Here is a 262,052-nt window from a genome sequence, read left to right as displayed (position 1 = left end):
TTTCTCGCCCTCAGTTTCAGCCCATCTGTTTCTCGCCCTCTGTTTCAGCCCCTCTGTTTCAGCCCCTCTCTTTCTCGCCCTCTGTTTCAGCCCCTCTGTTTCAGTCCCTCTAATTCAGCCCCTCTGTTTCAGCCCCTCTGTTTCTCGCCCTCTGTTTCAGCCCCTCTGTTAATCGCCCTCAGTTTCAGCCCCTCTGTTTCTCGCCCTCTGTTTCAGCCCCTCTGTTTCAGCCCCTCTGTTTCAGCCCCTCTGTTTCTCGCCCTCTGTTTCAGCCCCTCTGTTTCAGCCCCTCTGTTTCAGCCCCTCTGTTTCTCACCCTCTGTTTCAGCCCCTCTGTTTCTCACCCTCTGTTTCAGCCCTTCTGTTTCTCGCCCTCTATTTCAGCCCCTCTGTTTCAGCCCCTCTGTTTCTCGCCCTCTGTTTCTGCCCCTCTGTTTCTCGCCCTCCGTTTCAGCCCCTCGGTTTTTCGTCCTCTGTTTCAGCCCCTCTGTTTCTCGCCCTCTGTATCAGACCCTCTGTTTCCGCCCCTCTGTTTCAGCGCCTCTGTTTCTCGCCCTCTGTTTCTCGCCCTCTGTTTCAGCCCCTCTGTTTCTCGCCCTCTGTTTCAGCTCCTCTGTTTCGCGCTCTCTGTTTCAGCCCCTCTGTTTCAGCCCCTCTGTTTCTCGCCCTCTGTTTCTGCCCCTCTGTTTCTCGCCCTCTGTTTCAACCCCTCTGTTTCTCGCCCTCTGTTTCAGCCCCGCTGATTCAGCCCCTCTGTTTCAGCCCCTCTGATTCAGCCCCTCTGTTTCTCGCCCTCTGTTTCAGCCCCTCTGTTTCTCGCCCTCTGTTTCAGCCCCTCTGATTCAGCCCCTCTGTTTCAGCCCCTCTGTTTCTCCCCCTCTGTTCCAGCCCCTCTGTTTCAGCCCCTCTGTTTCAGCCACTCTGTTTCAGCCCCTCTGTTTCAGCCCCTCTGTTTCTCGCCCTCTGTTTCAGCCCCTCTGTTTCTCGCCCTCCGATTCAGCCCCTCTGTTTCAGCCCGTCTGTTTCAGCCCCTCTGTTTCACGCCCTCTGTTTCAGCCCCTCTGTTTCTCAACCTCTGTTTCAGCCCCTCTGATTCAGCCCCTCTGTTTCTCGCCCTCTATTTCAGCCCCTCTGTTTCTCGCCCTCCGATTCAGCCCCTCTGTTTCAGCCCGTCTGTTTCAGCCACTCTGTTTCTCGCCCTCTGTTTCAGCCCCTCTGTTCCTCGCCCTCTGTTTCAGCCCCTCTGTTTCTCGCCCTCTGTTTCAGCCCCTCTGTTTCAGCCCCTCTGTTTCTCGCCCTCTGTTTCTGATCCTCTGTTTCTCGCCCTCTGTTTCAGCCCCTCTGTTTTTCGCCCTCTGTTTCAGCCCCTCTGTTTCTCGCCCTCTGTATCAGACCCTCTGTTTCAGCCCCTCTGTTTCAGCCCCTCTGTTTCAGCCCCTCTGTTTATCGCCCTCTGTTTCTCGCCCTCTGTTTCAGCCCCTCTGTTTCTCGCCCTCTGTTTCAGCCCCTCTGTTTCGCGCTCTCTGTTTCAGCCCCTCTGTTTCAGCCCCTCTGTTTCTCGCACTCTGTTTCTGCCCCTCTGTTTCTCGCCCTCTGTTTCAACCCCTCTGTTTCTCGCCCTCTGTTTCAGCCCGGCGGATTCAGCCGCTCTGTTTCAGCCCCTCTGATTCAGCCCCTCTGTTTCTCGCCCTCTGTTTCAGCCCCTCTGCTTCTCGCCCTCTGTTGCAGCCCCTCTGTTTCTCGCCCTCTGTTTCAGCCCCTCTGATTCAGCCCCTCTGTTTCAGACCCTCTGTTTCAGCACCTCTGTTTCTCGCCCTCTGTTTCAGCCCCTCTGTTTCTAGCCCTCTGATTCAGCCCCTCTGATTCAGCCCCTCTTTTTCTCGCCCTCTGTTTCAGCCCCTCTGTTTCAGCCCTTCTGTTTCAGCCCCTCTGTTTCAGCCCCTCTGTTTCAGCCCCTCTGTTTCTCGCCCTATGTTTCTGCCCCTCTGTTTCTCGCCCTCTGTTTCAGCCCCGCTGATTCAGCCCCTCTGTTTCAGCCCCTCTGAATCAGCCCCTCTGATTCAGCCCCTCTGTTTCTCGCCCTCTGTTTCAGCCCCTCTGTTTCAGCCCCTCTGTTTCAGCCCCTCTGTTTCTCGCCCTCTGTTTCAGCCCCTCTGTTTCAGCCCCTCTGTTTCAGCCCCTCTGTTTCAGCCCGTCTGTTTCTCACCCTCTTTTTCAGCCCCTCTGTTTCTCGCCCTCTGTTTCAGCCCCTCTGTTTCTCGCCCTCTGTTTCAGCCCCTCTGTTTCAGCCCCTCTGTTTCTCGCCCTCTGTTTCAGCCCTTCTGTTTCAGCCCCTCTGTTTCTCGCCCTCTGTTTCAGCCCCGCTGTTTCTCGCCCTCTGCTTCAGCCCCGCTGATTGAGCCCCTCTGTTTCAGCCCCTCTGAATCAGCCCCTCTGATTCAGCCCCTCTGTTTCAGCCCCTCTGTTTCAGCCCATCTGTTTCAGCCCCTCTGATTCAGCCCCTCTGTTTCTCGCCCTCTCTTTCAGCCGCTCTGTTTCAGCCCCTCTGTTTCACCTCCTCTGTTTCAGCCCCTCTGTTTCTAGCCCTCTGTTTCAGCCCCTCTGTTTCTCGCCCTCTGTTCCAGCCCCTCTGTTTCTCGCCCTCTGTTTCAGCCCCTCTGTTTCAACCCCTCTGTTTCAGCCCCTCTGTTTCTCGCCCTCTGTTTCAGCCCCTCTGTTTCTCGCCCTCAGTTTCAGCCCATCTGTTTCTCGCCCTCTGTTTCAGCCCCTCTGTTTCAGCCCCTCTGTTTCTCGCCCTCTGTTTCAGCCCCTCTGTTTCAGCCCCTCTGTTTCAGCCCCTCTGTTTCAGCCCGTCTGTTTCTCACCCTCTTTTTCAGCCCCTCTGTTTCTCGCCCTCTGTTTCAGCCCCTCTGTTTCTCGCCCTCTGTTTCAGCCCCTCTGTTTCAGCCCCTCTATTTCTCGCCCTCTGTTTCTGCCCCTATGTTTCTCGCCCTCTGTTTCAGCCACTCTGTTTTTCGCCCTCTGTTTCAGCCCCTCTGTTTCTCGCCCTCTGTATCAGACCCTCTGTTTCAGCCCCTCTGTTTCAGCCCCTCTGTTTCAGCCCCTCTGTTTCTCGCCCGCGGTTTCTCGCCCTCTGTTTCAGCACCTCTGTTTCTCGCCCTCTGTTTCAGCCCCTCTGTTTCTCGCCCTCTGTTTCAGCCACTCTGTTTCTCGCCCTCTGTTTCAGCCCCTCTGTTTCAGCCCCGCTGTTTCTCGCCCTCTGTTTCAGCCCCTCCGTTTCAGCCCCTCTGTTTCAGCCTCTCTGTTTCAGCCCCTCTGTTTCTCGCCCTCTGTTTCAGCCCCTCTGTTTCTCGCCCTCTGTTTCAGCCCCTCTGTTTCAGCCCCTCTGTTTCTCGCCCTCTGTTTCTGCCCCTCTGTTTCTCGCCCTCTGTTTCAGCCCCGCTGTTTCTCGCCCTCTGCTTCAGCCCCGCTGATTGAGCCCCTCTGTTTCAGCCCCTCTGAATCAGCCCCTCTGATTCAGCCCCTCTGTTTCAGCCCCTCTGTTTCAGCCCCTCTGTTTCTCGCCCTCTGTTTCAGCCCCTCTGTTTCTCGCCCTCTGTTTCAGCCCCTCTGTTTCTCGCCCTCTGTTCAGCCCCTATGTTTCTCGCCCACTGTTTCAGCCCGTCTGATTCAGCCCCTCTGATTCAGCCCCTCTGATTCAGCCCCTCTGTTTCAGCGCCTCTGATTCAGCCCCTCTGATTCAGCCCCTCTGTTTCTCGCCCTCTCTTTCAGCCGCTCTGTTTCAGCCCCTCTGTTTCACCTCCTCTGTTTCAGCCCCTCTGTTTCTAGCCCTCTGTTTCAGCCCCTCTGTTTCTCGCCCTCTGTTCCAGCCCCTCTGTTTCTCGCCCTCTGTTTCAGCCCCTCTGTTTCAGCCCCTCTGTTTCAGCCCCTCTGTTTCTCGCCCTCTGTTTCAGCCCCTCTGTTTCTCGCCCTCAGTTTCAGCCCATCTGTTTCTCGCCCTCTGTTTCAGCCCCTCTGTTTCAGCCCCTCTGTTTCTCGCCCTCTGTTTCAGCCCCTCTGTTTCAGCCCCTCTGTTTCAGCCCCTCTGTTTCAGCCCGTCTGTTTCTCACCCTCTTTTTCAGCCCCTCTGTTTCTAGCCCTCTGTTTCAGCCCCTCTGTTTCTCGCCCTCTGTTTCAGCCCCTCTATTTCTCGCCCTCTGTTTCTGCCCCTATGTTTCTCGCCCTCTGTTTCAGCCACTCTGTTTTTCGCCCTCTGTTTCAGCCCCTCTGTTTCTCGCCCTCTGTATCAGACCCTCTGTTTCAGCCCCTCTGTTTCAGACCCTCTGTTTCAGCCCCTCTGTTTCTCGCCCGCGGTTTCTCGCCCTCTGTTTCAGCCCCTCTGTTTCTCGCCCTCTGTTTCAGCCCCTCTGTTTCTCGCCCTCTGTTTCAGCCCCTCTGTTTCTCGCCCTCTGTTTCAGCCCCTCTGTTTCAGCCCCGCTGTTTCTCGCCCTCTGTTTCAGCCCCTCCGTTTCAGCCCCTCAGTTTCAGCCTCTCTGTTTCTCGCCCTCTGTTCAGCCCCTATGTTTCTCGCCCTCTGTTTCAGCCCCTCTGTTTCTCGCCCTCTGTTTCAGCGCCTCTGTTTCTCGCCCTCAGTTTCAGCCCATCTGTTTCTCGTTCTCTGTTTCAGCTCCTCTGTTTCAGCCCCTCTGTTTCTCGCCCTCTGTTTCAGCCCCTCTGTTTCAGCCCCTCTGTTTCAGCCCGTCTGTTTCTCACCCTCTTTTTCAGCCCCTCTGTTTCTCGCCCTCTGTTTCAGCCCCTCTGTTTCTCGCCCTCTGTTTCAGCCCCTCTGTTTCAGCCCCTCTGTTTCAGCCCCACTGTTTCTCACCCTCTGTTTCAGCCCCTCTGTTTCTCGCCCTCTGTTTCAGCCCCTCTGTTTCTCGCCCTCTGTTTCAGCCCTTCTGTTTCAGCCCCTCTGTTTCTCGCCCTCTGTTTCTGCCCCTCTGTTTCTCGCCCTCTGTTTCAGCCCCGCTGTTTCTCGCCCTCTGCTTCAGCCCCGCTGATTGAGCCCCTCTGTTTCAGCCCCTCTGAATCAGCCCCTCTGATTCAGCCCCTCTGTTTCAGCCCCTCTGTTTCAGCCCCTCTGTTTCTCGCCCTCTGTTTCAGCCCCTCTGTTTCTCGCCCTCTGTTTCAACCCCTCTGTTTCTCGACCTCTGTTCAGCCCCTATGTTTCTCGCCCACTGTTTCAGCCCATCTGATTCAGCCCCTCTGATTCAGCCCCTCTGATTCAGCCCCTCTGTTTCTCGCCCTCTCTTTCAGCCGCTCTGTTTCAGCCCCTCTGTTTCACCTCCTCTGTTTCAGCCCCTCTGTTTCTAGCCCTCTGTTTCAGCCCCTCTGTTTCTCGCCCTCTGTTCCAGCCCCTCTGTTTCTCGCCCTCTGTTTCAGCCCCTCTGTTTCAGCCCCTCTGTTTCAGCCCCTCTGTTTCTCGCCCTCTGTTTCAGCCCCTCTGTTTCTCGCCCTCAGTTTCAGCCCATCTGTTTCTCGCCCTCTGTTTCAGCCCCTCTGTTTCAGCCCCTCTGTTTCTCGCCCTCTGTTTCAGATCCTCTGTTTCAGCCCCTCTGTTTCAGCCCCTCTGTTTCAGCCCGTCTGTTTCTCACCCTCTTTTTCAGCCCCTCTGTTTCTCGCCCTCTGTTTCAGCCCCTCTGTTTCTCGCCCTCTGTTTCAGCCCCTCTGTTTCTGCCCCTATGTTTCTCGCCCTCTGTTTCAGCCACTCTGTTTTTCGCCCTCTGTTTCAGCCCCTCTGATTCTCGCCCTCTGTATCAGACCCTCTGTTTCAGCCCCTTTGTTTCAGACCCTCTGTTTCAGCCCCTCTGTTTCTCGACCGCGGTTTCTCGCCCTCTGTTTCAGCCCCTCTGTTTCTCGCCCTCTGTTTCAGCCCCTCTGTTTCTCGCCCTCTGTTTCAGCCCCTCTGTTTCTCGCCCTCTGTTTCAGCCCCTCTGTTTCAGCCCCGCTGTTTCTCGCCCTCTGTTTCAGCCCCTCCGTTTCAGCCCCTCTGTTTCAGCCTCTCTGTTTCAGCCCCTCTGTTTCTCGCCCTCTGTTTCAGCCCCTCTGTTTCTCGCCCTCCGATTCAGCCCCTCTGTTTCAGCCCCTCTGTTTCTCGCCCTCTGTTTCTGCCCCTCTGTTTCTCGCCCTCTGTTTCAGCCCCTCTGTTTCTCGCCCTCTGTTTCGGCCCCTCTGTTTCATCCCCTCTGTTTCAGCCCCTCTGTTTCAGCACCTCTGTTTCTCGCCCTCTGTTTCAGCCCCTCTTTTTCTCGCCCTCTGTTTCAGGCCCTCTGTTTCTCGCCCTCTGTTTCAGCCCCTCTGTTTCTCGCCCTCTGTTTCAGCCCCTCTGAATCAGCCCCTCTGATTCAGCCCCTCTGTTTCAGCCCCTCTGTTTCAGCCCCTCTGTTTCTCGCCCTCTGTTTCAGCCCCTCTGTTTCTCGCCCTCTGTTTCAGCCCCTCTGTTTCTCGCCCTCTGTTCAGCCCCTATGGTTCTCGCCCTCTGTTTCAGCCCCTCTGTTTTTCGCCCTCTGTTTCAGCCCCTCTGTTTCAGCCCCTCTGTTTCTCGCCCTCTGTTTCTGCCACTCTGTTTCTCGCCCTCTGTTTCAGCCCCGCTGATTCAGCCCCTCTGTTTCAGCCCCTCTGAATCAGCCCCTCTGATTCAGCCCCTCCGTTTCAGCCCCTCTGTTTCAGCCCCTCTGTTTCTCGCCCTCTGTTTCAGCCCATCTGATTCTCGCCCTCTGTTTCAGCCCCTCTGATTCTCACCCTCTGTTTCAGACCCTCTGGTTGAGCCCCTCTGTTTCAGCCCCTCTGATTCAGCCCCTCTGATTCAGCCATTCTGATTCAGCCCCTCAGTTTCTCGCCCTCTGTTTCAGCCCCTCTGTTTCAGCCCCTCTGTTTCATCCCCTCTGTTTCAGCCCCTCTGTTTCAGCCCCTCTGTTTCTCGCCCTCTGTTTCAGCCCCTCTGTTTCTCGCCCTCTGTTTCAGGCCCTCTGTTTCTCGCCCTCTGTTTCAGCCCCTCTCTTTCAGCCCCTCTGTTTCAGCCCCTCTGATTCTCGCCCTCTGTTTCAGCCCCTCTGTTTCAGCCCCTCTGTTTCAGCCCCTCTGGTTCAGCCCCTCTGTTTCAGCCCCTCTGTTTCTCGCCCTCTGTTTCAGCCCCTCTGTTTCTCGCCCTCTGTTTCAGCCCTTCTGTTTCAGCTCCTCTGTTTCTCGCCCTCTGTTTCTGCCCCTCTGTTTCTCGCCCTCTGTTTCAGCCCCGCTGTTTCTCGCCCTCTGCTTCAGCCCCGCTGATTGAGCCCCTCTGTTTCAGCCCCTCTGAATCAGCCCCTCTGATTCAGCCCCTCTGTTTCAGCCCCTCTGTTTCAGCCCATCTGTTTCTCGCCCTCTGTTTCAGCCCCTCTGTTTCTCGCCCTCTGTTTCAGCCCCTCTGTTTCTCGCCCTCTGTTCAGCCCCTATGTTTCTCGCCCACTGTTTCAGCCCGTCTGATTCAGCCCCTCTGATTCAGCCCCTCTGATTCAGCCCCTCTGTTTCAGCGCCTCTGATTCAGCCCCTCTGATTCAGCCCCTCTGTTTCTCGCCCTCTCTTTCAGCCGCTCTGTTTCAGCCCCTCTGTTTCACCTCCTCTGTTTCAGCCCCTCTGTTTCTAGCCCTCTGTTTCAGCCCCTCTGTTTCTCGCCCTCTGTTCCAGCCCCTCTGTTTCTCGCCCTCTGTATCAGCCCCTCTGTTTCAACCCCTCTGTTTCAGCCCCTCTGTTTCTCGCCCTCTGTTTCAGCCCCTCTGTTTCTCGCCCTCAGTTTCAGCCCATCTGTTTCTCGCCCTCTGTTTCAGCCCCTCTGTTTCAGCCCCTCTCTTTCTCGCCCTCTGTTTCAGCCCCTCTGTTTCAGTCCCTCTAATTCAGCCCCTCTGTTTCAGCCCCTCTGTTTCTCGCCCTCTGTTTCAGCCCCTCTGTTAATCGCCCTCAGTTTCAGCCCCTCTGTTTCTCGCCCTCTGTTTCAGCCCCTCTGTTTCAGCCCGTCTGTTTCAGCCCCTCTGTTTCTCGCCCTCTGTTTCAGCCCCTCTGTTTCAGCCCCTCTGTTTCAGCCCCTCTGTTTCTCACCCTCTGTTTCAGCCCCTCTGTTTCTCGCCCTCTGTTTCAGCCCTTCTGTTTCTCGCCCTCTATTTCAGCCCCTCTGTTTCAGCCCCTCTGTTTCTCGCCCTCTGTTTCTGCCCCTCTGTTTCTCGCCCTCCGTTTCAGCACCTCGGTTTTTCGTCCTCTGTTTCAGCCCCTCTGTTTCTCGCCCTCTGTATCAGACCCTCTGTTTCCGCCCCTCTGTTTCAGCCCCTCTGTTTCTCGCCCTCTGTTTCTCGCCCTCTGTTTCAGCCCCTCTGTTTCTCGCCCTCTGTTTCAGCTCCTCTGTTTCGCGCTCTCTGTTTCAGCCCCTCTGTTTCAGCCCCTCTGTTTCTCGCCCTCTGTTTCTGCCCCTCTGTTTCTCGCCCTCTGTTTCAACCCCTCTGTTTCTCGCCCTCTGTTTCAGCCCCGCTGATTCAGCCCCTCTGTTTCAGCCCCTCTGATTCAGCCCCTCTGTTTCTCGCCCTCTGTTTCAGCCCCTCTGTTTCTCGCCCTCTGTTTCAGCCCCTCTGATTCAGCCCCTCTGTTTCAGCCCCTCTGTTTCTCCCCCTCTGTTCCAGCCCCTCTGTTTCAGCCCCTCTGTTTCAGCCACTCTGTTTCAGCCCCTCTGTTTCAGCCCCTCTGTTTCTCGCCCTCTGTTTCAGCCCCTCTGTTTCTCGCCCTCCGATTCAGCCCCTCTGTTTCAGCCCGTCTGTTTCAGCCCCTCTGTTTCACGCCCTCTGTTTCAGCCCCTCTGTTTCTCAACCTCTGTTTCAGCCCCTCTGATTCAGCCCCTCTGTTTCTCGCCCTCTGTTTCAGCCCCTCTGTTTCTCGCCCTCCGATTCAGCCCCTCTGTTTCAGCCCGTCTGTTTCAGCCACTCTGTTTCTCGCCCTCTGTTTCAGCCCCTCTGTTCCTCGCCCTCTGTTTCAGCCCCTCTGTTTCTCGCCCTCTGTTTCAGCCCCTCTGTTTCAGCCCCTCTGTTTCTCGCCCTCTGTTTCTGCCCCTCTGTTTCTCGCCCTCTGTTTCAGCCCCTCTGTTTTTCGCCCTCTGTTTCAGCCCCTCTGTTTCTCGCCCTCTGTATCAGACACTCTGTTTCAGCCCCTCTGTTTCAGCCCCTCTGTTTCAGCCCCTCTGTTTATCGCCCTCTGTTTCTCGCCCTCTGTTTCAGCCCCTCTGTTTCTCGCCCTCTGTTTCAGCCCCTCTGTTTCGCGCTCTCTGTTTCAGCCCCTCTGTTTCAGCCCCTCTGTTTCTCGCACTCTGTTTCTGCCCCTCTGTTTCTCGCCCTCTGTTTCAACCCCTCTGTTTCTCGCCCTCTGTTTCAGCCCGGCGGATTCAGCCCCTCTGTTTCAGCCCCTCTGATTCAGCCCCTCTGTTTCTCGCCCTCTGTTTCAGCCCCTCTGCTTCTCGCCCTCTGTTGCAGCCCCTCTGTTTCTCGCCCTCTGTTTCAGCCCCTCTGATTCAGCCCCTCTGTTTCAGACCCTCTGTTTCAGCACCTCTGTTTCTCGCCCTCTGTTTCAGCCCCTCTGTTTCTCGCCCTCTGTTTCAGCCCCGCTGATTCAGCCCCTCTGTTTCAGCCCCTCTGAATCAGCCCCTCTGATTCAGCCCCTCTGTTTCTCGCCCTCTGTTTCAGCCCCTCTGTTTCAGCCCCTCTGTTTCAGCCCCTCTGTTTCTCGCCCTCTGTTTCAGCCCCTCTGTTTCAGCCCCTCTGTTTCAGCCCCTCTGTTTCAGCCCGTCTGTTTCTCACCCTCTTTTTCAGCCCCTCTGTTTCTCGCCCTCTGTTTCAGCCCCTCTGTTTCTCGCCTTCTGTTTCAGCCCCTCTGTTTCAGCCCCTCTGTTTCTCGCCCTCTGTTTCAGCCCTTCTGTTTCAGCCCCTCTGTTTCTCGCCCTCTGTTTCAGCCCCGCTGTTTCTCGCCCTCTGCTTCAGCCCCGCTGATTGAGCCCCTCTGTTTCAGCCCCTCTGAATCAGCCCCTCTGATTCAGCCCCTCTGTTTCAGCCCCTCTGTTTCAGCCCATCTGTTTCAGCCCCTCTGATTCAGCCCCTCTGTTTCTCGCCCTCTCTTTCAGCCGCTCTGTTTCAGCCCCTCTGTTTCACCTCCTCTGTTTCAGCCCCTCTGTTTCTAGCCCTCTGTTTCAGCCCCTCTGTTTCTCGCCCTCTGTTCCAGCCCCTCTGTTTCTCGCCCTCTGTTTCAGCCCCTCTGTTTCAACCCCTCTGTTTCAGCCCCTCTGTTTCTCGCCCTCTGTTTCAGCCCCTCTGTTTCTCGCCCTCAGTTTCAGCCCATCTGTTTCTCGCCCTCTGTTTCAGCCCCTCTGTTTCAGCCCCTCTGTTTCTCGCCCTCTGTTTCAGCCCCTCTGTTTCAGCCCCTCTGTTTCAGCCCCTCTGTTTCAGCCCGTCTGTTTCTCACCCTCTTTTTCAGCCCCTCTGTTTCTCGCCCTCTGTTTCAGCCCCTCTGTTTCTCGCCCTCTGTTTCAGCCCCTCTGTTTCAGCCCCTCTATTTCTCGCCCTCTGTTTCTGCCCCTATGTTTCTCGCCCTCTGTTTCAGCCACTCTGTTTTTCGCCCTCTGTTTCAGCCCCTCTGTTTCTCGCCCTCTGTATCAGACCCTCTGTTTCAGCCCCTCTGTTTCAGCCCCTCTGTTTCAGCCCCTCTGTTTCTCGCCCGCGGTTTCTCGCCCTCTGTTTCAGCACCTCTGTTTCTCGCCCTCTGTTTCAGCCCCTCTGTTTCTCGCCCTCTGTTTCAGCCACTCTGTTTCTCGCCCTCTGTTTCAGCCCCTCTGTTTCAGCCCCGCTGTTTCTCGCCCTCTGTTTCAGCCCCTCCGTTTCAGCCCCTCTGTTTCAGCCTCTCTGTTTCAGCCCCTCTGTTTCTCGCCCTCTGTTTCAGCCCCTCTGTTTCTCGCCCTCTGTTTCAGCCCCTCTGTTTCTCGCCCTCTGTTTCAGCCCTTCTGTTTCAGCCCCTCTGTTTCTCGCCCTCTGTTTCTGCCCCTCTGTTTCTCGCCCTCTGTTTCAGCCCCGCTGTTTCTCGCCCTCTGCTTCAGCCCCGCTGATTGAGCCCCTCTGTTTCAGCCCCTCTGAATCAGCCCCTCTGATTCAGCCCCTCTGTTTCAGCCCCTCTGTTTCAGCCCCTCTGTTTCTCGCCCTCTGTTTCAGCCCCTCTGTTTCTCGCCCTCTGTTTCAGCCCCTCTGTTTCTCGCCCTCTGTTCAGCCCCTATGTTTCTCGCCCACTGTTTCAGCCCATCTGATTCAGCCCCTCTGATTCAGCCCCTCTGATTCAGCCCCTCTGTTTCAGCGCCTCTGATTCAGCCCCTCTGATTCAGCCCCTCTGTTTCTCGCCCTCTCTTTCAGCCGCTCTGTTTCAGCCCCTCTGTTTCACCTCCTCTGTTTCAGCCCCTCTGTTTCTAGCCCTCTGTTTCAGCCCCTCTGTTTCTCGCCCTCTGTTCCAGCCCCTCTGTTTCTCGCCCTCTTTTTCAGCCCCTCTGTTTCAGCCCCTCTGTTTCAGCCCCTCTGTTTCTCGCCCTCTGTTTCAGCCCCTCTGTTTCTCGCCCTCAGTTTCAGCCCATCTGTTTCTCGCCCTCTGTTTCAGCCCCTCTGTTTCAGCCCCTCTGTTTCTCGCCCTCTGTTTCAGCCCCTCTGTTTCAGCCCCTCTGTTTCAGCCCCTCTGTTTCAGCCCCTCTGTTTCTCACCCTCTTTTTCAGCCCCTCTGTTTCTCGCCCTCTGTTTCAGCCCCTCTGTTTCTCGCCCTCTGTTTCAGCCCCTCTGTTTCAGCCCCTCTATTTCTCGCCCTCTGTTTCTGCCCCTATGTTTCTCGCCCTCTGTTTCAGCCACTCTGTTTTTCGCCCTCTGTTTCAGCCCCTCTGTTTCTCGCCCTCAGTATCAGACCCTCTGTTTCAGCCCCTCTGTTTCAGACCCTCTGTTTCAGCCCCTCTGTTTCTCGCCCGCGGTTTCTCGCCCTCTGTTTCAGCCCCTCTGTTTCTCGCCCTCTGTTTCAGCCCCTCTGTTTCTCGCCCTCTGTTTCAGCCCCTCTGTTTCTCGCCCTCTGTTTCAGCCCCTCTGTTTCAGCCCCGCTGTTTCTCGCCCTCTGTTTCAGCCCCTCCGTTTCAGCCCCTCTGTTTCAGCCTCTCTGTTTCTCGCCCTCTGTTCAGCCCCTATGTTTCTCGCCCTCTGTTTCAGCCCCTCTGTTTCTCGCCCTCTGTTTCAGCGCCTCTGTTTCTCGCCCTCAGTTTCAGCCCATCTGTTTCTCGTTCTCTGTTTCAGCCCCTCTGTTTCAGCCCCTCTGTTTCTCGCCCTCTGTTTCAGCCCCTCTGTTTCAGCCCCTCTGTTTCAGCCCGTCTGTTTCTCACCCTCTTTTTCAGCCCCTCTGTTTCTCGCCCTCTGTTTCAGCCCCTCTGTTTCTCGCCCTCTGTTTCAGCACCTCTGTTTCAGCCCCTCTGTTTCAGCCCCACTGTTTCTCACCCTCTGTTTCAGCCCCTCTGTTTCTCGCCCTCTGTTTCAGCCCCTCTGTTTCTCGCCCTCTGTTTCAGCCCTTCTGTTTCAGCCCCTCTGTTTCTCGCCCTCTGTTTCTGCCCCTCTGTTTCTCGCCCTCTGTTTCAGCCCCGCTGTTTCTCGCCCTCTGCTTCAGCCCCGCTGATTGAGCCCCTCTGTTTCAGCCCCTCTGAATCAGCCCCTCTGATTCAGCCCCTCTGTTTCAGCCCCTCTGTTTCAGCCCCTCTGTTTCTCGCCCTCTGTTTCAGCCCCTCTGTTTCTCGCCCTCTGTTTCAGCCCCTCTGTTTCTCGCCCTCTGTTCAGCCCCTATGTTTCTCGCCCACTGTTTCAGCCCATCTGATTCAGCCGCTCTGATTCAGCCCCTCTGATTCAGCCCCTCTGTTTCAGCGCCTCTGATTCAGCCCCTCTGATTCAGCCCCTCTGTTTCTCGCCCTCTCTTTCAGCCGCTCTGTTTCAGCCCCTCTGTTTCACCTCCTCTGTTTCAGCCCCTCTGTTTCTAGCCCTCTGTTTCAGCCCCTCTGTTTCTCGCCCTCTGTTCCAGCCCCTCTGTTTCTCGCCCTCTGTTTCAGCCCCTCTGTTTCAGCCCCTCTGTTTCAGCCCCTCTGTTTCTCGCCCTCTGTTTCAGCCCCTCTGTTTCTCGCCCTCAGTTTCAGCCCATCTGTTTCTCGCCCTCTGTTTCAGCCCCTCTGTTTCAGCCCCTCTGTTTCTCGCCCTCTGTTTCAGCCCCTCTGTTTCAGCCCCTCTGTTTCAGCCCCTCTGTTTCAGCCCGTCTGTTTCTCACCCTCTTTTTCAGCCCCTCTGTTTCTCGCCCTCTTTTTCAGCCCCTCTGTTTCTCGCCCTCTGTTTCAGCCCCTCTGTTTCAGCCCCTCTATTTCTCGCCCTCTGTTTCTGCCCCTATGTTTCTCGCCCTCTGTTTCAGCCACTCTGTTTTTCGCCCTCTGTTTCAGCCCCTCTGTTTCTCGCCCTCTGTATCAGACCCTCTGTTTCAGCCCCTCTGTTTCAGACCCTCTGTTTCAGCCCCTCTGTTTCTCGACCGCGGTTTCTCGCCCTCTGTTTCAGCCCCTCTGTTTCTCGCCCTCTGTTTCAGCCCCTCTGTTTCTCGCCCTCTGTTTCAGCCCCTCTGTTTCTCGCCCTCTGTTTCAGCCCCTCTGTTTCAGCCCCGCTGTTTCTCGCCCTCTGTTTCAGCCCCTCCATTTCAGCCCCTCTGTTTCAGCCTCTCTGTTTCAGCCCCTCTGTTTCTCGCCCTCTGTTTCAGCCCCTCTGTTTCTCGCCCTCCGATTCAGCCCCTCTGTTTCAGCCCCTCTGTTTCTCGCCCTCTGTTTCTGCCCCTCTGTTTCTCGCCCTCTGTTTCAGCCCCTCTGTTTCTCGCCCTCTGTTTCGGCCCCTCTGTTTCATCCCCTCTGTTTCAGCCCCTCTGTTTCAGCACCTCTGTTTCTCGCCCTCTGTTTCAGCCCCTCTTTTTCTCGCCCTCTGTTTCAGGCCCTCTGTTTCTCGCCCTCTGTTTCAGCCCCTCTGTTTCTCGCCCTCTGTTTCAGCCCCTCTGAATCAGCCCCTCTGATTCAGCCCCTCTGTTTCAGCCCCTCTGTTTCAGCCCCTCTGTTTCTCGCCCTCTGTTTCAGCCCCTCTGTTTCTCGCCCTCTGTTTCAGCCCCTCTGTTTCTCGCCCTCTGTTCAGCCCCTATGTTTCTCGCCCTCTGTTTCAGCCCCTCTGTTTTTCGCCCTCTGTTTCAGCCCCTCTGTTTCAGCCCCTCTGTTTCTCGCCCTCTGTTTCAGCCACTCTGTTTCTCGCCCTCTGTTTCAGCCCCGCTGATTCAGCCCCTCTGTTTCAGCCCCTCTGAATCAGCCCCTCTGATTCAGCCCCTCCGTTTCAGCCCCTCTGTTTCAGCCCCTCTGTTTCTCGCCCTCTGTTTCAGCCCATCTGATTCTCGCCCTCTGTTTCAGCCCCTCTGATTCTCACCCTCTGTTTCAGCCCCTCTGGTTGAGCCCCTCTGTTTCAGCCCCTCTGATTCAGCCCCTCTGATTCAGCCATTCTGATTCAGCCCCTCAGTTTCTCGCCCTCTGTTTCAGCCCCTCTGTTTCAGCCCCTCTGTTTCATCCCCTCTGTTTCAGCCCCTCTGTTTCAGCCCCTCTGTTTCTCGCCCTTTGTTTCAGCCCCTCTGTTTCTCGCCCTCTGTTTCAGGCCCTCTGTTTCTCGCCCTCTGTTTCAGCCCCTCTCTTTCAGCCCCTCTGTTTCAGCCCCTCTGATTCTCGCCCTCTGTTTCAGCCCCTCTGTTTCAGCCCCTCTGTTTCAGCCCCTCTGGTTCAGCCCCTCTGTTTCAGCCCCTCTGTTTCTCGCCCTCTGTTTCAGCCCCTCTGTTTCACGCCCTCTGTTTCAGCCCTTCTGTTTCAGCTCCTCTGTTTCTCGCCCTCTGTTTCTGCCCCTCTGTTTCTCGCCCTCTGTTTCAGCCCCGCTGTTTCTCGCCCTCTGCTTCAGCCCCGCTGATTCAGCCCCTCTGTTTCAGCCCCTCTGACTCAGCAACTCTGCTTCATCCCCTCTGTTTCAGCCCCTCTGTTTCAGCCCCTCTGTTTCTCGCCCTCTGTTTCAGCCCCACTGTTTCTCGCCCTCTGTTTCAGCCCCTCTGTTTATCGCCCTCTGTTCAGCCCCTATGTTTCTCGCCCTCTGTTTCAGCCCCTCTGTTTCAGCCCCTCTGTTTCAGCCCCTCTGTTTCAGCCCGTCTGTTTCTCACCCTCTTTTTCAGCCCCTCTGTTTCTCGCCCTCTGTTTCAGCCCCTCTGTTTCTCGCCCTCTGTTTCAGCCCCTCTGTTTCAGCCCCTCTGTTTCAGCCCCACTGTTTCTCACCCTCTGTTTCAGCCCCTCTGTTTCTCGCCCTCTGTTTCAGCCCCTCTGTTTCTCGCCCTCTGTTTCAGCCCTTCTGTTTCAGCCCCTCTGTTTCTCGCCCTCTGTTTCTGCCCCTCTGTTTCTCGCCCTCTGTTTCAGCCCCGCTGTTTCTCGCCCTCTGCTTCAGCCCCGCTGATTGAGCCCCTCTGTTTCAGCCCCTCTGAATCAGCCCCTCTGATTCAGCCCCTCTGTTTCAGCCCCTCTGTTTCAGCCCCTCTGTTTCTCGCCCTCTGTTTCAGCCCCTCTGTTTCTCGCCCTCTGTTTCAGCCCCTCTGTTTCTCGCCCTCTGTTCAGCCCCTATGTTTCTCGCCCACTGTTTCAGCCCATCTGATTCAGCCCCTCTGATTCAGCCCCTCTGATTCAGCCCCTCTGTTTCAGCGCCTCGGATTCAGCCCCTCTGATTCAGCCCCTCAGTTTCTCGCCCTCTCTTTCAGCCGCTCTGTTTCAGCCCCTCTGTTTCACCTCCTCTGTTTCAGCCCCTCTGTTTCTAGCCCTCTGTTTCAGCCCCTCTGTTTCTCGCCCTCTGTTCCAGCCCCTCTGTTTCTCGCCCTCTGTTTCAGCCCCTCTGTTTCAGCCCCTCTGTTTCAGCCCCTCTGTTTCTCGCCCTCTGTTTCAGCCCCTCTGTTTCTCGCCCTCAGTTTCAGCCCATCTGTTTCTCGCCCTCTGTTTCAGCCCCTCTGTTTCAGCCCCTCTGTTTCTCGCCCTCTGTTTCAGCCCCTCTGTTTCTCGCCCTCCGATTCAGCCCCTCTGTTTCAGCCCCTCTGTTTCTCGCCCTCTGTTTCTGCCCCTCTGTTTCTCGCCCTCTGTTTCAGCCCCTCTGTTTCTCGCCCTCTGTTTCGGCCCCTCTGTTTCATCCCCTCTGTTTCAGCCCCTCTGTTTCAGCACCTCTGTTTCTCGCCCTCTGTTTCAGCCCCTCTTTTTCTCGCCCTCTGTTTCAGGCCCTCTGTTTCTCGCCCTCTGTTTCAGCCCCTCTCTTTCAGCCCCTCTGTTTCAGCCCCTCTGTTTCTCGCCCTCTGTTTCAGCCCCTCTGAATCAGCCCCTCTGATTCAGCCCCTCTGTTTCAGCCCCTCTGTTTCAGACCCTCTGTTTCTCATCCTCTGTTTCAGCCCCTCTGTTTCTCGCCCTCTGTTTCAGCCCCTCTGTTTCTCGCCCTCTGTTCAGCCCCTATGTTTCTCGCCCTCTGTTTCAGCCCCTCTGTTTTTCGCCCTCTGTTTCAGCCCCTCTGTTTCAGCCCCTCTGTTTCTCGCCCTCTGTTTCTGCCACTCTGTTTCTCGCCCTCTGTTTCAGCCCCGCTGATTCAGCCCCTCTGTTTCAGCCCCTCTGAATCAGCCCCTCTGATTCAGCCCCTCCGTTTCAGCCCCTCTGTTTCAGCCCCTCTGTTTCTCGCCCTCTGTTTCAGCCCATCTGATTCTCGCCCTCTGTTTCAGCCCCTCTGATTCTCACCCTCTGTTTCAGCCCCTCTGATTGAGCCCCTCTGTTTCAGCCCCTCTGATTCAGCCCCTCTGATTCAGCCATTCTGATTCAGCCCCTCAGTTTCTCGCCCTCTGTTTCAGCCCCTCTGTTTCAGCCCCTCTGTTTCATCCCCTCTGTTTCAGCCCCTCTGTTTCAGCCCCTCTGTTTCTCGCCCTCTGTTTCAGCCCCTCTGTTTCTCGCCCTCTGTTTCAGGCCCTCTGTTTCTCGCCCTCTGTTTCAGCCCCTCTCTTTCAGCCCCTCTGTTTCAGCCCCTCTGATTCTCGCCCTCTGTTTCAGCCCCTCTGTTTCAGCCCCTCTGTTTCAGCCCCTCTGGTTCAGCCCCTCTGTTTCAGCCCCTCTGTTTCTCGCCCTCTGTTTCAGCCCCTCTGTTTCTCGCCCTCTGTTTCAGCCCTTCTGTTTCAGCTCCTCTGTTTCTCCCCCTCTGTTTCAGCCCCTCTGTTTCAGCCCCTCTGTTTCAGCCCCTCTGGTTCAGCCCCTCTGTTTCAGCCCCTCTGTTTCTCGCCCTCTGTTTCAGCCCCTCTGTTTCTCGCCCTCTGTTTCAGCCCTTCTGTTTCAGCTCCTCTGTTTCTCGCCCTCTGTTTCTGCCCCTCTGTTTCTCGCCCTCTGTTTCAGCCCCGCTGTTTCTCGCCCTCTGCTTCAGCCCCGTTGATTCAGCCCCTCTGTTTCAGCCCCTCTGACTCAGCACCTCTGCTTCATCCCCTGTGTTTCAGCCCCTCTGTTTCAGCCCCTCTGTTTCTCGCCCTCTGTTTCAGCCCCACTGTTTCTCGCCTCTGTTTCAGCCCCTCTGTTTATCGCCCTCTGTTCAGCCCCTATGTTTCTCGCCCTCTGTTTCAGCCCCTCTGTTTTTCGCCCTCTGTTTCAGCCCCTCTGTTTCAGCCCCTATGTTTCTCGCTCTCTGTTTCTGCCACTCTGTTTCTCGCCCTCTGTTTCAGCCCCGCTGATTCAGCCCCTCTGTTTCAGCCCCTCTGAATCAGCCCCTCTGATTCAGCCCCTCCGTTTCAGCCCCTCTGTTTCAGCCCCTCTGTTTCTCGCCCTCTGTTTCAGCCCATCTGATTCTCGCCCTCTGTTTCCGCCCCTCTGATTCTCACCCTCTGTTTCAGCCCCTCTGATTGAGCCCCTCTGTTTCAGCCCCTCTGATTCAGCCCCTCTGATTCAGCCCCTCTGATTCAGCCCCTCTGTTTCTCCCCCTCTTTTTCAGCCCCTCTGTTTCAGCCCCTCTGTTTCAGCCCCTCTGTTTCTCACCCTCTGTTTCAGCCCCTCTGATACAGCCCCTCTGATTCAGCTCCTCTCTTTCAGCCCCACTTTTTCAGCCCCTTTGTTTCTCGCCCTCTGTTTCAGCCCCTCTGTTTCTCGCCCTCTGTTTCAGCCCCGCTGTTTCTCGCCCTCTGCTTCAGCCCCGCTGATTGAGCCCCTCTGTTTCAGCCCCTCTGAATCAGCCCCTCTGATTCAGCCCCTCTGTTTCAGCCCCTCTGTTTCAGCCCCTCTGTTTCTCGCCCTCTGTTTCAGCCCCTCTGTTTCTCGCCCTCTGTTTCAGCCCCTCTGTTTCTCGCCCTCTGTTCAGCCCCTATGTTTCTCGCCCACTGTTTCAGCCCATCTGATTCAGCCCCTCTGATTCAGCCCCTCTGATTCAGCCCCTCTGTTTCAGCGCCTCGGATTCAGCCCCTCTGATTCAGCCCCTCTGTTTCTCGCCCTCTCTTTCAGCCGCTCTGTTTCAGCCCCTCTGTTTCACCTCCTCTGTTTCAGCCCCTCTGTTTCTAGCCCTCTGTTTCAGCCCCTCTGTTTCTCGCCCTCTGTTCCAGCCCCTCTGTTTCTCGCCCTCTGTTTCAGCCCCTCTGTTTCAGCCCCTCTGTTTCAGCCCCTCTGTTTCTCGCCCTCTGTTTCAGCCCCTCTGTTTCTCGCCCTCAGTTTCAGCCCATCTGTTTCTCGCCCTCTGTTTCAGCCCCTCTGTTTCAGCCCCTCTGTTTCTCGCCCTCTGTTTCAGCCCCTCTGTTTCAGCCCCTCTGTTTCAGCCCCTCTGTTTCAGCCCGTCTGTTTCTCACCTTCTTTTTCAGCCCCTCTGTTTCTCGCCCTCTGTTTCAGCCCCTCTGTTTCTCGCCCTCTGTTTCAGCCCCTCTGTTTCAGCCCCTCTATTTCTCGCCCTCTGTTTCTGCCCCTATGTTTCTCGCCCTCTGTTTCAGCCACTCTGTTTTTCGCCCTCTGTTTCAGCCCCTCTGTTTCTCGCCCTCTGTATCAGACCCTCTGTTTCAGCCCCTCTGTTTCAGACCCTCTGTTTCAGCCCCTCTGTTTCTCGCCCGCGGTTTCTCGCCCTCTGTTTCAGCCCCTCTGTTTCTCGCCCTCTGTTTCAGCCCCTCTGTTTCTCGCCCTCTGTTTCAGCCCCTCTGTTTCAGCCCCGCTGTTTCTCGCCCTCTGTTTCAGCCCCTCCGTTTCAGCCCCTCTGTTTCAGCCTCTCTGTTTCAGCCCCTCAGTTTCTCGCCCTCTGTTTCAGCCCCTCTGTTTCTCGCCCTCCGATTCAGCCCCTCTGTTTCAGCCCCTCTGTTTCTCGCCCTCTGTTTCTGCCCCTCTGTTTCTCGCCCTCTGTTTCAGCCCCTCTGTTTCTCGCCCTCTGTTTCGGCCCCTCTGTTTCATCCCCTCTGTTTCAGCCCCTCTGTTTCAGCACCTCTGTTTCTCGCCCTCTGTTTCAGCCCCTCTTTTTCTCGCCCTCTGTTTCAGGCCCTCTGTTTCTCGCCCTCTGTTTCAGCCCCTCTCTTTCAGCCCCTCTGTTTCAGCTCCTCTGTTTCTCGCCCTCTGTTTCAGCCCCTCTGAATCAGCCCCTCTGATTCAGCCCCTCTGTTTCAGCCCCTCTGTTTCAGCCCCTCTGTTTCTCGCCCTCTGTTTCAGCCCCTCTGATTCAGCCCCTCTGTTTCAGCCCCTCTGTTTCAGCCCCTCTGTTTCTCGCCCTCTGTTTCAGCCCCTCTGTTTCTCGCCCTCTGTTTCAGCCCCTCTGTTTCTCGCCCTCTGTTCAGCCCCTATGTTTCTCGCCCTCTGTTTCAGCCCCTCTGTTTTTCGCCCTCTGTTTCAGCCCCTCTGTTTCAGCCCCTCTGTTTCTCGCCCTCTGTTTCTGCCACTCTGTTTCTCGCCCTCTGTTTCAGCCCCGCTGATTCAGCCCCTCTGTTTCAGCCCCTCTGAATCAGCCCCTCTGATTCAGCCCCTCCGTTTCAGCCCCTCTGTTTCAGCCCCTCTGTTTCTCGCCCTCTGTTTCAGCCCATCTGATTCTCGCCCTCTGTTTCAGCCACTCTGATTCTCACCCTCTGTTTCAGCCCCTCTGATTGAGCCCCTCTGTTTCAGCCCCTCTGATTCAGCCCCTCTGATTCAGCCATTCTGATTCAGCCCCTCAGTTTCTCGCCCTCTGTTTCAGCCCCTCTGTTTCAGCCCCTCTGTTTCATCCCCTCTGTTTCAGCCCCTCTGTTTCAGCCCCTCTGTTTCTCGCCCTCTGTTTCAGCCCCTCTGTTTCTCGCCCTCTGTTTCAGGCCCTCTGTTTCTCGCCCTCTGTTTCAGCCCCTCTCTTTCAGCCCCTCTGTTTCAGCCCCTCTGATTCTCGCCCTCTGTTTCAGCCCCTCTGTTTCAGCCCCTCTGTTTCAGCCCCTCTGGTTCAGCCCCTCTGTTTCAGCCCCTCTGTTTCTCGCCCTCTGTTTCAGCCCCTCTGTTTCTCGCCCTCTGTTTCAGCCCTTCTGTTTCAGCTCCTCTGTTTCTCGCCCTCTGTTTCTGCCCCTCTGTTTCTCGCCCTCTGTTTCAGCCCCGCTGTTTCTCGCCCTCTGCTTCAGCCCCGCTGATTCAGCCCCTCTGTTTCAGCCCCTCTGACTCAGCACCTCTGCTTCATCCCCTCTGTTTCAGCCCCTCTGTTTCAGCCCCTCTGTTTCTCGCCCTCTGTTTCAGCCCCACTGTTTCTCGCCCTCTGTTTCAGCCCCTCTGTTTATCGCCCTCTGTTCAGCCCCTATGTTTCTCGCCCTCTGTTTCAGCCCCTCTGTTTTTCGCCCTCTGTTTCAGCCCCTCTGTTTCAGCCCCTATGTTTCTCGCCCTCTGTTTCTGCCACTCTGTTTCTCGCCCTCTGTTTCAGCCCCGCTGATTCAGCCCCTCTGTTTCAGCCCCTCTGAATCAGCCCCTCTGATTCAGCCCCTCCGTTTCAGCCCCTCTGTTTCAGCCCCTCTGTTTCTCGCCCTCTGTTTCAGCCCATCTGATTCTCGCCCTCTGTTTCCGCCCCTCTGATTCTCACCCTCTGTTTCAGCCCCTCTGATTGAGCCCCTCTGTTTCAGCCCCTCTGATTCAGCCCCTCTGATTCAGCCCCTCTGATTCAGCCCCTCTGTTTCTCCCCCTCTTTTTCAGCCCCTCTGTTTCAGCCCCTCTGTTTCAGCCCCTCTGTTTCTCACCCTCTGTTTCAGCCCCTCTGATACAGCCCCTCTGATTCAGCTCCTCTCTTTCAGCCCCACTTTTTCAGCCCCTCTGTTTCTAGCACTCTGTTTCAGCCCATCTGTTTCTCGCCCTCTGTTTCAGCCCCTCTCTTTCTCGCCCTCTGTTTCAGCCCCTCTGTTTCAGTCCCTCTAATTCAGCCCCTCTGTTTCAGCCCCTCTGTTTCTCGCCCTCTGTTTCAGCCCCTCTGTTTCTCGCCGTCTGTTTCAGCCCCTCTGTTTCTCGCCCTCTGTTTCAGCCCCTCTGTTTCAGCCCCTCTGTTTCAGCCCGTCTGATTCAGCCCCTCTGATTCAGCCCCTCTGATTCAGCCCCTCTGTTTCAGCGCCTCTGATTCAGCCTCTCTGATTCAGCCCCTCTGTTTCTCGCCCTCTCTTTCAGCCGCTCTGTTTCAGCCCCTCTGTTTCACATCCTCTGTTTCAGCCCCTCTGTTTCTAGCCCTCTGTTTCAGCCCCTCTGTTTCTCGCCCTCTGTTCCAGCCCCTCTGTTTCTCGCCCTCTGTTTCAGCCCCTCTGTTTTAGCCCCTCTGTTTCAGCCCCTCTGTTTCAGCCCCTCTGTTTCAGCCCCTCTGTTTCAGCCCCTCAGTTTCTCGCCCTCTGTTTCAGCCCCTCTGTTTCAGCCCCTCTGTTTCAGCCCCTCTGTTTCAGCCCCTCTGTTTCTCGCCATCTGTTTCTGCCCCTCTGTTTCTCGCCCTCTGTTTCAGCCACTCTGTTTTTCGCCCTCTGTTTCAGCCCCTCTGTTTCTCGCCCTCTGTATCAGTCCCTCTGTTTCAGCCCCTCTGTTTCAGACCCTCTGTTTCAGCCTCTCTGTTTCTCGCCCTCGGTTTCTCGCCCTCTGTTTCAGCCCCTCTGTTTCTCGCCCTCTGTTTCAGCCCCTCTGTTTCGCGCCCTCTGTTTCGGCCCGTCTGTTTCAGCCCCTCTGTTTCAGCCCCTCTGTTTCTCGCCCTCTGTTTCAGACCCTCTGTTTCTCACCCTCTGTTTCAGCCCCTCTGTTTCAGCCCCGCTGTTTTTCGCCCTCTGTTTCAGCCCCTCTGTTTCAGCCCCACAGTTTCAGCCTCTCTGTTTCAGCCCCTCTGTTTCTCGCCCTCTGTTTCAGCCCCTCTGTTTCTCGCCCTCTGTTTCAGCCCCTCTGTTTCAGCCCCTCTGTTTCTCGCCCTCTGTTTCTGCCCCTCTGTTTCTCGCCCTCTGTTTCAGCCCATCTGATTCAGCCCCTCTGATTCAGCCCCTCTGATTCAGCCCCTCTGTTTCAGCGCCTCTGATTCAGCCCCTCTGATTCAGCCCCTCTGTTTCTCGCCCTCTCTTTCAGCCGCTCTGTTTCAGCCCCTCTGTTTCACCTCCTCTGTTTCAGCCCCTCTGTTTCTAGCCCTCTGTTTCAGCCCCTCTGTTTCTCGCCCTCTGTTCCAGCCCCTCTGTTTCTCGCCCTCTGTTTCAGCCCCTCTGTTTCAGCCCCTCTGTTTCAGCCCCTCTGTTTCTCGCCCTCTGTTTCAGCCCCTCTGTTTCTCGCCCTCAGTTTCAGCCCATCTGTTTCTCGCCCTCTGTTTCAGCCCCTCTGTTTCAGCCCCTCTGTTTCTCGCCCTCTGTTTCAGCCCCTCTGTTTCAGCCCCTCTGTTTCAGCCCCTCTGTTTCAGCCCCTCTGTTTCTCACCCTCTTTTTCAGCCCCTCTGTTTCTCGCCCTCTGTTTCAGCCCCTCTGTTTCTCGCCCTCTGTTTCAGCCCCTCTGTTTCAGCCCCTCTATTTCTCGCCCTCTGTTTCTGCCCCTATGTTTCTCGCCCTCTGTTTCAGCCACTCTGTTTTTCGCCCTCTGTTTCAGCCCCTCTGTTTCTCGCCCTCAGTATCAGACCCTCTGTTTCAGCCCCTCTGTTTCAGACCCTCTGTTTCAGCCCCTCTGTTTCTCGCCCGCGGTTTCTCGCCCTCTGTTTCAGCCCCTCTGTTTCTCGCCCTCTGTTTCAGCCCCTCTGTTTCTCGCCCTCTGTTTCAGCCCCTCTGTTTCTCGCCCTCTGTTTCAGCCCCTCTGTTTCAGCCCCGCTGTTTCTCGCCCTCTGTTTCAGCCCCTCCGTTTCAGCCCCTCTGTTTCAGCCTCTCTGTTTCTCGCCCTCTGTTCAGCCCCTATGTTTCTCGCCCTCTGTTTCAGCCCCTCTGTTTCTCGCCCTCTGTTTCAGCGCCTCTGTTTCTCGCCCTCAGTTTCAGCCCATCTGTTTCTCGTTCTCTGTTTCAGCCCCTCTGTTTCAGCCCCTCTGTTTCTCGCCCTCTGTTTCAGCCCCTCTGTTTCAGCCCCTCTGTTTCAGCCCGTCTGTTTCTCACCCTCTTTTTCAGCCCCTCTGTTTCTCGCCCTCTGTTTCAGCCCCTCTGTTTCTCGCCCTCTGTTTCAGCACCTCTGTTTCAGCCCCTCTGTTTCAGCCCCACTGTTTCTCACCCTCTGTTTCAGCCCCTCTGTTTCTCGCCCTCTGTTTCAGCCCCTCTGTTTCTCGCCCTCTGTTTCAGCCCTTCTGTTTCAGCCCCTCTGTTTCTCGCCCTCTGTTTCTGCCCCTCTGTTTCTCGCCCTCTGTTTCAGCCCCGCTGTTTCTCGCCCTCTGCTTCAGCCCCGCTGATTGAGCCCCTCTGTTTCAGCCCCTCTGAATCAGCCCCTCTGATTCAGCCCCTCTGTTTCAGCCCCTCTGTTTCAGCCCCTCTGTTTCTCGCCCTCTGTTTCAGCCCCTCTGTTTCTCGCCCTCTGTTTCAGCCCCTCTGTTTCTCGCCCTCTGTTCAGCCCCTATGTTTCTCGCCCACTGTTTCAGCCCATCTGATTCAGCCCCTCTGATTCAGCCCCTCTGATTCAGCCCCTCTGTTTCAGCGCCTCTGATTCAGCCCCTCTGATTCAGCCCCTCTGTTTCTCGCCCTCTCTTTCAGCCGCTCTGTTTCAGCCCCTCTGTTTCACCTCCTCTGTTTCAGCCCCTCTGTTTCTAGCCCTCTGTTTCAGCCCCTCTGTTTCTCGCCCTCTGTTCCAGCCCCTCTGTTTCTCGCCCTCTGTTTCAGCCCCTCTGTTTCAGCCCCTCTGTTTCAGCCCCTCTGTTTCTCGCCCTCTGTTTCAGCCCCTCTGTTTCTCGCCCTCAGTTTCAGCCCATCTGTTTCTCGCCCTCTGTTTCAGCCCCTCTGTTTCAGCCCCTCTGTTTCTCGCCCTCTGTTTCAGCCCCTCTGTTTCAGCCCCTCTGTTTCAGCCCCTCTGTTTCAGCCCGTCTGTTTCTCACCCTCTTTTTCAGCCCCTCTGTTTCTCGCCCTCTTTTTCAGCCCCTCTGTTTCTCGCCCTCTGTTTCAGCCCCTCTGTTTCAGCCCCTCTATTTCTCGCCCTCTGTTTCTGCCCCTATGTTTCTCGCCCTCTGTTTCAGCCACTCTGTTTTTCGCCCTCTGTTTCAGCCCCTCTGTTTCTCGCCCTCTGTATCAGACCCTCTGTTTCAGCCCCTCTGTTTCAGACCCTCTGTTTCAGCCCCTCTGTTTCTCGACCGCGGTTTCTCGCCCTCTGTTTCAGCCCCTCTGTTTCTCGCCCTCTGTTTCAGCCCCTCTGTTTCTCGCCCTCTGTTTCAGCCCCTCTGTTTCTCGCCCTCTGTTTCAGCCCCTCTGTTTCAGCCCCGCTGTTTCTCGCCCTCTGTTTCAGCCCCTCCGTTTCAGCCCCTCTGTTTCAGCCTCTCTGTTTCAGCCCCTCTGTTTCTCGCCCTCTGTTTCAGCCCCTCTGTTTCTCGCCCTCCGATTCAGCCCCTCTGTTTCAGCCCCTCTGTTTCTCGCCCTCTGTTTCTGCCCCTCTGTTTCTCGCCCTCTGTTTCAGCCCCTCTGTTTCTCGCCCTCTGTTTCGGCCCCTCTGTTTCATCCCCTCTGTTTCAGCCCCTCTGTTTCAGCACCTCTGTTTCTCGCCCTCTGTTTCAGCCCCTCTTTTTCTCGCCCTCTGTTTCAGGCCCTCTGTTTCTCGCCCTCTGTTTCAGCCCCTCTGTTTCTCGCCCTCTGTTTCAGCCCCTCTGAATCAGCCCCTCTGATTCAGCCCCTCTGTTTCAGCCCCTCTGTTTCAGCCCCTCTGTTTCTCGCCCTCTGTTTCAGCCCCTCTGTTTCTCGCCCTCTGTTTCAGCCCCTCTGTTTCTCGCCCTCTGTTCAGCCCCTATGTTTCTCGCCCTCTGTTTCAGCCCCTCTGTTTTTCGCCCTCTGTTTCAGCCCCTCTGTTTCAGCCCCTCTGTTTCTCGCCCTCTGTTTCTGCCACTCTGTTTCTCGCCCTCTGTTTCAGCCCCGCTGATTCAGCCCCTCTGTTTCAGCCCCTCTGAATCAGCCCCTCTGATTCAGCCCCTCCGTTTCAGCCCCTCTGTTTCAGCCCCTCTGTTTCTCGCCCTCTGTTTCAGCCCATCTGATTCTCGCCCTCTGTTTCAGCCCCTCTGATTCTCACCCTCTGTTTCAGCCCCTCTGGTTGAGCCCCTCTGTTTCAGCCCCTCTGATTCAGCCCCTCTGATTCAGCCATTCTGATTCAGCCCCTCAGTTTCTCGCCCTCTGTTTCAGCCCCTCTGTTTCAGCCCCTCTGTTTCATCCCCTCTGTTTCAGCCCCTCTGTTTCAGCCCCTCTGTTTCTCGCCCTTTGTTTCAGCCCCTCTGTTTCTCGCCCTCTGTTTCAGGCCCTCTGTTTCTCGCCCTCTGTTTCAGCCCCTCTCTTTCAGCCCCTCTGTTTCAGCCCCTCTGATTCTCGCCCTCTGTTTCAGCCCCTCTGTTTCAGCCCCTCTGTTTCAGCCCCTCTGGTTCAGCCCCTCTGTTTCAGCCCCTCTGTTTCTCGCCCTCTGTTTCAGCCCCTCTGTTTCTCGCCCTCTGTTTCAGCCCTTCTGTTTCAGCTCCTCTGTTTCTCGCCCTCTGTTTCTGCCCCTCTGTTTCTCGCCCTCTGTTTCAGCCCCGCTGTTTCTCGCCCTCTGCTTCAGCCCCGCTGATTCAGCCCCTCTGTTTCAGCCCCTCTGACTCAGCACCTCTGCTTCATCCCCTCTGTTTCAGCCCCTCTGTTTCAGCCCCTCTGTTTCTCGCCCTCTGTTTCAGCCCCACTGTTTCTCGCCCTCTGTTTCAGCCCCTCTGTTTATCGCCCTCTGTTCAGCCCCTATGTTTCTCGCCCTCTGTTTCAGCCCCTCTGTTTCAGCCCCTCTGTTTCAGCCCCTCTGTTTCAGCCCGTCTGTTTCTCACCCTCTTTTTCAGCCCCTCTGTTTCTCGCCCTCTGTTTCAGCCCCTCTGTTTCTCGCCCTCTGTTTCAGCCCCTCTGTTTCAGCCCCTCTGTTTCAGCCCCACTGTTTCTCACCCTCTGTTTCAGCCCCTCTGTTTCTCGCCCTCTGTTTCAGCCCCTCTGTTTCTCGCCCTCTGTTTCAGCCCTTCTGTTTCAGCCCCTCTGTTTCTCGCCCTCTGTTTCTGCCCCTCTGTTTCTCGCCCTCTGTTTCAGCCCCGCTGTTTCTCGCCCTCTGCTTCAGCCCCGCTGATTGAGCCCCTCTGTTTCAGCCCCTCTGAATCAGCCCCTCTGATTCAGCCCCTCTGTTTCAGCCCCTCTGTTTCAGCCCCTCTGTTTCTCGCCCTCTGTTTCAGCCCCTCTGTTTCTCGCCCTCTGTTTCAGCCCCTCTGTTTCTCGCCCTCTGTTCAGCCCCTATGTTTCTCGCCCACTGTTTCAGCCCATCTGATTCAGCCCCTCTGATTCAGCCCCTCTGATTCAGCCCCTCTGTTTCAGCGCCTCGGATTCAGCCCCTCTGATTCAGCCCCTCAGTTTCTCGCCCTCTCTTTCAGCCGCTCTGTTTCAGCCCCTCTGTTTCACCTCCTCTGTTTCAGCCCCTCTGTTTCTAGCCCTCTGTTTCAGCCCCTCTGTTTCTCGCCCTCTGTTCCAGCCCCTCTGTTTCTCGCCCTCTGTTTCAGCCCCTCTGTTTCAGCCCCTCTGTTTCAGCCCCTCTGTTTCTCGCCCTCTGTTTCAGCCCCTCTGTTTCTCGCCCTCAGTTTCAGCCCATCTGTTTCTCACCCTCTGTTTCAGCCCCTCTGTTTCAGCCCCTCTGTTTCTCGCCCTCTGTTTCAGCCCCTCTGTTTCAGCCCCTCTGTTTCAGCCCCTCTGTTTCAGCCCGTCTGTTTCTCACCTTCTTTTTCAGCCCCTCTGTTTCTCGCCCTCTGTTTCAGCCCCTCTGTTTCTCGCCCTCTGTTTCAGCCCCTCTGTTTCAGCCCCTCTATTTCTCGCCCTCTGTTTCTGCCCCTATGTTTCTCGCCCTCTGTTTCAGCCACTCTGTTTTTCGCCCTCTGTTTCAGCCCCTCTGTTTCTCGCCCTCTGTATCAGACCCTCTGTTTCAGCCCCTCTGTTTCAGACCCTCTGTTTCAGCCCCTCTGTTTCTCGCCCGCGGTTTCTCGCCCTCTGTTTCAGCCCCTCTGTTTCTCGCCCTCTGTTTCAGCCCCTCTGTTTCTCGCCCTCTGTTTCAGCCCCTCTGTTTCTCGCCCTCTGTTTCAGCCCCTCAGTTTCAGCCCCCCTGTTTCTCGCCCTCTGTTTCAGCCCCTCCGTTTCAGCCCCTCTGTTTCAGCCTCTCTGTTTCAGCCCCTCAGTTTCTCGCCCTCTGTTTCAGCCCCTCTGTTTCTCGCCCTCCGATTCAGCCCCTCTGTTTCAGCCCCTCTGTTTCTCGCCCTCTGTTTCTGCCCCTCTGTTTCTCGCCCTCTGTTTCAGCCCCTCTGTTTCTCGCCCTCTGTTTCGGCCCCTCTGTTTCATCCCCTCTGTTTCAGCCCCTCTGTTTCAGCACCTCTGTTTCTCGCCCTCTGTTTCAGCCCCTCTTTTTCTCGCCCTCTGTTTCAGGCCCTCTGTTTCTCGCCCTCTGTTTCAGCCCCTCTCTTTCAGCCCCTCTGTTTCAGCCCCTCTGTTTCTCGCCCTCTGTTTCAGCCCCTCTGAATCAGCCCCTCTGATTCAGCTCCTCTGTTTCAGCCCCTCTGTTTCAGCCCCTCTGTTTCTCGCCCTCTGTTTCAGCCCCTCTGTTTCTCGCCCTCTGTTTCAGCCCCTCTGTTTCTCGCCCTCTGTTCAGCCCCTATGTTTCTCGCCCTCTGTTTCAGCCCCTCTGTTTTTCGCCCTCTGTTTCAGCCCCTCTGTTTCAGCCCCTCTGTTTCTCGCCCTCTGTTTCTGCCACTCTGTTTCTCGCCCTCTGTTTCAGCCCCGCTGATTCAGCCCCTCTGTTTCAGCCCCTCTGAATCAGCCCCTCTGATTCAGCCCCTCCGTTTCAGCCCCTCTGTTTCAGCCCCTCTGTTTCTCGCCCTCTGTTTCAGCCCATCTGATTCTCGCCCTCTGTTTCAGCCCCTCTGATTCTCACCCTCTGTTTCAGCCCCTCTGATTGAGCCCCTCTGTTTCAGCTCCTCTGATTCAGCCCCTCTGATTCAGCCATTCTGATTCAGCCCCTCAGTTTCTCGCCCTCTGTTTCAGCCCCTCTGTTTCAGCCCCTCTGTTTCATCCCCTCTGTTTAAGCCCCTCTGTTTCAGCCCCTCTGTTTCTCGCCCTCTGTTTCAGCCCCTCTGTTTCTCGCCCTCTGTTTCAGGCCCTCTGTTTCTCGCCCTCTGTTTCAGCCCCTCTCTTTCAGCCCCTCTGTTTCAGCCCCTCTGATTCTCGCCCTCTGTTTCAGCCCCTCTGTTTCAGCCCCTCTGTTTCAGCCCCTCTGGTTCAGCCCCTCTGTTTCAGCCCCTCTGTTTCTCGCCCTCTGTTTCAGCCCCTCTGTTTCTCGCCCTCTGTTTCAGCCCTTCTGTTTCAGCTCCTCTGTTTCTCCCCCTCTGTTTCAGCCCCTCTGTTTCAGCCCCTCTGTTTCAGCCCCTCTGGTTCAGCCCCTCTGTTTCAGCCCCTCTGTTTCTCGCCCTCTGTTTCAGCCCCTCTGTTTCTCGCCCTCTGTTTCAGCCCTTCTGTTTCAGCTCCTCTGTTTTTCGCCCTCTGTTTCTGCCCCTCTGTTTCTCGCCCTCTGTTTCAGCCCCGCTGTTTCTCGCCCTCTGCTTCAGCCCCGCTGATTCAGCCCCTCTGTTTCAGCCCCTCTGACTCAGCACCTCTGCTTCATCCCCTCTGTTTCAGCCCCTCTGTTTCAGCCCCTCTGTTTCTCGCCCTCTGTTTCAGCCCCACTGTTTCTCGCCCTCTGTTTCAGCCCCTCTGTTTATCGCCCTCTGTTCAGCCCCTATGTTTCTCGCCCTCTGTTTCAGCCCCTCTGTTTTTCGCCCTCTGTTTCAGCCCCTCTGTTTCAGCCCCTATGTTTCTCGCCCTCTGTTTCTGCCACTCTGTTTCTCGCCCTCTGTTTCAGCCCCGCTGATTCAGCCCCTCTGTTTCAGCCCCTCTGAATCAGCCCCTCTGATTCAGCCACTCCGTTTCAGCCCCTCTGTTTCAGCCCCTCTGTTTCTCGCCCTCTGTTTCAGCCCATCTGATTCTCGCCCTCTGTTTCCGCCCCTCTGATTCTCACCCTCTGTTTCAGCCCCTCTGATTGAGCCCCTCTGTTTCAGCCCCTCTGATTCAGCCCCTCTGATTCAGCCCCTCTGATTCAGCCCCTCTGTTTCTCCCCCTCTTTTTCAGCCCCTCTGTTTCAGCCCCTCTGTTTCAGCCCCTCTGTTTCTCACCCTCTGTTTCAGCCCCTCTGATACAGCCCCTCTGATTCAGCTCCTCTCTTTCAGCCCCACTTTTTCAGCCCCTTTGTTTCTCGCCCTCTGTTTCAGCCCCTCTGTTTCTCGCCCTCTGTTTCAGCCCCGCTGTTTCTCGCCCTCTGCTTCAGCCCCGCTGATTGAGCCCCTCTGTTTCAGCCCCTCTGAATCAGCCCCTCTGATTCAGCCCCTCTGTTTCAGCCCCTCTGTTTCAGCCCCTCTGTTTCTCGCCCTCTGTTTCAGCCCCTCTGTTTCTCGCCCTCTGTTTCAGCCCCTCTGTTTCTCGCCCTCTGTTCAGCCCCTATGTTTCTCGCCCACTGTTTCAGCCCATCTGATTCAGCCCCTCTGATTCAGCCCCTCTGATTCAGCCCCTCTGTTTCTGCGCCTCGGATTCAGCCCCTCTGATTCAGCCCCTCTGTTTCTCGCCCTCTCTTTCAGCCGCTCTGTTTCAGCCCCTCTGTTTCACCTCCTCTGTTTCAGCCCCTCTGTTTCTAGCCCTCTGTTTCAGCCCCTCTGTTTCTCGCCCTCTGTTCCAGCCCCTCTGTTTCTCGCCCTCTGTTTCAGCCCCTCTGTTTCAGCCCCTCTGTTTCAGCCCCTCTGTTTCTCGCCCTCTGTTTCAGCCCCTCTGTTTCTCGCCCTCAGTTTCAGCCCATCTGTTTCTCGCCCTCTGTTTCAGCCCCTCTGTTTCAGCCCCTCTGTTTCTCGCCCTCTGTTTCAGCCCCTCTGTTTCAGCCCCTCTGTTTCAGCCCCTCTGTTTCAGCCCGTCTGTTTCTCACCTTCTTTTTCAGCCCCTCTGTTTCTCGCCCTCTGTTTCAGCCCCTCTGTTTCTCGCCCTCTGTTTCAGCCCCTCTGTTTCAGCCCCTCTATTTCTCGCCCTCTGTTTCTGCCCCTATGTTTCTCGCCCTCTGTTTCAGCCACTCTGTTTTTCGCCCTCTGTTTCAGCCCCTCTGTTTCTCGCCCTCTGTATCAGACCCTCTGTTTCAGCCCCTCTGTTTCAGACCCTCTGTTTCAGCCCCTCTGTTTCTCGACCGCGGTTTCTCGCCCTCTGTTTCAGCCCCTCTGTTTCTCGCCCTCTGTTTCAGCCCCTCTGTTTCTCGCCCTCTGTTTCAGCCCCTCTGTTTCTCGCCCTCTGTTTCAGCCCCTCTGTTTCAGCCCCGCTGTTTCTCGCCCTCTGTTTCAGCCCCTCCGTTTCAGCCCCTCTGTTTCAGCCTCTCTGTTTCAGCCCCTCAGTTTCTCGCCCTCTGTTTCAGCCCCTCTGTTTCTCGCCCTCCGATTCAGCCCCTCTGTTTCAGCCCCTCTGTTTCTCGCCCTCTGTTTCTGCCCCTCTGTTTCTCGCCCTTTGTTTCAGCCCCTCTGTTTCTCGCCCTCTGTTTCGGCCCCTCTGTTTCATCCCCTCTGTTTCAGCCCCTCTGTTTCAGCACCTCTGTTTCTCGCCCTCTGTTTCAGCCCCTCTTTTTCTCGCCCTCTGTTTCAGGCCCTCTGTTTCTCGCCCTCTGTTTCAGCCCCTCTCTTTCAGCCCCTCTGTTTCAGCCCCTCTGTTTCTCGCCCTCTGTTTCAGCTCCTCTGAATCAGCCCCTCTGATTCAGCCCCTCTGTTTCAGCCCCTCTGTTTCAGCCCCTCTGTTTCTCGCCCTTTGTTTCAGCCCCTCTGTTTCTCGCCCTCTGTTTCAGCCCCTCTGTTTCTCGCCCTCTGTTCAGCCCCTATGTTTCTAGCCCTCTGTTTCAGCCCCTCTGTTTTTCGCCCTCTGTTTCAGCCCCTCTGTTTCAGCCCCTCTGTTTCTCGCCCTCTGTTTCTGCCACTCTGTTTCTCGCCCTCTGTTTCAGCCCCGCTGATTCAGCCCCTCTGTTTCAGCCCCTCTGAATCAGCCCCTCTGATTCAGCCCCTCCGTTTCAGCCCCTCTGTTTCAGCCCCTCTGTTTCTCGCCCTCTGTTTCAGCCCATCTGATTCTCGCCCTCTGTTTCAGCCACTCTGATTCTCACCCTCTGTTTCAGCCCCTCTGATTGAGCCCCTCTGTTTCAGCCCCTCTGATTCAGCCCCTCTGATTCAGCCATTCTGATTCAGCCCCTCAGTTTCTCGCCCTCTGTTTCAGCCCCTCTGTTTCAGCCCCTCTGTTTCATCCCCTCTGTTTCAGCCCCTCTGTTTCAGCCCCTCTGTTTCTCGCCCTCTGTTTCAGCCCCTCTGTTTCTCGCCCTCTGTTTCAGGCCCTCTGTTTCTCGCCCTCTGTTTCAGCCCCTCTCTTTCAGCCCCTCTGTTTCAGCCCCTCTGATTCTCGCCCTCTGTTTCAGCCCCTCTGTTTCAGCCCCTCTGTTTCAGCCCCTCTGGTTCAGCCCCTCTGTTTCAGCCCCTGTTTCTCGCCCTCTGTTTCAGCCCCTCTGTTTCTCGCCCTCTGTTTCAGCCCTTCTGTATCAGCTCCTCTGTTTCTCGCCCTCTGTTTCTGCCCCTCTGTTTCTCGCCCTCTGTTTCAGCCCCGCTGTTTCTCGCCCTCTGCTTCAGCCCCGCTGATTCAGCCCCTCTGTTTCAGCCCCTCTGACTCAGCACCTCTGCTTCATCCCCTCTGTTTCAGCCCCTCTGTTTCAGCCCCTCTGTTTCTCGCCCTCTGTTTCAGCCCCACTGTTTCTCGCCCTCTGTTTCAGCCCCTCTGTTTATCGCCCTCTGTTCAGCCCCTATGTTTCTCGCCCTCTGTTTCAGCCCCTCTGTTTTTCGCCCTCTGTTTCAGCCCCTCTGTTTCAGCCCCTATGCTTCTCGCCCTCTGTTTCTGCCACTCTGTTTCTCGCCCTCTGTTTCAGCCCCGCTGATTCAGCCCCTCTGTTTCAGCCCCTCTGAATCAGCCCCTCTGATTCAGCCCCTCCGTTTCAGCCCCTCTGTTTCAGCCCCTCTGTTTCTCGCCCTCTGTTTCAGCCCATCTGATTCTCGCCCTCTGTTTCCGCCCCTCTGATTCTCACCCTCTGTTTCAGCCCCTCTGATTGAGCCCCTCTGTTTCAGCCCCTCTGATTCAGCCCCTCTGATTCAGCCCCTCTGATTCAGCCCCTCTGTTTCTCCCCCTCTTTTTCAGCCCCTCTGTTTCAGCCCCTCTGTTTCAGCCCCTCTGTTTCTCACCCTCTGTTTCAGCCCCTCTGATACAGCCCCTCTGATTCAGCTCCTCTCTTTCAGCCCCAAATTTTCAGCCCCTCTGTTTCTAGCACTCTGTTTCAGCCCATCTGTTTCTCGCCCTCTGTTTCAGCCCCTCTCTTTCTCGCCCTCTGTTTCAGCCCCTCTGTTTCAGTCCCTCTAATTCAGCCCCTCTGTTTCAGCCCCTCTGTTTCTCGCCCTCTGTTTCAGCCCCTCTGTTTCTCGCCGTCTGTTTCAGCCCCTCTGTTTCTCGCCCTCTGTTTCAGCCCCTCTGTTTCAGCCCCTCTGTTTCAGCCCGTCTGATTCAGCCCCTCTGATTCAGCCCCTCTGATTCAGCCCCTCTGTTTCAGCGCCTCTGATTCAGCCTCTCTGATTCAGCCCCTCTGTTTCTCGCCCTCTCTTTCAGCCGCTCTGTTTCAGCCCCTCTGTTTCACATCCTCTGTTTCAGCCCCTCTGTTTCTAGCCCTCTGTTTCAGCCCCTCTGTTTCTCGCCCTCTGTTCTAGCCCCTCTGTTTCTCGCCCTCTGTTTCAGCCCCTCTGTTTTAGCCCCTCTGTTTCAGCCCCTCTGTTTCAGCCCCTCTGTTTCAGCCCCTCTGTTTCAGCCCCTCAGTTTCTCGCCCTCTGTTTCAGCCCCTCTGTTTCAGCCCCTCTGTTTCAGCCCCTCTGTTTCAGCCCCTCTGTTTCTCGCCATCTGTTTCTGCCCCTCTGTTTCTCGCCCTCTGTTTCAGCCACTCTGTTTTTCGCCCTCTGTTTCAGCCCCTCTGTTTCTCGCCCTCTGTATCAGTCCCTCTGTTTCAGCCCCTCTGTTTCAGACCCTCTGTTTCAGCCTCTCTGTTTCTCGCCCTCGGTTTCTCGCCCTCTGTTTCAGCCCCTCTGTTTCTCGCCCTCTGTTTCAGCCCCTCTGTTTCGCGCCCTCTGTTTCGGCCCGTCTGTTTCAGCCCCTCTGTTTCAGCCCCTCTGTTTCTCGCCCTCTGTTTCAGACCCTCTGTTTCTCACCCTCTGTTTCAGCCCCTCTGTTTCAGCCCCGCTGTTTTTCGCCCTCTGTTTCAGCCCCTCTGTTTCAGCCCCACAGTTTCAGCCTCTCTGTTTCAGCCCCTCTGTTTCTCGCCCTCTGTTTCAGCCCCTCTGTTTCTCGCCCTCTGTTTCAGCCCCTCTGTTTCAGCCCCTCTGTTTCTCGCCCTCTGTTTCTGCCCCTCTGTTTCTCGCCCTCTGTTTCAGCCCCTGTTTCTCGCCCTCTGTTTCAGCCCCTCTGTTTAATCCCCTCTGTTTCAGCCCCTCTGTTTCAGTCCCTCTGTTTCTCGCCCTCTGTTTCAGCCCCTCTGTTTCTCGCCCTCTGTTTCAGGCCCTCTGTTTCTCGCCCTCTGTTTCAGCCCCTCTGTTTCAGACCCTCTGTTTCAGCCCCTCCGTTTCTCGCCCTCTGTTTCAGCCCCTCTGTTTCAGCCCCTCTGTTTCTCACCCTCTGTTTCAGCCCCTCTGTTTCTCGCCCTCTGTTTCAGCCCCTCTGTTTCTCGCCCTCTGTTTCAGCCCTTCTGTTTCAGCCCCTCTGTTTCTCGCCCTCTGTTTCTGCCCCTCTGTTTCTCGCCCTCTGTTTCAGCCCGCTGTTTCTCGCCCTCTGTTTCAGCCCCGCTGATTCAGCCCCTCTGTTTCAGCCCCTCTGAATCAGCCCCTCTGATTCAGCCCCTCTGTTTCAGCCCCTCTGTTTCAGCCCCACTGTTTCTCGCCCTCAGTTTCAGCCCCTCTGTTTCTCGCCCTCTGTTTCAGCCCCTCTGTTTCTCGCCCTCTGTTCAGCCCCTATGTTTCTCGCCCTCTGTTTCAGCCCCTCCGTTTTTCGCCCTCTGTTTCAGCCCCTCTGTTTCAGCCCCTCTGCTTCTCGCCCTCTGTTTCTGCCACTCTGTTTCTCGCCCTCTGTTTCAGCCCCGCTGATTCAGACCCTCTGTTTCAGCCCCTCTGAATCAGCCCCTCTGATTCAGCCCCTCCGTTTCAGCCCCTCTGTTTCAGCCCCTCTGTTTCTCGCCCTCTGTTTCAGCCCATCTGATTCTCTCCCTCTGTTTCCGCCCCTCTGATTCTCACCCTCTGTTTCAGCCCCACTGATTGAGCCCCTCTGTTTCAGCCCCTCTGATTCATCCCCTCTGATTCAGCCCCTCTGATTCAGCCCCTCTGTTTCTCGCCCTCTGTTTCAGCCCCTCTGTTTCAGCCCCTCTGTTTCAGCCCCTCTGTTTCTCACCCTCTGTTTCAGCCCCTCTGATTCAGCCCCTCTGATTCAGCCCCTCTGATTCAGCCCCTCTGTTTCAACGCCTCTGATTCAGCCCCTCTGATTCAGCCCCTCTGTTTCTCGCCATCTGTTTCAGCCCCGCTGTTTCAGCCCCTCTGTTTCTCCTCCTCTGTTTCAGCCCCTCTGTTTCTAGCACTCTGTTTCAGCCCATCTGTTTCTCGCCCTCTGTTTCAGCCCCTCTCTTTCTCGCCCTCTGTTTCAGCCCCTCTGTTTCAGTCCCTCTAATTCAGCCCCTCTGTTTCAGCCCCTCTGTTTCTCGCCCTCTGTTTCAGCCCCTCTGTTTCTCGCCGTCTGTTTCAGCCCCTCTGCTCTCGCCCTCTGTTTCAGCCCCTCTGTTTCAGCCCCTCTGTTTCAGCCCCTCTGTTTATCGCCCTCTGTTTCAGCCCCTCTGTTTCAGCCCCTCTGTTTCAGCCCCTCTGTTTCTCACCCTCTGTTTCAGCCCCTCTGTTTCTCGCCCTCTGTTTCAGCCCTTCTGTTTCTCGCCCTCTATTTCAGCCCCTCTGTTTCAGCCCCTCTGTTTCTCGCCCTCTGTTTCTGCCCCTCTGTTTCTCGCCCTCCGTTTCAGCCCCTCTGTTTTTCGCCCTCTGTTTCAGCCCCTCTGTTTCTCGCCCTCTGTATCAGACCCTCTGTTTCCGCCCCTCTGTTTCAGCCCCTCTGTTTCAGCCCCTCTGTTTCTCGCCCTCTGTTTCTCGCCCTCTGTTTCAGCCCCTCTGTTTCTCGCCCTCTGTTTCAGCTCCTCTGTTTCGCGCTCTCTGTTTCAGCCCCTCTGTTTCAGCCCCTCTGTTTCTCGCCCTCTGTTTCTGCCCCTCTGTTTCTCGCCCTCTGTTTCAACCCCTCTGTTTCTCGCCCTCTGTTTCAGCCCCGCTGATTCAGCCCCTCTGTTTCAGCCCCTCTGATTCAGCCCCTCTGTTTCTCGCCCTCTGTTTCAGCCCCTCTGTTTCTCGCCCTCTGTTTCTCCCCCTCTGTTCCAGCCCCTCTGTTTCAGCCCCTCTGTTTCAGCCACTCTGTTTCAGCCCCTCTGTTTCAGCCCCTCTGTTTCTCGCCCTCTGTTTCAGCCCCTCTGTTTCTCGCCCTCCGATTCAGCCCCTCTGTTTCAGCCCGTCTGTTTCAGCCCCTCTGTTTCTCGCCCTCTGTTTCAGCCCCTCTGTTTCTCGAACTCTGTTTCAGCCCCTCTGTTTCAGCCACTCTGTTTCTCGCCCTCTGTTTCTGCCCCTCTGTTTCTCGCCCTCTGTTTCAGCCCCGCTGTTTCTCGCCCTCTGTTTCAGCCCCGCTGATTCAGCCCCTCTGTTCCAGCCCCTCTGAATCAGCCCCTCTGATTCAGCCCCTCTGTTTCTGCCCCTCTGTTTCTCGCCCTCTGTTTCAGCCCCGATGTTTCTCGCCCTCTGTTTCAGCCCCTCTGTTTCAGCCCCGCTGTTTCTCGCCCTCTGTTTCAGCCCCTCTGTTTCAGCCCCTCTGTTTCACCCTCTCTGTTTCAGTCCCTCTGTTTCTCGCCCTCTGTTTCAGTCCCTCTGTTTCTCGCCCTCTGTTCAGCACGTTAGTTTCTCGCCCTCTGTTTCAGCCCCGCTGTTTCTCGCCCTCTGTTTCAGCCCCTCTGTTTCAGCCCCTCTGTTTCACCCTCTCTGTTTCAGTCCCTCTGTTTCTCGCCCTCTGTTTCAGCCCCTCTGTTTCTCGCCGTCTGTTTCAGCCCCTCTGCTCTCGCCCTCTGTTTCAGCCCCTCTGTTTCAGCCCCTCTGTTTCAGCCCCTCTGTTTATCGCCCTCTGTTTCAGCCCCTCTGTTTCAGCCCCTCTGTTTCAGCCCCTCTGTTTCTCACCCTCTGTTTCAGCCCCTCTGTTTCTCGCCCTCTGTTTCAGCCCTTCTGTTTCTCGCCCTCTATTTCAGCCCCTCTGTTTCAGCCCCTCTGTTTCTCGCCCTCTGTTTCTGCCCCTCTGTTTCTCGCCCTCCGTTTCAGCCCCTCTGTTTTTCGCCCTCTGTTTCAGCCCCTCTGTTTCTCGCCCTCTGTATCAGACCCTCTGTTTCCGCCCCTCTGTTTCAGCCCCTCTGTTTCAGCCCCTCTGTTTCTCGCCCTCTGTTTCTCGCCCTCTGTTTCAGCCCCTCTGTTTCTCGCCCTCTGTTTCAGCTCCTCTGTTTCGCGCTCTCTGTTTCAGCCCCTCTGTTTCAGCCCCTCTGTTTCTCGCCCTCTGTTTCTGCCCCTCTGTTTCTCGCCCTCTGTTTCAACCCCTCTGTTTCTCGCCCTCTGTTTCAGCCCCGCTGATTCAGCCCCTCTGTTTCAGCCCCTCTGATTCAGCCCCTCTGTTTCTCGCCCTCTGTTTCAGCCCCTCTGTTTCTCGCCCTCTGTTTCTCCCCCTCTGTTCCAGCCCCTCTGTTTCAGCCCCTCTGTTTCAGCCACTCTGTTTCAGCCCCTCTGTTTCAGCCCCTCTGTTTCTCGCCCTCTGTTTCAGCCCCTCTGTTTCTCGCCCTCCGATTCAGCCCCTCTGTTTCAGCCCGTCTGTTTCAGCCCCTCTGTTTCTCGCCCTCTGTTTCAGCCCCTCTGTTTCTCGAACTCTGTTTCAGCCCCTCTGTTTCAGCCACTCTGTTTCTCGCCCTCTGTTTCTGCCCCTCTGTTTCTCGCCCTCTGTTTCAGCCCCGCTGTTTCTCGCCCTCTGTTTCAGCCCCGCTGATTCAGCCCCTCTGTTCCAGCCCCTCTGAATCAGCCCCTCTGATTCAGCCCCTCTGTTTCTGCCCCTCTGTTTCTCGCCCTCTGTTTCAGCCCCGATGTTTCTCGCCCTCTGTTTCAGCCCCTCTGTTTCAGCCCCGCTGTTTCTCGCCCTCTGTTTCAGCCCCTCTGTTTCAGCCCCTCTGTTTCACCCTCTCTGTTTCAGTCCCTCTGTTTCTCGCCCTCTGTTTCAGTCCCTCTGTTTCTCGCCCTCTGTTCAGCACGTTAGTTTCTCGCCCTCTGTTTCAGCCCCGCTGTTTCTCGCCCTCTGTTTCAGCCCCTCTGTTTCAGCCCCTCTGTTTCACCCTCTCTGTTTCAGTCCCTCTGTTTCTCGCCCTCTGTTTCAGTCCCTCTGTTTCTCGCCCTCTGTTCAGCACGTTAGTTTCTCGCCCTCTGTTTCAGCCCCTCTGTTTCTCGCCTTCTGTTTCGGCCCCTCTGTTTCAGCCCCTCTGTTTCTCGCCCTCTGTTTCTGCCTCTCTGTTTCTCGCCCTCTTTTTCATCCCCTCTGTTTCAGCCCCTCTGTTTCAGCCCCTCTGTTTCTCGCCCTCTGTTTCAGCCCCTCTGTTTCTCGCCCTCTGTTTCAGGCCCTCTGCTTCTCGCCCTCTGTTTCAGCCCCTCTGTTTCAGCCGCTCTGTTTCAGCCCCTCTGTTTCTCGCCCTCTGTTTCAGCCCCTCTGTTTCAGCCCCTCTGTTTCAGCCCCTCTGTTTCCCACCCGCTGTTTCAGTCCCTCTGTTTCTCGCCCTCTGTTTCAGCCCCTCTGTTTCTCGAACTCTGTTTCAGCCCCTCTGTTTCAGCCACTCTGTTTCTCGCCCTCTGTTTCTGCCCCTCTGTTTCTCGCCCTCTGTTTCAGCCCCGCTGTTTCTCGCCCTCTGTTTCAGCCCCGCTGATTCAGCCCCTCTGTTCCAGCCCCTCTGAATCAGCCCCTCTGATTCAGCCCCTCTGTTTCTGCCCCTCTGTTTCTCGTCCTCTGTTTCAGCCCCTCTGTTTCTCGCCCTCTGTTTCAGCCCCTCTGTTTCTCGCCCTCTGTTCAGCCCCGATGTTTCTCGCCCTCTGTTTCAGCCCCTCTGTTTTTCGCCCTCTGTTTCAGCCCCTCTGTTTCAGCCCCTCTGTTTCTCGCCCTCTGTTTCTGCCACTCTGTTTCTCGCCCTCTGTTTCAGCCCCGCTGATTCAGCCCCTCTGTTTCAGCCCCTCTGAATCAGCCCCTCTGATTCAGCCCCTCCATTTCAGCCCCTCTGTTTCAGCCCCTCTGTTTCTCGCCCTCTGTTTTTTTGCCCATCTGATTCTCGCCCTCTGTTTCCGCCCCTCTGATTCTCACCCTCTGTTTCAGCCCCTCTGATTGAGCCCCTCTGTTTCAGCCCCTCTGATTCAGCCCCTCTGATTCAGCCCCTCTGAATCAGCCCCTCTGTTTCAGCCCCTCTGTTTCAGCCCTTATCTTTCAGCCCCTCTGTTTCTCACCCTCTTTTTCAGCCCCTCTGATTCAGCCCTTCTGATTCAGCCCCTCTGATTCAGCCCCTCTGTTTCAGCGCCTCTGATTCAGCCCCTCTGATTCAGCCCCTCTGTTTCTCGCCCTCTCTTTCAGCCGCTCTGTTTCAGCCCCTCTGTTTCACCTCCTCTGTTTCAGCCCCTCTGTTTCTAGCACTCTGTTTCAGCACTCTGTTTCTCGCCCTCTGTTTCAGCCCCTCTGTTTCTCGCCCTCTGTTTCAGCCCCTCTGTTTCAGCCCCTCTATTTCAGCCCCTCTGTTTCAGCCCCTCTGTTTCTCGCCCTCTGTTTCAGCCCCTCTGTTTCTAGCCCTCAGTTTCAGCCCCTCTGTTTCTCGCCCTCTGTTTCAGCCCCTCTGTTTCAGCCCCTCTGTTTCTCGCCCTCTGTTTCAGCCCCTCTGTTTCAGCCCCTCTGTTTCAGCCCCTCTGTTTCTCACCCTCTGTTCCAGCCCCTCTGTTTCTCGCCCTCTGTTTCAGCCCCTCTGTTTCTCGCCCTCTATTTCAGACACTCTGTTTCAGCCCCTCTGTTTCGCGCCCTCTGTTTCTGCCCCTCTGTTTCTCGCCCTCTGTTTCAGACCCTCTGTTTCAGCCCCTCTGTTTCAGCCCCTCTGTTTCAGCAAGCCTGGTTCTCGCCCTCTGTTTCTCGCCCTCTGTTTCAGCCCCTCTGTTTCTCGCTCTCTGTTTCAGCTCCTCTGTTTCGCGCTCTCTGTTTCAGCCCCTCTGTTTCAGCCCCTCTGTTTCTCGCCCTCTGTTTCTGCCCCTCTGTTTCTCGCCCTCTGTTTCAACCCCTCTGTTTCTCGCCCTCTGTTTCAGCCCCGCTGATTCAGCCCCTCTGTTTCAGCCCCTCTGATTCAGCCCCTCTGTTTCTCGCCCTCTGTTTCAGCCCCTCTGTTTCTCGCCCTCTGTTTCAGCCCCGCATATTCAGCCCCTCTGTTTCAGCCCCTCTGTTTCTCCCCCTCTGTTCCAGCCCCTCTGTTTCAGCCCCTCTGTTTCAGCCACTCTGTTTCAGCCCCTCTGTTTCAGCCCCTCTGTTTCTCGCCCTCTGTTTCAGCCCCTCTGTTTCTCGCCCACCGATTCAGCCCCTCTGTTTCAGCCCGTCTGTTTCAGCCCCTCTGTTTCTCACCCTCTGTTTCAGCCCCTCTGTTTCTCAACCTCTGTTTCAGCCCCTCTGATTCAGCCCCTCTGTTTCTCGCCCTCTGTTTCTGCCCCTCTGTTTCTCGCCCTCTGTATCAGCCCCGCTGTTTCTCGCCCTCTGTTGCAGCCCCTCTGTTTCTCGCCCTCTGTTTGAGCCCCTCTGATTCTCGCCCTCTATTTCAGACCCTCTGTTTCAGCCCCTCTGTTTCGCGCCCTCTGTTTCTGCCCCTCTGTTTCACGCCCTCTGTTTCAGCCCCTCTGTTTTTCGCCCTCTGTTTCAGGCCCTCTGTTTCTCGCCCTCTGTATCAGACCCTCTGTTTCAGCCCCTCTGTTTCAGCCCCTCTGTTTCAGCCCCTCTGGTTCTCGCCCTCTGTTTCTCGCCCTCTGGTTCATCCCCTCTGTTTCTCGCCCTCTGTTTCAGCCCCGCTGATTCAGCCCCTCTGTTTCAGCCCCTCTGATTCTGCCCCTCTGTTTCTCGCCCTCTGTTTCAGCCCCTCTGTTTCTCGCCCTCTGTTTCAGCCCCTCTGATTCAGCCCCTCTGTTTCAGCCCCTCTGTTTCTCCCCCTCTGTTCCAGCCCCTCTGTTTCAGCCGCTCTGTTTCAGCCACTCTGTTTCAGCACCTCTGTTTCAGCCCCTCTGTTTCTCGCCCTCTGTTTCAGCCCCTCTGTTTCTCGCCCACCGATTCAGCCCCTCTGTTTCAGCCCGTCTGTTTCAGCCCCTCTGTTTCTCACCCTCTGTTTCAGCCCCTCTGTTTCTCAACCTCTGTTTCAGCCCCTCTGATTCAGCCCCTCTGTTTATCGCCCTCTGTTTCTGCCCCTCTGTTTCTCGCCCTCTGTATCAGCCCCGCTGTTTCTCGCCCTCTGTTTCTGCCCTTCTGTTTCTCGCCCTCTGTTTCAGCGCCTCTGTTTCTCGCCCTCTGTTTCTGCCCCTCTGTTTCTCGCCCTCTGTTTCAGCCACTCTGTTTCTCGCCCTCTGTTTCAGCCCCTCTGTTTCTCAACCTCTGTTTCAGCCCCTCTGATTCAGCCCCTCTGTTTCTCGCCCTCTGTTTCAGCCCCTCAGTTTCTCGCCCGCTGTTTCAGCCCCTCTGTTTCAGCCCCTCTGTTTCAGCCCCTCTGTTTCTCGCCCTCTGTTTCAGCCCCTCTGTTTCTCGCCCTCTGTTTCAGGCCCTCTGTTTCTCGCCCTCTGTTTCAGCCCCTCTGATTCAGCCCCTCTCTTTCAGCCCCTGTGATTCAGCCCTCTGTTTCTGCCCCTCTGTTTCAGCCCCTCTGTTTCAGCCCCTCTGTTTCTCGCCCTCTATTTCTCACCCACTGTTTCTCGCCCTCTGTTTCAGCCCCTCTGATTCTCGCCCTCTGTTTCAGCCCCTCTGTTTCTCGCCCTCTGTTTCAGGCTCTCTGTTTCAGCCCGTCTGTTTCAGCCCCTCTGTTTCAGCCCCTCTGTTTCTCGCCCACTGTTTCTCGCCTGCTGTTTCAACCCCTTTGTTTCTCGCCCTCTGTTTCAGCCCCACTGTTTCCGCCCCTCTGATTCAGCCCCTCTGATTCAGCCCCTCTGTTTCTCGCCCTCTGTTTCAGCCCCTCTGTTTCAGCCCCTCTGTTTCAGCCCCTCTGTTTCTCGCCCTCTGTTTCAGCCCCTCTGTTTCAGCCCCTCTGATTCAGCCCCTCTGATTCAACCCCTCTGTTTCTCGCCCTCTGTTTCAGCCCCTCTGTTTCAGCCCCTCTGTTTCAGCCCCTTTGTTTAAGCCCCTCTGTTTCTCGCCCTCTGTTTCAGCCCATCTGATTCTCGCCCTCTGTTTCCGCCCCTCTGATTCTCACCCTCTGTTTCAGCCCCTCTGATTGACCCCCTCTGTTTCAGCCCCTCTGATTCAGCACCTCTGATTCAGCCCGTCTGAATCAGCCCCTCTGTTTCAGCCCCTCTGTTTCAGCCCCTCTGTTTCAGCCCCTCTGTTTCTCACCCTCTTTTTCAGCCCCTCTGATTCAGCCGTTCTGATTCAGCCCCTCTGATTCAGCCCCTCTGTTTCAGCACCTCTGATTCAGCCCCTCTGATTCAGCCCCTCTGTTTCTCGCCCTCTCTTTCAGCCGCTCTGTTTCAGCCCCTCTGTTTCACCTCCTCTGTTTCAGCCCCTCTGTTTCTAGCACTCTGTTTCAGCCCCTCTGTTTCTCGCCCTCTGTTTCAGCCCCTCTGTTTCTCGCCCTCTGTTTCAGCCCCTCTGTTTCAGCCCCTCTATTTCAGCCCCTCTGTTTCAGCCCCTCTGTTTCTCGCCCTCTGTTTCAGCCCCTCTGTTTCAGCCCCTCTGTTTCAGCCCCTTTGTTTAAGCCCCTCTGTTTCTCGCCCTCTGTTTCAGCCCCTCTGTTTCAGCCCCTCTGTTTCAGCCCCTCTGTTTCTCGCCCTCTGTTTCAGCCCCTCTGTTTCAGCCCCTCTGTTTCAGCCCCTCTGTTTCTCACCCTCTGTTCCAGCCCCTCTGTTTCTCGCCCTCTGTTTCAGCCCCTCTGTTTCTCGCCCTCTATTTCAGACACTCTGTTTCAGCCCCTCTGTTTCGCGCCGTCTGTTTCTGCCCCTCTGTTTCTCGCCCTCTGTTTCAGCCCCTCTGTTTTTCGCCCTCTGTTTCAGCCCCTCTGTTTCTCGCCCTCTGTATCAGACCCTCTGTTTCAGCCCCTCTGTTTCAGCCCCTCTGTTTCAGCACTTCGGGTTCTCGCCCTCTGTTTCTCGCCCTCTGTTTCAGCCCCTCTGTTTCTCGCTCTCTGTTTCAGCTCCTCTGTTTCGCGCTCTCTGTTTCAGCCCCTCTGTTTCAGCCCCTCTGTTTCTCGCCCTCTGTTTCTGCCCCTCTGTTTCTCGCCCTCTGTTTCAACCCCTCTGTTTCTCGCCCTCTGTTTCAGCCCCGCTGATTCAGCCCCTCTGTTTCAGCCCCTCTGATTCAGCCCCTCTGTTTCTCGCCCTCTGTTTCAGCCCCTCTGTTTCTCGCCCTCTGTTTCAGCCCCTCAGTATTCAGCCCCTCTGTTTCAGCCCCTCTGTTTCTCCCCCTCTGTTCCAGCCCCTCTGTTTCAGCCCCTCTGTTTCAGCCACTCTGTTTCAGCCCCTCTGTTTCAGCCCCTCTGTTTCTCGCCCTCTGTTTCAGCCCCTCTGTTTCTCGCCCACCGATTCAGCCCCTCTGTTTCAGCCCGTCTGTTTCAGCCCCTCTGTTTCTCACCCTCTGTTTCAGCCCCTCTGTTTCTCAACCTCTGTTTCAGCCCCTCTGATTCAGCCCCTCTGTTTCTCGCCCTCTGTTTCTGCCCCTCTGTTTCTCGCCCTCTCTATCAGCCCCGCTGTTTCTCGCCCTCTGTTGCAGCCCCTCTGTTTCTCGCCCTCTGTTTGAGCCCCTCTGATTCTCGCCCTCTATTTCAGACCCTCTGTTTCAGACCCTCTGTTTCGCGCCCTCTGTTTCTGCCCCTCTGTTTCTCGCCCTCTGTTTCAGCCCCTCTGTTTTTCGCCCTCTGTTTCAGCCCCTCTGTTTCTCGCCCTCTGTATCAGACCCTCTGTTTCAGCCCCTCTGTTTCAGCCCCTCTGTTTCAGCCCCTCTGGTTCTCGCCCTCTGTTTCTCGCCCTCTGTTTCAGTCCCTCTGTTTCTCGCTCTCTGTTTCAGCTCCTCTGTTTCGCGCTCTCTGTTTCAGCCCCTCTGTTTCAGCCCCTCTGTTTCTCGCCCTCTGTTTCAACCCCTCTTTTTCTCGCCCTCTGTTTCAGCCCCGCTGATTCAGCCCCTCTGTTTCAGCCCCTCTGATTCTGCCCCTCTGTTTCTCGCCCTCTGTTTCAGCCCCTCTGTTTCTCGCCCTCTGTTTCAGCCCCTCTGATTCAGCCCCTCTGTTTCAGCCCCTCTGTATCTCCCCCTCTGTTCCAGCCCCTCTGTTTCAGCCCCTCTGTTTCAGCCACTCTGTTTCAGCCCCTCTGTTTCAGCCCCTCTGTTTCTCGCCCTCTGTTTCAGCCCCTCTGTTTCTCGCCCACCGATTCAGCCCCTCTGTTTCAGCCCGTCTGTTTCAGCCCCTCTGTTTCTCACCCTCTGTTTCAGCCCCTCTGTTTCTCAACCTCTGTTTCAGCCCCTCTGATTCAGCCCCTCTGTTTATCGCCCTCTGTTTCTGCCCCTCTGTTTCTCGCCCTCTGTATCAGCCCCGCTGTTTCTCGCCCTCTGTTTCTGCCCCTCTGTTTCTCGCCCTCTGTTTCAGCGCCTCTGTTTCTCGCCCTCTGTTTCTGCCCCTCTGTTTCTCGCCCTCTGTTTCAGCCACTCTGTTTCTCGCCCTCTGTTTCAGCCCCTCTGTTTCTCGCCCTCTGTTTCAGCCCCTCTGTTTCAGCCCCTCTATTTCAGCCCCTCTGTTTCAGCCCCTCTGTTTCTCGCCCTCTGTTTCAGCCCCTCTGTTTCTAGCCCTCAGTTTCAGCCCCTCTGTTTCTCGCCCTCTGTTTCAGCCCCTCTGTTTCAGCCCCTCTGTTTCAGCCCCTCTGTTTCTCGCCCTCTGTTTCAGCCCCTCTGTTTCAGCCCCTCTGTTTCAGCCCCTCTGTTTCTCACCCTCTGTTCCAGCCCCTCTGTTTCTCGCCCTCTGTTTCAGCCCCTCTGTTTCTCGCCCTCTATTTCAGACACTCTGTTTCAGCCCCTCTGTTTCGCGCCCTCTGTTTCTGCCCCTCTGTTTCTCGCCCTCTGTTTCAGCCCCTCTGTTTTTCGCCCTCTGCTTCAGCCCCTCTGTTTCTCGCCCTCTGTATCAGACCCTCTGTTTCAGCCCCTCTGTTTCAGCCCCTCTGTTTCAGCACTTCGGGTTCTCGCCCTCTGTTTCTCGCCCTCTGTTTCAGCCCCTCTGTTTCTCGCTCTCTGTTTCAGCTCCTCTGTTTCGCGCTCTCTGTTTCAGCCCCTCTGTTTCAGCCCCTCTGTTTCTCGCCCTCTGTTTCTGCCCCTCTGTTTCTCGCCCTCTGTTTCAACCCCTCTGTTTCTCGCCCTCTGTTTCAGCCCCGCTGATTCAGCCCCTCTGTTTCAGCCCCTCTGATTCAGCCCCTCTGTTTCTCGCCCTCTGTTTCAGCCCCTCTGTTTCTCGCCCTCTGTTTCAGCCCCTCAGATTCAGCCCCTCTGTTTCAGCCCCTCTGTTACTCCCCCTCTGTTCCAGCCCCTCTGTTTCAGCCCCTCTGTTTCAGCCACTCTGTTTCAGCCCCTCTGTTTCAGCCCCTCTGTTTCTCGCCCTCTGTTTCAGCCCCTCTGTTTCTCGCCCACCGATTCAGCCCCTCTGTTTCAGCCCGTCTGTTTCAGCCCCTCTGTTTCTCACCCTCTGTTTCAGCCCCTCTGTTTCTCAACCTCTGTTTCAGCCCCTCTGATTCAGCCCCTCTGTTTCTCGCCCTCTGTTTCTGCCCCTCTGTTTCTCGCCCTCTGTATCAGCCCCGCTGTTTCTCGCCCTCTGTTGCAGCCCCTCTGTTTCTCGCCCTCTGTTTGAGCCCCTCTGATTCTCGCCCTCTATTTCAGACCCTCTGTTTCAGACCCTCTGTTTCGCGCCCTCTGTTTCTGCCCCTCTGTTTCTCGCCCTCTGTTTCAGCCCCTCTGTTTTTCGCCCTCTGTTTCAGCCCCTCTGTTTCTCGCCCTCTGTATCAGACCCTCTGTTTCAGCCCCTCTGTTTCAGCCCCTCTGTTTCAGCCCCTCTGGTTCTCGCCCTCTGTTTCTCGCCCTCTGTTTCAGCCCCTCTGTTTCTCGCTCTCTGTTTCAGCTCCTCTGTTTCGCGCTCTCTGTTTCAGCCCCTCTGTTTCAGCCCCTCTGTTTCTCGCCCTCTGTTTCAACCCCTCTGTTTTTCGCCCTCTGTTTCAGCCCCTCTGTTTCTCGCCCTCTGTATCACACCCTCTGTTTCAGCCCCTCTGTTTCAGCCCCTCTGTTTCAGCCCCTCTGGTTCTCGCCCTCTGTTTCTCGCCCTCTGTTTCAGCCCCTCTGTTTCTCGCTCTCTGTTTCAGCTCCTCTGTTTCGCGCTCTCTGTTTCAGCCCCTCTGTTTCAGCCCCTCTGTTTCTCGCCCTCTGATTCTGCCCCTCTGTTTCTCGCCCTCTGTTTCAGCCCCTCTGTTTCTCGCCCTCTGTTTCAGCCCCTCTGATTCAGCCCCTCTGTTTCAGCCCCTCTGTTTCTCCCCCTCTGTTCCAGCCCCTCTGTTTCAGCCCCTCTGTTTCAGCCACTCTGTTTCAGCCCCTCTGTTTCAGCCCCTCTGTTTCTCGCCCTCTGTTTCAGCCCCTCTGTTTCTCGCCCACCGATTCAGCCCCTCTGTTTCAGCCCGTCTGTTTCAGCCCCTCTGTTTCTCACCCTCTGTTTCAGCCCCTCTGTTTCTCAACCTCTGTTTCAGCCCCTCTGATTCAGCCCCTCTGTTTATCGACCTCTGTTTCTGCCCCTCTGTTTCTCGCCCTCTGTATCAGCCCCGCTGTTTCTCGCCCTCTGTTTCTGCCCCTCTGTTTCTCGCCCTCTGTTTCAGCGCCTCTGTTTCTCGCCCTCTGTTTCTGCCCCTCTGTTTCTCGCCCTCTGTTTCAGCCACTCTGTTTCTCGCCCTCTGTTTCAGCCACTCTGTTTCTCAACCTCTGTTTCAGCCCCTCTGATTCAGCCCCTCTGTTCCTCGCCCTCTGTTTCAGCCCCTCAGTTTCTCGCCCGCTGTTTCAGCCCCTCTGTTTCAGCCCCTCTGTTTCAGCCCCTCTCTTTCTCGCCCTCTGTTTCAGCCCCTCTGTTTCTCGCCCTCTGTTTCAGGCCATCTGTTTCTCGCCCTCTGTTTCAGCCCCTCTGATTCAGCCCCTCTGTTTCAGTTTCTGTGATTCAGCCCTCTGTTTCTGCCCCTCTGTTTCAGCCCCTCTGTTTCAGCCCCTCTGTTTCTCGCCCTCTATTTCTCACCCACTGTTTCTCGCCCTCTGTTTCAGCCCCTCTGATTCTCGCCCTCTGTTTCAGCCCCTCTGTTTCTCGCCCTCTGTTTCAGGCTCTCTGTTTCAGCCCGTCTGTTTCAGCCCCTCTGTTTCAGCCCCTCTGTTTCTCGCCCACTGTTTCTCGCCTGCTGTTTCAACCCCTTTGTTTCTCGCCCTCTGTTTCAGCCCCACTGTTTCCGCCCCTCTGATTCAGCCCCTCTGATTCAGCCCCTCTGTTTCTCGCCCTCTGTTTCTCGCCCTCTGTTTCAGCCCCTCTGATTCAGCCCCTCTGATTCAGCCCCTCTGTTTCAGCCCCTCTGTTTCTGGCACTCTGTTTCAGCCCCTCTGTTTCTCGCCCTCTGTTTCAGCCCCTCTGTTTCAGCCCCTCTGTTTCACGCCCTCTGTTTCTGCCCCTCGGTTTCTCGCCCTCTGTATCAGCCCCGCTGTTTCTCGCCCTCTGTTTCAGCCCCGCTGATTCAGCCCCTCTGTTTCAGCCCCTCTGAATCAGCCCCTCTGATTCAGCCCCTCTGTTTCAGCCCCTCTGTTTCAGCCCCTCTGTTTCAGCACCTCTGTTTCTCGCCCTCTGTTTCAGCCCCTCTGATTCTCGCCCTCTGTTTCAGCCCCTCTGTTTCTCGCCCTCTGTTTCAGCCCCTCTGATTCAGCCCTTCTGATTCAGCCCCTCTGATTCAGCCCCTCTGTTTCTCGCCCTTTGTTTCAGCCTCTCTGTTTCAGCCCCTCTGTTTCAGCCCCTCTGTTTCTCACCCTCTGATTCAGCCCCTCTGATTCAGCCCCTCTGATTCAGCCCCTCTGATTCAGCCCCTCTATGTCCCGCCCCTCTGTTTCAGCGCCTCTGTTTCTCGCCCTCTGTTTCAGCCCCTCTGTTTCTCGCCCTCTGTTTCAGCCCCTCTGTTTCAGCCCCTCTGTTTCAGCACCTCTGTTTCAGCGCCTCTGTTTCGCCCTCTGTTTCAGCCCCTCTGTTTCTCGCCCTCTGTTTCAGCCCCTCTGATTCAGCCCCTCTGTTTCAGCCCCTCTGTTTATCCCCCTCTGTTCGAGCCCCTCTGTTTCAGCCCCTCTGTTTCTGCCACTCTGTTTCAGCCCCTCTGTTACAGCCCCTCTGTTTCAGCCCCTCTGTTGCTCGCCCTCTGTTTCAGCCCCTCTGTTTCTCGCCCTCTGTTTCAGCCCCTCTGTTTCAGCCCATCTGTTACAGCCACACTGTTTCTCGCCCTCTGTTTCAGCCCCTCTGTTTCTCACCCTCTGTTTCAGCCCCTCTGATTCAGCCCCTCTGTTTCTCGCCCTCTGTTTCAGCCCCTCTGTTTCTCGCCCTCTGTTTCAGCCCCTCTGTTTCTCGCCATCTGTTTCAGCCCCTCTGATTCAGCCCCTCTGTTTCTCGCCCTCTCTTTCAGCCCCTCTGTTTCCCCCCCTCTGTTTCAGCCCCTCTGTTTCTCGCCCTCTGTTTCAGCCCCTCTGTTTCAGCCCGTCTGTTTCAGCCCCTCTGTTTTTCGCCCTCTGGTTCAGCCCCCTGTTTCTCGCCCTCTGTTTCAGGCTCTCTGTTTCCGCCCCTCTGTTTCTCGCCCTCTGTTTCTCGCCCGCTGTTTCAGCCCCTTTGTTTCTCGCCCTCTGTTTCAGCCCCTCTGTTTCAGCCCCTCTGATTCAGCCCCTCTGATTCAGCCCATCTGTTTCTCGCCCTCAGTTTCAGACCCTCTGATTCAGCCCCTCTGTTTCAGCCCCTCTGTTTCAGCCCCTCTGTTTCAGCCCCTCTGGTTCTCGCCCTCTGTTTCTCGCCCTCTGTTTCAGCCCCTCTGTTTCAGCTCCTCTGTTTCGCGCTCTCTGTTTCAGCCCCTCTGTTTCAGCCCCTCTGTTTCTCGCCCTCTGTTTCTGCCCCTCTGTTTCTCGCCCTCCTTTTCAGCCCCTCTGTTTCTCGCTCTCTGGTTCAGCTCCTCTGTTTCGCGCTCTCTGTTTCAGCCCCTCTGTTTCAGCCCCTCAGATTCAGCCCCTCTGTTTCAGCCCCTCTGTTTCTCCCCCTCTGTTCCAGCCCCTCTGTTTCAGCCCCGCTGTTTCAGCCACTCTGTTTCAGCCCCTCTGTTTCAGCCCCTCTGTTTCTCGCCCTCTGTTTCAGCCCCTCTGTTTCTCGCCCACCGATTCAGCCCCTCTGTTTCAGCCCGTCTGTTTCAGCCCCTCTGTTTCTCACCCTCTGTTTCAGCCCCTCTGTTTCTCAACCTCTGTTTCAGCCCCTCTGATTCAGCCCCTCTGTTTCTCGCCCTCTGTTTCTGCCCCTCTGTTTCTCGCCCTCTGTATCAGCCCCGCTGTTTCTCGCCCTCTGTTGCAGCCCCTCTGTTTCTCGCCCTCTGTTTCAGCCCCTCTGATTCAGCCCCTCTGTTTCAGCCCCTCTGTTTCAGCGCCTCTGTTTCTCGCCCTCTGTTTCAGCCCCTCTGTTTCTAGACCTCTGATTCAGCCCCTCTGATTCAGCTCCTCTTTTTCTCGCCCTCTGTTTCAGCCCCTCTGTTTCAGCCCTTCTGTTTCAGCCCCTCTGTTTCAGCCTCACTGTTTCAGCCCCTCTGTTTCTAGTCCTCTGTTTCTGCCCCTCTGTTTCTCGCCCTCTGTTTCAGCCCCGCTGATTCATCCCCTCTGTTTCAGCCCCTCTGAATCAGCCCCTCTGATTGAGCTCCTCTGTTTCAGCTCCACTTTTTCAGCCCCTCTGTTTCTCGCTCTCTGTTTCAGCCCCTCTGATTTTCGCCCTCTGTTTCAGCCCCTCTGTTTCTCGCCGTCTGTTTCAGCACCTCTGATTCAGCCTCTCTGTTTCAGCCATTCTGATTCAGCCCCTCTGATTCAGCCCCTCTGTTTCAGCCCCTCTGTTTCTCACCCTCTGTTTCAGCCCGTCTGATTCAGCCCCTCTGATTCAGACCCTCTGATTCAGCCCCTCTGTTTCAGCGCCTCTGATTCAGCCCCTCTGATTCAGCCCCTTTGTTTCTCGCTCTCTCTTTCAGCCGCTCTGTTTCAGCCCCTCTGTTTCACCTCCTCTGTTTCAGCCCCTCTGTTTCTAGCCCACTGTTTCAGCCCCTCTGTTTCTCGCCCTCTGTTTCAGCCCCTCTGTTTCTCGCCCTCTGTTTCAGCCCCTCTGTTTCTCGCCCTCTGTTTCAGCCCCTCTGTTTCTCGCCCTCTGTTTCAGCCCCTCTGTTTCAGCCCCTCTGTTTCAGCCCCTCTGTTTCTCGCCCTCTGTTTCAGCCCCTCTGTTTCTCGCCCTCTGTTTCAGCCCCTCTGTTTCTCGCCCACCGATTCAGCCCCTCTGTTTCAGCCCGTCTGTTTCAGCCCCTCTGTTTCTCACCCTCTGTTTCAGCCCCTCTGTTTCTCAACCTCTGTTTCAGCCCCTCTGATTCAGCCCCTCTGTTTCTCGCCCTCTGTTTCTGCCCCTCTGTTTCTCGCCCTCTGTATCAGCCCCGCTGTTTCTCGCCCTCTGTTGCAGCCCCTCTGTTTCTCGCCCTGTGTTTCAGCCCCTCTGATTCAGCCCCTCTGTTTCAGCCCCTCTGTTTCAGCGCCTCTGTTTCTCGCCCTCTGTTTCAGCCCCTCTGTTTCTAGACCTCTGATTCAGCCCCTCTGATTCAGCCCCTCTTTTTCTCGCCCTCTGTTTCAGCCCCTCTGTTTCAGCCCTTCTGTTTCAGCCCCTCTGTTTCAGCCTCTCTGTTTCAGCCCCTCTGTTTCTAGTCCTCTGTTTCTGCCCCTCTGTTTCTCGCCCTCTGTTTCAGCCCCGCTGATTCATCCCCTCTGTTTCAGCCCCTCTGAATCAGCCCCTCTGATTGAGCTCCTCTGTTTCAGCTCCACTTTTTCAGTCCCTCTGTTTCTCGCTCTCTGTTTCAGCCCCTCTGATTCTCGCCCTCTGTTTCAGCCCCTCTGTTTCTCGCCGTCTGTTTCAGCACCTCTGATTCAGCCTCTCTGTTTCAGCCATTCTGATTCAGCCCCTCTGATTCAGCCCCTCTGTTTCAGCCCCTCTGTTTCTCACCCTCTGTTTCAGCCCGTCTGATTCAGCCCCTCTGATTCAGACCCTCTGATTCAGCCCCTCTGTTTCAGCGCCTCTGATTCAGCCCCTCTGATTCAGCCCCTTTGTTTCTCGCCCTCTCTTTCAGCCGCTCTGTTTCAGCCCCTCTGTTTCACCTCCTCTGTTTCAGCCCCTCTGTTTCTAGCCCACTGTTTCAGCCCCTCTGTTTCTCGCCCTCTGTTTCAGCCCCTCTGTTTCTCGCCCTCTGTTTCAGCCCCTCTGTTTCAGCCCCTCTGTTTCAGCCCCTCTGTTTCTCGCCCTCTGTTTCAGCCCCTCTGTTTCTCGCCCTCAGTTTCAGCCCCTCTGTTTCTCGCCCTCTGTTTCAGCCCCTCTGTTTCTCGCCCTCTGTTTCAGCCCCTCTGTTTCAGCCCCTCTGTTTCTCGCCCTCTGTTTCTGCCCCTCTGTTTCTCGCCCTCTGTTTCAGCCACTCTGTTTTTCACCCTCTGTTTCAGCCCCTCTGTTTCTCGCCCTCTGTATCAGACCCTCTGTTTCAGCCCCTCTGTTTCAGACCCTCTGTTTCAGCCCCTCTGTTTCTCGCCCTCGGTTTCTCGCCCTCTGTTTCAGCCCCTCTGTTTCTCGCCCTCTGTTTCAGCCCCTCTGTTTCGCGCCCTCTGTTTCAGCCCCTCTGTTTCAGCCCCTCTGTTTCAGCCCCTCTGTTTCTCGCCCTCTGTTTCAGCCCCTCTGTTTCTCGCCCTCTGTTTCAGCCCCTCTGTTTCAGCCCCGCTGTTTCTCGCCCTCTGTTTCAGCCCCTCTGTTTCAACCCCTCTGTTTCACCCTCTCTGTTTCAGTCCCTCTGTTTCTCGCCCTCTGTTTCAGTCCCTCTGTTTCTCGCCCTCTGTTCAGCACGTTAGTTTCTCGCCCTCTGTTTCAGCCCCTCTGTTTCTCGCCTTCTGTTTCGGCCCCTCTGTTTCAGCCCCTCTGTTTCTCGCCCTCTGTTTCTGCCTCTCTGTTTCTCGCCCTCTTTTTCATCCCCTCTGTTTCAGCCCCTCTGTTTCAGCCCCTCTGTTTCTCGCCCTCTGTTTCAGCCCCTCTGTTTCTCGCCCTCTGTTTCAGGCCCTCTGCTTCTCGCCCTCTGTTTCAGCCCCTCTGTTTCAGCCGCTCTGTTTCAGCCCCTCTGTTTCTCGCCGTCTGTTTCAGCCCCTCTGTTTCAGCCCCTCTGTTTCAGCCCCTCTGTTTCCCACCCGCTGTTTCAGTCCCTCTGTTTCTCGCCCTCTGTTTCAGCCCCTCTGTTTCTCGAACTCTGTTTCAGCCCCTCTGTTTCAGCCACTCTGTTTCTCGCCCTCTGTTTCTGCCCCTCTGTTTCTCGCCCTCTGTTTCAGCCCCGCTGTTTCTCGCCCTCTGTTTCAGCCCCGCTGATTCAGCCCCTCTGTTCCAGCCCCTCTGAATCAGCCCCTCTGATTCAGCCCCTCTGTTTCTGCCCCTCTGTTTCTCGCCCTCTGTTTCAGCCCCTCTGTTTCTCGCCCTCTGTTTCAGCCCCTCTGTTTCTCGCCCTCTGTTCAGCCCCGATGTTTCTCGCCCTCTGTTTCAGCCCCTCTGTTTTTCGCCCTCTGTTTCAGCCCGTCTGTTTCTCGCCCTCTGTTTCTGCCACTCTGTTTCTCGCCCTCTGTTTCAGCCCCGCTGATTCAGCCCCTCTGTTTCAGCCCCTCTGAATCAGCCCCTCTGATTCAGCCCCTCCAGTTCAGCCCCTCTGTTTCAGCCCCTCTGTTTCTCGCCCTCTTTTTTTTGCCCATCTGATTCTCGCCCTCTGTTTCCGCCCCTCTGATTCTCACCCTCTGTTTCAGCCCCTCTGATTGAGCCCCTCTGTTTCAGCCCCTCTGATTCAGCCCCTCTGATTCAGCCCCTCTGAATCAGCCCCTCTGTTTCAGCCCCTCTGTTTCAGCCCTTATGTTTCAGCCCCTCTGTTTCTCACCCTCTTTTTCAGCCCCTCTGATTCAGCCCTTCTGATTCAGCCCCTCTGATTCAGCCCCTCTGTTTCAGCGCCTCTGATTCAGCCCCTCTGATTCAGCCCCTCTGTTTCTCGCCCTCTCTTTCAGCCGCTCTGTTTCAGCCCCTCTGTTTCACCTCCTCTGTTTCAGCCCCTCTGTTTCTAGCACTCTGTTTCAGCCCCTCTGTTTCTCGCCCTCTGTTTCAGCCCCTCTGTTTCTCGCCCTCTGTTTCAGCCCCTCTGTTTCAGCCCCTCTATTTCAGCCCCTCTGTTTCAGCCCCTCTGTTTCTCGCCCTCTGTTTCAGCCCCTCTGTTTCTAGCCCTCAGTTTCAGCCCCTCTGTTTCTCGCCCTCTGTTTCAGCCCCTCTGTTTCAGCCCCTCTGTTTCAGCCCCTCTGTTTCTCGCCCTCTGTTTCAGCCCCTCTGTTTCAGCCCCTCTGTTTCAGCCCCTCTGTTTCTCACCCTCTGTTCCAGCCCCTCTGTTTCTCGCCCTCTGTTTCAGCCCCTCTGTTTCTCGCCCTCTATTTCAGACACTCTGTTTCAGCCCCTCTGTTTCGCGCCCTCTGTTTCTGCCCCTCTGTTTCTCGCCCTCTGTTTCAGCCCCTCTGTTTTTCGCCCTCTGTTTCAGCCCCTCTGTTTCTCGCCCTCTGTATCAGACCCTCTGTTTCAGCCCCTCTGTTTCAGCCCCTCTGTTTCAGCACGTCTGGTTCTCGCCCTCTGTTTCTCGCCCTCTGTTTCAGCCCCTCTGTTTCTCGCTCTCTGTTTCAGCTCCTCTGTTTCGCGCTCTCTGTTTCAGCCCCTCTGTTTCAGCCCCTCTGTTTCTCGCCCTCTGTTTCTGCCCCTCTGTTTCTCGCCCTCTGTTTCAACCCCTCTGTTTCTCGCCCTCTGTTTCAGCCCCGCTGATTCAGCCCCTCTGTTTCAGCCCCTCTGATTCAGCCCCTCTCTTTCTCGCCCTCTGTTTCAGCCCCTCTGTTTCTCGCCCTCTGTTTCAGCCCCTCATATTCAGCCCCTCTGTTTCAGCCCCTCTGTTTCTCCCCCTCTGTTCCAGCCCCTCTGTTTCAGCCCCTCTGTTTCAGCCACTCTGTTTCAGCCCCTCTGTTTCAGCCCCTCTGTTTCTCGCCCTCTGTTTCAGCCCCTCTGTTTCTCGCCCACCGATTCAGCCCCTCTGTTTCAGCCCGTCTGTTTCAGCCCCTCTGTTTCTCACCCTCTGTTTCAGCCCCTCTGTTTCTCAACCTCTGTTTCAGCCCCTCTGATTCAGCCCCTCTGTTTCTCGCCCTCTGTTTCTGCCCCTCTGTTTCTCGCCCTCTGTATCAGCCCCGCTGTTTCTCGCCCTCTGTTGCAGCCCCTCTGTTTCTCGCCCTCTGTTTGAGCCCCTCTGATTCTCGCCCTCTATTTCAGACCCTCTGTTTCAGCCCCTCTGTTTCGCGCCCTCTGTTTCTGCCCCTCTGTTTCACGCCCTCTGTTTCAGCCCCTCTGTTTTTCGCCCTCTGTTTCAGGCCCTCTGTTTCTCGCCCTCTGTATCAGACCCTCTGTTTCAGCCCCTCTGTTTCAGCCCCTCTGTTTCAGCCCCTCTGGTTCTCGCCCTCTGTTTCTCGCCCTCTTTTTCAACCCCTCTGTTTCTCGCCCTCTGTTTCAGCCCCGCTGATTCAGCCCCTCTGTTTCAGCCCCTCTGATTCTGCCCCTCTGTTTCTCGCCCTCTGTTTCAGCCCCTCTGTTTCTCGCCCTCTGTTTCAGCCCCTCATATTCAGCCCCTCTGTTTCAGCCCCTCTGTTTCTCCCCCTCTGTTCCAGCCCCTCTGTTTCAGCCGCTCTGTTTCAGCCACTCTGTTTCAGCACCTCTGTTTCAGCCCCTCTGTTTCTCGCCCTCTGTTTCTGCCCCTCTGTTTCTCGCCCACCGATTCAGCCCCTCTGTTTCAGCCCGTCTGTTTCAGCCCCTCTGTTTCTCACCCTCTGTTTCAGCCCCTCTGTTTCTCAACCTCTGTTTCAGCCCCTCTGATTCAGCCCCTCTGTTTATCGCCCTCTGTTTCTGCCCCTCTGTTTCTCGCCCTCTGTATCAGCCCCGCTGTTTCTCGCCCTCTGTTTCTGCCCCTCTGTTTCAGCCCCTCTGTTTCAGCCCCTCTGTTTCTCGCCCTCTGTTTCAGCCCCTCTGTTTCTCGCCCTCTGTTTCAGGCCCTCTGTTTCTCGCCCTCTGTTTCAGCCCCTCTGATTCAGCCCCTCTCTTTCAGCCCCTGTGATTCAGCCCTCTGTTTCTGCCCCTCTGTTTCAGCCCCTCTGTTTCAGCCCCTCTGTTTCTCGCCCTCTATTTCTCACCCACTGTTTCTCGCCCTCTGTTTCAGCCCCTCTGATTCTCGCCCTCTGTTTCAGCCCCTCTGTTTCTCGCCCTCTGTTTCAGGCTCTCTGTTTCAGCACGTCTGTTTCAGCCCCTCTGTTTCAGCCCCTCTGTTTCTCGCCCACTGTTTCTCGCCTGCTGTTTCAACCCCTTTGTTTCTCGCCCTCTGTTTCAGCCCCACTGTTTCCGCCCCTCTGATTCAGCCCCTCTGTTTCAGCCCCTCTGATTCAGCCCCTCTGATTCAACCCCTCTGTTTCTCGCCCTCTGTTTCAGCCCCTCTGTTTCAGCCCCTCTGTTTCAGCCCCTTTGTTTAAGCCCCTCTGTTTCTCGCCCTCTGTTTCAGCCCATCTGATTCTCGCCCTCTGTTTCCGCCCCTCTGATTCTCACCCTCTGTTTCAGCCCCTCTGATTGACCCCCTCTGTTTCAGCCCCTCTGATTCAGCCCCTCTGATTCAGCCCGTCTGAATCAGCCCCTCTGTTTCAGCCCCTCTGTTTCAGCCCCTCTGTTTCAGCCCCTCTGTTTCTCACCCTCTTTTTCAGCCCCTCTGATTCAGCCCTTCTGATTCAGCCCCTCTGATTCAGCCCCTCTGTTTCAGCGCCTCTGATTCAGCCCCTCTGATTCAGCCCCTCTGTTTCTCGCCCTCTCTTTCAGCCGCTCTGTTTCAGCCCCTCTGTTTCACCTCCTCTGTTTCAGCCCCTCTGTTTCTAGCACTCTGTTTCAGCCCCTCTGTTTCTCGCCCTCTGTTTCAGCCCCTCTGTTTCTCGCCCTCTGTTTCAGCCCCTCTGTTTCAGCCCCTCTATTTCAGCCCCTCTGTTTCAGCCCCTCTGTTTCTCGCCCTCTGTTTCAGCCCCTCTGTTTCTAGCCCTCAGTTTCAGCCCCTCTGTTTCTCGCCCTCTGTTTCAGCCCCTCTGTTTCAGCCCCTCTGTTTCAGCCCCTCTGTTTCTCGCCCTCTGTTTCAGCCCCTCTGTTTCAGCCCCTCTGTTTCAGCCCCTCTGTTTCTCACCCTCTGTTCCAGCCCCTCTGTTTCTCGCCCTCTGTTTCAGCCCCTCTGTTTCACGCCCTCTATTTCAGACACTCTGTTTCAGCCCCTCTGTTTCGCGCCCTCTGTTTCTGCCCCTCTGTTTCTCGCCCTCTGTTTCAGCCCCTCTGTTTTTCGCCCTCTGTTTCAGCCCCTCTGTTTCTCGCCCTCTGTATCAGACCCTCTGTTTCAGCCCCTCTGTTTCAGCCCCTCTGTTTCAGCACTTCGGGTTCTCGCCCTCTGTTTCTCGCCCTCTGTTTCAGCCCCTCTGTTTCTCGCTCTCTGTTTCAGCTCCTCTGTTTCGCGCTCTCTGTTTCAGCCCCTCTGTTTCAGCCCCTCTGTTTCTCGCCCTCTGTTTCTGCCCCTCTGTTTCTCGCCCTCTGTTTCAACCCCTCTGTTTCTCGCCCTCTGTTTCAGCCCCGCTGATTCAGCCCCTCTGTTTCAGCCCCTCTGATTCAGCCCCTCTGTTTCTCGCCCTCTGTTTCAGCCCCTCTGTTTCTCGCCCTCTGTTTCAGCCCCTCAGATTCAGCCCCTCTGTTTCAGCCCCTCTGTTTCTCCCCCTCTGTTCCAGCCCCTCTGTTTCAGCCCCTCTGTTTCAGCCACTCTGTTTCAGCCCCTCTGTTTCAGCCCCTCTGTTTCTCGCCCTCTGTTTCAGCCCCTCTGTTTCTCGCCCACCGATTCAGCCCCTCTGTTTCAGCCCGTCTGTTTCAGCCCCTCTGTTTCTCACCCTCTGTTTCAGCCCCTCTGTTTCTCAACCTCTGTTTCAGCCCCTCTGATTCAGCCCCTCTGTTTCTCGCCCTCTGTTTCTGCCCCTCTGTTTCTCGCCCTCTGTATCAGCCCCGCTGTTTCTCGCCCTCTGTTGCAGCCCCTCTGTTTCTCGCCCTCTGTTTGAGCCCCTCTGATTCTCGCCCTCTATTTCAGACCCTCTGTTTCAGACCCTCTGTTCCGCGCCCTCTGTTTCTGCCCCTCTGTTTCTCGCCCTCTGTTTCAGCCCCTCTGTTTTTCGCCCTCTGTTTCAGCCCCTCTGTTTCTCTCCCTCTGTATCAGACCCTCTGTTTCAGCCCCTCTGTTTCAGCCCCTCTGTTTCAGCCCCTCTGGTTCTCGCCCTCTGTTTCTCGCCCTCTGTTTCAGCCCCTCTGTTTCTCGCTCTCTGTTTCAGCTCCTCTGTTTCGCGCTCTCTGTTTCAGCCCCTCTGTTCCAGCCCCTCTGTTTCTCGCCCTCTGTTTCAACCCCTCTGTTTCTCGCCCTCAGTTTCAGCCCCGCTGATTCAGCCCCTCTGTTTCAGCCCCTCTGATTCTGCCCCTCTGTTTCTCGCCCTCTGTTTCAGCCCCTCTGTTTCTCGCCCTCTGTTTCAGCCCCTCTGATTCAGCCCCTCTGTTTCAGCCCCTCTGTATCTCCCCCTCTGTTCCAGCCCCTCTGTTTCAGCCCCTCTGTTTCAGCCACTCTGTTTCAGCCCCTCTGTTTCAGCCCCTCTGTTTCTCGCCCTCTGTTTCAGCCCCTCTGTTTCTCGCCCACCGATTCAGCCCCTCTGTTTCAGCCCGTCTGTTTCAGCCCCTCTGTTTCTCACCCTCTGTTTCAGCCCCTCTGTTTCTCAACCTCTGTTTCAGCCCCTCTGATTCAGCCCCTCTGTTTATCGCCCTCTGTTTCTGCCCCTCTGTTTCTCGCCCTCTGTATCAGCCCCGCTGTTTCTCGCCCTCTGTTTCTGCCCCTCTGTTTCTCGCCCTCTGTTTCAGCGCCTCTGTTTCTCGCCCTCTGTTTCTGCCCCTCTGTTTCTCGCCCTCTGTTTCAGCCACTCTGTTTCTCGCCCTCTGTTTCAGCCCCTCTGTTTCTCGCCCTCTGTTTCAGCCCCTCTGTTTCAGCCCCTCTATTTCAGCCCCTCTGTTTCAGCCCCTCTGTTTCTCGCCCTCTGTTTCAGCCCCTCTGTTTCTAGCCCTCAGTTTCAGCCCCTCTGTTTCTCGCCCTCTGTTTCAGCCCCTCTGTTTCAGCCCCTCTGTTTCAGCCCCTCTGTTTCTCGCCCTCTGTTTCAGCCCCTCTGTTTCAGCCCCTCTGTTTCAGCCCCTCTGTTTCTCACCCTCTGTTCCAGCCCCTCTGTTTCTCGCCCTCTGTTTCAGCCCCTCTGTTTCTCGCCCTCTATTTCAGACACTCTGTTTCAGCCCCTCTGTTTCGCGCCCTCTGTTTCTGCCCCTCTGTTTCTCGCCCTCTGTTTCAGCCCCTCTGTTTTTCGCCCTCTGTTTCAGCCCCTCTGTTTCTCGCCCTCTGTATCAGACCCTCTGTTTCAGCCCCTCTGTTTCAGCCCCTCTGTTTCAGCACTTCGGGTTCTCGCCCTCTGTTTCTCGCCCTCTGTTTCAGCCCCTCTGTTTCTCGCTCTCTGTTTCAGCTCCTCTGTTTCGCGCTCTCTGTTTCAGCCCCTCTGTTTCAGCCCCTCTGTTTCTCGCCCTCTGTTTCTGCCCCTCTGTTTCTCGCCCTCTGTTTCAACCCCTCTGTTTCTCGCCCTCTGTTTCAGCCCCGCTGATTCAGCCCCTCTGTTTCAGCCCCTCTGATTCAGCCCCTCTGTTTCTCGCCCTCTGTTTCAGCCCCTCTGTTTCTCGCCCTCTGTTTCAGCCCCTCAGATTCAGCCCCTCTGTTTCAGCCCCTCTGTTTCTCCACCTCTGTTCCAGCCGCTCTGTTTCAGCCCCTCTGTTTCAGCCACTCTGTTTCAGCCCCTCTGTTTCAGCCCCTCTGTTTCTCGCCCTCTGTTTCAGCCCCTCTGTTTCTCGCCCACCGATTCAGCCCCTCTGTTTCAGCCCGTCTGTTTCAGCCCCTCTGTTTCTCACCCTCTGTTTCAGCCCCTCTGTTTCTCAACCTCTGTTTCAGCCCCTCTGATTCAGCCCCTCTGTTTCTCGCCCTCTGTTTCTGCCCCTCTGTTTCTCGCCCTCTGTATCAGCCCCGCTGTTTCTCGCCCTCTGTTGCAGCCCCTCTGTTTCTCGCCCTCTGTTTGAGCCCCTCTGATTCTCGCCCTCTATTTCAGACCCTCTGTTTCAGACCCTCTGTTTCGCGCCCTCTGTTTCTGCCCCTCTGTTTCTCGCCCTCTGTTTCAGCCCCTCTGTTTTTCGCCCTCTGTTTCAGCCCCTCTGTTTCTCGCCCTCTGTATCAGACCCTCTGTTTCAGCCCCTCTGTTTCAGCCCCTCTGTTTCAGCCCCTCTGGTTCTCGCCCTCTGTTTCTCGCCCTCTGTTTCAGCCCCTCTGTTTCTCGCTCTCTGTTTCAGCTCCTCTGTTTCGCGCTCTCTGTTTCAGCCCCTCTGTTTCAGCCCCTCTGTTTCTCGCCCTCTGTTTCAACCCCTCTGTTTCTCGCCCTCTGTTTCAGCACCGCTGATTCAGCCCCTCTGTTTCAGCCCCTCTGAACCTGCCCCTCTGTTTCTCGCCCTCTGTTTCAGCCCCTCTGTTTCTCGCCCTCTGTTTCAGCCCCTCTGATTCAGCCCCTCTGTTTCAGCCCCTCTGTTTCTCCCCCTCTGTTCCAGCCCCTCTGTTTCAGCCCCTCTGTTTCAGCCACTCTGTTTCAGCCCCTCTGTTTCAGCCCCTCTGTTTCTCGCCCTCTGTTTCAGCCCCTCTGTTTCTCGCCCACCGATTCAGCCCCTCTGTTTCAGCCCGTCTGTTTCAGCCCCTCTGTTTCTCACCCTCTGTTTCAGCCCCTCTGTTTCTCAACCTCTGTTTCAGCCCCTCTGATTCAGCCCCTCTGTTTATCGCCCTCTGTTTCTGCCCCTCTGTTTCTCGCCCTCTGTATCAGCCCCGCTGTTTCTCGCCCTCTGTTTCTGCCCCTCTGTTTCTCGCCCTCTGTTTCAGCGCCTCTGTTTCTCGCCCTCTGTTTCTGCCCCTCTGTTTCTCGCCCTCTGTTTCAGCCACTCTGTTTCTCGCCCTCTGTTTCAGCCACTCTGTTTCTCAACCTCTGTTTCAGCCCCTCTGATTCAGCCCCTCTGTTTCTCGCCCTCTGTTTCAGCCCCTCAGTTTCTCGCCCGCTGTTTCAGCCCCTCTGTTTCAGCCCCTCTGTTTCAGCCCCTCTGTTTCTCGCCCTCTGTTTCAGCCCCTCTGTTTCTCGCCCTCTGTTTCAGGCCATCTGTTTCTCGCCCTCTGTTTCAGCCCCTCTGATTCAGCCCCTCTGTTTCAGTTTCTGTGATTCAGCCCTCTGTTTCTGCCCCTCTGTTTCAGCCCCTCTGTTTCAGCCCCTCTGTTTCTCGCCCTCTATTTCTCACCCACTGTTTCTCGCCCTCTGTTTCAGCCCCTCTGATTCTCGCCCTCTGTTTCAGCCCCTCTGTTTCTCGCCCTCTGTTTCAGGCTCTCTGTTTCAGCCCGTCTGTTTCAGCCCCTCTGTTTCAGCCCCTCTGTTTCTCGCCCACTGTTTCTCGCCTGCTGTTTCAACCCCTTTGTTTCTCGCCCTCTGTTTCAGCCCCACTGTTTCCGCCCCTCTGATTCAGCCCCTCTGATTCAGCCCCTCTGTTTCTCGCCCTCTGTTTCAGACCGCCTTTTTCAGCCCCTCTGTTTCAGCCCCTCTGTTTCTCGCCCTCTGTTTCAGCCCCTCTGTTTCTGGCCCTCTGTTTCAGCCCCTCTGTTTCTCGCCCTCTGTTTCCGCCCCTCTGTTTCAGCCCCTCTGTTTCACGCCCTCTGTTTCTGCCCCTCGGTTTCTCGCCCTCTGTATCAGCCCCGCTGTTTCTCGCCCTCTGTTTCAGCCCCGCTGATTCAGCCCCTCTGTTTCAGCCCCTCTGAATCAGCCCCTCTGATTCAGCCCCTCTGTTTCAGCCCCTCTGTTTCAGCCCCTCTGTTTCAGCCCCTCTGTTTCTCGCCCTCTGTTTCAGCCCCTCTGATTCTCGCCCTCTGTTTCAGCCCCTCTGTTTCTCGCCCTCTGTTTCAGCCCCTCTGATTCAGCCCCTCTGATTCAGCCCCTCTGATTCAGCCCCTCTGTTTCTCGCCCTCTGTTTCAGCCCCTCTGTTTCAGCCCCTCTGTTTCAGCCCCTCTGTTTCTCACCCTCTGATTCAGCCCCTCTGATTCAGCCCCTCTGATTCAGCCCCTCTGATTCAGCCCCTCTATGTCCCGCCCCTCTGTTTCAGCGCCTCTGTTTCTCGCCCTCTGTTTCAGCCCCTCTGTTTCTCGCCCTCTGTTTCAGCCCCTCTGTTTCAGCCCCTCTGTTTCAGCACCTCTGTTTCAGCGCCTCTGTTTCGCCCTCTGTTTCAGCCCCTCTGTTTCTCGCCCTCTGTTTCAGCCCCTCTGATTCAGCCCCTCTGTTTCAGCCCCCCTGTTTATCCCCCTCTGTTCCAGCCCCTCTGTTTCAGCCCCTCTGTTTCTGCCACTCTGTTTCAGCCCCTCTGTTACAGCCCCTCTGTTTCAGACCCTCTGTTGCTCGCCCTCTGTTTCAGCCCCTCTGTTTCTCACCCTCTGTTTCAGCCCCTCTGATTCAGCCCCTCTGTTTCTCGCCCTCTGTTTCAGCCCCTCTGTTTCTCGCCCTCTGTTTCAGCCCCTCTGTTTCTCGCCATCTGTTTCAGCCCCTCTGATTCAGCCCCTCTGTTTCTCGCCCTCTCTTTCAGCCCCTCTGTTTCCCCCCCTCTGTTTCAGCCCCTCTGTTTCTCGCCCTCTGTTTCAGCCCCTCTGTTTCAGCCCGTCTGTTTCAGCCCCTCTGTTTTTCGCCCTCTGGTTCAGCCCCCTGTTTCTCGCCCTCTGTTTCAGGCTCTCTGTTTCCGCCCCTCTGTTTCTCGCCCTCTGTTTCTCGCCCGCTGTTTCAGCCCCTTTGTTTCTCGCCCTCTGTTTCAGCCCCTCTGTTTCAGCCCCTCTGATTCAGCCCCTCTGATTCAGCCCATCTGTTTCTCGCCCTCTGTTTCAGACCCTCTGATTCAGCCCCTCTGTTTCAGCCCCTCTGTTTCAGCACTTCGGGTTCTCGCCCTCTGTTTCTCGCCCTCTGTTTCAGCCCCTCTGTTTCTCGCTCTCTGTTTCAGCTCCTCTGTTTCGCGCTCTCTGTTTCAGCCCCTCTGTTTCAGCCCCTCTGTTTCTCGCCCTCTGTTTCTGCCCCTCTGTTTCTCGCCCTCTGTTTCAACCCCTCTGTTTCTCGCCCTCTGTTTCAGCCCCGCTGATTCAGCCCCTCTGTTTCAGCCCCTCTGATTCAGCCCCTCTGTTTCTCGCCCTCTGTTTCAGCCCCTCTGTTTCTCGCCCTCTGTTTCAGCCCCTCAGTATTCAGCCCCTCTGTTTCAGCCCCTCTGTTTCTCCCCCTCTGTTCCAGCCCCTCTGTTTCAGCCCCTCTGTTTCAGCCACTCTGTTTCAGCCCCTCTGTTTCAGCCCCTCTGTTTCTCGCCCTCTGTTTCAGCCCCTCTGTTTCTCGCCCACCGATTCAGCCCCTCTGTTTCAGCCCGTCTGTTTCAGCCCCTCTGTTTCTCACCCTCTGTTTCAGCCCCTCTGTTTCTCAACCTCTGTTTCAGCCCCTCTGATTCAGCCCCTCTGTTTCTCGCCCTCTGTTTCTGCCCCTCTGTTTCTCGCCCTCTCTATCAGCCCCGCTGTTTCTCGCCCTCTGTTGCAGCCCCTCTGTTTCTCGCCCTCTGTTTGAGCCCCTCTGATTCTCGCCCTCTATTTCAGACCCTCTGTTTCAGACCCTCTGTTTCGCGCCCTCTGTTTCTGCCCCTCTGTTTCTCGCCCTCTGTTTCAGCCCCTCTGTTTTTCGCCCTCTGTTTCAGCCCCTCTGTTTCTCGCCCTCTGTATCAGACCCTCTGTTTCAGCCCCTCTGTTTCAGCCCCTCTGTTTCAGCCCCTCTGGTTCTCGCCCTCTGTTTCTCGCCCTCTGTTTCAGTCCCTCTGTTTCTCGCTCTCTGTTTCAGCTCCTCTGTTTCGCGCTCTCTGTTTCAGCCCCTCTGTTTCAGCCCCTCTGTTTCTCGCCCTCTGTTTCAACCCCTCTTTTTCTCGCCCTCTGTTTCAGCCCCGCTGATTCAGCCCCTCTGTTTCAGCCCCTCTGATTCTGCCCCTCTGTTTCTCGCCCTCTGTTTCAGCCCCTCTGTTTCTCGCCCTCTGTTTCAGCCCCTCTGATTCAGCCCCTCTGTTTCAGCCCCTCTGTATCTCCCCCTCTGTTCCAGCCCCTCTGTTTCAGCCCCTCTGTTTCAGCCACTCTGTTTCAGCCCCTCTGTTTCAGCCCCTCTGTTTCTCGCCCTCTGTTTCAGCCCCTCTGTTTCTCGCCCACCGATTCAGCCCCTCTGTTTCAGCCCGTCTGTTTCAGCCCCTCTGTTTCTCACCCTCTGTTTCAGCCCCTCTGTTTCTCAACCTCTGTTTCAGCCCCTCTGATTCAGCCCCTCTGTTTATCGCCCTCTGTTTCTGCCCCTCTGTTTCTCGCCCTCTGTATCAGCCCCGCTGTTTCTCGCCCTCTGTTTCTGCCCCTCTGTTTCTCGCCCTCTGTTTCAGCGCCTCTGTTTCTCGCCCTCTGTTTCTGCCCCTCTGTTTCTCGCCCTCTGTTTCAGCCACTCTGTTTCTCGCCCTCTGTTTCAGCCCCTCTGTTTCTCGCAATCTGTTTCAGCCCCTCTGTTTCAGCCCCTCTATTTCAGCCCCTCTGTTTCAGCCCCTCTGTTTCTCGCCCTCTGTTTCAGCCCCTCTGTTTCTAGCCCTCAGTTTCAGCCCCTCTGTTTCTCGCCCTCTGTTTCAGCCCCTCTGTTTCAGCCCCTCTGTTTCAGCCCCTCTGTTTCTCGCCCTCTGTTTCAGCCCCTCTGTTTCAGCCCCTCTGTTTCAGCCCCTCTGTTTCTCACCCTCTGTTCCAGCCCCTCTGTTTCTCGCCCTCTGTTTCAGCCCCTCTGTTTCTCGCCCTCTATTTCAGACACTCTGTTTCAGCCCCTCTGTTTCGCGCCCTCTGTTTCTGCCCCTCTGTTTCTCGCCCTCTGTTTCAGCCCCTCTGTTTTTCGCCCTCTGCTTCAGCCCCTCTGTTTCTCGCCCTCTGTATCAGACCCTCTGTTTCAGCCCCTCTGTTTCAGCCCCTCTGTTTCAGCACTTCGGGTTCTCGCCCTCTGTTTCTCGCCCTCTGTTTCAGCCCCTCTGTTTCTCGCTCTCTGTTTCAGCTCCTCTGTTTCGCGCTCTCTGTTTCAGCCCCTCTGTTTCAGCCCCTCTGTTTCTCGCCCTCTGTTTCTGCCCCTCTGTTTCTCGCCCTCTGTTTCAACCCCTCTGTTTCTCGCCCTCTGTTTCAGCCCCGCTGATTCAGCCCCTCTGTTTCAGCCCCTCTGATTCAGCCCCTCTGTTTCTCGCCCTCTGTTTCAGCCCCTCTGTTTCTCGCCCTCTGTTTCAGCCCCTCAGATTCAGCCCCTCTGTTTCAGCCCCTCTGTTACTCCCCCTCTGTTCCAGCCCCTCTGTTTCAGCCCCTCTGTTTCAGCCACTCTGTTTCAGCCCCTCTGTTTCAGCCCCTCTGTTTCTCGCCCTCTGTTTCAGCCCCTCTGTTTCTCGCCCACCGATTCAGCCCCTCTGTTTCAGCCCGTCTGTTTCAGCCCCTCTGTTTCTCACCCTCTGTTTCAGCCCCTCTGTTTCTCAACCTCTGTTTCAGCCCCTCTGATTCAGCCCCTCTGTTTCTCGCCCTCTGTTTCTGCCCCTCTGTTTCTCGCCCTCTGTATCAGCCCCGCTGTTTCTCGCCCTCTGTTGCAGCCCCTCTGTTTCTCGCCCTCTGTTTGAGCCCCTCTGATTCTCGCCCTCTATTTCAGACCCTCTGTTTCAGACCCTCTGTTTCGCGCCCTCTGTTTCTGCCCCTCTGTTTCTCGCCCTCTGTTTCAGCCCCTCTGTTTTTCGCCCTCTGTTTCAGCCCCTCTGTTTCTCGCCCTCTGTATCAGACCCTCTGTTTCAGCCCCTCTGTTTCAGCCCCTCTGTTTCAGCCCCTCTGGTTCTCGCCCTCTGTTTCTCGCCCTCTGTTTCAGCCCCTCTGTTTCTCGCTCTCTGTTTCAGCTCCTCTGTTTCGCGCTCTCTGTTTCAGCCCCTCTGTTTCAGCCCCTCTGTTTCTCGCCCTCTGTTTCAACCCCTCTGTTTTTCGCCCTCTGTTTCAGCCCCTCTGTTTCTCGCCCTCTGTATCAGACCCTCTGTTTCAGCCCCTCTGTTTCAGCCCCTCTGTTTCAGCCCCTCTGGTTCTCGCCCTCTGTTTCTCGCCCTCTGTTTCAGCCCCTCTGTTTCTCGCTCTCTGTTTCAGCTCCTCTGTTTCGCGCTCTCTGTTTCAGCCCCTCTGTTTCAGCCCCTCTGTTTCTCGCCCTCTGATTCTGCCCCTCTGTTTCTCGCCCTCTGTTTCAGCCCCTCTGTTTCTCGCCCTCTGTTTCAGCCCCTCTGATTCAGCCCCTCTGTTTCAGCCCCTCTGTTTCTCCCCCTCTGTTCCAGCCCCTCTGTTTCAGCCCCTCTGTTTCAGCCACTCTGTTTCAGCCCCTCTGTTTCAGCCCCTCTGTTTCTCGCCCTCTGTTTCAGCCCCTCTGTTTCTCGCCCACCGATTCAGCCCCTCTGTTTCAGCCCGTCTGTTTCAGCCCCTCTGTTTCTCACCCTCTGTTTCAGCCCCTCTGTTTCTCAACCTCTGTTTCAGCCCCTCTGATTCAGCCCCTCTGTTTATCGACCTCTGTTTCTGCCCCTCTGTTTCTCGCCCTCTGTATCAGCCCCGCTGTTTCTCGCCCTCTGTTTCTGCCCCTCTGTTTCTCGCCCTCTGTTTCAGCGCCTCTGTTTCTCGCCCTCTGTTTCTGCCCCTCTGTTTCTCGCCCTCTGTTTCAGCCACTCTGTTTCTCGCCCTCTGTTTCAGCCACTCTGTTTCTCAACCTCTGTTTCAGCCCCTCTGATTCAGCCCCTCTGTTCCTCGCCCTCTGTTTCAGCCCCTCAGTTTCTCGCCCGCTGTTTCAGCCCCTCTGTTTCAGCCCCTCTGTTTCAGCCCCTCTCTTTCTCGCCCTCTGTTTCAGCCCCTCTGTTTCTCGCCCTCTGTTTCAGGCCATCTGTTTCTCGCCCTCTGTTTCAGCCCCTCTGATTCAGCCCCTCTGTTTCAGTTTCTGTGATTCAGCCCTCTGTTTCTGCCCCTCTGTTTCAGCCCCTCTGTTTCAGCCCCTCTGTTTCTCGCCCTCTATTTCTCACCCACTGTTTCTCGCCCTCTGTTTCAGCCCCTCTGATTCTCGCCCTCTGTTTCAGCCCCTCTGTTTCTCGCCCTCTGTTTCAGGCTCTCTGTTTCAGCCCGTCTGTTTCAGCCCCTCTGTTTCAGCCCCTCTGTTTCTCGCCCACTGTTTCTCGCCTGCTGTTTCAACCCCTTTGTTTCTCGCCCTCTGTTTCAGCCCCACTGTTTCCGCCCCTCTGATTCAGCCCCTCTGATTCAGCCCCTCTGTTTCTCGCCCTCTGTTTCTCGCCCTCTGTTTCAGCCCCTCTGATTCAGCCCCTCTGATTCAGCCCCTCTGTTTCAGCCCCTCTGTTTCTGGCACTCTGTTTCAGCCCCTCTGTTTCTCGCCCTCTGTTTCAGCCCCTCTGTTTCAGCCCCTCTGTTTCACGCCCTCTGTTTCTGCCCCTCGGTTTCTCGCCCTCTGTATCAGCCCCGCTGTTTCTCGCCCTCTGTTTCAGCCCCGCTGATTCAGCCCCTCTGTTTCAGCCCCTCTGAATCAGCCCCTCTGATTCAGCCCCTCTGTTTCAGCCCCTCTGTTTCAGCCCCTCTGTTTCAGCACCTCTGTTTCTCGCCCTCTGTTTCAGCCCCTCTGATTCTCGCCCTCTGTTTCAGCCCCTCTGTTTCTCGCCCTCTGTTTCAGCCCCTCTGATTCAGCCCTTCTGATTCAGCCCCTCTGATTCAGCCCCTCTGTTTCTCGCCCTTTGTTTCAGCCTCTCTGTTTCAGCCCCTCTGTTTCAGCCCCTCTGTTTCTCACCCTCTGATTCAGCCCCTCTGATTCAGCCCCTCTGATTCAGCCCCTCTGATTCAGCCCCTCTATGTCCCGCCCCTCTGTTTCAGCGCCTCTGTTTCTCGCCCTCTGTTTCAGCCCCTCTGTTTCTCGCCCTCTGTTTCAGCCCCTCTGTTTCAGCCCCTCTGTTTCAGCACCTCTGTTTCAGCGCCTCTGTTTCGCCCTCTGTTTCAGCCCCTCTGTTTCTCGCCCTCTGTTTCAGCCCCTCTGATTCAGCCCCTCTGTTTCAGCCCCTCTGTTTATCCCCCTCTGTTCGAGCCCCTCTGTTTCAGCCCCTCTGTTTCTGCCACTCTGTTTCAGCCCCTCTGTTACAGCCCCTCTGTTTCAGCCCCTCTGTTGCTCGCCCTCTGTTTCAGCCCCTCTGTTTCTCGCCCTCTGTTTCAGCCCCTCTGTTTCAGCCCATCTGTTACAGCCACACTGTTTCTCGCCCTCTGTTTCAGCCCCTCTGTTTCTCACCCTCTGTTTCAGCCCCTCTGATTCAGCCCCTCTGTTTCTCGCCCTCTGTTTCAGCCCCTCTGTTTCTCGCCCTCTGTTTCAGCCCCTCTGTTTCTCGCCATCTGTTTCAGCCCCTCTGATTCAGCCCCTCTGTTTCTCGCCCTCTCTTTCAGCCCCTCTGTTTCCCCCCCTCTGTTTCAGCCCCTCTGTTTCTCGCCCTCTGTTTCAGCCCCTCTGTTTCAGCCCGTCTGTTTCAGCCCCTCTGTTTTTCGCCCTCTGGTTCAGCCCCCTGTTTCTCGCCCTCTGTTTCAGGCTCTCTGTTTCCGCCCCTCTGTTTCTCGCCCTCTGTTTCTCGCCCGCTGTTTCAGCCCCTTTGTTTCTCGCCCTCTGTTTCAGCCCCTCTGTTTCAGCCCCTCTGATTCAGCCCCTCTGATTCAGCCCATCTGTTTCTCGCCCTCAGTTTCAGACCCTCTGATTCAGCCCCTCTGTTTCAGCCCCTCTGTTTCAGCCCCTCTGTTTCAGCCCCTCTGGTTCTCGCCCTCTGTTTCTCGCCCTCTGTTTCAGCCCCTCTGTTTCAGCTCCTCTGTTTCGCGCTCTCTGTTTCAGCCCCTCTGTTTCAGCCCCTCTGTTTCTCGCCCTCTGTTTCTGCCCCTCTGTTTCTCGCCCTCCTTTTCAGCCCCTCTGTTTCTCGCTCTCTGGTTCAGCTCCTCTGTTTCGCGCTCTCTGTTTCAGCCCCTCTGTTTCAGCCCCTCAGATTCAGCCCCTCTGTTTCAGCCCCTCTGTTTCTCCCCCTCTGTTCCAGCCCCTCTGTTTCAGCCCCGCTGTTTCAGCCACTCTGTTTCAGCCCCTCTGTTTCAGCCCCTCTGTTTCTCGCCCTCTGTTTCAGCCCCTCTGTTTCTCGCCCACCGATTCAGCCCCTCTGTTTCAGCCCGTCTGTTTCAGCCCCTCTGTTTCTCACCCTCTGTTTCAGCCCCTCTGTTTCTCAACCTCTGTTTCAGCCCCTCTGATTCAGCCCCTCTGTTTCTCGCCCTCTGTTTCTGCCCCTCTGTTTCTCGCCCTCTGTATCAGCCCCGCTGTTTCTCGCCCTCTGTTGCAGCCCCTCTGTTTCTCGCCCTCTGTTTCAGCCCCTCTGATTCAGCCCCTCTGTTTCAGCCCCTCTGTTTCAGCGCCTCTGTTTCTCGCCCTCTGTTTCAGCCCCTCTGTTTCTAGACCTCTGATTCAGCCCCTCTGATTCAGCTCCTCTTTTTCTCGCCCTCTGTTTCAGCCCCTCTGTTTCAGCCCTTCTGTTTCAGCCCCTCTGTTTCAGCCTCACTGTTTCAGCCCCTCTGTTTCTAGTCCTCTGTTTCTGCCCCTCTGTTTCTCGCCCTCTGTTTCAGCCCCGCTGATTCATCCCCTCTGTTTCAGCCCCTCTGAATCAGCCCCTCTGATTGAGCTCCTCTGTTTCAGCTCCACTTTTTCAGCCCCTCTGTTTCTCGCTCTCTGTTTCAGCCCCTCTGATTTTCGCCCTCTGTTTCAGCCCCTCTGTTTCTCGCCGTCTGTTTCAGCACCTCTGATTCAGCCTCTCTGTTTCAGCCATTCTGATTCAGCCCCTCTGATTCAGCCCCTCTGTTTCAGCCCCTCTGTTTCTCACCCTCTGTTTCAGCCCGTCTGATTCAGCCCCTCTGATTCAGACCCTCTGATTCAGCCCCTCTGTTTCAGCGCCTCTGATTCAGCCCCTCTGATTCAGCCCCTTTGTTTCTCGCTCTCTCTTTCAGCCGCTCTGTTTCAGCCCCTCTGTTTCACCTCCTCTGTTTCAGCCCCTCTGTTTCTAGCCCACTGTTTCAGCCCCTCTGTTTCTCGCCCTCTGTTTCAGCCCCTCTGTTTCTCGCCCTCTGTTTCAGCCCCTCTGTTTCTCGCCCTCTGTTTCAGCCCCTCTGTTTCAGCCCCTCTGTTTCAGCCCCTCTGTTTCTCGCCCTCTGTTTCAGCCCCTCTGTTTCTCGCCCTCTGTTTCAGCCCCTCTGTTTCTCGCCCACCGATTCAGCCCCTCTGTTTCAGCCCGTCTGTTTCAGCCCCTCTGTTTCTCACCCTCTGTTTCAGCCCCTCTGTTTCTCAACCTCTGTTTCAGCCCCTCTGATTCAGCCCCTCTGTTTCTCGCCCTCTGTTTCTGCCCCTCTGTTTCTCGCCCTCTGTATCAGCCCCGCTGTTTCTCGCCCTCTGTTGCAGCCCCTCTGTTTCTCGCCCTGTGTTTCAGCCCCTCTGATTCAGCCCCTCTGTTTCAGCCCCTCTGTTTCAGCGCCTCTGTTTCTCGCCCTCTGTTTCAGCCCCTCTGTTTCTAGACCTCTGATTCAGCCCCTCTGATTCAGCCCCTCTTTTTCTCGCCCTCTGTTTCAGCCCCTCTGTTTCAGCCCTTCTGTTTCAGCCCCTCTGTTTCAGCCTCTCTGTTTCAGCCCCTCTGTTTCTAGTCCTCTGTTTCTGCCCCTCTGTTTCTCGCCCTCTGTTTCAGCCCCGCTGATTCATCCCCTCTGTTTCAGCCCCTCTGAATCAGCCCCTCTGATTGAGCTCCTCTGTTTCAGCTCCACTTTTTCAGTCCCTCTGTTTCTCGCTCTCTGTTTCAGCCCCTCTGATTCTCGCCCTCTGTTTCAGCCCCTCTGTTTCTCGCCGTCTGTTTCAGCACCTCTGATTCAGCCTCTCTGTTTCAGCCATTCTGATTCAGCCCCTCTGATTCAGCCCCTCTGTTTCAGCCCCTCTGTTTCTCACCCTCTGTTTCAGCCCGTCTGATTCAGCCCCTCTGATTCAGACCCTCTGATTCAGCCCCTCTGTTTCAGCGCCTCTGATTCAGCCCCTCTGATTCAGCCCCTTTGTTTCTCGCCCTCTCTTTCAGCCGCTCTGTTTCAGCCCCTCTGTTTCACCTCCTCTGTTTCAGCCCCTCTGTTTCTAGCCCACTGTTTCAGCCCCTCTGTTTCTCGCCCTCTGTTTCAGCCCCTCTGTTTCTCGCCCTCTGTTTCAGCCCCTCTGTTTCAGCCCCTCTGTTTCAGCCCCTCTGTTTCTCGCCCTCTGTTTCAGCCCCTCTGTTTCTCGCCCTCAGTTTCAGCCCCTCTGTTTCTCGCCCTCTGTTTCAGCCCCTCTGTTTCTCGCCCTCTGTTTCAGCCCCTCTGTTTCAGCCCCTCTGTTTCTCGCCCTCTGTTTCTGCCCCTCTGTTTCTCGCCCTCTGTTTCAGCCACTCTGTTTTTCACCCTCTGTTTCAGCCCCTCTGTTTCTCGCCCTCTGTATCAGACCCTCTGTTTCAGCCCCTCTGTTTCAGACCCTCTGTTTCAGCCCCTCTGTTTCTCGCCCTCGGTTTCTCGCCCTCTGTTTCAGCCCCTCTGTTTCTCGCCCTCTGTTTCAGCCCCTCTGTTTCGCGCCCTCTGTTTCAGCCCCTCTGTTTCAGCCCCTCTGTTTCAGCCCCTCTGTTTCTCGCCCTCTGTTTCAGCCCCTCTGTTTCTCGCCCTCTGTTTCAGCCCCTCTGTTTCAGCCCCGCTGTTTCTCGCCCTCTGTTTCAGCCCCTCTGTTTCAACCCCTCTGTTTCACCCTCTCTGTTTCAGTCCCTCTGTTTCTCGCCCTCTGTTTCAGTCCCTCTGTTTCTCGCCCTCTGTTCAGCACGTTAGTTTCTCGCCCTCTGTTTCAGCCCCTCTGTTTCTCGCCTTCTGTTTCGGCCCCTCTGTTTCAGCCCCTCTGTTTCTCGCCCTCTGTTTCTGCCTCTCTGTTTCTCGCCCTCTTTTTCATCCCCTCTGTTTCAGCCCCTCTGTTTCAGCCCCTCTGTTTCTCGCCCTCTGTTTCAGCCCCTCTGTTTCTCGCCCTCTGTTTCAGGCCCTCTGCTTCTCGCCCTCTGTTTCAGCCCCTCTGTTTCAGCCGCTCTGTTTCAGCCCCTCTGTTTCTCGCCGTCTGTTTCAGCCCCTCTGTTTCAGCCCCTCTGTTTCAGCCCCTCTGTTTCCCACCCGCTGTTTCAGTCCCTCTGTTTCTCGCCCTCTGTTTCAGCCCCTCTGTTTCTCGAACTCTGTTTCAGCCCCTCTGTTTCAGCCACTCTGTTTCTCGCCCTCTGTTTCTGCCCCTCTGTTTCTCGCCCTCTGTTTCAGCCCCGCTGTTTCTCGCCCTCTGTTTCAGCCCCGCTGATTCAGCCCCTCTGTTCCAGCCCCTCTGAATCAGCCCCTCTGATTCAGCCCCTCTGTTTCTGCCCCTCTGTTTCTCGCCCTCTGTTTCAGCCCCTCTGTTTCTCGCCCTCTGTTTCAGCCCCTCTGTTTCTCGCCCTCTGTTCAGCCCCGATGTTTCTCGCCCTCTGTTTCAGCCCCTCTGTTTTTCGCCCTCTGTTTCAGCCCGTCTGTTTCTCGCCCTCTGTTTCTGCCACTCTGTTTCTCGCCCTCTGTTTCAGCCCCGCTGATTCAGCCCCTCTGTTTCAGCCCCTCTGAATCAGCCCCTCTGATTCAGCCCCTCCAGTTCAGCCCCTCTGTTTCAGCCCCTCTGTTTCTCGCCCTCTTTTTTTTGCCCATCTGATTCTCGCCCTCTGTTTCCGCCCCTCTGATTCTCACCCTCTGTTTCAGCCCCTCTGATTGAGCCCCTCTGTTTCAGCCCCTCTGATTCAGCCCCTCTGATTCAGCCCCTCTGAATCAGCCCCTCTGTTTCAGCCCCTCTGTTTCAGCCCTTATGTTTCAGCCCCTCTGTTTCTCACCCTCTTTTTCAGCCCCTCTGATTCAGCCCTTCTGATTCAGCCCCTCTGATTCAGCCCCTCTGTTTCAGCGCCTCTGATTCAGCCCCTCTGATTCAGCCCCTCTGTTTCTCGCCCTCTCTTTCAGCCGCTCTGTTTCAGCCCCTCTGTTTCACCTCCTCTGTTTCAGCCCCTCTGTTTCTAGCACTCTGTTTCAGCCCCTCTGTTTCTCGCCCTCTGTTTCAGCCCCTCTGTTTCTCGCCCTCTGTTTCAGCCCCTCTGTTTCAGCCCCTCTATTTCAGCCCCTCTGTTTCAGCCCCTCTGTTTCTCGCCCTCTGTTTCAGCCCCTCTGTTTCTAGCCCTCAGTTTCAGCCCCTCTGTTTCTCGCCCTCTGTTTCAGCCCCTCTGTTTCAGCCCCTCTGTTTCAGCCCCTCTGTTTCTCGCCCTCTGTTTCAGCCCCTCTGTTTCAGCCCCTCTGTTTCAGCCCCTCTGTTTCTCACCCTCTGTTCCAGCCCCTCTGTTTCTCGCCCTCTGTTTCAGCCCCTCTGTTTCTCGCCCTCTATTTCAGACACTCTGTTTCAGCCCCTCTGTTTCGCGCCCTCTGTTTCTGCCCCTCTGTTTCTCGCCCTCTGTTTCAGCCCCTCTGTTTTTCGCCCTCTGTTTCAGCCCCTCTGTTTCTCGCCCTCTGTATCAGACCCTCTGTTTCAGCCCCTCTGTTTCAGCCCCTCTGTTTCAGCACGTCTGGTTCTCGCCCTCTGTTTCTCGCCCTCTGTTTCAGCCCCTCTGTTTCTCGCTCTCTGTTTCAGCTCCTCTGTTTCGCGCTCTCTGTTTCAGCCCCTCTGTTTCAGCCCCTCTGTTTCTCGCCCTCTGTTTCTGCCCCTCTGTTTCTCGCCCTCTGTTTCAACCCCTCTGTTTCTCGCCCTCTGTTTCAGCCCCGCTGATTCAGCCCCTCTGTTTCAGCCCCTCTGATTCAGCCCCTCTCTTTCTCGCCCTCTGTTTCAGCCCCTCTGTTTCTCGCCCTCTGTTTCAGCCCCTCATATTCAGCCCCTCTGTTTCAGCCCCTCTGTTTCTCCCCCTCTGTTCCAGCCCCTCTGTTTCAGCCCCTCTGTTTCAGCCACTCTGTTTCAGCCCCTCTGTTTCAGCCCCTCTGTTTCTCGCCCTCTGTTTCAGCCCCTCTGTTTCTCGCCCACCGATTCAGCCCCTCTGTTTCAGCCCGTCTGTTTCAGCCCCTCTGTTTCTCACCCTCTGTTTCAGCCCCTCTGTTTCTCAACCTCTGTTTCAGCCCCTCTGATTCAGCCCCTCTGTTTCTCGCCCTCTGTTTCTGCCCCTCTGTTTCTCGCCCTCTGTATCAGCCCCGCTGTTTCTCGCCCTCTGTTGCAGCCCCTCTGTTTCTCGCCCTCTGTTTGAGCCCCTCTGATTCTCGCCCTCTATTTCAGACCCTCTGTTTCAGCCCCTCTGTTTCGCGCCCTCTGTTTCTGCCCCTCTGTTTCACGCCCTCTGTTTCAGCCCCTCTGTTTTTCGCCCTCTGTTTCAGGCCCTCTGTTTCTCGCCCTCTGTATCAGACCCTCTGTTTCAGCCCCTCTGTTTCAGCCCCTCTGTTTCAGCCCCTCTGGTTCTCGCCCTCTGTTTCTCGCCCTCTTTTTCAACCCCTCTGTTTCTCGCCCTCTGTTTCAGCCCCGCTGATTCAGCCCCTCTGTTTCAGCCCCTCTGATTCTGCCCCTCTGTTTCTCGCCCTCTGTTTCAGCCCCTCTGTTTCTCGCCCTCTGTTTCAGCCCCTCATATTCAGCCCCTCTGTTTCAGCCCCTCTGTTTCTCCCCCTCTGTTCCAGCCCCTCTGTTTCAGCCGCTCTGTTTCAGCCACTCTGTTTCAGCACCTCTGTTTCAGCCCCTCTGTTTCTCGCCCTCTGTTTCTGCCCCTCTGTTTCTCGCCCACCGATTCAGCCCCTCTGTTTCAGCCCGTCTGTTTCAGCCCCTCTGTTTCTCACCCTCTGTTTCAGCCCCTCTGTTTCTCAACCTCTGTTTCAGCCCCTCTGATTCAGCCCCTCTGTTTATCGCCCTCTGTTTCTGCCCCTCTGTTTCTCGCCCTCTGTATCAGCCCCGCTGTTTCTCGCCCTCTGTTTCTGCCCCTCTGTTTCAGCCCCTCTGTTTCAGCCCCTCTGTTTCTCGCCCTCTGTTTCAGCCCCTCTGTTTCTCGCCCTCTGTTTCAGGCCCTCTGTTTCTCGCCCTCTGTTTCAGCCCCTCTGATTCAGCCCCTCTCTTTCAGCCCCTGTGATTCAGCCCTCTGTTTCTGCCCCTCTGTTTCAGCCCCTCTGTTTCAGCCCCTCTGTTTCTCGCCCTCTATTTCTCACCCACTGTTTCTCGCCCTCTGTTTCAGCCCCTCTGATTCTCGCCCTCTGTTTCAGCCCCTCTGTTTCTCGCCCTCTGTTTCAGGCTCTCTGTTTCAGCACGTCTGTTTCAGCCCCTCTGTTTCAGCCCCTCTGTTTCTCGCCCACTGTTTCTCGCCTGCTGTTTCAACCCCTTTGTTTCTCGCCCTCTGTTTCAGCCCCACTGTTTCCGCCCCTCTGATTCAGCCCCTCTGTTTCAGCCCCTCTGATTCAGCCCCTCTGATTCAACCCCTCTGTTTCTCGCCCTCTGTTTCAGCCCCTCTGTTTCAGCCCCTCTGTTTCAGCCCCTTTGTTTAAGCCCCTCTGTTTCTCGCCCTCTGTTTCAGCCCATCTGATTCTCGCCCTCTGTTTCCGCCCCTCTGATTCTCACCCTCTGTTTCAGCCCCTCTGATTGACCCCCTCTGTTTCAGCCCCTCTGATTCAGCCCCTCTGATTCAGCCCGTCTGAATCAGCCCCTCTGTTTCAGCCCCTCTGTTTCAGCCCCTCTGTTTCAGCCCCTCTGTTTCTCACCCTCTTTTTCAGCCCCTCTGATTCAGCCCTTCTGATTCAGCCCCTCTGATTCAGCCCCTCTGTTTCAGCGCCTCTGATTCAGCCCCTCTGATTCAGCCCCTCTGTTTCTCGCCCTCTCTTTCAGCCGCTCTGTTTCAGCCCCTCTGTTTCACCTCCTCTGTTTCAGCCCCTCTGTTTCTAGCACTCTGTTTCAGCCCCTCTGTTTCTCGCCCTCTGTTTCAGCCCCTCTGTTTCTCGCCCTCTGTTTCAGCCCCTCTGTTTCAGCCCCTCTATTTCAGCCCCTCTGTTTCAGCCCCTCTGTTTCTCGCCCTCTGTTTCAGCCCCTCTGTTTCTAGCCCTCAGTTTCAGCCCCTCTGTTTCTCGCCCTCTGTTTCAGCCCCTCTGTTTCAGCCCCTCTGTTTCAGCCCCTCTGTTTCTCGCCCTCTGTTTCAGCCCCTCTGTTTCAGCCCCTCTGTTTCAGCCCCTCTGTTTCTCACCCTCTGTTCCAGCCCCTCTGTTTCTCGCCCTCTGTTTCAGCCCCTCTGTTTCACGCCCTCTATTTCAGACACTCTGTTTCAGCCCCTCTGTTTCGCGCCCTCTGTTTCTGCCCCTCTGTTTCTCGCCCTCTGTTTCAGCCCCTCTGTTTTTCGCCCTCTGTTTCAGCCCCTCTGTTTCTCGCCCTCTGTATCAGACCCTCTGTTTCAGCCCCTCTGTTTCAGCCCCTCTGTTTCAGCACTTCGGGTTCTCGCCCTCTGTTTCTCGCCCTCTGTTTCAGCCCCTCTGTTTCTCGCTCTCTGTTTCAGCTCCTCTGTTTCGCGCTCTCTGTTTCAGCCCCTCTGTTTCAGCCCCTCTGTTTCTCGCCCTCTGTTTCTGCCCCTCTGTTTCTCGCCCTCTGTTTCAACCCCTCTGTTTCTCGCCCTCTGTTTCAGCCCCGCTGATTCAGCCCCTCTGTTTCAGCCCCTCTGATTCAGCCCCTCTGTTTCTCGCCCTCTGTTTCAGCCCCTCTGTTTCTCGCCCTCTGTTTCAGCCCCTCAGATTCAGCCCCTCTGTTTCAGCCCCTCTGTTTCTCCCCCTCTGTTCCAGCCCCTCTGTTTCAGCCCCTCTGTTTCAGCCACTCTGTTTCAGCCCCTCTGTTTCAGCCCCTCTGTTTCTCGCCCTCTGTTTCAGCCCCTCTGTTTCTCGCCCACCGATTCAGCCCCTCTGTTTCAGCCCGTCTGTTTCAGCCCCTCTGTTTCTCACCCTCTGTTTCAGCCCCTCTGTTTCTCAACCTCTGTTTCAGCCCCTCTGATTCAGCCCCTCTGTTTCTCGCCCTCTGTTTCTGCCCCTCTGTTTCTCGCCCTCTGTATCAGCCCCGCTGTTTCTCGCCCTCTGTTGCAGCCCCTCTGTTTCTCGCCCTCTGTTTGAGCCCCTCTGATTCTCGCCCTCTATTTCAGACCCTCTGTTTCAGACCCTCTGTTCCGCGCCCTCTGTTTCTGCCCCTCTGTTTCTCGCCCTCTGTTTCAGCCCCTCTGTTTTTCGCCCTCTGTTTCAGCCCCTCTGTTTCTCGCCCTCTGTATCAGACCCTCTGTTTCAGCCCCTCTGTTTCAGCCCCTCTGTTTCAGCCCCTCTGGTTCTCGCCCTCTGTTTCTCGCCCTCTGTTTCAGCCCCTCTGTTTCTCGCTCTCTGTTTCAGCTCCTCTGTTTCGCGCTCTCTGTTTCAGCCCCTCTGTTCCAGCCCCTCTGTTTCTCGCCCTCTGTTTCAACCCCTCTGTTTCTCGCCCTCAGTTTCAGCCCCGCTGATTCAGCCCCTCTGTTTCAGCCCCTCTGATTCTGCCCCTCTGTTTCTCGCCCTCTGTTTCAGCCCCTCTGTTTCTCGCCCTCTGTTTCAGCCCCTCTGATTCAGCCCCTCTGTTTCAGCCCCTCTGTATCTCCCCCTCTGTTCCAGCCCCTCTGTTTCAGCCCCTCTGTTTCAGCCACTCTGTTTCAGCCCCTCTGTTTCAGCCCCTCTGTTTCTCGCCCTCTGTTTCAGCCCCTCTGTTTCTCGCCCACCGATTCAGCCCCTCTGTTTCAGCCCGTCTGTTTCAGCCCCTCTGTTTCTCACCCTCTGTTTCAGCCCCTCTGTTTCTCAACCTCTGTTTCAGCCCCTCTGATTCAGCCCCTCTGTTTATCGCCCTCTGTTTCTGCCCCTCTGTTTCTCGCCCTCTGTATCAGCCCCGCTGTTTCTCGCCCTCTGTTTCTGCCCCTCTGTTTCTCGCCCTCTGTTTCAGCGCCTCTGTTTCTCGCCCTCTGTTTCTGCCCCTCTGTTTCTCGCCCTCTGTTTCAGCCACTCTGTTTCTCGCCCTCTGTTTCAGCCCCTCTGTTTCTCGCCCTCTGTTTCAGCCCCTCTGTTTCAGCCCCTCTATTTCAGCCCCTCTGTTTCAGCCCCTCTGTTTCTCGCCCTCTGTTTCAGCCCCTCTGTTTCTAGCCCTCAGTTTCAGCCCCTCTGTTTCTCGCCCTCTGTTTCAGCCCCTCTGTTTCTCACCCTCTGTTCCAGCCCCTCTGTTTCTCGCCCTCTGTTTCAGCCCCTCTGTTTCTCGCCCTCTATTTCAGACACTCTGTTTCAGCCCCTCTGTTTCGCGCCCTCTGTTTCTGCCCCTCTGTTTCTCGCCCTCTGTTTCAGCCCCTCTGTTTTTCGCCCTCTGTTTCAGCCCCTCTGTTTCTCGCCCTCTGTATCAGACCCTCTGTTTCAGCCCCTCTGTTTCAGCCCCTCTGTTTCAGCACTTCGGGTTCTCGCCCTCTGTTTCTCGCCCTCTGTTTCAGCCCCTCTGTTTCTCGCTCTCTGTTTCAGCTCCTCTGTTTCGCGCTCTCTGTTTCAGCCCCTCTGTTTCAGCCCCTCTGTTTCTCGCCCTCTGTTTCTGCCCCTCTGTTTCTCGCCCTCTGTTTCAACCCCTCTGTTTCTCGCCCTCTGTTTCAGCCCCGCTGATTCAGCCCCTCTGTTTCAGCCCCTCTGATTCAGCCCCTCTGTTTCTCGCCCTCTGTTTCAGCCCCTCTGTTTCTCGCCCTCTGTTTCAGCCCCTCAGATTCAGCCCCTCTGTTTCAGCCCCTCTGTTTCTCCACCTCTGTTCCAGCCGCTCTGTTTCAGCCCCTCTGTTTCAGCCACTCTGTTTCAGCCCCTCTGTTTCAGCCCCTCTGTTTCTCGCCCTCTGTTTCAGCCCCTCTGTTTCTCGCCCACCGATTCAGCCCCTCTGTTTCAGCCCGTCTGTTTCAGCCCCTCTGTTTCTCACCCTCTGTTTCAGCCCCTCTGTTTCTCAACCTCTGTTTCAGCCCCTCTGATTCAGCCCCTCTGTTTCTCGCCCTCTGTTTCTGCCCCTCTGTTTCTCGCCCTCTGTATCAGCCCCGCTGTTTCTCGCCCTCTGTTGCAGCCCCTCTGTTTCTCGCCCTCTGTTTGAGCCCCTCTGATTCTCGCCCTCTATTTCAGACCCTCTGTTTCAGACCCTCTGTTTCGCGCCCTCTGTTTCTGCCCCTCTGTTTCTCGCCCTCTGTTTCAGCCCCTCTGTTTTTCGCCCTCTGTTTCAGCCCCTCTGTTTCTCGCCCTCTGTATCAGACCCTCTGTTTCAGCCCCTCTGTTTCAGCCCCTCTGTTTCAGCCCCTCTGGTTCTCGCCCTCTGTTTCTCGCCCTCTGTTTCAGCCCCTCTGTTTCTCGCTCTCTGTTTCAGCTCCTCTGTTTCGCGCTCTCTGTTTCAGCCCCTCTGTTTCAGCCCCTCTGTTTCTCGCCCTCTGTTTCAACCCCTCTGTTTCTCGCCCTCTGTTTCAGCACCGCTGATTCAGCCCCTCTGTTTCAGCCCCTCTGAACCTGCCCCTCTGTTTCTCGCCCTCTGTTTCAGCCCCTCTGTTTCTCGCCCTCTGTTTCAGCCCCTCTGATTCAGCCCCTCTGTTTCAGCCCCTCTGTTTCTCCCCCTCTGTTCCAGCCCCTCTGTTTCAGCCCCTCTGTTTCAGCCACTCTGTTTCAGCCCCTCTGTTTCAGCCCCTCTGTTTCTCGCCCTCTGTTTCAGCCCCTCTGTTTCTCGCCCACCGATTCAGCCCCTCTGTTTCAGCCCGTCTGTTTCAGCCCCTCTGTTTCTCACCCTCTGTTTCAGCCCCTCTGTTTCTCAACCTCTGTTTCAGCCCCTCTGATTCAGCCCCTCTGTTTATCGCCCTCTGTTTCTGCCCCTCTGTTTCTCGCCCTCTGTATCAGCCCCGCTGTTTCTCGCCCTCTGTTTCTGCCCCTCTGTTTCTCGCCCTCTGTTTCAGCGCCTCTGTTTCTCGCCCTCTGTTTCTGCCCCTCTGTTTCTCGCCCTCTGTTTCAGCCACTCTGTTTCTCGCCCTCTGTTTCAGCCACTCTGTTTCTCAACCTCTGTTTCAGCCCCTCTGATTCAGCCCCTCTGTTTCTCGCCCTCTGTTTCAGCCCCTCAGTTTCTCGCCCGCTGTTTCAGCCCCTCTGTTTCAGCCCCTCTGTTTCAGCCCCTCTGTTTCTCGCCCTCTGTTTCAGCCCCTCTGTTTCTCGCCCTCTGTTTCAGGCCATCTGTTTCTCGCCCTCTGTTTCAGCCCCTCTGATTCAGCCCCTCTGTTTCAGTTTCTGTGATTCAGCCCTCTGTTTCTGCCCCTCTGTTTCAGCCCCTCTGTTTCAGCCCCTCTGTTTCTCGCCCTCTATTTCTCACCCACTGTTTCTCGCCCTCTGTTTCAGCCCCTCTGATTCTCGCCCTCTGTTTCAGCCCCTCTGTTTCTCGCCCTCTGTTTCAGGCTCTCTGTTTCAGCCCGTCTGTTTCAGCCCCTCTGTTTCAGCCCCTCTGTTTCTCGCCCACTGTTTCTCGCCTGCTGTTTCAACCCCTTTGTTTCTCGCCCTCTGTTTCAGCCCCACTGTTTCCGCCCCTCTGATTCAGCCCCTCTGATTCAGCCCCTCTGTTTCTCGCCCTCTGTTTCAGCCCCTCTGTTTCAGCCCCTCTGTTTCAGCCCCTCTGTTTCTCGCCCTCTGTTTCAGCCCCTCTGTTTCTGGCCCTCTGTTTCAGCCCCTCTGTTTCTCGCCCTCTGTTTCCGCCCCTCTGTTTCAGCCCCTCTGTTTCACGCCCTCTGTTTCTGCCCCTCGGTTTCTCGCCCTCTGTATCAGCCCCGCTGTTTCTCGCCCTCTGTTTCAGCCCCGCTGATTCAGCCCCTCTGTTTCAGCCCCTCTGAATCAGCCCCTCTGATTCAGCCCCTCTGTTTCAGCCCCTCTGTTTCAGCCCCTCTGTTTCAGCCCCTCTGTTTCTCGCCCTCTGTTTCAGCCCCTCTGATTCTCGCACTCTGTTTCAGCCCCTCTGTTTCTCGCCCTCTGTTTCAGCCCCTCTGATTCAGCCCCTCTGATTCAGCCCCTCTGATTCAGCCCCTCTGTTTCTCGCCCTCTGTTTCAGCCCCTCTGTTTCAGCCCCTCTGTTTCAGCCCCTCTGTTTCTCACCCTCTGATTCAGCCCCTCTGATTCAGCCCCTCTGATTCAGCCCCTCTGATTCAGCCCCTCTATGTCCCGCCCCTCTGTTTCAGCGCCTCTGTTTCTCGCCCTCTGTTTCAGCCCCTCTGTTTCTCGCCCTCTGTTTCAGCCCCTCTGTTTCAGCCCCTCTGTTTCAGCACCTCTGTTTCAGCGCCTCTGTTTCGCCCTCTGTTTCAGCCCCTCTGTTTCTCGCCCTCTGTTTCAGCCCCTCTGATTCAGCCCCTCTGTTTCAGCCCCCCTGTTTATCCCCCTCTGTTCCAGCCCCTCTGTTTCAGCCCCTCTGTTTCTGCCACTCTGTTTCAGCCCCTCTGTTACAGCCCCTCTGTTTCAGACCCTCTGTTGCTCGCCCTCTGTTTCAGCCCCTCTGTTTCTCACCCTCTGTTTCAGCCCCTCTGATTCAGCCCCTCTGTTTCTCGCCCTCTGTTTCAGCCCCTCTGTTTCTCGCCCTCTGTTTCAGCCCCTCTGTTTCTCGCCATCTGTTTCAGCCCCTCTGATTCAGCCCCTCTGTTTCTCGCCCTCTCTTTCAGCCCCTCTGTTTCCCCCCCTCTGTTTCAGCCCCTCTGTTTCTCGCCCTCTGTTTCAGCCCCTCTGTTTCAGCCCGTCTGTTTCAGCCCCTCTGTTTTTCGCCCTCTGGTTCAGCCCCCTGTTTCTCGCCCTCTGTTTCAGGCTCTCTGTTTCCGCCCCTCTGTTTCTCGCCCTCTGTTTCTCGCCCGCTGTTTCAGCCCCTTTGTTTCTCGCCCTCTGTTTCAGCCCCTCTGTTTCAGCCCCTCTGATTCAGCCCCTCTGATTCAGCCCATCTGTTTCTCGCCCTCTGTTTCAGACCCTCTGATTCAGCCCCTCTGTTTCAGCCCCTCTGTTTCAGCCCCTCTGTTTCAGCCCCTCTGGTTCTCGCCCTCTGTTTCTCGCCCTCTGTTTCAGGCCCTCTGTTTCTCGCCCTCTGATTCAGCCCCTCTGTTTCTCGCCCTCTGTTTCTGCCCCTCTGTTTCTCGCCCTCTGTATCAGCCCCGCTGTTTCTCGCCCTCTGTTGCAGCCCCTCTGTTTCTCGCCCTCTGTTTGAGCCCCTCTGATTCTCGCCCTCTATTTCAGACCCTCTGTTTCAGCCCCTCTGTTTCGCGCCCTCTGTTTCTGCCCCTCTGTTTCTCGCCCTCTGTTTCAGCCCCTCTGTTTTTCGCCCTCTGTTTCAGCCCCTCTGTTTCTCGCCCTCTGTATCAGACCCTCTGTTTCAGCCCCTCTGTTTCAGCCCCTCTGTTTCAGCCCCTCTAGTTCTCGCCCTCTGTTTCTCGCCCTCTGTTTCAGCCCCTCTGTTTCTCGCTCTCTGTTTCAGCTCCTCTGTTTCGCGCTCTCTGTTTCAGCCCCTCTGTTTCAGCCCCTCTGTTTCTCGCCCTCTGTTTCAACCCCTCTGTTTCTCGCCCTCTGTTTCAGCCCCGCTGATTCAGCCGCTCTGTTTCAGCCCCTCTGATTCTGCCCCTCTGTTTCTCGCCCTCTGTTTCAGCCCCTCTGTTTCTCGCCCTCTGTTTCAGCCCCTCTGATTCAGCCCCTCTGTTTCAGCCCCTCTGTTTCTCCCCCTCTGTTCCAGCCCCTCTGTTTCAGCCCCTCTGTTTCAGCCACTCTGTTTCAGCCCCTCTGTTTCAGCCCCTCTGTTTCTCGCCCTCTGTTTCAGCCCCTCTGTTTCTCGCCCACCGATTCAGCCCCTCTGTTTCAGCCCGTCTGTTTCAGCCCCTCTGTTTCTCACCCTCTGTTTCAGCCCCTCTGTTTCTCAACCTCTGTTTCAGCCCCTCTGATTCAGCCCCTCTGTTTATCGCCCTCTGTTTCTGCCCCTCTGTTTCTCGCCCTCTGTATCAGCCCCGCTGTTTCTCGCCCTCTGTTTCTGCCCCTTTGTTTCTCGCCCTCTGTTTCAGCGCCTCTGTTTCTCGCCCTCTGTTTCTGCCCCTCTGTTTCTCGCCCTCTGTTTCAGCCACTCTGTTTCTCGCCCTCTGTTTCAGCCCCTCTGTTTCTCAACCTCTGTTTCAGCCCCTCTGATTCAGCCCCTCTGTTTCTCGCCCTCTGTTTCAGCCCCTCAGTTTCTCGCCCGCTGTTTCAGCCCCTCTGTTTCAGCCCCTCTGTTTCAGCCCCTCTGTTTCTCGCCCTCTGTTTCAGCCCCTCTGTTTCTCGCCCTCTGTTTCAGGCCCTCTGTTTCTCGCCCTCTGTTTCAGCCCCTCTGATTCAGCCCCTCTGTTTCAGCCCCTGTGATTCAGCCCTCTGTTTCTGCCCCTCTGTTTCAGCCCCTCTGTTTCAGCCCCTCTGTTTCTCGCCCTCTATTTCTCACCCACTGTTTCTCGCCCTCTGTTTCAGCCCCTCTGATTCTCGCCCTCTGTTTCAGCCCCTCTGTTTCTCGCCCTCTGTTTCAGGCTCTCTGTTTCAGCCCGTCTGTTTCAGCCACTCTGTTTCAGCCGCTCTGTTTCTCGCCCACTGTTTCTCGCCTGCTGTTTCAACCCCTTTGTTTCTCGCCCTCTGTTTCAGCCCCACTGTTTCTGCCCCTCTGATTCAGCCCCTCTGATTCAGCCCCTCTGTTTCTCGCCCTCTGTTTCAGCCCCTCTGTTTCAGCCCCTCTGTTTCAGCCCCTCTGTTTCTCGCCCTCTGTTTCAGCCCCTCTGTTTCTGGCCCTCTGTTTCAGCCCCTCTGTTTCTCGCCCTCTGTTTCAGCCCCTCTGTTTCAGCCCCTCTGTTTCACGCCCTCTGTTTCTGCCCCTCGGTTTCTCGCCCTCTGTATCAGCCCCGCTGTTTCTCGCCCTCTGTTTCAGCCCCGCTGATTCAGCCCCTCTGTTTCAGCCCCTCTGAATCAGCCCCTCTGATTCAGCCCCTCTGTTTCAGCCCCTCTGTTTCAGCCCCTCTGTTTCAGCCCCTCTGTTTCTCGCCCTCTGTTTCAGCCCCTCTGATTCTCGCCCTCTGTTTCAGCCCCTCTGTTTCTCGCCCTCTGTTTCAGCCCCTCTGATTCAGCCCCTCTGTTTCAGCCCCTCTGATTCAGCCCCTCTGATTCAGCCCCTCTGATTCAGCCCCTCTGTTTCTCGCCCTCTGTTTCAGCCCCTCTGTTTCAGCCCCTCTGTTTCAGCCCCTCTGTTTCTCACCCTCTGATTCAGCCCCTCTGATTCAGCCCCTCTGATTCAGCCCCTCTGATTCAGCCCCTCTATGTCCCGCCCCTCTGTTTCAGCGCCTCTGTTTCTCGCCCTCTGTTTCAGCCCCTCTGTTTCTCGCCCTCTGTTTCAGCCCCTCTGTTTCAGCCCCTCTGTTTCAGCACCTCTGTTTCAGCGCCTCTGTTTCGCCCTCTGTTTCAGCCCCTCTGTTTCTCGCCCTCTGTTTCAGCCCCTCTGATTCAGCCCCTCTGTTTCAGCCCCTCTGTTTATCCCCCTCTGTTCCAGCCCCTCTGTTTCAGCCCCTCTGTTTCTGCCACTCTGTTTCAGCCCCTCTGTTACAGCCCCTCTGTTTCAGCCCCTCTGTTGCTCGCCCTCTGTTTCAGCCCCTCTGTTTCTCGCCCTCTGTTTCAGCCCCTCTGTTTCAGCCCATCTGTTACAGCCACTCTGTTTCTCGCCCTCTGTTTCAGCCCCTCTGTTTCTCACCCTCTGTTTCAGCCCCTCTGATTCAGCCCCTCTGTTTCTCGCCCTCTGTTTCAGCCCCTCTGTTTCTCGCCCTCTGTTTCAGCCCCTCTGTTTCTCGCCCTCTGTTTCAGCCCCTCTGATTCAGCCCCTCTGTTTCTCGCCCTCTCTTTCAGCCCCTCTGTTTCCCCCCCTCTGTTTCAGCCCCTCTGTTTCTCGCCCTCTGTTTCAGCCCCTCTGTTTCAGCCCGTCTGTTTCAGCCCCTCTGTTTTTCGCCCTCTGGTTCAGCCCCCTGTTTCTCGCCCTCTGTTTCAGGCTCTCTGTTTCCGCCCCTCTGTTTCTCGCCCTCTGTTTCTCGCCCGCTGTTTCAGCCCCTTTGTTTCTCGCCCTCTGTTTCAGCCCCTCTGTTTCAGCCCCTCTGATTCAGCCCCTCTGATTCAGCCCCTCTGTTTCTCGCCCTCTGTTTCAGACACTCTGATTCAGCCCCTCTGTTTCAGCTCCTCTGTTTCAGCCCCTCTGTTTCTCACCCTCTGTTTCAGCCCCTCTGTTTCTCGCCCTCTGTTTCAGCCCCTCTGTTTCTCGCCCTCTGTTTCAGCCCCTCTGTTTCAGCCCCTCTGTTTCTCGCCCTCTATTTCTGCCCCTCTGTTTCTCGCCCTCTGTTTCAGCCCCGCTTTTTCTCGCACTCTGTTACAGCCCCGCTGATTCAGCCCCTCTGTTTCAGCCCCTCTGTTTCAGCCCCTCTGTTTCTCGCACTCTGTTTCAGCACCTCTGTTTCTCCCCCTCTGTTTCTCGCCCTCTGTTTCAGCCCCTCTGTTTCTCGCCCTCTCTTTCAGCCCCTATGTTTCAGCCCCTCTGTTTCAGCCCCTCTGTTTCTCGCCCTATGTTTCTGCCCCTCTGTTTCTCGCCCTCTGTTTCAGCCCCGCTGATTCAGCCCCTCTGTTTCAGCCCCTCTGAATCAGCCCCTCTGATTCAGCCCCTCTGTTTCTCGCCCTCTGTTTCAGCCCCTCTGTTTCAGCCCCTCTATTTCTGCCCCTCTGTTTCTCGCCCTCTGTTTCAGCCCTGCTGTTTTTCGCCCTCTGTTTCAGCACCGTTGAATCAGCCCCTCAGTTTCAGCCCCACTGTTTCAGCCCCGCTGTTTCTCGCCCTCTGTTTCAGCCCCTCTGTTTCTCCGCCTCTTTTTCTCGCCCTCTGTTTCAGCCCCTCTGTTTCTCGCCCACTGCTTCAGCCCCTCTGTTTCAGCCCCTCTCTTTCTCGCCCTCTGTTTCTGCCCCTCTGTTTCTCGCCCTCTGTTTCAGCCCCGCTGTTTCTCGCCCTCTGTTTCAGCCAAGCTGATTCAGCCCCTCTGTTTCAGCCCCTCTGAATCAGCCCCTCTGATTCAGCCCTTCTGTTTCAGCCCCTCTGTTTCAGCCCCTCTGTTTCAGCCCCTCTGTTTCTCGCCCTCTGTTTCAGCCCCTCTGTTTCAGCCCCTCGGTTTCTCGCCCTCCGTTTCTGCCCCTCTGTTTCTCGCCCTCTCTTTCAGCCCCTCTGTTTCAGCCCCTCTGTTTCAGCTCCTCTGTTTCAGCCCCTGTGTTTCTCGCCCTCTGTTTCAGCCCCTCTGTTCCTCGCCCTCTGTTTCAGCCCCTCTGTTTCTCGCCCTCTGTTTCAGCCCCTCTGTTTCAGCTCCTCTGTTTCTGCCGATGTGTTTCTCGCCCTCTGTTTCAGCACCTCTGTTTCAGCCCCTCTGTTTCAGCCCCTCTGTTTCTCGCCCTCTGTTTCAGCCCCTCTGTTTCTCGCCCTCTGTTTCAGGCCCTCTGTTTCTCGCCCTCTGTTTCAGCCCCTCTGATTCAGCCCCTCTGTTTCAGCCCCTCTGTTTCTCGCCCTCTGTTTCAGCCCCTCTGTTTCAGCTCCACTGTTTGAGCCCCTCTGTTTCAGCCCCTCTGTTTCTCACCCTCTGTTTCAGCCCTTCTGTTTCTCGCCCTCTGTTTCAGCCCCTGTGTTTCTCGCACTCTGTTTCAGCCCCTCTGTTTCTCGCCCTCTGTTTCAGCCCCTCTGTTTCAGCCCCTCTGTTTCTCGCCCTCTGTTTCAGCCCCTCTGTTTCTCGCCCTCTGTTTCAGACCCTCTGTTTCAGCCCCTCTGTTTCACGCCCTCTGTTTCTGCCCCTCTGTTTCTCGCCCTCTGTTTAAGCCCCGCTATTTCTCGCCCTCTGTTTCAGCCCTGCTTATTCAGCCCCTCTGTTTCAGCCCCTCTGAATCAGCCCCTCTGATTCAGCCCCTCTGTTTCAGCCGCTCTGTTTCAGCCCCTCTGTTTCAGCCCCTCTGTTTCTCGCCCTCTGTTTCAGCCCCTCTGATTCTCGCCCTCTGTTTCAGCCCCTCTGTTTCTCGCCCTCTGTTTCAGCCCCTCTGATTCAGCCCGTCTGATTCAGCCCCTCTGATTCAGCCCCTCTGTTTCTCGCCCTCTGTTTCAGCCCCTCTATTTCAGTCCCTCTGTTTCAGCCCCTCTGTTTCTCACCCTCTGTTTCAGCCCCTCTGATTCAGCCCCTCTGATTCAGCCCCTCTGATTTAGCCCCTCTATTTCCCGCCCCTCTGTTTCAGCGCCTCTGTTTCTCGCCCTCTGTTTCAGCCCCTCTGTTTCTCGCCCTCTGTTTCAGCCCCTCTGTTTCAGCCCCTCTGTTTCAGCACCTCTGTTTCAGCGCCTCTGTTTCGCCCTCTGTTTCAGCCCCTCTGTTTCTCGCCCTCTGTTTCAGCCCCTCTGATTCAGCCCCTCTGTTTCAGCCCCTCTGTTTCTCCGCATCTGTTCCAGCCCCTCTGTTTCAGCCCCTCTGTTTCAGCCACTCTGTTTCCGCCCCCCTGTTTCAGCCCCTCTGTTTCAGCCCCTCTGTTGCTCGCCCTCTGTTTCAGCCCCTCTGTTTCTCGCCCTCTGTTTCAGCCCCTCTCTTTCAGCCCATCTGTTACAGCCACTCTGTTTCTCGCCCTCTGTTTCAGCCCCTCTGTTTCTCACCCTCTGTTTCAGCCCCTCTGATTCAGCCCCTCTGATTCTCGCCCTCTGTTTTAGCCCCTCTGTTTCTCGCCCTCTGTTTCTGCCCCTCTGTTTCTCGCCCTCTGTTTCAGCCCCTCTGTTTCAGCCCCTCTGATTCAGCCCCTCTGTTTCTCTCCATCTGTTTCAGCCCCTCTGTTTCCACCCCTCTGTTTCAGCCCCTCTGTTTCTCGCCCTCTGTTTCAGCCCCTCTGTTTCAGCCCGTCTGTTTCAGCCCCTCTGTTTCTCACCCTCTGTTTCTCGCCCTCTGTTTCAGGCTCTCTGTTTCCGCCCCAATGTTTCTCGCCCTCTGTTTCTCGCCCGCTGTTTCAGCCCCTTTGTTTCTCGCCCTCTGTTTCAGCCCCTCTGTTTCAGCCCCTCTGATTCAGCCCCTCTGATTCAGCCCCTCTGTTTCTCGCCCTCTGTTTCAGACCCTCTGATTCAGCCCCTTTGTTTCAACTCCTCTGTTTCAGCCCCTCTGTTTCTCACCCTCTGTTTCAGCCCCTCTGTTTCTCGCCCTCTGTTTCAGCCCCTCTGTTTCTCGCCCTCTGTTTCAGCCCCTCTGTTTCAGCCCCTCTGTTTCTCGCCCACGATTTCTGCCCCTCTGTTTCTCGCCCTCTGTTTCAGCCCCGCTGTTTCTCGCCCTCTGTTTCAGCCCCGCTGATTCAGCCCCTCTGTTTCTCGCCCTCTCTTTCAGCCCCTCTGTTTCAGCCCCTCTGTTTCTCGCCCTCTGTTTCAGCCCCGCTGTTTCTCGCCCTCTGTTTCAGCCCCTCTATTTCTGCCCCTCTGTTTCTCGCCCTCTGTTTCAGCCCCGCTGTTTCTCGCCCTCTGTTTCAGCCCCGCTGAATCAGCCCCTCTGTTTCAGCCCCACTGTTTCAGCCCCTCTGTTTCTCGCCCTCTGTTTCAGCCCCACTGTTTCTCCCCCTCTGTTTCTCGCCCTCTGTTTCAGCTCCTCTGTTTCTCACCCTCTGCTTCAGCCCCTCTGTTTCAGCCCCTCTCTTTCTCGCCCTCTGTTTCTGCCACTCTGTTTCTCGCCCTCTGTTTCAGCCCCGCTGTTTCTCGCCCTCTGTTTCAGCCCCGCTGATTCAGCCCCTCTGTTTCAGCCCCTCTGAATCAGCCCCTATGATTCAGCCACTCTGTTTCAGCCCCTCTGTTTCAGCCCCTCTGTTTCAGCCCCTCTGTTTCTCGCCCTCTGTTTCAGCCCCTCTGTTTCAGCCCCTCTGTTTCTCGCCCTCCGTTTCTGCCCCTCTGTTTCTCGCCCTCTCTTTCAGCCCCTCTGTTTCAGCCTGTCTGTTTCAGCTCCTCTGTTTCAGCCCCTGTGTTTCTCGCCCTCTGTTTCAGGCCCTCTGTTTCTCGCCCTCTGTTTCAGCCCCTCTGTTTCTCGCCCTCTGTTTCAGCCCCTCTGTTACAACTCCTCTGTTTCAGCCCCTGTGTTTCTCGCCCTCTGTTTCAGCCCCTCTGTTTCAGCCCCTCTGTTTCAGCCCCTCTGTTTCTCGCCCTCTGTTTCAGCCCCTCTGTTTCTCGCCCTCTGTTTCAGCCCCTCTGTTTCTCGCCCTCTGTTTCAGCCCCTCTGTTTCAGCTCCACTGTTTCAGCCCCTCTGTTTCAGCCCCTCTGTTTCTCACCCTCTGTTTCAGCCCCTCTGTTTCTCGCCCTCTGTTTCAGCCCCTGTGTTTCTCGCACTCTGTTTCAGCCCCTCTGTTTCTCGCCCTCTGTTTCAGCCCCTCTGTTTCAGCCCCTCTGTTTCTCGCCCTCTGTTTTAGCCCCTCTGTTTCTCGCCCTCTGTTTCAGCCCCTCTGTTTCAGCCCCTCTGTTTCACGCCCCCTGTTTCTGCCCCTCTGATTCAGCCCCTCTGTTTCAGCCCCTCTGTTTATCCCCCTCTGTTCCAGCCCCTCTGTTTCAGCCCCTCTGTTTCTGCCACTCTGTTTCAGCCCCTCTGTTACAGCCCCTCTGTTTCAGCCCCTCTGTTGCTCGCCCTCTGTTTCAGCCCCTCTGTTTCTCGCCCTCTGTTTCAGCCCCTCTGTTTCAGCCCATCTGTTACAGCCACTCTGTTTCTCGCCCTCTGTTTCAGCCCCTCTGTTTCTCACCCTCTGTTTCAGCCCCTCTGATTCAGCCCCTCTGTTTCTCGCCCTCTGTTTCAGCCCCTCTGTTTCTCGTCCTCTGTTTCAGCCCCTCTGTTTCTCGCCCTCTGTTTCAGCCCCTCTGATTCAGCCCCTCTGTTTCTCGCCCTCTCTTTCAGCCCCTCTGTTTCCCCCCCTCTGTTTCAGCCCCTCTGTTTCTCGCCCTCTGTTTCAGCCCCTCTGTTTCAGCCCGTCTGTTTCAGCCCCTCTGTTTTTCGCCCTCTGGTTCAGCCCCCTGTTTCTCGCCCTCTGTTTCAGGCTCTCTGTTTCCGCCCCTCTGTTTCTCGCCCTCTGTTTCTCGCCCGCTGTTTCAGCCCCTTTGTTTCTCGCCCTCTGTTTCAGCCCCTCTGTTTCAGCCCCTCTGATTCAGCCCCTCTGATTCAGCCCCTCTGTTTCAGCTCCTCTGTTTCAGCCCCTCTGTTTCTCACCCTCTGTTTCAGCCCCTCTGTTTCTCGCCCTCTGTTTCAGCCCCTCTGTTTCTCGCCCTCTGTTTCAGCCCCTCTGTTTCAGCCCCTCTGTTTCTCGCCCTCTATTTCTGCCCCTCTGTTTCTCGCCCTCTGTTTCAGCCCCGCTGTTTCTCGCACTCTGTTACAGCCCCGCTGATTCAGCCCCTCTGTTTCAGGCCCTCTGTTTCAGCCCCTCTGTTTCTCGCACTCTGTTTCAGCACCTCTGTTTCTCCCCCTCTGTTTCTCGCCCTCTGTTTCAGCCCCTCTGTTTCTCGCCCTCTCTTTCAGCCCCTATGTTTCAGCCCCTCTGTTTCTCGCCCTCTGTTTCAGCCCCGCTGTTTCTCGCCCTCTGTTTCAGCCCATCTATTTCTGCCCCTCTGTTTCTCGCCCTCTGTTTCAGCCCTGCTGTTTTTCGTCCTCTGTTTCAGCACCGTTGAATCAGCCCCTCAGTTTCAGCCCCACTGTTTCAGCCCCGCTGTTTCTCGCCCTCTGTTTCAGCCCCTCTGTTTCTCCGCCTCTTTTTCTCGCCCTCTGTTTCAGCCCCTCTGTTTCTCGCCCACTGCTTCAGCCCCTCTGTTTCAGCCCCTCTCTTTCTCGCCCTCTGTTTCTGCCCCTCTGTTTCTCGCCCTCTGTTTCAGCCCCGCTGTTTCTCGCCCTCTGTTTCAGCCCCGCTGATTCAGCCCCTCTGTTTCAGCCCCTCTGAATCAGCCCCTCTGATTCAGCCCTTCTGTTTCAGCCCCTCTGTTTCAGCCCCTCTGTTTCAGCCCCTCTGTTTCTCGCCCTCTGTTTCAGCCCCTCTGTTTCAGCCCCTCGTTTTCTCGCCCTCCGTTTCTGCCCCTCTGTTTCTCGCCCTCTCTTTCAGCCCCTCTGTTTCAGCCCCTCTGTTTCAGCTCCTCTGTTTCAGCCCCTGTGTTTCTCGCCCTCTGTTTCAGCCCCTCTGTTTCTCGCCCTCTGTTTCAGCCCCTCTGTTTCTCGCCCTCTGTTTCAGCCCCTCTGTTTCAGCTCCTCTGTTTCTGCCGATGTGTTTCTCGCCCTCTGTTTCAGCACCTCTGTTTCAGCCCCTCTGTTTCAGCCCCTCTGTTTCTCGCCCTCTGTTTCAGCCCCTCTGTTTCTCGCCCTCTGTTTCAGGCCCTCTGTTTCTCGCCCTCTGTTTCAGCCCCTCTGATTCAGCCCCTCTGTTTCAGCCCCTCTGTTTCTCGCCCTCTGTTTCAGCCCCTCTGTTTCAGCTCCACTGTTTCAGCCCCTCTGTTTCAGCCCCTCTGTTTCTCGCCCTCTGTTTCAGCCCCTCTGTTTCTCGCCCTCTGTTTCAGACCCTCTGTTTCAGCCCCTCTGTTTCACGCCCTCTGTTTCAGCCCCGCTGTTTCTCGCCCTCTGTTTCAGCCCCGCTGATTCAGCCCCTCTGTTTCAGCCCCTCTGAATCAGCCCCTCTGATTCAGCCCCTCTGTTTCAGCCGCTCTGTTTCAGCCCCTCTGTTTCAGCCCCTCTGTTTCTCGCCCTCTGTTTCAGCCCCTCTGATTCTCGCCCTCTGTTTCAGCCCCTCTGTTTCTCGCCCTCTGTTTCAGCCCCTCTGATTCAGCCCGTCTGATTCAGCCCCTCTGATTCAGCCCCTCTGTTTCTCGCCCTCTGTTTCAGCCCCTCTATTTCAGTCCCTCTGTTTCAGCCCCTCTGTTTCTCACCCTCTGTTTCAGCCCCTCTGATTCAGCCCCTCTGATTCAGCCCCTCTGATTTAGCCCCTCTATTTCCCGCCCCTCTGTTTCAGCGCCTCTGTTTCTCGCCCTCTGTTTCAGCCCCTCTGTTTCTCGCCCTCTGTTTCAGCCCCTCTGTTTCAGCCCCTCTGTTTCAGCACCTCTATTTCAGCGCCTCTGTTTCGCCCTCTGTTTCAGCCCCTCTGTTTCTCGCCCTCTGTTTCAGCCCCTCTGATTCAGCCCCTCTGTTTCAGCCCCTCTGTTTCTCCGCATCTGTTCCAGCCCCTCTGTTTCAGCCCCTCTGTTTCAGCCACTCTGTTTCCGCCCCCCTGTTTCAGCCCCTCTGTTTCAGCCCCTCTGTTGCTCGCCCTCTGTTTCAGCCCCTCTGTTTCTCGCCCTCTGTTTCAGCCCCTCTCTTTCAGCCCATCTGTTACAGCCACTCTGTTTCTCGCCCTCTGTTTCAGCCCCTCTGTTTCTCACCCTCTGTTTCAGCCCCTCTGATTCAGCCCCTCTGATTCTCGCCCTCTGTTTTAGCCCCTCTGTTTCTCGCCCTCTGTTTCTGCCCCTCTGTTTCTCGCCCTCTGTTTCAGCCCCTCTGTTTCTCGCCCTCTGTTTCAGCCCCTCTGTTTCTCGCCCTCTGTTTCAGCCCCTCTGTTTCTCGCCCTCTGTTTCAGCCCCTCTGATTCAGCCCCTCTGTTTCTCGCCCTCTCTTTCAGCCCCTCTGTTTCCCCCCCTCTGTTTCAGCCCCTCTGTTTCTCGCCCTCTGTTTCAGCCCCTCTGTTTCAGCCTGTCTGTTTCAGCCCCTCTGTTTTTCGCCCTCTGGTTCAGCCCCCTGTTTCTCACCCTCTGTTTCAGGCTCTCTGTTTCCGCCCCTCTGTTTCTCGCCCTCTGTTTCTCGCCCGCTGTTTCAGCCCCTCTGATTCAGCCCCTCTTATTCAGCCCCTCTGTTTCTCGCCCTCTGTTTCAGACCCTCTGATTCAGCCCCTCTGTTTCAGCTCCTCTGTTTCAGCCCCTCTGTTTCTCACCCTCTGTTTCAGCCCCTCTGTTTCTCGCCCTCTGTTTCAGCCCCTCTGTTTCTCGCCCTCTGTTTCAGCCCTTCTGTTTCAGCCCCTCTGTTTCTCGCCCTCTATTTCTGCCCCTCTGTTTCTCGCCCTCTGTTTCAGCCCCGCTGTTTCTCGCACTCTGTTACAGCCCCGCTGATTCAGCCCCTCTGTTTCAGCCCCTCTGTTTCAGCCCCTCTGTTTCTCGCACTCTGTTTCAGCACCTCTGTTTCTCCCCCTCTGTTTCTCGCCCTCTGTTTCAGCCCCTCTGTTTCTCGCCCTCTCTTTCAGCCCCTATGTTTCAGCCCCTCTGTTTCTCGCCCTCTGTTTCAGCCCCGCTGTTTCTCGCCCTCTGTTTCAGCCCCTCTATTTCTGCCCCTCTGTTTCTCGCCCTCTGTTTCAGCCCTGCTGTTTTTCGCCCTCTGTTTCAGCACCGTTGAATCAGCCCCTCAGTTTCAGCCCCACTGTTTCAGCCCCGCTGTTTCTCGCCCTCTGTTTCAGCCCCTCTGTTTCTCCGCCTCTTTTTCTCGCCCTCTGTTTCAGCCCCTCTGTTTCTCGCCCACTGCTTCAGCCCCTCTGTTTCAGCCCCTCTCTTTCTCGCCCTCTGTTTCTGCCCCTCTGTTTCTCGCCCTCTGTTTCAGCCCCGCTGTTTCTCGCCCTCTGTTTCAGCCCCGCTGATTCAGCCCCTCTGTTTCAGCCCCTCTGAATCAGCCCCTCTGATTCAGCCCTTCTGTTTCAGCCCCTCTGTTTCAGCCCCTCTGTTTCAGCCCCTCTGTTTCTCGCCCTCTGTTTCAGCCCCTCTGTTTCAGACCCTCGGTTTCTCGCCCTCCGTTTCTGCCCCTCTGTTTCTCGCCCTCTCTTTCAGCCCCTCTGTTTCAGCCCCTCTGTTTCAGCTCCTCTGTTTCAGCCCCTGTGTTTCTCGCCCTCTGTTTCAGCCCCTCTGTTTCTCGCCCTCTGTTTCAGCCCCTCTGTTTCTCGCCCTCTGTTTCAGCCCCTCTGTTTCAGCTCCTCTGTTTCTGCCGATGTGTTTCTCGCCCTCTGTTTCAGCACCTCTGTTTCAGCCCCTCTGTTTCAGCCCCTCTGTTTCTCGCCCTCTGTTTCAGCCCCTCTGTTTCTCGCCCTCTGTTTCAGGCCCTCTGTTTCTCGCCCTCTGTTTCAGCCCCTCTGATTCAGCCCCTCTGTTTCAGCCCCTCTGTTTCTCGCCCTCTGTTTCAGCCCCTCTGTTTCAGCTCCACTGTTTGAGCCCCTCTGTTTCAGCCCCTCTGTTTCTCACCCTCTGTTTCAGCCCTTCTGTTTCTCGCCCTCTGTTTCAGCCCCTGTGTTTCTCGCACTCTGTTTCAGCCCCTCTGTTTCTCGCCCTCTGTTTCAGCCCCACTGTTTCAGCCCCTCTGTTTCTCGCCCTCTGTTTCAGCCCCTCTGTTTCTCGCCCTCTGTTTCAGACCCTCTGTTTCAGCCCCTCTGTTTCACGCCCTCTGTTTCTGCCCCTCTGTTTCTCGCCCTCTGTTTCAGCCCCGCTATTTCTCGCCCTCTGTTTCAGCCCTGCTTATTCAGCCCCTCTGTTTCAGCCCCTCTGAATCAGCCCCTCTGATTCAGCCCCTCTGTTTCAGCCGCTCTGTTTCAGCCCCTCTGTTTCAGCCCCTCTGTTTCTCGCCCTCTGTTTCAGCCCCTCTGATTCTCGCCCTCTGTTTCAGCCCCTCTGTTTCTCGCCCTCTGTTTCAGCCCCTCTGATTCAGCCCGTCTGATTCAGCCCCTCTGATTCAGCCCCTCTGTTTCTCGCCCTCTGTTTCAGCCCCTCTATTTCAGCCCCTCTGTTTCAGCCCCTCTGTTTCTCACCCTCTGTTTCAGCCCCTCTGATTCAGCCCCTCTGATTCAGCCCCTCTGATTTAGCCCCTCTATTTCCCGCCCCTCTGTTTCAGCGCCTCTGTTTCTCGCCCTCTGTTTCAGCCCCTCTGTTTCTCGCCCTCTGTTTCAGCCCCTCTGTTTCAGCCCCTCTGTTTCAGCACCTCTGTTTCAGCGCCTCTGTTTCGCCCTCTGTTTCAGCCCCTCTGTTTCTCGCCCTCTGTTTCAGCCCCTCTGATTCAGCCCCTCTGTTTCAGCCCCTCTGTTTCTCCGCATCTGTTCCAGCCCCTCTGTTTCAGCGCCTCTGTTTCAGCCACTCTGTTTCCGCCCCCCTGTTTCAGCCCCTCTGTTTCAGCCCCTCTGTTGCTCGCCCTCTGTTTCAGCCCCTCTGTTTCTCGCCCTCTGTTTCAGCCCCTCTCTTTCAGCCCATCTGTTACAGCCACTCTGTTTCTCGCCCTCTGTTTCAGCCCCTCTGTTTCTCACCCTCTGTTTCAGCCCCTCTGATTCAGCCCCTCTGATTCTCGCCCTCTGTTTTAGCCCCTCTGTTTCTCGCCCTCTGTTTCTGCCCCTCTGTTTCTCGCCCTCTGTTTCAGCCCCTCTGTTTCAGCCCCTCTGATTCAGCCCCTCTGTTTCTCTCCATCTGTTTCAGCCCCTCTGTTTCCACCCCTCTGTTTCAGCCCCTCTGTTTCTCGCCCTCTGTTTCAGCCCCTCTGTTTCAGCCCGTCTGTTTCAGCCCCTCTGTTTCTCACCCTCTGTTTCTCGCCCTCTGTTTCAGGCTCTCTGTTTCCGCCCCAATGTTTCTCGCCCTCTGTTTCTCGCCCGCTGTTTCAGCCCCTTTGTTTCTCGCCCTCTGTTTCAGCCCCTCTGTTTCAGCCCCTCTGATTCAGCCCCTCTGATTCAGCCCCTCTGTTTCTCGCCCTCTGTTTCAGACCCTCTGATTCAGCCCCTCTGTTTCAACTCCTCTGTTTCAGCCCCTCTGTTTCTCACCCTCTGTTTCAGCCCCTCTGTTTCTCGCCCTCTGTTTCAGCCCCTCTGTTTCTCGCCCTCTGTTTCAGCCCCTCTGTTTCAGCCCCTCTGTTTCTCGCCCTCGATTTCTGCCCCTCTGTTTCTCGCCCTCTGTTTCAGCCCCGCTGTTTCTCGCCCTCTGTTTCAGCCCCGCTGATTCAGCCCCTCTGTTTCTCGCCCTCTCTTTCAGCCCCTCTGTTTCAGCCCCTCTGTTTCTCGCCCTCTGTTTCAGCCCCGCTGTTTCTCGCCCTCTGTTTCAGCCCCTCTATTTCTGCCCCTCTGTTTCTCGCCCTCTGTTTCAGCCCCGCTGTTTCTCGCCCTCTGTTTCAGCCCCGCTGAATCAGCCCCTCTGTTTCAGCCCCACTGTTTCAGCCCCTCTGTTTCTCGCCCTCTGTTTCAGCCCCACTGTTTCTCCCCCTCTGTTTCTCGCCCTCTGTTTCAGCTCCTCTGTTTCTCGCCCTCTGCTTCAGCCCCTCTGTTTCAGCCCCTCTCTTTCTCGCCCTCTTTTTCTGCCCCTCTGTTTCTCGCCCTCTGTTTCAGCCCCGCTGTTTCTCGCCCTCTGTTTCAGCCCCGCTGATTCAGCCCCTCTGTTTCAGCCCCTCTGAATCAGCCCCTATGATTCAGCCCCTCTGTTTCAGCCCCTCTGTTTCAGCCCCTCTGTTTCAGCCCCTCTGTTTCTCGCCCTCTGTTTCAGCCCCTCTGTTTCAGCCCCTCTGTTTCTCGCCCTCCGTTTCTGCCCCTCTGTTTCTCGCCCTCTCTTTCAGCCCCTCTGTTTCAGCCTGTCTGTTTCAGCTCCTCTGTTTCAGCCCCTGTGTTTCTCGCCCTCTGTTTCAGGCCCTCTGTTTCTCGCCCTCTGTTTCAGCCCCTCTGTTTCTCGCCCTCTGTTTCAGCCCCTCTGTTTCAACTCCTCTGTTTCAGCCCCTGTGTTTCTCGCCCTCTGTTTCAGCCCCTCTGTTTCAGCCCCTCTGTTTCAGCCCCTCTGTTTCTCGCCCTCTGTTTCAGCCCCTCTGTTTCTCGCCCTCTGTTTCAGCCCCTCTGTTTCTCGCCCTCTGTTTCTCGCCCTCTGTTTCAGCCCCTCTGTTTCAGCTCCACTGTTTCAGCCCCTCTGTTTCAGCCCCTCTGTTTCTCACCCTCTGTTTCAGCCCCTCTGTTTCTCGCCCTCTGTTTCAGCCCCTGTGTTTCTCGCACTCTGTTTCAGCCCCTCTGTTTCTCGCCCTCTGTTTCAGCCCCTCTGTTTCAGCCCCTCTGTTTCTCGCCCTCTGTTTTAGCCCCTCTGTTTCTCGCCCTCTGTTTCAGCCCCTCTGTTTCAGCCCCTCTGTTTCACGCCCCCTGTTTCTGCCCCTCTGTTTCTCGCCCTCTGTTTCAGCCCCGCTATTTCTCTCCCTCTGTTTCAGCCCCGCTGATTCAGCCCCTCTGTTTCAGCCCCTCTGAATCAGCCCCTCTGATTCAGCCCCTCTGTTTCAGCCCCTCTGTTTCTCGCCCTCTGTTTCAGCCCCTCTGATTCTCGCCCTCTGTTTCAGCCCCTCTGTTTCTCGCCCTCTGTTTCAGCCCCTCTGATTCAGCCCCTCTGATTCAGCCCCTCTGATTCAGCCCCTCTGATTCAGCCCCTCTGTTTCTCGCCCTCTGTTTCAGCCCCTCTGTTTCAGCCCCTCTGTTTCAGCCCCTCTGTTTCTCACCCTCTGTTTCAGCCCCTCTGATTCAGCCCCTCTGATTCAGCCCCTCTGATTTAGCCCCTCTATTTCCCGCCCCTCTGTTTCAGCGCCTCTGTTTCTCGCCCTCTGTTTCAGCCCCTCTGTTTCTCGCCCTCTGTTTCAGCCCCTCTGTTTCAGCCCCTCTGTTTCAGCACCTCTGTTTCAGCGCCTCTATTTCACCCTCTGTTTCAGCCCCTCTGTTTCTCGCCCTCTGTTTCAGCCCCTCTGATTCAGCCCCTCTGTTTCAGCCCCTTTGTTTCTCCGCATCTGTTCCAGCCCCTCTGTTTCAGCCCCTCTGTTTCAGCCACTCTGTTTCCGCCCCCCTGTTTCAGCCCCTCTGTTTCAGCCCCTCTGTTGCTCGCACTCTGTTTCAGCCCCTCTGTTTCTCGCCCTCTGTTTCAGCCCCTCTGTTTCAGCCCATCTGTTACAGCCACTCTGTTTCTCGCCCTCTGTTTCAGCCCCTCTGTTTCTCACCCTCTGTTTCAGCCCCTCTGATTCAGCCCCTCTGTTTCTCGCCCTCTGTTTTAGCCCCTCTGTTTCTCGCCTTCTGTTTCAGCCCCTCTGTTTCACGCCCTCTGTTTCAGCCCCTCTGTTTCAGCCCCTCTGATTCAGCCCCTCTGTTTCTCTCCCTCTGTTTCAGCCCCTCTGTTTCCCCCCCTCTGTTTCAGCCCCTCTGTTTCTCGCCCTCTGTTTCAGCCCCTCTGTTTCAGCCCGTCTGTTTCAGCCCCTCTGTTTCAGCCCCTCTGTTTCTCACCCTCTGTTTCTCGCCCTCTGTTTCAAGCTCTCTGTTTCCACCCCAATGTTTTTTGCCCTCTGTTTCTCGCCCGCTGTTTCAGCCCCTTTGTTTCTCGCCCTCTGTTTCAGCCCCTCTGTTTCAGCCCCTCTTATACAGCCACTCTGATTCAGCCCCTCTGTTTCTCGCCCTCTGTTTCAGACCCTCTGATTCAGCCCCTCTGTTTCAGCTCCTCTGTTTCAGCCCCTCTGTTTCTCACCCTCTGTTTCAGCCCATCTGTTTCTCACACTCTGTTTCAGCCCCTCTGTTTCTCGCCCTCTGTTTCAGCCCCTCTGTTTCAGCCCCTCTGTTTCTCGCCCTCTATTTCTGCCCCTCTGCTTCTCGCCCTCTGTTTCAGCCCCGCTGTTTCTCGCCCTCTGTTTCAGCCCGGCTGATTCAGCCCCTCTGTTTCAGCCCCTCTGTTTCAGCCCCTCTGTTTCTCGCCCTCTGTTTCAGCCCCTCTGTTTCTCCCCCTCTGTTTCTCGCCCTCTGTTTCAGCCCCTCTGTTTCTCGCCCTCTGTTTCAGCCCCTCTGTTTCAGCCCCTCTGTTTCTCGCCCTCTGTTTCAGCCCCTCTGATTCAGCCCCTCTGATTCAGCCCCTCTGATTCAGCCCCTCTGTTTCTCGCACTCTGTTTCAGCCCCTCTGTTTCAGCTCCACTGTTTCAGCCCCTCTGTTTCAGCCCCGCTGTTTCTCACCCTCTGTTTCAGCCCCTCTGTTTCTCGCCATCTGTTTCAGCCCCTGTGTTTCTCGCACTCTGTTTCAGCCCCTCTGTTTCTCGCCCTCTGTTTCAGCCCCTCTGTTTCAGCCCCTCTGTTTCTCGCCCTCTGTTTCAGCCCCTCTGTTTCTCGCCCTCTGTTTCAGCCCCTCTGTTTCAGCCCCTCTGTTTCACGCCCTCTGTTTCTGCCCCTCTGTTTCTCGCCCTCTATTTCAGCCCCGCTGTTTCTCGCCCTCTGTTTCAGCCCCGCTGATTCAGCCCCTCTGTTTCAGCCCCTCTGAATCAGCCCCTCTGATTCAGCCCCTCTGTTTCAGCCCCTCTGTTTCTCGCCCTCTGTTTCAGCCCCTCTGATTCTCGCCCTCTGTTTCAGCCCCTCTGTTTCTCGCCCTCTGTTTCAGCCCCTCTGATTCAGCCCCTCTGTTTCAACCCCTCTGATTCAGCCCCTCTGATTTAGCCCCTCTGATTCAGCCCCTCTGTTTCTCGCCCTCTGTTTCAGCCCCTCTGTTTCAGCCCCTCTGTTTCAGCCCCTCTGTTTCTCACCCTCTGTTTCAGCCCCTCTGATTCAGCCCCTCTGATTCAGCCCCTCTGATTCAGCCCCTCTATTTCCCGCCCCTCTGTTTCAGCGCCTCTGTTTCTCGCCCTCTGTTTCAGCCCCTCTGTTTCTCGCCCTCTGTTTCAGCCCCTCTGATTCAGCCCCTCTGATTCAGCCCCTCTGATTCAGCCCCTCTGATTCAGCCCCTCTGTTTCTCGCCCTCTGTTTCAGCCCCTCTGTTTCAGCCCCTCTGTTTCAGCCCCTCTGTTTCTCACCCTCTGTTTCAGCCCCTCTGATTCAGCCCCTCTGATTCAGCCCCTCTGATTTAGCCCCTCTATTTCCCGCCCCTCTGTTTCAGCGCCTCTGTTTCTCGCCCTCTGTTTCAGCCCCTCTGTTTCGCGCCCTCTGTTTCAGCCCCTCTGTTTCAGCCCCTCTGTTTCAGCACCTCTGTTTCAGCGCCTCTGTTTCGCCCTCTGTTTCAGCCCCTCTGTTTCTCGCCCTCTGTTTCAGCCCCTCTGATTCAGCCCCTCTGTTTCAGCCCCTTTATTTCTCCGCATCTGTTCCAGCCCCTCTGTTTCAGCCCCTCTGTTTCAGCCACTCTGTTTCCGCCCCCCTGTTTCAGCCCCTCTGTTTCAGCCCCTCTGTTGCTCGCCCTCTGTTTCAGCCCCTCTGTTTCTCGCCCTCTGTTTCAGCCCCTCTGTTTCAGCCCATCTGTTACAGCCACTCTGTTTCTCGCCCTCTGGTTCAGCCCCTCTGTTTCTCACCCTCTGTTTCAGCCCCTCTGATTCAGCCCCTCTGTTTCTCGCCCTCTGTTTTAGCCCCTCTGTTTCTCGCCTTCTGTTTCAGCCCCTCTGTTTCTCGCCCTCTGTTTCAGCCCCTCTGTTTCAGCCCCTCTGATTCAGCCCCTCTGTTTCTCTCCCTCTGTTTCAGCCCCTCTGTTTCCCCCCCTCTGTTTCAGCCCCTCTGTTTCTCGCCCTCTGTTTCAGCCCCTCTGTTTCAGCCCGTCTGTTTCAGCCCCTCTGTTTCAGCCCCTCTGTTTCTCACCCTCTGTTTCTCGCCCTCTGTTTCAAGCTCTCTGTTTCCGCCCCAATGTTTCTCGCCCTCTGTTTCTCGCCCGCTGTTTCAGCCCCTTTGTTTCTCGCCCTCTGTTTCAGCCCCTCTGTTTCAGCCCCTCTGATACAGCCCCTCTGATTCAGCCCCTCTGTTTCTCGCCCTCTGTTTCAGACCCTCTGATTCAGCCCCTCTGTTTCAGCTCCTCTGTTTCAGCCCCTCTGTTTCTCACCCTCTGTTTCAGCCCCTCTGTTTCTCGCCCTCTGTTTCAGCCCCTCTGTTTCTCGCCCTCTGTTTCAGCCCCTCTGTTTCAGCCCCTCTGTTTCAGCACCTCTGTTTCAGCGCCTCTGTTTCGCCCTCTGTTTCAGCCCCTCTGTTTCTCGCCCTCTGTTTCAGCCCCTCTGATTCAGCCCCTCTGTTTCAGCCCCTTTGTTTCTCCGCATCTGTTCCAGCCCCTCTGTTTCAGCCCCTCTGTTTCTCCCCCTCTGTTTCTCGCCCTCTGTTTCAGCCCCTCTGTTTCTCGCCCTCTGTTTCAGCCCCTCTGTTTCAGCCCCTCTGTTTCTCGCCCTCTGTTTCAGCCCCTCTGATTCAGCCCCTCTGATTCAGCCCCTCTGATTCAGCCCCTCTGATTCAGCCCCTCTGTTTCTCGCCCTCTGTTTCAGCCCCTCTGTTTCAGCTCCACTGTTTCAGCCCCTCTGTTTCAGCCCCGCTGTTTCTCACCCTCTGTTTCAGCCCCTCTGTTTCTCGCCCTCTGTTTCAGCCCCTGTGTTTCTCGCACTCTGTTTCAGCCCCTCTGTTTCTCGCCCTCTGTTTCAGCCCCTCTGTTTCTCGCCCTCTGTTTCAGCCCCTCTGTTTCTCGCCCTCTGTTTCAGCCCCTCTGTTTCAGCCCCTCTGTTTCACGCCCTCTGTTTCTGCCCCTCTGTTTCTCGACCTCTATTTCAGCCCCGCTGTTTCTCGCCCTCTGTTTCAGCCCCGCTGATTCAGCCCCTCTGTTTCAGCCCCTCTGAATCAGCCCCTCTGATTCAGCCCCTCTGTTTCAGCCCCTCTGTTTCAGCCCCTCTGTTTCAGCCCCTCTGTTTCTCGCCCTCTGTTTCAGCCCCTCTGATTCTCGCCCTCTGTTTCAGCCCCTCTGTTTCTCGCCCTCTGTTTCAGCCCCTCTGATTCAGCCCCTCTGTTTCAGCCCCTCTGATTCAGCCCCTCTGATTTAGGCCCTCTGATTCAGCCCCTCTGTTTCTCGCCCTCTGTTTCAGCCCCTCTGTTTCAGCCCCTCTGTTTCAGCCCCTCTGTTTCTCACCCTCTGTTTCAGCCCCTCTGATTCAGCCCCTCTGATTCAGCCCCTCTGATTCAGCCCCTCTATTTCCCGCCCCTCTGTTTCAGCGCCTCTGTTTCTCGCCCTCTGTGTCAGCCCCTCTGTTTCTCGCCCTCTGTTTCAGCCCCTCTGATTCAGCCACTCTGTTTCAGCACCTCTGTTTCAGCGCCTCTGTTTCGCCCTCTGTTTCAGCCCCTCTGTTTCTCGCCCTCTGTTTCAGCCCCTCTGATTCAGCCCCTCTGTTTCAGCCCCTCTGTTTCTCCGCATCTGTTCCAGCCCCTCTGTTTCAGGCCCTCTGTACCAGCCACTCTGTTTCCGCCCCTCTGTTTCAGCCCCTCTGTTTCAGCCCCTCTGTTGCTCGCCCTCTGTTTCAGCCCCTCTCTTTCTCGCCCTCTGTTTCAGCCCCTCTGTTTCAGCCCATCTGTTACAGCCACTCTGTTTCTCGCCCTCTGTTTCAGCCCCTCTGTTTCTCACCCTCTGTTTCAGCCCCTCTGATTCAGCCCCTCTGTTTCTCGCCCTCTGTTTTAGCCCCTCTGTTTCTCGCCCTCTGTTTCAGCCCCTCTGTTTCTCGCCCTCTGTTTCAGCCCCTCTGTTTCAGCCCCTCTGATTCAGCCCCTCTGTTTCTCGCCCTCTGTTTCAGCCCCTCTGTTTCCCCCCCTCTGTTTCAGACCCTCTGTTTCTCGCCCTCTGTTTCAGCCCCTCTGTTTCAGCCCGTCTGTTTCAGCCCCTCTGTTTCAGCCCCTCTGTTTCTCACCCTCTGTTTCTCGCCCTCTGTTTCAGCCCCTCTGTTTTTCGCCCTCTGGTTCAGCCCCCTGTTTCTCGCCCTCTGTTTCAGGCTCTCTGTTTCCGCCCCAATGTTTCTCGCCCTCTGTTTCTCACCCGCTGTTTCAGCCCCTTTGTTTCTCGCCCTCTGTTTCAGCCCCTCTGTTTCAGCCCCTCTGATTCAGCCCCTCTGATTCAGCCCCTCTGTTTCTCGCCCTCTGTTTCAGACCCTCTGATTCAGCCCCTCTGTTTCAGCTCCTCTGTTTCAGCCCCTCTGTTTCTCGCCCTCTGTTTCAGCCCCTCTGTTTCTCGCCCTCTGTTTCAGCCCCTCTGTTTCAGCCCCTCTATTTCTGCCCCTTTGTTTCTCGCCATCTGTTTCAGCCCCGCTGTTTCTCGCCCTCTGTTTCAGCCCCTCTGTTTCAGCCCCTCTGTTTCAGCCCCTCTGTTTCAGCGCCTCTGTTCCTCGCCCTCTGTTTCAGCCCCTCTGTTTCTCCCCCTCTGTTTCTCGGCTCTGTTTCAGCCCCTCTGTTTCTCGCCCTCTGTTTCAGCCCCTCTGTTTCAGCCCCTCTGTTTCTCGCCCTCTGTTTCAGCCCCGCTGTTTCTCGCTCCCTGTTTCAGCCGCTCTATTTCTGCCCCTCTGTTTCTCGCCCTCTGTTTCAGCCCCGCTGTTTCTCGCCCTCTGTTTCAGCCCCGCTGAATCAGCCCCTCTGTTTCAGCCCCTCTGTTTCAGCCCCTCTGTTTCTCGCCCTCTGTTTCAGCCCCTCTGTTTCAGCCCCTCTGTTTCTCGCCCTCTGTTTCAGCCCCTCTGTTTCTCGCCCTCTGCTTCTGCCCCTCTGTTTCAGCCCCTCTGTTTCTCGCCCTCTGTTTCTGCCCCTCTGTTTCTCGCCCTCTGTTTCAGCCCCGCTGTTTCTCGCCCTCTGTTTCAGCCCCGCTGATTCAGCCCCTCTGTTTCAGCCCCTCTGAATCAGCCCCTCTGATTCAGCCCCTCTGTTTCAGCCCCTCTGTTTCAGCCCCTCTGTTTCAGCCCCTCTGTTTCTCGCCCTCTTTTTCAGCCCCTCTGTTTCAGCCCCTCTGTTTCTCGCCCTCTGTTTCTGCCCCTCTGTTTCTCGCCGTCTCTTTCAGCCCCTCTGTTTCAGCCCCTCTGTTTCAGCTCCTCTGTTTCAGCCCCTCTGTTTCTCGCCCTCTCTTTCAGCCCCTCTGTTTCAGCCCCTCTTTTCAGCTCCTCTGTTTCAGCCCCTCTATTTCTCGCCCTCTGTTTCAGCCCCTCTGTTTTTCGCCCTCTGTTTCAGCCCCTCTGTTTCTCGCCCTCTGTTTCAGCCCCTCTGTTTCACCCCTCTGTTTCAGCCCCTCTGTTTCAGCCCCTCTGTTTCTCGCCCTCTGTTTCAGCCCGTCTGTTTCTCGCCGTCTGATTCAGCCCCTCTGTTTCTGCCCCTCTGTTTCAGCCCCTCTGTTTCAGCCCCTCTGTTTCTCGCCCTCTATTTCTCACCCACTGTTTCTCGCCCTCTGTTTCAGCCCCTCTTTTTTTCGCCCTCTGTTTCAGCCCCTCTGTTTCTCGCCCTCTGTTTCAGGCTCTCTGTTTCAGCCCGTCTGTTTCAGCCACTCTGTTTCAGCCCCTCTGTTTCTCGCCCTCTGTTTCTCGCCCTCTGTTTCAGCCCCTTTGTTTCTTGCCCTCTGTTTCAGCCCCACTGTTTCCGCCCCTCTGATTCAGCCCCTCGGATTCAGCCCCTCTGTTTCTCGCCCTCTGTTTCAGCCCCTCTGTTTCTCGCCCTCTGTTTCAGCCCCTCTGTTTCTCGCCCTCTGTTTCAGCCCCTCTGTTTCAGCCCCTCTGTTTCACGCCCTCTGTTTCTGCCACTCTTTTTCTCGCCCTCTGTTCCAGCCCCGCTGTTTCTCGCCCTCTGTTTCAGCCCCGCTGATTCAGCCCCTCTGTTTCAGCCCCTCTGAATCAGCCCCTCTGATTCAGCCCCTCTGTTTCAGCCCCTCTGATTCAGCCCCTCTGATTCAGCCCCTCTGTTTCTCGCCCTCTGTTTCAGCCCCTCTGTTTCAGCCCCTCTGTTTCAGCCCCTCTGTTTCTCACCCTCTGTTTCAGCCCCTCTGATTCAGCCCCTCTGATTCAGCCCCTCTGATTCAGCCCCTCTATTTCCCGCCCCTCTGTTTCAGCGCCTCTGTTTCTAGCCCTCTGTTTCAGCCCCTCTGTTTCTCGCCCTCTGTTTCAGCCCCTCTGTTTCAGCCCCTCTGTTTCAGCACCTCTGTTTCAGCGCCTCTGTTTCGCCCTCTGTTTCAGCCGTTCTGTTTCTCGCCCTCTGTTTCAGCCCCTCTGATTCAGCCCCTCTGTTTCAGCCCCTCTGTTTCTCCGCCTCTGTTCCAGCCCCTCTGTTTCAGCCCCTCTGTTTCAGCCACTCTGTTTCAGCCCCTCTGTTTCAGCCCCTCTGTTGCTCGCCCTCTGTTTCAGCCCCTCTGTTTCTCGCCCTCCGTTTCAGCCCCTCTGTTTCAGCCCATCTGTTACAGCCACTCTGTTTCTCGCCCTCTGTTTAAGCCCCTCTGTTTCTCGCCCTCTGATTCAGCCCCTCTGTTTCTCGCTCTCTGTTTCAGCCCCTCTGTTTCTCGCCCTCTGTTTCAGCCCCTCTGTTTCTCGCCCTCTGTTTCAGCCCCTCTGTTTCAGCCCCTCTGATTCAGCCCATCTGTTTCCCCCCCTCTGTTTCAGCCCCTCTGTTTCTCGCCCTCTGTTTCAGCCCCTCTGTTTCAGCCCGTCTGTTTCAGCCCCTCTGTTTCAGCCCCTCTGTTTCTCACCCTCTGTTTCTCGCCCTCTGTTTCAGCCCCTCTGTTTTTCGCCCTCTGGTTCAGCCCCCTGTTTCTCGCCCTCTGTTTCAGGCTCTCTGTTTCTCGCCCTCTGTTTCTGCCCCTCTGTTTCTCGCCCTCTGCTTCAGCCCCACTGTTTCTCGCCCTCTGTTTCAGCCCTGCTGATTCAGCCCCTCTGTTTCAGCCACTCTGAATCAGCCCCTCTGATTCAGCCCCTCTGTTTCAGCCCCTCTGTTTCAGCCCCTCTGTTTCTGCCCCTCTGTTTCTCGCCCTCTGTTTCAGCCCCTCTGTTTCAGCCCCTCTGTTTCTCGCCCTCTGTTTCTGCCCCTCTGTTTCTCGTCCTCTCTTTCAGCCCCTCTGTTTCAGCCCCTCTGTTTCAGCTCCTCTTTTTCAGCCCCTCTGTTTCTCGCCCTCTGTTTCTCGCCCTCTGTTTCAGCCCCTCTGTTTCTCGCCCTCTGTTTCAGCCCCTCTGTTTCAGCCCCTCTGTTTCAGCCCCTCTTTTTCAGCCCCTCTGTTTCTCGCCATCTGTTTCAGCCCCTGTGTTTCTCGCCCTCTGTTTCAGGCCCTCTGTTTCTCGCCCTCTGTTTCAGCCCCTCTGTTTCAGCCCCTCTGTTTCAGCCCCTCTGTTTCTCGCCCTCTGTTTCAGCCCCTCTGTTTCAGCTCCTCTGTTTCAGCCCCTCTGTTTCAGCCCCTCTGTTTCTCTCCCTCTGTTTCAGCCCCTCTGTTTCTCGCCCTCTGTTTCAGCCCCTCTGTTTCTCGCCCTCTGTTTCAGCCCCTCTGTTTTTCGCCCTCTGTTTCAGCCCCTCTGTTTCTCGCCCTCTGTTTCAGGCTCTCTGTTTCAGCCCGTCTGTTTCAGCCCCTCTGTTTCAGCCCCTCTGTTTATCGCCCTCTGTTTCTCGCCCGCTGTTTCAGCCCCTTTGTTTCTTGCCCTCTGTTTCAGCCCCACTGTTTCCGCCCCTCTGATTCAGCCCCTCTGATTCAGCCCCTCTGTTTCTCGCCCTCTGTTTCAGCCCCTCTGTTTCAGCCCCTCTGTTTCAGCACCTCTGTTTCTCGCCCTCTGTTTCAGCCCCTCTGTTTCTCGCCCTCTGTTTCAGCCCCTCTGTTTCAGCCCCTCTGTTTCACGCCCTCTGTTTCTGCCCCTCTGTTTCTCGCCCTCTGTTTCAGCCCCGCTGTTTCTCGCCCTCTGTTTCAGCCCCGCTGATTCAGCCCCTCTGTTTCAGCCCCTCTGAATCAGCCCCTCTGATTCAGCCCCTCTGTTTCAGCCCCTCTGTTTCAGCCCCTCTGTTTCAGCCCCTCTGTTTCTCGCCCTCTGTTTCAGCCCATCTGATTCTCGCCCTCTGTTTCAGCCCCTCTGTTTCTCGCCCTCTGTTTCAGCCCTCTGATTCAGCCCCGCTGTTTCAGCCCCTCTGATTCAGCCCCTCTGATTCAGCCCCTCTGTTTCTCGCCCTCTGTTTCAGCCCCTCTGTTTCAGCCCCTCTGTTTCAGCCCCTCTGTTTCTCACCCTCTGTTTCAGCCCCTCTGATTCAGCCCCTCTGATTCAGCCCCTCTGATTCAGCCCCTCTATTTCCCGCCCCTCTGTTTCAGCGCCTCTGTTTCTAGCCCTCTGTTTCAGCCCCTCTGTTTCTCGCCCTCTGTTTCAGCCCCTCTGTTTCTCGCCCTCTGTTTCAGCCCCTCTGTTTCTCGCTCTCTGTTTCAGCCCCTCTGTTTCTCGCCCTCTGTTTCAGCCCCTCTGTTTCTCGCCCTCTGTTTCAGCCCCTCTGTTTCAGCCCCTCTGATTCAGCCCATCTGTTTCCCCCCCTCTGTTTCAGCCCCTCTGTTTCTCGCCCTCTGTTTCAGCCCCTCTGTTTCAGCCCGTCTGTTTCAGCCCCTCTGTTTCAGCCCCTCTGTTTCTCACCCTCTGTTTCTCGCCCTCTGTTTCAGCCCCTCTGTTTTTCGCCCTCTGGTTCAGCCCCCTGTTTCTCGCCCTCTGTTTCAGGCTCTCTGTTTCTCGCCCTCTGTTTCTGCCCCTCTGTTTCTCGCCCTCTGCTTCAGCCCCACTGTTTCTCGCCCTCTGTTTCAGCCCTGCTGATTCAGCCCCTCTGTTTCAGCCACTCTGAATCAGCCCCTCTGATTCAGCCCCTCTGTTTCAGCCCCTCTGTTTCAGCCCCTCTGTTTCTGCCCCTCTGTTTCTCGCCCTCTGTTTCAGCCCCTCTGTTTCAGCCCCTCTGTTTCTCGCCCTCTGTTTCTGCCCCTCTGTTTCTCGTCCTCTCTTTCAGCCCCTCTGTTTCAGCCCCTCTGTTTCAGCTCCTCTTTTTCAGCCCCTCTGTTTCTCGCCCTCTGTTTCTCGCCCTCTGTTTCAGCCCCTCTGTTTCTCGCCCTCTGTTTCAGCCCCTCTGTTTCAGCCCCTCTGTTTCAGCCCCTCTTTTTCAGCCCCTCTGTTTCTCGCCCTCTGTTTCAGCCCCTGTGTTTCTCGCCCTCTGTTTCAGGCCCTCTGTTTCTCGCCCTCTGTTTCAGCCCCTCTGTTTCAGCCCCTCTGTTTCAGCCCCTCTGTTTCTCGCCCTCTGTTTCAGCCCCTCTGTTTCAGCTCCTCTGTTTCAGCCCCTCTGTTTCAGCCCCTCTGTTTCTCTCCCTCTGTTTCAGCCCCTCTGTTTCTCGCCCTCTGTTTCAGCCCCTCTGTTTCTCGCCCTCTGTTTCAGCCCCTCTGTTTTTCGCCCTCTGTTTCAGCCCCTCTGTTTCTCGCCCTCTGTTTCAGGCTCTCTGTTTCAGCCCGTCTGTTTCAGCCCCTCTGTTTCAGCCCCTCTGTTTATCGCCCTCTGTTTCTTGCCCTCTGTTTCAGCCCCACTGTTTCCGCCCCTCTGATTCAGCCCCTCTGATTCAGCCCCTCTGTTTCTCGCCCTCTGTTTCAGCCCCTCTGTTTCAGCCCCTCTGTTTCAGCACCTCTGTTTCTCGCCCTCTGTTTCAGCCCCTCTGTTTCTCGCCCTCTGTTTCAGCCCCTCTGTTTCAGCCCCTCTGTTTCACGCCCTCTGTTTCTGCCCCTCTGTTTCTCGCCCTCTGTTTCAGCCCCGCTGTTTCTCGCCCTCTGTTTCAGCCCCGCTGATTCAGCCCCTCTGTTTCAGCCCCTCTGAATCAGCCCCTCTGATTCAGCCCCTCTGTTTCAGCCCCTCTGTTTCAGCCCCTCTGTTTCAGCCCCTCTGTTTCTCGCCCTCTGTTTCAGCCCATCTGATTCTCGCCCTCTGTTTCAGCCCCTCTGTTTCTCGCCCTCTGTTTCAGCCCTCTGATTCAGCCCCGCTGTTTCAGCCCCTCTGATTCAGCCCCTCTGATTCAGCCCCTCTGTTTCTCGCCCTCTGTTTCAGCCCCTCTGTTTCAGCCCCTCTGTTTCAGCCCCTCTGTTTCTCACCCTCTGTTTCAGCCCCTCTGATTCAGCCCCTCTGATTCAGCCCCTCTGATTCAGCCCCTCTATTTCCCGCCCCTCTGTTTCAGCGCCTCTGTTTCTAGCCCTCTGTTTCAGCCCCTCTGTTTCTCGCCCTCTGTTTCAGCCCCTCTGTTTCAGCCCCTCTGTTTCAGCACCTCTGTTTCAGCGCCTCTGTTTCGCCCTCTGTTTCAGCCCCTCTGTTTCTCGCCCTCTGTTTCAGCCCCTCTGATTCAGCCCCTCTGTTTCAGCCCCTCTGTTTATCCCCCTCTGTTCCAGCCCCTCTGTTTCAGCCCCTCTGTTTCTGCCACTCTGTTTCAGCCCCTCTGTTTCAGCCCCTCTGTTTCAGCCCCTCTGTTGCTCGCCCTCTGTTTCAGCCCCTCTGTTTCTCGCCCTCTGTTTCAGCCCCTCTGTTTCAGCCCATCTGTTACAGCCACTCTGTTTCTCGCCCTCTGTTTAAGCCCCTCTGTTTCTCACCCTCTGTTTCAGCCCCTCTGATTCAGCCCCTCTGTTTCTCGCCCTCTGTTTCAGCCCCTCTGTTTCTCGCCCTCTGTTTCAGCCCCTCTGTTTCAGCCCCTCTGATTCAGCCCGTCTGTTTCCCCCCCTCTGTTTCAGCCCCTCTGTTTCTCGCCCTCTGTTTCAGCCACCCTGAATCAGCCCCTCTGATTCAGCCCCTCCGTTTCAGCCCCTCTGTTTCAGCCCCTCTGTTTCTCGCCCTCTGTTTCAGCCCATCTGATTCTCGCCCTCTGTTTCCGCCCCTCTGATTCTCACCCTCTGTTTCAGCCCCTCTGATTGAGCCCCTCTTTTTCAGCCCCTCTGATTCAGCCCCTCTGATTCAGCCCCTCTGATTCAGCCCCTCTGTTTCTCGCCCTCTGTTTCAGCCCCTCTGTTTCAGCCCCTCTGTTTCAGCCCCTCTGTTTCTCACCCTCTGTTTCAGCCCCTCTGATTCAGCCCCTCTGATTCAGCCCCTCTGATTCAGCCCCTCTGTTTCAACGCCTCTGATTCAGCCCCTCTGATTCAGCCCCTCTGTTTCTCGCCCTCTGTTTCAGCCCCGCTGTTTCAGCCCCTCTGTTTCTCCTCCTCTGTTTCAGCCCCTCTGTTTCTAGCACTCTGTTTCAGCCCCTCTGTTTCAGCCCCTCTAATTCAGCCCCTCTGTTTCGGCCCCTCAGTTTCTCGCCCTCTGTTTCAGCCCCTCTGTTTCTCGCCCTCAGTTTCAGCCCCTCTGTTTCTCGCCCTCTGTTTCAGCCCCTCTGTTTCAGCCCCTCTGTTTCAGCCCCTCTGTTTCTCGACCTCTGTTTCAGCCCCTCTGTTTCAGCCCCTCTGTTTCAGCCCCTCTGTTTCTCACCCTCTGTTTCAGCCCCTCTGTTTCTCGCCCTCTGTTTCAGCCCCTCTGTATCTCGCCCTCTATTTCAGCCCCTCTGTTTCAGCCCCTCTGTTTCTCGCCCTCTGTTTCTGCCCCTCTGTTTCTCGACCTCCGTTTCAGCCCCTCTGTTTTTCGCCCTCTGTTTCAGCCTCTCTGTTTCTCGCCCTCTGTATCAGACCCTCTGTTTCAGCCCCTCTGTTTCAGCCCCTCTGTTTCAGCCCCTCTGTTTCTCGCCCTCTGTTTCTCGCCCTCTGTTTCAGCCCCTCTGTTTCAGCTCCTCTGTTTCGCGCTCTCTGTTTCAGCCCCTCTGTTTCTGCCCCTCTGTTTCTCGCCCTCTGTTTCAACCCCTCTGTTTCTCGCCCTCTGTTTCAGCCCCGCTGATTCAGCCCCTCTGTTTCAGCCCCTCTGATTCAGCCCCTCTCTTTCTCGCCCTCTGTTTCAGCCCCTCTCTTTCTCGCCCTCTGTTTCAGCCCCTCTGATTCAGCCCCTCTGTTTCAGCCCCTCTGTTTCTCCCCCTCTGTTCCAGCCCCTCTGTTTCAGCCCCTCTGTTTCAGCCTCACTGTTTCAGCCCCTCTGTTTCAGCCCCTCTGTTTCTCGCCCTCTGTTTCAGCCCCTCTGTTTCTCGCCCTCCGATTCAGCCCCTCTGTTTCAGCCCGTCTGTTTCAGCCCCTCTGTTTCACGCCCTCTGTATCAGCCCCTCTGTTTCTCAACCTCTGTTTCAGCCCCTCTGATTCAGCCCCTCTGTTTCTCGCCCTCTGTTTCAGCCCCTCTGTTTCTCGCCCTCCTTTTCAGCCCCTCTGTTTCAGCCCGTCTGTTTCAGCCACTCTGTTTCTCGCCCTCTGTTTCAGCCCCTCTGTTCCTCGCCCTCTGTTTCAGCCCCTCTGTTTCTCGCCCTCTGTTTCAGCCCCTCTGTTTCAGCCCCTCTGTTTCTCGCCCTCTGTTTCTGCCCCTCTGTTTCTCGCCCTCTGTTTCAGCCCCTCTGTTTTTCGCCCTGATTCTCGCCCTCTGTATCAGACCCTCTGTTTCAGCCCCTCTGTTTCAGCCCCTCTGTTTCAGCCCCTCTGTTTATCGCCCTCTGTTTCTCGCCCTCTGTTTCAGCCCCTCTGTTTCTCGCCCTCTGTTTCAGCCCCTCTGTTTCGCGCTCTCTGTTTCAGCCCCTCTGTTTCAGCCCCTCTGTTTCTCGCACTCTGTTTCTGCCCCTCTGTTTCTCGCCCTCTGTTTCAACCCCTCTGTTTCTCGCCCTCTGTTTCAGCCCGGCTGATTCAGCCCCTCTGTTTCAGCCCTGCTGATTCAGCCCCTCTGTTTCTCGCTCTCTGTTTCAGCCCCTCTGCTTCTCGCCCTCTGTTGCAGCCCCTCTGTATCTCGCCCTCTGTTTCAGCCCCTCTGATTCAGCCCCTCTGTTTCAGCCCCTCTGTTTCAGCACCTCTGTTTCTCGCCCTCTGTTTCAGCCCCTCTGTTTCTAGCCCTCTGATTCAGCCCCTCTGATTCAGCCGCTCTTTTTCTCGCCCTCTGTTTCAGCCCCGCTGTTTCAGCCCTCCTGTTTCAGCCCCTCTGTTTCAGCCCCTCTGTTTCAGCCCCTCTGTTTCTCGCCCTCTGTTTCTCCCCCTCTGTTTCTCGCCCTCTGTTTCAGCCCCGCTGATTCAGCCCCTCTGTTTCAGCCCCTCTGAATCAGCCCCTCTGATTCAGCTCCTCTGTTTCAGCCCCACTTTTTCAGCCTCTCTGTTTCTCGCCCTCTGTTTCAGCCCCTCTGATTCTCGCCCTCTGTTTCAGCCCCTCTGTTTCTCGCCGTCTGTTTCAGCCCCTCTGATTCAGCCCCTCTGTTTCAGCCCTTCTGATTCAGCCCCTCTGATTCAGCCCCTCTGATTCAGCCCCTCTGTTTCTCACCCTCTGTTTCAGCCCGTCTGATTCAGCCCCTCTGATTCAGCCCCTCTGATTCAGCCCCTCTGTTTCAGCGCCTCTGATTCAGCCCCTCTGATTCAGCCCCTCTGTTTCTCGCCCTCTGTTTCAGCCCCTCTGTTTCAGCCCCTCTGTTTCAGCCCCACTGTTTCTCGCATTCTGTTTCAGCCCCTCTGTTTCTCGCCCTCAGTTTCAGCCCCTCTGTTTCTCGCCCTCTGTTTCAGCCCCTCTGGTTCAGCCCCTCTGTTTCTCGCCGTCTGTTTCAGCCCCTCTGTTTCAGCCCCTCTGTTTCAGCCCCTCTGTTTCAGCCCCTCTGTTTCTCACCCTCTATTTCAGCCCCTCTGTTTCTCACCCTCTGTTTCAGCCCCTCTGTTTCTCGCCCTCTGTTTCTGCCCCTCTGTTTCTCGCCCACTGTTTCAGCCCCTCTGTTTCAGCCCCTCTGTTTCAGCCCCTCTGTTTCAGCCCCTCTGTTTCTCACCCTCTGTATCAGACCCTCTGTTTCAGCCCTTCTGTTTCAGACCCTCTGTTTCAGCCCCTCTGTTTCTCGCCCTCGGTTTCTCGCCCTCTGTTTCAGCCCCTCTGTTTCGCCCTCTGTTTCAGCCCCTCTGTTTCTCGCCCTCTGTTTCAGCCCCTCTGATTCAGCCCCTCTGTTTCAGCCCCTCTGTTTATCCCCCTCTGTTCCAGCCCCTCTGTTTCAGCCCCTCTGTTTCTGCCACTCTGTTTCAGCCCCTCTGTTTCAGCCCCTCTGTTTCAGCCCCTCTGTTGCTCGCCCTCTGTTTCAGCCCCTCTGTTTCTCGCCCTCTGTTTCAGCCCCTCTGTTTCAGCCCATCTGTTACAGCCACTCTGTTTCTCGCCCTCTGTTTAAGCCCCTCTGTTTCTCACCCTCTGTTTCAGCCCCTCTGATTCAGCCCCTCTGTTTCTCGCCCTCTGTTTCAGCCCCTCTGTTTCTCGCCCTCTGTTTCAGCCCCTCTGTTTCAGCCCCTCTGATTCAGCCCGTCTGTTTCCCCCCCTCTGTTTCAGCCCCTCTGTTTCTCGCCCTCTGTTTCAGCCCCTCTGTTTCAGCCACCCTGAATCAGCCCCTCTGATTCAGCCCCTCCGTTTCAGCCCCTCTGTTTCAGCCCCTCTGTTTCTCGCCCTCTGTTTCAGCCCATCTGATTCTCGCCCTCTGTTTCCGCCCCTCTGATTCTCACCCTCTGTTTCAGCCCCTCTGATTGAGCCCCTCTTTTTCAGCCCCTCTGATTCAGCCCCTCTGATTCAGCCCCTCTGATTCAGCCCCTCTGTTTCTCGCCCTCTGTTTCAGCCCCTCTGTTTCAGCCCCTCTGTTTCAGCCCCTCTGTTTCTCACCCTCTGTTTCAGCCCCTCTGATTCAGCCCCTCTGATTCAGCCCCTCTGATTCAGCCCCTCTGTTTCAACGCCTCTGATTCAGCCCCTCTGATTCAGCCCCTCTGTTTCTCGCCCTCTGTTTCAGCCCCGCTGTTTCAGCCCCTCTGTTTCTCCTCCTCTGTTTCAGCCCCTCTGTTTCTAGCACTCTGTTTCAGCCCCTCTGTTTCAGCCCCTCTAATTCAGCCCCTCTGTTTCGGCCCCTCAGTTTCTCGCCCTCTGTTTCAGCCCCTCTGTTTCTCGCCCTCAGTTTCAGCCCCTCTGTTTCTCGCCCTCTGTTTCAGCCCCTCTGTTTCAGCCCCTCTGTTTCAGCCCCTCTGTTTCTCGCCCTCTGTTTCAGCCCCTCTGTTTCAGCCCCTCTGTTTCAGCCCCTCTGTTTCTCACCCTCTGTTTCAGCCCCTCTGTTTCTCGCCCTCTGTTTCAGCCCCTCTGTATCTCGCCCTCTATTTCAGCCCCTCTGTTTCAGCCCCTCTGTTTCTCGCCCTCTGTTTCTGCCCCTCTGTTTCTCGACCTCCGTTTCAGCCCCTCTGTTTTTCGCCCTCTGTTTCAGCCCCTCTGTTTCTCGCCCTCTGTATCAGACCCTCTGTTTCAGCCCCTCTGTTTCAGCCCCTCTGTTTCAGCCCCTCTGTTTCTCGCCCTCTGTTTCTCGCCCTCTGTTTCAGCCCCTCTGTTTCAGCTCCTCTGTTTCGCGCTCTCTGTTTCAGCCCCTCTGTTTCTGCCCCTCTGTTTCTCGCCCTCTGTTTCAACCCCTCTGTTTCTCGCCCTCTGTTTCAGCCCCGCTGATTCAGCCCCTCTGTTTCAGCCCCTCTGATTCAGCCCCTCTCTTTCTCGCCCTCTGTTTCAGCCCCTCTCTTTCTCGCCCTCTGTTTCAGCCCCTCTGATTCAGCCCCTCTGTTTCAGCCCCTCTGTTTCTCCCCCTCTGTTCCAGCCCCTCTGTTTCAGCCCCTCTGTTTCAGCCTCACTGTTTCAGCCCCTCTGTTTCAGCACCTCTGTCTCTCGCCCTCTGTTTCAGCCCCTCTGTTTCTCGCCCTCCGATTCAGCCCCTCTGTTTCAGCCCGTCTGTTTCAGCCCCTCTGTTTCACGCCCTCTGTATCAGCCCCTCTGTTTCTCAACCTCTGTTTCAGCCCCTCTGATTCAGCCCCTCTGTTTCTCGCCCTCTGTTTCAGCCCCTCTGTTTCTCGCCCTCCGATTCAGCCCCTCTGTTTCAGCCCGTCTGTTTCAGCCACTCTGTTTCTCGCCCTCTGTTTCAGCCCCTCTGTTCCTCGCCCTCTGTTTCAGCCCCTCTGTTTCTCGCCCTCTGTTTCAGCCCCTCTGTTTCAGCCCCTCTGTTTCTCGCCCTCTGTTTCTGCCCCTCTGTTTCTCGCTCTCTGTTTCAGCCCCTCTGTTTTTCGCCCTCTGTTTCTCGCCCTCTGTATCAGACCCTTTGTTTCAGCCCCTCTGTTTCAGCCCCTCTGTTTCAGCCCCTCTGTTTATCGCCCTCTGTTTCTCGCCCTCTGTTTCAGCCCCTCTGTTTCTCGCCCTCTGTTTCAGCCCCTCTGTTTCGCGCTCTCTGTTTCAGCCCCTCTGTTTCAGCCCCTCTGTTTCTCGCACTCTGTTTCTGCCCCTCTGTTTCTCGCCCTCTGTTTCAACCCCACTGTTTCTCGCCCTCTGTTTCAGCCCGGCTGATTCAGCCCCTCTGTTTCAGCCCTGCTGATTCAGCCCCTCTGTTTCTCGCTCTCTGTTTCAGCCCCTCTGCTTCTCGCCCTCTGTTGCAGCCCCTCTGTATCTCGCCCTCTGTTTCAGCCCCTCTGATTCAGCCCCTCTGTTTCAGCCCCTCTGTTTCAGCACCTCTGTTTCTCGCCCTCTGTTTCAGCCCCTCTGTTTCTAGCCCTCTGATTCAGCCCCTCTGATTCAGCCGCTCTTTTTCTCGCCCTCTGTTTCAGCCCCGCTGTTTCAGCCCTCCTGTTTCAGCCCCTCTGTTTCAGCCCCTCTGTTTCAGCCCCTCTGTTTCTCGCCCTCTGTTTCTCCCCCTCTGTTTCTCGCCCTCTGTTTCAGCCCCGCTGATTCAGCCCCTCTGTTTCAGCCCCTCTGAATCAGCCCCTCTGATTCAGCTCCTCTGTTTCAGCCCCACTTTTTCAGCCTCTCTGTTTCTCGCCCTCTGTTTCAGCCCCTCTGATTCTCGCCCTCTGTTTCAGCCCCTCTGTTTCTCGCCGTCTGTTTCAGCCCCTCTGATTCAGCCCCTCTGTTTCAGCCCTTCTGATTCAGCCCCTCTGATTCAGCCCCTCTGATTCAGCCCCTCTGTTTCTCACCCTCTGTTTCAGCCCGTCTGATTCAGCCCCTCTGATTCAGCCCCTCTGATTCAGCCCCTCTGTTTCAGCGCCTCTGATTCAGCCCCTCTGATTCAGCCCCTCTGTTTCTCGCCCTCTGTTTCAGCCCCTCTGTTTCAGCCCCTCTGTTTCAGCCCCACTGTTTCTCGCATTCTGTTTCAGCCCCTCTGTTTCTCGCCCTCAGTTTCAGCCCCTCTGTTTCTCGCCCTCTGTTTCAGCCCCTCTGGTTCAGCCCCTCTGTTTCTCGCCGTCTGTTTCAGCCCCTCTGTTTCAGCCCCTCTGTTTCAGCCCCTCTGTTTCAGCCCCTCTGTTTCTCACCCTCTATTTCAGCCCCTCTGTTTCTCACCCTCTGTTTCAGCCCCTCTGTTTCTCGCCCTCTGTTTCTGCCCCTCTGTTTCTCGCCCACTGTTTCAGCCCCTCTGTTTCAGCCCCTCTGTTTCAGCCCCTCTGTTTCAGCCCCTCTGTTTCTCACCCTCTGTATCAGACCCTCTGTTTCAGCCCTTCTGTTTCAGACCCTCTGTTTCAGCCCCTCTGTTTCTCGCCCTCGGTTTCTCGCCCTCTGTTTCAGCCCCTCTGTTTCTCGCCCTCTGTTTCAGCCCCTCTGTTTCGTGCCCTCTGTTTCAGCCCCTCTGTTTCAGCCCCTCTGTTTCAGCCCCTCTGTTTCTCGCCCTCTGCTTCAGCCCCTCTGTTTCTCGCCCTCTGTTTCAGCCCCTCTGTTTCAGCCCCGCTGTTTCTCGCCCTCTATTTCAGCCCCTCTGTTTCAGCCCCTCTGTTTCAGCTTCTGTGTTTCAGCCCCTCTGTTTCAGCCCCTCTGTTTCTCGCACTCTGTTTCTGCCCCTCTGTTTCTCGCCCTCTGTTTCAACCCCTCTGTTTCTCGCCCTCTGTTTCAGCCCCGCTGATTCAGCCCCTCTGTTTCAGCCCCTCTGATTCAGCCCCTCTGTTTCTCGCCCTCTGTTTCAGCCCCTCTGCTTCTCGCCCTCTGTTGCAGCCCCTCTGTTTCTCGCCCTCTGTTTCAGCCCCTCTGATTCAGCCCCTCTGTTTCAGCCCCTCTGTTTCAGCGCCTCTGTTTCTCGCCCTCTGTTTCAGCCCCTCTGTTTCTAGCCCTCTGATTCAGCCCCTCTGATTCAGCCCCTCTTTTTCTCGCCCTCTGTTTCAGCCCCTCTGTTTCAGCCCTTCTGTTTCAGCCCCTCTGTTTCAGCCTCTCTGTTTCAGCCCCTCTGTTTCTCGCCCTCTGTTTCTGCCCCTCTGTTTCTCGCCGTCTGTTTCAGACCCGCTGATTCAGCCCCTCTGTTTCAGCCCCTCTGAATCAGCCCCTCTGATTGAGCTCCTCTGTTTCAGCTCCACTTTTTCAGCCCCTCTGTTTCTCGCCCTCTGTTTCAGCCCCTCTGATTCTCTCCCTCTGTTTCAGCCCCTTTGTTTCTCGCCGTCTGTTTCAGCCCCTCTGATTCAGCCTCTCTGTTTCAGCCCCTCTGGTTCAGCCCCTCTGTTTCTCGCCGTCTGTTTCAGCCCCTCTGTTTCAGCCCCTCTGTTTCAGCCCCTCTGTTTCAGCCCCTCTGTTTCTCACCCTCTATTTCAGCCCCTCTGTTTCTCACCCTCTGTTTCAGCCCCTCTGTTTCTCGCCCTCTGTTTCTGCCCCTCTGTTTCTCGCCCACTGTTTCAGCCCCTCTGTTTCAGCCCCTCTGTTTCAGCCCCTCTGTTTCAGCCCCTCTGTTTCTCACCCTCTGTATCAGACCCTCTGTTTCAGCCCTTCTGTTTCAGACCCTCTGTTTCAGCCCCTCTGTTTCTCGCCCTCGGTTTCTCGCCCTCTGTTTCAGCCCCTCTGTTTCTCGCCCTCTGTTTCAGCCCCTCTGTTTCGTGCCCTCTGTTTCAGCCCCTCTGTTTCAGCCCCTCTGTTTCAGCCCCTCTGTTTCTCGCCCTCTGCTTCAGCCCCTCTGTTTCTCGCCCTCTGTTTCAGCCCCTCTGTTTCAGCCCCGCTGTTTCTCGCCCTCTATTTCAGCCCCTCTGTTTCAGCCCCTCTGTTTCAGCTTCTGTGTTTCAGCCCCTCTGTTTCAGCCCCTCTGTTTCTCGCACTCTGTTTCTGCCCCTCTGTTTCTCGCCCTCTGTTTCAACCCCTCTGTTTCTCGCCCTCTGTTTCAGCCCCGCTGATTCAGCCCCTCTGTTTCAGCCCCTCTGATTCAGCCCCTCTGTTTCTCGCCCTCTGTTTCAGCCCCTCTGCTTCTCGCCCTCTGTTGCAGCCCCTCTGTTTCTCGCCCTCTGTTTCAGCCCCTCTGATTCAGCCCCTCTGTTTCAGCCCCTCTGTTTCAGCGCCTCTGTTTCTCGCCCTCTGTTTCAGCCCCTCTGTTTCTAGCCCTCTGATTCAGCCCCTCTGATTCAGCCCCTCTTTTTCTCGCCCTCTGTTTCAGCCCCTCTGTTTCAGCCCTTCTGTTTCAGCCCCTCTGTTTCAGCCTCTCTGTTTCAGCCCCTCTGTTTCTCGCCCTCTGTTTCTGCCCCTCTGTTTCTCGCCGTCTGTTTCAGACCCGCTGATTCAGCCCCTCTGTTTCAGCCCCTCTGAATCAGCCCCTCTGATTGAGCTCCTCTGTTTCAGCTCCACTTTTTCAGCCCCTCTGTTTCTCGCCCTCTGTTTCAGCCCCTCTGATTCTCTCCCTCTGTTTCAGCCCCTTTGTTTCTCGCCGTCTGTTTCAGCCCCTCTGATTCAGCCTCTCTGTTTCAGCCCTTCTGATTCAGCCCCTCTGATTCAGCCCCTCTGTTTCAGCCCCTCTGTTTCTCACCCTCTGTTTCAGCCCGTCTGATTCAGCCCCTCTGATTCAGACCGTCTGATTCAGCCCCTCTGTTTCAGCGCCTCTGATTCAGCCCCTCTGATTCAGCCCCTTTGTTTCTCGCCCTCTCTTTCAGCCGCTCAGTTTCACCCCCTCTGTTTCACCTCCTCTGTTTCAGCCCCTCTGTTTCCAGCCCACTGTTTCAGCCCCTCTGTTTCTCCCCCTCTGTTTCAGCCCCTCTTTTTCAGCCCCTCTGTTTCAGCCCCTCTGTTTCTCGCCCTCTGTTTCAGCCCCTCTGTTTCTCGCCCTCTGTTTCAGCCCCTCTGTTTGTCACCCTCTGTTTCAGCCCCTCTGTTTCAGCCCCTCTGTTTCTCGCCCTCTGTTTCAGCCCCTCTGTTTCAGCCCCTCTGTTTCAGCCCCTCTGTTTCAGCCACTCTGTTTCTCACCCTCTGTTTCAGCCCCTCTGTTTCTCGCCCTCTGTTTCAGCCCCTCTGTTTCTCGCCCTCTGTTTCAGCCCCTCTGTTTCAGCCCCTCTGTTTCTCGCCCTCTGTTTCTGCCCCTCTGTTTCTCGCCCTCTGTTTCAGCCACTCTGTTTTTCACCCTCTGTTTCAGCCCCTCTGTTTCTCGCCCTCTGTTTCAGCCCCTCTGTTTCTCGCCCTCGGTTTCAGCCCCTCTGTTTCAGCCGCTCTGTTTCTCGCCCTCTGTTTCAGCCCCTCTGATTCTCGCCCTCTGTTTCAGCCCCTCTGTTTCTCGCCATCTGTTTCAGCCCCTCTGATTCAGCCCCTCTGTTTCAGCCCTTCTGATTCAGCCCCTCTGATTCAGCCCCTCTGATTCAGCCCCTCTGTTTCTCACCCTCTGTTTCAGCCCGTCTGATTCAGCCCCTCTGATTCAGCCCCTCTGATTCAGCCCCTCTGTTTCAGCGCCTCTGATTCAGCCCCTCTGATTCAGCCCCTCTGTTTCTCGCCCTCTGTTTCAGCCCCTCTGTTTCAGCCCCTCTGTTTCAGCCCCACTGTTTCTCGCATTCTGTTTCAGCCCCTCTGTTTCTCGCCCTCAGTTTCAGCCCCTCTGTTTCTCGCCCTCTGTTTCAGCCCCTCTGGTTCAGCCCCTCTGTTTCTCGCCGTCTGTTTCAGCCCCTCTGTTTCAGCCCCTCTGTTTCAGCCCCTCTGTTTCAGCCCCTCTGTTTCTCACCCTCTATTTCAGCCCCTCTGTTTCTCGCCCTCTGTTTCAGCCCCTCTGTTTCTCGCCCTCTGTTTCTGCCCCTCTGTTTCTCGCCCACTGTTTCAGCCCCTCTGTTTCAGCCCCTCTGTTTCAGCCCCTCTGTTTCAGCCCCTCTGTTTCTCACCCTCTGTATCAGACCCTCTGTTTCAGCCGTTCTGTTTCAGACCCTCTGTTTTAGCCCCTCTGTTTCTCGCCCTCGGTTTCTCGCCCTCTGTTTCAGCCCCTCTGTTTCTCGCCCTCTGTTTCAGCCCCTCTGTTTCGTGCCCTCTGTTTCAGCCCCTCTGTTTCAGCCCCTCTGTTTCAGCCCCTCTGTTTCTCGCCCTCTGTTTCAGCCCCTCTGTTTCTCGCCCTCTGTTTCAGCCCCTCTGTTTCAGCCCCGCTGTTTCTCGCCCTCTATTTCAGCCCCTCTGTTTCAGCCCCTCTGTTTCAGCTTCTGTGTTTCAGCCCCTCTGTTTCAGCCCCTCTGTTTCTCGCACTCTGTTTCTGCCCCTCTGTTTCTCGCCCTCTGTTTCAACCCCTCTGTTTCTCGCCCTCTGTTTCAGCCCCGCTGATTCAGCCCCTCTGTTTCAGCCCCTCTGATTCAGCCCCTCTGTTTCTCGCCCTCTGTTTCAGCCCCTCTGCTTCTCGCCCTCTGTTGCAGCCCCTCTGTTTCTCGCCCTCTGTTTCAGCCCCTCTGATTCAGCCCCTCTGTTTCAGCCCCTCTGTTTCAGCGCCTCTGTTTCTCGCCGTCTGTTTCAGCCCCTCTGTTTCTAGCCCTCTGATTCAGCCCCTCTGATTCAGCCCCTCTTTTTCTCGCCCTCTGTTTCAGCCCCTCTGTTTCAGCCCTTCTGTTTCAGCCCCTCTGTTTCAGCCTCTCTGTTTCAGCCCCTCTGTTTCTCGCCCTCTGTTTCTGCCCCTCTGTTTCTCGCCGTCTGTTTCAGACCCGCTGATTCAGCCCCTCTGTTTCAGCCCCTCTGAATCAGCCCCTCTGATTGAGCTCCTCTGTTTCAGCTCCACTTTTTCAGCCCCTCTGTTTCTCGCCCTCTGTTTCAGCCCCTCTGATTCTCTCCCTCTGTTTCAGCCCCTTTGTTTCTCGCCGTCTGTTTCAGCACCTCTGATTCAGCCTCTCTGTTTCAGCCCTTCTGATTCAGCCCCTCTGATTCAGCCCCTCTGTTTCAGCCCCTCTGTTTCTCACCCTCTGTTTCAGCCCGTCTGATTCAGCCCCTCTGATTCAGACCGTCTGATTCAGCCCCTCTGTTTCAGCGCCTCTGATTCAGCCCCTCTGATTCAGCCCCTTTGTTTCTCGCCCTCTCTTTCAGCCGCTCAGTTTCAGCCCCTCTGTTTCACCTCCTCTGTTTCAGCCCCTCTGTTTCCAGCCCACTGTTTCAGCCCCTCTGTTTCTCGCCCTCTGTTTCAGCCCCTCTTTTTCAGCCCCTCTGTTTCAGCCCCTCTGTTTCTCGCCCTCTGTTTCAGCCCCTCTGTTTCTCGCCCTCTGTTTCAGCCCCTCTGTTTCTCACCCTCTGTTTCAGCCCCTCTGTTTCAGCCCCTCTGTTTCTCGCCCTCTGTTTCAGCCCCTCTGTTTCAGCCCCTCTGTTTCAGCCCCTCTGTTTCAGCCACTCTGTTTCTCACCCTCTGTTTCAGCCCCTCTGTTTCTCGCCCTCTGTTTCAGCCCCTCTGTTTCTCGCCCTCTGTTTCAGCCCCTCTGTTTCAGCCCCTCTGTTTCTCGATCTCTGTTTCTGCCCCTCTGTTTCTCGCCCTCTGTTTCAGCCACTCTGTTTTTCACCCTCTGTTTCAGCCCCTCTGTTTCTCGCCCTCTGTATCAGACCCTCTGTTTCAGCCCCTCTGTTTCAGACCCTCTGTTTCAGCCCCTCTGTTTCTCGCCCTCGGTTTCTCGCCCTCTGTTTCAGCCCCTCTGTTTCTCGCCCTCTGTTTCAGCACCTCTGTTTCGCGCCCTCTGTTTCAGCCCCTCTGTTTCAGCCCCTCTGTTTCAGCCGCTCTGTTTCTCGCCCTCTGTTTCAGCCCCTCTGTTTCTCGCCCTCTGTTTCAGCCCCTCTGTTTCAGCCCCTCTGTTTCTCGCCCTCTGTTCAGCACGTTAGTTTCTCCCCCTCTGTTTCTCGCCTTCTGTTTCGGCCCCTCTGTTTCAGCCCCTCTGTTTCTCGCCCTCTGTTTCTGACCCTCTGTTTCTCGCCCTTTTTTTCATCCCCTCTGTTTCAGCCCCTCTGTTTCAGCCCCTCTGCTTCTCGCCCTCTGTTTCAGCCCCTCTGTTTCTCGCCCTCTGTTTCAGGCCCTCTGCTTCTCGAGCTCTGTTTCAGCCCCTCTGTTTCAGCCGCTCTGTTTCAGCCCCTCTGTTTCTCGCCCTCTGTTTCAGCGCCTCTGTTTCAGCCCCTCTGTTTCAGCCCCTCTGTTTCCCACCCGCTGTTTCAGTCCCTTTCTTTCTCGCCCTCTGTTTCAGCCCCTCTGTTTCTCGCCCTCTGTTTCAGCCCTTCTGTTTCAGCCACTCTGTTTCTCGCCCTCTGTTTCTGCCCCTCTGTTTCTCGCCCTCTGTTTCAGACCCGCTGATTCAGCCCCTCTGTTTTAGCCCCTCTGAATCAGCCCCTCTGATTGAGCTCCTCTGTTTCAGCTCCACTTTTTCAGCCCCTCTGTTTCTCGCCCTCTGTTTCAGCCCCTCTGATTCTCTCCCTCTGTTTCAGCCCCTTTGTTTCTCGCCGTCTGTTTCAGCACCTCTGATTCAGCCTCTCTGTTTCAGCCCTTCTGATTCAGCCCCTCAGAATCAGCCCCTCTGTTTCAGCCCCTCTGTTTCTCACCCTCTCTTTCAGCCCGTCTGATTCAGCCCCTCTGATTCAGCCCGTCTGATTCAGCCCCTCTGTTTCAGCGCCTCTGATTCAGCCCCTCTGATTCAGCCTCTTTGTTTCTCGCCCTCTCTTTCAGCCGCTCTGTTTCAGCCCCTCTGTTTCAACTCCTCTGTTTCAGCCCCTCTGTTTCCAGCCCACTTTTTCAGCCCCTCTGTTTCTCGCCCTCTGTTTCAGCCCCTCTGTTTCTCGCCCTCTGTTTCAGCCCCTCTGTTTCAGCCCCTCTGTTTCAGCCCCTCTGTTTCTCGCCCTCTGTTTCAGCCCCTCTGTTTCTCGCCCTCTGTTTCAGCCCCTCTGTTTCTCACCCTCTGTTTCAGCCCCTCTGTTTCAGCCCCTCTGTTTCTCGCCCTCTGTTTCAGCCCCTCTGTTTCAGCCCCTCTGTTTCAGCCCCTCTGTTTCAGCCACTCTGTTTCTCACCCTCTGTTTCAGCCCCTCTGTTTCTCGCTCTGTTTCAGCCCCTCTGTTTCTCGCCCTCTGTTTCAGCCCCTCTGTTTCAGCCCCTCTGTTTCTCGCCCTCTGTTTCTGCCCCTCTGTTTCTCGCCCTCTGTTTCAGCCACTCTGTTTTTCACCCTCTGTTTCAGCCCCTCTGTTTGTCGCCCTCTGTATCAGACCCTCTGTTTCAGCCCCTCTGTTTCAGACCCTCTGTTTCAGCCCCTCCGTTTCTCGCCCTCGGTTTCTCGCCCTCTGTTTCAGCCCCTCTGTTTCTCGCCCTCTGTTTCAGCCCCTCTGTTTCGCGCCCTCTGTTTCAGCCCCTCTGTTTCAGCCCCTCTGTTTCAGCCCCTCTGTTTCTCGCCCTCTGTTTCAGCCCCTCTGTTTCTCGCCCTCTGTTTCAGCCCCTCTGTTTCAGCCGCTCTGTTTCTCGCCCTCTGTTTCAGCCCCTCTGTTTCAGCCCCTCTGTTTCAGCCTCTCTGTTTCAGCCCCTCTGTTTCTCGCCCTCTGTTTCAGTCCCTCTGTTTCTCGCCCTCTGTTCAGCACGTTAGTTTCTCGCCCTCTGTTTCAGCCCCTCTGTTTCTCGCCTTCTGTTTCGGCCCCTCTGTTTCAGCCCCTCTGTTTCTCGCCCTCTGTTTCTGCCCCTCTGTTTCTCGCCCTTTTTTTCATCCCCTCTGTTTCAGCCCCTCTGTTTCAGCCCCTCTGTTTCTCGCCCTCTGTTTCAGCCCCTCTGTTTCTCGCCCTCTGTTTCAGGTCCTCTGCTTCTCGAGCTCTGTTTCAGCCCCTCTGTTTCAGCCGCTCTGTTTCAGCCCCTCTGTTTCTCGCCCTCTGTTTCAGACCCTCTGTTTCAGCCCCTCTGTTTCCACCCGCTGTTTCAGTCCCTCTGTTTCTCGCCCTCTGTTTCAGCCCCTCTGTTTCTCGCCCTCTGTTTCAGCCCTTCTGTTTCAGCCACTCTGTTTCTCGCCCTCTGTTTCTGCCCCTCTGTTTCTCGCCCTCTGTTTCAGCCCCTCTGTTTCTCGCCCTCTGTTTCAGCCCCGCTGATTCAGCCCCTCTGTTTCAGCCCCTCTGAATCAGCCCCTCTGATTCAGCCCCTCTGTTTCAGCTCCTCTGTTTCTCGCCCTCTGTTTCAGCCCCTCTGTTTCTCGCCCTCTGTTTCAGCCCCTCTGTTTCTCGCCCTCTGTTCAGCCCCGATGTTTCTCGCCCTCTGTTTCAGCCCCTCTGTTTTTCGCCCACTGTTTCAGCCCCTCTGTTTCAGCCCCTCTGTTTCTCGCCCTCGGTTTCTGCCACTCTGTTTCTCGCCCTCTGTTTCAGCCCCGCTGATTCAGCCCCTCTGTTTCAGCCCCTCTGAATCAGCCCCTCTGATTCAGACCCTCTGTTTCAGCCCCTCTGTTTCAGCCCCTCTGTTTCAGCCTCTCTGTTTCTCGACCTCTGTTTCAGCCCCTCTGATTCTCGCCCTCTGTTTCAGCCCCTCTGTTTCTCGCCCTCTGTTTCAGCCCCTCTGATTCAGCCCCTCTGTTTCAGCCCCTCTGATTCAGCCCCTCTGATTCAGCCCCTCTGATTCAACCCCTCTGTTTCTCGCCCTCTGTTTCAGCCCCTCTGTTTCAGCCCCTCTGTTTCAGCCCCTCTGTTTAAGCCCCTCTGTTTCTCGCCCTCTGTTTCAGCCCATCTGATTCTCGCCCTCTGTTTCCGCCCCTCTGATTCACACCCTCTGTTTCAGCCCCTCTGATTGAGCCCCTCTGTTTCAGCCCCTCTGATTCAGCCCCTCTGATTCAGGCCGTCTGAATCAGCCCCTCTGTTTCAGCCCCTCTGTTTCAGCCCCTCTGTTTCAGCCCCTCTGTTTCTCACCCTCTTTTTCAGCCCCTCTGATTCAGCCCTTCTGATTCAGCCCCTCTGATTCAGCCCCTCTGTTTCAGCGCCTCTGATTCAGCCCCACTGATTCAGCCCCTCTGTTTCTCGCCCTCTCTTTCAGCCGCTCCGCTTCAGCCCCTCTGTTTCACCTCCTCTGTTTCAGCCCCTCTGTTTCTAGCACTCTGTTTCAGCCCCTCTGTTTCTCGCCCTCTGTTTCAGCCCCTCTGTTTCTCGCCCTCTGTTTCAGCCCCTCTGTTTCATCCCCTCTATTTCAGCCCCTCTGTTTCAGCCCCTCTGTTTCTCGCCCTCTGTTTCAGCCCCTCTGTTTCTCGCCCTCAGTTTCAGCCCCTCTGTTTCTCGCCCTCTGTTTCAGCCCCTCTGTTTCAGCCCCTCTGTTTCAGCCCCTCTGTTTCTCGCCCTCTGTTTCAGCCCCTCTGTTTCAGCCCCTCTGTTTCAGCCCCTCTGTTTCTCGCCCTCTGTTTCAGCCCCTCTTTTTCTCGCCCTCTGTTTCAGGCCCTCTGTTTCTCGCCCTCTGTTTCAGCCTCTCTCTTTCAGCCCCTCTGTTTCAGCCCCTCTGTTTCTCACCCTCTGTTTCAGCCCCTCTGTTTCTCGCCCTCTGTTTCATCCCGTCTGTTTCTCGCCCTCTGTTTCAGCCCTTCTGTGTCAGCCCCTCTGTTTCTCGCCCTCTGTTTCTGCCCATCTGTTTCTCGCCCTCTGTTTCAGCCCCGCTGTTTCTCGCCCTCTGCTTCAGCCCCGCTGATTCAGCCCCTCTGTTTCAGCCCCTCTGAATCAGCCCCTCTGATTCAGCCCCTCTGTTTCAGCCCCTCTGTTTCAGCCCCTCTGTTTCTCGCCCTCTGTTTCAGCCCATCTCTTTCTCGCCCTCTGTTTCAGCCCCTCTGTTTCTCGCCCTCTGTTCAGCCCCTATGTTTCTCGCCCTCTGTTTCAGCCCGTCTGATTCAGCCCCTCTGATTTAGCCCCTCGGATTCAGCCCCTCTGTTTCAGCGCCTCTGATTCAGCCCCTCTGATTCAGCCCCTCTGTTTCTCGCCCTCTCTTTCAGCCGCTCTGTTTCAGCCCCTCTGTTTCACCTCCTCTGTTTCAGCCCCTCTGTTTCTAGCCCTCAGTTTCAGCCCCTCTGTTTCTCGCCCTCTGTTCCAGCCTCTCTGTTTCTCGCCCTCTGTTTCAGCCCCTCTGTTTCAGCCCCTCTGTTTCAGCCCCTCTGTTTCTCGCCCTCTGTTTCAGCCCCTCTGTTTCTCGCCCTGAGTTTCAGCCCATCTGTTTCTCGCCCTCTGTTTCAGCCCCTCTGTTTCAGCCCCTCTGTTTCTCGGCCTCTGTTTCAGCCCCTCTGTTTCAGCCCCTCTGTTTTAGCCCCTCTGTTTCAGCCCGTCTGTTTCTCACCCTCTTTTTCAGCCCCTCTGTTTCTCGCCCTCTCTTTCAGCCCCTCTGTTTCTCGCCCTCTGTTTCAGCCCCTCTGTTTCAGCCCCTCTGTTTCTCGCCCTCTGTTTCTGCCCCTATGTTTCTCGCCCTCTGTTTCAGTCCCTCTGTTTCTCGCCCTCTGTATCAGACCCTCTGTTTCAGCCCTTCTGTTTCAGACCCTCTGTTTCAGCCCCTCTGTTTCTCGCCCGCGGTTTCTCGCCCTCTGTTTCAGCCCCTCTGTTTCTCGCCCTCTGTTTCAGCCCCTCTGTTTCGCGCCCTCTGTTTCAGCCCCTCTGTTGCAGCCCCTCTGTTTCAGCCCCTCTGTTTCTCGCCCTCTGTTTCAGCCCCACTGTTTCTCGCCCTCTGTTTCAGCCCCTCTGTTTCAGCCCCGCTGTTTCTCGCCCTCTGTTTCAGCCCCTCCGTTTCAGCCCCTCTGTTTCAGCCTCTCTGTTTCAGCCCCTCTGTTTCTCGCCCTCTGTTTCAGCCCCTCTGTTTCTCGCCCTCTGTTCAGCATCTGAGTTTCTCGCCCTCTGTTTCAGCCCCTCTGTTTCTCGCCCTCTGTTTCAGCCCCTCTGTTTCAGCCCCTCTGTTTCTCGCCCTCTGTTTCTGCCCCCCGGTTTCTCGCACTCTGTTTCAGCCCCTCTGTTTCTCGCCCTCTGTTTCAGCCCCTCTGTTTCATCCCCTCTGTTTCAGCCCCTCTGTTTAAGCCCCTCTTTTTCTCGCCCTCTGTTTCAGCCCCTCTGTTTCTTGCCCTCTGTTTCAGCCCCCCTGTTTCAGCCCCTCTGTTTCAGCCCCTCTGTTTCAGCCCCTCTGTTTCTCGCCCTCTGTTTCTGCCCCTCTGTTTCAGCCCCTCTGTTTCTCGCCCTCTGTTTCAGCCCCTCTGTTTCTTGCCCTCTGTTTCAGGCCCTCTGTTTCAGCCCCTCTCTTTCAGCCCCTCTGTTTCAGCCCCTATGTTTCTCGCCCTCTGTTTCAACCCCTCTGTTTCAGCCCCTCTGTTTCAGCCCCTCTGTTTCTCACCCTCTGTTTCAGGCCCTCTGTTTCTCGCCCTCTGTTTCAGCCCCTCTCTTTCAGCCCCTCTGTTTCAGCCCCTATGTTTCTCGCCCTCTGTTTCAGCCCCCCTGAATCAGCCCCTCTGATTCAGCCCCTCTGTTTCATCCCCTCTGTTTCAGCCCCTCTGTTTCAGCCCCTCTGTTTCTCGCCCTCTGTTTCAGGCCCTCTGCTTCTCGAGCTCTGTTTCAGCCCCTATGTTTCAGCCGCTCTGTTTCAGCCCCTCTGTTTCTCGCCCTCTGTTTCAGCCCCTCTGTTTCAGCCCCTCTGTTTCAGCCCCTCTGTTTCTCGCCCTCTGTTTCAGCCCCTCTGTTTCTCGCCCTCTGTTTCAGGCCCTCTGTTTCTCGCCCTCTGTTTCAGCCCCTCTCTTTCAGCCCCTGTGTTTCAGCCCCTATGTTTCTCGCCCTCTGTTTCAGCCCCTCTGTTTCAGCCCCTCTGTTTCTCACCCTCTGTTTCAGCCCCTCTGTTTCGCGCTCTCTGTTTCAGCCCCTCTGTTTCAGCCCCTCTGTTTCTCGCCCTCTGTTTCTGCCCCTCTGTTTCCCGCCCTCTGTTTCAACCCCTCTTTTTCTCGCCCTCTGTTTCAGCCCCGCTGATTCAGCCCCTCTGTTTCAGCCCCTCTGATTCAGCCCCTCTGTTTCTCGCCCTCTGTTTCAGCCCCTCTGCTTCTCGCCCTCTGTTGCAGCCCCTCTGTTTCTCGCCCTCTGTTTCAGCCCCTCTGATTCCGCCCCTCTGTTTCAGCCCCTCTGTTTCAGCGCCTCTGTTTCTCGCCTTCTGTTTCAGCCCCTCTGTTTCTAGCCCTCTGATTCAGCCCCTCCGATTCAGCCCCTCTTTTTCTCGCCCTCTGTTTCAGCCCCTCTGTTTCAGCCCTTCTGTTTCAGCCCCTCTGTTTCAGCCCCTCTGTTTCAGCCCATCTGTTTCTCGCCCTCTGTTTCTGCCCCTCTGTTTCTCGCCCGCTGTTTCAGCCCCGCTGATTCAGCCCCTCTGTTTCAGCCCTCTGAATCAGCCCCTCTGATTCAGTTCCTCTGTTTCAGCCCCACTTTTTCAGCCCCTCTGTTTCTCGCCCTCTGTTTCAGCCCCTCTGATTCTCGCCCTCTGTTTCAGCCCCTCTGTTTCTCGCCTTCTGTTTCAGCCCCTCTGATTCAGCCACTCTGTTTCAGCCCTTCTGATTCAGCCCCTCTGTTTCTCACCCTCTGTTTCAGCCCCTCTGTTTCTCGCCTTCTGTTTCATCCCCTCTGTTTCAGCCCCTCTATTTCAGCCCCTCTGTTTCAGCCCCTCTGTTTCTCACCCTCTGTTTCTGCCCCTCTGTTTCTCGCCCTCTGTTTCAGCCCCGCTGATTCAGCCCCTCTGTTTCAGCTCTCTGAATCAGACCCTCTGATTCAGCTCCTCTGTTTCAGCCCCACTTTTTCAGCCCCTCTGTTTCAGCCCCTCTGTTTCTCGCCCTCTGTTTCAGCCCCTCTGTTTCAGCCCCTCTGTTTCTCGCCCTCTGTTTCAGCCCCTCTGTTTCAGCCCCTCTGTTTCAGCCCCTCTGTTTAAGCCCCTCTGTTTCTCACCCTCTGTTTCAGCCCCTCTGTTTCTCGCCCTCTGTTTCAGCCCCTCTGTTTCAGCCCCTCTGTTTCAGCCCCTCTGTTTCTCACCCTCTGTTTCAGCCCCTCTGTTTCTCGACCTCTGTTTCAGGCCCTCTGCTTCTCGAGCTCTGTTTCAGCCCCTATGTTTCAGCCGCTCTGTTTCAGCCCCTCTGTTTCTCGCCCTCTGTTTCAGCCCCTCTGTTTCAGCCCCTCTGTTTCAGCCCCTCTGTTTCCCACCCGCTGTTTCAGTCCCTCTGTTTCTCGCCCTCTGTTTCAGCCCCTCTGTTTCTCGCCCTCTGTTTCAGCCCTTCTGTTTCAGCCACTCTGTTTCTCGCCCTCTGTTTCTGCCCCTCTGTTTCTTGCCCTCTGTTTCAGCCCTTCTGTTTCAGCCACTCTGTTTCTCGCCTTCTGTTTCTGCCCCTCTGTTTCTCGGCCTCTGTTTCAGCCCCGCTGTTTCTCGCCCTCTGTTTCAGCCCCGCTGATTCAGCCCCTCTGTTTCAGCCCCTCTGAATCAGCCCCTCTGATTCAGCCCCTCTGTTTCAGCCCCTCTGTTTCTCGCCCTCTGTTTCAGCCCCTCTGTTTCTCGCCCTCTGTTTCAGCCCCTCTGTTTCTCGCCCTCTGTTCAGCCCCTATGTTTCTCGCCCTCTGTTTCAGCCCCTCTGTTTCTCGCCCTCTGTTTCAGCCCCTCTGTTTCAGCCCCTCTGTTTCAGCCCCTCTGTTTCTCACCCTCTGTTTCAGCCCCTCTGTTTCTCGCCCTCTGTTTCAGGCCCTCTGCTTCTTGAGCTCTGTTTCAGCCCCTATGTTTCAGCCGCTCTGTTTCAGCCCCTCTGTTTCTCGCCCTCTGTTTCAGCCCCTCTGTTTCAGCCCCTCTGTTTCAGCCCATCTGTTTCCCACCCGCTGTTTCAGTCCCTCTGTTTCTCGCCCTCTGTTTCAGCCCCTCTGTTTCTCCCCCTCTGTTTCAGCCCTTCTGTTTCATCCACTCTGTTTCTCGCCCTCTGTTTCTGCCCCTCTGTTTCTCGCCCTCTGTTTCAGCCCCGCTGTTTCTCGCCCTCTGTTTCAGCCCCGCTGATTCAGCCCCTCTGTTTCAGCCCCTCTGAATCAGCCCCTCTGATTCAGCCCCTCTGTTTCAGCCCCTCTGTTTCTCGCCCTCTGTTTCAGCCCCTCTGTTTCTCGCCCTCTGTTTCAGCCCCTCTGTTTCTCGCCCTCTGTTCAGCCCCTATGTTTCTCGCCCTCTGTTTCAGCCCCTCTGTTTCTCGCCCTCTGTTTCAGCCCTTCTGTTTCAGCCACTCTGTTTCTCGCCCTCTGTTTCTGCCCCTCTGTTTCTCGCCCTCTGCTTCAGCCCCGCTGTTTCTCGCCCTCTGTTTCAGCCCCGCTGATTCAGCCCCTCTGTTTCAGCCCCTCTGAATCAGCCCCTCTGATTCAGCTCCTCTGTTTCAGCCCCTCTGTTTCTCGCCCTCTGTTTCAGCCCCTCTGTTTCTCGCCCTCTGTTTCAGCCCCTCTGTTTCTCGCCCTCTGTTCAGCCCCGATGTTTCTCGCCCTCTGTTTCAGCCCCTCTGTATTTCGCCCTCTGTTTCAGCCCCTCTGTTTCAGCCCCTCTGTTTCTCGCCCTCTGTTTCTGCCGCTCTGTTTCTCGCCCTCTGTTTCAGCCCCGCTGATTCAGCCCCTCTGTTTCAGCCCCTCTGAATCAGCCCCTCTGATTCAGCCCCTCCATTTCAGCCCCTCTGTTTCAGCCCCTCTGTTTCTCGCCCTCTGTTTCAGCCCATCTGATTCTCGCCCTCTGTTTCCGCCCCTCTGATTCTCACCCTCTGTTTCAGCCCCTCTGATTGAGCCCCTCTGATTCAGCCCCTCTGAATCAGCCCCTCTGTTTCAGCCCCTCTGTTTCAGCCCCTCTGTTTCAGCCCCTCTGTTTCTCACCCTCTTTTTCAGCCCCTCTGATTCAGCCCTTCTGATTCAGCCCCTCTGATTCAGCCCCTCTGATTCAGCCCCTCTGAATCAGCCCCTCTGTTTCAGCCCCTCTGTTTCAGCCCCTCTGTTTCAGCCCCTCTGTTTCTCACCCTCTTTTTCAGCCCCTCTGATTCAGCCCTTCTGATTCAGCCCCTCTGATTCAGCCCCTCTGATTCAGCCCCTCTGAATCAGCCCCTCTGTTTCAGCCCCTCTGTTTCAGCCCCTCTGTTTCAGCCCCTCTGTTTCTCACCCTCTTTTTCAGCCCCTCTGATTCAGCCCTTCTGATTCAGCCCCTCTGATTCAGCCCCTCTGTTTCAGCGCCTCTGATTCAGCCCCTCTGATTCAGCCCCTCTGTTTCTCGCCCTCTCTTTCAGCAGCTCTGTTTCAGCCCCTCTGTTTCACCTCCTCTGTTTCAGCCCCTCTGTTTCTAGCACTCTGTTTCGGCCCCTCTGTTTCTCGCCCTCTGTTTCAGCCCCTCTGTTTCTCGCCCTCTGTTTCAGCCCCTCTGTTTCAGCCCCTCTATTTCAGCCCCTCTGTTTCAGCCCCTCTGTTTCTCGCCCTCTGTTTCAGCCCCTCTGTTACTCGCCCTCAGTTTCAGCCCCTCTGTTTCTCGCCCTCTGTTTCAGCCCCTCTGTATCAGCCCCTCTGTTTCAGCACCTCTGTTTCTCGCCCTCTGTTTCAGCCCCTCTGTTTCAGCCCCTCTGTTTCTCACCCTCTGTTCCAGCCCCTCTGTTTCTCGCCCTCTGTTTCAGCCCCTCTGTTTCTCGCCCTCTGTTTCAGCCCCTCTGATTCAGCCCCTCTGATTCAGCCCCTCTGATTCAGCCCCTCTGTTTCTCGCCCTCTGTTTCTCGCCCTCTGTTTCAGCCCCTCTGTTTCATCCCCTCTGTTTCAGCCCCTCTGTTTCAGCCCCTCTGTTTCTCGCCCTCTGTTTCAGCCCCTCTGTTTCTCGCCCTCTGTTTCAGGCCCTCTGTTTCTCGCCCTCTGTTTCAGCCCCTCTCTTTCAGCCCCTCTGTTTCAGCCCCTCTGTTTCTCGCCCTCTGTTTCAGCCCCTCTGTTTCAGCCCCTCTGTTTCAGCCCCTCTGTTTCTCGCCCTCTGTTTCAGCCCTTCTGTTTCAGCCCCTCTGTTTCTCGCCCTCTGTTTCGGCTACTCTGTTTCTCGCCCTCTGTTTCAGCCCCGCTGTTTCTCGCCCTCTGCTTCGGCCCCCTGATTCAGCCCCTCTGTTTCAGCCCCTCTGAATCAGCCCCTCTCATTCAGCCCCTCTGTTTCAGCCCCTCTGTTTCAGCCCCTCTGTTTCTCGCCTTCTGTTTCAGCCCATCTGTTTCTCGCCCTCTGTTTCAGCCCCTCTGTTTCTCGCCCTCTGTTCAGCCTCTATGTTTCTCGCCCTCTGTTTCAGCCCGTCAGATTCAGCCCCTCTGATTTAGCCCCTCTGATTCAGCCCCTCTGTTTCAGCGCCTCTGATTCAGCCCCTCTGATTCAGCCCCTCTGTTTCTCGCCCTCTCTTTCAGCCGCTCTGTTTCAGCCCCTCTGTTTCACCTCCTCTGTTTCAGCCCCTCTGTTTCTAGCCCTCTGTTTCAGCCCCTCTGTTTCTCGCCCTCTGTTCCAGCCCCTCTGTTTCTCGCCCTCTGTTTCAGCCCCTCTGTTTCAGCCCCTCTGTTTCAGCCCCTCTGTTTCTCGCCAACTGTTTCAGCCACTCTGTTTCAGCCCCTCTGTTTCTCGGCCTCTGTTTCAGCCCCTCTGTTTCAGCCCCTCTGTTTTAGCCCCTCTGTTTCAGCCCGTCTGTTTCTCACCCTCTTTTTCAGCCCCTCTGTTTCTCGCCCTCTGTTTCAGCCCCTCTGTTTCTCGCCCTCTGTTTCATCTCCTCTGTTTCAGCCCCTCTGTTTCTCGCCCTCTGTTTCTGCCCCTATGTTTCTCGCCCTCTGTTTCAGCCCCTCTGTTTCTCGCCCTCTGTATCAGACCCTCTGTTTCAGCCCCTCTGTTTCAGACCCTCTGTTTCAGCCCCTCTGTTTCTCGCCCTCTGTTTCAGCCCCTCTGTTTCGCGCCCTCTGTTTCAGCCCCTCTGTTTCTCGCCCTCTGTTTCAGCCCCTCTGTTTCAGCCCCGCTGTTTCTCGCCCTCTGTTTCAGCCCCTCCGTTTCAGCCCCTCTGTTTCAGCCTCTCTGTTTCAGCCCCTCTGTTTCTCGCCCTCTGTTTCAGCCCCTCTGTTTCTCGCCCTCTGTTCAGCATCTTAGTTTCTCGCCCTCTGTTTCAGCCCCTCTGTTTCTCGCCCTCTGTTTCAGCCCCTCTGTTTCAGCCCCTTTGTTTCTCGCCCTCTGTTTCTGCCCCCCGGTTTCTCGCACTCTGTTTCAGCCCCTCTGTTTCTCGACCTCTGTTTCAGCCCCTCTGTTTCATCCCCTCTGTTTCAGCCCCTCTGTTTCAGCCCCTCTGTTTCTCGCCCTCTGTTTCAGCCCCTCTGTTTCTCGCCCTCTGTTTCAGGCCCTCTGTTTCTCGCCCTCTGTTTCAGCCCCTCTCTTTCAGCCCCTCTGTTTCAGCCCCTATGTTTCTCGCCCTCTGTTTCAGCCCCTCTGTTTCAGCCCCTCTGTTTCAGCCCCTCTGTTTCTCACCCTCTGTTTCAGGCCCTCTGTTTCTCGCCCTCTGTTTCAGCCCCTCTCTTTCAGCCCCTCTGTTTCAGCCCCTATGTTTCTCGCCCTCTGTTTCAGCCCCTCTGAATCAGCCCCTCTGATTCAGCCCCTCTGCTTCATCCCCTCTGTTTCAGCCCCTCTGTTTCAGCCCCTCTGTTTCTCGCCCTCTGTTTCAGCCCCTCTGTTTCTCGCCCTCTGTTTCAGGCCCTCTGTTTCTCGCCCTCTGTTTCAGCCCCTCTGTTTCAGCCCCTCTGTTTCTCGCCCTCTGTTTCAGCCCCTCTGTTTCAGCCCCTCTGTTTCAGCCCCTCTGTTTCTCACCCTCTGTTTCAGCCCCTCTGTTTCGCGCTCTCTGTTTCAGCCCCTCTGTTTCAGCCCCTCTGTTTCTCGCCCTCTGTTTCTGCCCCTCTGTTTCCCGCCCTCTGTTTCAACCCCTCTTTTTCTCGCCCTCTGTTTCAGCCCCGCTGATTCAGCCCCTCTGTTTCAGCCCCTCTGATTCAGCCCCTCTGTTTCTCGCCCTCTGTTTCAGCCCCTCTGCTTCTCGCCCTCTGTTGCAGCCCCTCTGTTTCTCGCCCTCTGTTTCAGCCCCTCTGATTCCGCCCCTCTGTTTCAGCCCCTCTGTTTCAGCCCCTCTGTTTCTCGCCCTCTGTTTCAGCCCCTCTGTTTCTAGCCCTCTGATTCAGCCCCTCTGATTCAGCCCCTCTTTTTCTCGCCCTCTGTTTCAGACCCTCTGTTTCAGCCCTTCTGTTTCAGCCCCTCTGTTTCAGCCCCTATCTTTCAGCCCCTCTGTTTCTCGCCCTCTGTTTCTGCCCCTCTGTTTCTCGCCCTCTGTTTCAGCCCCGCTGATTCAGCCCCTCTGTTTGAGCCCTCTGAATCAGCCCCTCTGATTCAGCTCCTCTGTTTCAGCCCCACTTTTTCAGCCCCTCTGTTTCTCGCACTCTGTTTCAGCCCCTCTGATTCTCGCCCTCTGTTTCAGCCCCTCTGTTTCTCGCCGTCTGTTTCAGCCCCTCTGATTCAGCCCCTCTGTTTCAGCCCTTCTGATTCAGCCCCTCTGATTCAGCCCCTCTGATTCAGCCCCTCTGTTTCTCGCCCACTGTTTCAGCCCCTCTGTTTCAGCCCCTCTGTTTCAGCCCCTCTGTTTCTCACCCTCTGTTTCAGCCCGTCTGATTCAGCCCCTCTGTTTTAGCGCCTCTGATTCAGACCCTCTGATTCAGCCCCTCTGTTTCTCGCCCTCTCTCTCAGCCGCTCTGTTTCGGCCCCTCTGTTTCACCTCCTCTGTTTCAGCCCCTCTGTTTCTAGCCCTCTGTTTCAGCCCCTCTGTTTCTCGCCCTCTGTTCCAGCCCCTCTGTTTCTCGCCCTCTGTTTCAGCCCCTCTGTTTCAGCCCCTCTGTTTCAGCCCCTCTGTTTCTCGCCCTCTGTTTCAGCCCCTCTGTTTCTCGCCCTCTGTTTCAGCCCCTCTGTTTCTCGCCCTCTGTTTCAGCCCTTCTGTTTCAGCCCCTCTGTTTCTCGCCCTCTGTTTCGGCCCCTCTGTTTCTCGCCCTCTGTTTCAGCCCCGATGATTCAGCCCCTCTGTTTCAGCCCCTCTGAATCAGCCCCTCTGATTCAGCCCCTCTGTTTCAGCCCCTCTGTTTCAGCCCCTCTGTTTCTCGCCCTCTGTTTCAGCCCATCTGTTTCTCGCCCTCTGTTTCAGCCCCTCTGTTTCTCGCCCTCTGTTCAGCCCCTATGTTTCTCGCCCTCTGTTTCAGCCCGTCTGATTCAGCCCCTCTGATTTAGCCCCTCTGATTCAGCCCCTCTGTTTCAGCGCCTCTGATTCAGCCCCTCTGATTCAGCCCCTCAGTTTCTCGCCCTCTCTTTCAGCCGCTCTGTTTCAGCCCCTCTGTTTCACCTCCTCTGTTTCAGCCCCTCTGTTTCTAGCCCTCTGTTTCAGCCCCTCTGTTTCTCGACCTCTGTTCCAGCCCCTCTGTTTCTCGCCCTCTGTTTCAGACCCTCTGTTTCAGCCCCTCTGTTTCAGCCCCTCTGTTTCTCGCCCACTGTTTCAGCCCCTCTGTTTCAGCCCCTCTGTTTCTCGGCCTCTGTTTCAGCCCCTCTGTTTCAGCCCCTCTGTTTTAGTTCCTCTGTTTCAGCCCGTCTGTTTCTCACCCTCTTTTTCAGCCTCTCTGTTTCTCGCCCTCTGTTTCAGCCCCTCTGTTTCTCGCCCTCTGTTTCAGCCCCTCTGTTTCAGCCCCTCTGTTTCTCGCCCTCTGTTTCTGCCCCTATGTTTCTCGCCCTCTGTTTCAGCCCCTCTGTTTCTCGCCCACTGTATCAGACCCTCTGTTTCAGCCCCTCTGTATCAGACCCTCTGTTTCAGCCCCTCTGTTTCTCGCCCTCTGTTTCAGCCCCTCTGTTTCGCGCCCTCTGTTTCAGCCCCTCTGTTTCTCGCCCTCTGTCTCAGCCCCTCTGTTTCAGCCCCGCTGTTTCTCGCCCTCTGTTTCAGCCCCTCCGTTTCAGCCCCTCTGTTTCAGCCACTCTGTTTCAGCCCCTCTGTTTCTCGCCCTCTGTTTCAGCCCCTCTGTTTCTCGCCCTCTGTTCAGCATCTTAGTTTCTCGCCCTCTGTTTCAGCCCCTCTGTTTCTCGCCCTCTGTTTCAGCCCCTCTGTTTCAGCCCCTCTGTTTCTCGCCCTCTGTTTCTGCCCCCCGGTTTCTCGCACTCTGTTTCAGCCCCTCTGTTTCTCGCCCTCTGTTTCAGCCCCTCTGTTTCATCCCCTCTGTTTCAGCCCCTCTGTTTCAGCCCCTCTGTTTCTCGCCCTCTGTTTCAGCCCCTCTGTTTCTCGCCCTCTGTTTCAGGCCCTCTGTTTCTCGCCCTCTGTTTCAGCCCCTCTCTTTCAGCCCCTCTGTTTCAGCCCCTATGTTTCTCGCCCTCTGTTTCAGCCCCTCTGTTTCAGCCCCTCTGTTTCAGCCCCTCTGTTTCTCACCCTCTGTTTCAGCCCCTATGTTTCTCGCCCTCTGTTTCAGCCCCTCTGAATCAGCCCCTCTGATTCAGCCCCTCTGCTTCATCCCCTCTGTTTCAGCCCCTCTGTTTCAGCCCCTCTGTTTCGCGCTCTCTGTTTCAGCCCCTCTGTTTCAGCCCCTCTGTTTCTCGCCCTCTGTTTCTGCCCCTCTGTTTCCCGCCCTCTGTTTCAACCCCTCTTTTTCTCGCCCTCTGTTTCAGCCCCGCTGATTCAGCCCCTCTGTTTCAGCCCCTCTGATTCAGCCCCTCTGTTTCTCGCCCTCTGTTTCAGCCCCTCTGCTTCTCGCCCTCTGTTGCAGCCCCTCTGTTTCTCGCCCTCTGTTTCAGCCCCTCTGATTCCGCCCCTCTGTTTCAGCCCCTCTGTTTCAGCGCCTCTGTTTCTCGCCCTCTGTTTCAGCCCCTCTGTTTCTAGCCCTCTGATTCAGCCCCTCTGATTCAGCCCCTCTTTTTCTCGCCCTCTGTTTCAGACCCTCTGTTTCAGCCCTTCTGTTTCAGCCCCTCTGTTTCAGCCCCTATCTTTCAGCCCCTCTGTTTCTCGCCCTCTGTTTCTGCCCCTCTGTTTCTCGCCCTCTGTTTCAGCCCCGCTGATTCAGCCCCTCTGTTTCAGCCCTCTGAATCAGCCCCTCTGATTCAGCTCCTCTGTTTCAGCCCCACTTTTTCAGCCCCTCTGTTTCTCGCCCTCTGTTTCAGCCCCTCTGATTCTCGCCCTCTGTTTCAGCCCCTCTGTTTCTCGCCGTCTGTTTCAGCCCCTCTGATTCAGCCCCTCTGTTTCAGCCCTTCTGATTCAGCCCCTCTGATTCAGCCCCTCTGATTCAGCCCCTCTGTTTCTCGCCCTCTGTTTCAGCCCCTCTGTTTCAGCCCCTCTGTTTCAGCCCCTCTGTTTCTCACCCTCTGTTTCAGCCCGTCTGATTCAGCCCCTCTGTTTTAGCGCCTCTGATTCAGACCCTCTGATTCAGCCCCTCTGTTTCTCGCCCTCTCTCTCAGCCGCTCTGTTTCGGCCCCTCTGTTTCACCTCCTCTGTTTCAGCCCCTCTGTTTCTAGCCCTCTGTTTCAGCCCCTCTGTTTCTCGCCCTCTGTTCCAGCCCCTCTGTTTCTCGCCCTCTGTTTCAGCCCCTCTGTTTCAGCCCCTCTGTTTCAGCCCCTCTGTTTCTCGCCCTCTGTTTCAGCCCCTCTGTTTCTCGCCCTCTGTTTCAGCCCCTCTGTTTCTCGCCCTCTGTTTCAGCCCTTCTGTTTCAGCCCCTCTGTTTCTCGCCCTCTGTTTCGGCCCCTCTGTTTCTCGCCCTCTGTTTCAGCCCCGATGATTCAGCCCCTCTGTTTCAGCCCCTCTGAATCAGCCCCTCTGATTCAGCCCCTCTGTTTCAGCCCCTCTGTTTCAGCCCCTCTGTTTCTCGCCCTCTGTTTCAGCCCATCTGTTTCTCGCCCTCTGTTTCAGCCCCTCTGTTTCTCGCCCTCTGTTCAGCCCCTATGTTTCTCGCCCTCTGTTTCAGCCCGTCTGATTCAGCCCCTCTGATTTAGCCCCTCTGATTCAGCCCCTCTGTTTCAGCGCCTCTGATTCAGCCCCTCTGATTCAGCCCCTCAGTTTCTCGCCCTCTCTTTCAGCCGCTCTGTTTCAGCCCCTCTGTTTCACCTCCTCTGTTTCAGCCCCTCTGTTTCTAGCCCTCTGTTTCAGCCCCTCTGTTTCTCGACCTCTGTTCCAGCCCCTCTGTTTCTCGCCCTCTGTTTCAGCCCCTCTGTTTCAGCCCCTCTGTTTCAGCCCCTCTGTTTCTCGCCCACTGTTTCAGCCCCTCTGTTTCAGCCCCTCTGTTTCTCGGCCTCTGTTTCAGCCCCTCTGTTTCAGCCCCTCTGTTTTAGCCCCTCTGTTTCAGCCCGTCTGTTTCTCACCCTCTTTTTCAGCCTCTCTGTTTCTCGCCCTCTGTTTCAGCCCCTCTGTTTCTCGCCCTCTGTTTCAGCCCCTCTGTTTCAGCCCCTCTGTTTCTCGCCCTCTGTTTCTGCCCCTATGTTTCTCGCCCACTGTTTCAGCCCCTCTGTTTCTCGCCCTCTGTATCAGACCCTCTGTTTCAGCCCCTCTGTATCAGACCCTCTGTTTCAGCCCCTCTGTTTCTCACCCTCTGTTTCAGCCCCTCTGTTTCGCGCCCTCTGTTTCAGCCCCTCTGTTTCTCGCCCTCTGTTTCAGCCCCTCTGTTTCAGCCCCGCTGTTTCTCGCCCTCTGTTTCAGCCCCTCCGTTTCAGCCCCTCTGTTTCAGCCACTCTGTTTCAGCCCCTCTGTTTCTCGCCCTCTGTTTCAGCCCCTCTGTTTCTCGCCCTCTGTTTCAGCCCCTTAGTTTCTCGCCCTCTGTTTCAGCCCCTCTGTTTCTCGCCCTCTGTTTCAGCCCCTCTGTTTCATCCCCTCTGTTTCAGCCCCTCTGTTTCAGCCCCTCTGTTTCTCGCCCTCTGTTTCAGCCCCTCTGTTTCTCGCCCTCTGTTTCAGGCCCTCTGTTTCTCGCCCTCTGTTTCAGCCACTCTCTTTCAGCCCCTCTGTTTCAGCCCCTATGTTTCTCGCCCTCTGTTTCAGCCCCTCTGTTTCAGCCCCTCTGTTTCAGCCCCTCTGTTTCTCACCCTCTGTTTCAGCCCCTATGTTTCTCGCCCTCTGTTTCAGCCCCTCTGAATCAGCCCCTCTGATTCAGCCCCTCTGCTTCATCCCCTCTGTTTCAGCCCCTCTGTTTCAGCCCCTCTGTTTCTCGCCCTCTGTTTCTCGCCCTCTGTTTCAGGCCCTCTGTTTCTCGCCCTCTGTTTCAGCCCCTCTCTTTCAGCCCCTCTGTTTCAGCCCCTATGTTTCAGCCCCTCTGTTTCAGCCCCTCTGTTTCAGCCCCTCTGTTTCAGCCCCTCTGTTTCTCACCCTCTGTTTCAGCCCCTCTGTTTCGCGCTCTCTGTTTCAGCCCCTCTGTTTCAGCCCCTCTGTTTCTCGCCCTCTGTTTCTGCCCCTCTGTTTCCCGCCATCTGTTTCAACCCCTCTTTTTCTCGCCCTCTGTTTCAGCCCCATGATTCAGCCCCTCTGTTTCAGCCCCTCTGATTCAGCCCCTCTGTTTCTCGCCCTCTGTTTCAGTCCCTCTGATTCCGCCCCTCTGTTTCAGCCCCTCTTTTTCAGCGCCTCTGTTTCTCGCCCTCTGTTTCAGCCCCTCTGTTTCTAGCCCTCTGATTCAGCCCCTCTGATTCAGCCCCTCTTTTTCTCGCCCTCTGTTTCAGCCCCTCTGTTTCAGCCCTTCTGTTTCAGCCCCTCTTTTCAGCCCCTCTCTTTATCGCCCTCTGTTTCTGCCCCTCTGTTTCTCGCCCTCTGTTTCAGCCCCGCTGATTCAGCCCCTCTGTTTCAGCCCCTCTGAATCAGCCCCTCTGATTCAGCTCCTCTGTTTCTGCCCCACTTTTTCAGACTCTCTGTTTCTCGCCCTCTGTTTCAGCCCCTCTGATTCTCGCCCTCTGTTTCAGCCCCTCTGTTTCTCGCCGTCTGTTTCAGCCCCTCTGATTCAGCCCCTCTGTTTCAGCCCTTCTGATTCAGCCCCTCTGATTCAGCCCCTCTGATTCAGCCCCTCTGTTTCTCGCCCTCTGTTTTTGCCCCTCTGTTTCAGCCCCTCTGTTTCAGCCCCTCTGTTTCTCACCCTCTGTTTCAGCCCGTCTGATTCAGCCCCTCTGATTCAGCCCCTCTGATTCAGCCCCTCTGTTTTAGCGCCTCTGATTCAGACCCTCTTATTCAGCCCCTCTGTTTCTCGCCCTCTCTTTCAGCCGCTCTGTTTCAGCCCCTCTGTTTCACCTCCTCTGTTTCAGCCCCTCTGTTTCTAGCCCTCTGTTTCAGCCCCTCTGTTTCTCGCCCTCTGTTCCAGCCCCTCTGTTTCTCGCCCTCTGTTTCAGCCCCTCTGTTTCAGCCCCTCTGTTTCAGCCCCTCTGTTTCTCGCCCTCTGTTTCAGCCCCTCTGTTTCTCGCCCTCAGTTTCAGCCCCTCTGTTTCTCGCCCTCTGTTTCAGCCCCTCTGTTTCAGCCCCTCTGTTTCTCGCCCTCTGTTTCAGCCCCTCTGTTTCAGCCCCTCTGTTTCAGCCCGTCTGTTTCAGCCCCTCTGTTTCTCACCCTCTGTTTCAGCCCCTCTGTTTCTCGCCCTCTGTTTCAGCCCCTCTGTTTCAGCCCCTCTGTTCAGCCCCTCTGTTTCAGCGCCTCTGATTCAGCCCCTCTGATTCAGCCCCTCTGTTTCTCGCCCTCTCTTTCAGCCGCTCTGTTTCTCGCCCTCTGTTTCAGCCCCTCTGTTTCTCGCCCTCTGTTTCAGCCCCTCTGTTTCAGCCCCTCTGTTTCAGCCCCTCTGTTTCAGCCCCTGTTTCTCGCCCTCTGTTTCAGCCCCTCTGTTTCAGCCCCTCTGTTTCAGCCCCTCTGTTTCTCACCCTCTGTTTCAGCCCCTCTGTTTCTCACCCACTGTTTCAGCCCCTCTGTTTCTCGCCCTCTGTTTCAGCCCCTCTGTTTCAGCCCCTCTGTTTCTCGCCCTCTGTTTCTGCCCCTCTGTTTCTCGCCCACTGTTTCAGCCCCTCTGTTTTTCGCCCTCTGTTTCAGCCCATCTGTTTCTCGCCATCTGTATCAGACCCTCTGTTTCAGCCCCTCTGTTTCAGCCCCTCTGTTTCAGCCCCTCTGTTTCTCGCCCTCTGTTTCAGCCCCTCTGTATCGCGCTCTCTGTTTCAGCCCCTCTGTTTCAGCCCCTCTGTTTCTCGCCCTCTGTTTCTGCCCCTCTGTTTCTCGCCCTCTGTTTCAACCCCTCTGTTTCTCGCCCTCTGTTTCAGCCCCTCCGTTTCAGCCCCTCTGTTTCAGCCACTCTGTTTCAGCCCCTCTGTTTCTCGCCCTCTGTTTCAGCCCCTCTGTTTCTCGCCCTCTGTTCAGCATCTTAGTTTCTCGCCCTCTGTTTCAGCCCCTCTGTTTCTCGCCCTCTGTTTCAGCCCCTCTGTTTCAGCCCCTCTGTTTCTCGCCCTCTGTTTCTGCCCCCCGGTTTCTCGCACTCTGTTTCAGCCCCTCTGTTTCTCGCCCTCTGTTTCAGCCCCTCTGTTTCATCCCCTCTGTTTCAGCCCCTCTGTTTCAGCCCCTCTGTTTCTCGCCCTCTGTTTCAGCCCCTCTGTTTCTCGCCCTCTGTTTCAGGCCCTCTGTTTCTCGCCCTCTGTTTCAGCCCCTCTCTTTCAGCCCCTCTGTTTCAGCCCCTATGTTTCTCGCCCTCTGTTTCAGCCCCTCTGTTTCAGCCCCTCTGTTTCAGCCCCTCTGTTTCTCACCCTCTGTTTCAGCCCCTATGTTTCTCGCCCACTGTTTCAGCCCCTCTGAATCAGCCCCTCTGATTCAGCCCCTCTGCTTCAGCCCCTCTGTTTCTCACCCTCTGTTTCAGCCCCTCTGTTTCGCGCTCTCTGTTTCAGCCCCTCTGTTTCAGCCCCTCTGTTTCTCGCCCTCTGTTTCTGCCCCTCTGTTTCCCGCCCTCTGTTTCAACCCCTCTTTTTCTCGCCCTCTGTTTCAGCCCCATGATTCAGCCCCTCTGTTTCAGCCCCTCTGATTCAGCCCCTCTGTTTCTCGCCCTCTGTTTCAGCCCCTCTGCTTCTCGCCCTCTGTTGCAGCCCCTCTGTTTCTCGCCCTCTGTTTCAGTCCCTCTGATTCCGCCCCTCTGTTTCAGCCCCTCTGTTTCAGCGCCTCTGTTTCTCGCCCTCTGTTTCAGCCCCTCTGTTTCTAGCCCTCTGATTCAGCCCCTCTGATTCAGCCCCTCTTTTTCTCGCCCTCTGTTTCAGCCCCTCTGTTTCAGCCCTTCTGTTTCAGCCCCTCTTTTCAGCCCCTCTCTTTATCGCCCTCTGTTTCAGCCCCTCTGTTTCTCGCCCTCTGTTTCAGCCCCTCTGTTTCAGCCCCTCTGTTCAGCCCCTCTGTTTCAGCGTCTCTGATTCAGCCCCTCTGATTCAGCCCCTCTGTTTCTCGCCCACTCTTTCAGCCGCTCTGTTTCTCGCCCTCTGTTTCAGCCCCTCTGTTTCTCGCCCTCTGTTTCAGCCCCTCTGTTTCAGCCCCTCTGTTTCAGCCCCTCTGTTTCAGCCCCTGTTTCTCGCCCTCTGTTTCAGCCCCTCTGTTTCAGCCCCTCTGTTTCAGCCCCTCTGTTTCAGCCCCTCTGTTTCTCACCCTCTGTTTCAGCCCCTCTGTTTCTCACCCACTGTTTCAGCCCCTCTGTTTCTCGCCCTCTGTTTCAGCCCCTCTGTTTCAGCCCCTCTGTTTCTCGCCCTCTGTTTCTGCCCCTCTGTTTCTCGCCCACTGTTTCAGCCCCTCTGTTTTTCGCCCTCTGTTTCAGCCCATCTGTTTCTCGCCATCTGTATCAGACCCTCTGTTTCAGCCCCTCTGTTTCAGCCCCTCTGTTTCAGCCCCTCTGTTTCTCGCCCTCTGTTTCAGCCCCTCTGTATCGCGCTCTCTGTTTCAGCCCCTCTGTTTCAGCCCCTCTGTTGCTCGCCCTCTGTTTCTGCCCCTCTGTTTCTCGCCCTCTGTTTCAACCCCTCTGTTTCTCGCCCTCTGTTTCAGCCCCGCTGATTCAGCCCCTCTGTTTCAGCCCCTCTGTTTCTCGCCCTCTGTTTCAGCCCCTCTGTTTCTCGCCCTCTGTATCAGACCCTCTGTTTCAGCCCCTCTGTTTCAGCCCCTCTCTTTCAGCCCCTCTGTTTATCGCCCTCTGTTTCTCGCCCTCTGTTTCAGCCCGCCTGCTTCTCGCCCTCTGTTGCAGCCCCTCTGTTTCTCGCCCTCAGGTTCAGCCCCTCTGTTTCAGCCCCTCTGTTTCAGCCCCTCGTATTAGCCCCTCTGTTTCTCGCCCTCTGTTTCAGCCCCTCTGTTTCAGCCCCTCTGTTTCAGCCCCTCTGTTTCAGCCCCTCTGTTTCTCACCCTCTGTTTCAGCCCCTCTGTTTCTCGCCCTCTGTTTCAGCCCCTCTGTTTCTCGCCCTCTGTTTCAGCCCCTCTGTTTCAGCCCCTCTGTTTCTCGCCCTCTGTTTCTGCCCCTCTGTTTCTCGCCCTCTGTTTCAGCCCCTCTGTTTTTCGCCCTCTGTTTCAGCCCCTCTGTTTCTCGCCCTCTGTATCAGACCCTCTGTTTCAGCCCCTCTGTTTCAGCCCCTCTCTTTCAGCCCCTCTGTTTATCGCCCTCTGTTTCTCGCCATCTGTTTCAGCCCCTCTGTTTCTCGCCCTCTGTTTCAGCCCCTCTGTTTCGCGCTCTCTGTTTCAGCCCCTCTGTTTCAGCCCCTCTGTTTCTCGCCCTCTGTGTCTGCCCCTCTGTTTCACGCCCTCTGTTTCAACCCCTATGTTTCTCGCCCTCTGTTTCAGCCCCGCTGATTCAGCCCCTCTGTTTCAGACCCTCTGATTCAGCCCCTCTGTTTCTCGCCCTCTGTTTCAGCCCCTCTGCTTCTCGCCCTCTGTTGCAGCCCATCTATTTCTCGCCCTCTGTTCCAGCCCCTCTGATTCAGCTCCTCTGTTTCAGCCCCTCTGTTTCAGCGCCTCTGTTTCTCGCCCTCTGTTTCATCCCCTCTTTTTCTAGCCCTCTGATTCAGCGCCTCTGATTCAGCCCCTCTTTTTCTCGCCCTCTGTTTCAGCCCCTCTGTTTCAGCCCTTCTGTTTCAGCCCCTCTGTTTCAGCCCCTCTGTTTCAGCCCCTCTGTTTCTCACCCTCTGTCTCTGCCCCTCTGTTTCTCGCCCTCTGTTTCAGCCCCGCTGATTCAGCCCCTCTGTTTCAGACCCTCTGAATCAGCCCCTCTGATTCAGCTCCTCTGTTTCAGCACCACTTTTTCAGCCCCTCTGTTTCTCGCCCTCTGTTTCAGCCCCTCTGATTCTCGCCCTCTGTTTCAGCCCCTCTGTTTCGCGCCGTCTGTTTCAGCCCCTCTGATTCAGCCCCTCTGTTTCAGCCCTTCTGATTCAGCCCCTCTGATTCAGCCCCTCTGATTCAGCCCCTCTGTTTCTCGCCCTCTGTTTCAGCACCTCTGTTTCAGCCCCTCTGTTTCAGCCCCTCTGTTTCTCACCCACTGTTACAGCCCGTCTGATTCAGCCCCTCTGATTCAGCCCCTCTGATTCAGCCCCTCTGTTTCAGCGCCTCTGATCCAGCCCCTCTGATTCAGCCCCTCTGTTTCTCGCCCTCTCTTTCAGCCGCTCTGTTTCAGCCCCTCTGTTTCACCTCCTCTGTTTCAGCTCCTCTGTTTCTAGCCCTCTGTTTCAGCCCCTCTGTTTCTCGCCCTCTGTTCCAGCCCCTCTGTTTCTCGCCCTCTGTTTCAGCCCCTCTGTTTCAGCCCCTCTGTTTCAGCCCCTCTGTTTCTCGCCCTCTGTTCCAGCCCATCTGTTTCTCGTTCTCTGTTTCAGCCCCTCTGTTTCAGCCCCTCTGTTTCTCGCCCTCTGTTTCAGCCCCTCTGTTTCAGCCCCTCTGTTTCAGCCCCTCTGTTTCAGCCCGTCTGTTTCTCACCCTCTTTTTCAGCCCCTCTGTTTCTCGCCCTCTGTTTCAGCCCCTCTGTTTCTCGCCCTCAGTTTCAGCCCCTCTGTTTCTCGCCCTCTGTTTCAGCCCCTCTGTTTCAGCCCCTCTGTTTCTCGCCCTCTGTTTCAGCCCCTCTGTTTCAGCCCCTCTGTTTCAGCCGCTCTGTTTCAGCCCCTCTGTTTCTCACCCTCTGTTTCAGCCCCTCTGTTTCTCGCCCTCTGTTTCAGCCCCTCTGTTTCAGCCCCTCTGTTCAGCCCCTCTGTTTCAGCGCCTCTGATTCAGCCCCTCTGTTTCTCGCCCTCTCTTTCAGCCGCTCTGTTTCTCGCCCTCTGTTTCAGCCCCTCTGTTTCTCGCCCTCTGTTTCAGCCCCTCTGTTTCAGCCCCTCTGTTTCAGCCCCTCTGTTTCAGCCCCTGTTTCTCGCCCTCTGTTTCAGCCCCTCTGTTTCAGCCCCTCTGTTTCAGCCCCTCTGTTTCAGCCCCTCTGTTTCTCACCCTCTGTTTCAGCCCCTCTGTTTCTCGCCCTCTGTTTCAGCCCCTCTGTTTCTCGCCCTCTGTTTCAGCCCCTCTGTTTCAGCCCCTCTGTTTCTCGCCCTCTGTTTCTGCCCTTCTGTTTCTCGCCCACTGTTTCAGCCCCTCGGTTTTTCGCCCTCTGTTTCAGCCCATCTGTTTCTCGCCCTCTGTATCAGACCCTCTGTTTCAGCCCCTCTGTTTCAGCCCCTCTGTTTCAGCCCCTCTGTTTCTCGCCCTCTGTTTCAGCCCCTCTGTATCGCGCTCTCTGTTTCAGCCCCTCTGTTTCAGCCCCTCTGTTTCTCGCCCTCTGTTTCTGCCCCTCTGTTTCTCGCCCTCTGTTTCAACCCCTCTGTTTCTCGCCCTCTGTTTCAGCCCCGCTGATTCAGCCCATCTGTTTCAGCCCCTCTGATTCAGCCCCTCTGTTTCTCGCCCTCTGTTTCAGCACGTCTGCTTCTCGCCCTCTGTTGCAGCCCCTCTGTTTCAGCCCCTCTGTTTCAGCCCCTCTGTTTCAGCCCCTCTGTTTCTCGCCCTCTGTTTCAGCCCCTCTGTTTCTCGCCCTCAGGTTCAGTCCCTCTGTTTCAGCCCCTCTGTTTCAGCCCCTCTGTTTCAGCCCCTCTGTTTCTCGCCCTCTGTTTCAGCAGCTCTGTTTCAGCCCCTCTGTTTCAGCCCCTCTGTTTCAGCCCCTCTGTTTCTCACCCTCTGTTTCAGCCCCTCTGTTTCTCGCCCTCTGTTTCAGCCCCTCTGTATCTCGCCCTCTGTTTCAGCCCCTCTGTTTCAGCCCCTCTGTTTCTCGCCCTCTGTTTCTGCCCCTCTGTTTCTCGCCCTCTGCTTCAGCCCCTCAGTTTTTCGCCCTCAGTTTCAGCCCCTCTGTTTCTCGCCCTCTGTATCAGACCCTCTGTTTCAGCCCCTCTGTTTCAGCCCCTCTCTTTCAGCCCCTCTGTTTATCGCCCTCTGTTTCTCGCCATCTGTTTCAGCTCCTCTGTTTCTCGCCCTCTGTTTCAGCCCCTCTGTTTCGCGCTCTCTGTTTCAGCCCCTCTGTTTCAGCCCCTCTGTTTCTCGCCCTCTGTGTCTGCCCCTCTGTTTCACGCCCTCTGTTTCAACCCCTATGTTTCTCGCCCTCTGTTTCAGCCCCGCTGATTCAGCCCCTCTGTTTCAGCCCCTCTGATTCAGCCCCTCTGTTTCTCGCCCTCTGTTTCAGCCCCTCTGCTTCTCGACCTCTGTTGCAGCCCCTCTATTTCTCGCCCTCTGTTCCAGCCCCTCTGATTCAGCCCCTCTGTTTCAGCCCCTCTGTTTCAGCGCCTCTGTTTCTCGCCCTCTGTTTCAGCCCCTCTGTTTCTAGCCCTCTGATTCAGCCCCTCTGATTCAGCCCCTCTTTTTCTCGCCCTCTGTTTCAGCCCTTCTTTTTCAGCCCCTCTGTTTCAGCCCCTCTGTTTCAGCCCCTCTGTTTCTCGCCCTCTGTCTCTGCCCCTCTGTTTCTCGCCCTCTGTTTCAGCCCCGCTGATTCAGCCCGTATGTTTCAGCCCCTCTGAATCAGCCCCTCTGATTCAGCTCCTCTGTTTCAGCCCCACTTTTTCAGCCCCTCTGTTTCTCGCCCTCTGTTTCAGCCCCTATGATTCTCGCCCTCTGTTTCAGCCCCTCTGTTTCGCGCCGTCTGTTTCAGCCCCTCTGATTCAGCCCCTCTGTTTCAGCCCTTCTGATTCAGCCCCTCTGATTCAGCCCCTCTGATTCAGCCCCTCTGTTTCTCGCCTTCTGTTTCAGCACCTCTGTTTCAGCCCCTCTGTTTCCACCCACTGTTACAGCCCGTCTGATTCAGCCCCTCTGATTCAGCCCCTCTGATTCAGCCCCTCTGTTTCAGCGCCTCTGATTCAGCCCCTCTGATTCAGCCCCTCTGTTTCTCGCCCTCTCTTTCAGCCGCCCTGTTTCAGCCCCTCTGTTTCACCTCCTCTGTTTCAGCTCCTCTGTTTCTAGCCCTCTGCTTCAGCCCCTCTGTTTCTCGCCCTCTGTTCCAGCCCCTCTGTTTCCCGCCCTCTGTTTCAGCCCCTCTGTTTCAGCCCCTCTGTTTCAGCCCCTCTGTTTCTCGCCCTCTGTTTCAGCGCCTCTGTTTCTCACCCTCAGTTTCAGCCCATCTGTTTCTCGTTCTCTGTTTCAGCCCCTCTGTTTCAGCCCCTCTGTTTCTCGCCCTCTGTTTCAGCCCCTCTGTTTCAGCCCCTCTATTTCAGCCCCTCTGTTTCAGCCCGTCTGTTTCTCACCCTCTTTTTCAGCCCCTCTGTTTCTCGCCCTCTGTTTCAGCCCCTCTGTTTCTCGCCCTCTGTTTCAGCCCCTCTGTTTCAGCCCCTCCGTTTCAGCCCCTCTGTTTCAGCCCCTCTGTTTCTCACCCTCTGTTTCAGCCCCTCTGTTTCTCGCCCTCTGTTTCAGCCCCTCTGTTTCTCGCCCTCTGTTTCAGCCCTTCTGTTTCACCCCCTCTTTTTCTCGCCCTCTGTTTCTGCCCCTCTGTTTCTCGACCACTGTTTCAGCACCGCTGTTTCTCGCCCTCTGCTTCAGCCCCGCTGATTCAGCCCCTCTGTTTCAGCCCCTCTGAATCAGCCCCTCTGATTCAGCCCCTCTGTTTCAGCCCCTCTGTTTCAGCCCCTCTGTTTCTCGCCCTCTGTTTCAGCCCCTCTGTTTCTCGCCCTCTGTTTCAGCCTCTCTGTTTCTCGCCCTCTGTTCAGCCCCTATGTTTCTCGCCCACTGTTTCAGCCCGTCTGATTCAGCCCCTCTGATTCAGCCCCTCTGTTTCAGCGCCTCTGATTCAGCCCCTCTGATTCAGCCCCTCTGTTTCTCGCCCTCTCTTTCAGCCGCTCTGTTTCAGCCCCTCTGTTTCACCTCCTCTGTTTCAGCCCCTCTGTTTCTAGCCCTCTGTTTCAGCCCCTCTGTTTCTCGCCCTCTGTTCCAGCCCCTCTGTTTCTCGCCCTCTGTTTCAGCCCCTCTGTTTCAGCCCCTCTGTTTCAGCCCCTCTGTTTCTCGCCCTCTGTTTCAGCCCCTCTGTTTCTCGCCCTCTGTTTCAGCCCCTCTGTTTCAGCCCCTCTGTTTCAGCCCCTCTGTTTCAGCCCCTCTGTTTCTCACCCTCTTTTTCAGCCCCTCTGTTTCTCGCCCTCTGTTTCAGCCCCTCTGTTTCTCGCCCACTGTTTCAGCCCCACTGTTTCAGCCCCTCTGTTTCTCGCCCTCTGTTTCTGCCCCTATGTTTCTCGCCCTCTGTTTCAGCCACTCTGTTTTTCGCCCTCTGTTTCAGCCCCTCTGTTTCTCGCCCTCTGTATCAGACCCTCTGTTTCAGCCCCTCTGTTTCAGACCCTCTGTTTCAGCCCCTCTGTTTCTCGCCCGCGGTTTATCGCCCTCTGTTTCAGCCCCTCTGTTTCTCGCCCTCTGTTTCAGCCCCTCTGTTTCTCGCCCTCTGTTTCAGCCCCTGTTTCTCGCCCTCTGTTTCAGCCCCTCTGTTTCAGCCCCGCTGTTTCTCGCCCTCTGTTTCAGCCCCTCCGTTTCAGCCCCTCTGTTTCAGCCTCTCTGTTTCAGCCCCTCTGTTTCTCGCCCTCTGTTTCAGCCCCTCTGTTTCTCGCCCTCTGTTCAGCACCTTAGTTTCTCGCCCTCGGTTTCAGCCCCTCTGATTCAGCCCCCCTGTTTCAGCCCCTCTGTTTCAGCCCCTCTGTTTCTCGCCCTCTGTTTCAGCCCATCTGTTTCTCGCCCTCTGTTTCAGCCCCTCTGTTTCTCGCCCTCTGTTTCAGCCCCTCTGTTTCATCCCCTCTGTTTCAGCCCCTCTGTTTCAGCCCCTCTGTTTCTCGCCCTCTGTTTCAGCCCCTCTGTTTCAGCCCCTCTGTTTCTCGCCCTCTGTTTCAGCCCCTCTGTTTCTCGCCCTCTGTTTCAGCCCCTCTGTTTCTCGCCCTCTGTTTCAGCCCCTCTCTTTCAGCCCCTCTGTTTCAGCCCCTCTGTTTCTCGCCCTCTGTTTCAGCCCCTCTGAATCAGCCCCTCTGATTCAGCCCCTCTGTTTCAGCCCCTCTGTTTCAGCCCCTCTGTTTCTCGCCCTCTGTTTCAGCCCCTCTGTTTCTCGCCCTCTGTTTCAGCCCCTCTGTTTCTCGCCCTCTGTTCAGCCCCTATGTTTCTCGCCCTCTGTTTCAGCCCCTCTGTTTTTCGCCCTCTGTTTCAGGCCCTCTGTTTCAGCCCCTCTGTTTCTCGCCCTCTGTTTCTGCCACTCTGTTTCTCGCCCTCTGTTTCAGCCCCGCTGATTCAGCCCCTCTGTTTCAGCCCCTCTGAATCAACCCCTCTGATTCAGCCCCTCCGTTTCAGCCCCTCTGTTTCAGCCCCTCTGTTTCTCGCCCTCTGTTTCAGCCCATCTGATTCTCGCCCTCTGTTTCCGCCCCTCTGATTCTCACCCTCTGTTTCAGCCCCTCTGATTGAGCCCCTCTATTTCAGCCCCTCTGATTCAGCCCCTCTGATTCAGCCCCTCTGATTCAGCCCCTCTGTTTCTCGCCCTCTGTTTCAGCCCCTCTGTTTCAGCCCCTCTGTTTCATCCCCTCTTTTTCAGCCCCTCTGTTTCAGCCCCTCTTTTTCTCGCCCTCTGTTTCAGCCCCTCTGTTTCTCGCCCTCTGTTTCAGGCCCTCTGTTTCTCGCCCTCTGTTTCAGCCCCTCTCTTTCAGCCCCTCTGTTTCAGCCCCTCTGTTTCTCGCCCTCTGTTTCAGCCCCTCTGTTTCAGCCCCTCTGTTTCTCACCATCTGTTTCAGCCCCTCTGTTTCTCGCCCTCTGTTTCAGCCCCTCTGTTTCTCGCCATCTGTTTCAGCCCTTCTGCTTCAGCCCCTCTGTTTCTCGCCCTCTGTTTCTGCCCCTCTGTTTCTCGCCCTCTGTTTCAGCCCCGCTGTTTCTCGCCAACTGCTTCAGCTCCGCTGATTCAGCCCCTCTGTTTCAGCCCCTCTGAATCAGCCCCTCTGATTAAGCCCCTCTGTTTCAGCCCCTCTGTTTCAGCCCCTCTGTTTCTCGCCCTCTGTTTCAGCCCCTCTGTTTCTCGCCCTCTGTTTCAGCCCCTCTGTTTCTCGCCCTCTGTTCAGCCCCTCTGTTTCTCGCCCTCTGTTTCAGCCCCTCTGTTTCAGCCCCTCTGTTTCAGCCCCTCTGTTTCTCACCCTCTGTTTCAGCCCCTCTGTTTCTCGCCCTCTGTTTCAGCCCCTCTGTTTCTCGCCCTCTGTTTCAGCCCTTCTGTTTCAGCCCCTCTGTTTCAGCCCCTCTGTTTCTGCCCCTCTGTTTCTCGCCCTCTGTTTCAGCCCCGCTGTTTCTCGCCCTCTGCTTCAGCCCCGCTGATTCAGCCCCTCTGTTTCAGCCCCTCTGAATCAGCCCCTCTGAATCAGCCCCTCTGTTTCAGCCCCTCTGTTTCAGCCCCTCTGTTTTTCGCCCTCTGTTTCAGCCCCTCTGTTTCTCGCCCTCTGTTTCAGCCCCTCTGTTTCTCGCCCTCTGTTCAGCCCCTATGTTTCTCGCCCTCTGTTTCAGCCCCTCTGTTTTTCGCCCTCTGTTTCAGCCCCACTGTTTCAGCCCCTCTGTTTCTCGCCCTCTGTTTCTGCCACTCTGTTTCTCGCCCTCTGTTTCAGCCCCGCTGATTCAGCCCCTCTGTTTCAGCCCCTCTGAATCAGCCCCTCTGATTCAGCCCCTCCGTTTCAGCCCCTCTGTTTCAGCCCCTCTGTTTCTCGCCCTCTGTTTCAGCCCATCTGATTCTCACACTCTGTTTCAGCCCCTCTGATTGAGCCCCTCTGTTTCAGCCCCTCTGATTCAGCCCCTCTGATTCAGCCCCTCTGATTCAGCCCCTCTGTTTCTCGCCCTCTGTTTCAGCCCCTCTGTTTCTCGCCCTCTGTTCAGCCCCTATGTTTCTCGCTCTCTGTTTCAGCCCGTCTGATTCAGCCCCTCTGATTCAGCCCCTCTGATTCAGCCCCTCTGTTTCAGCGCCTCTGATTCAGCCCCTCTGATTCAGCCCCTCTGTTTCTCGCCCTCTCTTTCAGCCGCTCTGTTTCAGCCCCTCTGTTTCACCTCCTCTGTTTCAGCCCCTCTGTTTCTAGCCCTCTGTTTCAGCCCCTCTGTTTCTCGCCCTCTGTTCCGGCCCCTCTGTTTCTCGCCCTCTGTTTCAGCCCCTCTGTTTCAGCCCCTCTGTTTCAGCCCCTCTGTTTCTCGCCCTCTGTTTCAGCCCCTCTGTTTCTCGCCCTGAGTTTCAGCCCATCTGTTTCTCGCCCTCTGTTTCAGCCCCTCTGTTTCAGCCCCTCTGTTTCTCGGCCTCTGTTTCAGCCCCTCTGTTTCAGACCCTTTGTTTTAGCCCCTCTGTTTCAGCCCCTCTGTTCCAGACCCTCTGTTTCAGCCCCTCTGTTTCTCGCCCGCGGTTTCTCGCCCTCTGATTCAGCCCCTCTGATTCTCGCCCTCTGTTTCAGCCCCTCTGTTTCGCGCCCTCTGTTTCAGCCCCTCTGTTTCAGCCACTCTGTTTCAGCCCCTCTGTTTCTCGCCCTCTGTTTCAGCCCCTCTGTTTCTCGCCCTCTGTTTCAGCCCCTCTGTTTCAGCCCCGCTGTTTCTCGCCCTCTGTTTCAGCCCCTCCGTTTCAGCCCCTCTGTTTCAGCCTCTCTGTTTCAGCCCCTCTGTTTCTCGCCCTCTGTTTCAGCCCCTCTGTTTCTCGCCCTCTGTTCAGCATCTTAGTTTCTAGCCCTCTGTTTCAGCCCCTCTGTTTCTCTTCCCTCTGTTTCAGCCCCTCTGTTTCAGCCCCTCTGTTTCTCGCCCTCTGTTTCTGCCCCCCGGTTTCTCGCACTCTGTTTCAGCCCCTCTGTTTCTCGCCCTCTGTTTCAGCCCCTCTGTTTCATCCCCTCTGTTTCAGCCCCTCTGTTTCAGCCCCTCTGTTTCTCGCCCTCTGTTTCAGCCCCTCTGTTTCTCGCCCTCTGTTTCAGGCCCTCTGTTTCTCGCCCTCTGTTTCAGCCCCTCTCTTTCAGCCCCTCTGTTTCAGCCCCTATGTTTCTCGCCCTCTGTTTCAGCCCCTCTGTTTCAGCCCCTCCGTTTTCAGCCCCTCTGTTTCTCACTCTCTGTTTCAGGCCCTCTGTTTCGCGCCCTCTGTTTCAGCCCCTCTCTTTCAGCCCCTCTGTTCAGCCCCTCTGTTTCAGCGCCTCTGATTCAGCCCCTCTGATTCAGCCCCTCTGTTTCTCGCCCTCTCTTTCAGCCGCTCTGTTTCTCGCCCTCTGTTTCAGCCCCTCTGTTTCTCACCCTCTGTTTCAGCCCCTCTGTTTCAGCCCCTCTGTTTCAGCCCCTCTGTTTCAGCCCCTGTTTCTCGCCCTCTGTTTCAGCCCCTCTGTTTCAGCCCCTCTGTTTCAGCCCCTCTGTTTCAGCCCCTCTGTTTCTCACCCTCTGTTTCAGCCCCTCTGTTTCTCACCCACTGTTTCAGCCCCTCTGTTTCTCGCCCTCTGTTTCAGCCCCTCTGTTTCAGCCCCTCTGTTTCTCGCCCTCTGTTTCTGCCCCTCTGTTTCTCGCCCACTGTTTCAGCCCCTCTGTTTTTCGCCCTCTGTTTCAGCCCATCTGTTTCTCGCCATCTGTATCCGACCCTCTGTTTCAGCCCCTCTGTTTCAGCCCCTCTGTTTCAGCCCCTCTGTTTCTCGCCCTCTGTTTCAGCCCCTCTGTATCGCGCTCTCTGTTTCAGCCCCTCTGTTTCAGCCCCTCTGTTTCTCGCCCTCTGTTTCTGCCCCTCTGTTTCTCGCCCTCTGTTTCAACCCCTCTGTTTCTCGCCCTCTGTTTCAGCCCCGCTGATTCAGCCCATCTGTTTCAGCCCCTCTGTTTCTCGCCCTCTGTTTCAGCCCCTCTGTTTCTCGCCCTCTGTATCAGACCCTCTGTTTCAGCCCCTCTGTTTCAGCCCCTCTCTTTCAGCCCCTCTGTTTATCGCCCTCTGTTTCTCGCCCTCTGTTTCAGCCCGCCTGCTTCTCGGCCTCTGTTGCAGCCCCTCTGTTTCTCGCCCTCAGGTTCAGCCCCTCTGTTTCAGCCCCTCTGTTTCAGCCCCTCGTATTCAGCCCCTCTGTTTCTCGCCCTCTGTTTCAGCCCCTCTGTTTCAGCCCCTCTGTTTCAGCCCCTCTGTTTCAGCCCCTCTGTTTCTCACCCTCTGTTTCAGCCCCTCTGTTTCTCGCCCTCTGTTTCAGCCCCTCTGTTTCTCGCCCTCTGTTTCAGCCCCTCTGTTTCAGCCCCTCTGTTTCTCGCCCTCTGTTTCTGCCCCTCTGTTTCTCGCCCTCTGTTTCAGCCCCTCTGTTTTTCGCCCTCTGTTTCAGCCCCTCTGTTTCTCGCCCTCTGTATCAGACCCTCTGTTTCAGCCCCTCTGTTTCAGCCCCTCTCTTTCAGCCCCTCTGTTTATCGCCCTCTGTTTCTCGCCATCTGTTTCAGCCCCTCTGTTTCTCGCCCTCTGTTTCAGCCCCTCTGTTTCGCGCTCTCTGTTTCAGCCCCTCTGTTTCAGCCCCTCTGTTTCTCGCCCTCTGTGTCTGCCCTTCTGTTTCACGCCCTCTGTTTCAACCCCTATGTTTCTCGCCCTCTGTTTCAGCCCCGCTGATTCAGCCCCTCTGTTTCAGACCCTCTGATTCAGCCCCTCTGTTTCTCGCCCTCTGTTTCAGCCCCTCTGCTTCTCGCCCTCTGTTGCAGCCCCTCTATTTCTCGCCCTCTGTTCCAGCCCCTCTGATTCAGCCCCTCTGTTTCAGCCCCTCTGTTTCAGCGCCTCTGTTTCTCGCCCTCTGTTTCAGCCCCTCTGTTTCTAGCCCTCTGATTCAGCGCCTCTGATTCAGCCCCTCTTTTTCTCGCCCTCTGTTTCAGCCCCTCTGTTTCAGCCCTTCTGTTTCAGCCCCTCTGTTTCAGCCCCTCTGTTTCAGCCCCTCTGTTTCTCACCCTCTGTCTCTGCCCCTCTGTTTCTCGCCCTCTGTTTCAGCCCCGCTGATTCAGCCCCTCTGTTTCAGCCCCTCTGAATCAGCCCCTCTGATTCAGCTCCTCTGTTTCAGCCCCACTTTTTCAGCCCCTCTGTTTCTCGCCCTCTGTTTCAGCCCCTCTGATTCTCGCCCTCTGTTTCAGCCCCTCTGATTCAGCCCCTCTGTTTCTCGCCCTCTGTTTCAGCACCTCAGTTTCAGCCCCTCTGTTTCAGCCCCTCTGTTTCTCAGCCACTGTTACAGCCCGTCTGATTCAGCCCGTCTGATTCAGCCCCTCTGATTCAGCCCCTCTGTTTCAGCGCCTCTGATCCAGCCCCTCTGATTCAGCCCCTCTGTTTCTCGCCCTCTCTTTCAGCCGCTCTGTTTCAGCCCCTCTGTTTCACCTCCTCTGTTTCAGCTCCTCTGTTTCTAGCCCTCTGTTTCAGCCCCTCTGTTTCTCGCCCTCTGTTCCAGCCCCTCTGTTTCTCGCCCTCTGTTTCAGCCCCTCTGTTTCAGCCCCTCTGTTTCTCGCCCTCTGTTCCAGCCCATCTGTTTCTCGTTCTCTGTTTCAGCCCCTCTGTTTCAGCCCCTCTGTTTCTCGCCCTCTGTTTCAGCCCCTCTGTTTCAGCCCCTCTGTTTCAGCCCCTCTGTTTCAGCCCGTCTGTTTCTCACCCTCTTTTTCAGCCCCTCTGTTTCTCGCCCTCTGTTTCAGCCCCTCTGTTTCTCGCCCTCAGATTCAGCCCCTCTGTTTCTCGCCCTCTGTTTCAGCCCCTCTGTTTCAGCCCCTCTGTTTCTCGCCCTCTGTTTCAGCCCCTCTGTTTCAGCCCCTCTGTTTCAGCCGCTCTGTTTCAGCCCCTCTGTTTCTCACCCTCTGTTTCAGCCCCTCTGTTTCTCGCCCTCTGTTTCAGCCCCTCTGTTTCAGCCCCTCTGTTCAGCCCCTCTGTTTCAGCGCCTCTGATTCAGCCCCTCTGATTCAGCCCCTCTGTTTCTCGCCCTGTCTTTCAGCCGCTCTGTTTCTCGCCCTCTGTTTCAGCCCCTCTGTTTCTCGCCCTCTGTTTCAGCCCCTCTGTTTCAGCCCCTCTGTTTCTGCCCCTCTGTTTCAGCCCCTGTTTCTCGCCCTCTGTTTCAGCCCCTCTGTTTCAGCCCCTCTGTTTCAGCCCCTCTGTTTCAGCCCCTCTGTTTCTCGCCCTCTGTTTCAGCCCCTCTGTTTCTCGCCCTCTGTTTCAGCCCCTCTGTTTCTCGCCCTCTGTTTCTGCCCCTCTGTTTCAGCCACTCTGTTTCTCGCCCTCTGTTTCTGCCCCTCTGTTTCTCGCCCACTGTTTCAGCCCCTCGGTTTTTCGCCCTCTGTTTCAGCCCATCTGTTTCTCGTCCTCTGTATCAGACCCTCTGTTTCAGCCCCTCTGTTTCAGCCCCTCTGTTTCAGCCCCTCTGTTTCTCGCCCTCTGTTTCAGCCCCTCTATATCGCGCTCTCTGTTTCAGCCCCTCTGTTTCAGCCCCTCTGTTTCTCGCCCTCTGTTTCTGCCCCTCTGTTTCTCGCCCTCTGTTTCAACCCCTCTGTTTCTCGCCCTCTGTTTCAGCCCCACTGATTCAGCCCATCTGTTTCAGCCCCTCTGATTCAGCCCCTCTGTTTCTCGCCCTCTGTTTCAGCACGTCTGCTTCTCGCCCTCTGTTGCAGCCCCTCTGTTTCAGCCCCTCTGTTTCAGCCCCTCTGTTTCAGCCCCTCTGTTTCTCGCCCTCTGTTTCAGCCCCTCTGTTTCTCGCCCACAGGTTCAGTCCCTCTGTTTCAGCCCCTCTGTTTCAGCCGCTCGTATTCAGCCCCTCTGTTTCTCGCCCTCTGTTTCAGCAGCTTTGTTTCAGCCCCTCTGTTTCAGCCCCTCTGTTTCAGCCCCTCTGTTTCTCACCCTCTGTTTCAGCCCCTCTGTTTCTCGCCCTCTGTTTCAGCCCCTCTGTTTCTCGCCCTCTGTTTCAGCCCCTCTGTTTCAGCCCCTCTGTTTCTCGCCCTCTGTTTCTGCCCCTCTGTTTCTCGCCCTCTGTTTCAGCCCCTCTGTTTTTCGCCCTCTGTTTCTGCCCCTCTGTTTCTCGCCCTCTGTATCAGACCCTCTGTTTCAGCCCCTCTGTTTCAGCCCCTCTCTTTCAGCCCCTCTGTTTATCGCCCTCTGTTTCTCGCCATCTGTTTCAGCCCCTCTGTTTCTCGCCCTCTGTTTCAGCCCCTCTGTTTCGCGCTCTCTGTTTCAGCCCCTCTGTTTCAGCCCCTCTGTTTCTCGCCCTCTGTGTCTGCCCCTCTGTTTCACGCCCTCTGTTTCAACCCCTATGTTTCTCGCCCTCTGTTTCAGCCCCGCTGATTCAGCCCCTCTGTTTCAGCCCCTCTGATTCAGCCCCTCTGTTTCTCGCCCTCTGTTTCAGCCCCTCTGCTTCTCGCCCTCTGTTGCAGCCCCTCTATTTCTCGCCCTCTGTTCCAGCCCCTCTGATTCAGCCCCTCTGTTTCAGCCCCTCTGTTTCAGCGCCTCTGTTTCTCGCCCTCTGTTTCAGCCCCTCTGTTTCTAGCCCTCTGATTCAGCCCCTCTGATTCAGCCCCTCTTTTTCTCGCCCTCTGTTTCAGCCCTTCTGTTTCAGCCCCTCTGTTTCAGCCCCTCTGTTTCAGCCCCTCTGTTTCTCGCCCTCTGTCTCTGCCCCTCTGTTTCTCGCCCTCTGTTTCAGCCCCGCTGATTCAGCCCCTCTGTTTCAGCCCCTCTGAATCAGCCCCTCTGATTCAGCTCCTCTGTTTCAGCCCCACTTTTTCAGCCCCTCTGTTTCTCGCCCTCTGTTTCAGCCCCTCTGATTCTCGCCCTCTGTTTCCACCCTCTGTTTCGCGCCGTCTGTTTCAGCCCCTCTGATTCAGCCCCTCTGATTCAGCCCCTCTGTTTCAGCGCCTCTGATTCAGCCCCTCTGATTCAGCCCCTCTGTTTCTCGCCCTCTCTTTCAGCCGCCCTGTTTCAGCCCCTCTGTTTCACCTCCTCTGTTTCAGCTCCTCTGTTTCTAGCCCTCTGTTTCAGCCCCTCTGTTTCTCGCCCTCTGTTCCAGCCCCTCTGTTTCTCGCCCTCTGTTTCAGCCCCTCTGTTTCAGCCCCTCTGTTTCAGCCCCTCTGTTTCTCGCCCTCTGTTTCAGCGCCTCTGTTTCTCGCCCTCAGTTTCAGCCCATCTGTTTCTCGTTCTCTGTTTCAGCCCCTCTGTTTCAGCCCCTCTGTTTCTCGCCCTCTGTTTCAGCCCCTCTGTTTCTCACCCTCTTTTTCAGCCCCTCTGTTTCTCGCCCTCTGTTTCAGCCCCTCTGTTTCTCGCCCTCTGTTTCAGCCCCTCTGTTTCAGCCCCTCCGTTTCAGCCCCTCTGTTTCAGCCCCTCTGTTTCTCACCCTCTGTTTCAGCCCCTCTGTTTCTCGCCCTCTGTTTCAGCCCCTCTGTTTCTCGCCCTCTGTTTCAGCCCTTCTGTTTCGCCCCCTCTTTTTCTCGCCCTCTGTTTCTGCCCCTCTGTTTCTCGACCACTGTTTCAGCCCCGCTGTTTCTCGCCCTCTGCTTCAGCCCCGCTGATTCAGCCCCTCTGTTTCAGCCCCTCTGAATCAGCCCCTCTGATTCAGCCCCTCTGTTTCAGCCCCTCTGTTTCAGCCCCTCTGTTTCTCGCCCTCTGTTTCAGCCCCTCTGTTTCTCGCCCTCTGTTTCAGCCCCTCTGTTTCTCGCCCTCTGTTCAGCCCCTATGTTTCTCGCCCACTGTTTCAGCCCGTCTGATTCAGCCCCTCTGATTTAGCCCCTCTGATTCAGCCCCTCTGTTTCAGCGCCTCTGATTCAGCACCTCTGATTCAGCCCCTCTGTTTCTCGCCCTCTCTTTCAGCCGCTCTGTTTCAGCCCCTCTGTTTCACCTCCTCTGTTTCAGCCCCTCTGTTTCTAGCCCTCTGTTTCAGCCCCTCTGTTTCTCGCCCTCTGTTCCAGCCCCTCTGTTTCTCGCCCTCTGTTTCAGCCCCTCTGTTTCAGCCCCTCTGTTTCAGCCCCTCTGTTTCTCGCCCTCTGTTTCAGCCCCTCTGTTTCTCGCCCTCAGTTTCAGCCCATCTGTTTCTCGCCCTCTGTTTCAGCCCCTCTGTTTCAGCCCCTCTGTTTCAGCCCCTCTGTTTCTCACCCTCTTTTTCAGCCCCTCTGTTTCTCGCCCTCTGTTTCAGCCCCTCTGTTTCTCGCCCTCTGTTTCAGCCCGACTGTTTCAGCCCCTCTGTTTCTCGCCCTCTGTTTCTGCCCCTATGTTTCTCGCCCTCTGTTTCAGCCACTCTGTTTTTCGCCCTCTGTTTCAGCCCCTCTGTTTCTCGACCTCTGTATCAGACCCTCTGTTTCAGCCCCTCTGTTTCAGACCCTCTGTTTCAGCCCCTCTGTTTCTCGCCCGCGGTTTCTCGCCCTCTGTTTCAGCCCCTCTGTTTCTCGCCCTCTGTTTCAGCCTCTCTGTTTCTCGCCCTCTGTTTCAGCCCCTGTTTCTCGCCCTCTGTTTCAGCCCCTCTGTTTCAGCCCCGCTGTTTCTCGCCTTCTGTTTCAGCCCCTCCGTTTCAGCCCCTCTGTTTCAGCCTCTCTGTTTCAGCCCCTCTGTTTCTCGCCCTCTGTTTCAGCCCCTCTGTTTCTCGCCCTCTGTTCAGCACCTTAGTTTCTCGCCCTCGGTTTCAGCCCCTCTGATTCAGCCCCTCTGTTTCAGCCCCTCTGTTTCAGCCCCTCTGTTTCTCGCCCTCTGTTTCAGCCCATCTGTTTCTCGCCCTCTGTTTCAGCCCCTCTGTTTCTCGCCCTCTGTTTCAGCCCCTCTGTTTCATCCCCTCTGTTTCAGCCCCTCTGTTTCAGCCCCTCTGTTTCTCGCCCTCTGTTTCAGCCCCTCTGTTTCAGCCCCTCTGTTTCTCGCCCTCTGTTTCAGCCCCTCTGTTTCTCGCCCTCTGTTTCAGCCCCTCTGTTTCTCGCCCTCTGTTTCAGCCCCTCTCTTTCAGCCCCTCTGTTTCAGCCCCTCTGTTTCTCGCCCTCTGTTTCAGCCCCTCTGAATCAGCCCCTCTGATTCAGCCCCTCTGTTTCAGCCCCTCTGTTTCAGCCCCTCTGTTTCTCGCCCTCTGTTTCAGCCCCTCTGTTTCTCGTCCTCTGTTTCAGCCCCTCTGTTTCTCGCCCTCTGTTCAGCCCCTATGTTTCTCGCCCTCTGTTTCAGCCCCTCTGTTTTTCGCCCTCTGTTTCAGCCCCTCTGTTTCAGCCCCTCTGTTTCTCGCCCTCTGTTTCTGCCACTCTGTTTCTCGCCCTCTGTTTCAGCCCCGCTGATTCAGCCCCTCTGTTTCAGCCCCTCTGAATCAACCCCTCTGATTCAGCCCCTCCGTTTCAGCCCCTCTGTTTCAGCCCCTCTGTTTCTCGCCCTCTGTTTCAGCCCATCTGATTCTCGCCCTCTGTTTCCGCCCCTCTGATTCTCACCCACTGATTCAGCCCCTCTGATTGAGCCCCTCTATTTCAGCCCCTCTGATTCAGCCCCTCTGATTCAGCCCCTCTGATTCAGCCCCTCTGTTTCTCGCCCTCTGTTTCAGGCCCTCTGTTTCTCGCCCTCTGTTTCTGCCCCTCTCTTTCAGCCCCTCTGTTTCAGCCCCTCTGTTTCTCGCCCTCAGTTTCAGCCCCTCTGTTTCAGCCCCTCTGTTTCTCACCCTCTGTTTCAGCCCCTCTGTTTCTCGCCCTCTGTTTCAGCCCCTCTGTTTCTCGCCATCTGTTTCAGCCCTTCTGCTTCAGCCCCTCTGTTTCTCGACCTCTGTTTCTGCCCCTCTGTTTCTCGCCCTCTGTTTCAGCCCCGCTGTTTCTCGCCCTCTGCTTCAGCTCCGCTGATTCAGCCCCTCTGTTTCAGCCCCTCTGTTTCAGCCCCTCTGAATCAGCCCCTCTGATTCAGCCCCTCTGTTTCAGCCCCTCTGTTTCTCGCCCTCTGTTTCAGCCCCTCTGTTTCTCGCCCTCTGTTTCAGCCCCTCTGTTTCTCGCCCTCTATTCAGCCCCTCTGTTTCTCGCCCTCTGTTTCAGCCCCTCTGTTTCAGCCCCTCTGTTTCAGCCCCTCTGTTTCTCACCCTCTGTTTCAGCCCCTCTGTTTCTCGCCCTCTGTTTCAGCCCCTCTGTTTCTCGCCCTCTGTTTCAGCCCTTCTGTTTCAGCCCCTCTGTTTCAGCCCCTCTGTTTCTGCCCCTCTGTTTCTCGCCCTCTGTTTCAGCCCCGCTGTTTCTCGCCCTCTGCTTCAGCCCCGTTGATTCAGCCCCTCTGTTTCAGCCCCTCTGAATCAGCCCCTCTGAATCAGCCCCTCTGTTTCAGCCCCTCTGTTTCAGCCCCTCTGTTTCTCGCCCTCTGTTTCAGCCCCTCTGTTTCTCGCCCTCTGTTTCAGCCCCTCTGTTTCTCGCCCTCTGTTCAGCCCCTATGTTTCTCGCCCTCTGTTTCAGCCCCTCTGTTTTTCGCCCTCTGTTTCAGCCCCTCTGTTTCAGCCCCTCTGTTTCTCGCCCTCTGTTTCTGCCACTCTGTTTCTCGCCCTCTGTTTCAGCCCCGCTGATTCAGCCCCTCTGTTTCAGCCCCTCTGAATCAGCCCCTCTGATTCAGCCCCTCCGTTTCAGCCCCTCTGTTTCAGCCCCTCTGTTTCTCGCCCTCTGTTTCAGCCCATCAGATTCTCACACTCTGTTTCAGCCCCTCTGATTGAGCCCCTCTGTTTCAGCCCCTCTGATTCAGCCCCTCTGATTCAGCCCCTCTGATTCAGCCCCTCTGTTTCTCGCCCTCTGTTTCAGCCCCTCTGTTTCTCGCCCTCTGTTCAGCCCCTATGTTTCTCGCTCTCTGTTTCAGCCCGTCTGATTCAGCCCCTCTGATTCAGCCCCTCTGATTCAGCCCCTCTGTTTCAGCGCCTCTGATTCAGCCCCTCTGATTCAGCCCCTCTGTTTCTCGCCCTCTCTTTCAGCCGCTCTGTTTCAGCCCCTCTGTTTCACCTCCTCTGTTTCAGCCCCTCTGTTTCTAGCCCTCTGTTTCAGCCCCTCTGTTTCTCGCCCTCTGTTCCAGCCCCTCTGTTTCTCGCCCTCTGTTTCAGCCCCTCTGTTTCAGCCCCTCTGTTTCAGCCCCTCTGTTTCTCGCCCTCTGTTTCAGCCCCTCTGTTTCTCGCCCTGAGTTTCAGCCCATCTGTTTCTCGCCCTCTGTTTCAGCCCCTCTGTTTCAGCCCCTCTGTTTCTCGGCCTCTGTTTCAGCCCCTCTGTTTCAGACCCTCTGTTTTAGCCCCTCTATTTCAGCCCCTCTGTTTCAGACCCTCTGTTTCAGCCCCTCTGTTTCTCGCCCGCGGTTTCTCGCCTTCTGATTCAGCCCCTCTGATTCTCGCCCTCTGTTTCAGCCCCTCTGTTTCGCGCCCTCTGTTTCAGCCCCTCTGTTTCAGCCCCTCTGTTTCAGCCCCTCTGTTTCTCGCCCTCTGTTTCAGCCCCTCTGTTTCTCGCCCTCTGTTTCAGCCCCTCTGTTTCAGCCCCGCTGTTTCTCGCCCTCTGTTTCAGCCCCTCCGTTTCAGCCCCTCTGTTTCAGCCTCTCTGTTTCAGCCCCTCTGTTTCTCGCCCTCTGTTTCAGCCCCTCTGTTTCTCGCCCTCTGTTCAGCATCTTAGTTTCTCGCCCTCTGTTTCAGCCCCTCTGTTTCTCGCCCTCTGTTTCAGCCCCTCTGTTTCAGCCCCTCTGTTTCTCGCCCTCTGTTTCTGCCCCCCGGTTTCTCGCACTCTGTTTCAGCCCCTCTGTTTCTCGCCCTCTGTTTCAGCCCCTCTGTTTCATCCCCTCTGTTTCAGCACCTCTGTTTCAGCCCCTCTGTTTCTCGCCCTCTGTTTCAGCCCCTCTGTTTCTCGCCCTCTGTTTCAGGCCCTCTGTTTCTCGCCCTCTGTTTCAGCCCCTCTCTTTCAGCCCCTCTGTTTCAGCCCCTATGTTTCTCGCCCTCTGTTTCAGCCCCTCTGTTTCAGCCCCTCCGTTTTCAGCCCCTCTGTTTCTCACCCTCTGTTTCAGGCCCTCTGTTTCTCGCCCTCTGTTTCAGCCCCTCTCTTTCAGCCCCTCTGTTTCAGCCCCTCTGTTTCTCGCCCTCTGTTTCAGCCCCTCTGTTTCTCGTCCTCTGTTTCAGCCCCTCTGTTTCTCGCCCTCTGTTCAGCCCCTATGTTTCTCGCCCTCTGTTTCAGCCCCTCTGTTTTTCGCCCTCTGTTTCAGCCCCTCTGTTTCAGCCCCTCTGTTTCTCGCCCTCTGTTTCTGCCACTCTGTTTCTCGCCCTCTGTTTCAGCCCCGCTGATTCAGCCCCTCTGTTTCAGCCCCTCTGAATCAGCCCCTCTGATTCAGCCCCTCCGTTTCAGCCCCTCTGTTTCAGCCCCTCTGTTTCTCGCCCTCTGTTTCAGCCCATCTGATTCTCGCCCTCTGTTTCTGCCCCTCTGATTCTCACCCTCTGTTTCAGCCCCTCTGATTGAGCCCCTCTGTTTCAGCCCCTCTGATTCAGCCCCTCTGATTCAGCCCCTCTGATTCAGCCCCTCTGTTTCTCGCCCGCTGTTTCAGCCCCTCTGTTTCTCGCCCTCTGTTCAGCCCCTATGTTTCTCGCCCTCTGTTTCACCCCGTCTGATTCAGCCCCTCTGATTTAGCCCCTCTGATTCAGCCCCTCTGTTTCAGCGCCTCTGATTCAGCCCCTCTGATTCAGCCCCTCTGTTTCTCGCCGTCTCTTTCAGCCACTCTGTTTCAGCCGCTCTGTTTCACCTCCTCTGTTTCAGCCCCTCTGTTTCTAGCCCTCTGTTTCAGCCAGTCTGTTTCTCACCCTCTTTTTCAGCCCCTCTGTTTCTCGCCCTCTGTTTCAGCCCCTCTGTTTCTCGCCCTCTGTTTCAGCCCCTCTGTTTCAGCCCCTCTGTTTCTCTCCCTCTGTTTCTGCCCCTATGTTTCTCGCCCACTGTTTCAGCCCCTCTGTTTCTCGCCCTCTGTATCAGACCCTTTGTTTCAGCCCCTCTGTTTCTCGCCCTCTGTTTCAGCCCCTCTGTTTCAGCCCCTCTGTTTCTCGCCCTCTGTTCAGCCCCTATGTTTCTCGCCCTCTGTTTCAGCCCCTCTGTTTCAGCCCCTCTGTTTCTCGCCCTCTGTTTCTGCCCCCCGGTTTCTCGCACTCTGTTTCAGCCCCTCTGTTTCTCGCCCTCTGTTTCAGCCCCTCTGTTTCAGCCTCTCTGTTTCAGCCCCTCTGTTTCTCGCCCTCTGTTTCAGCCCCTCTGTTTCTCGCCCTCTGTTCAGCATCTTAGTTTCTCGCCCTCTGTTTCAGCCCCTCTGTTTCTCGCCCTCTGTTTCAGCCCCTCTGTTTCAGCCCCTCTGTTTCTCGCCCTCTGTTTCTGCCCCCCGTTTTCTCGCACTCTGTTTCAGCCCCTCTGTTTCTCGCCCTCTGTTTCAGCCCCTCTGTTTCATCCCCTCTGTTTCAGCCCCTCTGTTTCAGCCCCTCTGTTTCTCGCCCTCTGTTTCAGCCCCTCTGTTTCTCGCCCTCTGTTTCAAGCCCTCTGTTTCTCGCCCTCTGTTTCAGCCCCTCTCTTTCAGCCCCTCTGTTTCAGCCCCTATGTTTCTCGCCCTCTGTTTCAGCCCCTCTGTTTCAGTCCCTCCGTTTTCAGCCCCTCTGTTTCTCACCCTCTGTTTCAGGCCCTCTGTTTCTCGCCTTCTGTTTCAGCCCCTCTGTTTCAGCCCCTCTGTTTCAGCCCCTCTGTTTCTCGCCCTCTGTTTCAGCCCCTCTGTTTCTCGCCCTCTGATTCAGCCCCTCTGTTTCTCGCCCTCTGTTTCAGCCCCTCTGTTTCTCGCCCTCTGTTTCAGCCCCTCTGTTTTTCGCCCTCTGTTTCAGCCCCTCTGTTTCAGCCCCTCAGTTTCTCGCCCTCTTTTTCAGCCCCTCTGTTTCTCGCCCTCTGTTTCAGCCCCTCTGTTTCTCGCCCTCTGTTTCAGCCCCTCTGTTTCAGCCCCTCTGTTTCTCGCCCTCTGTTTCTGCCCCTATGTTTCTCGCCCTCTATTTCAGCCCCTCTGTTTCTCGCCCTCTGTATCAGACCCTCTGTTTCAGCCCCTCTGTTTCAGACCCTCTGTTTCAGCCCCTCTGTTTCTCGCCCGCGGTTTCTCGCCCTCTGTTTCAGCCCCTCTGTTTCTCGCCCTCTGTTTCAGCCCCTCTGTTTCGCGCCCTCTGTTTCAGCCCCTCTGTTTCAGCCCCTCTGTTTCAGCCCCTCTGTTTCTCGCCCTCTGTTTCAGCCACTCTGTTTCTCGCCCTCTGTTTCAGCCCCTCTGTTTCAGCCCCGCTGTTTCTCGCCCTCTGTTTCAGCCCCTCCGTTTCAGCCCCTCTGTTTCAGCCTCTCTGTTTCAGCCCCTCTGTTTCTCGCCCTCTGTTTCAGCCCCTCTGTTTCTCGCCCTCTGTTCAGCATCTTAGTTTCTCGCCCTCTGTTTCAGCCCCTCTGTTTCTCGCCCTCTGTTTCAGCCCCTCTGTTTCAGCCCCTCTGTTTCTCGCCCTCTGTTTCTGCCCCCCGGTTTCCCGCACTCTGTTTCAGCCCCTCTGTTTCTCGCCCTCTGTTTCAGCCCATCTGATTCTCACACTCTGTTTCAGCCCCTCTGATTGAGCCCCTCTGTTTCAGCCCCTCTGATTCAGCCCCTCTGATTCAGCCCCTCTGATTCAGCCCCTCTGTTTCTCGCCCTCTGTTTCAGCCCCTCTGTTTCTCGCCCTCTGTTCAGCCCCTATGTTTCTCGCCCTCTGTTTCAGCCCGTCTGATTCAGCCCCTCTGATTTAGCCCCTCTGATTCAGCCCCTCTGTTTCAGCGCCTCTGATTCAGCCCCTCTGATTCAGCCCCTCTGTTTCTCGCCCTCTCTTTCAGCCGCTCTGTTTCAGCCCCTCTGTTTCACCTCCTCTGTTTCAGCCCCTCTGTTTCTAGCCCTCTGTTTCAGCCCCACTGTTTCTCGCCCTCTGTTCCAGCCCCTCTGTTTCTCGCCCTCTGTTTCAGCCCCTCTGTTTCAGCCCCTCTGTTTCAGCCCCTCTGTTTCTCGCCCTCTGTTTCAGCCCCTCTGTTTCTCGCCCTGAGTTTCAGCCCATTTGTTTCTCGCCCTCTGTTTCAGCCCCTCTGTTTCAGCCCCTCTGTTTCTCGCCCTCTGTTTCAGCCCCTCTGTTTCAGACCCTCTGTTTTAGCCCCTCTGTTTCAGCCCGTCTGTTTCTCACCCTCTTTTTCAGCCCCTCTCTTTCTCGCACTCTGTTTCAGCCCCTATGTTTCTCGACCTCTGTTTCAGCCCCTCTGTTTCAGCCCCTCTGTTTCTCGCCCTCTGTTTCTGCCCCTATGTTTCTCGCCCTCTGTTTCAGCCCCTCTGTTTCTCGCCCTCTGTATCAGCCCCTCTGTTTCAGCCCCTCTGTTTCAGACCCTCTGTTTCAGCCCCTCTGTTTCTCGCCCGCGGTTTCTCGCCCTCTGTTTCAGCCACTCTGTTTCAGCCCCTCTGTTTCTCGCCCTCTGTTTCAGCCACTCTGTTTCTCGCCCTCTGTTTCAGCCCCTCTGTTTCAGCCCCTCTGTTTCTCGCCCTCTGTTTCAGCCACTCTGTTTCTCGCCCTCTGTTTCAGCCCCTCTGTTTCAGCCCCGCTGTTTCTCGCCCTCTGTTTCAGCCCCTCCGTTTCAGCCCCTCTGTTTCAGCCTCTCTGTTTCAGCCCCTCTGTTTCTCGCCCTCTGTTTCAGCCCCTCTGTTTCTCGCCCTCTGTTCTGCATCTTAGTTTCTCGCCCTCTGTTTCAGCCCCTCTGTTTCTCGCCCTCTGTTTCAGCCCCTCTGTTTCAGCCCCTCTGTTTCTCGCCCTCTGTTTCTGCCCCCCAGTTTCTCGCACTCTGTTTCAGCCCCTCTGTTTCATCCCCTCTGTTTCAGCCCCTCTGTTTCAGCCCCTCTGTTTCTCGCCCTCTGTTTCAGCCCCTCTGTTTCTCGCCCTCTCTTTTCAGGCCCTCTGTTTCAGCCCCTCTCTTTCAGCCCCTATGTTTCTCGCCCTCTGTTTCAGCCCCTCTGTTTCAGCCCATCTGTTTTCAGCCCCTCTGTTTCTCACCCTCTGTTTCAGGCCCTCTGTTTCTCGCCCTCTGTTTCAGCCCCTCTCTTTCAGCCCCACTGTTTCAGCCCCTCTGTTTCTCGCCCTCTGTTTCAGCCCCTCTGTTTCTCGCCCTCTGTTTCAGCCCCTCTGTTTCTCGCCCTCTGTTCAGCCCCTATGTTTCTCGCCCTCTGTTTCAGCCCCTCTGTTTTTCGCCCTCTGTTTCTGCCACTCTGTTTCTCGCCCTCTGTTTCAGCCCCGCTGATTCAGCCCCTCTGTTTCAGCCCCTCTGAATCAGCCCCTCTGATTCAGCCCCTCCGTTTCAGCCCCTCTGTTTCAGCCCCTCTGTTTCTCGCCCTCTGTTTCAGCCCATCTGATTCTCGCCCTCTGTTTCCGCCCCTCTGATTCTCACCCTCTGTTTCAGCCCCTCTGATCTCGCCCTCTGTTTCCGCCCCTCTGATTCTCACCCTCTGTTTCAGCCCCTCTGATTGAGCCCCTCTGTTTCAGCCCCTCTGATTCAGCCCCTCTGATTCAGCCCCTCTGATTCAGCCCCTCTGTTTCTCGCCCGCTGTTTCAGCCCCTCTGTTTCTCGCCCTCTGTTCAGCCCCTATGTTTCTCGCCCTCTGTTTCACCCCGTCTGATTCAGCCCCTCTGATTTAGCCCCTCTGATTCAGCCCCTCTGTTTCAGCGTCTCTGATTCAGCCCCTCTGATTCAGCCCCTCTGTTTCTCGCCCTCTCTTTCAGCCGCTCTGTTTCAGCCCCTCTGTTTCACCTCCTCTGTTTCAGCCCCTCTGTTTCTAGCCCTCTGTTTCAGCCAGTCTGTTTCTCACCCTCTTTTTCAGCCCCTCTGTTTCTCGCCCTCTGTTTCAGCCCCTCTGTTTCTCGCCCTCTGTTTCAGCCCCTCTGTTTCAGCCCCTCTGTTTCTCGCCCTCTGTTTCTGCCCCTATGTTTCTCGCCCTCTGTTTCAGCCCCTCTGTTTCTCGCCCTCTGTATCAGACCCTCTGTTTCAGCCCCTCTGTTTCTCGCCCTCTGTTCAGCCCCTATGTTTCTCGCCCTCTGTTTCAGCCCTTCTGTTTCAGCCCCTCTGTTTCTCGCCCTCTGTTTCTGCCCCCCGGTTTCTCGCACTCTGTTTCAGCCCCTCTGTTTCTCGCCCTCTGTTTCAGCCCCTCTGTTTCAGCCTCTCTGTTTCAGCCCCTCTGTTTCTCGCCCTCTGTTTCTCGCCCTCTGTTCAGCATCTTAGTTTCTCGCCCTCTGTTTCAGCCCCTCTGTTTCTCGCCCTCTGTTTCAGCCCCTCTGTTTCTCGCCCTCTGTTTCAGGCCCTCTGTTTCTCGCCCTCTGTTTCAGCCCCTCTCTTTCAGCCCCTCTGTTTCAGCCCCACTGTTTCTCGCCCTCTGTTTCAGCCCCTCTGTTTCTCGCCCTCTGTTTCAGGCCCTCTGTTTCTCGCCCTCTGTTTCAGCCCCTCTCTTTCAGCCCCTCTGTTTCAGCCCCTATGTTTCTCGCCCTCTGTTTCAGCCCCTCTGTTTCAGCCCCTCCGGTTTCAGCCCCTCTGTTTCTCACCCTCTGTTTCAGACCCTCTGTTTCTCGCCCTCTGTTTCAGCCCCTCTGTTTCAGCCCCTCTGTTTCAGCCACTCTGTTTCTCGCCCTCTGTTTCAGCCCCTCTGTTTCTCGCCCTCTGTTTCAGCCCCTCTGTTTCTCGCCCTCTGTTTCAGCCCCTCTGTTTCTCGCCCTCTGTTTCATCCCCTCTGTTTTTCGCCCTCTGTTTCAGCCCCACTGTTTCAGCCCCTCTGTTTCTCGCCCTCTTTTTCAGCCCCTCTGTTTCTCGCCCTCTGTTTCAGCCCCTCTGTTTCTCGCCCTCTGTTTCAGTCCCTCTGTTTCAGCCCCTCTGTTTCTCGCCCTCTGTTTCTGCCCCTATGTTTCTCACCCTCTGTTTCAGCCCCTCTGTTTCTCGCCCTCTGTATCAGACCCTCTGTTTCAGCCCCTCTGTTTCAGACCCTCTGTTTCAGCCCCTCTGTTTCTCACCCGCGGTTTCTCGCCATCTGTTTCAGCCCCTCTGTTTCTCGCCCTCTGTTTCAGCCCCTCTGTTTCGCGCCCTCTGTTTCCGCCCCTCTGTTTCAGCCCCTCTGTTTCAGCCCCTCTGTTTCTCGCCCTCTGTTTCAGCCCCTCTGTTTCTCGCCCTCTGTTTCAGCCCCTCTGTTTCAGCCCCGCTGTTTCTCGCCCTCTGTTTCAGCCCCTCCGTTTCAGCCCCTCTGTTTCAGCCTCTCTGTTTCAGCCCCTCTGTTTCTCGCCCTCTGTTTCAGCCCCTCTGTTTCTCGCCCTCTGTTCAGCATCTTAGTTTCTCGCCCTCTGTTTCAGCCCCTCTGTTTCTGCCCCCCGGTTTCTCGCACTCTGTTTCAGCCCCTCTGTTTCTCGCCCTCTGTTTCAGCCCCTCTGTTTCAACCCCTCTGTTTCAGCCCCTCTGTTTCAGCCCCTCTTTTTCTCGCCCTCTGTTTCAGCCCCTCTGTTTCTCGCCCTCTGTTTCAGGCCCTCTGTTTCTCGCCCTCTGTTTCAGCCCCTCTCTTTCAGCCCCTCTGTTTCAGCCCCTATGTTTCTCGCCCTCTGTTTCAGCCCCTCTGTTTCAGCCCCTCCGTTTTCAGCCCCTCTGTTTCTCACCCTCTGTTTCAGGCCCTCTGTTTCTCGCCCTCTGTTTCAGCCCCTCTCTTTCAGCCCCTCTGTTTCAGCCCCTATGTTTCTCGCCCTCTGTTTCAGCCCCTCTGAATCAGCCCCTCTGATTCAGCCCCTCTGTTTCATCCCCTCTGTTTCAGCCCCTCTGTTTCAGCCCCTCTGTTTCTCGCCCTCTGTTTCAGCCCCTCTGTTTCTCGCCCTCTGTTTCAGGCCCTCTGTTTCTCGCCCTCTGTTCCAGCCCCTCTCTTTCAGCCCCTCTGTTTCAGCCCCTATGTTTCTCGCCCTCTGTTTCAGCCCCTCTGTTTCAGCCCCTCTGTTTCAGCCCCTCTGTTTCTCACCCTCTGTTTCAGCCCCTCTGTTTCGCGCTCTCTGTTTCAGCCCCTCTGTTTCAGCCCCTCTGTTTCTCGCCCTCTGTTTCTGCCCCTATGTTTCCCGCCCTCTGTTTCAACCCCTCTTTTTCTCGCCCTCTGTTTCAGCCCCGCTGATTCAGCCCCTCTGTTTCAGCCCCTCTGATTCAGCCCCTCTATTTCTCGCCCTCTGTTTCAGCCCCTCTGCTTCTCGCCCTCTGTTGAAGCCCCTCTGTTTCTCGCCCTCTGTTTCAGCCCCTCTGATTCCGCCCCTCTGTTTCAGCCCCTCTGTTTCAGCGCCTCTGTTTCTCGCCCTCTGTTTCAGCCCCTCTGTTTCTAGCCCTCTGATTCAGCCCCTCTGATTCAGCCCCTCTTTTTCTCGCCCTCTGTTTCAGCCCCTCTGCTTCAGCCCTTCTGTTTCAGCCCCTCTGTTTCAGCCCCTCTGTTTCAGCCCCTCTGTTTCTCGCCCTCTGTTTCTGCCCCTCTGTTTCTCGCCCTCTGTTTCAGCTCCGCTGACTCAGCCCCTCTGTTTCAGCCCTCTGAATCAGCCCCTCTGATTCAGCTCCTCTGTTTCTCGCCCTCTGTTTCAGCCCCTCTGTTTCAGACCCTCTGTTTTAGCCCCTCTGTTTCAGCCCGTCTGTTTCTCACCCTCTTTTTCAGCCCCTCTCTTTCTCGCACTCTGTTTCAGCCCCTATGTTTCTCGACCTCTGTTTCAGCCCCTCTGTTTCAGCCCCTCTGTTTCTCGCCCTCTGTTTCAGCCCCTCTGTTTCAGACCCTCTGTTTTAGCCCCTCTGTTTCAGCCCGTCTGTTTCTCACCCTCTTTTTCAGCCCCTCTCTTTCTCGCACTCTGTTTCAGCCCCTATGTTTCTCGACCTCTGTTTCAGCCCCTCTGTTTCAGCCCCTCTGTTTCTCGCCCTCTGTTTCTGCCCCTATGTTTCTCGCCCTCTGTTTCAGCCCCTCTGTTTCTCGCCCTCTGTATCAGCCCCTCTGTTTCAGCCCCTCTGTTTCAGACCCTCTGTTTCAGCCCCTCTGTTTCTCGCCCGCGGTTTCTCGCCCTCTGTTTCAGCCCCTCTGTTTCAGACCCTCTGTTTCGCGCCCTCTGTTTCAGCCCCTCTGTTTCAGCCCCTCTGTTTCTCGCCCTCTGTTTCAGCCACTCTGTTTCTCGCCCTCTGTTTCAGCCCCTCTGTTTCAGCCCCGCTGTTTCTCGCCCTCTGTTTCAGCCCCTCCGTTTCAGCCCCTCTGTTTCAGCCTCTCTGTTTCAGCCCCTCTGTTTCTCGCCCTCTGTTTCAGCCCCTCTGTTTCTCGCCCTCTGTTCTGCATCTTAGTTTCTCGCCCTCTGTTTCAGCCCCTCTGTTTCTCGCCCTCTGTTTCAGCCCCTCTGTTTCAGCCCCTCTGTTTCTCGCCCTCTGTTTCTGCCCCCCAGTTTCTCGCACTCTGTTTCAGCCCCTCTGTTTCATCCCCTCTGTTTCAGCCCCTCTGTTTCAGCCCCTCTGTTTCTCGCCCTCTGTTTCAGCCCCTCTGTTTCTCGCCCTCTCTTTTCAGGCCCTCTGTTTCAGCCCCTCTCTTTCAGCCCCTATGTTTCTCGCCCTCTGTTTCAGCCCCTCTGTTTCAGCCCATCCGTTTTCAGCCCCTCTGTTTCTCACCCTCTGTTTCAGGCCCTCTGTTTCTCGCCCTCTGTTTCAGCCCCTCTCTTTCAGCCCCACTGTTTCAGCCCCTCTGTTTCTCGCCCTCTGTTTCAGCCCCTCTGTTTCTCGCCCTCTGTTTCAGCCCCTCTGTTTCTCGCCCTCTGTTCAGCCCCTATGTTTCTCGCCCTCTGTTTCAGCCCCTCTGTTTTTCGCCCTCTGTTTCTGCCACTCTGTTTCTCGCCCTCTGTTTCAGCCCCGCTGATTCAGCCCCTCTGTTTCAGCCCCTCTGAATCAGCCCCTCTGATTCAGCCCCTCCGTTTCAGCCCCTCTGTTTCAGCCCCTCTGTTTCTCGCCCTCTGTTTCAGCCCATCTGATTCTCGCCCTCTGTTTCCGCCCCTCTGATTCTCACCCTCTGTTTCAGCCCCTCTGATCTCGCCCTCTGTTTCCGCCCCTCTGATTCTCACCCTCTGTTTCAGCCCCTCTGATTGAGCCCCTCTGTTTCAGCCCCTCTGATTCAGCCCCTCTGATTCAGCCCCTCTGATTCAGCCCCTCTGTTTCTCGCCCGCTGTTTCAGCCCCTCTGTTTCTCGCCCTCTGTTCAGCCCCTATGTTTCTCGCCCTCTGTTTCACCCCGTCTGATTCAGCCCCTCTGATTTAGCCCATCTGATTCAGCCCCTCTGTTTCAGCGTCTCTGATTCAGCCCCTCTGATTCAGCCCCTCTGTTTCTCGCCCTCTCTTTCAGCCGCTCTGTTTCAGCCCCTCTGTTTCACCTCCTCTGTTTCAGCCCCTCTGTTTCTAGCCCTCTGTTTCAGCCAGTCTGTTTCTCACCCTCTTTTTCAGCCCCTCTGTTTCTCGCCCTCTGTTTCTCGCCCTCTGTTTCAGCCCCTCTGTTTCAGCCCCTCTGTTTCTCGCCCTCTGTTTCTGCCCCTATGTTTCTCGCCCTCTGTTTCAGCCCCTCTGTTTCTCGCCCTCTGTATCAGACCCTCTGTTTCAGCCCCTCTGTTTCTCGCCCTCTGTTCAGCCCCTATGTTTCTCGCCCTCTGTTTCAGCCCTTCTGTTTCAGCCCCTCTGTTTCTGGCCCTCTGTTTCTGCCCCCCGGTTTCTCGCACTCTGTTTCAGCCCCTCTGTTTCTCGCCCTCTGTTTCAGCCCCTCTGTTTCAGCCTCTCTGTTTCAGCCCCTCTGTTTCTCGCCCTCTGTTTCTCGCCCTCTGTTCAGCATCTTAGTTTCTCGCCCTCTGTTTCAGCCCCTCTGTTTCTCGCCCTCTGTTTCAGCCCCTCTGTTTCAGCCCCTCTGTTTCTCGCCCTCTGTTTCTGCCCCCCGGTTTCTCGCACTCTGTTTCAGCCCCTCTGTTTCTCGCCCTCTGTTTCAGCCCCTCTGTTTCATACCCTCTCTTTCAGCCCCTCTGTTTCAGCCCCACTGTTTCTCGCCCTCTGTTTCAGCCCCTCTGTTTCTCGCCCTCTGTTTCAGGCCCTCTGTTTCTCGCCCTCTGTTTCAGCCCCTCTCTTTCAGCCCCTCTGTTTCAGCCCCTATGTTTCTCGCCCTCTGTTTCAGCCCCTCTGTTTCAGCCCCTCCGGTTTCAGCCCCTCTGTTTCTCACCCTCTGTTTCAGGCCCTCTGTTTCTCGCCCTCTGTTTCAGCCCCTCTGTTTCAGCCCCTCTGTTTCAGCCACTCTGTTTCTCGCCCTCTGTTTCAGCCCCTCTGTTTCTCGCCCTCTGTTTCAGCCCCTCTGTTTCTCGCCCTCTGTTTCAGCCCCTCTGTTTCTCGCCCTCTGTTTCATCCCCTCTGTTTTTCGCCCTCTGTTTCAGCCCCTCTGTTTCAGCCCCTCTGTTTCTCGCCCTCTTTTTCAGCCCCTCTGTTTCTCGCCCTCTGTTTCAGCCCCTCTGTTTCTCGCCCTCTGTTTCAGTCCCTCTGTTTCAGCCCCTCTGTTTCTCGCCCTCTGTTTCTGCCCCTATGTTTCTCACCCTCTGTTTCAGCCCCTCTGTTTCTCGCCCTCTGTATCAGACCCTCTGTTTCAGCCCCTCTGTTTCAGACCCTCTGTTTCAGCCCCTCTGTTTCTCACCCGCGGTTTCTCGCCATCTGTTTCAGCCCCTCTGTTTCTCGCCCTCTGTTTCAGCCCCTCTGTTTCGCGCCCTCTGTTTCCGCCCCTCTGTTTCAGCCCCTCTGTTTCAGCCCCTCTGTTTCTCGCCCTCTGTTTCAGCCCCTCTGTTTCTCGCCCTCTGTTTCAGCCCCTCTGTTTCAGCCCCGCTGTTTCTCGCCCTCTGTTTCAGCCCCTCCGTTTCAGCCCCTCTGTTTCAGCCTCTCTGTTTCAGCCCCTCTGTTTCTCGCCCTCTGTTTCAGCCCCTCTGTTTCTCGCCCTCTGTTCAGCATCTTAGTTTCTCGCCCTCTGTTTCAGCCCCTCTGTTTCTGCCCCCCGGTTTCTCGCACTCTGTTTTAGCCCCTCTGTTTCTCGCCCTCTGTTTCAGCCCCTCTGTTTCAACCCCTCTGTTTCAGCCCCTCTGTTTCAGCCCCTCTTTTTCTCGCCCTCTGTTTCAGCCCCTCTGTTTCTCGCCCTCTGTTTCAGGCCCTCTGTTTCTCGCCCTCTGTTTCAGCCCCTCTCTTTCAGCCCCTCTGTTTCAGCCCCTATGTTTCTCGCCCTCTGTTTCAGCCCCTCTGTTTCAGCCCCTCCGTTTTCAGCCCCTCTGTTTCTCACCCTCTGTTTCAGGCCCTCTGTTTCTCGCCCTCTGTTTCAGCCCCTCTCTTTCAGCCCCTCTGTTTCAGCCCCTATGTTTCTCGCCCTCTGTTTCAGCCCCTCTGAATCAGCCCCTCTGATTCAGCCCCTCTGTTTCATCCCCTCTGTTTCAGCCCCTCTGTTTCAGCCCCTCTGTTTCTCGCCCTCTGTTTCAGCCCCTCTGTTTCTCGCCCTCTGTTTCAGGCCCTCTGTTTCTCGCCCTCTGTTCCAGCCCCTCTCTTTCAGCCCCTCTGTTTCAGCCCCTATGTTTCTCGCCCTCTGTTTCAGCCCCTCTGTTTCAGCCCCTCTGTTTCAGCCCCTCTGTTTCTCACCCTCTGTTTCAGCCCCTCTGTTTCGCGCTCTCTGTTTCAGCCCCTCTGTTTCAGCCCCTCTGTTTCTCGCCCTCTGTTTCTGCCCCTATGTTTCCCGCCCTCTGTTTCAACCCCTCTTTTTCTCGCCCTCTGTTTCAGCCCCGCTGATTCAGCCCCTCTGTTTCAGCCCCTCTGATTCAGCCCCTCTATTTCTCGCCCTCTGTTTCAGCCCCTCTGCTTCTCGCCCTCTGTTGAAGCCCCTCTGTTTCTCGCCCTCTGTTTCAGCCCCTCTGATTCCGCCCCTCTGTTTCAGCCCCTCTGTTTCAGCGCCTCTGTTTCTCGCCCTCTGTTTCAGCCCCTCTGTTTCTAGCCCTCTGATTCAGCCCCTCTGATTCAGCCCCTCTTTTTCTCGCCCTCTGTTTCAGCCCCTCTGCTTCAGCCCTTCTGTTTCAGCCCCTCTGTTTCAGCCCCTCTGTTTCAGCCCCTCTGTTTCTCGCCCTCTGTTTCTGCCCCTCTGTTTCTCGCCCTCTGTTTCAGCTCCGCTGACTCAGCCCCTCTGTTTCAGCCCTCTGAATCAGCCCCTCTGATTCAGCTCCTCTGTTTCAGCCCCAGTTTTTCAGCCCCTCTGTTTCTCGCCCTCTGTTTCAGCCCCTCTGATTCTCGCCCTCTGTTTCAGCCCCTCTGTTTCTCGCCGTCTGTTTCAGCCCCTCTGATTCAGCCCCTCTGTTTCAGCCCTTCTGATTCAGCCCCTCTGATTCAGCCCCTCTGATTCAGCCCCTCTGTTTCTCGCCCTCTGTTTCAGCCCCTCTGTTTCAGCCCCTCTGTTTCAGCCCCTCTGTTTCTCACCCTCTGTTTCAGCCAGTCTGATTCAGCCCCTCTGATTCAGCCCCTCTGATTCAGCCCCTCTGTTTTAGCGCCTCTGATTCAGACCCTCTGATTCAGCCCCTCTGTTTCTCGCCCTCTCTTTCAGCCGCTCTGTTTCAGCCCCTCTGTTTCACCTCCTCTGTTTCAGCCCCTCTGTTTCTAGCACTCTGTTTCAGCCCCTCTGTTTCTCGCCCTCTGTTCCAGCCCCTCTGTTTCTCGCCCTCTGTTTCAGCCCCTCTGTTTCAGCCCCTCTGTTTCTCGCCCTCTGTTTCAGCCCCTCTGTTTCAGCCCCTCTGTTTCAGCCCCTCTGTTTCAGCCACTCTGTTTCTCACCCTCTGTTTCAGCCCCGCTGTTTCTCGCCCTCTGTTTCAGCCCCTCTGTTTCAGCCCCTCTGTTCAGCCACTCTGTTTCAGCGCCTCTGATTCAGCCCCTCTGATTCAGCCCCTCTGTTTCTCGCCCTCTCTTTCAGCCCCTCTGTTTCTCGCCCTCTCTTTTCAGGCCCTCTGTTTCAGCCCCTCTCTTTCAGCCCCTATGTTTCTCGCCCTCTGTTTCAGCCCCTCTGTTTCAGCCCATCCGTTTTCAGCCCCTCTGTTTCTCACCCTCTGTTTCAGGCCCTCTGTTTCTCGCCCTCTGTTTCAGCCCCTCTCTTTCAGCCCCACTGTTTCAGCCCCTCTGTTTCTCGCCCTCTGTTTCAGCCCCTCTGTTTCTCGCCCTCTGTTTCAGCCCCTCTGTTTCTCGCCCTCTGTTCAGCCCCTATGTTTCTCGCCCTCTGTTTCAGCCCCTCTGTTTTTCGCCCTCTGTTTCAGCCCCTCTGTTTCAGCCCCTCTGTTTCTCGCCCTCTGTTTCTGCCACTCTGTTTCTCGCCCTCTGTTTCAGCCCCGCTGATTCAGCCCCTCTGTTTCAGCCCCTCTGAATCAGCCCCTCTGCTTCAGCCCCTCCGTTTCAGCCCCTCTGTTTCAGCCCCTCTGTTTCTCGCCCTCTGTTTCAGCCCATCTGATTCTCGCCCTCTGTTTCCGCCCCTCTGATTCTCACCCTCTGTTTCAGCCCCTCTGATCTCGCCCTCTGTTTCCGCCCCTCTGATTCTCACCCTCTGTTTCAGCCCCTCTGATTGAGCCCCTCTGTTTCAGCCCCTCTGATTCAGCCCCTCTGATTCAGCCCCTCTGATTCAGCCCCTCTGTTTCTCGCCCGCTGTTTCAGCCCCTCTGTTTCTCGCCCTCTGTTCAGCCCCTATGTTTCTCGCCCTCTGTTTCACCCCGTCTGATTCAGCCCCTCTGATTTAGCCCCTCTGATTCAGCCCCTCTGTTTCAGCGTCTCTGATTCAGCCCCTCTGATTCAGCCCCTCTGTTTCTCGCCCTCTCTTTCAGCCGCTCTGTTTCAGCCCCTCTGTTTCACCTCCTCTGTTTCAGCCCCTCTGTTTCTAGCCCTCTGTTTCAGCCAGTCTGTTTCTCACCCTCTTTTTCAGCCCCTCTGTTTCTCGCCCTCTGTTTCAGCCCCTCTGTTTCTCGCCCTCTGTTTCAGCCCCTCTGTTTCAGCCCCTCTGTTTCTCGCCCTCTGTTTCTGCCCCTATGTTTCTCGCCCTCTGTTTCAGCCCCTCTGTTTCTCGCCCTCTGTATCAGACCCTCTGTTTCAGCCCCTCTGTTTCTCGCCCTCTGTTCAGCCCCTATGTTTCTCGCCCTCTGTTTCAGCCCTTCTGTTTCAGCCCCTCTGTTTCTCGCCCTCTGTTTCTGCCCCCCGGTTTCTCGCACTCTGTTTCAGCCCCTCTGTTTCTCGCCCTCTGTTTCAGCCCCTCTGTTTCAGCCTCTCTGTTTCAGCCCCTCTGTTTCTCGCCCTCTGTTTCTCGCCCTCTGTTCAGCATCTTAGTTTCTCGCCCTCTGTTTCAGCCCCTCTGTTTCTCGCCCTCTGTTTCAGCCCCTCTGTTTCAGCCCCTCTGTTTCTCGCCCTCTGTTTCTGCCCCCCGGTTTCTCGCACTCTGTTTCAGCCCCTCTGTTTCTCGCCCTCTGTTTCAGCCCCTCTGTTTCATACCCTCTCTTTCAGCCCCTCTGTTTCAGCCCCACTGTTTCTCGCCCTCTGTTTCAGCCCCTCTGTTTCTCGCCCTCTGTTTCAGGCCCTCTGTTTCTCGCCCTCTGTTTCAGCCCCTCTCTTTCAGCCCCTCTGTTTCAGCCCCTATGTTTCTCGCCCTCTGTTTCAGCCCCTCTGTTTCAGCCCCTCCGGTTTCAGCCCCTCTGTTTCTCACCCTCTGTTTCAGGCCCTCTGTTTCTCGCCCTCTGTTTCAGCCCCTCTGTTTCAGCCCCTCTGTTTCAGCCCCTCTGTTTCTCGCCCTCTGTTTCAGCCCCTCTGTTTCTCGCCCTCTGTTTCAGCCCCTCTGTTTCTCGCCCTCTGTTTCAGCCCCTCTGTTTCTCGCCCTCTGTTTCAGCCCCTCTGTTTTTCGCCCTCTGTTTCAGCCCCTCTGTTTCAGCCCCTCTGTTTCTCGCCCTCTTTTTCAGCCCCTCTGTTTCTCGCCCTCTGTTTCAGCCCCTCTGTTTCTCGCCCTCTGTTTCAGTCCCTCTGTTTCAGCCCCTCTGTTTCTCGCCCTCTGTTTCTGCCCCTATGTTTCTCACCCTCTGTTTCAGCCCCTCTGTTTCTCGCCCTCTGTATCAGACCCTCTGTTTCAGCCCCTCTGTTTCAGACCCTCTGTTTCAGCCCCTCTGTTTCTCACCCGCGGTTTCTCGCCATCTGTTTCAGCCCCTCTGTTTCTCGCCCTCTGTTTCAGCCCCTCTGTTTCGCGCCCTCTGTTTCCGCCCCTCTGTTTCAGCCCCTCTGTTTCAGCCCCTCTGTTTCTCGCCCTCTGTTTCAGCCCCTCTGTTTCTCGCCCTCTGTTTCAGCCCCTCTGTTTCAGCCCCGCTGTTTCTCGCCCTCTGTTTCAGCCCCTCCGTTTCAGCCCCTCTGTTTCAGCCTCTCTGTTTCAGCCCCTCTGTTTCTCGCCCTCTGTTTCAGCCCCTCTGTTTCTCGCCCTCTGTTCAGCATCTTAGTTTCTCGCCCTCTGTTTCAGCCCCTCTGTTTCTGCCCCCCGGTTTCTCGCACTCTGTTTCAGCCCCTCTGTTTCTCGCCCTCTGTTTCAGCCCCTCTGTTTCAACCCCTCTGTTTCAGCCCCTCTGTTTCAGCCCCTCTGTTTCTCGCCCTCTGTTTCAGCCCCTCTGTTTCTCGCCCTCTGTTTCAGGCCCTCTGTTTCTCGCCCTCTGTTTCAGCCCCTCTCTTTCAGCCCCTCTGTTTCAGCCCCTATGTTTCTCGCCCTCTGTTTCAGCCCCTCTGTTTCAGCCCCTCCGTTTTCAGCCCCTCTGTTTCTCACCCTCTGTTTCAGGCCCTCTGTTTCTCGCCCTCTGTTTCAGCCCCTCTCTTTCAGCCCCTCTGTTTCAGCCCCTATGTTTCTCGCCCTCTGTTTCAGCCCCTCTGAATCAGCCCCTCTGATTCAGCCCCTCTGTTTCATCCCCTCTGTTTCAGCCCCTCTGTTTCAGCCCCTCTGTTTCTCGCCCTCTGTTTCAGCCCCTCTGTTTCTCGCCCTCTGTTTCAGGCCCTCTGTTTCTCGCCCTCTGTTTCAGCCCCTCTCTTTCAGCCCCTCTGTTTCAGCCCCTATGTTTCTCGCCCTCTGTTTCAGCCCCTCTGTTTCAGCCCCTCTGTTTCAGCCCCTCTGTTTCTCACCCTCTGTTTCAGCCCCTCTGTTTCGCGCTCTCTGTTTCAGCCCCTCTGTTTCAGCCCCTCTGTTTCTCGCCCTCTGTTTCTGCCCCTATGTTTCCCGCCCTCTGTTTCAACCCCTCTTTTTCTCGCCCTCTGTTTCAGCCCCGCTGATTCAGCCCCTCTGTTTCAGCCCCTCTGATTCAGCCCCTCTATTTCTCGCCCTCTGTTTCAGCCCCTCTGCTTCTCGCCCTCTGTTGAAGCCCCTCTGTTTCTCGCCCTCTGTTTCAGCCCCTCTGATTCCGCCCCTCTGTTTCAGCCCCTCTGTTTCAGCGCCTCTGTTTCTCGCCCTCAGTTTCAACCCCTTCTGTTTCTAGCCCTCTGATTCAGCCCCTCTGATTCAGCCCCTCTTTTTCTCGCCCTCTGTTTCAGCCCCTCTGCTTCAGCCCTTCTGTTTCAGCCCCTCTGTTTCAGCCCCTCTGTTTCAGCCCCTCTGTTTCTCGCCCTCTGTTTCTGCCCCTCTGTTTCTCGCCCTCTGTTTCAGCTCCGCTGACTCAGCCCCTCTGTTTCAGCCCTCTGAATCAGCCCCTCTGATTCAGCTCCTCTGTTTCAGCCCCAGTTTTTCAGCCCCTCTGTTTCTCGCCCTCTGTTTCAGCCCCTCTGATTCTCGCCCTCTGTTTCAGCCCCTCTGTTTCTCGCCGTCTGTTTCAGCCCCTCTGATTCAGCCCCTCTGTTTCAGCCCTTCTGATTCAGCCCCTCTGATTCAGCCCCTCTGATTCAGCCCCTCTGTTTCTCGCCCTCTGTTTCAGCCCCTCCGTTTCAGCCCCTCTGTTTCAGGCCCTCTGTTTCTCACCCTCTGTTTCAGCCAGTCTGATTCAGCCCCTCTGATTCAGCCCCTCTGATTCAGCCCCTCTGTTTTAGCGCCTCTGATTCAGACCCTCTGATTCAGCCCCTCTGTTTCTCGCCCTCTCTTTCAGCCGCTCTGTTTCAGCCCCTCTGTTTCACCTCCTCTGTTTCAGCCCCTCTGTTTCTAGCCCTCTGTTTCAGCCCCTCTGTTTCAGCCCCTCTGTTTCAGCCCCTCTGTTTCAGCCACTCTGTTTCTCACCCTCTGTTTCAGCCCCGCTGTTTCTCGCCCTCTGTTTCAGCCCCTCTGTTTCAGCCCCTCTGTTCAGCCACTCTGTTTCAGCGCCTCTGATTCAGCCCCTCTGATTCAGCCCCTCTGTTTCTCGCCCTCTCTTTCAGCCGCTCTGTTTCTCGCCCTCTGTTTCAGCCCCTCTGTTTCTCGCCCTCTGTTTCAGCCCCTCTGTTTCAGCCTCTCTGTTTCAGCCCCTCTGTTTCAGCCCTTCTGTTTCTCGCCCTCTGTTTCAGCCCCTCTGTTTCAGCCCCTCTGTTTCAGCCCCTCTGTTTCAGCCCCTCTGTTTCTCACCCTCTGTTTCAGCCCCTCTGTTTCTCGCCCTCTGTTTCAGCCCCTCTGTTTCTCGCCCTCTGTTTCAGCCCCTCTGTTTCAGCTCCTCTGTTTCTCGCCCTCTGTTTCAGCCCCTCTCTTTCAGCCCCTCTGTTTCAGCCCCTATGTTTCTCGCCCTCTGTTTCAGTCCCTCTGTTTCAGCCCCTCTGTTTCAGCCCCTCTGTTTCTCACCCTCTGTTTCAGCCCCTCTGTTTCGCGCTCTCTGTTTCAGCCCCTCTGTTTCAGCCCCTCTGTTTCTCGCCCTCTGTTTCTGCCCCTATGTTTCCCGCCCTCTGTTTCAACCCCTCTTTTTCTCGCCCTCTGTTTCAGCCCTGCTGATTCAGCCCCTCTGTTTCAGCCCCTCTGATTCAGCCCCTCTATTTCTCGCCCTCTGTTTCAGCCCCTCTGCTTCTCGCCCTCTGTTGAAGCCCCTCTGTTTCTCGCCCTCTGTTTCAGCCCCTCTGATTCCGCCCCTCTGTTTCAGCCCCTCTGTTTCAGCGCCTCTGTTTCTCGCCCTCTGTTTCAGCCCCTCTGTTTCTAGCCCTCTGATTCAGCCCCTCTGATTCAGCCCCTCTTTTTCTCGCCCTCTGTTTCAGCCCCTCTGCTTCAGCCCTTCTGTTTCAGCCCCTCTGTTTCAGCCCCTCTGTTTCAGCCCCTCTGTTTCTCGCCCTCTGTTTCTGCCCCTCTGTTTCTCGCCCTCTGTTTCAGCTCCGCTGACTCAGCCCCTCTGTTTCAGCCCTCTGAATCAGCCCCTTTGATTCAGCTCCTCTGTTTCAGCCCCAGTTTTTCAGCCCCTCTGTTTCTCGCCCTCCGGTTTCAGCCCCTCTGTTTCTCACCCTCTGTTTCAGGCCCTCTGTTTCTCGCCCTCTGTTTCTGCCCCTCTGTTTCAGCCCCTCTGTTTCAGCCCCTCTGTTTCTCGCCCTCTGTTTCAGCCCCTCTGTTTCTCGCCCTCTGTTTCAGCCCCTCTGTTTCTCGCCCTCTGTTTCAGCCCCTCTGTTTCTCGCCCTCTGTTTCAGCCCCTCTGTTTTTCGCCCTCTGTTTCAGCCCCTCTGTTTCAGCCCCTCTGTTTCTCGCACTCTTTTTCAGCCCCTCTGTTTCTCGCCCTCTGTTTCAGCCCCTCTGTTTCTCGCCCTCTGTTTCAGTCCCTCTGTTTCAGCCCCTCTGTTTCTCGCCCTCTGTTTCTGCCCCTATGTATCTCACCCTCTGTTTCAGCCCCTCTGTTTCTCGCCCTCTGTATCAGACCCTCTGTTTCAGCCCCTCTGTTTCAGACCCTCTGTTTCAGCCCCTCTGTTTCTCACCCGCGGTTTCTCGCCATCTGTTTCAGCCCCTCTGTTTCTCGCCCTCTGTTTCAGCCCCTCTGTTTCGCGCCCTCTGTTTCCGCCCCTCTGTTTCAGCCCCTCTGTTTCAGCCCCTGTGTTTCTCGCCCTCTGTTTCAGCCCCTCTGTTTCTCGCCCTCTGTTTCAGCCCCTCTGTTTCAGCCCCGCTGTTTCTCGCCCTCTGTTTCAGCCCCTCCGTTTCAGCCCCTCTGTTTCAGCCTCTCTGTTTCAGCCCCTCTGTTTCTCGCCCTCTGTTTCAGCCCCTCTGTTTCTCGCCCTCTGTTCAGCATCTTAGTTTCTCGCCCTCTGTTTCAGCCCCTCTGTTTCTGCCCCCCGGTTTCTCGCACTCTGTTTCAGCCCCTCTGTTTCTCGCCCTCTGTTTCAGCCCCTCTGTTTCAACCCCTCTGTTTCAGCCCCTCTGTTTCAGCCCCTCTGTTTCTCGCCCTCTGTTTCAGCCCCTCTGTTTCTCGCCCTCTGTTTCAGGCCCTCTGTTTCTCGCCCTCTGTTTCAGCCCCTCTCTTTCAGCCCCTCTGTTTCAGCCCCTATGTTTCTCGCCCTCTGTTTCAGCCCCTCTGTTTCAGCCCCTCCGTTTTCAGCCCCTCTGTTTCTCACCCTCTGTTTCAGGCCCTCTGTTTCTCGCCCTCTGTTTCAGCCCCTCTCTTTCAGCCCCTCTGTTTCAGCCCCTATGTTTCTCGCCCTCTGTTTCAGCCCCTCTGAATCAGCCCCTCTGATTCAGCCCCTCTGTTTCATCCCCTCTGTTTCAGCCCCTCTGTTTCAGCCCCTCTGTTTCTCGCCCTCTGTTTCAGCCCCTCTGTTTCTCGCCCTCTGTTTCAGGCCCTCTGTTTCTCGCCCTCTGTTTCAGCCCCTCTCTTTCAGCCCCTCTGTTTCAGCCCCTATGTTTCTCGCCCTCTGTTTCAGCCCCACTGTTTCAGCCCCTCTGTTTCAGCCCCTCTGTTTCTCACCCTCTGTTTCAGCCCCTCTGTTTCGCGCTCTCTGTTTCAGCCCCTCTGTTTCAGCCCCTCTGTTTCTCGCCCTCTGTTTCTGCCCCTATGTTTCCCGCCCTCTGTTTCAACCCCTCTTTTTCTCGCCCTCTGTTTCAGCCCCGCTGATTCAGCCCCTCTGTTTCAGCCCCTCTGATTCAGCCCCTCTATTTCTCGCCCTCTGTTTCAGCCCCTCTGCTTCTCGCCCTCTGTTGAAGCCCCTCTGTTTCTCGCCCTCTGTTTCAGCCCCTCTGATTCCGCCCCTCTGTTTCAGCCCCTCTGTTTCAGCGCCTCTGTTTCTCGCCCTCTGTTTCAGCCCCTCTGTTTCTAGCCCTCTGATTCAGCCCCTCTGATTCAGCCCCTCTTTTTCTCGCCCTCTGTTTCAGCCCCTCTGCTTCAGCCCTTCTGTTTCAGCCCCTCTGTTTCAGCCCCTCTGTTTCAGCCCCTCTGTTTCTCGCCCTCTGTTTCTGCCCCTCTGTTTCTCGCCCTCTGTTTCAGCTCCGCTGACTCAGCCCCTCTGTTTCAGCCCTCTGAATCAGCCCCTCTGATTCAGCTCCTCTGTTTCAGCCCCAGTTTTTCAGCCCCTCTGTTTCTCGCCCTCTGTTTCAGCCCCTCTGATTCTCGCCCTCTGTTTCAGCCCCTCTGTTTCTCGCCGTCTGTTTCAGCCCCTCTGATTCAGCCCCTCTGTTTCAGCCCTTCTGATTCAGCCCCTCTGATTCAGCCCCTCTGATTCAGCCCCTCTGTTTCTCGCCCTCTGTTTCAGCCCCTCTGTTTCAGCCCCTCTGTTTCTCACCCTCTGTTTCAGCCAGTCTGATTCAGCCCCTCTGATTCAGCCCCTCTGATTCAGCCCCTCTGTTTTAGCGCCTCTGATTCAGACCCTCTGATTCAGCCCCTCTGTTTCTCGCCCTCTCTTTCAGCCGCTCTGTTTCAGCCCCTCTGTTTCACCTCCTCTGTTTCAGCCCCTCTGTTTCTAGCCCTCTGTTTCAGCCCCTCTGTTTCTCGCCCTCTGTTTCAGCCCCTCTGTTTCAGCCCCTGTTTCAGCCCCTCTGTTTCTCGCACTCTGTTTCAGCCCCTCTGTTTCAGCCCCTCAGTTTCAGCCCCTCTGTTTCTCGCCCTCTGTTTCAGCCCCTCTGTTTCAGCCCCTCTGTTTCTCGCCCTCTGTTTCAGCCCCTCTGTTTCAGCCCCTCTGTTTCAGCCCCTCTGTTTCAGCCACTCTGTTTCTCACCCTCTGTTTCAGCCCCGCTGTTTCTCGCCCTCTGTTTCAGCCCCTCTGTTTCAGCCCCTCTGTTCAGCCACTCTGTTTCAGCGCCTCTGATTCAGCCCCTCTGATTCAGCCCCTCTGTTTCTCGCCCTCTCTTTCAGCCGCTCTGTTTCTCGCCCTCTGTTTCAGCCCCTCTGTTTCTCGCCCTCTGTTTCAGCCCCTCTGTTTCAGCCTCTCTGTTTCAGCCCCTCTGTTTCAGCCCTTCTGTTTCTCGCCCTCTGTTTCAGCCCCTCTGTTTCAGCCCCTCTGTTTCAGCCCCTCTGTTTCAGCCCCTCTGTTTCTCACCCTCTGTTTCAGCCCCTCTGTTTCTCGCCCTCTGTTTCAGCCCCTCTGTTTCTCGCCCTCTGTTTCAGCCCCTCTGTTTCAGCTCCTCTGTTTCTCGCCCTCTGTTTCAGCCCCTCTCTTTCAGCCCCTCTGTTTCAGCCCCTATGTTTCTCGCCCTCTGTTTCAGTCCCTCTGTTTCAGCCCCTCTGTTTCAGCCCCTCTGTTTCTCACCCTCTGTTTCAGCCCCTCTGTTTCGCGCTCTCTGTTTCAGCCCCTCTGTTTCAGCCCCTCTGTTTCTCGCCCTCTGTTTCTGCCCCTATGTTTCCCGCCCTCTGTTTCAACCCCTCTTTTTCTCGCCCTCTGTTTCAGCCCCGCTGATTCAGCCCCTCTGTTTCAGCCCCTCTGATTCAGCCCCTCTATTTCTCGCCCTCTGTTTCAGCCCCTCTGCTTCTCGCCCTCTGTTGAAGCCCCTCTGTTTCTCGCCCTCTGTTTCAGCCCCTCTGATTCCGCCCCTCTGTTTCAGCCCCTCTGTTTCAGCGCCTCTGTTTCTCGCCCTCTGTTTCAGCCCCTCTGTTTCTAGCCCTCTGATTCAGCCCCTCTGATTCAGCCCCTCTTTTTCTCGCCCTCTGTTTCAGCCCCTCTGCTTCAGCCCTTCTGTTTCAGCCCCTCTGTTTCAGCCCCTCTGTTTCAGCCCCTCTGTTTCTCGCCCTCTGTTTCTGCCCCTCTGTTTCTCGCCATCTGTTTCAGCTCCGCTGACTCAGCCCCTCTGTTTCAGCCCTCTGAATCAGCCCCTCTGATTCAGCTCCTCTGTTTCAGCCCCAGTTTTTCAGCCCCTCTGTTTCTCGCCCTCTGTTTCAGCCCCTCTGATTCTCGCCCTCTGTTTCAGCCCCTCTGTTTCTCGCCGTCTGTTTCAGCCCCTCTGATTCAGCCCCTCTGTTTCAGCCCTTCTGATTCAGCCCCTCTGATTCAGCCCCTCTGATTCAGCCCCTCTGTTTCTCGCCCTCTGTTTCAGCCCCTCTGTTTCAGCCCCTCTGTTTCAGCCCCTCTGTTTCTCACCCTCTGTTTCAGCCAGTCTGATTCAGCCCCTCTGATTCAGCCCCTCTGATTCAGCCCCTCTGTTTTAGCGCCTCTGATTCAGACCCTCTGATTCAGCCCCTCTGTTTCTCGCCCTCTGTTTCAGCCGCTCTGTTTCAGCCCCTCTGTTTCACCTCCTCTGTTTCAGCCCCTCTGTTTCTAGCCCTCTGTTTCAGCCCCTCTGTTTCTCGCCCTCTGTTACAGCCCCTCTGTTTCTCGCCCTCTGTTTCAGCCCCTCTGTTTCAGCCCCTGTTTCAGCCCCTCTGTTTCTCGCACTCTGTTTCAGCCCCTCTGTTTCTCGCCCTCAGTTTCAGCCCCTCTGTTTCTCGCCCTCTGTTTCAGCCCCTCTGTTTCAGCCCCTCTGTTTCTCGCCCTCTGTTTCAGCCCCTCTGTTTCAGCCCCTCTGTTTCAGCCCCTCTGTTTCAGCCACTCTGTTTCTCACCCTCTGTTTCAGCCCCGCTGTTTCTCGCCCTCTGTTTCAGCCCCTCTGTTTCAGCCCCTCTGTTCAGCCACTCTGTTTCAGCGCCTCTGATTCAGCCCCTCTGATTCAGCCCCTCTGTTTCTCGCCCTCTCTTTCAGCCGCTCTGTTTCTCGCCCTCTGTTTCAGCTCCGCTGACTCAGCCCCTCTGTTTCAGCCCTCTGAATCAGCCCCTTTGATTCAGCTCCTCTGTTTCAGCCCCAGTTTTTCAGCCCCTCTGTTTCTCGCCCTCCGGTTTCAGCCCCTCTGTTTCTCACCCTCTGTTTCAGGCCCTCTGTTTCTCGCCCTCTGTTTCTGCCCCTCTGTTTCAGCCCCTCTGTTTCAGCCCCTCTGTTTCTCGCCCTCTGTTTCAGCCCCTCTGTTTCTCGCCCTCTGTTTCAGCCCCTCTGTTTCTCGCCCTCTGTTTCAGCCCCTCTGTTTCTCGCCCTCTGTTTCAGCCCCTCTGTTTTTCGCCCTCTGTTTCAGCCCCTCTGTTTCAGCCCCTCTGTTTCTCGCACTCTTTTTCAGCCCCTCTGTTTCTCGCCCTCTGTTTCAGCCCCTCTGTTTCTCGCCCTCTGTTTCAGTCCCTCTGTTTCAGCCCCTCTGTTTCTCGCCCTCTGTTTCTGCCCCTATGTATCTCACCCTCTGTTTCAGCCCCTCTGTTTCTCGCCCTCTGTATCAGACCCTCTGTTTCAGCCCCTCTGTTTCAGACCCTCTGTTTCAGCCCCTCTGTTTCTCACCCGCGGTTTCTCGCCATCTGTTTCAGCCCCTCTGTTTCTCGCCCTCTGTTTCAGCCCCTCTGTTTCGCGCCCTCTGTTTCCGCCCCTCTGTTTCAGCCCCTCTGTTTCAGCCCCTGTGTTTCTCGCCCTCTGTTTCAGCCCCTCTGTTTCTCGCCCTCTGTTTCAGCCCCTCTGTTTCAGCCCCGCTGTTTCTCGCCCTCTGTTTCAGCCCCTCCGTTTCAGCCCCTCTGTTTCAGCCTCTCTGTTTCAGCCCCTCTGTTTCTCGCCCTCTGTTTCAGCCCCTCTGTTTCTCGCCCTCTGTTCAGCATCTTAGTTTCTCGCCCTCTGTTTCAGCCCCTCTGTTTCTGCCCCCCGGTTTCTCGCACTCTGTTTCAGCCCCTCTGTTTCTCGCCCTCTGTTTCAGCCCCTCTGTTTCAACCCCTCTGTTTCAGCCCCTCTGTTTCAGCCCCTCTGTTTCTCGCCCTCTGTTTCAGCCCCTCTGTTTCTCGCCCTCTGTTTCGGGCCCTCTGTTTCTCGCCCTCTGTTTCAGCCCCTCTCTTTCAGCCCCTCTGTTTCAGCCCCTATGTTTCTCGCCCTCTGTTTCAGCCCCTCTGTTTCAGCCCCTCCGTTTTCAGCCCCTCTGTTTCTCACCCTCTGTTTCAGGCCCTCTGTTTCTCGCCCTCTGTTTCAGCCCCTCTCTTTCAGCCCCTCTGTTTCAGCCCCTATGTTTCTCGCCCTCTGTTTCAGCCCCTCTGAATCAGCCCCTCTGATTCAGCCCCTCTGTTTCATCCCCTCTGTTTCAGCCCCTCTGTTTCAGCCCCTCTGTTTCTCGCCCTCTGTTTCAGGCCCTCTGTTTCTCGCCCTCTGTTTCAGCCCCTCTCTTTCAGCCCCTCTGTTTCAGCCCCTATGTTTCTCGCCCTCTGTTTCAGCCCCACTGTTTCAGCCCCTCTGTTTCAGCCCCTCTGTTTCTCGCCCTCTGTTTCAGCCCCTCTGTTTCGCGCTCTCTGTTTCAGCCCCTCTGTTTCAGCCCCTCTGTTTCTCGCCCTCTGTTTCTGCCCCTATGTTTCCCGCCCTCTGTTTCAACCCCTCTTTTTCTCGCCCTCTGTTTCAGCCCCGCTGATTCAGCCCCTCTGTTTCAGCCCCTCTGATTCAGCCCCTCTATTTCTCGCCCTCTGTTTCAGCCCCTCTGCTTCTCGCCCTCTGTTGAAGCCCCTCTGTTTCTCGCCCTCTGTTTCAGCCCCTCTGATTCCGCCCCTCTGTTTCAGCCCCTCTGTTTCAGCGCCTCTGTTTCTCGCCCTCTGTTTCAGCCCCTCTGTTTCTAGCCCTCTGATTCAGCCCCTCTGATTCAGCCCCTCTTTTTCTCGCCCTCTGTTTCAGCCCCTCTGCTTCAGCCCTTCTGTTTCAGCCCCTCTGTTTCAGCCCCTCTGTTTCAGCCCCTCTGTTTCTCGCCCTCTGTTTCTGCCCCTCTGTTTCTCGCCCTCTGTTTCAGCTCCGCTGACTCAGTCCCTCTGTTTCAGCCCTCTGAATCAGCCCCTCTGATTCAGCTCCTCTGTTTCAGCCCCAGTTTTTCAGCCCCTCTGTTTCTCGCCCTCTGTTTCAGCCCCTCTGATTCTCGCCCTCTGTTTCAGCCCCTCTGTTTCTCGCCGTCTGTTTCAGCCCCTCTGATTCAGCCCCTCTGTTTCAGCCCTTCTGATTCAGCCCCTCTGATTCAGCCCCTCTGATTCAGCCCCTCTGTTTCTCGCCCTCTGTTTCAGCCAGTCTGATTCAGCCCCTCTGATTCAGCCCCTCTGATTCAGCCCCTCTGTTTTAGCGCCTCTGATTCAGACCCTCTGATTCAGCCCCTCTGTTTCTCGCCTTCTCTTTCAGCCGCTCTGTTTCAGCCCCTCTGTTTCACCTCCTCTGTTTCAGCCCCTCTGTTTCTAGCCCTCTGTTTCAGCCCCTCTGTTTCTCGCCCTCTGTTTCAGCCCCTCTGTTTCAGCCCCTGTTTCAGCCCCTCTGTTTCTCGCACTCTGTTTCAGCCCCTCTGTTTCTCGCCCTCAGTTTCAGCCCCTCTGTTTCTCGCCCTCTGTTTCAGCCCCTCTGTTTCAGCCCCTCTGTTTCTCGCCCTCTGTTTCAGCCCCTCTGTTTCAGCCCCTCTGTTTCAGCCCCTCTGTTTCAGCCACTCTGTTTCTCACCCTCTGTTTCAGCCCCGCTGTTTCTCGCCCTCTGTTTCAGCCCCTCTGTTTCAGCCCCTCTGTTCAGCCACTCTGTTTCAGCGCCTCTGATTCAGCCCCTCTGATTCAGCCCCTCTGTTTCTCGCCCTCTCTTTCAGCCGCTCTGTTTCTCGCCCTCTGTTTCAGCCCCTCTGTTTCTCGCCCTCTGTTTCAGCCCCTCTGTTTCAGCCTCTCTGTTTCAGCACCTCTGTTTCAGCCCTTCTGTTTCTCGCCCTCTGTTTCAGCCCCTCTGTTTCAGCCCCTCTGTTTCAGCCCCTCTGTTTCAGCCCCTCTGTTTCTCACCCTCTGTTTCAGCCCCTCTGTTTCTCGCCCTCTGTTTCAGCCCCTCTGTTTCTCGCCCTCTGTTTCAGCCCCTCTGTTTCAGCTCCTCTGTTTCTCGCCCTCTGTTTCAGCCCCTCTCTTTCAGCCCCTCTGTTTCAGCCCCTATGTTTCTCGCCCTCTGTTTCAGTCCCTCTGTTTCAGCCCCTCTGTTTCAGCCCCTCTGTTTCTCACCCTCTGTTTCAGCCCCTCTGTTTCGCGCTCTCTGTTTCAGCCCCTCTGTTTCAGCCCCTCTGTTTCTCGCCCTCTGTTTCTGCCCCTATGTTTCCCGCCCTCTGTTTCAACCCCTCTTTTTCTCGCCCTCTGTTTCAGCCCCGCTGATTCAGCCCCTCTGTTTCAGCCCCTCTGATTCAGCCCCTCTATTTCTCGCCCTCTGTTTCAGCCCCTCTGCTTCTCGCCCTCTGTTGAAGCCCCTCTGTTTCTCGCCCTCTGTTTCAGCCCCTCTGATTCCGCCCCTCTGTTTCAGCCCCTCTGTTTCAGCGCCTCTGTTTCTCGCCCTCTGTTTCAGCCCCTCTGTTTCTAGCCCTCTGATTCAGCCCCTCTGATTCAGCCCCTCTTTTTCTCGCCCTCTGTTTCAGCCCCTCTGCTTCAGCCCTTCTGTTTCAGCCCCTCTGTTTCAGCCCCTCTGTTTCAGCCCCTCTGTTTCTCGCCCTCTGTTTCTGCCCCTCTGTTTCTCGCCATCTGTTTCAGCTCCGCTGACTCAGCCCCTCTGTTTCAGCCCTCTGAATCAGCCCCTCTGATTCAGCTCCTCTGTTTCAGCCCCAGTTTTTCAGCCCCTCTGTTTCTCGCCCTCTGTTTCAGCCCCTCTGATTCTCGCCCTCTGTTTCAGCCCCTCTGTTTCTCGCCGTCTGTTTCAGCCCCTCTGATTCAGCCCCTCTGTTTCAGCCCTTCTGATTCAGCCCCTCTGATTCAGCCCCTCTGATTCAGCCCCTCTGTTTCTCGCCCTCTGTTTCAGCCCCTCTGTTTCAGCCCCTCTGTTTCAGCCCCTCTGTTTCTCACCCTCTGTTTCAGCCAGTCTGATTCAGCCCCTCTGATTCAGCCCCTCTGATTCAGCCCCTCTGTTTTAGCGCCTCTGATTCAGACCCTCTGATTCAGCCCCTCTGTTTCTCGCCCTCTGTTTCAGCCGCTCTGTTTCAGCCCCTCTGTTTCACCTCCTCTGTTTCAGCCCCTCTGTTTCTAGCCCTCTGTTTCAGCCCCTCTGTTTCTCGCCCTCTGTTCCAGCCCCTCTGTTTCTCGCCCTCTGTTTCAGCCCCTCTGTTTCAGCCCCTGTTTCAGCCCCTCTGTTTCTCGCACTCTGTTTCAGCCCCTCTGTTTCTCGCCCTCAGTTTCAGCCCCTCTGTTTCTCGCCCTCTGTTTCAGCCCCTCTGTTTCAGCCCCTCTGTTTCTCGCCCTCTGTTTCAGCCCCTCTGTTTCAGCCCCTCTGTTTCAGCCCCTCTGTTTCAGCCACTCTGTTTCTCACCCTCTGTTTCAGCCCCGCTGTTTCTCGCCCTCTGTTTCAGCCCCTCTGTTTCAGCCCCTCTGTTCAGCCACTCTGTTTCAGCGCCTCTGATTCAGCCCCTCTGATTCAGCCCCTCTGTTTCTCGCCCTCTCTTTCAGCCGCTCTGTTTCTCGCCCTCTGTTTCAGCCCCTCTGTTTCTCGCCCTCTGTTTCAGCCCCTCTGTTTCAGCCTCTCTGTTTCAGCCCCTCTGTTTCAGCCCTTCTGTTTCTCGCCCTCTGTTTCAGCCCCTCTGTTTCAGCCCCTCTGTTTCAGCCCCTCTGTTTCAGCCCCTCTGTTTCTCACCCTCTGTTTCAGCCCCTCTGTTTCTCGCCCTCTGTTTCAGCCCCTCTGTTTCTCGCCCTCTGTTTCAGCCCCTCTGTTTCAGCTCCTCTGTTTCTCGCCCTCTGTTTCAGCCCCTCTCTTTCAGCCCCTCTGTTTCAGCCCCTATGTTTCTCGCCCTCTGTTTCAGCCCCTCTGTTTCAGCCCCTCTGTTTCAGCCCCTCTGTTTCTCACCCTCTGTTTCAGCCCCTCTGTTTCGCGCTCTCTGTTTCAGCCCCTCTGTTTCAGCCCCTCTGTTTCTCGCCCTCTGTTTCTGCCCCTATGTTTCCCGCCCTCTGTTTCAACCCCTCTTTTTCTCGCCCTCTGTTTCAGCCCCGCTGATTCAGCCCCTCTGTTTCAGCCCCTCTGATTCAGCCCCTCTATTTCTCGCCCTCTGTTTCAGCCCCTCTGCTTCTCGCCCTCTGTTGAAGCCCCTCTGTTTCTCGCCCTCTGTTTCAGCCCCTCTGATTCCGCCCCTCTGTTTCAGCCCCTCTGTTTCAGCGCCTCTGTTTCTCGCCCTCTGTTTCAGCCCCTCTGTTTCTAGCCCTCTGATTCAGCCCCTCTGATTCAGCCCCTCTTTTTCTCGCCCTCTGTTTCAGCCCCTCTGCTTCAGCCCTTCTGTTTCAGCCCCTCTGTTTCAGCCCCTCTGTTTCAGCCCCTCTGTTTCTCGCCCTCTGTTTCTGCCCCTCTGTTTCTCGCCCTCTGTTTCAGCTCCGCTGATTCAGCCCCTCTGTTTCAGCCCTCTGAATCAGCCCCTCTGATTCAGCTCCTCTGTTTCAGCCCCAGTTTTTCAGCCCCTCTGTTTCTCGCCCTCTGTTTCAGCCCCTCTGATTCTCGCCCTCTGTTTCAGCCCCTCTGTTTCTCGCCGTCTGTTTCAGCCCCTCTGATTCAGCCCCTCTGTTTCAGCCCTTCTGATTCAGCCCCTCTGATTCAGCCCCTCTGATTCAGCCCCTCTGTTTCTCGCCCTCTGTTTCAGCCCCTCTGTTTCAGCCCCTCTGTTTCAGCCCCTCTGTTTCTCACCCTCTGTTTCAGCCAGTCTGATTCAGCCCCTCTGATTCAGCCCCTCTGATTCAGCCCCTCTGTTTTAGCGCCTCTGATTCAGACCCTCTGATTCAGCCCCTCTGTTTCTCGCCCTCTCTTTCAGCCGCTCTGTTTCAGCCCCTCTGTTTCACCTCCTCTGTTTCAGCCCCTCTGTTTCTAGCCCTCTGTTTCAGCCCCTCTGTTTCTCGCCCTCTGTTCCAGCCCCTCTGTTTCTCGCCCTCTGTTTCAGCCCCTCTGTTTCAGCCCCTGTTTCAGCCCCTCTGTTTCTCGCCCTCTGTTTCAGCCCCTCTGTTTCTCGCCCTCAGTTCCAGCCCCTCTGTTTCTCGCCCTCTGTTTCAGCCCCTCTGTTTCAGCCCCTCTGTTTCTCGCCCTCTGTTTCAGCCCCTCTGTTTCAGCCCCTCTGTTTCAGCCCCTCTGTTTCAGCCACTCTGTTTCTCACCCTCTGTTTCAGCCCCTCTGTTTCTCGCCCTCTGTTTCAGCCCCTTTGTTTCAGCCCCTCTGTTCAGCCACTCTGTTTCAGCGCCTCTGATTCAGCCCCTCTGATTCAGCCCCTCTGTTTCTCGCCCTCTCTTTCAGCCGCTCTGTTTCTCGCCCTCTGTTTCAGCCCCTCTGTTTCTCGCCCTCTGTTTCAGCCCCTCTGTTTCAGCCTCTCTGTTTCAGCCCCTCTGTTTCAGCCCTTCTGTTTCTCGCCCTCTGTTTCAGCCCCTCTGTTTCAACCCCTCTGTTTCAGCCCCTCTGTTTCAGCCCCTCTGTTTCTCACCCTCTGTTTCAGCCCCTCTGTTTCTCGCCCTCTGTTTCAGCCCCTCTGTTTCTCGCCCTCTGTTTCAGCCCCTCTGTTTCAGCTCCTCTGTTTCTCGCCCTCTGTTTCTGCCCCTCTGTTTCTCGCCCACTGTTTCAGCCCCTCTGTTTTTCGCCCTCTGTTTCAGCCCATCTGTTTCTCGCCCTCTGTATCAGACCCTCCGTTTCAGCCCCACTGTTTCAGCCCCTCTGTTTCAGCCCCTCTGTTTCTTGCCCACTGTTTCTCGCACTCTGTTTCAGCCCCTCTGTTTCTCGCCCTCTGTTTCAGCCCCTCTGTTTCATCCCCTCTGTTTCAGCCCCTCTGTTTCAGCCCCTCTGTTTCTCGCCCTCTGTTTCAGCCCCTCTGTTTCTCGCCCTCTGTTTCAGGCCCTCTGTTTCTCGCCCTCTGTTTCAGCCCCTCTCTTTCAGCCCCTCTGTTTCAGCCCCTATGTTTCTCGCCCTCTGTTTCAGCCACTCTGTTTCAGCCCCTCCGTTTTCAGCCCCTCTGTTTCTCACCCTCTGTTTCAGGCCCTCTATTTCTCGCCCTCTGTTTCAGCCCCTCTCTTTCAGCCCCTCTGTTTCAGCCCCTATGTTTCTCGCCCTCTGTTTCAGCCCCTCTGAATCAGCCCCTCTGATTCAGCCCCTCTGTTTCATCCCCTCTGTTTCAGCCCCTCTGTTTCAGCCCCTCTGTTTCTCGCCCTCTGTTTCAGCCCCTCTGTTTCTCGCCCTCTGTTTCAGGCGCTCTGTTTCTCGCCCTCTGTTTCAGCCCCTCTCTTTCAGCCCCTCTGTTTCAGCCCCTATGTTTCTCGCCCTCTGTTTCAGCCCCTCTGTTTCAGCCCCTCTGTTTCTCACCCTCTGTTTCAGCCCCTCTGTTTCGCGCTCTCTGTTTCAGCCCCTCTGTTTCAGCCCCTCTGTTTCTCGCCCTTTGTTTCTGCCCCTCTGTTTCCCGCCCTCTGTTTCAACCCCTCTTTTTCTCGCCCTCTGTTTCAGCCCCATGATTCAGCCCCTCTGTTTCAGCCCCTCTGATTCAGCCCCTCTGTTTCTCGCCCTCTGTTTCAGCCCCTCTGCTTCTCGCCCTCTGTTGCAGCCCCTCTGTTTCTCGCCCTCTGTTTCTGCCCCTCTGTTTCTCGCCCTCTGTTTCAGCCCCTCTGATTCAGCCCCTCTGATTCAGTTCCTCTGTTTCAGCCCCAGTTTTTCAGCCCCTCTATTTCTCGCCCTCTGTTTCAGCCCCTCTGATTCTCGCCCTCTGTTTCAGCCCCTCTGTTTCTCGCCGTCTCTTTCAGCCCCTCTGATTCAGCCCCTCTGTTTCAGCCCTTCTGATTCAGCCCCTCTGATTCAGCCCCTCTGATTCAGCCCCTCTGTTTCTCGCCCTCTGTTTCAGCCCCTCTGTTTCAGCCCCTCTGATTGAGCCCCTCTGTTTCTCACCCTCTGTTTCAGCCAGTCTGATTCAGCCCCTCTGATTCAGCCCCTCTGATTCAGCCCCTCTGTTTTAGCGCCTCTGATTCAGACCCTCTGATTCAGCCCCTCTGTTTCTCGCCCTCTCTTTCAGCCGCTCTGTTTCAGCCCCTCTGTTTCACCTCCTCTGTTTCAGCCCCTCTGTTTCTAGCCCTCTGTTTCAGCCCCTCTGTTTCTCGCCCTCTGTTCCAGCCCCTCTGTTTCTCGCCCTCTGTTTCAGCCCCTCTGTTTCAGCCCCTGTTTCAGCCCCTCTGTTTCTCGCCCTCTGTTTCAGCCCCTCTGTTTCTTGCCCTCAGTTTCTCGCCCTCTGTTTCTCGCCCTCTGTTTCAGCCCCTCTGTTTCAGCCCCTCTGTTTCAGCCTCTCTGTTTCAGCCCCTCTGTTTCAGCCCTTCTGTTTCTCGCCCTCTGCTTCAGCCCCTCTGTTTCAGCCCCTCTGTTTCAGCCCCTCTGTTTCAGCCCCTCTGTTTCTCACCCTCTGTTTCAGCCCCTCTGTTTCTCGCCCTCTGTTTCAGCCCCTCTGTTTCTCGCCCTCTGTTTCAGCCCCTCTGTTTCAGCGCCTCTGTTTCTCGCCCTCTGTTTCAGCCCCTCTGTTTCTAGCCCTCTGATTCAGCCACTCTGATTCAGCCCCTCTTTTTCTTACCCTCTGTTTCAGCCCCTCTGTTTCAGCCCTTCTGTTTCAGCCCCTCTGTTTCAGCCCCTCTGTTTCAGCCCCTCTGTTTCGCGCTCTCTGTTTCAGCCCCTCTGTTTCAGCCCCTCTGTTTCTCGCCCTCTGTTTCTGCCCCTCTGTTTCCCGCCCTCTGTTTCAACCCCTCTTTTTCTCGCCCTCTGTTTCCGCCCCGCTGATTCAGCCCCTCTGTTTCAGCCCCTCTGATTCAGCCCCTCTGTTTCTCGCCCTCTGTTTCAGCCCCTCTGCTTCTCGCCCTCTGTTGCAGCCCCTCTGTTTCTCGCCCTCTGTTTCAGCCCCTCTGATTCCGCCCCTCTGTTTCAGCCCCTCTGTTTCAGCGCCTCTGTTTCTCGCCCTCTGTTTCAGCCACTCTGTTTCAGCCCCTCTGTTTCAGCCCCTCTGTTTCTCACCCTCTGTTTCAGCCCGTCTGATTCAGCCCCTCTGATTCAGCCCCTCTGATTCAGCCCCTCTGTTTTAGCGCCTCTGATTCAGACCCTCTGATTCAGCCCCTCTGTTTCTCGCCCTCTCTTTCAGCCGCTCTGTTTCAGCCACTCTGTTTCACCTCCTCTGTTTCAGCCCCTCTGTTTCTAGCCCTCTGTTTCAGCCGCTCTGTTTCTCGCCCACTGTTCCAGCCCCTCTGTTTCTCGCCCTCTGTTTCAGCCCCTCTGTTTCAGCCCCTCTGTTTCAGCCCCTCTGTTTCTCGCCCTCTGTTTCAGCCCCTCTGTTTCTCGCCCTCAGTTTCAGCCCCTCTGTTTCTCGCCCTCTGTTTCTCACCCTCTGTTTCAGCCCCTCTGTTTCTCGCCCTCTGTTTCAGCCCCTCTGTTTCAGCCCCTCTGTTTCCGCCCCTCTGTTTCAGCCCCTCTGTTTCTCACCCTCTGTTTCAGCCCCTCTGTTTCTCGCCCTCTGTTTCAGCCCCTCTGTTTCAGCCCCTCTGTTCAGCCCCTCTGTTTCAGCGCCTCTGATTCAGCCCCTCTGATTCAGCCCCTCTGATTCTCGCCCTCTCTTTCAGCCGCTCTGTTTCTCGCCCTCTGTTTCAGCCCCTCTGTTTCAGACCCTCTGTTTCAGCCCCTCTGTTTCAGCCCCTCTGTTTCAGCCCCTCTGTTTCCGCCCCTCTGTTTCTCGCCCTCTGTTTCAGCCCCTCTGTTTCAGCCCATCTGTTCCAGCCCCTCTGTTTCAGCCCCTCTGTTTCTCACCCTCTGTTTCAGCCCCTCTGTTTCTCGCCCTCTGTTTCAGCCCCTCTGTTTCTCGCCCTCTGTTTCAGCCCCTCTGTTTCAGCCCCTCTGTTTCTCGCCCTCTGTTTCTGCCCCTCTGTTTCTCGCCCACTGTTTCAGCCCCTCTGTTTTTCGCCCTCTGTTTCAGCCCATCTGTTTCTCGCCCTCTGTATCAGACCCTCTGTTTCAGCCCCTCTGTTTCAGCCCCTCTGTTTCAGCCCCTATGTTTATCGCCCTCTGATTCTCACACTCTGTTTCAGCCCCTCTGATTGAGCCCCTCTGTTTCAGCCCCTCTGATTCAGCCCCTCTGATTCAGCCCCTCTGATTCAGCCCCTCTGTTTCTCGCCCTCTGTTTCAGCCCCTCTGTTTCTCGCCCTCTGTTCAGCCCCTATGTTTCTCGCCCTCTGTTTCAGACCGTCTGATTCAGCCCCTCTGATTTAGCCCCTCTGATTCAGCCCCTCTGTTTCAGCGCCTCTGATTCAGCCCCTCTGATTCAGCCCCTCTGTTTCTCGCCCTCTCTTTCAGCCGCTCTGTTTCAGCCCCTCTGTTTCACCTCCTCTGTTTCAGCCCCTCTGTTTCTAGCCCTCTGTTTCAGCCCCTCTGTTTCTCGCCCTCTGTTCCAGCCCCTCTGTTTCTCGCCCTCTGTTTCAGCCCCTCTGTTTCAGCCCCTCTGTTTCAGCCCCTCTGTTTCACCTCCTCTGTTTCAGCCCCTCTGTTTCTAGCCCTCTGTTTCAGCCAGTCTGTTTCTCACCCTCTTTTTCAGCCCCTCTGTTTCTCGCCCTCTGTTTCAGCCCCTCTGTTTCTCGCCCTCTGTTCCAGCCCCTCTGTTTCTCGCCCTCTCTTTCAGCCGCTCTGTTTCAGCCCCTCTGTTTCACCTCCTCTGTTTCAGCCCCTCTGTTTCTAGCCCTCTGTTTCAGCCCCTCTGTTTCTCGCCCTCTGTTCCAGCCCCTCTGTTTCTCGCCCTCTGTTTCAGCCCCTCTGTTTCAGCCCCTCTGTTTCAGCCCCTCTGTTTCTCGCCCTCTGTTTCAGCCCCTCTGTTTCTCGCCCTGAGTTTCAGCCCATCTGTTTCTCGCCCTCTGTTTCAGCCCCTCTGTTTCAGCCCCTCTGTTTCTCGCCCTCTGTTTCAGCCCCTCTGTTTCAGACCCTCTGTTTTAGCCCCTCTGTTTCAGCCCGTCTGTTTCTCACCCTCTTTTTCAGCCCCTCTCTTTCTCGCCCTCTGTTTCAGCCCCTATGTTTCTCGACCTCTGTTTCAGCCCCTCTGTTTCAGCCCCTCTGTTTCTCGCCCTCTGTTTCTGCCCCTATGTTTCTCGCCCTCTGTTTCAGCCCCTCTGTTTCTCATCCTCTGTATCAGACCCTCTGTTTCAGCCCCTCTGTTTCAGACCCTCTGTTTCAGCCCCTCTGTTTCTCGCCCGCGGTTTCTCGCCCTCTGTTTCAGCCCCTCTGTTTCTCGCCCTCTGTTTCAGACCCTCTGTTTCGCGCCCTCTGTTTCAGCCCCTCTGTTTCAGCCCCTCTGTTTCAGCCCCTCTGTTTCTCGCCCTCTGTTTCAGCCACTCTGTTTCTCGCCCTCTGTTTCAGACCCTCTGTTTCGCGCCCTCTGTTTCAGCCCCTCTGTTTCAGCCCCTCTGTTTCAGCCCCTCTGTTTCTCGCCCACTGTTTCAGCCCCTCTGTTTCAGCCCCGCTGTTTCTCGCCCTCTGTTTCAGCCCCTCCGTTTCAGCCCCTCTGTTTCAGCCTCTCTGTTTCAGGCCCTCTGTTTCTCGCCCTCTGTTTCAGCCCCTCTGTTTCTCGCCCTCTGTTCAGCATCTTAGTTTCTCGCCCTCTGTTTCAGCCCCTCTGTTTCTCGCCCTCTGTTTCAGCCCCTCTGTTTCTCGCCCTCTGTTTCTGCCCCCCAGTTTCTCGCACTCTGTTTCAGCCCCTCTGTTTCTCGCCCTCTGTTTCAGCCCCTCTGTTTCATCCCCTCTGTTTCAGCCCCTCTGTTTCAGCCCCTCTGTTTCTCGCCCTCTGTTTCAGCCCCTCTGTTTCTCACCCTCTGTTTCAGGCCCTCTGTTTCTCGCCCTCTGTTTCAGCCCCTCTCTTTCAGCCCCTCTGTTTCAGCCCCTATGTTTCTCGCCCTCTGTTTCAGCCCCTCTGAATCAGCCCCTCTGATTCAGCCCCTCTGTTTCATCCCCTCTGTTTCAGCCCCTCTGTTTCAGCCCCTCTGTTTCTCGCCCTCTGTTTCAGCCCCTCTGTTTCTCGCCCTCTGTTTCAGGCGCTCTGTTTCTCGCCCTCTGTTTCAGCCCCTCTCTTTCAGCCCCTCTGTTTCAGCCCCTATGTTTCTCGCCCTCTGTTTCAGCCCCTCTGTTTCAGCCCCTCTGTTTCTCACCCTCTGTTTCAGCCCCTCTGTTTCGCGCTCTCTGTTTCAGCCCCTCTGTTTCAGCCCCTCTGTTTCTCGCCCTTTGTTTCTGCCCCTCTGTTTCCCGCCCTCTGTTTCAACCCCTCTTTTTCTCGCCCTCTGTTTCAGCCCCATGATTCAGCCCCTCTGTTTCAGCCCCTCTGATTCAGCCCCTCTGTTTCTCGCCCTCTGTTTCAGCCCCTCTGCTTCTCGCCCTCTGTTGCAGCCCCTCTGTTTCTCGCCCTCTGTTTCTGCCCCTCTGTTTCTCGCCCTCTGTTTCAGCCCCTCTGATTCAGCCCCTCTGATTCAGTTCCTCTGTTTCAGCCCCAGTTTTTCAGCCCCTCTATTTCTCGCCCTCTGTTTCAGCCCCTCTGATTCTCGCCCTCTGTTTCAGCCCCTCTGTTTCTCGCCGTCTGTTTCAGCCCCTCTGATTCAGCCCCTCTGTTTCAGCCCTTCTGATTCAGCCCCTCTGATTCAGCCCCTCTGATTCAGCCCCTCTGTTTCTCGCCCTCTGTTTCAGCCCCTCTGTTTCAGCCCCTCTGATTGAGCCCCTCTGTTTCTCACCCTCTGTTTCAGCCAGTCTGATTCAGCCCCTCTGATTCAGCCCCTCTGATTCAGCCCCTCTGTTTTAGCGCCTCTGATTCAGACCCTCTGATTCAGCCCCTCTGTTTCTCGCCCTCTCTTTCAGCCGCTCTGTTTCAGCCCCTCTGTTTCACCTCCTCTGTTTCAGCCCCTCTGTTTCTAGCCCTCTGTTTCAGCCCCTCTGTTTCTCGCCCTCTGTTCCAGCCCCTCTGTTTCTCGCCCTCTGTTTCAGCCCCTCTGTTTCAGCCCCTGTTTCAGCCCCTCTGTTTCTCGCCCTCTGTTTCAGCCCCTCTGTTTCTTGCCCTCAGTTTCTCGCCCTCTGTTTCTCGCCCTCTGTTTCAGCCCCTCTGTTTCAGCCCCTCTGTTTCAGCCTCTCTGTTTCAGCCCCTCTGTTTCAGCCCTTCTGTTTCTCGCCCTCTGCTTCAGCCCCTCTGTTTCAGCCCCTCTGTTTCAGCCCCTCTGTTTCAGCCCCTCTGTTTCTCACCCTCTGTTTCAGCCCCTCTGTTTCTCGCCCTCTGTTTCAGCCCCTCTGTTTCTCACCCTCTGTTTCAGCCCCTCTGTTTCAGCGCCTCTGTTTCTCGCCCTCTGTTTCAGCCCCTCTGTTTCTAGCCCTCTGATTCAGCCCCTCTGATTCAGCCCCTCTTTTTCTTACCCTCTGTTTCAGCCCCTCTGTTTCAGCCCTTCTGTTTCAGCCCCTCTGTTTCAGCCCCTCTGTTTCAGCCCCTCTGTTTCGCGCTCTCTGTTTCAGCCCCTCTGTTTCAGCCCCTCTGTTTCTCGCCCTCTGTTTCTGCCCCTCTGTTTCCCGCCCTCTGTTTCAACCCCTCTTTTTCTCGCCCTCTGTTTCCGCCCCGCTGATTCAGCCCCTCTGTTTCAGCCCCTCTGATTCAGCCCCTCTGTTTCTCGCCCTCTGTTTCAGCCCCTCTGCTTCTCGCCCTCTGTTGCAGCCCCTCTGTTTCTCGCCCTCTGTTTCAGCCCCTCTGATTCCGCCCCTCTGTTTCAGCCCCTCTGTTTCAGCGCCTCTGTTTCTCGCCCTCTGTTTCAGCCACTCTGTTTCAGCCCCTCTGTTTCAGCCCCTCTGTTTCTCACCCTCTGTTTCAGCCCGTCTGATTCAGCCCCTCTGATTCAGCCCCTCTGATTCAGCCCCTCTGTTTTAGCGCCTCTGATTCAGACCCTCTGATTCAGCCCCTCTGTTTCTCGCCCTCTCTTTCAGCCGCTCTGTTTCAGCCACTCTGTTTCACCTCCTCTGTTTCAGCCCCTCTGTTTCTAGCCCTCTGTTTCAGCCGCTCTGTTTCTCGCCCACTGTTCCAGCCCCTCTGTTTCTCGCCCTCTGTTTCAGCCCCTCTGTTTCAGCCCCTCTGTTTCAGCCCCTCTGTTTCTCGCCCTCTGTTTCAGCCCCTCTGTTTCTCGCCCTCAGTTTCAGCCCCTCTGTTTCTCGCCCTCTGTTTCTCACCCTCTGTTTCAGCCCCTCTGTTTCTCGCCCTCTGTTTCAGCCCCTCTGTTTCAGCCCCTCTGTTTCCGCCCCTCTGTTTCAGCCCCTCTGTTTCTCACCCTCTGTTTCAGCCCCTCTGTTTCTCGCCCTCTGTTTCAGCCCCTCTGTTTCAGCCCCTCTGTTCAGCCCCTCTGTTTCAGCGCCTCTGATTCAGCCCCTCTGATTCAGCCCCTCTGATTCTCGCCCTCTCTTTCAGCCGCTCTGTTTCTCGCCCTCTGTTTCAGCCCCTCTGTTTCAGACCCTCTGTTTCAGCCCCTCTGTTTCAGCCCCTCTGTTTCAGCCCCTCTGTTTCCGCCCCTCTGTTTCTCGCCCTCTGTTTCAGCCCCTCTGTTTCAGCCCCTCTGTTCCAGCCCCTCTGTTTCAGCCCCTCTGTTTCTCACCCTCTGTTTCAGCCCCTCTGTTTCTCGCCCTCTGTTTCAGCCCCTCTGTTTCTCGCCCTCTGTTTCAGCCCCTCTGTTTCAGCCCCTCTGTTTCTCGCCCTCTGTTTCTGCCCCTCTGTTTCTCGCCCACTGTTTCAGCCCCTCTGTTTTTCGCCCTCTGTTTCAGCCCATCTGTTTCTCGCCCTCTGTATCAGACCCTCTGTTTCAGCCCCTCTGTTTCAGCCCCTCTGTTTCAGCCCCTATGTTTATCGCCCTCTGATTCTCACACTCTGTTTCAGCCCCTCTGATTGAGCCCCTCTGTTTCAGCCCCTCTGATTCAGCCCCTCTGATTCAGCCCCTCTGATTCAGCCCCTCTGTTTCTCGCCCTCTGTTTCAGCCCCTCTGTTTCTCGCCCTCTGTTCAGCCTCTATGTTTCTCGCCCTCTGTTTCAGACCGTCTGATTCAGCCCCTCTGATTTAGCCCCTCTGATTCAGCCCCTCTGTTTCAGCGCCTCTGATTCAGCCCCTCTGATTCAGCCCCTCTGTTTCTCGCCCTCTCTTTCAGCCGCTCTGTTTCAGCCCCTCTGTTTCACCTCCTCTGTTTCAGCCCCTCTGTTTCTAGCCCTCTGTTTCAGCCCCTCTGTTTCTCGCCCTCTGTTCCAGCCCCTCTGTTTCTCGCCCTCTGTTTCAGCCCCTCTGTTTCAGCCCCTCTGTTTCAGCCCCTCTGTTTCACCTCCTCTGTTTCAGCCCCTCTGTTTCTAGCCCTCTGTTTCAGCCAGTCTGTTTCTCACCCTCTTTTTCAGCCCCTCTGTTTCTCGCCCTCTGTTTCAGCCCCTCTGTTTCTCGCCCTCTGTTCCAGCCCCTCTGTTTCTCGCCCTCTCTTTCAGCCGCTCTGTTTCAGCCCCTCTGTTTCACCTCCTCTGTTTCAGCCCCTCTGTTTCTAGCCCTCTGTTTCAGCCCCTCTGTTTCTCGCCCTCTGTTCCAGCCCCTCTGTTTCTCGCCCTCTGTTTCAGCCCCTCTGTTTCAGCCCCTCTGTTTCAGCCCCTCTGTTTCTCGCCCTCTGTTTCAGCCCCTCTGTTTCTCGCCCTGAGTTTCAGCCCATCTGTTTCTCGCCCTCTGTTTCAGCCCCTCTGTTTCAGCCCCTCTGTTTCTCGCCCTCTGTTTCAGCCCCTCTGTTTCAGACCCTCTGTTTTAGCCCCTCTGTTTCAGCCCGTCTGTTTCTCACCCTCTTTTTCAGCCCCTCTCTTTCTCGCCCTCTGTTTCAGCCGCTATGTTTCTCGACCTCTGTTTCAGCCCCTCTGTTTCAGCCCCTCTGTTTCTCGCCCTCTGTTTCTGCCCCTATGTTTCTCGCCCTCTGTTTCAGCCCCTCTGTTTCTCATCCTCTGTATCAGACCCTCTGTTTCAGCCCCTCTGTTTCAGACCCTCTGTTTCAGCCCCTCTGTTTCTCGCCCGCGGTTTCTCGCCCTCTGTTTCAGCCCCTCTGTTTCTCGCCCTCTGTTTCAGACCCTCTGTTTCGCGCCCTCTGTTTCAGCCCCTCTGTTTCAGCCCCTCTGTTTCAGCCCCTCTGTTTCTCGCCCTCTGTTTCAGCCACTCTGTTTCTCGCCCTCTGTTTCAGACCCTCTGTTTCGCGCCCTCTGTTTCAGCCCCTCTGTTTCAGCCCCTCTGTTTCTCGCCCTCTGTTTCAGCCCCTCTGTTTCAGCCCCGCTGTTTCTCGCCCTCTGTTTCAGCCCCTCCGTTTCAGCCCCTCTGTTTCAGCCTCTCTGTTTCAGGCCCTCTGTTTCTCGCCCTCTGTTTCAGCCCCTCTGTTTCTCGCCCTCTGTTCAGCATCTTAGTTTCTCGCCCTCTGTTTCAGCCCCTCTGTTTCTCGCCCTCTGTTTCAGCCCCTCTGTTTCTCGCCCTCTGTTTCTGCCCCCCAGTTTCTCGCACTCTGTTTCAGCCCCTCTGTTTCTCGCCCTCTGTTTCAGCCCCTCTGTTTCATCCCCTCTGTTTCAGCCCCTCTGTTTCAGCCCCTCTGTTTCTCGCCCTCTGTTTCAGCCCCTCTGTTTCTCGCCCTCTGTTTCAGGCCCTCTGTTTCTCGCCCTCTGTTTCAGCCCCTCTCTTTCAGCCCCTCTGTTTCAGCCCCTATGTTTCTCGCCCTCTGTTTCAGCCCCTCTGTTTCAGCCCCTCCGTTTTCAGCCCCTCTGTTTCTCACCCTCTGTTTCAGGCCCTCTGTTTCTCGCCCTCTGTTTCAGCCCCTCTCTTTCAGCCCCTCTGTTTCAGCCCCTCTGTTTCTTGCCCTCTGTTTCAGCCCCTCTGTTTCTCGCCCTCTGTTTCAGCCCCTCTGTTTCTCGCCCTCTGTTTCAGCCCCTATGTTTCTCGCCCTCTGTTTCAGCCCCTCTGTTTTTCGCCCTCTGTTTCAGCCCCTCTGTTTCAGCCCCTCTGTTTCTCGCCCTCTGTTTCTGCCACTCTGTTTCTCGCCCTCTGTTTCAGCCCCGCTGATTCAGCCCCTCTGTTTCAGCCCCTCTGAATCAGCCCCTCTGATTCAGCCCCTCCGTTTCAGCCCCTCTGTTTCAGCCCCTCTGTTTCTCGCTCTCTGTTTCAGCCCATCTGATTCTCGCCCTCTGTTTCCGCCCCTCTGATTCTCACCCTCTGTTTCAGCCCCTCTGATTGAGCCCCTTTGTTTCAGCCCCTCTGATTCAGCCCCTCTGATTCAGCCCCTCTGTTTCTCGCCCGCTGTTTCAGCCCCTCTGCTTCTCGCCCTCTGATTCAGCCCCTCTGTTTCTCGCCCTCTCTTTCAGCCGCTCTGTTTCAGCCCCTCTGTTTCACCTCCTCTGTTTCAGCCCCTCTGTTTCTAGCCCTCTGTTTCAGCCAGTCTGTTTCTCACCCTCTTTTTCAGCCCCTCTGTTTCTCGCCCTCTGTTTCAGCCCCTCTGTTTCTCGCCCTCTGTTTCAGCCCCTCTGTTTCAGCCCCTCTGTTTCTCGCCCTCTGTTTCTGCCCCTGTGTTTCCCGCCCTCTGTTTCAGCCCCTCTGTTTATCGCCCTCTGTATCAGACCCTCTGTTTCAGCCCCTCTGTTTCTCGCCCTCTGTTTCAGCCCCTCTGTTTCAGCCCCTCTGTTTCTCGCCCTCTGTTCAGCCCCTATGTTTCTCGCCCTCTGTTTCAGCCCTTCTGTTTCAGCCCCTCTGTTTCTCGCCCTCTGTTTCTGCCCCCCGGTTTCTCGCACTCTGTTTCAGCCCCTCTGTTTCTCGCTCTCTGTTTCAGCCCCTCTGTTTCAGCCTCTCTGTTTCAGCCCCTCTGTTTCTCGCCCTCTGTTTCTCGCCCTCTGTTCAGCATCTTAGTTTCTCGCCCTCTGTTTCAGCCCCTCTGTTTCTCCCCCTCTGTTTCAGCCCCTCTGTTTCAGCCCCTCTGTTTCTCGCCCTCTGTTTCTGCCCCCCGGTTTCTCGCACTCTGTTTCAGCCCCTCTGTTTCTCGCCCTCTGTTTCAGCCCCTCTGTTTCATCCCCTCTGTTTCAGCCCCTCTGTTTCAGCCCCTCTGTTTCTCGCCCTCTGTTTCAGCCCCTCTGTTTCTCGCCCTCTGTTTCAGGCCCTCTGTTTCTCGCCCTCTGTTTCAGCCCCTCTCTTTCAGCCCCTCTGTTTCAGCCCCTATGTTTCTCGCCCTCTGTTTCAGCCCCTCTGTTTCAGCCCCTCCGTTTTCAGCCCCTCTGTTTCTCACCCTCTGTTTCAGGCCCTCTGCTTCTCGCCCTCTGTTTCAGCCCCTCTGTTTCAGCCCCTCTGTTTCAGACCCTCTGTTTCTCGCCCTCTGTTTCAGCCCCTCTGTTTCTCGCCCTCTGTTTCAGCCCCTCTGTTTCTCGCCCTCTGTTTCAGCCCCTCTGTTTCTCGCCCTCTGTTTCAGCCCCTCTGTTTTTCGCCCTCTGTTTCAGCCCCTCTGTTTCAGACCCTCTGTTTCTCGCCCTCTTTTTCAGCCCCTCTGTTTCTCGCCCTCTGTTTCAGCCCCTCTGTTTCTCGCCCTCTGTTTCAGCCCCTCTGTTTCAGTCCCTCTGTTTCTCGCCCTCTGTTTCTGCCCCTATGTTTCTCGCCCTCTGTTTCAGCCCCTCTGTTTCTCGCCCTCTGTATCAGACCCTCTGTTTCAGCCCCTCTGTTTCAGACCCTCTGTTTCAGCCCCTCTGTTTCTCGCCCGCGGTTTCTCGCCCTCTGTTTCAGCCCCTCTGTTTCTCGCCCTCTGTTTCAGCCCCTCTGTTTCGCGCCCTCTGTTTCCGCCCCTCTGTTTCAGCCCCTCTGTTTCAGCTCCTCTGTTTCTCGCCCTCTGTTTCAGCCCCTCTGTTTCTCGCCCTCTGTTTCAGCCCCTCTGTTTCAGCCCCGCTGTTTCTCGCCCTCTGTTTCAGCCCCTCCATTTCAGCCCCTCTGTTTCAGCCTCTCTGTTTCAGCCCCTATGTTTCTCGCCCTCTGTTTCACCCCGTCTGATTCAGCCCCTCTGACTTAGCCCCTCTGATTCAGCCCCTCTGTTTCAGCGTCTCTGATTCAGCCCCTCTGATTCAGCCCCTCTGTTTCTCGCCCTCTCTTTCAGCCGCTCTGTTTCAGCCCCTCTGTTTCACCTCCTCTGTTTCAGCCCCTCTGTTTCTAGCCCTCTGTTTCAGCCAGTCTGTTTCTCACCCTCTTTTTCAGCCCCTCTGTTTCTCGCCCTCTGTTTCAGCCCCTCTGTTTCTCGCCCTCTGTTTCAGCCCCTCTGTTTCAGCCCCTCTGTTTCTCGCCCTCTGTTTCTGCCCCTATGTTTCTCGCCCTCTGTTTCAGCCCCTCTGTTTCTCGCCCTCTGTATCAGACCCTCTGTTTCAGCCCCTCTGTTTCTCGCCCTCTGTTTCAGCCCCTCTGTTTCAGCCCCTCTGTTTCTCGCCCTCTGTTCAGCCCCTATGTTTCTCGCCCTCTGTTTCAGCCCTTCTCTTTCAACCCCTCTGTTTCTCGCCCTCTGTTTCTGCCCCCCGGTTTCTCGCACGCTGTTTCAGCCCCTCTGTTTCTCGCCCTCTGTTTCAGCCCCTCTGTTTCAGCCTCTCTGTTTCAGCCCCTCTGTTTCTCGCCCTCTGTTTCTCGCCCTCTGTTCAGCATCTTAGTTTCTCGCCCTCTGTTTCAGCCCCTCTGTTTCTCGCCCTCTGTTTCAGCCCCTCTGTTTCTCGCCCTCTGTTTCTGCCCCCCGGTTTCTCGCACTCTGTTTCAGCCCCTCTGTTTCTCGCCCTCTGTTTCAGCCCCTCTGTTTCATCCCCTCTGTTTCAGCCCCTCTGTTTCAGCCCCACTGTTTCTCGCCCTCTGTTTCAGCCCCTCTGTTTCTCGCCCTCTGTTTCAGCCCCTCTGTTTCTCGCCCTCTGTTTCAGCCCCTATGTTTCTCGCCCTCTGTTTCAGCCCCTCTGTTTTTCGCCCTCTGTTTCAGCCCCTCTGTTTCAGCCCCTCTGTTTCTCGCCCTCTGTTTCTGCCACTCTGTTTCTCGCCCTCTGTTTCAGCCCCGCTGATTCAGCCCCTCTGTTTCAGCCCCTCTGAATCAGCCCCTCTGATTCAGCCCCTCCGTTTCAGCCCCTCTGTTTCAGCCCCTCTGTTTCTCGCTCTCTGTTTCAGCCCATCTGATTCTCGCCCTCTGTTTCCGCCCCTCTGATTCTCACCCTCTGTTTCAGCCCCTCTGATTGAGCCCCTCTGTTTCAGCCCCTCTGATTCAGCCCCTCTGATTCAGCCCCTCTGTTTCTCGCCCGCTGTTTCAGCCCCTCTGTTTCTCGCCCTCTGATTCAGCCCCTCTGTTTCTCGCCCTCTCTTTCAGCCGCTCTGTTTCAGCCCCTCTGTTTCACCTCCTCTGTTTCAGCCCCTCTGTTTCTAGCCCTCTGTTTCAGCCAGTCTGTTTCTCACCCTCTTTTTCAGCCCCTCTGTTTCTCGCCCTCTGTTTCAGCCCCTCTGTTTCTCGCCCTCTGTTTCAGCCCCTCTGTTTCAGCCCCTCTGTTTCTCGCCCTCTGTTTCTGCCCCTGTGTTTCCCGCCCTCTGTTTCAGCCCCTCTGTTTATCGTCCTCTGTATCAGACCCTCTGTTTCAGCCCCTCTGTTTCTCGCCCTCTGTTTCAGCCCCTCTGTTTCAGCCCCTCTGTTTCTCGCCCTCTGTTCAGCCCCTATGTTTCTCGCCCTCTGTTTCAGCCCTTCTGTTTCAGCCCCTCTGTTTCTCGCCCTCTGTTTCTGCCCCCCGGTTTCTCGCACTCTGTTTCAGCCCCTCTGTTTCTCGCTCTCTGTTTCAGCCCCTCTGTTTCAGCCTCTCTGTTTCAGCCCCTCTGTTTCTCGCCCTCTGTTTCTCGCCCTCTGTTCAGCATCTTAGTTTCTCGCCCTCTGTTTCAGCCCCTCTGTTTCTCCCCCTCTGTTTCAGCCCCTCTGTTTCAGCCCCTCTGTTTCTCGCCCTCTGTTTCTGCCCCCCGGTTTCTCGCACTCTGTTTCAGCCCCTCTGTTTCTCGCCCTCTGTTTCAGCCCCTCTGTTTCATCCCCTCTGTTTCAGCCCCTCTGTTTCAGCCCCTCTGTTTCTCGCCCTCTGTTTCAGCCCCTCTGTTTCTCGCCCTCTGTTTCAGGCCCTCTGTTTCTCGCCCTCTGTTTCAGCCCCTCTCTTTCAGCCCCTCTGTTTCAGCCCCTATGTTTCTCGCCCTCTGTTTCAGCCCCTCTGTTTCAGCCCCTCCGTTTTCAGCCCCTCTGTTTCTCACCCTCTGTTTCAGGCCCTCTGCTTCTCGCCCTCTGTTTCAGCCCCTCTGTTTCAGCCCCTCTGTTTCAGACCCTCTGTTTCTCGCCCTCTGTTTCAGCCCCTCTGTTTCTCGCCCTCTGTTTCAGCCCCTCTGTTTCTCGCCCTCTGTTTCAGCCCCTCTGTTTCTCGCCCTCTGTTTCAGCCCCTCTGTTTTTCGCCCTCTGTTTCAGCCCCTCTGTTTCAGCCCCTCTGTTTCTCGTCCTCTTTTTCAGCCCCTCTGTTTCTCGCCCTCTGTTTCAGCCCCTCTGTTTCTCGCCCTCTGTTTCAGCCCCTCTGTTTCAGTCCCTCTGTTTCTCGCCCTCTGTTTCTGCCCCTATGTTTCTCGCCCTCTGTTTCAGCCCCTCTGTTTCTCGCCCTCTGTATCAGACCCTCTGTTTCAGCCCCTCTGTTTCAGACCCTCTGTTTCAGCCCCTCTGTTTCTCGCCCGCGGTTTCTCGCCCTCTGTTTCTGCCCCTCTGTTTCTCGCCCTCTGTTTCAGCCCCTCTGTTTCGCGCCCTCTGTTTCCGCCCCTCTGTTTCAGCCCCTCTGTTTCAGCTCCTCTGTTTCTCGCCCTCTGTTTCAGCCCCTCTGTTTCTCGCCCTCTGTTTCAGCCCCTCTGTTTCAGCCCCGCTGTTTCTCGCCCTCTGTTTCAGCCCCTCCATTTCAGCCCCTCTGTTTCAGCCTCTCTGTTTCAGCCCCTATGTTTCTCGCCCTCTGTTTCACCCCGTCTGATTCAGCCCCTCTGACTTAGCCCCTCTGATTCAGCCCCTCTGTTTCAGCGTCTCTGATTCAGCCCCTCTGATTCAGCCCCTCTGTTTCTCGCCCTCTCTTTCAGCCGCTCTGTTTCAGCCCCTCTGTTTCACCTCCTCTGTTTCAGCCCCTCTGTTTCTAGCCCTCTGTTTCAGCCAGTCTGTTTCTCACCCTCTTTTTCAGCCCCTCTGTTTCTCGCCCTCTGTTTCAGCCCCTCTGTTTCTCGCCCTCTGTTTCAGCCCCTCTGTTTCAGCCCCTCTGTTTCTCGCCCTCTGTTTCTGCCCCTATGTTTCTCGCCCTCTGTTTCAGCCCCTCTGTTTCTCGCCCTCTGTATCAGACCCTCTGTTTCAGCCCCTCTGTTTCTCGCCCTCTGTTTCAGCCCCTCTGTTTCAGCCCCTCTGTTTCTCGCCCTCTGTTCAGCCCCTATGTTTCTCGCCCTCTGTTTCAGCCCTTCTCTTTCAACCCCTCTGTTTCTCGCCCTCTGTTTCTGCCCCCCGGTTTCTCGCACGCTGTTTCAGCCCCTCTGTTTCTCGCCCTCTGTTTCAGCCCCTCTGTTTCAGCCTCTCTGTTTCAGCCCCTCTGTTTCTCGCCCTCTGTTTCTCGCCCTCTGTTCAGCATCTTAGTTTCTCGCCCTCTGTTTCAGCCCCTCTGTTTCTCGCCCTCTGTTTCAGCCCCTCTGTTTCAGCCCCTCTGTTTCTCGCCCTCTGTTTCTGCCCCCCGGTTTCTCGCACTCTGTTTCAGCCCCTCTGTTTCTCGCCCTCTGTTTCAGCCCCTCTGTTTCATCCCCTCTGTTTCAGCCCCTCTGTTTCAGCCCCACTGTTTCTCGCCCTCTGTTTCAGCCCCTCTGTTTCTCGCCCTCTGTTTCATGCACTCTGTTTCTCGCCCTCTGTTTCAGCCCCTCTCTTTCAGCCCCTCTGTTTCAGCCCCTATGTTTCTCGCCCTCTGTTTCAGCCCCTCTGTTTCAGCCCCTCCGGTTTCAGCCCCTCTGTTTCTCACCCTCTGTTTCAGGCCCTCTGTTTCTCGCCCTCTGTTTCAGCCCCTCTGTTTCAGCCCCTCTGTTTCAGCCCCTCTGTTTCTCGCCCTCTGTTTCAGCCCCTCTGTTTCTCGCCCTCTGTTTCAGCCCCTCTGTTTCTCGCCCTCTGTTTCAGCCCCTCTGTTTCTCGCCCTCTGTTTCAGCCCCTCTGTTTTTCGCCCTCTGTTTCAGCCCCTCTGTTTCAGCCCCTCTGTTTCTCGCCCTCTTTTTCAGCCCCTCTGTTTCTCGCCCTCTGTTTCAGCCCCTCTGTTTCTCGCCCTCTGTTTCAGCCCCTCTGTTTCAGCCCCTCTGTTTCTCGCCCTCTGTTTCTGCCCCTATGTTTCTCGCCCTCTGTTTCAGCCCCTCTGTTTCTCGCCCTCTGTATCAGACCCTCTGTTTCAGCCCCTCTGTTTCAGACCCTCTGTTTCAGCCCCTCTGTTTCTCACCCGCGGTTTCTCGCCCTCTGTTTCAGCCCCTCTGTTTCTCGCCCTCTGTTTCAGCCCCTCTGTTTCGCGCCCTCTGTTTCCGCCCCTCCTTTTCAGCCCCTCTGTTTCAGCCCCTCTGTTTCTCGCCCTCTGTTTCAGCCCCTCTGTTTCTCGCCCTCTGTTTCAGCCCCTCTGTTTCAGCCCCGCTGTTTCTCGCCCTCTGTTTCAGCCCCTCCGTTTCAGCCCCTCTGTTTCAGCCTCTCTGTTTCAGCCCCTCTGTTTCTCGCCCTCTGTTTCAGCCCCTCTGTTTCTCGCCCTCTGTTCAGCATCTTAGTTTCTCGCCCTCTGTTTCAGCCCCTCTGTTTCTGCCCCCCGGTTTCTCGCACTCTGTTTCAGCCCCTCTGTTTCTCGCCCTCTGTTTCAGCCCCTCTGTTTCAACCCCTCTGTTTCAGCCCCTCTGTTTCAGCCCCTCTGTTTCTCGCCCTCTGTTTCAGCCCCTCTGTTTCTCGCCCTCTGTTTCAGGCCCTCTGTTTCTCGCCCTCTGTTTCAGCCCCTCTCTTTCAGCCCCTCTGTTTCAGCCCCTATGTTTCTCGCCCTCTGTTTCAGCCCCTCTGTTTCAGCCCCTCCGTTTTCAGCCCCTCTGTTTCTCACCCTCTGTTTCAGGCCCTTTGTTTCTCGCCCTCTGTTTCAGCCCCTCTCTTTCAGCCCCTCTGTTTCAGCCCCTATGTTTCTCGCCCTCTGTTTCAGCCCCTCTGAATCAGCCCCTCTGATTCAGCCCCTCTGTTTCATCCCCTCTGTTTCAGCCCCTCTGTTTCAGCCCCTCTGTTTCTCGCCCTCTGTTTCAGCCCCTCTGTTTCTCGCCCTCTGTTTCAGGCCCTCTGTTTCTCGCCCTCTGTTTCAGCCCCTCTCTTTCAGCCCCTCTGTTTCAGCCCCTATGTTTCTCGCCCTCTGTTTCAGCCCCTCTGTTTCAGCCCCTCTGTTTCTCACCCTCTGTTTCAGCCCCTCTGTTTCGCGCTCCCTGTTTCAGCCCCTCTGTTTCAGCCCCTCTGTTTCTCGCCCTCTGTTTCTGCCCCTATGTTTCCCGCCCTCTGTTTCAACCCCTCTTTTTCTCGCCCTCTGTTTCAGCCCCGCTGATTCAGCCCCTCTGTTTCAGCCCCTCTGATTCAGCCCCTCTATTTCTCGCCCTCAGTTTCAGCCCCTCTGCTTCTCGCCCTCTGTTGAAGCCCCTCTGTTTCTCGCCCTCTGTTTCAGCCCCTCTGATTCCGCCCCTCTGTTTCAGCCCCTCTGTTTCAGCGCCTCTGTTTCTCGCCCTCTGTTTCAGCCCCTCTGTTTCTAGCCCTCTGATTCAGCCCCTCTGATTCAGCCCCTCTTTTTCTCGCCCTCTGTTTCAGCCCCTCTGCTTCAGCCCTTCTGTTTCAGCCCCTCTGTTTCAGCCCCTCTGTTTCAGCCCCTCTGTTTCTCGCCCTCTGTTTCTGCCCCTCTGTTTCTCGCCCTCTGTTTCAGCCCCGCTGATTCAGCCCCTCTGTTTCAGCCCTCTGAATCAGCCCCTCTGATTCAGCTCCTCTGTTTCAGCCCCAGTTTTTCAGCCCCTCTGTTTCTCGCCCTCTGTTTCAGCCCCTCTGATTCTCGCCCTCTGTTTCAGCCCCTCTGTTTCTCGCCGTCTGTTTCAGCCCCTCTGATTCAGCCCCTCTGTTTCAGCCCTTCTGATTCAGCCCCTCTGATTCAGCCCCTCTGATTCACCCCCTCTGTTTCTCGCCCTCTGTTTCAGCCCCTCTGTTTCAGCCCCTCTGTTTCAGCCCCTCTGTTTCTCACCCTCTGTTTCAGCCAGTCTGATTCAGCCCCTCTGATTCAGCCCCTCTGATTCAGCCCCTCTGTTTTAGCGCCTCTGATTCAGACCCTCTGATTCAGCCCCTCTGTTTCTCGCCCTCTCTTTCAGCCGCTCTGTTTCAGCCCCTCTGTTTCACCTCCTCTGTTTCAGCCCCTCTGTTTCTAGCCCTCTGTTTCAGCCCCTCTGTTTCTCGCCCTCTGTTCCAGCCCCTCTGTTTCTTGCCCTCTGTTTCAGCCCCTCTGTTTCAGCCCCTGTTTCAGCCCCTCTGTTTCTCGCCCTCTGTTTCAGCCCCTCTGTTTCTCGCCCTCAGTTTCAGCCCCTCTGTTTCTCGCCCTCTGTTTCAGCCCCTCTGTTTCAGCCCCTCTGTTTCTCGCCCTCTGTTTCAGCCCCTCTGTTTCAGCCCCTCTGTTTCAGCCCCTCTGTTTCAGCCACTCTGTTTCTCACCCTCTGTTTCAGCCCCTCTGTTTCTCGCCCTCTGTTTCAGCCCCTCTGTTTCAGCCCCTCTGTTCAGCCACTCTGTTTCAGCGCCTCTGATTCAGCCCCTCTGATTCAGCCCCTCTGTTTCTCGCCCTCTCTTTCAGCCGCTCTGTTTTTCGCCCTCTGTTTCAGCCCATCTGTTTCTAGCCCTCTGTATCAGACCCTCTGTTTCAGCCCCTCTGTTTCAGCCCCTCTGTTTCAGCCCCTATGTTTATCGCCCTCTGATTCTCACACTCTGTTTCAGCCCCTCTGATTGAGCCCCTCTGTTTCAGCCCCTCTGATTCAGCCCCTCTGATTCAGCCCCTCTGATTCAGCCCCTCTGTTTCTCGCCCTCTGTTTCAGCCCCTCTGTTTCTCGCCCTCTGTTCAGCCCCTATGTTTCTCGCCCTCTGTTTCAGACCGTCTGATTCAGCCCCTCTGATTTAGCCCCTCTGATTCAGCCCCTCTGTTTCAGCGCCTCTGATTCAGCCCCTCTGATTCAGCCCCTCTGTTTCTCGCCCTCTCTTTCAGCCGCTCTGTTTCAGCCCCTCTGTTTCACCTCCTCTGTTTCAGCCCCTCTGTTTCTAGCCCTCTGTTTCAGCCCCTCTGTTTCTCGCCCTCTGTTCCAGCCCCTCTGTTTCTCGCCCTCTGTTTCAGCCCCTCTGTTTCAGCCCCTCTGTTTCAGCCCCTCTGTTTCTCGCCCGCTGTTTCAGCCCCTCTGTTTCTCGCCCTGAGTTTCAGCCCATCTGTTTCTCGCCCTCTGTTTCAGCCCCTCTGTTTCAGCCCCTCTGTTTCTCGCCCTCTGTTTCAGCCCCTCTGTTTCAGACCCTCTGTTTTAGCCCCTCTGTTTCAGCCCGTCTGTTTCTCACCCTCTTTTTCAGCCCCTCTCTTTCTCGCCCTCTGTTTCAGCCCCTATGTTTCTCGACCTCTGTTTCAGCCCCTCTGTTTCAGCCCCTCTGTTTCTCGCCCTCTGTTTCTGCCCCTATGTTTCTCGCCCTCTGTTTCAGCCCCTCTGTTTCTCACCCTCTGTATCAGACCCTCTGTTTCAGCCCCTCTGTTTCAGACCCTCTGTTTCAGCCCCTCTGTTTCTCGCCCGCGGTTTCTCGCCCTCTGTTTCAGCCCCTCTGTTTCTCGCCCTCTGTTTCAGACCCTCTGTTTCGCGCCCTCTGTTTCAGCCCCTCTGTTTCAGCCCCTCTGTTTCAGCCCCTCTGTTTCTCGCCCTCTGTTTCAGCCACTCTGTTTCTCGCCCTCTGTTTCAGACCCTCTGTTTCGCGCCCTCTGTTTCAGCCCCTCTGTTTCAGCCCCTCTGTTTCAGCCCCTCTGTTTCTCGCCCTCTGTTTCAGCCCCTCTGTTTCAGCCCCGCTGTTTCTCGCCCTCTGTTTCAGCCCCTCCGTTTCAGCCCCTCTGTTTCAGCCTCTCTGTTTCAGCCCCTCTGTTTCTCGCCCTCTGTTTCAGCCCCTCTGTTTCTCGCCCTCTGTTCAGCATCTTAGTTTCTCGCCCTCTGTTTCAGCCCCACTGTTTCTCGCCCTCTGTTTCAGCCCCTCTGTTTCTCGCCCTCTGTTTCTGCCCCCCAGTTTCTCGCACTCTGTTTCAGCCCCTCTGTTTCTCGCCCTCTGTTTCAGCCCCTCTGTTTCATCCCCTCTGTTTCAGCCCCTCTGTTTCTCGCCCTCTGTTTCAGCCCCTCTGTTTCTCGCCCTCTGTTTCAGTCCCTCTGTTTCTCGCCCTCTGTTTCAGCCCCTCTCTTTCAGCCCCTCTGTTTCAGCCCCTATGTTTCTCGCCCTCTGTTTCAGCCCCTCTGTTTCAGCCCCTCCGTTTTCAGCCCCTCTGTTTCTCACCCTCTGTTTCAGGCCCTCTGTTTCTCGCCCTCTGTTTCAGCCCCTCTCTTTCAGCCCCTCTGTTTCAGCCCCTCTGTTTCTCGCCCTCTGTTTCAGCCCCTCTGTTTCTCGCCCTCTGTTTCAGCCCCTCTGTTTCTCGCCCTCTGTTTCAGCCCCTATGTTTCTCGCCCTCTGTTTCAGCCCCTCTGTTTTTCTCCCTCTGTTTCAGCCCCTCTGTTTCAGCCCCTCTGTTTCTCGCCCTCTGTTTCTGCCACTCTGTTTCTCGCCCTCTGTTTCAGCCCCGCTGATTCAGCCCCTCTGTTTCAGCCCCTCTGAATCAGCCCCTCTGATTCAGCCCCTCCGTTTCAGCCCCTCTGTTTCAGCCCCTCTGTTTCTCGCTCTCTGTTTCAGCCCATCTGATTCTCGCCCTCTGTTTCCGCCCCTCTGATTCTCACCCTCTGTTTCAGCCCCTCTGATTGAGCCCCTCTGTTTCAGCCCCTCTGATTCAGCCCCTCTGATTCAGCCCCTCTGTTTCTCGCCCGCTGTTTCAGCCCCTCTGTTTCTCGCCCTCTGATTCAGCCCCTCTGTTTCTCGCCCTCTCTTTCAGCCGCTCTGTTTCAGCCCCTCTGTTTCACCTCCTCTGTTTCAGCCCCTCTGTTTCTAGCCCTCTGTTTCAGCCAGTCTGTTTCTCACCCTCTTTTTCAGCCCCTCTGTTTCTCGCCCTCTGTTTCAGCCCCTCTGTTTCTCGCCCTCTGTTTCAGCCCCTCTGTTTCAGCCCCTCTGTTTCTCGCCCTCTGTTTCTGCCCCTGTGTTTCTCGCCCTCTGTTTCAGCCCCTCTGTTTATCGCCCTCTGTATCAGACCCTCTGTTTCAGCCCCTCTGTTTCTCGCCCTCTGTTTCAGCCCCTCTGTTTCAGCCCCTCTGTTTCTCGCCCTCTGTTCAGCCCCTATGTTTCTCGCCCTCTGTTTCAGCCCTTCTGTTTCAGCCCCTCTGTTTCTCGCCCTCTGTTTCTGCCCCCCGGTTTCTCGCACTCTGTTTCAGCCCCTCTGTTTCTCGCCCTCTGTTTCAGCCCCTCTGTTTCAGCCTCTCTGTTTCAGCCCCTCTGTTTCTCGCCCTCTGTTTCTCGCCCTCTGTTCAGCATCTTAGTTTCTCGCCCTCTGTTTCAGCCCCTCTGTTTCTCCCCCTCTGTTTCAGCCCCTCTGTTTCAGCCCCTCTGTTTCTCGCCCTCTGTTTCTGCCCCCCGGTTTCTCGCACTCTGTTTCAGCCTCTCTGTTTCTCGCCCTCTGTTTCAGCCCCTCTGTTTCATCCCCTCTGTTTCAGCCCCTCTGTTTCAGCCCCTCTGTTTCTCGCCCTCTGTTTCAGCCCCTCTGTTTCTCGCCCTCTGTTTCAGGCCCTCTGTTTCTCGCCCTCTGTTTCAGCCCCTCTCTTTCAGCCCCTCTGTTTCAGCCCCTATGTTTCTCGCCCTCTGTTTCAGCCCCTCTGTTTCAGCCCCTCCGTTTTCAGCCCCTCTGTTTCTCACCCTCTGTTTCAGGCCCTCTGCTTCTCGCCCTCTGTTTCAGCCCCTCTGTTTCAGCCCCTCTGTTTCAGCCCCTCTGTTTCTCGCCCTCTGTTTCAGCCCCTCTGTTTCTCGCCCTCTGTTTCAGCCCCTCTGTTTCTCGCCCTCTGTTTCAGCCCTCTGTTTCTCGCCCTCTGTTTCAGCCCCTCTGTTTTTCGCCCTCTGTTTCAGCCCCTCTGTTTCAGCCCCTCTGTTTCTCGCCCTCTTTTTCAGCCCCTCTGTTTCTCGCCCTCTGTTTCAGCCCCTCTGTTTCTCGCCCTCTGTTTCAGCCCCTCTGTTTCAGTCCCTCTGTTTCTCGCCCTCTGTTTCTGCCCCTATGTTTCTCGCCCTCTGTTTCAGCCCCTCTGTTTCTCGCCCTCTGTATCAGACCCTCTGTTTCAGCCCCTCTGTTTCAGACCCTCTGTTTCAGCCCCTCTGTTTCTCGCCCGCGGTTTCTCGCCCTCTGTTTCAGCCCCTCTGTTTCTCGCCCTCTGTTTCAGCCCCTCTGTTTCCGCCCCTCTGTTTCCGCCCCTCTGTTTCAGCCCCTCTGTTTCAGCTCCTCTGTTTCTCGCCCTCTGTTTCAGCCCCTCTGTTTCTCGCCCTCTGTTTCAGCCCCTCTGTTTCAGCCCCGCTGTTTCTCGCCCTCTGTTTCAGCCCCTCCGTTTCAGCCCCTCTGTTTCAGCCTCTCTGTTTCAGCCCCTATGTTTCTCGCCCTCTGTTTCACCCCGTCTGATTCAGCCCCTCTGATTTAGCCCCTCTGATTCAGCCCCTCTGTTTCAGCGTCTCTGATTCAGCCCCTCTGATTCAGCCCCTCTGTTTCTCGCCCTCTCTTTCAGCCGCTCTGTTTCAGCCCCTCTGTTTCACCTCCTCTGTTTCAGCCCCTCTGTTTCTAGCCCTCTGTTTCAGCCAGTCTGTTTCTCACCCTCTTTTTCAGCCCCTCTGTTTCTCGCCCTCTGTTTCAGCCCCTCTGTTTCTCGCCCTCTGTTTCAGCCCCTCTGTTTCAGCCCCTCTGTTTCTCGCCCTCTGTTTCTGCCCCTATGTTTCTCGCCCTCTGTTTCAGCCCCTCTGTTTCTCGCCCTCTGTATCAGACCCTCTGTTTCAGCCCCTCTGTTTCTCGCCCTCTGTTTCAGCCCCTCTGTTTCAGCCCCTCTGTTTCTCGCCCTCTGTTCAGCCCCTATGTTTCTCGCCCTCTGTTTCAGCCCTTCTGTTTCAGCCCCTCTGTTTCTCGCCCTCTGTTTCTGCCCCCCGGTTTCTCGCACGCTGTTTCAGCCCCTCTGTTTCTCGCCCTCTGTTTCAGCCCCTCTGTTTCAGCCTCTCTGTTTCAGCCCCTCTGTTTCTCGCCCTCTGTTTCTCGCCCTCTGTTCAGCATCTTAGTTTCTCGCCCTCTGTTTCAGCCCCTCTGTTTCTCGCCCTCTGTTTCAGCCCCTCTGTTTCAGCCCCTCTGTTTCTCGCCCTCTGTTTCTGCCCCCCGGTTTCTCGCACTCTGTTTCAGCCCCTCTGTTTCTCGCCCTCTGTTTCAGCCCCTCTGTTTCATCCCCTCTGTTTCAGCCCCTCTGTTTCAGCCCCACTGTTTCTCGCCCTCTGTTTCAGCCCCTCTGTTTCTCGCCCTCTGTTTCATGCCCTCTGTTTCTCGCCCTCTGTTTCAGCCCCTCTCTTTCAGCCCCTCTGTTTCAGCCCCTATGTTTCTCGCCCTCTGTTTCAGCTCCTCTGTTTCAGCCCCTCCGGTTTCAGCCCCTCTGTTTCTCACCCTCTGTTTCAGGCCCTCTGTTTCTCGCCCTCTGTTTCAGCCCCTCTGTTTGAGCCCCTCTGTTTCAGCCCCTCTGTTTCTCGCCCTCTGTTTCAGCCCCTCTGTTTCTCGCCCTCTGTTTCAGCCCCTCTGTTTCTCGCCCTCTGTTTCAGCCCCTCTCCTTTTCGCCCTCTGTTTCAGCCCCTCTGTTTCAGCCCCTCTGTTTCTCGCCCTCTTTTTCAGCCCCTCTGTTTCTCGCCCCCTGTCTCAGCCCCTCTGTTTCTCGCCCTCTGTTTCAGCCCCTCTGTTTCTCGCCCTCTGTTTCTGCCCCTATGTTTCTCGCCCTCTGTTTCAGCCCCTCTGTTTCTCGCCCTCTGTATCAGACCCTCTGTTTCAGCCCCTCTGTTTCAGACCCTCTGTTTCAGCCCCTCTGTTTCTCACCCGCGGTTTCTCGCCCTCTGTTTCAGCCCCTCTGTTTCTCGCCCTCTGTTTCAGCCCCTCTGTTTCGCGCCCTCTGTTTCCGCCCCTCTGTTTCAGCCTCTCTGTTTCAGCCCCTCTGTTTCTCGCCCTCTGTTTCAGCCCCTCTGTTTCTCGCCCTCTGTTTCAGCCCCTCTGTTTCAGCCCCGCTGTTTCTCGCCCTCTGTTTCAGCCCCTCCGTTTCAGCCCCTCTGTTTCAGCCTCTCTGTTTCAGCCCCTCTGTTTCTCGCCCTCTGTTTCAGCCCCTCTGTTTCTCGCCCTCTGTTCAGCATCTTAGTTTCTCGCCCTCTGTTTCAGCCCCTCTGTTTCTGCCCCCCGGTTTCTCGCACTCTGTTTCAGCCCCTCTGTTTCTCGCCCTCTGTTTCAGCCCCTCTGTTTCAACCCCTCTGTTTCAGCCCCTCTGTTTCAGCCCCTCTGTTTCTCGCCCTCTGTTTCAGCCCCTCTGTTTCTCGCCCTCTGTTTCAGGCCCTCTGTTTCTCGCCCTCTGTTTCAGCCCCTCTCTTTCAGCCCCTCTGTTTCAGCCCCTATGTTTCTCGCCCTCTGTTTCAGCCCCTCTGTTTCAGCCCCTCCGTTTTCAGCCCCTCTGTTTCTCACCCTCTGTTTCAGGCCCTCTGTTTCTCGCCCTCTGTTTCAGCCCCTCTCTTTCAGCCCCTCTGTTTCAGCCCCTATGTTTCTCGCCCTCTGTTTCAGCCCCTCTGAATCAAACCCTCTGATTCAGCCCCTCTGTTTCATCCCCTCTGTTTCAGCCCCTCTGTTTCAGCCCCTCTGTTTCTCGCCCTCTGTTTCAGCCCCTCTGTTTCTCGCCCTCTGTTTCAGGCCCTCTGTTTCTCGCCCTCTGTTTCAGCCCCTCTCTTTCAGCCCCTCTGTTTCAGCCCCTATGTTTCTCGCCCTCTGTTTCAGCCCCTCTGTTTCAGCCCCTCTGTTTCTCACCCTCTGTTTCAGCCCCTCTGTTTCGCGCTCTCTGTTTCAGCCCCTCTGTTTCAGCCCCTCTGTTTCTCGCCCTCTGTTTCTGCCCCTATGTTTCCCGCCCTCTGTTTCAACCCCTCTTCTTCTCGCCCTCTGTTTCAGCCCCGCTGATTCAGCCCCTCTGTTTCAGCCCCTCTGATTCAGCCCCTCTATTTCTCGCCCTCTGTTTCAGCCCCTCTGCTTCTCGCCCTCTGTTGAAGCCCCTCTGTTTCTCGCCCTCTGTTTCAGCCCCTCTGATTCCGCCCCTCTGTTTCAGCCCCTCTGTTTCAGCGCCTCTGTTTCTCGCCCTCTGTTTCAGCCCCTCTGTTTCTAGCCCTCTGATTCAGCCCCTCTGATTCAGCCCCTCTTTTTCTCGCCCTCTGTTTCAGCCCCTCTGCTTCAGCCCTTCTGTTTCAGCCCCTCTGTTTCAGCCCCTCTGTTTCAGCCCCTCTGTTTCTCGCCCTCTGTTTCTGCCCCTCTGTTTCTCGCCCTCTGTTTCAGCCCCGCTGATTCAGCCCCTCTGTTTCAGCCCTCTGAATCAGCCCCTCTGATTCAGCTCCTCTGTTTCAGCCCCAGTTTTTCAGCCCCTCTGTTTCTCGCCCTCTGTTTCAGCCCCTCTGATTCTCGCCCTCTGTTTCAGCCCCTCTGTTTCTCGCCGTCTGTTTCAGCCCCTCTGATTCAGCCCCTCTGTTTCAGCCCTTCTGATTCAGCCCCTCTGATTCAGCCCCTCTGATTCAGCCCCTCTGTTTCTCGCCCTCTGTTTCAGCCCCTCTGTTTCAGCCCCTCTGTTTCAGCCCCTCTGTTTCTCACCCTCTGTTTCAGCCAGTCTGATTCAGCCCCTCTGATTCAGCCCCTCTGATTCAGCCCCTCTGTTTTAGCGCCTCTGATTCAGACCCTCTGATTCAGCCCCTCTGTTTCTCGCCCTCTCTTTCAGCCGCTCTGTTTCAGCCCCTCTGTTTCACCTCCTCTGTTTCAGCCCCTCTGTTTCTAGCCCTCTGTTTCAGCCCCTCTGTTTCTCGCCCTCTGTTCCAGCCCCTCTGTTTCTCGCCCTCTGTTTCAGCCCCTCTGTTTCAGCCCCTGTTTCAACCCCTCTGTTTCTCGCCCTCTGTTTCAGCCCCTCTGTTTCTCGCCCTCAGTTTCAGCCCCTCTGTTTCTCGCCCTCTGTTTCAGCCCCTCTGTTTCAGCCCCTCTGTTTCTCGCCCTCTGTTTCAGCCCCTCTGTTTCAGCCCCTCTGTTTCAGCCCCTCTGTTTCAGCCACTCTGTTTCTCACCCTCTGTTTCAGCCCCTCTGTTTCTCGCCCTCTGTTTCAGCCCCTCTGTTTCAGCCACTCTGTTTCTCACCCTCTGTTTCAGCCCCTCTGTTCAGCCACTCTGTTTCAGCGCCTCTGATTCAGCCCCTCTGATTCAGCCCCTCTGTTTCTCGCCCTCTCTTTCAGCCGCTCTGTTTTTCGCCCTCTGTTTCAGCCCATCTGTTTCTCGCCCTCTGTATCAGACCCTCTGTTTCAGCCCCTCTGTTTCAGCCCCTCTGTTTCAGCCCCTATGTTTATCGCCCTCTGATTCTCACACTCTGTTTCAGCCCCTCTGATTGAGCCCCTCTGTTTCAGCCCCTCTGATTCAGCCCCTCTGATTCAGCCCCTCTGATTCAGCCCCTCTGTTTCTCGCCCTCTGTTTCAGCCCCTCTGTTTCTCGCCCTCTGTTCAGCCCCTATGTTTCTCGCCCTCTGTTTCAGACCGTCTGATTCAGCCCCTCTGATTTAGCCCCTCTGATTCAGCCCCTCTGTTTCAGCGCCTCTGATTCAGCCCCTCTGATTCAGCCCCTCTGTTTCTCGCCCTCTCTTTCAGCCGCTCTGTTTCAGCCCCTCTGTTTCACCTCCTCTGTTTCAGCCCCTCTGTTTCTAGCCCTCTGTTTCAGCCCCTCTGTTTCTCGCCCTCTGTTCCAGCCCCTCTGTTTCTCGCCCTCTGTTTCAGCCCCTCTGTTTCAGCCCCTCTGTTTCAGCCCCTCTGTTTCTCGCCCGCTGTTTCAGCCCCTCTGTTTCTCGCCCTGAGTTTCAGCCCATCTGTTTCTCGCCCTCTGTTTCAGCCCCTCTGTTCCAGACCCTCTGTTTCTCGCCCTCTGTTTCAGCCCCTCTGTTTCAGACCCTCTGTTTTAGCCCCTCTGTTTCAGCCCGTCTGTTTCTCACCCTCTTTTTCAGCCCCTCTCTTTCTCGCCCTCTGTTTCAGCCCCTATGTTTCTCGACCTCTGTTTCAGCCCCTCTGTTTCAGCCCCTCTGTTTCTCGCCCTCTGTTTCTGCCCCTATGTTTCTCGCCCTCTGTTTCAGCCCCTCTGTTTCTCACCCTCTGTATCAGACCCTCTGTTTCAGCCCCTCTGTTTCAGACCCTCTGTTTCAGCCCCTCTGTTTCTCGCCCGCGGTTTCTCGCCCTCTGTTTCAGCCCCTCTGTTTCTCGCCCTCTGTTTCAGACCCTCTGTTTCGCGCCCTCTGTTTCAGCCCCTCTGTTTCAGCCCCTCTGTTTCAGCCCCTCTGTTTCTCGCCCTCTGTTTCAGCCACTCTGTTTCTCGCCCTCTGTTTCAGACCCTCTGTTTCGCGCCCTCTGTTTCAGCCCCTCTGTTTCAGCCCCTCTGTTTCTCGCCCTCTGTTTCAGCCCCTCTGTTTCAGCCCCGCTGTTTCTCACCCTCTGTTTCAGCCCCTCCGTTTCAGCCCCTCTGTTTCAGCCTCTCTGTTTCAGCCCCTCTGTTTCTCGCCCTCTGTTTCAGCCCCTCTGTTTCTCGCCCTCTGTTCAGCATCTTAGTTTCTCGCCCTCTGTTTCAGCCCCTCTGTTTCTCGCCCTCTGTTTCAGCCCCTCTGTTTCTCGCCCTCTGTTTCTGCCCCCCAGGTTCTCGCACTCTGTTTCAGCCCCTCTGTTTCTCGCCCTCTGTTTCAGCCCCTCTGTTTCATCCCCTCTGTTTCAGCCCCTCTGTTTCTCGCCCTCTGTTTCAGCCCCTCTGTTTCTCGCCCTCTGTTTCAGGCCCTCTGTTTCTCGCCCTCTGTTTCAGCCCCTCTCTTTCAGCCCCTCTGTTTCAGCCCCTATGTTTCTCGCCCTCTGTTTCAGCCCCTCTGTTTCAGCCCCTCCGTTTTCAGCCCCTCTGTTTCTCACCCTCTGTTTCAGGCCCTCTGTTTCTCGCCCTCTGTTTCAGCCCCTCTCTTTCAGCCCCTCTGTTTCAGCCCCTCTGTTTCTCGCCCTCTGTTTCAGCCCCTCTGTTTCTCGCCCTCTGTTTCAGCCCCTCTGTTTCTCGCCCTCTGTTTCAGCCCCTATGTTTCTCGCCCTCTGTTTCAGCCCCTCTGTTTTTCGCCCTCTGTTTCAGCCCCTCTGTTTCTCGCCCTCTGTTTCTGCCACTCTGTTTCTCGCCCTCTGTTTCAGCCCCGCTGATTCAGCCCCTCTGTTTCAGCCCCTCTGAATCAGCCCCTCTGATTCAGCCCCTCCGTTTCAGCCCCTCTGTTTCAGCCCCTCTGTTTCTCGCTCTCTGTTTCAGCCCATCTGATTCTCGCCCTCTGTTTCCGCCCCTCTGATTCTCACCCTCTGTTTCAGCGCCTCTGATTGAGCCCCTCTGTTTCAGCCCCTCTGATTCAGCCCCTCTGATTCAGCCCCTCTGTTTCTCGCCCGCTGTTTCAGCCCCTCTGTTTCACCTCCTCTGTTTCAGCCCCTCTGTTTCTAGCCCTCTGTTTCAGCCAGTCTGTTTCTCACCCTCTTTTTCAGCCCCTCTGTTTCTCGCCCTCTGTTTCAGCCCCTCTGTTTCTCGCCCTCTGTTTCAGCCCCTCTGTTTCAGCCCCTCTGTTTCTCGCCCTCTGTTTCTGCCCCTGTGTTTCTCGCCCTCTGTTTCAGCCCCTCTGTTTATCGCCCTCTGTATCAGACCCTCTGTTTCAGCCCCTCTGTTTCTCGCCCTCTGTTTCAGCCCCTCTGTTTCAGCCCCTCTGTTTCTCGCCCTCTGTTCAGCCCCTATGTTTCTCGCCCTCTGTTTCAGCCCTTCTGTTTCAGCCCCTCTGTTTCTCGCCCTCTGTTTCTGCCCCCCGGTTTCTCGCACTCTGTTTCAGCCCCTCTGTTTCTCGCCCTCTGTTTCAGCCCCTCTGTTTCAGCCTCTCTGTTTCAGCCCCTCTGTTTCTCGCCCTCTGTTTCTCGCCCTCTGTTCAGCATCTTAGTTTCTCGCCCTCTGTTTCAGCCCCTCTGTTTCTCCCCCTCTGTTTCAGCCCCTCTGTTTCAGCCCCTCTGTTTCTCGCCCTCTGTTTCTGCCCCCCGGTTTCTCGCACTCTGTTTCAGCCCCTCTGTTTCTCGCCCTCTGTTTCAGCCCCTCTGTTTCATCCCCTCTGTTTCAGCCCCTCTGTTTCAGCCCCTCTGTTTCTCGCCCTCTGTTTCAGCCCCTCTGTTTCTCGCCCTCTGTTTCAGGCCCTCTGTTTCTCGCCCTCTGTTTCAGCCCCTCTCTTTCAGCCCCTCTGTTTCAGCCCCTATGTTTCTCGCCCTCTGTTTCAGCCCCTCTGTTTCAGCCCCTCCGTTTTCAGCCCCTCTGTTTCTCACCCTCTGTTTCAGGCCCTCTGCTTCTCGCCCTCTGTTTCAGCCCCTCTGTTTCAGCCCCTCTGTTTCAGCCCCTCTGTTTCTCGCCCTCTGTTTCAGCCCCTCTGTTTCTCGCCCTCTGTTTCAGCCCCTCTGTTTCAGGCCCTCTGTTTCAGCCCCTCTGTTTCTCGCCCTCTGTTTCAGCCCCTCTGTTTTTCGCCCTCTGTTTCAGCCCCTCTGTTTCAGCCCCTCTGTTTCTCGCCCTCTTTTTCAGCCCCTCTGTTTCTCGCCCTCTGTTTCAGCCCCTCTGTTTCTCGCCCTCTGTTTCAGCCCCTCTGTTTCAGTCCCTCTGTTTCTCGCCCTCTGTTTCTGCCCCTATGTTTCTCGCCCTCTGTTTCAGCCCCTCTGTTTCTCGCCCTCTGTATCAGACCCTCTGTTTCAGCCCCTCTGTTTCAGACCCTCTGTTTCAGCCCCTCTGTTTCTCGCCCGCGGTTTCTCGCCCTCTGTTTCAGCCCCTCTGTTTCTCGCCCTCTGTTTCAGCCCCTCTGTTTCGCGCCCTCTGTTTCCGCCCCTCTGTTTCAGCCCCTCTGTTTCAGCTCCTCTGTTTCTCGCCCTCTGTTTCAGCCCCTCAGTTTCTCGCCCTCTGTTTCAGCCCCTCTGTTTCAGCCCCGCTGTTTCTCGCCCTCTGTTTCAGCCCCTCCGTTTCAGCCCCTCTGTTTCAGCCTCTCTGTTTCAGCCCCTATGTTTCTCGCCCACTGTTTCACCCCGTCTGATTCAGCCCCTCTGATTTAGCCCCTCTGATTCAGCCCCTCTGTTTCAGCGTCTCTGATTCAGCCCCTCTGATTCAGCCCCTCTGTTTCTCGCCCTCTCTTTCAGCCGCTCTGTTTCAGCCCCTCTGTTTCACCTCCTCTGTTTCAGCCCCTCTGTTTCTAGCCCTCTGTTTCAGCCAGTCTGTTTCTCACCCTCTTTTTCAGCCCCTCTGTTTCTCGCCCTCTGTTTCAGCCCCTCTGTTTCTCGCCCTCTGTTTCAGGCCCTCTGTTTCAGCCCCTCTGTTTCTCGCCCTCTGTTTCTGCCCCTATGTTTCTCGCCCTCTGTTTCAGCCCCTCTGTTTCTCGCCCTCTGTATCAGACCCTCTGTTTCAGCCCCTCTGTTTCTCGCCCTCTGTTTCAGCCCCTCTGTTTCAGCCCCTCTGTTTCTCGCCCTCTGTTCAGCCCCTATGTTTCTCGCCCTCTGTTTCAGCCCTTCTGTTTCAGCCCCTCTGTTTCTCGCCCTCTGTTTCTGCCCCCCGGTTTCTCGCACGCTGTTTCAGCCCCTCTGTTTCTCGCCCTCTGTTTCAGCCCCTCTGTTTCAGCCTCTCTGTTTCAGCCCCTCTGTTTCTCGCCCACTGTTTCTCGCCCTCTGTTCAGCATCTTAGTTTCTCGCCCTCTGTTTCAGCCCCTCTGTTTCTCGCCCTCTGTTTCAGCCCCTCTGTTTCAGCCCCTCTGTTTCTCGCCCTCTGTTTCTGCCCCCCGGTTTCTCGCACTCTGTTTCAGCCCCTCTGTTTCTCGCCCTCTGTTTCAGCCCCTCTGTTTCATCCCCTCTGTTTCAGCCCCTCTGTTTCAGCCCCTCTGTTTCATCCCCTCTGTTTCAGCCCCTCTGTTTCTCGCCCTCTGTTTCAGCCCCTCTGTTTCTCGCCCTCTGTTTCAGGCCCTCTGTTTCTCGCCCTCTGTTTCAGCCCCTCTCTTTCAGCCCCTCTGTTTCAGCCCCTATGTTTCTCGCCCTCTGTTTCAGCCCCTCTGTTTCAGCCCCTCCGTTTTCAGCCCCTCTGTTTCTCACCCTCTGTTTCAGGCCCTCTGTTTCTCGCCCTCTGTTTCAGCCCCTCTCTTTCAGCCCCTCTGTTTCAGCCCCTCTGTTTCTCGCCCTCTGTTTCAGCCCCTCTGTTTCTCGCCCTCTGTTTCAGCCCCTCTGTTTCTCGCCCTCTGTTTCAGCCCCTATGTTTCTCGCCCTCTGTTTCAGCCCCTCTGTTTTTCGCCCTCTGTTTCAGCCCCTCTGTTTCAGCCCCTCTGTTTCTCGCCCTCTGTTTCTGCCACTCTGTTTCTCGCCCTCTGTTTCAGCCCCGCTGATTCAGCCCCTCTGTTTCAGCCCCTCTGAATCAGCCCCTCTGATTCAGCCCCTCCGTTTCAGCCCCTCTGTTTCAGCCCCTCTGTTTCTCGCTCTCTGTTTCAGCCCATCTGATTCTCGCCCTCTGTTTCCGCCCCTCTGATTCTCACCCTCTGTTTCAGCCCCTCTGATTGAGCCCCTCTGTTTCAGCCCCTCTGATTCAGCCCCTCTGATTCAGCCCCTCTGTTTCTCGCCCGCTGTTTCAGCCCCTCTGTTTCTCGCCCTCTGATTCAGCCCCTCTGTTTCTCGCCCTCTCTTTCAGCCGCTCTGTTTCAGCCCCTCTGTTTCACCTCCTCTGTTTCAGCCCCTCTGTTTCTAGCCCTCTGTTTCAGCCAGTCTGTTTCTCACCCTCTTTTTCAGCCCCTCTGTTTCTCGCCCTCTGTTTCAGCCCCTCTGTTTCTCGCCCTCTGTTTCAGCCCCTCTGTTTCAGCCCCTCTGTTTCTCGCCCTCTGTTTCTGCCCCTGTGTTTCTCGCCCTCTGTTTCAGCCCCTCTGTTTATCGCCCTCTGTATCAGACCCTCTGTTTCAGCCCCTCTGTTTCTCGCCCTCTGTTTCAGCCCCTCTGTTTCAGCCCCTCTGTTTCTCGCCCTCTGTTCAGCCCCTATGTTTCTCGCCCTCTGTTTCAGCCCTTCTGTTTCAGCCCCTCTGTTTCTCGCCCTCTGTTTCTGCCCCCCGGTTTCTCGCACTCTGTTTCAGCCCCTCTGTTTCTCGCCCTCTGTTTCAGCCCCTCTGTTTCAGCCTCTCTGTTTCAGCCCCTCTGTTTCTCGCCCTCTGTTTCTCGCCCTCTGTTCAGCATCTTAGTTTCTCGCCCTCTGTTTCAGCCCCTCTGTTTCTCCCCCTCTGTTTCAGCCCCTCTGTTTCAGCCCCTCTGTTTCTCGCCCTCTGTTTCTGCCCCCCGGTTTCTCGCACTCTGTTTCAGCCCCTCTGTTTCTCGCCCTCTGTTTCAGCCCCTCTGTTTCATCCCCTCTGTTTCAGCCCCTCTGTTTCAGCCCCTCTGTTTCTCGCCCTCTGTTTCAGCCCCTCTGTTTCTCGCCCTCTGTTTCAGGCCCTCTGTTTCTCGCCCTCTGTTTCAGCCCCTCTCTTTCAGCCCCTCTGTTTCAGCCCCTATGTTTCTCGCCCTCTGTTTCAGCCCCTCTGTTTCAGCCCCTCCGTTTTCAGCCCCTCTGTTTCTCACCCTCTGTTTCAGGCCCTCTGCTTCTCGCCCTCTGTTTCAGCCCCTCTGTTTCAGCCCCTCTGTTTCAGCCCCTCTGTTTCTCGCCCTCTGTTTCAGCCCCTCTGTTTCTCGCCCTCTGTTTCAGCCCCTCTGTTTCTCGCCCTCTGTTTCAGCCCCTCTGTTTCTCGCCCTCTGTTTCAGCCCCTCTGTTTTTCGCCCTCTGTTTCAGCCCCTCTGTTTCAGCCCCTATGTTTCTCGCCCTCTGTTTCAGCCCCTCTGTTTCTCGCCCTCTGTTTCAGCCCCTCTGTTTCTCGCCCTCTGTTTCAGCCCCTCTGTTTCAGTCCCTCTGTTTCTCGCCCTCTGTTTCTGCCCCTATGTTTCTCGCCCTCTGTTTCAGCCCCTCTGTTTCTCGCCCTCTGTATCAGACCCTCTGTTTCAGCCCCTCTGTTTCAGACCCTCTGTTTCAGCCCCTCTGTTTCTCGCCCGCGGTTTCTCGCCATCTGTTTCAGCCCCTCTGTTTCTCGCCCTCTGTTTCAGCCCCTCTGTTTCGCGCCCTCTGTTTCCGCCCCTCTGTTTCAGCCCCTCTGTTTCAGCTCCTCTGTTTCTCGCCCTCTGTTTCAGCCCCTCTGTTTCTCGCCCTCTGTTTCAGCCCCTCTGTTTCAGCCCCGCTGTTTCTCGCCCTCTGTTTCAGCCCCTCCGTTTCAGCCCCTCTGTTTCAGCCTCTCTGTTTCAGCCCCTATGTTTCTCGCCCTCTGTTTCACCCCGTCTGATTCAGCCCCTCTGATTTAGCCCCTCTGATTCAGCCCCTCTGTTTCAGCGTCTCTGATTCAGCCCCTCTGATTCAGCCCCTCTGTTTCTCGCCCTCTCTTTCAGCCGCTCTGTTTCAGCCCCTCTGTTTCACCTCCTCTGTTTCAGCCCCTCTGTTTCTAGCCCTCTGTTTCAGCCAGTCTGTTTCTCACCCTCTTTTTCAGCCCCTCTGTTTCTCGCCCTCTGTTTCAGCCCCTCTGTTTCTCGCCCTCTGTTTCAGCCCCTCTGTTTCAGCCCCTCTGTTTCTCGCCCTCTGTTTCTGCCCCTATGTTTCTCGCCCTCTGTTTCAGCCCCTCTGTTTCTCGCCCTCTGTATCAGACCCTCTGTTTCAGCCCCTCTGTTTCTCGCCCTCTGTTTCAGCCCCTCTGTTTCAGCCCCTCTGTTTCTCGCCCTCTGTTCAGCCCCTATGTTTCTCGCCCTCTGTTTCAGCCCTTCTGTTTCAGCCCCTCTGTTTCTCGCCCTCTGTTTCTGCCCCCCGGTTTCTCGCACGCTGTTTCAGCCCCTCTGTTTCTCGCCCTCTGTTTCAGCCCCTCTGTTTCAGCCTCTCTGTTTCAGCCCCTCTGTTTCTCGCCCTCTGTTTCTCGCCCTCTGTTCAGCATCTTAGTTTCTCGCCCTCTGTTTCAGCCCCTCTGTTTCTCGCCCTCTGTTTCTGTCCCCCGGTTTCTCGCACTCTGTTTCAGCCCCTCTGTTTCTCGCCCTCTCTTTCAGCCCCTCTGTTTCATCCCCTCTGTTTCAGCCCCTCTGTTTCAGCCCCACTGTTTCTCGCCCTCTGTTTCAGCCCCTCTGTTTCTCGCCCTCTGTTTCATGCCCTCTGTTTCTCGCCCTCTGTTTCAGCCCCTCTCTTTCAGCCCCTCTGTTTCAGCCCCTATGTTTCTCGCCCTCTGTTTCAGCCCCTCTGTTTCAGCCCCTCCGGTTTCAGCCCCTCTGTTTCTCACCCTCTGTTTCAGGCCCTCTGTTTCTCGCCCTCTGTTTCAGCCCCTCTGTTTGAGCCCCTCTGTTTCAGCCCCTCTGTTTCTCGCCCTCTGTTTCAGCCCCTCTGTTTCTCGCCCTCTGTTTCAGCCCCTCTGTTTCTCGCCCTCTGTTTCAGCCCCTCTGTTTCTCGCCCTCTGTTTCAGCCCCTCTGTTTTTCGCCCTCTGTTTCAGCCCCTCTGTTTCAGCCCCTCTGTTTCTCGCCCTCTTTTTCAGCCCCTCTGTTTCTCGCCCTCTGTTTCAGCCCCTCTGTTTCTCGCCCTCTGTTTCAGCCCCTCTGTTTCAGCCCCTCTGTTTCTCGCCCTCTGTTTCTGCCCCTATGTTTCTCGCCCTCTGTTTCAGCCCCTCTGCTTCTCGCCCTCTGTATCAGACCCTCTGTTTCAGCCCCTCTGTTTCAGACCCTCTGTTTCAGCCCCTCTGTTTCTCACCCGCGGTTTCTCGCCCTCTGTTTCAGCCCCTCTGTTTCTCGCCCTCTGTTTCAGCCCCTCTGTTTCGCGCCCTCTGTTTCCGCCCCTCTGTTTCAGCCTCTCTGTTTCAGCCCCTCTGTTTCTCGCCCTCTGTTTCAGCCCCTCTGTTTCTCGCCCTCTGTTTCAGCCCCTCTGTTTCAGCCCCGCTGTTTCTCGCCCTCTGTTTCAGCCCCTCCGTTTCAGCCCCTCTGTTTCAGCCTCTCTGTTTCAGCCCCTCTGTTTCTCGCCCTCTGTTCCAGCCCCTCTGTTTCTCGCCCTCTGTTCAGCATCTTAGTTTCTCGCCCTCTGTTTCAGCCCCTCTGTTTCTGCCCCCCGGTTTCTCGCACTCTGTTTCAGCCCCTCTGTTTCTCGCCCTCTGTTTCAGCCCCTCTGTTTCAACCCCTCTGTTTCAGCCCCTCTGTTTCAGCCCCTCTGTTTCTCGCCCTCTGTTTCAGCCCCTCTGTTTCTCGCCCTCTGTTTCAGGCCCTCTGTTTCTCGCCCTCTGTTTCAGCCCCTCTCTTTCAGCCCCTCTGTTTCAGCCCCTATGTTTCTCGCCCTCTGTTTCAGCCCCTCTGTTTCAGCCCCTCCGTTTTCAGCCCCTCTGTTTCTCACCCTCTGTTTCAGGCCCTCTGTTTCTCGCCCTCTGTTTCAGCCCCTCTCTTTCAGCCCCTCTGTTTCAGCCCCTATGTTTCTCGCCCTCTGTTTCAGCCCCTCTGAATCAGCCCCTCTGATTCAGCCCCTCTGTTTCATCCCCTCTGTTTCAGCCCCTCTGTTTCAGCCCCTTTGTTTCTCGCCCTCTGTTTCAGCCCCTCTGTTTCTCGCCCTCTGTTTCAGGCCCTCTGTTTCTCGCCCTCTGTTTCAGCCCCTCTCTTTCAGCCCCTCTGTTTCAGCCCCTATGTTTCTCGCCCTCTGTTTCAGCCCCTCTGTTTCAGCCCCTCTGTTTCTCACCCTCTGTTTCAGCCACTCTGTTTCGCGCTCTCTGTTTCAGCCCCTCTGTTTCAGCCCCTCTGTTTCTCGCCCTCTGTTTCTGCCCCTATGTTTCCCGCCCTCTGTTTCAACCCCTCTTTTTCTCGCCCTCTGTTTCAGCCCCTCTGATTCCGCCCCTCTGTTTCAGCCCCTCTGTTTCAGCGCCTCTGTTTCTCGCCCTCTGTTTCAGCCCCTCTGTTTCTAGCCCTCTGATTCAGCCCCTCTGATTCAGCCCCTCTTTTTCTCGCCCTCTGTTTCAGCCCCTCTGCTTCAGCCCTTCTGTTTCAGCCCCTCTGTTTCAGCCCCTCTGTTTCAGCCCCTCTGTTTCTCGCCCTCTGTTTCTGCCCCTCTGTTTCTCGCCCTCTGTTTCAGCCCCGCTGATTCAGCCCCTCTGTTTCAGCCCTCTGAATCAGCCCCTCTGATTCAGCTCCTCCGTTTCAGCCCCAGTTTTTCAGCCCCTCTGTTTCTCGCCCTCTGTTTCAGCCCCTCTGATTCTCGCCCTCTGTTTCAGCCCCTCTGTTTCTCGCCGTCTGTTTCAGCCCCTCTGATTCAGCCCCTCTGTTTCAGCCCTTCTGATTCAGCCCCTCTGATTCAGCCCCTCTGATTCAGCCCCTCTGTTTCTCGCCCTCTGTTTCAGCCCCTCTGTTTCAGCCCCTCTGTTTCAGCCCCTCTGTTTCTCACCCTCTGTTTCAGCCAGTCTGATTCAGCCCCTCTGATTCAGCCCCTCTGATTCAGCCCCTCTGTTTTAGCGCCTCTGATTCAGACCCTCTGATTCAGCCCCTCTGTTTCTCGCCCTCTCTTTCAGCCGCTCTGTTTCAGCCCCTCTGTTTCACCTCCTCTGTTTCAGCCCCTCTGTTTCTAGCCCTCTGTTTCAGCCCCTCTGTTTCTCGCCCTCTGTTCCAGCCCCTCTGTTTCTCGCCCTCTGTTTCAGCCCCTCTGTTTCAGCCCCTGTTTCAGCCACTCTGTTTCTCGCCCTCTGTTTCAGCCCCTCTGTTTCTCGCCCTCAGTTTCAGCCCCTCTGTTTCTCGCCCTCTGTTTCAGCCCCTCTGTTTCAGCCCCTCTGTTTCTCGCCCTCTGTTTCAGCCCCTCTGTTTCAGCCCCTCTGTTTCAGCCCCTCTGTTTCAGCCACTCTGTTTCTCACCCTCTGTTTCAGCCCCTCTGTTTCTCGCCCTCTGTTTCAGCCCCTCTGTTTCAGCCCCTCTGTTCAGCCACTCTGTTTCAGCGCCTCTGATTCAGCCCCTCTGATTCAGCCCCTCTGTTTCTCGCCCTCTCTTTCAGCCGCTCTGTTTTTCGCCCTCTGTTTCAGCCCCTCTGTTTCTCGCCCTCTGTTTCAGCCCCTCTGTTTCAGCCTCTCTGTTTCAGCCCCTCTGTTTCAGCCCTTCTGTTTCTCGCCCTCTGTTTCAGCCCCTCTGTTTCAGCCCCTCTGTTTCAGCCCCTCTGTTTCAGCCCCTCTGTTTCTCACCCTCTGTTTCAGCCCCTCTGTTTCTCGCCCTCTGTTTCAGCCCCTCTGTTTCTCGCCCTCTGTTTCAGCCCCTCTGTTTCAGCTCCTCTGTTTCTCGCCCTCTGTTTCTGCCCCTCTGTTTCTCGCCCACTGTTTCAGCCCCTCTGTTTTTCGCCCTCTGTTTCAGCCCATCTGTTTCTCGCCCTCTGTATCAGACCCTCCGTTTCAGCCCCTCTGTTTCAGCCCCTCTGTTTCAGCCCCTCTGTTTCTTGCCCACTGTTTCTCGCACTCTGTTTCAGCACCTCTGTTTCTCGCCCTCTGTTTCAGCCCCTCTGTTTCATCCCCTCTGTTTCAGCCCCTCTGTTTCAGCCCCTCTGTTTCTCGCCCTCTGTTTCAGCCCCTCTGTTTCTCGCCCTCTGTTTCAGGCCCTCTGTTTCTCGCCCTCTGTTTCAGCCCCTCTCTTTCAGCCCCTCTGTTTCAGCCCCTATGTTTCTCGCCCTCTGTTTCAGCCTCTCTGTTTCAGCCCCTCCGTTTTCAGCCCCTCTGTTTCTCACCCTCTGTTTCAGGCCCTCTGTTTCTCGCCCTCTGTTTCAGCCCCTCTCTTTCAGCCCCTCTGTTTCAGCCCCTATGTTTCTCGCCCTCTGTTTCAGCGCCTCTGAATCAGCCCCTCTGATTCAGCCCCTCTGTTTCATCCCCTCTGTTTCAGCCCCTCTGTTTCAGCCCCTCTGTTTCTCGCCCTCTGTTTCAGCCCCTCTGTTTCTCGCCCTCTGTTTCAGGCGCTCTGTTTCTCGCCCTCTGTTTCAGCCCCTCTCTTTCAGCCCCTCTGTTTCAGCCCCTATGTTTCTCGCCCTCTGTTTCAGCCCCTCTGTTTCAGCCCCTCTGTTTCTCACCCTCTGTTTCAGCCCCTCTGTTTCGCGCTCTCTGTTTCAGCCCCTCTGTTTCAGCCCCTCTGTTTCTCGCCCTCTGTTTCTGCCCCTCTGTTTCCCGCCCTCTGTTTCAACCCCTCTTTTTATCGCCCTCTGTTTCAGCCCCATGATTCAGCCCCTCTGTTTCAGCCCCTCTGATTCAGCCCCTCTGTTTCTCGCCCTCTGTTTCAGCCCCTCTGCTTCTCGCCCTCTGTTGCAGCCCCTCTGTTTCTCGCCCTCTGTTTCAGCCCCTCTGATTCCGCCCCTCTGTTTCAGCCCCTCTGTTTCAGCGCCTCTGTTTCTCGCCCTCTGTTTCAGCCCCTCTGTTTCTAGCCGTCTGATTCAGCCCCTCTGATTCAGCCCCTCTTTTTCTCGCCCTCTGTTTCAGCCCCTCTGTTTCAGCCCTTCTGTTTCAGCCCCTCTGTTTCAGCCCCTCTGTTTCAGCCCCTCTGTTTCGCGCTCTCTGTTTCAGCCCCTCTGTTTCAGCCCCTCTGTTTCTCGCCCTCTGTTTCTGCCCCTCTGTTTCCCGCCCTGTGTTTCAACCCCTCTTTTTCTCGCCCTCTGTTTCCGCCCCGCTGATTCAGCCCCTCTGTTTCAGCCCCTCTGATTCAGCCCCTCTGTTTCTCGCCCTCTGTTTCAGCCCCTCTGCTTCTCGCCCTCTGTTGCAGCCCCTCTGATTCCGCCCCTCTGTTTCAGCCCCTCTGTTTCAGCGCCTCTGTTTCTCGCCCTCTGTTTCAGACACTCTGTTTCAGCCCCTCTGTTTCAGCCCCTCTGTTTCTCACCCTCTGTTTCAGCCCGTCTGAATCAGCCCCTCTGATTCAGCCCCTCTGATTCAGCCCCTCTGTTTTAGCGCCTCTGATTCAGACCCTCTGATTCAGCCCCTCTGTTTCTCGCCCTCTCTTTCAGCCGCTCTGTTTCAGCCACTCTGTTTCACCTCCTCTGTTTCAGCCCCTCTGTTTCTAGCCCTCTGTTTCAGCCGCTCTTTTTCTCGCCCACTGTTCCAGCCCCTCTGTTTCTCGCCCTCTGTTTCAGCCCCTCTGTTTCAGCCCCTCTGTTTCAGCCCCTCTGTTTCTCGCCCTCTGTTTCAGCCCCTCTGTTTCTCGCCCTCAGTTTCAGCCCCTCTGTTTCTCGCCCTCTGTTTCAGCCCCTCTGTTTCAGCCCCTCTGTTTCTCGCCCTCTGTTTCAGCCCCTCTGTTTCAGCCCCTCTGTTTCCGCCACTCTGTTTCAGCCCCTCTGTTTCTCACCCTCTGTTTCAGCCGTCTGTTTCTCGCCCTCTGTTTCAGCCCCTCTGTTTCAGCCCCTCTGTTCAGCCCCTCTGTTTCAGCGCCTCTGATTCAGCCCCTCTGATTCAGCCCCTCTGTTTCTCGCCCTCTGTTTCAGCCGCTCTGTTTCTCGCCCTCTGTTTCAGCCCCTCTGTTTCTCGCCCTATGTTTCAGCCCCTCTGTTTCAGCCCCTCTGTTTCAGCCCCTCTGTTTCCGCCCCTCTGTTTCTCGCCCTCTGTTTCAGCCCCTCTGTTTCAGCCCCTCTGTTTCAGCCCCTCTGTTTCAGCCCCTCTGTTTCAGCCCCTCTGTTTCTCGCCCTCTGTTTCTGCCCCTCTGTTTCTCGCCCACTGTTTCAGCCCCTCTGTTTTTCGCCCTCTGTTTCAGCCCATCTGTTTCTCGCCCTCTGTATCAGACCCTCTGTTTCAGCCCCTCTGTTTCAGCCCCTCTGTTTCAGCCCCTCTGTTTATCGCCCTCTGATTCTCACACTCTGTTTCAGCCCCTCTGATTGAGCCCCTCTGTTTCAGCCCCTCTGATTCAGCCCCTCTTATTCAGCCCCTCTGATTCAGCCCCTCTGTTTCTCGCCCTCTGTTTCAGCCCCTCTGTTTCTCGCCCTCTGTTCAGCCCCTATGTTTCTCGCCCTCTGTTTCAGACCGTCTGATTCAGCCCCTCTGATTTAGCCCCTCTGATTCAGCCCCTCTGTTTCAGCGCCTCTGATTCAGCCCCTCTGATTCAGCCCCTCTGTTTCTCGCCCTCTCTTTCAGCCGCTCTGTTTCAGCCCCTCTGTTTCACCTCCTCTGTTTCAGCCCCTCTGTTTCTAGCCCTCTGTTTCAGCCCCTCTGTTTCTCGCCCTCTGTTCCAGCCCCTCTGTTTCTCGCCCTCTGTTTCAGCCCCTCTGTTTCAGCCCCTCTGTTTCAGCCCCTCTGTTTCTCGCCCTCTGTTTCAGCCCCTCTGTTTCTCGCCCTGAGTTTCAGCCCATCTGTTTCTCGCCCTCTGTTTCAGCCCCTCTGTTTCAGCCCCTCTGTTTCTCGCCCTCTGTTTCAGCCCCTCTGTTTCAGACCCTCTGTTTTAGCCCCTCTGTTTCAGCCCGTCTGTTTCTCACCCTCTTTTTCAGCCCCTCTCTTTCTCGCCCTCTGTTTCAGCCCCTATGTTTCTCGACCTCTGTTTCAGCCCCTCTGTTTCAGCCCCTCTGTTTCTCGCCCTCTGTTTCTGCCCCTATGTTTCTCGCCCTCTGTTTCAGCCCCTCTGTTTCTCACCCTCTGTATCAGACCCTCTGTTTCAGCCCCTCTGTTTCAGACCCTCTGTTTCAGCCCCTCTGTTTCTCGCATGCGGTTTCTCGCCCTCTGTTTCAGCCCCTCTGTTTCTCGCCCTCTGTTTCAGACCCTCTGTTTCGCGCCCTCTGTTTCAGCCCCTCTGTTTCAGCCCCTCTGTTTCCGCCCCTCTGTTTCTCGCCCTCTGTTTCAGCCCCTCTGTTTCAGCCCCTCTGTTTCAGCCCCTCTGTTTCAGCCCCTCTGTTTCAGCCCCTCTGTTTCAGCCCCTCTGTTTCTCGCCCTCTGTTTCTGCCCCTCTGTTTCTCGCCCACTGTTTCAGCCCCTCTGTTTTTCGCCCTCTGTTTCAGCCCATCTGTTTCTCGCCCTCTGTATCAGACCCTCTGTTTCAGCCCCTCTGTTTCAGCCCCTCTGTTTCAGCCCCTCTGTTTATCGCCCTCTGATTCTCACACTCTGTTTCAGCCCCTCTGATTGACCCCCTCTGTTTCAGCCCCTCTGATTCAGCCCCTCTTATTCAGCCCCTCTGATTCAGCCCCTCTGTTTCTCGCCCTCTGTTTCAGCCCCTCTGTTTCTCGCCCTCTGTTCAGCCCCTATGTTTCTCGCCCTCTGTTTCAGACCGTCTGATTCAGCCCCTCTGATTTAGCCCCTCTGATTCAGCCCCTCTGTTTCTCACCCTCTGTTTCAGCCCCTCTGATTCAGCCCCTCTGTTTCTCGCCCTCTCTTTCAGCCGCTCTGTTTCAGCCCCTCTGTTTCACCTCCTCTGTTTCAGCCCCTCTGTTTCTAGCCCTCTGTTTCAGCCCCTCTGTTTCTCGCCCTCTGTTCCAGCCCCTCTGTTTCTCGCCCTCTGTTTCAGCCCCTCTGTTTCAGCCCCTCTGTTTCAGCCCCTCTGTTTCTCGCCCTCTGTTTCAGCCCCTCTGTTTCTCGCCCTGAGTTTCAGCCCATCTGTTTCTCGCCCTCTGTTTCAGCCCCTCTGTTTCAGACCCTCTGTTTCTCGCCCTCTGTTTCAGCCCCTCTGTTTCAGACCCTCTGTTTTAGCCCCTCTGTTTCAGCCCGTCTGTTTCTCACCCTCTTTTTCAGCCCCTCTCTTTCTCGCCCTCTGTTTCAGCCCCTATGTTTCTCGACCTCTGTTTCAGCCCCTCTGTTTCAGCCCCTCTGTTTCTCGCCCTCTGTTTCTGCCCCTATGTTTCTCGCCCTCTGTTTCAGCCCCTCTGTTTCTCACCCTCTGTATCAGACCCTCTGTTTCAGCCCCTCTGTTTCAGACCCTCTGTTTCAGCCCCTCTGTTTCTCGCACGCGGTTTCTCGCCCTCTGTTTCAGCCCCTCTGTTTCTCGCCCTCTGTTTCAGACCCTCTGTTTCGCGCCCTCTGTTTCAGCCCCTCTGTTTCAGCCCCTCTGTTTCAGCCCCTCTGTTTCTCGCCCTCTGTTTCAGCCACTCTGTTTCTCGCCCTCTGTTTCAGCCCCTCTGTTTCAGCCCCTCCGTTTCAGCCCCTCTGTTTCAGCCTCTCTGTTTCAGCCCCTCTGTTTCTCGCCCTCTGTTTCAGCCCCTCTGTTTCTCGCCCTCTGTTCAGCATCTTAGTTTCTCGCCCTCTGTTTCAGCCCCTCTGTTTCTCGCCCTCTGTTTCAGCCCCTCTGTTTCAGCCCCTCTGTTTCTCGCCCTCTGTTTCTGTCCCCCAGTTTCTCGCACTCTGTTTCAGCCCCTCTGTTTCTCGCCCTCTGTTTCAGCCCCTCTGTTTCATCCCCTCTGTTTCAGCCCCTCTGTTTCAGCCCCTCTGTTTCTCGCCCTCTGTTTCAGCCCCTCTGTTTCTCGCCCTCTGTTTCAGGCCCTCTGTTTCTCGCCCTCTGTTTCAGCCCCTCTCTTTCAGCCCCTCTGTTTCAGCCCCTATGTTTCTCGCCCTCTGTTTCAGCCCCTCTGTTTCAGCCCCTGTTTCAGCCACTCTGTTTCTCGCCCTCTGTTTCAGCCCCTCTGTTTCTCGCCCTCAGTTTCAGCCCCTCTGTTTCTCGCCCTCTGTTTCAGCCCCTCTGTTTCAGCCCCTCTGTTTCTCGCCCTCTGTTTCAGCCCCTCTGTTTCAGCCCCTCTGTTTCAGCCCCTCTGTTTCAGCCACTCTGTTTCTCACCCTCTGTTTCAGCCCCTCTGTTTCTCGCCCTCTGTTTCAGCCCCTCTGTTTCAGCCCCTCTGTTCAGCCACTCTGTTTCAGCGCCTCTGATTCAGCCCCTCTGATTCAGCCCCTCTGTTTCTCGCCCTCTCTTTCAGCCGCTCTGTTTTTCGCCCTCTGTTTCAGCCCCTCTGTTTCTCACCCTCTGTTTCAGCCCCTCTGTTTCAGCCTCTCTGTTTCAGCCCCTCTGTTTCAGCCCTTCTGTTTCTCGCCCTCTGTTTCAGCCCCTCTGTTTCAGCCCCTCTGTTTCAGCCCCTCTGTTTCAGCCCCTCTGTTTCTCACCCTCTGTTTCAGCCCCTCTGTTTCTCGCCCTCTGTTTCAGCCCCTCTGTTTCTCGCCCTCTGTTTCAGCCCCTCTGTTTCAGCTCCTCTGTTTCTCGCCCTCTGTTTCTGCGCCTCTGTTTCTCGCCCACTGTTTCAGCCCCTCTGTTTTTCGCCCTCTGTTTCAGCCCATCTGTTTCTCGCCCTCTGTATCAGACCCTCCGTTTCAGCCCCTCTGTTTCAGCCCCTCTGTTTCAGCCCCTCTGTTTCTTGCCCACTGTTTCTCGCACTCTGTTTCAGCACCTCTGTTTCTCGCCCTCTGTTTCAGCCCCTCTGTTTCATCCCCTCTGTTTCAGCCCCTCTGTTTCAGCCCCTCTGTTTCTCGCCCTCTGTTTCAGCCCCTCTGTTTCTCGCCCTCTGTTTCAGGCCCTCTGTTTCTCGCCCTCTGTTTCAGCCCCTCTCTTTCAGCCCCTCTGTTTCAGCCCCTATGTTTCTCGCCCTCTGTTTCAGCCCCTCTGTTTCAGCCCCTCCGTTTTCAGCCCCTCTGTTTCTCACCCTCTGTTTCAGGCCCTCTGTTTCTCGCCCTCTGTTTCAGCCCCTCTCTTTCAGCCCCTCTGTTTCAGCCCCTATGTTTCTCGCCCTCTGTTTCAGCGCCTCTGAATCAGCCCCTCTGATTCAGCCCCTCTGTTTCATCCCCTCTGTTTCAGCCCCTCTGTTTCAGCCCCTGTGTTTCTCGCCCTCTGTTTCAGCCCCTCTGTTTCTCGCCCTCTGTTTCAGGCGCTCTGTTTCTCGCCCTCTGTTTCAGCCCCTCTCTTTCAGCCCCTCTGTTTCAGCCCCTATGTTTCTCGCCCTCTGTTTCAGCCCCTCTGTTTCAGCCCCTCTGTTTCTCACCCTCTGTTTCAGCCCCTCTGTTTCGCGCTCTCTGTTTCAGCCCCTCTGTTTCAGCCCCTCTGTTTCTCGCCCTCTGTTTCTGCCCCTCTGTTTCCCGCCCTCTGTTTCAACCCCTCTTTTTATCGCCCTCTGTTTCAGCCCCATGATTCAGCCCCTCTGTTTCAGCCCCTCTGATTCAGCCCCTCTGTTTCTCGCCCTCTGTTTCAGCCCCTCTGCTTCTCGCCCTCTGTTGCAGCCCCTCTGTTTCTCGCCCTCTGTTTCAGCCCCTCTGATTCCGCCCCTCTGTTTCAGCCCCTCTGTTTCAGCGCCTCTGTTTCTCGCCCTCTGTTTCAGCCCCTCTGTTTCTAGCCCTCTGATTCAGCCCCTCTGATTCAGCCCCTCTTTTTCTCGCCCTCTGTTTCAGCCCCTCTGTTTCAGCCCTTCTGTTTCAGCCCCTCTGTTTCAGCCCCTCTGTTTCAGCCCCTCTGTTTCGCGCTCTCTGTTTCAGCCCCTCTGTTTCAGCCCCTCTGTTTCTCGCCCTCTGTTTCTGCCCCTCTGTTTCCCGCCCTCTGTTTCAACCCCTCTTTTTCTCGCCCTCTGTTTCCGCCCCGCTGATTCAGCCCCTCTGTTTCAGCCCCTCTGATTCAGCCCCTCTGTTTCTCGCCCTCTGTTTCAGCCCCTCTGCTTCTCGCCCTCTGTTGCAGCCCCTCTGTTTCTCGCCCTCTGTTTCAGCCCCTCTGATTCCGCCCCTCTGTTTCAGCCCCTCTGTTTCAGCGCCTCTGTTTCTCGCCCTCTGTTTCAGCCACTCTGTTTCAGCCCCTCTGTTTCAGCCCCTCTGTTTCTCACCCTCTGTTTCAGCCCGTCTGAATCAGCCCCTCTGATTCAGCCCCTCTGATTCAGCCCCTCTGTTTTAGCGCCTCTGATTCAGACCCTCTGATTCAGCCCCTCTGTTTCTCGCCCTCTCTTTCAGCCGCTCTGTTTCAGCCACTCTGTTTCACCTCCTCTGTTTCAGCCCCTCTGTTTCTAGCCCTCTGTTTCAGCCGCTCTTTTTCTCGCCCACTGTTCCAGCCCCTCTGTTTCTCGCCCTCTGTTTCAGCCCCTCTGTTTCAGCCCCTCTGTTTCAGCCCCTCTGTTTCTCGCCCTCTGTTTCAGCCCCTCTGTTTCTCGCCCTCAGTTTCAGCCCCTCTGTTTCTCGCCCTCTGTTTCAGCCCCTCTGTTTCAGCCCCTCTGTTTCTCGCCCTCTGTTTCAGCCCCTCTGTTTCAGCCCCTCTGTTTCCGCCACTCTGTTTCAGCCCCTCTGTTTCTCACCCTCTGTTTCAGCCGTCTGTTTCTCGCCCTCTGTTTCAGCCCCTCTGTTTCAGCCCCTCTGTTCAGCCCCTCTGTTTCAGCGCCTCTGATTCAGCCCCTCTGTTTCAGCCCATCTGTTTCTCGCCCTCTGTATCAGACCCTCCGTTTCAGCCCCTCTGTTTCAGCCCCTCTGTTTCAGCCCCTCTGTTTCTTGCCCACTGTTTCTCGCACTCTGTTTCAGCACCTCTGTTTCTCGCCCTCTGTTTCAGCCCCTCTGTTTCATCCCCTCTGTTTCAGCCCCTCTGTTTCAGCCCCTCTGTTTCTCGCCCTCTGTTTCAGCCCCTCTGTTTCTCGCCCTCTGTTTCAGGCCCTCTGTTTCTCGCCCTCTGTTTCAGCCCCTCTCTTTCAGCCCCTCTGTTTCAGCCCCTATGTTTCTCGCCCTCTGTTTCAGCCCCTCTGTTTCAGCCCCTCCGTTTTCAGCCCCTCTGTTTCTCACCCTCTGTTTCAGGCCCTCTGTTTCTCGCCCTCTGTTTCAGCCCCTCTCTTTCAGCCCCTCTGTTTCAGCCCCTATGTTTCTCGCCCTCTGTTTCAGCGCCTCTGAATCAGCCCCTCTGATTCAGCCCCTCTGTTTCATCCCCTCTGTTTCAGCCCCTCTGTTTCAGCCCCTCTGTTTCTCGCCCTCTGTTTCAGCCCCTCTGTTTCTCGCCCTCTGTTTCAGGCGCTCTGTTTCTCGCCCTCTGTTTCAGCCCCTCTCTTTCAGCCCCTCTGTTTCAGCCCCTATGTTTCTCGCCCTCTGTTTCAGCCCCTCTGTTTCAGCCCCTCTGTTTCTCACCCTCTGTTTCAGCCCCTCTGTTTCGCGCTCTTTGTTTCAGCCCCTCTGTTTCAGCCCCTCTGTTTCTCGCCCTCTGTTTCTGCCCCTCTGTTTCCCGCCCTCTGTTTCAACCCCTCTTTTTATCGCCCTCTGTTTCAGCCCCATGATTCAGCCCCTCTGTTTCAGCCCCTCTGATTCAGCCCCTCTGTTTCTCGCCCTCTGTTTCAGCCCCTCTGCTTCTCGCCCTCTGTTGCAGCCCCTCTGTTTCTCGCCCTCTGTTTCAGCCCCTCTGATTCCGCCCCTCTGTTTCAGCCCCTCTGTTTCAGCGCCTCTGTTTCTCGCCCTCTGTTTCAGCCCCTCTGTTTCTAGCCCTCTGATTCAGCCCCTCTGATTCAGCCCCTCTTTTTCTCGCCCTCTGTTTCAGCCCCTCTGTTTCAGCCCTTCTGTTTCAGCCCCTCTGTTTCAGCCCCTCTGTTTCAGCCCCTCTGTTTCGCGCTCTCTGTTTCAGCCCCTCTGATTCAGCCCCTCTGTTTCTCGCCCTCTGTTTCAGCCCCTCTGCTTCTCGCCCTCTGTTGCAGCCCCTCTGTTTCTCGCCCTCTGTTTCAGCCCCTCTGATTCCGCCCCTCTGTTTCAGCCCCTCTGTTTCAGCGCCTCTGTTTCTCGCCCTCTGTTTCAGCCACTCTGTTTCAGCCCCTCTGTTTCAGCCCCTCTGTTTCTCACCCTCTGTTTCAGCCCGTCTGAATCAGCCCCTCTGATTCAGCCCCTCTGATTCAGCCCCTCTGTTTTAGCGCCTCTGATTCAGACCCTCTGATTCAGCCCCTCTGTTTCTCGCCCTCTCTTTCAGCCGCTCTGTTTCAGCCACTCTGTTTCACCTCCTCTGTTTCAGCCCCTCTGTTTCTAGCCCTCTGTTTCAGCCGCTCTTTTTCTCGCCCACTGTTCCAGCCCCTCTGTTTCTCGCCCTCTGTTTCAGCCCCTCTGTTTCAGCCCCTCTGTTTCAGCCCCTCTGTTTCTCGCCCTCTGTTTCAGCCCCTCTGTTTCTCGCCCTCAGTTTCAGCCCCTCTGTTTCTCGCCCTCTGTTTCAGCCCCTCTGTTTCAGCCCCTCTGTTTCTCGCCCTCTGTTTCAGCCCTTCTGTTTCAGCCCCTCTGTTTCCGCCACTCTGTTTCAGCCCCTCTGTTTCTCACCCTCTGTTTCAGCCGTCTGTTTCTCGCCCTCTGTTTCAGCCCCTCTGTTTCAGCCCCTCTGTTCAGCCCCTCTGTTTCAGCGCCTCTGATTCAGCCCCTCTGATTCAGCCCCTCTGATTCTCGCCCTCTCTTTCAGCCGCTCTGTTTCTCGCCCTCTGTTTCAGCCCCTCTGTTTCTCGCCCTCTGTTTCAGCCCCTCTGTTTCAGCCCCTCTGTTTCAGCCCCTCTGTTTCCGCCCCTCTGTTTCTCGCCCTCTGTTTCAGCCCCTCTGTTTCAGCCCCTCTGTTTCAGCCCCTCTGTTTCAGCCCCTCTGTTTCAGCCCCTCTGTTTCTCGCCCTCTGTTTCTGCCCCTCTGTTTCTCGCCCACTGTTTCAGCCCCTCTGTTTTTCGCCCTCTGTTTCAGCCCATCTGTTTCTCGCCCTCTGTATCAGACCCTCTGTTTCAGCCCCTCTGTTTCAGCCCCTCTGTTTCAGCCCCTCTGTTTATCGCCCTCTGATTCTCACACTCTGTTTCAGCCCCTCTGATTGAGCCCCTCTGTTTCAGCCCCTCTGATTCAGCCCCTCTTATTCAGCCCCTCTGATTCAGCCCCTCTGTTTCTCGCCCTCTGTTTCAGCCCCTCTGTTTCTCGCCCTCTGTTCAGCCCCTATGTTTCTCGCCCTCTGTTTCAGACCGTCTGATTCAGCCCCTCTGATTTAGCCCCTCTGATTCAGCCCCTCTGTTTCAGCGCCTCTGATTCAGCCCCTCTGATTCAGCCCCTCTGTTTCTCGCCCTCTCTTTCAGCCGCTCTGTTTCAGCCCCTCTGTTTCACCTCCTCTGTTTCAGCCCCTCTGTTTCTAGCCCTCTGTTTCAGCCCCTCTGTTTCTCGCCCTCTGTTCCAGCCCCTCTGTTTCTCGCCCTCTGTTTCAGCCCCTCTGTTTCAGCCCCTCTGTTTCAGCCCCTCTGTTTCTCGCCCTCTGTTTCAGCCCCTCTGTTTCTCGCCCTGAGTTTCAGCCCATCTGTTTCTCGCCCTCTGTTTCAGCCCCTCTGTTTCAGCCCCTCTGTTTCTCGCCCTCTGTTTCAGCCCCTCTGTTTCAGACCCTCTGTTTTAGCCCCTCTGTTTCAGCCCGTCTGTTTCTCACCCTCTTTTTCAGCCCCTCTCTTTCTCGCCCTCTGTTTCAGCCCCTATGTTTCTCGACCTCTGTTTCAGCCCCTCTGTTTCAGCCCCTCTGTTTCTCGCCCTCTGTTTCTGCCCCTATGTTTCTCGCCCTCTGTTTCAGCCCCTCTGTTTCTCACCCTCTGTATCAGACCCTCTGTTTCAGCCCCTCTGTTTCAGACCCTCTGTTTCAGCCCCTCTGTTTCTCGCACGCGGTTTCTCGCCCTCTGTTTCAGCCCCTCTGTTTCTCGCCCTCTGTTTCAGACCCTCTGTTTCGCGCCCTCTGTTTCAGCCCCTCTGTTTCAGCCCCTCTGTTTCCGCCCCTCTGTTTCAGCCCCTCTGTTTCAGCCCCTCTGTTTCAGCCCCTCTGTTTCAGCCCCTCTGTTTCTCGCCCTCTGTTTCTGCCCCTCTGTTTCTCGCCCACTGTTTCAGCCACTCTGTTTTTCGCCCTCTGTTTCAGCCCATCTGTTTCTCGCCCTCTGTATCAGACCCTCTGTTTCAGCCCCTCTGTTTCAGCCCCTCTGTTTCAGCCCCTCTGTTTATCGCCCTCTGATTCTCACACTCTGTTTCAGCCCCTCTGATTGACCCCCTCTGTTTCAGCCCCTCTGATTCAGCCCCTCTTATTCAGCCCCTCTGATTCAGCCCCTCTGTTTCTCGCCCTCTGTTTCAGCCCCTCTGTTTCTCGCCCTCTGTTCAGCCCCTATGTTTCTCGCCCTCTGTTTCAGACCGTCTGATTCAGCCCCTCTGATTTAGCCCCTCTGATTCAGCCCCTCTGTTTCTCACCCTCTGTTTCAGCCCCTCTGATTCAGCCCCTCTGTTTCTCGCCCTCTCTTTCAGCCGCTCTGTTTCAGCCCCTCTGTTTCACCTCCTCTGTTTCAGCCCCTCTGTTTCTAGCCCTCTGTTTCAGCCCCTCTGTTTCTCGCCCTCTGTTCCAGCCCCTCTGTTTCTCGCCCTCTGTTTCAGCCCCTCTGTTTCAGCCCCTCTGTTTCAGCCCCTCTGTTTCTCGCCCTCTGTTTCAGCCCCTCTGTTTCTCGCCCTGAGTTTCAGCCCATCTGTTTCTCGCCCTCTGTTTCAGCCCCTCTGTTTCAGCCCCTCTGTTTCTCGCCCTCTGTTTCAGCCCCTCTGTTTCAGACCCTCTGTTTTAGCCCCTCTGTTTCAGCCCGTCTGTTTCTCACCCTCTTTTTCAGCCCCTCTCTTTCTCGCCCTCTGTTTCAGCCCCTATGTTTCTCGACCTCTGTTTCAGCCCCTCTGTTTCAGCCCCTCTGTTTCTCGCCCTCTGTTTCTGCCCCTCTGTTTCTCGCCCTCTGTTCAGCCCCTATGTTTCTCGCCCTCTGTTTCAGACCGTCTGATTCAGCCCCTCTGATTTAGCCCCTCTGATTCAGCCCCTCTGTTTCTCACCCTCTGTTTCAGCCCCTCTGATTCAGCCCCTCTGTTTCTCGCCCTCTCTTTCAGCCGCTCTGTTTCAGCCCCTCTGTTTCACCTCCTCTGTTTCAGCCCCTCTGTTTCTAGCCCTCTGTTTCAGCCCCTCTGTTTCTCGCCCTCTGTTCCAGCCCCTCTGTTTCTCGCCCTCTGTTTCAGCCCCTCTGTTTCAGCCCCTCTGTTTCAGCCCCTCTGTTTCTCGCCCTCTGTTTCAGCCCCTCTGTTTCTCGCCCTGAGTTTCAGCCCATCTGTTTCTCGCCCTCTGTTTCAGCCCCTCTGTTTCAGCCCCTCTGTTTCTCGCCCTCTGTTTCAGCCCCTCTGTTTCAGACCCTCTGTTTTAGCCCCTCTGTTTCAGCCCGTCTGTTTCTCACCCTCTTTTTCAGCCCCTCTCTTTCTCGCCCTCTGTTTCAGCCCCTATGTTTCTCGACCTCTGTTTCAGCCCCTCTGTTTCAGCCCCTCTGTTTCTCGCCCTCTGTTTCTGCCCCTATGTTTCTCGCCCGCTGTTTCAGCCCCTCTGTTTCTCACCCTCTGTATCAGACCCTCTGTTTCAGCCCCTCTGTTTCAGACCCTCTGTTTCAGCCCCTCTGTTTCTCGCACGCGGTTTCTCGCCCTCTGTTTCAGCCCCTCTGTTTCTCGCCCTCTGTTTCAGACCCTCTGTTTCGCGCCCTCTGTTTCAGCCCCTCTGTTTCAGCCCCTCTGTTTCAGCCCCTCTGTTTCTCGCCCTCTGTTTCAGCCACTCTGTTTCTCGCCCTCTGTTTCAGCCCCTCTGTTTCAGCCCCTCCGTTTCAGCCCCTCTGTTTCAGCCTCTCTGTTTCAGCCCCTCTGTTTCTCGCCCTCTGTTTCAGCCCCTCTGTTTCTCGCCCTCTGTTCAGCATCTTAGTTTCTCGCCCTCTGTTTCAGCCCCTCTGTTTCTCGCCCTCTGTTTCAGCCCCTCTGTTTCAGCCCCTCTGTTTCTCGCCCTCTGTTTCTGTCCCCCAGTTTCTCGCACTCTGTTTCAGCCCCTCTGTTTCTCGCCCTCTGTTTCAGCCCCTCTGTTTCATCCCCTCTGTTTCAGCCCCTCTGTTTCAGCCCCTCTGTTTCTCGCCCTCTGTTTCAGCCCCTCTGTTTCTCGCCCTCTGTTTCAGGCCCTCTGTTTCTCGCCCTCTGTTTCAGCCCCTCTCTTTCAGCCCCTCTGTTTCAGCCCCTATGTTTCTCGCCCTCTGTTTCAGCCCCTCTGTTTCAGCCCCTCCGTTTTCAGCCCCTCTGTTTCTCACCCTCTGTTTCAGGCCCTCTGTTTCTCGCCCTCTGTTTCAGCCCCTCTCTTTCAGCCCCTCTGTTTCAGCCCCTCTGTTTCTCGCCCTCTGTTTCAGCCCCTCTGTTTCTCGCCCTCTGTTTCAGCCCCTCTGTTTCTCGCCCTCTGTTTCAGCCCCTATGTTTCTCGCCCTCTGTTTCAGCCCCTCTGTTTTTCGCCCTCTGTTTCAGCCCCTCTGTTTCAGCCCCTCTGTTTCTCGCCCTCTGTTTCTGCCACTCTGTTTCTCGCCCTCTGTTTCAGCCCCGCTGATTCAGCCCCTCTGTTTCAGCCCCTCTGAATCAGCCCCTCTGATTCAGCCCCTCCGTTTCAGCCCCTCTGTTTCAGCCCCTCTGTTTCTCGCTCTCTGTTTCAGCCCATCTGATTCTCGCCCTCTGTTTCCGCCCCTCTGATTCTCACCCTCTGTTTCAGCCCCTCTGATTGAGCCCCTCTGTTTCAGCCCCTCTGATTCAGCCCCTCTGATTCAGCCCCTCTGATTCAGCCCCTCTGTTTCTCGCCCGCTGTTTCAGCCCCTCTGTTTCTCGCCCTCTGTTCAGCCCCTATGTTTCTCGCCCTCTGTTTCACCCCGTCTGATTCAGCCCCTCTGATTTAGCCCCTCTGATTCAGCCCCTCTGTTTCAGCGCCTCTGATTCAGCCCCTCTGATTCAGCCCCTCTGTTTCTCGCCCTCTCTTTCAGCCGCTCTGTTTCAGCCCCTCTGTTTCACCTCCTCTGTTTCAGCCCCTCTGTTTCTAGCCCTCTGTTTCAGCCAGTCTGTTTCTCACCCTCTTTTTCAGCCCCTCTGTTTCTCGCCCTCTGTTTCAGCCCCTCTGTTTCTCGCCCTCTGTTTCAGCCCCTCTGTTTCAGCCCCTCTGTTTCTCGCCCTCTGTTTCTGCCCCTATGTTTCTCGCCCTCTGTTTCAGCCCCTCTGTTTCTCGCCCTCTGTATCAGACCCTCTGTTTCAGCCCCTCTGTTTCTCGCCCTCTGTTTCAGCCCCTCTGTTTCAGCCCCTCTGTTTCTCGCCCTCTGTTCAGCCCCTATGTTTCTCGCCCTCTGTTTCAGCCCTTCTGTTTCAGCCCCTCTGTTTCTCGCCCTCTGTTTCTGCCCCCCGGTTTCTCGCACTCTGTTTCAGCCCCTCTGTTTCTCGCCCTCTGTTTCAGCCCCTCTGTTTCAGCCTCTCTGTTTCAGCCCCTCTGTTTCTCGCCCTCTGTTTCTCGCCCTCTGTTCAGCATCTTAGTTTCTCGCCCTCTGTTTCAGCCCCTCTGTTTCTCCCCCTCTGTTTCAGCCCCTCTGTTTCAGCCCCTCTGTTTCTCGCCCTCTGTTTCTGCCCCCCGGTTTCTCGCACTCTGTTTCAGCCCCTCTGTTTCTCGCCCTCTGTTTCAGCCCCTCTGTTTCATCCCCTCTGTTTCAGCCCCTCTGTTTCAGGCCCTCTGTTTCTCGCCCTATGTTTCAGCCCCTCTCTTTCAGCCCCTCTGTTTCAGCCCCTATGTTTCTCGCCCTCTGTTTCAGCCCCTCTGTTTCAGCCCCTCCGTTTTCAGCCCCTCTGTTTCTCACCCTCTGTTTCAGGCCCTCTGTTTCTCGCCCTCTGTTTCAGCCCCTCTGTTTCAGCCCCTCTGTTTCAGACCCTCTGTTTCTCGCCCTCTGTTTCAGCCCCTCTGTTTCTCGCCCTCTGTTTCAGCCCCTCTGTTTCTCGCCCTCTGTTTCAGCCCCTCTGTTTTTCGCCCTCTGTTTCAGCCCCTCTGTTTCAGCCCCTCTGTTTCTCGCCCTCTGTTTCAGCCCCTCTGTTTCTCGCCCTCAGTTTCAGCCCCTCTGTTTCTCGCCCTCTGTTTCAGCCCCTCTGTTTCTCGCCCTATGTTTCTCGCCCTCTGTTTCTGCCCCTATGTTTCTCGCCCTCTGTTTCAGCCCCTCTGTTTCTCGCCCTCTGTATCAGACCCTCTGTTTCAGCCCCTCTGTTTCAGACCCTCTGTTTCAGCCCCTCTGTTTCTCGCCCGCGGTTTCTCGCCCTCTGTTTCAGCCCCTCTGTTTCTCGCCCTCTGTTTCAGCCCCTCTGCTTCTCGCCCTCTGTTGCAGCCCCTCTGTTTCTCGCCCTCTGTTTCAGACCCTCTGATTCCGCCCCTCTGTTTCAGCCCCTCTGTTTCAGCGCCTCTGTTTCTCGCCCTCTGTTTCAGCCCCTCTGTTTCTAGCCCTCTGATTCAGCCCCTCTGATTCAGCCCCTCTTTTTCTCGCCCTCTGTTTCAGCCCCTCTGCTTCAGCCCTTCTGTGTCAGCCCCTCTGTTTCAGCCCCTCTGTTTCAGCCCCTCTGTTTCTCGCCCTCTGTTTCTGCCCCTCTGTTTCTCGCCCTCTGTTTCAGCCCCGCTGATTCAGCCCCTCTGTTTCAGCCCTCTGAATCAGCCCCTCTGATTCAGCTCCTCTGTTTCAGCCCCAGTTTTTCAGCCCCTCTGTTTCTCGCCCTCTGTTTCAGCCCCTCTGATTCTCGCCCTCTGTTTCAGCCCCTCTGTTTCTCGCCGTCTGTTTCAGCCCCTCTGATTCAGCCCCTCTGTTTCAGCCCTTCTGATTCAGCCCCTCTGATTCAGCCCCTCTGATTCAGCCCCTCTGTTTCTCGCCCTCTGTTTCAGCCCCTCTGTTTCAGCCCCACTGTTTCTCGCCCTCTCTTTCAGCCCCTCTGATTCTCGCCCTCTGTTTCAGCCCCTCTGTTTCTCGCCGTCTGTTTCAGCCCCTCTGATTCAGCCCCTCTGTTTCAGCCCTTCTGATTCAGCCCCTCTGATTCAGCCCCTCTGATTCAGCCCCTCTGTTTCTCGCCCTCTGTTTCAGCCCCTCTGATTCAGCCTCTCTGATTCAGCCCCTCTGTTTTAGCGCCTCTGATTCAGACCCTCTGATTCAGCCCCTCTGTTTCTCGCCCTCTCTTTCAGCCGCTCTGTTTCAGCCCCTCTGTTTCACCTCCTCTGTTTCAGCCCCTCTGTTTCTAGCCCTCTGTTTCAGCCCCTCTGTTTCTCGCCCTCTGTTCCAGCCCCTCTGTTTCTCGCCCTCTGTTTCAGCCCCTCTGTTTCAGCCCCTCTGTTTCAGCCCCTCTGTTTCTCGCCCTCGGTTTCAGCCCCTCTGTTTCTCGCCCTCTGTTTCAGCCCCTCTGTTTCTCGCCCTCTGTTTCAGCCCCTCTGTTTCAGCCCCTCTGTTTCTCACCCTCTGTTTCAGCCCCTCTGTTTCAGCCCCTCTGTTTCAGCCCCTCTGTTTCAGCCACTCTGTTTCTCACCCTCTGTTTCAGCCCCTCTGTTTCTCGCCCTCTGTTTCAGCCCCTCTGTTTCAGCCCCTCTGTTCAGCCACTCTGTTTCAGCGCCTCTGATTCAGCCCCTCTGATTCAGCCCCTCTGTTTCTCGCCCTCTCTTTCAGCCGCTCTGTTTCTCGCCCTCTGTTTCAGCCCCTCTGTTTCTCGCCCCCTGTGTCAGCCCCTCTGTTTCAGCCTCTCTGTTTCAGCCCCTCTGTTTCAGCCCCTCTGCTTCTCGCCCTCTGTTTCAGCCCCTCTGTTTCAGCCCCTCTGTTTCAGCCCCTCTGTTTCAGCCCCTCTGTTTCTCACCCTCTGTTTCAGCCCCTCTGTTTCTCGCCGTCTGTTTCAGCCCCTCTGTTTCTCGCCCTCTGTTTCAGCCCTTCTGTTTCAGCTCCTCTGTTTCTCGCCCTCTGTTTCTGCCCCTCTGTTTCTCGCCCACTGTTTCAGCCCCTCTGTTTTTCGCCCTCTGTTTCAGCCCATCTGTTTCTCGCCCTCTGTATCAGACCCTCCGTTTCAGCCCCTCTGTTTCAGCCCCTCTGTTTCAGCCCCTCTGTTTCTTGCCCACTGTTTCTCGCACTCTGTTTCAGCCCCTCTGTTTCTCGCCCTCTGTTTCAGCCCCTCTGTTTCATCCCCTCTGTTTCAGCCCCTCTGTTTCAGCCCCTCTGTTTCTCGCCCTCTGTTTCAGCCCCTCTGTTTCTCGCCCTCTGTTTCAGGCCCTCTGTTTCTCGCCCTCTGTTTCAGCCCCTCTCTTTCAGCCCCTCTGTTTCAGCCCCTATGTTTCTCGCCCTCTGTTTCAGCCCCTCTGTTTCAGCCCCTCCGTTTTCAGCCCCTCTGTTTCTCACCCTCTGTTTCAGGCCCTCTGTTTCTCGCCCTCTGTTTCAGCCCCTCTCTTTCAGCCCCTCTGTTTCAGCCCCTATGTTTCTCGCCCTCTGTTTCAGCGCCTCTGAATCAGCCCCTCTGATTCAGCCCCTCTGTTTCATCCCCTCTGTTTCAGCCCCTCTGTTTCAGCCCCTCTGTTTCTCGCCCTCTGTTTCAGCCCCTCTGTTTCTCGCCCTCTGTTTCAGGCGCTCTGTTTCTCGCCCTCTGTTTCAGCCCCTCTCTTTCAGCCCCTCTTTTTCAGCCCCTATGTTTCTCGCCCTCTGTTTCAGCCCCTCTGTTTCAGCCCCTCTGTTTCAGCCCCTCTGTTTCTCACCCTCTGTTTCAGCCCCTCTGTTTCGCGCTCTCTGTTTCAGCCCCTCTGTTTCAGCCCCTCTGTTTCTCGCCCTCTGTTTCTGCCCCTCTGTTTCCCGCCCTCTGTTTCAACCCCTCTTTTTCTCGCCCTCTGTTTCAGCCCCATGATTCAGCCCCTCTGTTTCAGCCCCTCTGATTCAGCCCCTCTGGTTCTCGCCCTCTGTTTCAGCCCCTCTGCTTCTCACCCTCTGTTGCAGCCCCTCTGTTTCTCGCCCTCTGTTTCAGCCCCTCTGATTCCGCCCCTCTGTTTCAGCCCCTCTGTTTCAGCGCCTCTGTTTCTCGCCCTCTGTTTCAGCCCCTCTGTTTCTAGCCCTCTGATTCAGCCCCTCTGATTCAGCCCCTCTTTTTCTCGCCCTCTGTTTCAGCCCCTCTGTTTCAGCCCTTCTGTTTCAGCCCCTCTGTTTCAGCCCCTCTGTTTCAGCCCCTCTGTTTCGCGCTCTCTGTTTCAGCCCCTCTGTTTCAGCCCCTCTGTTTCTCGCCCTCTGTTTCTGCCCCTCTGTTTCCCGCCCTCTGTTTCAACCCCTCTTTTTCTCGCCCTCTGTTTCCGCCCCGCTGATTCAGCCCCTCTGTTTCAGCCCCTCTGATTCAGCCCCTCTGTTTCTCGCCCTCTGTTTCAGCCCCTCTGCTTCTCGCCCTCTGTTGCAGCCCCTCTGTTTCTCGCCCTCTGTTTCAGCCCCTCTGATTCCGCCCCTCTGTTTCAGCCCCTCTGTTTTAGCGCCTCTGTTTCTCGCCCTCTGTTTCAGCCACTCTGTTTCAGCCCCTCTGTTTCAGCCCCTCTGTTTCTCACCCTCTGTTTCAGCCCGTCTGATTCAGCCCCTCTGATTCAGCCCCTCTGATTCAGCCCCTCTGTTTTAGCGCCTCTGATTCAGACCCTCTGATTCAGCCCCTCTGTTTCTCGCCCTCTCTTTCAGCCGCTCTGTTTCAGCCACTCTGTTTCACCTCCTCTGTTTCAGCCCCTCTGTTTCTAGCCCTCTGTTTCAGCCGCTCTGTTTCTCGCCCACTGTTCCAGCCCCTCTGTTTCTCGCCCTCTGTTTCAGCCCCTCTGTTTCAGCCCCTCTGTTTCAGCCCCTCTGTTTCTCGCCCTCTGTTTCAGCCCCTCTGTTTCTCGCCCTCAGTTTCAGCCCCTCTGTTTCTCGCCCTCTGTTTCAGCCCCTCTGTTTCAGCCCCTCTGTTTCTCGCCCTCTGTTTCAGCCCCTCTGTTTCAGCCCCTCTGTTTCCGCCCCTCTGTTTCAGCCCCTCTGTTTCTCACCCTCTGTTTCAGCCCCTCTGTTTCTCGCCCTCTGTTTCAGCCCCTCTGTTTCAGCCCCTCTGTTCAGCCCCTCTGTTTCAGCGCCTCTGATTCAGCCCCTCTGATTCAGCCCCTCTGATTCTCGCCCTCTCTTTCAGCCGCTCTGTTTCTCGCCCTCTGTTTCAGCCCCTCTGTTTCTCGCCCTCTGTTTCAGCCCCTCTGTTTCAGCCCCTCTGTTTCAGCCCCTCTGTTTCAGCCCCTCTGTTTCTCGCCCTCTGTTTCAGCCCCTCTGTTTCAGCCCCTCTGTTTCAGCCCCTCTGTTTCAGCCCCTCTGTTTCTCGCCCTCTGTTTCAGCCCCTCTGTTTCAGCCCCTCTGTTTCTCGCCCTCTGTTTCTGCCCCTCTGTTTCTCGCCCACTGTTTCAGCCCCTCTGTTTTTCGCCCTCTGTTTCAGTCCATCTGTTTCTCGCCCTCTGTATCAGACCCTCTGTTTCAGCCCCTCTGTTTCAGCCCCTCTGTTTCAGCCCCTCTGTTTATCGCCCTCTGTTTCTCGCCCTCTGTTTCAGCCCCTCTGTTTCTCGCCCTCTGTTTCAGCCCCTCTGTTTCGCGCTCTCTGTTTCAGCCCCTCTGTTTCAGCCCCACTGTTTCTCGCCCTCTGTTTCTGCCTCTCTGTTTCTCGCCCTCTGTTTCAACCCCTCTGTTTCTCGCCCTCTGTTTGAGCCCCGCTGATTCAGCCCATCTTTTTCAGCCCCTCTGATTCAGCCCCTCTGTTTCAGCCCCTCTGTTTCTCGCCCTCTGTTTCTGCCCCTCTGTTTCTCGCCCACTGTTTCAGCCCCTCTGTTTTTCGCCCTCTGTTTCAGTCCATCTGTTTCTCGCCCTCTGTATCAGACCCTCTGTTTCAGCCCCTCTGTTTCAGCCCCTCTGTTTATCGCCCTCTGTTTCTCGCCCTCTGTTTCAGCCCCTCTGTTTCTCGCCCTCTGTTTCAGCCCCTCTGTTTCGCGCTCTCTGTTTCAGCCCCTCTGTTTCAGCCCCACTGTTTCTCGCCCTCTGTTTCTGCCTCTCTGTTTCTCGCCCTCTGTTTCAACCCCTCTGTTTCTCGCCCTCTGTTTGAGCCCCGCTGATTCAGCCCATCTTTTTCAGCCCCTCTGATTCAGCCCCTCTGTTTCAGCCCCTCTGTTTCTCGCCCTCTGTTTCTGCCCCTCTGTTTCTCGCCCACTGTTTCAGCCCCTCTGTTTTTCGCCCTCTGTTTCAGTCCATCTGTTTCTCGCCCTCTGTATCAGACCCTCTGTTTCAGCCCCTCTGTTTCAGCCCCTCTGTTTCAGCCCCTCTGTTTATCGCCCTCTGTTTCTCGCCCTCTGTTTCAGCCCCTCTGTTTCTCGCCCTCTGTTTCAGCCCCTCTGTTTCGCGCTCTCTGTTTCAGCCCCTCTGTTTCAGCCCCACTGTTTCTCGCCCTCTGTTTCTGCCTCTCTGTTTCTCGCCCTCTGTTTCAACCCCTCTGTTTCTCGCCCTCTGTTTGAGCCCCGCTGATTCAGCCCATCTTTTTCAGCCCCTCTGATTCAGCCCCTCTGTTTCTCGCCCTCTGTTTCAGCCCGTCTGCTTCTCGCCCTCTGTTGCAGCCCCTCTGTTTCAGACCCTCTGTTTCAGCCCCTCTGTTTCAGCCGCTCTGTTTCTCGCCCTCTGTTTCAGCCCCTCTGTTTCTCGCCCTCAGGTTCAGCCCCTCTGTTTCTCGCCCTCTGTTTCAGCCCCTCTGTTTCAGCCCCTCGTATTCAGCCCCTCTGTTTCTCGCCCTCTGTTTCAGCCCCTCTGTTTCAGCCCCTCTGTTTCTCGCCCTCTGTTTCAGCCCCTCTGTTTCTCGCCCTCTGTTTCAGCCCCTCTGTTTCAGCCCCTCTGTTTCTCGCCCTCTGTTTCTGCCCCTCTGTTTCTCGCCCTCTGTTTCAGCCCCTCTGTTTTTCGCCCTCTGTTTCAGCCCCTCTGTTTCTCGCCCTCTGTATCAGACCCTCTGTTTCAGCCGCTCTGTTTCAGCCCCTCTCTTTCAGCCCCTCTGTTTATCGCCCTCTGTTTCTCGCCATCTGTTTCAGCCCCTCTGTTTCTCGCCCTCTGTTTCAGCCCCTCTGTTTCGCGCTCTCTGTTTCAGCCCCTCTGTTTCAGCCCCTCTGTTTCTCGCCCTCTGTGTCTGCCCCTCTGTTTCTCGCCCTCTGTTTCAACCCCTATGTTTCTCGCCCTCTGTTTCAGCCCCGCTGATTCAGCCCCTCTGATTCAGCCCCTCTGTTTCTCGCCCTCTGTTTCAGACCCTCTGCTTCTCGCCCTCTGTTGCAGCCCCTCTATTTCTCGCCCTCTGTTTCAGCCCCTCTGATTCAGCCCCTCTGTTTCAGCCCCTCTGTTTCAGCGCCTCTGTTTCTCGCCCTCTGTATCAGCCCCTCTGTTTCTAGCCCTCTGATTCAGCCCCTCTGATTCAGCCCCTCTTTTTCTCGCCCTCTGTTTCAGCCCCTCTGTTTCAGCCCTTCTGTTTCAGCCCCTCTGTTTCAGCCCCTCTGTTTCAGCCCCTCTGTTTCTCGCCCTCTGTCTCTGCCCCTCTGTTTCTCGCCCTCTGTTTCAGCCCTGCTGATTCAGTCCCTCTGTTTCAGCCCCTCTGAATCAGCCCCTCTGATTCAGCTCCTCTGTTTGAGCCCCACTTTTTCAGCCCCTCTGTTTCTCGCCCTCTGTTTCAGCCCCTCTGATTCTCGCCCTCTGTTTCAGCCCCTCTGTTTCGCGCCGTCTGTTTCAGCCCCTCTGATTCAGCCCCTCTGTTTCAGACCTTCTGATTCAGCCCCTCTAATTCAGCCCCTCTGATTCAGCCCCTCTGTTTCTCGCCCTCTGTTTCAGCACCTCTGTTTCAGCCCCTCTGTTTCAGCCCCTCTGTTTCTCACCCACTGTTACAGCCCGTCTGATTCAGCCCCTCTGATTCAGCCCCTCTGTTTCTCGCCCTCTGTTTCAGCCACTCTGTTTCAGCCCCTCTGTTTCTTGCCCTCTGTTTCAGCCACTATGTTTCACACCCTCCGTTTCAGCCCCTCTGTTTCAGCCCCTCTGTTTCTAGCCCTCTGATTCAGCCCCTCTGATTCAGCCCCTCTTTTTCTCGCCCTCTGTTTCAGCCCCTCTGTTTCAGCCCTTCTGTTTCAGCCCCTCTGTTTCAGCCCCTCTGTTTCAGCCCCTCTGTTTCGCGCTCTCTGTTTCAGCCCCTCTGTTTCAGCCCCTCTGTTTCTCGCCCTCTGTTTCTGCCCCTCTGTTTCCCGCCCTCTGTTTCAACCCCTCTTTTTCTCGCCCTCTGTTTCCGCCCCGCTGATTCAGCCCCTCTGTTTCAGCCCCTCTGATTCAGCCCCTCTGTTTCTCGCCCTCTGTTTCAGCCCCTCTGCTTCTCGCCCTCTGTTGCAGCCCCTCTGTTTCTCGCCCTCTGTTTCAGCCCCTCTGATTCCGCCCCTCTGTTTCAGCCCCTCTGTTTCAGCGCCTCTGTTTCTCGCCCTCTGTTTCAGCCCGTCTGATTCAGCCCCTCTGATTCAGCCCCTCTGATTCAGCCCCTCTGTTTTAGCGCCTCTGATTCAGACCCTCTGATTCACCCCCTCTGTTTCTCGCCCTCTCTTTCAGCCGCTCTGTTTCAGCCACTCTGTTTCACCTCCTCTGTTTCAGCCCCTCTGTTTCTAGCCCTCTGTTTCAGCCGCTCTGTTTCTCGCCCACTGTTCCAGCCCCTCTGTTTCTCGCCCTCTGTTTCAGCCCCTCTGTTTCAGCCCCTCTGTTTCAGCCCCTCTGTTTCTCGCCCTCTGTTTCAGCCCCTCTGTTTCTCGCCCTCAGTTTCAGCCCCTCTGTTTCTCGCCCTCTGTTTCAGCCCCTCTGTTTCAGCCCCTCTGTTTCTCGCCCTCTGTTTCAGCCCCTCTGTTTCAGCCCCTCTGTTTCCGCCCCTCTGTTTCAGCCCCTCTGTTTCTCACCCTCTGTTTCAGCCCCTCTGTTTCTCGCCCTCTGTTTCAGCCCCTCTGTTTCAGCCCCTCTGTTCAGCCCCTCTGTTTCAGCGCCTCTGATTCAGCCCCTCTGATTCAGCCCCTCTGATTCTCGTCCTCTCTTTCAGCCGCTCTGTTTCTCGCCCTCTGTTTCAGCCCCTCTGTTTCAGCCCCTCTGTTTCAGCCCCTCTGTTTCAGCCCCTCTGTTTCTGCCCCTCTGTTTCAGCCCCTCTGTTTCAGCCCCTCTGTTTCAGCCCCTCTGTTTCTCGCCCTCTGTTTCTGCCCCTCTGTTTCCCGCCCTCTGTTTCAACCCCTCTTTTTCTCGCCCTCTGTTTCAGCCCCATGATTCAGCCCCTCTGTTTCAGCCCCTCTGATTCAGCCCCTCTGTTTCTCGCCCTCTGTTTCAGCCCCTCTGCTTCTCACCCTCTGTTGCAGCCCCTCTGTTTCTCGCCCTCTGTTTCAGCCCCTCTGATTCCGCCCCTCTGTTTCAGCCCCTCTGTTTCAGCGCCTCTGTTTCTCGCCCTCTGTTTCAGCCCCTCTGTTTCTAGCCCTCTGATTCAGCCCCTCTGATTCAGCCCCTCTTTTTCTCGCGCTCTGTTTCAGCCCCTCTGTTTCTCGCCCTCTGTTTCAGCCCCTCTGTTTCTCGCCCTCTGTTTCAGCCCCTCTGTTTCAGCCCCTCTGTTTCAGCCCCTCTGTTTCTCGCCCTCTGTTTCAACCCCTATGTTTCTCGCCCTCTGTTTCAGCCCCGCTGATTCAGCCCCTCTGATTCAGCCCCTCTGTTTCTCGCCCTCTGTTTCAGACCCTCTGCTTCTCGCCCTCTGTTGCAGCCCCTCTATTTCTCGCCCTCTGTTTCAGCCCCTCTGATTCAGCCCCTCTGTTTCAGCCCCTCTGTTTCAGCGCCTCTGTTTCTCGCCCTCTGTATCAGCCCCTCTGTTTCTAGCCCTCTGATTCAGCCCCTCTGATTCAGCCCCTCTTTTTCTCGCCCTCTGTTTCAGCCCCTCTGTTTCAGCCCTTCTGTTTCAGCCCCTCTGTTTCAGCCCCTCTGTTTCAGCCCCTCTGTTTCTCGCCCTCTGTCTCTGCCCCTCTGTTTCTCGCCCTCTGTTTCAGCCCTGCTGATTCAGTCCCTCTGTTTCAGCCCCTCTGAATCAGCCCCTCTGATTCAGCTCCTCTGTTTGAGCCCCACTTTTTCAGCCCCTCTGTTTCTCGCCCTCTGTTTCAGCCCCTCTGATTCTCGCCCTCTGTTTCGGCCCCTCTGTTTCGCGCCGTCTGTTTCAGCCCCTCTGATTCAGCCCCTCTGTTTCAGACCTTCTGATTCAGCCCCTCTAATTCAGCCCCTCTGATTCAGCCCCTCTGTTTCTCGCCCTCTGTTTCAGCACCTCTGTTTCAGCCCCTCTGTTTCAGCCCCTCTGTTTCTCACCCACTGTTACAGCCCGTCTGATTCAGCCCCTCTGATTCAGCCCCTCTAATTCAGCCCCTCTGTTTCAGCGCCTCTGATTCAGCCCCTCTGATTCAGCCCCTCTGTTTCCTGCCCTCTCTTTCATCCGCTCTGTTTCAGCCCCTCTGTTTCACCTCCTCTGTTTCAGCTCCTCTGTTTCTAGCCCTCTGTTTCAGCCCCTCTGTTTCTCGCCCTCTGTTCCAGCCCCTCTGTTTCTCGCCCTCTGTTTCAGCCCCTCTGTTTCAGCCCCTCTGTTTCTCGCCCTCTGTTTCAGCGCCTCTGTTTCTCGCCCTCAGTTTCAGCCCATCTGTTTCTCGTTCTCTGTTTCAGCGCCTCTGTTTCTCGCCCTCAGTTTCAGCCCATCTGTTTCTCGTTCTCTGTTTCAGCCCGTCTGTTTCAGCCCCTCTGTTTCTCGCCCTCTGTTTCAGCCCCTCTGTTTCAGCCCCTCTGTTTCAGCCCCTCTGTTTCAGCCCGTCTGTTTCTCACCCTCTGTTTCAGCCCCTCTGTTTCTCACCCACTTTTTCAGCCCCTCTGTTTCTCGCCCTCTGTTTCAGCCCCTCTGTTTCTCGCCCTCTGTTTCAGCCCCTCTGTTTCAGCCCCTCTGTTTCTCGCCCTCTGTCTCTGCCCCTCTGTTTCTCGCCCTCTGTTTCAGCCCTGCTGATTCAGTCCCTCTGTTTCAGCCCCTCTGAATCAGCCCCTCTGATTCAGCTCCTCTGTTTCAGCCCCACTTTTTCAGCCCCTCTGTTTCTCGCCCTCTGTTTCAGCCCCTCTGATTCTCGCCCTCTGTTTCAGCCCCTCTGTTTCGCGCCGTCTGTTTCAGCCCCTCTGATTCAGCCCCTCTGTTTCAGCCCTTCTGATTCAGCCCCTCTAATTCAGCCCCTCTGATTCAGCCCCTCTGTTTCTCGCCCTCTGTTTCAGCACCTCTGTTTCAGCCCCTCTGTTTCAGCCCCTCTGTTTCTCACCCACTGTTACAGCCCGTCTGATTCAGCCCCTCTGATTCAGCCCCTCTGATTCAGCCCCTCTGTTTCAGCGCCTCTGATTCAGCCCCTCTGATTCAGCCCCTCTGTTTCTCGCCCTCTCTTTCATCCGCTCTGTTTCAGCCCCTCTGTTTCACCTCCTCTGTTTCAGCTCCTCTGTTTCTAGCCCTCTGTTTCAGCCCCTCTGTTTCTCGCCCTCTGTTCCAGCCCCTCTGTTTCTCGCCCTCTGTTTCAGCCCCTCTGTTTCAGCCCCTCTGTTTCAGCCCCTCTGTTTCTCGCCCTCTGTTTCAGCGCCTCTGTTTCTCGCCCTCAGTTTCAGCCCATCTGTTTCTCGTTCTCTGTTTCAGCGCCTCTGTTTCTCGCCCTCAGTTTCAGCCCATCTTTTCTCGTTCTCTGTTTCAGCCCCTCTGTTTCAGCCCCTCTGTTTCTCGCCCTCTGTTTCAGCCCCTCTGTTTCAGCCCCTCTGTTTCAGCCCCTCTGTTTCAGCCCGTCTGTTTCTCACCCTCTGTTTCAGCCCCTCCGTTTCTCACCCTCTTTTTCAGCCCCTCTGTTTCTCGCCCTCTGTTTCAGCCCCTCTGTTTCTCGCCCTCTGTTTCAGCCCCTCTGTTTCAGCCCCTCTGTTTCAGCCCCTCTTTTTCAGCCCCTCTGTTTCAGCCCCTCTGTTTCAGCCCGTCTGTTTCTCGCCCTCTGTTTCAGCGCCTCTGTTTCTCGCCCTCAGTTTCACCCCATCTGTTTCTCCTTCTCTGTTTCAGCCCCTCTGTTTCAGCCCCTCTGTTTCTCGCCCTCTGTTTCAGCCCCTCTGTTTCAGCCCCTCTGTTTCAGCCCCTCTGTTTCAGCCCGTCTGTTTCTCACCCTCTTTTTCAGCCCCTCTGTTTCTCGCCCTCTGTTTCAGCCCCTCTGTTTCTCGCCCTCTGTTTCAGCCCCTCTGTTTCAGCCCCTCTGTTTCAGCCCCTCTGTTTCAGACCCTCTGTTTCAGCCCCTCTGTTTCAGCACCTCTGTTTCTCGCCCTCTGTTTCAGCCCCTCTGTTTCTCGCCCTCTGTTTCAGCCCTTCTGTTTCAGCCCCTCTGTTTCTCGCCCTCTGTTTCTGCCCCTCTGTTTCTCGCCCTCTATTTCAGCCCCGCTGTTTCTCGCCCTCTGCTTCAGCCCCGCTGATTGAGCCCCTCTGTTTCAGCCCCTCTGAATCAGCCCCTCTGATTCAGCCCCTCTGTTTCAGCCCCTCTGTTTCAGCCCCTCTGTTTCTCGCCCTCTGTTTCAGCCCCTCTGTTTCTCGCCCTCTGTTTCAGCCCCTCTGTTTCTCGCCCTCTGTTCAGCCCCTATGTTTCTCGCCCACTGTTTCAGCCCGTCTGATTCAGCCCCTCTGATTCAGCCCCTCTGATTCAGCCCCTCTGTTTCAGCGCCTCTGATTCAGCCCCTCTGATTCAGCCCCTCTGTTTCTCGCCCTCTCTTTCAGCCGCTCTGTTTCAGCCCCTCTGTTTCACCTCCTCTGTTTCAGCCCCTCTGTTTCTAGCCCTCTGTTTCAGCCCCTCTGTTTCTCGCCCTCTGTTCCAGCCCCTCTGTTTCTCGCCCTCTGTTTCAGCCCCTCTGTTTCAGCCCCTCTGTTTCAGCCCCTCTGTTTCTCGCCCTCTGTTTCTGCCCCTCTGTTTCTCGCCCTCAGTTTCAGCCCATCTGTTTCTCGCCCTCTGTTTCAGCCCCTCTGTTTCAGCCCCTCTGTTTCTCGCCCTCTGTTTCAGCCCCTCTGTTTCAGCCCCTCTGTTTCAGCCCCTCTGTTTCAGCCCGTCTGTTTCTCACCCTCTTTTTCAACCCCTCTGTTTCTCGCCCTCTGTTTCAGCCCCTCTGTTTCTCGCCCTCTGTTTCAGCCCCTCTGTTTCAGCCCCTCTGTTTCTCGCCCTCTGTTTCTGCCCCTATGTTTCTCGCCCTCTGTTTCAGCCACTCTGTTTTTCGCCCTCTGTTTCAGCCCCTCTGTTTCTCGCCCTCTGTATCAGACCCTCTGTTTCAGCCCCTCTGTTTCAGACCCTCTGTTTCAGCCCCTCTGTTTCTCGCCCGCGGTTTCTCGCCCTCTGTTTCAGCCCCTCTGTTTCTCGCCCTCTGTTTCAGCCCCTCTGTTTCTCGCCCTCTGTTTCAGCCCCTCTGTTTCTCGCCCTCTGTTTCAGCCCCTCTGTTTCTCGCCCACTGCTTCAGCCCCTCTGTTTTTCGCCCTCTGTTTCAGCCCATCTGTTTCTCGCCCTCTGTATCAGACCCTCTGTTTCAGCCCCTCTGTTTCAGCCCCTTTGTTTCAGCCCCTCTGTTTCTCGCCCTCTGTTTCTCGCCCTCTGTTTCAGCCCCTCTGTTTCTCGCCCTCTGATTCAGCCCCTCTGTTTCGCGCTCTCTGTTTCAGCCCCTCTGTTTCAGCCCCTCTGTTTCTCGCCCTCTGTTTCTGCCCCTCTGTTTCTCGCCCTCTGTTTCAACCCCTCTGTTTCTCGCCCTCTGTTTCAGCCCCGCTGATTCAGCCCATCTGTTTCAGCCCCTCTGATTCAGCCCCTCTGTTTCTCGCCCTCTGTTTCAGCCCGTCTGCTTCTCGCCCTCTGTTGCAGCCCCTCTGTGTCAGACCCTCTGTTTCAGCCCCTCTGTTTCTCGCCCTCTTTTTCAGCCCCTCTGTTTCTCGCCCTCAGGTTCAGCCCCTCTGTTTCTCGCCCTCTGTTTCAGCCCCTCTGTTTCAGCCCCTCGTATTCAGCCCCTCTGTTTCTCGCCCTCTGTTTCAGCCCCTCTGTTTCAGCCCCTCTGTTTCAGCCCCTCTGTTTCTCACCCTCTGTTTCAGCCCCTCTGTTTCTCGCCCTCTGTTTCAGCCCCTCTGTTTCTCGCCCTCTGTTTCAGCCCCTCTGTTTCAGCCCCTCTGTTTCTCGCCCTCTGTTTCTGCCCCTATGTTTCTCGCCCTCTGTTTCAGCCCCTCTGTTTTTCGCCCTCTGTTTCAGCCCCTCTGTTTCTCGCCATCTGTATCAGACCCTCTGTTTCAGCCCCTCTCTTTCAGCCCCTCTGTTTATCGCCCTCTGTTTCTCGCCATCTGTTTCAGCCCCTCTTTTTCTCGCCCTCTGTTTCAGCCCCTCTGTTTCGCGCTCTCTGTTTCAGCCCCTCTGTTTCAGCCCCTCTGTTTCTCGCCCTCTGTGTCTGCCCCTCTGTTTCTCGCCCTCTGTTTCAACCCCTATGTTTCTCGCCCTCTGTTTCAGCCCCGCTGATTCAGCCCCTCTGTTTCAGCCCCTATGATTCAGCCCCTCTGTTTCTCGCCCTCTGTTTCAGCCCCTCTGCTTCTCGCCCTCTGTTGCAGCCCCTCTATTTCTCGCCCTCTGTTTCAGCCCCTCTGATTCAGCCCCTCTGTTTCAGCCCCTCTGTTTCAGCGCCTCTGTTTCTCGCCCTCTGTTTCAGCCCCTCTGTTTCTAGCCCTCTGATTCAGCCCCTCTGATTCAGCCCCTCTTTTTCACGGCCTCTGTTTCAGCCCCTCTGTTTCAGCCCTTCTGTTTCAGCCCCTCTGTTTCAGCCCCTCTGTTTCAGCCCCTCTGTTTCTCGCCCTCTGTCTCTGCCCCTCTGTTTCTCGCCCTCTGTTTCAGCCCCGCTGATTCAGTCCCTCTGTTTCAGCCCCTCTGAATCAGCCCTTCTGATTCAGCTCCTCTGTTTGAGCCCCACTTTTTCAGCCCCTCTGTTTCTCGCCCTCTGTTTCAGCCCCTCTGATTCTCGCCCTCTGTTTCAGCCCCTCTCTTTCGCGCCGTCTGTTTCAGCCCCTCTGATTCAGCCCCTCTGTTTCAGCCCTTCTGATTCAGCCCCTCTGATTCAGCCCCTCTGATTCAACCCCTCTGTTTCTCGCCCTCTGTTTCAGCACCACTGTTTCAGCCCCTCTGTTTCAGCCCCTCTGTTTCTCACCCACTGTTACAGCCCGTCTGATTCAGCCCCTCTGATTCATCCCTCTGATTCAGCCCCTCTGTTTCAGCGCCTCTGATTCAGCCCCTCTGATTCAGCCCCTCTGTTTCTCGCCCTCTCTTTCAGCCGCTCTGTTTCAGCCCCTCTGTTTCACCTCCTCTGTTTCAGCTCCTCTGTTTCTAGCCCTCTGTTTCAGCCCCTCTGTTTCTCGCCCTCTGTTCCAGCCCCTCTGTTTCTCGCCCTCTGTTTCAGCCCCTCTGTTTCAGCCCCTCTGTTTCAGCCCCTCTGTTTCTCGCCCTCTGTTTCAGCGCCTCTGTTTCTCGCCCTCAGTTTCAGCCCATCTGTTTCTCGTTCTCTGTTTCAGACCCTCTGTTTCAGCCCCTCTGTTTCTCGCCCTATGTTTCAGCCCCTCTGTTTCAGCCCCTCTGTTTCAGCCCCTCTGTTTCAGCCCGTCTGTTTCTCACCCTCTTTTTCAGCCCCTCTGTTTCTCGCCCTCTGTTTCAGCCCCTCTGTTTCTTGCCCTCTGTTTCAGCCCCTCTGTTTCAGCCCCTCTGTTTCAGCCCCTCTGTTTCAGCCCCTCTGTTTCTCACCCTCTGTTTCAGCCCCTCTGTTTCTCGCCCTCTGTTTCAGCCCCTCTGTTTCTCGCCCTCTGTTTCAGCCCTTCTGTTTCAGCCCCTCTGTTTCTCGCCCACTGTTTCTGCCCCTCTGTTTCTCGCCCTCTGTTTCAGCCCCGCTGTTTCTCGCCCTCTGCTTCAGCCCCTCTGATTGAGCCCCTCTGTTTCAGCCCCTCTGAATCAGCCCCTCTGATTCAGCCCCTCTGTTTCAGCCCCTCTGTTTCAGCCCCTCTGTTTCTCGCCCTCTGTTTCAGCCCCTCTGTTTCTCGCCCTCTGTTTCAGCCCCTCTGTTTCTCGCCCTCTGTTTCAGCCCCTCTGTTTCTCGCCCTCTGTTCAGCCCCTATGTTTCTCGCCCACTGTTTCAGCCCGTCTGATTCAGCCCCTCTGATTCAGCCCCTCTGATTCAGCCCCTCTGTTTCAGCGCTCTGATTCAGCCCCTCTGATTCAGCCCCTCTGTTTCTTGCCCTCTCTTTCAGCCGCTCTGTTTCAGCCCCTCTGTTTCACCTCCTCTGTTTCAGCCCCTCTGTTTCTAGCCCTCTGTTTCAGCCCCTCTGTTTCTCGCCCTCTGTTTCAGCCCCTCTGTTTCAGCCCCTCTGTTTCAGCCCCTCTGTTTCTCGCCCTCTGTTTCAGCCCCTCTGTTTCTCGCCCTCAGTTTCAGCCCATCTGTTTCTCGCCCTCTGTTTCAGCCCCTCTGTTTCAGCCCCTCTGTTTCTCGCCCTCTGTTTCTCGCCCTCTGTTTCAGCCCCTCTGTTTCAGCCCCTCTGTTTCAGCCCGTCTGTTTCTCACCCTCTTTTTCAGCCCCTCTGTTTCTCGCCCTCTGTTTCAGCCCCTCTGTTTCTCGCCCTCTGTTTCAGCCCCTCTGTTTCAGCCCCTCTATTTCTCGCCCTCTGTTTCTGCCCCTATGTTTCTCGCCCTCTGTTTCAGCCACTCTGTTTTTCGCCCTCTGTTTCAGCCCCTCTGTTTCTCGCCCTCTGTATCAGACCCTCTGTTTCAGCCCCTCTGTTTCAGACCCTCTGTTTCAGCCCCTCTGTTTCTCGCCCGCGGTTTCTCGCCCTCTGTTTCAGCCCCTCTGTTTCTCGCCCTCTGTTTCAGCACCTCTGTTTCTCGCCCTCTGTTTCAGCCCCTCTGTTTCTCGCCCTCTGTTTCAGCCCCTCTGTTTCAGCCCCGCTGTTTCTCGCCCTCTGTTTCAGCCCCTCCGTTTCAGCCCCTCTGTTTCAGCCTCTCTGTTTCAGCCCCTCTGTTTCTCGCCCTCTGTTTCAGCCCCTCTGTTTCTTGCCCTCTGTTCAGCACCTTAGTTTCTCGCCCTCTTTTTCAGCCCCTCTGTTTCTCGCCCTCTGTTTCAGCCCCTCTGTATCAGCCCCTCTG

The sequence above is a fragment of the Chiloscyllium punctatum genome, chromosome 45 (assembly GCF_047496795.1).
Source record: "Chiloscyllium punctatum isolate Juve2018m chromosome 45, sChiPun1.3, whole genome shotgun sequence".
Classification (NCBI taxonomy): domain Eukaryota; kingdom Metazoa; phylum Chordata; class Chondrichthyes; order Orectolobiformes; family Hemiscylliidae; genus Chiloscyllium; species Chiloscyllium punctatum.
This window is presented reverse-complemented; position numbering follows the sequence as displayed.